Raw genomic sequence first — 288,358 nt, 5'->3', positions numbered from 1 at the left:
AGCATTAAAATGCTTATGTATAATTTTTATATCTGTACGCGTATCCAATATATGCCTTGCATACAATTGGGTTATTTTTTTTAATCTTTTTTTTGTTTCTTTATTCTTTGTAATGTTGTAGATTAATTATTTTTATTCTATTCAAAAATAAAAGAACAAATATACTGTATGGTATTTCAAAATAAGCTGCAATAGATTTATACTCTTATTCCTTATTCATAAATGACCAGGAACAAGTTTTCAACTTGTGCAGTTTGCGAGTTATTATGACTTGGGCGAGTTCACAAAACTAATAAATAAATAAATTATAAGGAAAAAAAGAAAAAACCTTGAAAGTAGTAAACAGTTAAAATGCAAACCCAATATAAGACTGTTTAGTACCGCCTCAATTAATAATAATGAACAAATATGTTATCAAATGTTTGTGTGTGTGTGTGTATGTGTGTATACATGGTTCATAGTTTATTTGCAATTTTCTTAGGACATGGTTGGTCACATAGTCAGTAAAATATTCAGACTGGATTTGACATTTTTATCCACCTTTTAAGACTTTCCCAAGTATCTGGAATAGGCATATGTTGATATTTAAAGGTGTTAAAGTAGAACATTATTATATTTTGATTATTTTATTTATGGTTTATGGGATTTGGATTTAATGAAGGGTTGAAGAAGCTTGAATAGCTTCTAAGCGGGAGAAGGAGTTAAAAAGATATAACTATGTTTAAAGGATTTATTTATTTATTTATCAGATTCTGCACCGTCTTATCCTTGTTACATAAGTGACAAAAAATGCTGAGAAGTCATTCATATATTTCTCACCTTTAGAAGTTTTGTTTCCTCTCTCTCATTTTCATTTCTTATACTTTTTTCCTTTTTTAGTTTAGAATTGTCTTTTATTCTATGAAAAAATTCTTAATAAATATAAATTAAAAAATAAAACGTGCAGTTATGTACTACAGTTGATTATTAATTGGCCATAAATATTTTGAAATATGTTTGTGTTTTCTGAGTTACAATATCACCATCAACATTATTAAACACATATTGTATATTATAAATTCTGTTTGTTTTGTAGCGCCCTCATGTGGCTGGAATGTAAAAATATATTCTAATTTATTAATAGACATAGCAATATTTAGTGTTCCTTTGCAAGTTAAAATATCTCAAGAATGAAAGCAATCTGAAAATATGCTATGAATTTTATATTCTGAATATATATTTAAATACTGAATATACATTTATATACTGAATACATACACACACGCACACACGCACACACAAACACACAAACACACAGTGCAAGCTCGTGGCTCCCACGTGACATCGCTGCTCCGTAGCTTGCACTGGCTTCCTGTGGTCTTTCGGGTGCGCTTCAAGATTCTGGTAACTATCTTTAAAGCGCTCCATGGCTTAGGACCTGGGTACTTACGAGACCGCCTGCTGTTACCCTTTGCCTCCCACCGACCCGTACGCTCTCACAGAGAGGGTCTCCTCAGGGTGCCGTCCGCCAAACAGTGTCGGCTGGCGGCCCCCAGGAGTAGGGCCTTCTCTGTGGGGGCAGTGACGCTCTGGAACGAACTTCCCCCTGGCCTGCGTCAAGTGCCTGATCTTCGGACCTTCCGTTGTGAGCTCAAAATATATTTATTCATTAAAGCGGGACTGGCATAATTATTGATGAATTTTAATTGGGTATTCTTAATATTTTTTAAATTTTAAATCTAAATTTTAATAATCAGCCTTTAAAATTTGCTCTTTTTAAATGTTGTTTTAAATTGTATATATTTTGTTTTTATTCTGGCTGTACACCGCCCTGAGTCCTTCGGGAGAAGGGCGGTATAAAAATCTAATAAATAAATAAATAAATAAATATATCAATAAAATGAAATGTGTATATTGAAAAAATCCAGGTCAGAAAAGTATTCTCATAATGATTTAGAAATATTAGAATGAAAATGTTTTGTATTATTCTTATCAGATTAATTTTGATTTTAGAAAAGCTAGGTAGGCTAGGAGTATTCACATATAAATTCTCTGAAAAATGTGGCTTTATAGAGATTTTTGGAAATATCACTAAGTCTTTTGTGAAATTCTTCAGATACATTATTACAGAATAAATTTGTCCTGTATGCTTCTTTGATCCCTTCCTCCAGCTTAAAGTGAGAAGACTTTTTCCCCAAATCATTTTATTTTGATGTAGATTTTATTGGGGCATCTTCTTAGGTGCTAATTCTGAGGTTAAAGAAAATCTAAAAACCCACATAGAATAGAATAGAATAGAATAGAATTTTTATTGGCCAAGTGTGATTGGACATACAAGGAATTTGTCTTGGTGCATATGCTCTCAGTGTACATAAAAGAAAAGATACCTTCATCAAGGTATAACATTTACAACACTTAATGATGGTCATAGGGTACAAATTTAACACTTACTGATACAACACTTAATGATAGTCATAGGCTACAAATAAGCAATTAGGAAACAATCAATATCAATATAAATCATAAGGATTACCAGCAACAAAGTTATAGTCATACAGTCATAAGTGGAAGGAGATAGGTGATGGGAACGATGAGAAGATTAATAGTGCAGATTTAGTAAATAGTTTGACAGTGTTGAGGAAATTATTTGTTTAGCAGAGTGATGGCGTTCAGGAAAAAACTGTTCTTGTGTCTAGTTGTTCTGGTGTGCAGTGTTCTATAGCATCGTTTTGAGGGTAGGAGTTGAAATGGTTTATGTACAGGATGTGAGGGATCTGTAAATATTTTCACGGCCCTCTTCTTGATTCGTGCAGTATACAGGTCCTCAGTGGAAGGCAGGTTGGTAGCAATTATTTTTTCTGCAGTTCTAATTATCCTCTGAAGTCTGTGTCTGTCTTGTTGGGTTGCAGAACCAAGCCAGAAAGTTATAGAGGTGCAAATGACAGACTCAATAATTCCTCTGTAAATCTGGATCAGCAGCTCCTTGGGCAGTTTGAGCTTTCGAGTTGGCACAGAAAGAACATTCTTTGCTGTCCTTTTTTGATGATGTTTTTCTTGTAAATAATTTTTTATTTCCATTTTTCAACATCATATTTATGTACAAACTATTATCCATCATTAATCATTAATTTGATGATGTTTTTGATGTTAGCTGTCCATTTTAGATCTTGCAATATGGTAGAAAACTAGAAATTTGAAGGTTTCTACTGTTGATACTCTGTTGTCTAGTATCATGAGAGGTGGAAGTATGGAAGGGTTTTTCCTAAAGTCTACCACCATTTCTATGGTTTTGAGTGTGTTCACTTCCAGATTGTTTCAGTCGCACCACGAGGCTAGTTGTTCGACCTCCTGTCTGTATGTGGATTCATCATTGTCTCAAATGAGACCGATCATTGTTGTGTCATCTGCAAACTTCAGGATGGATCGTTGGAGATGCAGTCATTGGTATACAGAGAGAAGAGAAGTGGGGAGAGCACACAGCCTTGGGGGGCCCCTGTGCTAATTGTACAGGTATCTAATGTGATCCTGTTTAGCTTCACCTGCTGCTTCCTGTTTGTTAGGAAGCTTGTGATCCACTTACAAGTCTGTTCAGGTACCTGTAGCTGGTTTAGATTAGTTAGAAGAGTGTCTGGAATGATGGTATTGAATGCTGAACTAAAGTCTACAAAGTCTACAAAGAGGACCCTTGCATAGGTCTTTGGAGATTCAAGATTTGTAGGATGTAGTGCAGAGCCATATTAACAGCATCATCTGTTGATCTATTTGCTTGGTATGCAAATTGCAAGGGGTCTAACAGTGGGTCAGTGATGGTTTTCAAGTGAGACAGCACTAGCCTTTCAAAGGTTTTCATGACTACAGATGTTAAAGCAACTGGTCTGTAGTCATTCAGTTCCTTGATGGTGGGTGTTGTGACCCAAGTTCCTGGACCCGGACTCCTGGACCCGGATGATTCAGAAAGTGAGGGAGAAGACCTGGCAAGCCCTGCTTCTCTTGGGCCCCCTCCCTTCCTGGCACCCACTCAAAGGGAGGAGGAGGGGCCGGCAAGGCCTGATTCTCCCGAGCCTTCTTCTTATTTGGCAACACCCCAAGAACAGTTTTGGAGTGATGCAAGACTGCGCAGACGTGACAGGTGCATGCAGCAGATGAAGCGTTGGGACAAAGCCAAGGAATGATGGTCATGCAGTGACATCTGCAGAGACTATAAATAGGAGGCGGGACTTCCTGGTTTTTTGTCTTGGACAAAGCAATGAATTTGCATGGGCAAACTGTATCAATGGAGGTGTCAGGCCTGGAAACCATATTAGACTTTAGGTTTCCAGACGCTGCCACATTTTTCCCCTGAGGGGAGGAGGGGGGTTGAGGGGTATGGTAACATTCTTCAAGCGGTCAAGGTCGGATGGTGTTCACATCTGCAGGAAGAGTGGCAAGAAGATATTCGAATGAACTGGAAGAACGTGGGACCATGTGACCATCTAAGGGGTCAGGGAGGTGGGACTCTTGGGGTTTGTATAACTGGGAAAAGAATCCGGAACTTCAGTTTTGGAATTGCACTCATCGTGTGCCAGTCTCCTCATGCTAGTAAAGAACTCTGGAAAAGAAATGCCTCCGAGTTTCTTTTACGCAGAAGAGGTATTTCTGGAACCTTGACAGGAGGGAAGAATATATTCGTGAGTAATTCTGGCCTTATCTATAATTTCCTCGTTATCTCCAGAAACTTGGCAGGCCCGTGGGTAGACGTGGCCAGGACATTTATCTATGTAAATAAAGTAGAAGAGAAGGCCTTTGACTGACTCTTTGTTGGGAGTATTGGGGGAGGGAAACGAACAGTGGGCTTCTTCGGCACTGGGATGATGGTAGAGCATTTGAAGCAAGAAGGAACATAGCACATCTCTAGTGATTTATCGAAGATATGGGTGAAGATGGGGGCCAATTTGTCAGCACAGACTTTTAAGTAAGAAGGAGTTATCTTGTCTGGGCCTGGAGCTTTTCCTGGCTTTTGTCTGTGAAATAGGTCCTGCACTTCCTTTTCTGTGATTACTAGGGGTTGTGAACCCAATGGGTTGTAGGAGGCTTGGCTGTTGTTGGTGTGTCTGAGATGGGGGTTGTGGAGATAGGTGGCTGTAGTTTTCTTTCAAACTTGCAGTAAAACTCATTCAGGTCATCTGCCAGTTGTTGATTTCCTTCAGCCTGGGAAGGAGGTTTGCCATAGCCGGTGATATTTTTAAGAGTTTTCCACATGTTTGCTGGTTCATTTGTTGAGAACTGATTCTTTAGCTTTTCAGAGTAGCTTCTTTTTGCGACTCTGATCTCCCTTGTTAGTACATTTCTGGCCTGATTGTACAGCTGCAACATTAGCCATTTCAAACCCCTCCAATCCATACATGCAGCAGACTGACACCCACTATGAAGATGTAGCACCACCACAAAGCCAAACAACAGCTATACAGCTCACCAGCTCAAATCCCCCTGCAACACAGACTAAATTGATCACAACCAAGCCCCCACCCAAACAGGACACACCCCCAGCCAATCAGAGCACAAAAAAACCTCCATCCAATCAGAGCACAGCCAAGCTCCCACCCAATCAGTTCAAACCCCCACTAGCAGTTAAAAGGAAGAAACAGCTGCGATCACACATTGCTCCCAGAAGCACGAAGCTGAAGCCTGAAGATGACGAATGAGACTTCGTCGAAACGTTGCCAAGACATTTCCAATTTTACACGGGAGAAAACCCGAACAACCAAAGACCTACATACAAACACCCGTGAAAACCTCAGAAAACAAATATATATATATTCAATATATACTGTATATGTTGTGCCATGTATCTGTGTCAAAAATGTAGTAAGCATATCATAAAGAAGTTAAGTAAAATAGAGTAAGTGAAAGTAAGATTAGATTGTGAAGAAAGACTTATTTAGTGGATTTCAGATTATTCAGTTTATATACATTATTTATAGAGCCATGGTGGCCCAGTGGTTAGAGTTCAGTACTGCAGGCTACTTCTGCTGACTATTGGCTGCCTGCAATTTGGCAGTTCAAATCTCACCAGGCTCAAGGTTGACTCAGCCTTCCATCCTTCCAAGGGGGTCAAATGAGGACCCAAATTGTTGGGGGCAATATGCTGACAATGTAAACCGCTTAGTGGGGCTGTAAAGCACTGTAAAGCAGCATATAAGTCTAAGTGCTATAGCTATTGCTATTTACTGAAATGAAGAATGAAAGCTCCTAAGAAGAATCAACAAGGAATGATCTCAAAAGAAAATATAGTTCTCAAATATCAATTCACAGTACAAGAGATAGTCTCCCATGTGAACTGGTAAACTGGATTACCAACCCATCAACTGGATTACCAGAAATTTTCCAACTCAGGGAAAAGAAACTGGTGGTTTCCATGACTGGAATGACTTGCAGGACTTGCAGGACTTCCATGACTTGCAGGAACTGGGTATGTCTAGTTTAATGAAAAGAGGACTAGGGGAGACATGATAGCAGTGTTCTAATATCTCAGGGGCTGCCACAAAGAAGAGGGAGTCAAGCTATTCTCCAAAGCACCTAAAGGCAGGACAAGAAGCAATGGGTGGAAACTAATCAAGGAGAGAAGCAACCTAGAACTAAGGAGAAATTTCCTGACAGTTAGAACAATCAATAAGTGGAACCACTTGCCTGCAGAAGTTGTGAATGCTCCAACACTGGAAATTTTTAAGAAGATGTTGGATAGCCATTTGTCTGAAATGGTGTAGGGTTTCCTGCCTGGGCAGGGGGTTGGACTAGAAGACCTCCAAGGTCCCTTCCAACTCTGTTATTATGTATGTTATGACTGAAATGGAAGCAGAGCCTGGACTGAAGTGACAATTATTAGTTGTGTAACCAAGGGAAAAGAAATAACTTGCTATACTGTAGTGCTAATTTTTGAACAGATTTATAATACAGGGGGAAGCGGTGGCTCAGGGGCTAGGACGTTGAGCTTGTCGATCAAAAGGTCGGCAGCCCGGCGGTTCTAATCCCTAGTGCTGCCATGTATTGGGGTGAGCTCCCGTTACTTGTCCCAGCTTCTGCCAATCTAGGAGTTTCAAATGCACGTAAAAATGCAAGTAGAAAAAAATAGGGACCACCTTTGGTGGGAAGGTAACAGCATTCCGTGCACCTTTGGCATTGAGTCACGCTGGCCACATGACCACGGAGACGTCTTTGGACAGCGCTGGCTCTTCAGCTTTGAAACGGAGATGAGCACCGCCCCCTAGAGTCGGCAACGACTAGTACGTATGTGCGAGGGGAACTTTTACCTTTACCTTTATAATATAGCAAGGGAACCTTCTGAAATATTCAGCTATAACTGTCTGTTCCAAACTATAGTATCATCAAAATGATGAAACTGCATCATATCACAGTGCAAGGTTCACCTTTTTGTACTCGTGTCCCGATATTGTTTGCACATATGTAGAAAAAATTAGTTTGTGTCACAATGTTCTGATGCACATATCATTATTTGTCTCCTGCTTGGACATCTATCTTGTAGCATCTTCACCGATCTTTATCCAAATTAGGATCTCATTTGATTTTTCTACCCTAAGGGTCATCACATTAATTTATTGGTGAGAGAATAAGTAAACAAATGAGTAAATGAAATACTTCAATGCTGGATCTAATGACACGTTGGTAGCTAATAAATCTACTTATGTGGGAAACCTATTGCATTTAATAAAAGATCCATGAACTCATGCAAGAAACCAGTTTACTTTTATGAATTGGGAAAGTGTGTGTGTGTGTGTGTGTGTGTGTGTGTGTAGGTATGTGTATATGTATAGTCACAATCTACACAAACTAACTCTCAAATTAGCAATAGTTTTATACAAATTGGCCACTTAGTTTTATCAGAAATTAATTATATTAATAAAATTAATAATGAATGCTACTTGTCAGAAACAAGGTCAATTGTGATTCAATGAATTTTAGGATGAAATAAAAGCCAAACACCTCTTTTTTCTAGTAAGACTTCAGTTTTTTTTAAAGTAGTTATATTCCAATAAAGTTTAATTTTTAAAAATCTCAAAATCAGACTATGTAAGCTCTTGAACAATCTGTCTTACCAGTAAGACGGTTCAGAGAACTACAAAAGAGATGAAAGCAAACAACAACAACAACAAAAATCAAAAGCAGGCTTGAATGTGTCACATTGTTCTGCTATCTAAAGAAAATGGCACTTTCTTGATTCATCTTTTGTAGAGCAAATCTTTGGGGATCTACACAAAAGCTGCTTGTGAACTTTCAGAGACCTTCTAGAATTCATGGAATAGGAGATAAAATAGAAAGCAGTAGCATGAAGCATTTGGCAGGTTCTCAAGCTCTGTGATTTATCACACAAAAAGTGTTCTGCTTTGTACAGAGCGCCCCAAATGTTTGAATGTAATATACTGGAATTTTTGGTTGTCATGCACTACCTTTTGTAAGTATATAAATATATTAAACAGATGTATATGGCTGCCCAACTCACACACAGTGACTCTGGATGGTGTACAACATTAAAAAAATCATCAGCAACAATAATTTTAAAACCCAGAAACTCTACTCCTTGTGGTGGTGGCAAAAACCAGCAAACATGATCATATAAGATCAAATCATTCTGAGGTCTGCAGACCTGCTGACCCAACTGTGTCTTCAAGGCCTGCCAGAAAAGTAGCAACAAGGATGTCTAGTTGAAAGAAAAAAAAACATCTTTAGGATAGCAAGGAGGATGGCAACCTTATTTCTAGGGAAATGAATGATGTTCCAAAGGGAACAAGCCACTATAGAGAAGGACCTTCTTCTAGATCCCATTAGATAAGCTTCCTTAATAGAGAGAACTCACAACATACTCCGCTTTGCCACTTTGCCCACTCTGGTGGGTGGGTGGGTGGGTGGATGTAACTGAGGAGAGGTGGATCTTCAGATGAAGGAATTGTGCCTTCCAAATCCTAGCATCAATAGTGAAACATGAGGAGCAGTAGATTTAAATGGTGTTTGGCTTAAATGAAACATTTCTCCTTGGCAAAGTAATTTTGAATTCAAGCCCTTATGTCCAAAACTTGTACATGTCCTATGTACAGGTATGTGTTCATCACAGATCCTGCAAGCTGCATACAGAGTAAAAACCAGCAGCAATATTGGATTTAAAGTAATAATAAAAGCAGATGTTTTCAGTGTTGTTTACATTATAAAATGCATACTTTGTGGACTGGAAAAAGTATTAAAATCAGCTTGATAATCCATTGTTCTGAATTTCTGTAATGGGTCCTCAGTGGTTCTAAGCATCTATAATTAATTTAGGATTGTTCATCGAGCACAGTTTTTCCTGGTTAGAGGTTGTCCCACCATGCTGATGCACGTCGGATAACCTCTGATTGAAGTAATTATGTTGAATAAATAAATCTCAGGTGGCAATTAGCCAAAATGAATCTCTTGTGACCTTCCAAACTCTGTTTATGTGCGTTGCTGGCATTACCCTGATATTTTGGCTGAAGGACTGACTTTGTTTTTACAAAGACAGTATTTTCATAAAAGTGCAACCTTTCCACTGTTGTTCAGCAATATATTCTATAGTGCTTTTCTTATTAGAAATGTTTTCTCCATATGTTACAACTTTTAGAATTAATATACTAGTCAAAATGTTCAAATGCTTTGAAGCGGGTATACTAAACCAATTTTTTTTCTTCTGTAATCAGTTTCTGTATACATATATACATACATATATACATACATACATACATACATACATACATACATACGTTGTATGTGTTTGTACTATCACAGTCTTCAGTTTCAAATAGATATTCTCCATTTTGTTAAATCAGAGTGTATAAATATGAGGTATTGGAAAAGATGGGCTCATTTTCATATACAGCTATAAATAGCCTACTTATTATTATTATTTTTTTACATGTGAAAAAAATACAAATACTTTCATTTCTACTTGGAAACCACTTCTGGACTTTGTGCTTGAGGTGGGAAAAAAATAAAACTTTGATTTTGGGTTTTACCGATTAGATATATTTGTTGTTATAGAAATGGCTAGTTTCTATTATTATGAAAGTTTTTACTTGAGGGTAGATCTTAATGCCTTATTTTACTGCACCAAAGAAGTCAGAAGTCAATGGCCTTCCCCCCCATTTTTCCTTGCTTTCCTCCACTATCCACTTCCCTTTTTCCTTTCCTAATTTCCCTAATATTTACTTTTGTATTCTCTTTGTATGTCATATTATAAAAAATTAATAAAACTATTTTTTTTTAAAAAACCTACATGTGCAACAGAGAAAGGGTAGCAATGCATAAGGAACACAAGTAACCATTTCCTACTCTTTAACCCATGACTTTATGATTGTTTATTCTTATGCTTTGTAATTGTATACATATGTAATATTTTGGCATTATTAGTATTACTATTAGGCAATATCTATATATTTAAATCTATCCTGATTTTAGGACTGGAGCAGAATTATTATTATTAATTTATTTAGCATATGGCATATAATGTCAGGGAAATCTATACATGCTAGATACAATGTAGTCCTGGCAGCCTAGATTGCTAGTTCATTTTATTTGGTGCTTGAACATCTATCCTGCTAGCTTTACACCAAGGTAATTGGTGTATCCCAAGTTAATCGGTGTAAAGCTAGCAGGATTATTAACATCACACTATTGTCTTCCTAATTGTGTTATCAAAATTTTTTCATTCTTTTCATTTATAGTTTTAATTTTGAAGGATCAAACACTAGAAGTGACATAAAAAATTGTAAAAAAAATGTAAAACCTGTTGCAAGTTTGCTGGTGATGAGAAAGGTGAATAGAAATCCAGAAAGCCCCTGGTGCACCACAAGCCCAGAAGAATAGCACTGACAATATTTCAAGCAGCAGTGGAAGACAATTCAAGACTTAGCTCTAGCTTGTAGCCCCTACCTGTGAAGCGCATAGCAGTTGTAGCCATAAATCCTTTGTACAGATTCCTTTGGTGCACCACTTGCATGCTTTCTTGGACACATTATCATTCATGCTTTAGTTGTCTGTGGATTGTTGCATTGTGCTCTACAAGAGGCTACAGACCATTCTGAAGCTACCATTGGTTCAGAATGCACTGAGATGACATGCAGTGCAATTCAAGGTGCTGTCTGTCGTCTCTAAAACATGGCATAGCACTTGGATGTTTGCAGGATCATCTCTCTCCTATTGCATTGTCCATTCAATAAGATCGGACAGAACTGGTATACTTTGAATGCCACCCATTAAGCTCTGCCATCTCTTTGGACCCACAAGGTATACCTTCTTTTTGTTGCTGCACCTCTGTTTCCTCTACTGTAGATAAGGTAGCTTATCTACGTTCACGAAAGCATTGAGAATGTTGCTTTTTCTACAGGGTAGGATATTTGAGGAACTGTTTTCTCCAGAAATAATCTATCTGGAATTCAATGGATCTAAATAAGTATGTTTAGTATTGCACCTTCAATTTCCAAACTGTATTTCAGAAGGTTGTAGCTTAATGGGAGACCCTGTTCAGGAAAAAAAAAAACCCGTATAAGCTTTGCCAATGAATATACAAAACACTGAACTAGCTCTGTTGGGCTTCTGTTTCTGTATTTAGGAATCAGGTGACTTGTCTTCTGCCAACCTAAGCTGAAAACCATTTCATTGATTTAAGCAACAACTCCAGAGCAAATGGACTGTAAATTGCAGCCTTGTTGACACCATTAGTGTCTAATCCACACAGAATATAATGTATACCATGTAGCCGTTGTAAGAACTACTTAGTAGCTATTTTAATTTCCATTAAAATAAATAGAAATGGATTTTGTTTTCTTCATCAATGCTCCTGCCTGCAAGCACTGGTTTATAAACTAAGAAAATGTAACATTCATATTATGACATTGTTTTTGTCAAATATAAAATGAACTTCTGGAAAATATATATCTCCACCTGCCTTGCTGATGACATCTGGAAGCTATCAGAGGTGGAAGGCATGGATGATTGCAGATTCTTGTCTCAGTTGGCTTTAGTGAAGGTTTATTGACACAGGCTTACATGTGGTGAAGCTGAATACCTCACTGTAGAAATGATTATTAAAAAAAAATAAAAAAACTAACCTGCTGTAAAGGTAAGACTTCATAACAAAGAATATGGGATAATTGTATCAAATGCACGTTCGAGTTTGCAATGTCCATTTTTATAATGGAAAAATGTTGTCTCTTTGTATAATCTCACTTCCCTGTGGAATTTATTTGTTCACTCCTCATTTATGACTGATCATCTAAATATAGCTAGTCTTCTATATGTAGTATTCAGAGGCTGTCTTTGTACAAGTGAGCCAAATGTGTTCTAGCTTAGCTTAAATTTAATTAAAATAAAATATTAATATTAAAGGAGAAATTGGTAACGCATTTCTATTTCTAAAATAAATGTCCATCAAAGTTAACTAGAATTAATTGAGATAAAGATAATTTATAGTGAATTGCACTTACATGTGGAATTTTGGTAGTCAAAAGTCCATCCAATTTTACCAGTTTTATTCTCTACAAAAACTCTCTAAGCTGTATTTAATGTTCCTTGAGAAAGTCCTCAACCTACTTAGTCAAAGCCATCATTATAGTACAGTTAACACAATACACTGCATTGTATTGTTTATACACTATAAGAAAGGAATGTAATCCCCACTCTCTGTCTCTTTCCATCTCTGTCTCTGTCTCTCTCTCTTTCTGTCTCTCTCTCTTTCCACCTCTCTCTCATCTATATCTGCCTGCCTGCCTGCCTATCTATCTATCCATCTGTCCATCTATCCGTCTATCCATCTATCTATCCATCTATCTATCTTCCATCTGTCATCCATCTATCTATATACATACTTCTATTACACAGGTGAAATATGAACCAGTTTACTACCGGTTCGCTGGCTGCGCATGTGCGCTGCGTGTGCATATGCATAATGTGCACTGCACACCATGCACCAAATGCAAGGTGTGCGCGCACACATGTGTGCAGTGCACGCCGAAAGGAGGCACGGGGTAAGTAGAACAGCATGTGGGTGGTGGTGGTGATCAGCTGTGGTGCATGATCTCTTTTTTTTTAACTTTTAAAAGCATTTTTTTACAACCTATTTGGCCGAATAGGTTGTAAAAAATGCTTTTAAAAGTAAAAAAAAGAGGCTCTGACACTCGCGGGACTCAGCTGTGATCATTGGAGCCTTTTAAAAAAAATTTTATAAGCATTTTTTAAAAGAAGCGGCAAGCAGGAAAGTGGGCGACCGGGAGATTGGGTGGGCATGGGTGGGGGGCAGGGATTTTTGCTACCGGTTCTCCAAACCATCTGCTGCCATCGCTACCAGATTGGCTGATCCGGTCCAAACCGGGAGCATTTCACCCCTGGTCTATTATCTATCTACCTATCTATTATCTATTTACCTGTAAAAAAGGAATGTAATGTAATGTATTATCTATCTATCTACCTATCTATTATCTATCTGTCTGCACCCTGCTTTGGTGGAATATATGTCTATAAACCTTGTTTATCTTTAACATCTACACAAGGCAACTGGGTGAGGTTGTGTGAAGTCATGGGTTAGTATCATCAATATACTGATGATACCAGCAGTATTCTAGGCTGACCTCTTGTTCTGAGTGCCAGGATGCACTCAGATTTTTATTGAGGTTTAGATGGAGAAGAAACACTGTCTGAATAGAATAAACTAAATAAATATTTATTTGGAAAACAAGACTTAGCAATTGACTAGGGGAATTTATTCATTTTGGATAACAATTTTTTCTCAGTATAATAAATACTAATGTAATTTGTATTAAATTCAAAGTTTTGTAATTTAAAAATAAATGAGGCTCTGGCATCTCCAGAAACTAAGAAAAATTAGCCATTAGGAAGAAAATCAATGTTTTGTTTAAAATTCTTACCCACACAAATTAAATTTTATTGACCATCCAATATAACCGGCATGTTCCATGTATCAAAATGTTCAAGCCATAGGCTGCCACTATTATCTATTTTCTTCGGACACTAGACAATTGTCTTCAGACAATTTTAATATAGCTAGTAAAACAAAGGACAAAGTCAGATTTTGTTATGAAGCTTGAATGTAAAGAATCTGAAATATAGAGCATATAACTATTTCTTCTTCCCATTTAGAATTTAAGGGAGGAGATGCTAAGTCCATGCTTAGTTATTGAATTACCTTATTTGATCATTTAAGAGATTGAGTACATGTAGTCCTCGACGTACGATCACAATTGATCTCAAAATGTCTGTTGCTAAACAAGACAGTTGTTAAGTGAATTTTGCCCCATTTTACCACCATCCTGCACACAGTTATTAAATGAATCACTGCAATTCTTCAGTTAGTAGCATGGTTGTTCAGTGAATGTGGCTTACCCATTGATTTTGCTTGTCAGAAGGTCACCAAAGTGGATCACATGACCCTGGGACACTGCAACCATCATAAATATGATCCACTTGCCAAGTGCCTGAATTTGAACCCGTCACCATGGGGATGCTGCAATGGTCATAAGTGTGAAAACCAGTCATAAGTCACTTTTTTCAGTGCCATTGTAACTTTGAACAGTCACTAAACAAATGGTTGTAAGTTGAGGACTTTCTGTAATGCAAACATAAATGAATCCAATGGTATAATTCCCAGAGATTAAAACGGAACTTCCTTTGATAATAGTTGTTCTATAGATTTTAAACCAAGTTTCCTTTTTCCTTGATTATATCACAGAACCTCTGTCAAAGCTTCCTTGATCGGGATGCCTTATGCACGGTCACTCATGCTCTCGTCACTTCCCGTTTGGATTATTGCAATGCTCTCTACATGGGGATGCCCTTGAAGTGCACCCGGAGGCTGCAGCTAGTCCAGAATGAAGCTGCGCGGGTAATAGTGGGAGCAACTCGTTGCTCCCATGTAACACCAATCCTGCGCAGCCTGCACTGGCTTCCTGTGGTTTTTTGGGTGCGCTTTAAGATTTTGGTTACCACCTTTAAAGCGCTCCATGGCTTAGGGCCCGGGTACTTACGGGACCGCCTGCTGTTACCTTATGCCTCCCACCGACCCGTATGCTCACACAGAGAGGGCCTTCTCAGGGTGCCGTCCGCCAAACAATGTCGGCTGGCGGCCCCCAGGGGTAGGGCCTTCTCTGTTGGAGCTCCTACGCTTTGGAACGAACTTCCCCCTGGTTTACGTCAAGTGCCTGATCTTCGGACTTTTCGCCGTGAGCTGAAAACGCACCTATTTAGTCAAGCGGGACTGGCTTAAAAGTTTTATTAAATTTTTAATTGGGGCTATTTATGAACTTTAGGGTCTTAAATTGTTTTAAATTTCGGCCATTCCTGTAATATGCTTGGTTTTAGTTTTGTTGTAATGTGTATATTGTGGGTTTTTTACTATTTGGCTGTACACCGCCCTGAGTCCTTCGGGAGAAGGGCGGTATAAAAATCTAATAAAATAAAAAGAAATAAATAAATAAAAGCTGATACCCGGCAGAACATAAAATGACTCAAAGAAGTAATGCAAGATTGGAAGACGTGGGGAGTTCATAGAATCGCCAAAAGTCAGACACGACTGAATACATAACATCATCATCATATCACAGAACAATACCATATCAGATTTATTATTCAGAATACCGTAATATGTTTAATTCAGCGTGAAAAGTATTAGGAAACAGGTTTTTTCCCAGTATGATTTTTCTATGGGAAATGGAATTTTTGGATGCTCCATTCGTGCTACTGTGCACAGTCTAAATCATGAAAAAAGAAAATAATTATTTTCTTATCTTCTTATCTGACTTAAAAAGTTGAGCTCAGACTATGTAATTAAAGGGAGTCCTTGTTTAACAACCCCTTGTTCAATGATGTTCAAGATTACAATGGTGCTGAACAAGTGGTAGTTACAACCAGTCCTTGTACTTACATCAGCCACATTGTTCCATGGTCACATGATCACCATTTGCGACCTTCTTTTCAATCTTCCTACAAGAAAATCATTGGGGAAGCCAGCAGGAGATCACGAGTGGTGACCACATGATGTTCTCACTTAACAATCTGTGATGATTTGCTTAATGATAGCGTTTGCTGGAACTGGAATTTTTATCACTAAGCAGTGCAATCATGTGACATCATGCTTTACCACTGTATTGGTTATCATAGCAAATTCCAGGCCCAATTGCTGTCATTAACTAACGACTGTCTGTATTACTGCTTACAGCTGTTTGTGCAGCTTTTCAGAATGCTGGAGTTACTAAAGTGATGTGTTGGGGAATGGATGCTGCATTTCTGTATTTTTTTCTGCTCTTGTTTGACTCAATATTATTGTGTATAAAAAAAGAAAACAACTTAACCCTGGATGAGACCTTCCCTTAGAATACATGTTAATTTTCTGTTAAAACAGCAAATGGAAATTATAGTTACTGGCAGGCTAACTTATGCCAAGTGTCCCAAAGGTGCTTTTTGAGGAGGCAACTGGACTTTCTTGTTTTTTCTTTGAAGTTTTGCTTCTCATGCAAGAAGCTTCTTCAGTTCTGACTAGATGGTGGGGAACAGAAGGATTTATATTCCTTTGCAGACAGCTGGTCATTTGCATTCTTTTGGAGGGTCATTGAAGCGCTTGGAGATTTATCTGTGTCCTCAGGGATAAACCTCCAAATGCTTCAATGACCTCCAAAAGAATGCAAATGACCAGCTGTCTACAAAGGAATATAAATCCTTCTGTTCCCCACTATTGTATCAGACCTGAAGAAGCTTCTTGGATGAGAAGCAAAACGTCTTCAAAGAAAAAACAAGAATGTCCAGTTGCCTCCTCAAAAAGCACCTTTGGGACAGCCATGACCCGGATGACACAGAATGTGTACAGACTTTCAGTGTGCCAATTCCTTCACTGCCATGTAGGTTTCACTAGTCTAGAGAAAAGAAGGACTGGAGGGATATGATAGCAGTATTCCAGTATTTGAAAGACTTCCACAAAGAGGAGGAGGTCAATTTATTTTCCAAAGCAGCAGGGAGCAACAGAACAAGAAACAATGGATGGAAACTAACCAAGGAGAGAAGCAACATGTGATTAAGGAGAAACTTCCTAACAATGAGGACAATTAATCAGTGGAAGAGCTTGCCTTCAGAAGTTGTGGGTGCTTCATCACTGGAGGTTTTTAAGAAGAGACTGGACAGTTACTTGTCTGAAATGGTATAGGATCTTGAGCAGGGGGCTGGACTAGAAGACCTCCCCCCCCCCCCGCAAGGTCCTTTCCAGTTCTATTCTGATTGATTCTGTACTGAAGAATATCTGATTCTGGTTTTACTGAACATGAAGTTTGATAATGAATTATTGACTTTAGAATTGACTAATGAAAGACTAATAAAAGTCTGAAGATTATCCCAAGGAATTCATTCCAAGGTTTTCCAAGGATGTCCTTTGAACTATTTATCAACCTGCACATAGATAAGAATTGCAGCTGTTTAGAGGTTGCTTTAACCAGTAGAAAATCCAACTCCTTTGGAAAAATCCTGCCTTTGGTAGGAAAATGTGACTGTCAAGAAAGCTAGTAGTCACTTCAGATGCATCTGGAGCAGGCCAGAAGTTCATAGGAATGATATAAATGCATCGCAATGTCAAAATTCAAGTTCTGAACCTTACATGGTCATTCTTGCACCTCTCCCTTCCCAAGAAAATCTCCAGCCTTCCAACTCAGGAAACGGTTAACTAGGTGACTTAAGAAAGGTTTAGCTCCTCAGCCACTCCTATACAAGTTTTAGTAGAGAGTAATTATTTTTGCAGATGTTTTAGAAATAAACATATGCCCTGGTTCTCTGAAATGGATTCCAGAGTTTATCCTCATTGTTTTACAAGGCATTTAACTGATTACACATACTGTCTAAAAGCAAAGGCATATCAAAAGCCATCAGAGAGCATTCCTGTTACTGATCGGACTGGTCTAAAATCCAGTGCGTGAAAATATGCAGTAATGCTCCAGATAATTGTCTTACCAAAGAAAGGCGGGGGGAAAAAAGAAGAAGAAAAAAGGAAGAAAAAAGGGACATTCATTGTTTGTTTAATCTTGGCTTCCAGCTGTGGTGTCAGTTTGCATGTGATGAGAAAAACATGTCTAATTTTGCTGTTGATACAAAGCATCCCTAGAACATAATTATTAGCACTTGACTGCAAGGTCAAGCTATCACTTAGACTGCAAGGCCCAGTGATTCTAAGTATATAATCATGCTCACAATAGCACTGGAGATGCAATTGCTTCACATCTGAGAAGTGTGATAAACATCCACAGTTGGAGACTTTGCCTTAATGAGGAGGGAGCACTCTGCCCATTTCAGACGGCAGGAGAGACTCACATGATGGAATACTTCTCTGTTGCAATTTTTTTCTGTGGGGAAAGGCAAGTTTGAGGGAGGAGAGATAGCAAATCTTACCTGTCATTGTAACTAAGCTCCTTCTTGATCCTAAATGGAGGGATTTATTGAAGGTTGACTTGTGTGTGATCATTAATGCTTCCTCCAAGCAGGGTGTGCTGCAGGCCTACTGAAGATCACTTTCTCTTTAACAAGTAGAGGCTAGTTTTTGGATTTACTTACTTACTTATTTATTTTATTGGCTTTTCGATTTAGTAACATATACTGTTCATTCGTTCGTTCATTCATTCATTCATTCATTCATTCATTCATTCACTCATTCACTCATTCATTTGCCACCCATCTTACCTCAAAGTAATTCTGGAGGGCTTACAGTCATAAAAGATAAAAATTGTACAAACTAAAAGCATAAATAACTTGATACAAAAGCAAATGCTGCAAGGAGTAAAGTAAGGTTCTACATTTAGGCCAAAAAAACAAAATGCACAGGTACCGGATATGTGGTACCTTGCTAAATAGTAGTAACTGTGAGAGGGATCTTGGAGTCCTACTGGATAACCATTTAGATATGAGCCAGCAGTGTGCAGCAGCTGCCAAAAAAGCCAACACAATTCTGGACTGTATAAACAGAGGGATAGAATCAAGATCACGTGAAGTGTTAATACCACTTTATAATGCCTTGGTAAGGCCACACTTGGAATATTGCATTCAGTTTTGGTTGCCACGATGTAAAAAGGATGTTGAGACTCTAGAAAGAGTGCAGAGAAGAGCGACGAAGATGATTAGGTGACTGGAGGCTAAAATATATGAAGAACGGTTGCAGGAACTCGGTATGCCTAGTTTAATGAAAAGAAGGACTAGGGGAGACATGATAGCAGTGTTCCAATATCTCAGGGGTTGCCACAAAGAAGAGGGAGTCAAACTATTCTCCAAAGCACCTGAGGGTAGAACAAGAAGCAATGGGTGGAAACTAATCAAGGAGAGAAGCAACCTAGAACTAAGGAGAAATTTCCTGACAGTTAGAACAATTAATCAGTGGAACAACTTGCCTGCAGAAGTTGTGAATGCTCCAAAACTGGAAATTTTTAAGAAGATGTTGGATAGCCATTTGTCTGAAATGGTGTAGGGTTTCCTGCCTGGGCAGGGGGTGGGACTAGAAGACCTCCAAGGTCCCTTCCAACTCTGATATTATTATTATAAGGAAGGCAGGAGCCTGATGAGAAGGTGGGATCTGTTGTTAATCAATCAACCACCTGCACTGTGATGCTCCCCCATTTGGAGCCCCAAGCTAACTGGCAGAGGCAGGTCTTAGTCTCTTATAGAAGATTGAGAGGGTCAGCCTTAAATTTACTACCTCTTTGAGCAGATTGTGGCTGAGCACCTTTAGAAGCTTTTGAATGAACCCGATTAAAAAAGATACACAGACAATTTCCATTTCGCTTTATTCTGGGAAAATTCTGGTCTGTATCGCTATGGAAGTTGTGGATTTTTTTGCCTTGCCTTATTGCTATTTGTGGGTTATAATAATGTGTTATGGCAGCTTAATATATATATTATTGATTATTTTGATTACATGAATGTTTAGTTTTCTATTAATTTCCATGGGATGGTTTGAGTTCGAGCAAGCAGGACTGAAATTACAGAAATAGAAATATACAAATCCCTTACAAGATAAATAGCCATCCATGGTCAAACTAAGCAAACCAAAGAGCCATCTTCGGGGACTTTTGGAATGAAGGCAATAGCAGAGCCACCTGGATCTCGAGAAGGAGGGAGTTGTAGAGTACAGGTCCTATCATTGAGAAGGTCTAACATCTGGTCATTTTGAACAGGGCCAATAATTGAGAATCTGCCAAGACAAGACTGCTCTTATTACCCCTTAGTAGCCTGAGTATGAATTCAGATCAGTACTTTATGAAACTTTTGATTTTACACTATTGTCACTTTAGATGTCTATTCAGTCATTTTATCTTCTAAGTGAAGGAAAAGGGGGATTTCATTTTTTATAAACATTGCTTATATTCTAAAATTATTTTCACATACAGTTTCAATATGCATTGATACTGGAGGGGACTGAAAACAAATTTTGTACCTTTTGTGCCTTTCTAGATCATAATATTCCGTCCAACTTATACTCTCATGTTCATGGTATTTCATGCATGTGAGTTTCATGTATTGGCTATCCAACATGCTTTCAGGCCTTTCCAATAGTATGACTGTGCTATCTTTTCTTTGTCTCTAGGCTATTTCCAGATATCTGATTTGTTGGTATCTGAAAAGGATACCGTATTTATTTAATTAATAGACCAAAATTATTTTAGAAGTGGATTTCATAAGCTTTTTGACAATAAAATTAATAACACGATTTCAATAAGCTTATTTGATGTTTTAAAATGGCTTCTGAATGTGTCTTTGTTGAATGGTAAGATTGTTTTTAATATTGATTACATCACTATTCTATGGGATACTGTCAAAATATGTAATAAAAGTCATATTTTGCATATGTTCCTTATTAAAAAGAAATATCCTATGACCAAAAAATTGAACAATTGTGAATACTTTATGTATCCATCTCTTGAGCAGTATAGATCTTTGGATTCTGCTGAACTTGAACTCATCAGTTTTATGCTTCTAACTTTTATTATTCTATACCAGCTAACAATATTGGGAAAAGGAGGAAATCCAATAAGCTATTGACTTTTAGACTAAATAAAGCACTTTACTTTTGTTCATGCTACAAATTTGAAAGGAAATACAAATTCTGTATCTGTTACCCAACACTTTAAATGTTTCATTCCAAAGAGTAATGTTCTAATTTTTCATCAAAACATTTGATATAAAGCAGACATCTACAGAACATGAGACTCCCACAATTAGTCTAGGACCAGCCACATTTTAATCAAATTTTACCTCCTTCTCTCTCTCCCAAGAATTTGTGGCTGTATTTACATCAACAAAATCAGGAAAGCTCTTCAGCTTGATGGATTGCCAGTTTATTAGTACTGTAGTACAAAAATTACAATATCTTAAGTTGTCTCCTATTGTACTTGAAGTACTGTATTGAACTGACATTTCTTCCTCAAACAGCACAGTGTTCCTTCAGTCCACAGGTTGCCACTGTAAAAGCCTTTTAAGTTTTTATATTGTAAGCACCACATATTTGACATTAATACCCAAATTTGATTTTAAAAGCTGAGTGGAAAGAATGTATATGCTGCCATTAAGGAATTATTGGATGAAATAAGTCAAATCATCTTAAATGTTGCTTGGAGAAGATTTTGGCCTAAGACAATCAATGATTTTCCTTTCCCCCCCCCTACAGTTGCTTTTAAGTCAAACATATTATTATTTGAGCTTGAGGACTGCTATGGATACTGCTAGTCTACTTTGCTGATAAATGTAAGATTTAACTGGTTTTCTTGGCTTGTTGAATACATTATATTCTTCTGAAAAATTATCTTCAAATACACTTTTGCATGTTATGAAGCACTTTTTGTGAAGTGTTTGCCCAGCTATACTAGCTTTATGTTTTGAATGCATTGATTTGCTAGAGTAGGAATGCCATAGTGACCTGATTGTCCCTGTAATAGGTTTTAATGGTGAGAAATATGTACAAATTCATCCCTTTCAAGATATTGGTGGGGGAAAAGATGTACAGTATGACTGATTTATTGATGCCAGATTTTCCAAGAGGCAATAATAAATGATACATTCCTCTTATGATTGGCTTCTGCAAGGCGAATAAAAGTTGAATGAGAAGATTAGATGGATTTTTTTTCTCTTGAGAATGTTATTTTAATCTATCAGAATTGACGTGCTATACATTTACAAAGCATTAAAGCAGATCAAAAGCAGAGCACTTCAAAACCAAAGGCTATGAAACTGCAATCCAATGTTAAAAATCTTTAGCAGACTAAAAATATTTTACTGGCTTTCTGAAACTAATCAAAGGTGAAACCTAATTTCACTGACCTATAAAATCATGCCAAAGACTCGTGTATATCACGAAAATTTCCTGAGAAAAATCTCTTAAGAAGGCCTTCCAATGAGGGAACAAAAAATCCAGCCTACAGATTAGGACCAGCCTGCTCGCTCTTCTCAGATGGCCTCCAGAGCTGCCCTGAGTGAGCACAAAAGAAACATTGCATACTTTTTAAAAAAATAAATAAAACCGTGTGTGTGTGTGTGTGTGTGTGTGTGTATGTGTGTGTGTGTGTTAAAAGCCAAATAGAAGGGGCTATAACACTGAATATAAATAATTAAATATTGCTGCATCTTTAACTAATGAGAATAAAAATGACACTTTATGGCTTTATGGTGAGAGAGAGTTGAAAGACAATTTTGCTGTTATGTAACCCTCACAAAATAAACAAATTGTTGTATCAGGCCATAGTTCCATCATCTTTTAAGATGCAATCATTGTACTAGTGCCCAAGAAAACTATAATCACATGCCTAATTATTACTGCCCAGTTGCACTCACTTCCATTATGATGAAGTGTTTTGAGAGATTGGTAAAGGACTATATGGTTTCATGGAGTGGTGGGATTCAAATTTTTTTACTACTGGCTCTGTGGGCGTGGCTCTGTGGGCGTGGCAGGGAAAGGATACTGTAAAATCTCCATTCCCTCCCCAATCTAGGGGATGGTTACTGCAAAATTCCCATTTCTTCTCGATCAGTTGGGACTCGGGAAGCAGAGAATAGATGGGGGCTGGGCCAGTCAGAGATAGTATTTACCGGTTCTCCAAACTAAAAATTTCCGCTACCGGTTCTCCCGAACTGGTCACAACCTGCTGAATACCACCTCTGGTTTCATTCCTTCCCCCCACATTTGACTCATTACAGTTTGCCTACTGGAAGAACCAATCCATAGATGATGCACTTTCCTCTGTGCTTCATCTTATCTTGGCTGAAAAGAATACTCATGTGTGAATGCAGCTTGTTGATTTTACTTCAGTGTTCAACACAATTATTCCTCAGCATTTGGTGAACAAACTGGGCCTATTAGGTTTTAATATTCCTTTATGGATACAGGATTTCCTTATTGATATGGCCCAGTTTGTGTGAGTTGGAAGAAAAGTTTCAAACTCCATCTCCTTGAGTACAGGTTCCTCATATGGCTGTGTCTTGACTCCACTACTGTTCACTTTGATGACCCATGACTGCTGTGCCAAATCTGCTACTAACCATATTGTGAAGTATGCGGATGACATGGCAGTTTTGGATCTTATCTGGGATGACAATGAAGATGCTTATAGGGAAGAAGTGAAGGCTCTACTGGATTGGTACAATAAAAGTTCTAAATTTTAATAAAACAAAGGAGATCATTGTAGATTTTAGAAAGAGGTGGCATACTCCACTCAGTATCAAGGATGTAGTTGTAGAGGTAGTCAACAATATTAAGTATCTGGGGACACAGATAATTTACAATTCAAACTGGTCTCTCAACACGTCATCCTTGGTGAAGTGTGCAAACCAACGTCTGTATTTCCTTGTCGGATCAGGAGATTACACCTTTCTCCTTCTGTCCTGACCACTTTTTACAGAGCCACAATTGAGAGCATTTTAACAAACTGTATCACTGTTTGGTTTGGTGGCAGCAGTGCCTCAGATAGAAAGTCCATACAGAGAGTGGTAAGGACAACTGAGAAGATTATAGGAAACTCAATTCCTTTTATTCAGGATACTGCTTATAAATGCTATGTGCTTAGAGTTCAAAGCATTGTTAGAGACCCCACACACCTACTTTACAGATTGTTTCTGTTGCTCTCCTCTGGGATGCGTTTCGAATTACAGAATCTGGTAATCCTGCAACAGCTTTGTTCCCTATGTCATCTCTCTGGTAAACACGCAAGAATTATTTTTCTCGCCATGTTCATGTATACATCCGATCTAGACTATGTTGTTTCTCTGCGTCATATAATATATGTGGGTATATGAATAATTTTATATTTATTTATTTATTTTGTCATGTTTATGTATATTGGTGGTGGTGACCCTTTGAGAGCTGTATGCAATGAAATTTCATTTTAATATATGCCGATTAGTGTACATTTAAAGTGACAATAAAGTTATTCTAAATTCTAAGTTCTAAATCTTTATGTCAGTTCATTGAATTAAGAAAAATAAAAGAAGTGATCTGCCCACGTTTTGAAGGCTGACCTGTGTAAGCATAGTGTATCCTTTGAACTAAAAGGATTGTAATTTATGGGAAGCTAGTTTGAGTGATCTAGGAAGAGTGCCCAGATATCCTTTAAATTTTTTTTTTAAAATAAAGAAATTTTAAAATTTTAAAATAAAGAAATTTTATTTCAGAAAGCTGCCTATCAGACTTATTTATTTTTCAGAAATTCACTTAATGCAGTTTTTGATTTGTAAAATATGGAAACTGAATTGTCATTTTAAAATAAATTTATTTTAATTAACATTGTTTGATTTTAGATATTTTTTAAATATAAGAAATATTTTCTATGTTTTTCTTGGTTTTGCTTGTGAGCTTTCCTTTATAAAGCAAAGTTATAAATATAAAGAATGAAAGAAATTGTTTATCCTTATGAATATTTCAGATTTGCCTCCTTTTTAGGTTTGTCCTTTATTATTTCATGGAAAATATGGTCACTATGTATAAGTAGGTATCACCTTCTTGGGTTGCTCTCTACAAAATAATCCAACAGTCAATGTAATTGATAACAGATCAATATAACACAGTCTATAAAGCAGCATTTTTACCAGTTGCAGTTTTCAAATAATGTTCAGACATGTCCCATGCAGAGCGAGTTGAAATAATCTAAAAGAGAACAGATGTATATCTAGATTCCCATACTTTATTCTAAACATTTTAGTATTTTTGCATGCCTTATACAGGATATTATATTATCATGACTAGAAAGACTGAGATAATACTACAATCTTACCAGATGTTTTTGATCCGTGCTTGCTGTGGTTAACTGGGCACTGAAATAACTAGTCTAGCCACAATTCTGATCTAGTTGTACAAGTGGCCACTCTTTTCTTCAGTTTGAGAAAAAAAGAGTTAGTTTTATTTTTATAACTAACAGTATGTTGCAGTCCTGGATTATCAGAGAGAAACTCCCTTCTTTGTTCACACAAACACACAACTGGGTCAATATTGGTGTAAGTGTGTGGTGCAAATACCAGTCAGTCAGAGTGGGATAAGAGCCAAAACAGCTGGAGATAGAAACTAACTCAAAAAACAAGACTGTTCAGTACACAAATCCAGAAATCAGACAACCACAGAACACATCTTTCCCTTGAACAGGGAAGTGGTTAATTTTGGCAGCTCACTCCTGGTGAAAGGGCTTGTGACACTTCCTGGAGAAAGTGAGTGGAAACTTCATATTCCCAAATGGTAATTTAAAGGCCAGTTAGAGTGATTGGATTCTTTCAAAATGACTGGAAAAAAGTTCTGACTAGGTTTGTGTCTAATTCAGGGCTGTCAAACTCCCGGCCCATGGACCTCATGGTCCACGCCCATGCGTGGTTTAGCGAAGGGGAAAAAAGTCTTGATACATCACATGATGCCACTGTGATGACATGAGTTTGACACCCATGGTCTAATTGGATTAATTTGTTGTCTGAAAACAACCCCAACTTCACCTGGATTTCTTCCTTAGCACCTATGCATGAAATTGCCAGCAATGATCAGGCGAAAATTCCAGCATGCATTTTCTATGGGAATGATTGTAATACTCGAGTACAGTTATATCAGGTAAACATCTTGTGGTTATTGGCATCATTCATAGATTCAGATTTGACCTTTTCACATACCAATGGGAGATTTAAATATTTACAGTAGTAATTTATTTGAAGTTCTTTGTTATAGAATTTGCCCAACTTTTTTTTAACTTTATTTAAAAGATCAGAGAGCAGAGACCAGAGAGCAAAAAAGAAAGGATATTTATATATACAAACAAAAAAGGTATAAAATTGCAATTATAACAAGATATAAAATGTTCTTATGCATCAATAGAGGCATAAATATGTATTTTTTTACAAAAGACTTTAAAAAAGAGTAATTATATTTCAGTAGCCAACAAGATATAAAGTTAATAAAATTATTTTTTAATTATTCTAAATTATTATTATAATTATATATTTTTTAAAAAAGGGTTCTATTCTAAAATTATTTTTCTAAAAAGGTACTACCAAATTCCTGATTTTGGGTTACCAGGAAATATTTCCCCTTGGCCATATTTCTCTTTAATTATCTTAGAGTCAAAGCTGTTCAGCTGAGAGCTCATTACATTGAACTGACTGGGTGTCGTAAGTAAAGTAAAAATGCATTTATCTGAATATATGTTGATATATTTATACCCAGAATAATAGAGTGGGAAAGGGCCTTGGTATATATAGTGTCTCAAGCAGGAGACCCTATACCATTTCAGACAAATGGATGTCCAATTTCTTCTTAAAAACCTCCAGTTTTGGAACAGCCACAACTTCTGGAGGCAAGCTATCCACTAATTGTTCTCACTGTCAGGAAACTTCTCTTTTAATTCTACCATCGTTCTCTTCTTGATTGATTTCTATTTATTACTTCTTGTTCTCCCTTCACTGTCTTTGGAAAATAGATTGAACTGCCCTCTTCTACCCATTTTATTCTTTTGTTATTTGACTGCATAGTGTACCTTGATATGGTCAATTGACTAATAAATTAATTAACTAACTACATTATATTTGTCCATGCATAATCAATGTCTATAGGCAAGTCATTTGTAGAATGCAAGTAGAATCAGTTCTTCAATTGACCGGGTAATTGGGGACATAAATATGCCTTTGCAATGTTAAAGGCCTAATCTCTTGGCATTAATAAAGCCACCGAGAATCCATTTCTGTTTTCCAGCTGTCAGTTTCCATATAGGAACATATGTAGTTCAAAAGACTGTAGTTCAAAAGACTTAAACTTTGTTTCAAAACCAATTTATTACATGGAATAGAATTCTTTATTGGCCAAGTGTGATTGGACACACACAGAATTTATCTCTACTACTTCCTACAACACAGTAACTTTAGACCATTGCAAAAGCGTGCCTTAATGAAAGCTTGTTCTAGTTGCATCATCAACATAATGATTTATTTAAATTCTTTCTGTACAAATACAATAGGGTCCAATAAGTTCAATTAATAATTTAAGATCTAATGAGATTACGTTTTGAGATTAAAAATATTTTCTCATTATTTAGGGATTTCCGGTTCTTTATTTCATGCAGTCTTTAAAGCTTGAATATCAAATTGATTTATTCATAATAGATAGTTATTAAAAAAAATTGTGGGCTTTTCAGTTTAGTATTTAATAACTTAGGTGTTTCTGAGGCTGAACATGCCATTGTTCCAAATTAGGGTTGTAATGTTGTATTGGCAGAAACTAAGAGGGAGGCAACTAACTAATATCATAGCAAATGATACTTAACTTTTAACATAGAAAAATGATAAAACCTCATTGTTATAATCTACTAGTTGGCTTAATGTAAAGATCAAGCATTTGTCCATATCTTCAAACTTGGCCAATCATAATAAAATGAGAGGGAAAAAGTTATAAAAATCTGATCATGGCAGCAGTTTGAGGAAACCTTTGAGATGATTTGGTTACAAGCCAGCTGTTCCTTAGATCCTACGGTAGTTGCAGCTGCCTGGTTGAAAAATTAGGAGGTCAAATTCCAAGTATGGGTCTTCCAGACTCCAACTCGGAAATATTGTTTCCTTCCTTGGGATTAAGTTGATTGAAACCATTGCTTGCTTGGGTAGCTGAACAAGAGGGAGTTTGGCAAAGATTTCCTGCAACTCTGCTCTTTTGGCTGGCAAATTCCTAACGGTCATATATTGTGACAATCCTGTTTGTCATATGTCGGGCCAAATATATGTTACGCAACTTGGTTCTGAGCATGTCTCCTTTGGCTGACATGAAGGGATCTGAAAGGAATTGAAGCTAGTAGAGGGTTATGGAATAATATGCTCCACCTCCCTTTCTATGCCCCCCTCTACCTCAGTCACTTCCCGCAGTGACAATAATAAATCTAAATTCAGGGTTTAACTGTTATTGCATTTGGCTCACTATGAACCTAAACTATTCTAGGGCTTTTCCGTTTTTATAACTGTACGTTTTCTTCAAGAATGAATCCAAAGAATAATAATATTCTAACTATTTATCGTGGCAGTGCAATTAGAACAATAACATTATATTGACAGATGTTAGAACACAAAGATATAAGGCCTGGGATTAGACATTTCGAAACAGCTGTCTGCAAAATGGTTTGGCTGCTAAGTTGCGGTCATTGGCACATGCCCATTTGCCACACCGATGCCAGCAAGTTCCTTTAATTTCATGGACAAAGGTTAATGGGCAATTTTGCTAAAGCTGCTCAGCGTCTGAAAATAAGAAACTCAACCCTTTTTGCTTTCTTACTAAAGACATCTTGTGAAAGCTGGCTACAGCAAACCAGAGAAATATCTACCATCTCCAGTGGTTAGTTTATAAGTGTAATTACAGCTTGTAAAAGAGTTGTTTGTTGATTTATTTTCTGTGACTTGATACTACATTCCCATGCTAAAGCATCTCTCAGTGGTGCATTTAATTAAAATGAAAAATAAAACTTTTTAAATGCAGCAAATAAATGATCCAGTGTCGTGTAATGGTTAAGATGCTTAAGTGGGTCCAGAGATCTAGGCTGAGAAACACCCTTAAGTGGAAGCCACTTCCTGGGAGACTGTGGTCCAATCTCTCTCTCTCTCTCTCTCTCTTTCCCTTCTTCCCTCTTTTCTCCCCCCCCCCCCCGTTAACCCACAAGATTGTTGTTCTGAAGAGGAGGGGAGCACTGTGTAGCCTACTTGAGTTCTTGGACAAAAGGTTAGATATGAATGTACCATATAAATTAATCAATTTAATTAATGAGAACAATCAAAATAAAATATTTATATTCAAATGATAACATAAAAGCCATTAACAGAAATTGGACCCCAACAGTATTATATATCCATCTACTTCATTCCATGGTTTCTGAATTCAGTGGGATTTATTTCTAAATAAACATTGTATTAATAGCATGACATTAAGTCTGCCTCACTTAAAAGCTTTAAAAAAAGGCAGAGCAATCTTATCCTGATTATGTTAGCTTAATTTTTTTTCTCCTTTACTAAAGTTCAGACGAAAACCACTCTAACGAAGCTATTCTGGAATTGAAATTTCCATTGGCAATAGGAGCTTCCATGAAAATCAAATTAGGATCAGCAACATGAACTTCCTTCCCTTGGATTGTCACCAGACTTTTGGACGGGGTTTTTCAGTGGGATCAAGCAACTTCCAGTCAATCAATCCTGCATTATTGGAATTTATGGGAAAGTGGAAGCATCTTCTTAGCACGTATGTATGTGTGTGTATACATTTGAAAAGTACAAAGTTTAAGTATAATGAATAAAGAACCAATACATGTATTGCATTTCGTCGTGAGCTAAAAACATATTTATTCATTCAAGCAGGACTGGCATAAATAGTTGATTTTAAATTGGGGTTTTAGTAATATTTTAAATTTTTAAATTTTTTAAATTATCGGCCGTTTAGTAATAGTTCATTTTAAATTCTTTTAATTGTATATATTCTGTATTTTATTTTGGCTGTACACCGCCCTGAGTCCTTCGGGAGAAGGGCGGTATAAAAATTTAATAAAATAATAAATAATAAATAATAAAATAAATAAGATTTGAGGCTAGTGGCAAACAAGACATCAAATAACCTGTTGGTCTGCTACAGTTACCAGTTTACATGCTAACACAGTGAAGTTAGCCAGAAGCGTGGAGGCTAAGGCAAAGATCTTGAGCAGCTAGCAGTCTGAAGGTTAACACAGAGGTCTTACATCAGCAGCAGTTTAGGGTCTAACAGAGATCTTGTGTTACACTGGTCAGAATGCTGGATTTATTATGGGCGGGGGGAAGAAAGGGAACTATATAAAGCAAGAGAAGTAAGGTGGACTATGCTTGTGTTTGTTTTATTTTGGGAAAGTTGACTTTCTGGGGAAAACTAAACATGATGCATGATGCATGATACAGAACAGAAGTTGGTTAATTTCTAGGATAATTAGAAAAGCAAAAAGAATTGATAAAGGAGGATATTTGTAGCTTACTTGTTTTCTTGCAGACATTTCATTATCCAAACTAGGTAACAGCATCAGTGCTATTGAGGTGTGGGATTTGTTCTCAGTTTATATTCTAGTGGCTTTTCCTGTCAGTGGCCTTGGGTGTTCTTTGGTTGGGCTGTTTACTGTTAGCTCATTTGGGCAGTTCCTTGATTGGGATAACAAACACGTCTCCACCAGCATTCGACTCCCAGATGAACATAAATTAACACCAAGTTTAACACCAGGTCAACAATCAAGAAGTAAACAACACCCTAATCAAGGAAATGACTGTCCTGTTTTTCTCTGAATAAAAAGACCCAAAAATCCCTCAACAAATAAAATAACGCAGGAAATTTCTTCACTGAGCAAGGAACCTGGACTTTTGTCCATTGTTGAGTGGTTGATGAACATTTTTATACTTTCTTTGGGGAATTTAACAAATAAGAAAAAAAAACTAAGTTCTTACTTTAGGATGTTGGGAAATCATTACAGGGGGAAAAAAAAGGATAGTCTGTTCTTTCTGTTTCTGATTTGGGCTTAGGAGAGGGGGGAAATGAGAAAATGTTTTAGCATACCAAGTGGTTTTAGCCCTTGAGGATTTCTGTGCCTTTCTATGTTAGAATAGAACCCCCTTCTTTCAAATATTTTCCACAAAATCTATGGAAGCCTCCTTATTGGTACTTAGGCCTCATACAATGACATCCTGCACCTCCTCCGCTGATCACTTGAATGGGCAATATTACCACAGTAGAATAAAGTACAACAGAGGAAGTCAGGCTGTTAGGCCACAACCACAAAGTATTTAGGATATAGCAACTGTTTGTACTTTGGCTAAAATGAGATTGATTAACCAATTTGTTCAGCCTGACCAACCGAATACTGCTAAATCCCCTAATTACTCTAGCTGAACTATCTCTTACTAGAAGGGGGAATGAATTTTAAGAGCAGAGAAAGAGAATTAGTTTTATAAAATGAATCCTACAAAAACAATAACATGCACTACTTGTTTTGGTTAGTGTGTATTTCCCAGTGTTGAAACTAAGATTGCCACAAGGTGTTGGAGGCTGATAGGATTATTTTTTGTCTCGTTCCTTTTGTCAGCAAAAAAGATTTTTATTTTTATTTTTTATTTATTTATTTTCATCAAGCATGTATTTTATGACAGATGCAAGTGTAAACATAATTATAAATACATGAAAAGGATACAAATAAAATTAGGACAGAGATGGTAGGCACGCTGGTGCGCTTATAAACGCCCCTTACAGACCTCTTAGGAATGGGGTGAGATCTACAATAGACAGTCTAAGGTTAAAGTTTTGGGGATTTGGGGAAGAAACCACAGAGTCTGGTAGTGCATTCCAGGCGTTGACAACTCTGTTACTGAAGTCATATTTTCTGTAGTCTAGTTTGGATCGGTTTATTATGAGTTTGTATCTATTGTGTGCTCTTGTATTGTTTTGGTTGAAGCTGAAGTATTCCTTGGCTGGTAGGACATTGTAGCAGATGATTTTATGTACTATGCTTAGGTCAGAGCGAAGACGGCAAAGTTTAGTTGTCTAAGCCCAAAATTTTGAGTCTGCTAGCATAAGGTATTTTGTTGCGAGCAGAGGAGTGGAGGACTCTTCTAGTGAAATATCTCTGGAGTCGGTCAATTGTATTAATGTCTGATATGCAGTGTGGGTTCCAGACAGATGAGCTGTATTCAAGAATTGGTCTGGCAAATGTTTTGTGTGCCCTAGTTTGCAGTTCAATATTATCGGAGAAGAAACTACACAAGATTAGGTTAACAACTCTTAATGCTTTTTTAGCAATGCCGTTACAGTGAGCTCTGGCACTTAGGTCATTTGAAATGAGTACTCCAAGGTCTTTGACAGAGTGAGGGTCGTCTGTTAGGTCGTATCCGTCCAGCTTGCATTTTGTGTTCTGATTTTTTTTGCCAATGTGTAAGACAGAGCAATTGTTCATTGAGATTTGGAGTTGCCAATTGTTTGACCATTCTGCCACAAAGTCAAGGTCTTTTTGTAGAGTAGTAGCATTGTCAGTGGTGTTGAATAGTTTTACATCATCCGCAAAGAGAACACAATTGCTTATAATATGATCGCAAAGGTCATTTATAAAGAGTGTGGGTCCTAAAATGCTCTCTTGAGGGACACCGCTATTAACAGATGCAGGGTTAGATAAGGCATTCCCTATTTTGACTACTTGCCGCCTGTTTGATAGGACACTTATACAGGAATCAGGAAATGCCATAAGATTTTAGTTTTAGAAGTAGCTTGTCATGTACCACTGAATGAAAGGCTTTACAGAAGTCTATATAAATTGGATCTATTGATTTACCCTGGTCAGGTTTTGAAATCCATATGTTTCTGCAGTGTAATAGTTGCAGATTGCGGGACAATTTTTTTCTAAAGCCAAATTGCTTGTTAGAGAGTAGATTGTTAGTCTCTAAGTAGAGGGTTATGATTGCAGGTGACACAACATAATGAGATTTGTTTGTAATTATCAACTAGGCTGGGGTCATCCTTTCTGAAGATACAGAAATACGGAACAATTAAAATGGAGAAAGATTAAATGGAGACTAAAAAGGCAATATGGAAGTGGAGGCAGGGGTGAAATTTACTTATCTTTGCTACCGGTTTGGAAATGTGAGCATGCGTGCCTCCTCTACACATTTGCAGAACCTTCTGTGCATGCACAGAAGGTAAAAAAGGGGACGTGATGACATCTGGGTGGGTGGGCAGAGCCTCCCGCCACCAGCATTACCAGTTCACCCGAGTCGGATAGAACCGGCTGAATTTCACCACTGAGTGTAGGTCTTCTCCTGCCCCCATCAGCCAGTACCAGCATAGAGTGCCCCAAGCCCCCCCATCCCCAAGCCAGCAGGCAGAGCTGGTTTTAAGAAGCCTTTTTTTTTAATGTTGCTGGGTAACTTCCAGACTATACATTAACTGTCCTTAAATTACTGTCTTTTAAAAACAATTAAAAGTAGACTTTTAATTGTGAGGATGATAAAGCATGATTGTAATAGCTATGAGCATGTATGAGGAAATGGCACGCCTGTAAAATATGTTTGGGAAACAAATTAGCTTTAGGTGTTCACTGTCCGGTGACTTTGCCCATTTGGTGCAACGATCATTTGGGTTGACGTTGCTATGATGAAGCCTAAAACTGACTTGGGACTCCTAACATATTTTGTCCAGTTTGTGCCATGGACTGAAATAATCCCAGTTAGGCTAGACACAGATCATGCCAGACTAATCTTATTGCATTCTTTGACAAAGTGACAAAATGAGTAGACCAGAGGAATGCTGTCAATATAAATTACTTGGACTTCAGTAAGACATTTGATAAAGTAGACCATAACCTACTACTAGATAAAGTAGAAAAATGTGGGTTAGACAACAACACCACCAGATGGATTCGTAACTGGCTGACCAACCGCACTCAATGTGTAGTCCTCAATGGAACTACATCCACATGGAGGGACGTATGCACTGAAGTACCCCAAGGCTCTGTTTTAGGCCCAGTATTCTTCAATATCTTCATCAATGACTTGGAAAAGGGGATAGATGGGGAACTCATGAAATTTTCAGATGACATCAAGCAGGCAGGAATAGCCAACACTCCAGAAGATAGGCTCAAGTTACAGAAGGATCTTGACAGACTTGAACATTGGGCGCTATCTAACAAAATGAAATTCAACCGTGAAAAAAGTAAGGTTCTACATTTAGGCAAAAAAACCCAAAATGCACAGGTACCGTATATGTGGTACCTTGCTCAATAGTAATACCTGTGAGAGGGATCTTGGAGCCCTAGTGGACAACCATTTAGATATGAGCCAGCAGTGTGCAGCAGCTGTTAAAAAAGCCAACACAGTTCTGGGCTGCATAAACAGAGGGATAGAATCAAGATCACGTGAAGTGTTAGTGCCACTTTATAATGCCTTGGTAAGGCCACAGTTGGAATACTGCATTCAGTTTTGGTCGCCGCGATGTAAAAAAGATGCTGAGACTCTAGAAAGAGTGCAGAGAAGATGATTAGGGGACTGGAAGCTAAAACATATGAAGAACGGTTGCAGGAACTGGGTATGTTTAGTTTAATAAAAAGAAGGACTAGAGGAGACATGATAGCAGTGTTCCAATATCTCAGGGGTTGCCACAAAGAAGAGTGAGTTGGGCTGTTCTCCAAAGCACCTGAGGGTAGAACAAGAAGCAATGGGTGGAAACTAATCAAGGAGAGAAGCAACTTAGAACTAAGGAGAAATTTCCTGACAGTTAGAACGATTAGTAAGTGGAACAACTTGTCTGCAGAAGTTGTAAATGCTCCAACACTGGAAATTTTAAAGAAAATGTTGGATAACCATCTGTCTGAGATGGTGTAGGGCTTCCTGCCTGGGCAGGGGGCTGGACTAGAAGGCCTCCAAGGTCCCTTCCAACTCTGTTGTCGTTGTTGTTGTTGTTGTTGTTGTTGTTCTTCTTCTTCTTCTTCTTCTTCTTCTTCTTCTTCTTCTTCTTCTTCTTCTTCTTCTTCTTCTTCTTCTTCTTCTTCTTCTTCTTCTTATTATTATTATTATTATTATTATTATTATTATTATTATTATTATTATTATTAGGCAATGCACTATTTCAGAAAAGTGGATGCACTTTGGATAGATACTTGTTCTTTATTGATTGATTATATTTTTACTTCCACATTATACATTTTAAATTTATTTATTTATTTATTTATTAAATTTTTATACCGCCCTTCTCCTGAGGGACTCAGGGCGGTGTACAGCCAAAAGATAAGAAATATAAAAAATATACAATTAAAACAACAATTTAAAACCGAGCAAATTAGAAAAAAATGGCCAGTATTAAAAAATATAAAATTTCAAATTTCAAACCCTAAAATGATAAAACCCCAGTTAAAATTTAAAAATATTAGGCCAGTCCCGCTTGAATAAATAAGTCTGTTTTCAGCTCACGGCGAAAGGTCCGAAGATCAGGCACTTGACGTAATCCAGGGGGAAGTTCGTTCCAGAGCGTAGGAGCTCCCACAGAGAAGGCCCTGCCCCTGGGGGCCACCAGCCAGCATTGTTTGGCGGACGGCACCCTGAGAAGACCCTCTCTATGTGAGCGTACGGGTCGGTGGGAGGCATAAGGTAACAGCAGGCAGTCCCGTAAGTACCCGGGCCCTAAGCCATGGAGCGCTTTGAAGGTGGTGACCAGGATCTTAAAGCGCACCCGAAAGACTACAGGAAGCCAGTGCAAGCCGCGCAAGATTGGTGTTACATGGGAGCAATGAGTTGCTCCCACTATAACCCGCGCAGCTGCATTCTGGACTAGCTGCAGCCTCCGGGTGCACTTCAAGGGCAGCCCCATGTAGAGAGCATTGCAATAATCCAAATGGGAAGTGACAAGAGCGTGAGTGACCGTGCATAAGGCATCCCGGTCAAGGAAGGGGCGCAACTGGCACACCAAGCGTACTTGGTAAAAGGCCCTCCTGGAGACGGCCGTCAAATGATCGTCAAACGACAGCCACCCATCCAGGAGGACGCCCAAGTTGCGCACCCTTTCCATTGGGGCCAATAACTCGCCCCCAACAGCCAGCTGCGGCTGCAGCTGGCTGTACCGGGGTGCCAGCATCCACAGCCACTCCATCTTGGAGGGATTGAGCTTGAGTCTGTTTCTCCCCATCCAGACCCATACGGCTTCCAGACACCGGGACAGCACTTCGACAGCTTCATTGGGGTGATCCGGGGTGGAAAAGTACAGCTGCGTATCATCAGCGTACAGATGGTAACTCACCCCGAAACCACTGATGACCTCACCCAACGGCTTCATGTAGATGTTGAACAGGAGAGGCGAGAGAATCGACCCCTGAATCGATCTCTGCCCCCCTGTCAACACCGTCTGCGACCGGTCGGAGAGATAGGAGGAGAACCACCGATAAACGGTGCCTCCCACTCCTAAACCCCCCAACCGGTGCAGCAAGATACCATGGTCGATGGTATCGAACGCCGCTGAGAGATCTAATAGGACCAGGGCAGAGGAACAACCCCTATCCCTGGCCCTCCAGAGGTCATCTACCAACGCGACCAAAGCTGTCTCTGTGCTATGACCGGGCCGGAAACCGGACTGGAACGGGTCTAGATAGACGGCTTCATCCAGGTACTGGGGAAGCTGCCATGCAACCACACTCTCTACAACCTTCGCCACAAAGCGAAGGTTGGAGACTGGACGGTAATTACCCAAAATAGCTGGATCCAGGGAAGGCTTCTTGAGGAGGGGTCTCACTACCGCTTCTTTCAAGCGGCGGGGAAAACCCCTTCCATCAAAGAAGCATTTATAATTCCCTGGAGCCAGCCTCGTGTCACCTCCTGAGTAGCCAGTACTAACCAGGAGGGACACGGGTCCAGTAAACATGTGGTTGCATGTAACCTCCCAAGCAACCTGTCCACGTCCTCGAGAGCCACAGAATCAAACTCATCCCAAATAATCTCAACAAGACGAGGCTCCGTCATCCCGCCTGGATCATCGCAATTTTGATCCAGACTATTCCGGAGCTGAACGATTTTATCGTATAGATAACCGTTAAACTCCTCGGCACGTCCCTGTAAGGGGTCATCCCGTCCCTCCTGATGAAGGAGGGAACGGACCACCCGAAACAGGGTGGCCGGGCGGTTATCTGCCGATGCAATGAGGGTGGAAACGTAAGAACGTTTCACCTCCCTCATTGCCACTAGATAGGTCTTAGTAAAAGACTTCACTAGTGTCCGATCAGCCTCGGAACGACTAGACCTCCAGGTGCTCTCTAGGCATCTTCTCTGGCGTTTCATCTCCCTCAGCTCCTCGGAGAACCAAGGAGCCAATTGAGATCTATGCCGGGTCAGAGGCCGCAAAGGCACGACACGGTCCAAAGCCCCAGCCGCGGCCCATTCCCAGGCCGCGACTAGTTCTTCAGTCGTGCCGTGGGCAAGATCCTCAGGGAACGGCCCAAGCTCTGTCTGGAACCCCTCAGGGTCCATCAGGCGCCTGGGACAGAACCAACGCATTGGCTCCGTCTCCCTGCGATGGTGAGCAACGGTCCAAAAGTCCAGGCGAAGGAGAAAATTATCTGACCATGACACCGGTTCTGTCACTAAATCTCCTACTTCCAGATCATTAAACCACTGTCCAGAGATAAAAATCAAGTCTAGTGTGCCTCCCCCAATGTGTGTGGGGCCATCAGCTACTTGAATCAGGTCCAAGGCCGTCATAGAAGCCTGGAACTCCTGGACCACCGTTGATGACAAGCCGGCCGATGGCAAGTTGAAATCCCCCATGACTAAAAGTCTGGGAATCTCAACCGCCACCCCGGCAAGCACCTCTAGTAGCTCAGGCAGGGCTGTAGTCACGCAGCAAGGAGCCAGGTACGCGATCAACAAGCCCATCTGATTCCTATGGCCCCACTTCACAAGGAGGGATTCACAACCAGCTATCTGAGGCACAGTGGACTCCCTCGGTTCTAGACTTTCTTTAATCACAACCGCCACCCCCCACCCCTACCTTGGGCCCTCGGCTGATGGAATGCACGGAAACCTGGAGGGCACAGTTCAACCAGGGGTACACCCCCCTCTGTGCCCAACCAGGTCTCCGTAATGCCCATAAAGTCCGCAGACTCCCTCTGAATAAGGTCACAGATCAAGGGAGCCTTATTAGCCACGGACCGGGCATTGCATAACATCAGTCGAAGACCCAGGCTCTGAGGATCCTGACCATCCGGGGAACGAGTAAGGACTGAGGGGCCGGAGCACGTGATCGCTTGTAGACATCGACCACGTGCTCCCAAAGAACGATACGGCCCCTTGCCTCCGCCATATCTGCCTCTCCCACTTACCATACAGATGGAATAACACTCTACGCTCGGAACACCCCCTTCCCCCCCTGTCTTCAGACCAGATAAAGTGCTGCCGTGAGCTGGCGCTGGGACTGGACATACCCTCCCCAACGGGCTTCTCCCCCTACCCGTCACACCCCTCCACCCCTTAAAAAACCCCTTATTTAAAAACCTATTAAAAAACCCCCAAAGGTTCTTCTTCGATGCATGCCATTCAAAGTGACTCAGAGGTATCTCTGTATTGATCATTTTTTACATGTTGGAGGTGAGAATGGAATAAGGCTTCAGCTGAAAGAATGATGATTTAGACTGCTTAGCAAATTTTATACAGAAAAATAGTCAATAATTCCAGAATTAATAAGAATTAATTATGATATGCATTGGTCTTGCATTACTTCAATTAAATAAATAAAATGAGTGCTTTCTAAAAAAAACCTCATATGATTTTGTGCTTTCAGTGGAAAAAACTCCCTTGAATTTACAGGGAATTTTAAAAGTTGATTTGGCGCAGTTGAGAAATGATTAGAACTGCTGTCTCCATTGCAAATTCCCAGGAGAACCGTTTAACAATGAATGAAGCCTGCTGGTCTGGGCTGATGGAGAAATGTGGAAATATGTGCCACAGACTGAAAAATTCCAGGACTCCCACTGTGTCTAAAAGAAAAAAAAGAAAGAAAAGATCTAGACTATTGCTTTTATCAAACTCCAGAGTCATTTATTTCCAGTATAGCAAACTGATTAAAATGTGGAAAGAATTTTACTGTAGGTTAGATTTTTAATTACACATATTGATGCTGGATCATATTCTCAGTATAGACAATATTGAGCTGGAACAGGTTTCAGTTTCTCCAGCTTCCTGCTGTGAATTTCCACAACTATTATACTGAGGTTATTTAAAAATACACATACATGTGGAGACTGATTCTGCACTTATTTAATAATAATAACAACAACAGAGTTGGAAGGGACCTTGGAGGACTTCTAGTCCAACCCCCTGCCCAGGCAGGAAACCCTACACCATCTCAGACAGATGGTTGTCCAACATTTTCTTAAAAATTTCCAGTGTTGGAGCATTCACAACTTCTGCAGGCAAGTCGTTCCACTTATTGATTGTTCTAACTGTCAGGAAATTTCTCCTTAGTTCTAAGTTGCTTCTTTCCTTGATCAGTTTCCACCCATTTAATAGGCTTCTATTCTCTCCAGTAACTACATTGAAATAAATTCTGTCTATCTCAATTCTAAAGCTGTATATTTTCAGATCAGACTGAAGTTTTTAATTGGCACAATTCAAAACCAATAATAATTTACACTGAACACTGAAGAATATTTGATTTTATCAGCAAATGGTAATTGGAAACAACTTTGAATGCTTATTTATATTTATTTCATATATTTGACCCCAACTGATAGAAATCTTTTTGTTTGTTTGTTTCTTTACCCACCCACCGCACCCTTCATAAACCAGATTAAAACAGATAGTGGTGACTTTATGGAAATATTATAAAATATGATATTTTATTGCAAATTAATGGACTTAAATAAGAATCCTTATTTAATTCAATGGTAATTTATTTAGAAATGAATAAATAGAACTGCTTCATACAAAGTCATCTTACAATTAAAATGTTTAATTAGTGGCTAAAGATTCTTTCAATTGACTCTGATAGGTGATCAAAATTATACTTTGAAGATTTTCAACAGATCCCCTCACACTTGGGCTGTTCAAAGTACAAACAACATTTCACAATATTCTATTCAATTTTTAGTTCAAACAAATCTGAAGGCCAAGGGAAGTTTTAGACAAAAAGTCTTGGATGTCATTGCATTTTCTAAATGTGATAATTCCTTGAAGTGACTTGTACAAGTTAAATCAGTTTTGCAGATAAAAAATATACTTATGCCACCAGACTCCAAATTTTGGGCTTAGACAATTTAGAGCTACGCTGACTTCAGTCTGACCTAAGCATAGTACATAAAATTATCTACCACAATGTCCTACCTGTCAATGACTACTTCAGCTTCAACCACAACAATACATGAGCAAATAATAGATACAAACTCAAGGTAAACCGCTCCAAACTTGATTGCAGAAAATATGACTTCAGTAACAGAGTGGTCAATGGTAGTGGAATGCACTACCTGACTATGTAGTTTCTTTCCCAAACCCCCAAAACTTTAAGCTTAAACTGTCTACTGTTGACCTCACCCTATTCCTAAGAGGTGCGTAAGGGTGTGCATAAGTGCACCAGTGTACCTACCGTCCCTGTCCTAATATTCCTTTTTACTTACTCTTTTTCATGTATCCAAATCATCACTCTTTTTCATGTATCCAAATAGATATCCATGCACTTTTACCTGTTATCTTATATATGATTGACAAATAAATAAATAAAATAACAATAAAATAAAGTCTAGAACAATTCATTTCAATGGTAAGGCACAGGAGGCTTCACGAACTTCCTTTTTCAGAAAGACTGTTTATATTTGGTATTGTTGCTGTCAAAAACATTGCACTGTTTGACTGTAAGCTATATTCCGTACCAAGAGCTGTTTGTCTCAATCCTTTCTTAAAATCTACATAATGTTGGGACACTCAGTATTGTTGGGTTTTTGCAGGAATCAGACTTGCACCTTACTCAGAGGACTCTGTCTTTTGTACAAAAGCCATCCAGGAGAGATGCCTTGCCTAGAATAGATTAGGGTGGAATGCAAGGATGCTGATATATTATGAATGTGTTGTATTTTTCTTAGTACTTAGTTCTTTTTATAGGATCAAATGATTAATCAATAATTTTTTGTTGTTAGTTTGCTGATACAGGCTATAGAAATAGAATCTTGAAATTCTTACTGTATTTTTCCATTCCCTCTTAACAGTGCATTAAGTAGAAAAGAAATTAGAATTTCTTTCTGATACTTTTTTCCTTTTCTGGGGCTTAACACATATTTTGTAATTGTCATTGCATAGTTTTCCTAAAATTGTCTCTGTGGGTCTTCATACTGTCTAGTTTATTTTGCTTTATTAGTTAACCGGCAAGTGGAAAACTTTCTTTCTAAGCTAAACATATGATTTATGGTGTCTTTCATTTGATTAATTATGGGTCCAAATTTTAGAAGAAGGGAGAAGTAAGAATAGTCCTCTGATTTTTTGAAGAAGAGCAGCTTGCAGGGTGAACTGAAGAATAATTAAAGCTTCAGCTGCAGATGAACTTATTCATGACCTTAAAGAGAAAGCTGTGAAAGCAATAGCAGTAGCATTGCCCAGACAAAGCCCAAAATATGGAGCCATTATGTAGTTTTGTCATAATCAAAGAACAGTTAGATAATACACATAAAGCAATCAAAAACACTTTTAAAGGAATAAAATATAGATGAGACGAAGAAAATAACTTTTCTTGGATATCTCATCAGTGTAAGGAACGGGTAAACTATAAACCCAAGTATATACATAAACATTTCTATACTAACCAAATGCTTCACTGCCAAAGCAGCAATCCAATTCCCCACAACAGGAGTTGGGTAAAAACATTGAAATGAGCATTACCCAGAACTACAGTAAGGGAAAACAAACTACCTATGCAACATCTTCCAAAACAATAGATATCCATGCAAATTTATTAAAATGTTCTTAGCTACACAATCTATTACAATCCATCCTTTACCACTGATGTAAAAGATAACTCTTCCAAACATCAGAACCTTATCAGAAACAATCAACAAACTACTACAGCTTTTTTTTCCTGTTTAACATTTTTATTGAGTTATAAAATATTATCAAATACAAGAAAAGCAGTGGGGAGGAAAAGGGGGAAGAGAAGTGAGGAAGGATAAGAGGAAAAAAAGAAAAATAATCTGCCTTCTGACTCTCTCTGTTGCAGTAAAATAAGGTATTAACATCAAGTCACAACTTTTTGCTTTTTCATCATAATATGCACCAGCCGTTTCTGTAAAGTTCTATCAATCTGCTGGGTAAAACCCAAAATCAAAGTTTCATTCTTTTCCACTTCAAGCACGGAATCCAAAAGTGGTCTCCAAGTGAAAACAAAAGAACTTATGTTCTTTTCTTTAATCAAAGTAGTCAATTTTGTCATTTCAGCCAATTCCATCAACTTCTGCAATCATTTGTCCATAGTAGGAATTGAAGTGTCTTTCCATTAGCAGACTACTACAGCTTTTTGACATCAGCATAGCACACAATGCAACAAAATCCCACCAACATACTTTAAGCGAACCCAAAGATCCAATAACCAGTATAAGAACTGCAACAGCCGCTATGTAGAACAGACAAGTATGTGGTTGCTAGAGTACATATCTACATTAACTGGAAGTTCTGATGAAGATTTCTCTAGAAGCATAGATAAATTTAATCACAATTTTAGTTGAAAATTGTTAACAATCTATACTTCAGCCAAGTTGGTTGATCAAGCTTATATGTAAACCAACAAACTTATTTCTTTCTTTATTTTCTTTCTTTATTTATTTTGTCACAACAATAAATGTAGGTATCATATAAAAAGATTCTTCTATGCATAGATATTATATAGGCTGGTAAGAAAACATCTTCAGGAGAACAATCAAGTTCAGAGAGTAGCAACAGCAAGAGAAAGAGATGGAGAAAGAAAACTGGGTGGAGCTTATTTTTCCCTGCATTAAAAGTTATTTCCCACAATTTATGATCTTTTAAGAATAGTTGCATTTAATCAGACCAAAAGCTTTTACTGTACAAGGGAATTAAAAGTTTCTATAGTCAATACATTTTATTGCATTGTATTATTCACCTGGAAAAATTCCCATTAAAAGTTTTGCACCACCATAAAATTACAAATTTCAGGATCCAATTTTGCAGAAATAAGCTATGATTCCTAAACATCATTTTATAATGCTAAGCAAAATCAGTGAATATGGAAGTCGATGGAATGTGGAAGATTCTCTTGGCGTTGCTTTTCTTTTTTGCTTCTTTTGAACTATTTTTGTTTTAATTTATTTTGTCTTTGACTTTCATGCTTTTATTTTTCATTCCTTAAAAAGTTTGTTTGAGATAAATTGAATGTTTTCCTTTTAACTTTCAGAAGTAGTGTCTTGCTTAGGTGCAGCTTTTTTCAATTAAGCTGTCTTCCACTCTCTTGTGAACGTAAATGGCCTTGAACGTCTTTTCAAGAGCAGATAAATACTTTCTAAACCGAATAGTTTGAAACAGGAAGGTTTATCTTTTTTTTTTCTTTTTTATAGAAGAAACATGTATCTTTCCACTTCAATGAGAAAGATATTATTTTTAAAATTATAAATTAAATTGATTAAGAATATAGAGATATTTGCCGCTATTGTTAAAATTGACTAGGATATACCGTAGTAATTTTGATTAACAATTTTCAGAGATAATTAATTATTCTAATAATAATTCTAACTGTATTGCATTCACCTTGGTCCTGTTAAGGAACCTCCAATTTGTTTTACATAAGTTTTTTCAGTATCTTTATTTTTGCAACAATGTGGATCAGATAATTATAGTTGGAGATTTCAATCAAATTTTAGATTTTAAATCTAAATACTTGGCAAAACATTAATTAAAATCTCCAACCATTTGCCTATTAAATTAAACAACAATATATACATATCAGTTTAATTTAATGGGCAAATGGGAATATTTATATATTTCACAGCAAAAATCCATGTAGGGTGCTTGAATCAAATCTCGCTCTTTTATATTATAATAAAAAATAATTAAACTGATTATTAAAAGATTGATTTTTTTATAAAAGAAATGAAACAATGTTTTATTTTTTAAATGCATAAGCTGTTGACTTAAAACATCTAAAGAAGAAAATGTGCAAAGTAAAATTGACTACTTATTCAAGACAACCCATAACAGAACAATATAAAATTCTTATGTCTGCTAAACTGAAATTTAATTTCTTTAGGCATTTGATTCAAAGTTTTTATTGATTCATATGCTGCAAATATATTTAAGAGAAAGACCTACTAAATTATTGTCTACCTGACTGAAACAAAAACAAAAACAAAGTAAAATGATTTCTACTGTCAAGAATGCTTAGGGTAAAGTACATTTTATTTTTATACTTAACTTTATAATACTGAATCAAAAGTTATCAAGGGAGAAATTAATCTTTTTTTAATTTTCCAAAAAATACACTTGACCAGAATATTTATTTTGTTACATGTTTATCTTTTCAGAAATAATAGGTCTTTTGAAAATAGGAAAACCTCTGAGTCCCATTGGTTATCCAATTAAATGATTTTTGTGTCTATAATGTTGGAAGTTTACAATGTTGCTTTTCTGAATATTTTTTTTTATTCTTCCTCTAATGAGGCTTCTATTATTAGATTGGCTTATGGGGATTCTCTGAGCTTGGTTTTTCATTTGTAGATATTTCTTTATCTAAGTAATACGTTTAATCTTAAAATCATGGAGAAATAAGTGTTAGTTTATAGAATAAACAGTTGTCTGTATTTCCAGCCAAGTCTGTGATTGGATATTTTGTTTTCTGTATGACTGGCCAATTGTTATCTTATCCTTATTATGCTTGTATTCTTGCTATCTGACTGTTGATTAATAGTTGTGTGTTAAAGGAGGTTGTTGTTGCGATCTATACCATCACCTCCTCTGTTTGACCTTTGGGCATTTCTTTTGAATGATTCATGGATAAGGTCTATGGGTTTGTGTCTGTGGGTTCCTAATTTGTTGAAGTGCAAGGCTTCTAGGAATTTGATTTGGCCTGATTTAGAATTTCAACAGCTTCCCAGATGAAGTTATAGTTGCAATTTCCTGGGTATACTGAACTGAATAGTTTATTAATTGATTGGTTTTGCAACCTTATCAATAAGATAAAAGAAAAAGAAAATACATAACGTTATTCCAGGATAAAATAGATAGAAGGTAATAAGTGACAAAATGGAGATACGATACATGGTCATACAAGGATACATAGAATAGAATAGAATAGAATAGAATAGAATAGAATAGAATAGAATAGAATAGAATAGAATAGAATAGAATTCTTTATTGGCCAAGTGTGATTGGACACACAAGGAATTTGTCTTGGTGCATATGCTCTCAGTGTACATAAAGAAAAGATACATTTGTCAAGAATCATAAGGTACAACACTTAATGATAGTCATAGGGTACAAATAAGCAATAAAATCATATTAGGAAACAGTCAATATAAATCATAAGGATACAAGCAACAAGGTTGCAGTCATACATTCATAAGTGGGAGGGGATAAATGAATCTCCCTTTCGGGATACCCAGATTTGTTTAATAGATTGGGTTCTTAGCATATTTAAAAACTTGGAAGTTTTCCTTACAATACATACCAGGGCTGTCAAACTCATGTCGTCCTGGCTGCATCCCCTGATGTTTCGGGACTTGCCCCCCCTTCACTAAACTGGGTGTGAGCATGGCCGGCACGTGATGCATCTGGCCCGTGGGTCGGGAGTTTGACAGCCTTGATATATACTGTACTTTACAGCCTAGGAGGAAATAAGACAATCTATAATTTGGATCCCAGTGGGCTGTTCTTTCGAATAGGATGATAAGTATCTAAGACAAAGGAGAACATGAAATTGACAGTTATATGGCAAGTAGTATAATAAAATATAAGTGTGATTTGAAAGTCTGCTAACTGTGCACATGTTGATTATGCTTCCTGTAAAATATTAATACATGAAAAAAGTGTGTGGAAAATAGGAAGAGGAAGGAGTATTGGTATGCTCACCAGTTTAGTTGTAGATGAAAAAAGGGCAGGATGAAAATAAAAGAAATATTTTTGACAGCAATCTTGTCACATAAATAGTAGACAGTATTGACTTTGCGTATCTTGCATGATGGTTTTATAACAGAACAATAAGCATTTGAAAATATTTACCTTATTTTTTGTAGTAATTTCATTAAGGATTATAATTATGATAGAAAAAAACTAATACAAACTAAAAATATTGAAGAATAAAAAAGAAAGAAGGTCAGAAAGGGAAGAAAAAGGGAAATAAAAAAGAAAGATGTAAAGAAGTAACTTCCTCTCTTTATCATAACAACATAAAAAATTAGTAATTTATAATGTCTTCTTAAAATACAACAAATGATCTATTCTTCCCATATTTCATCTCTTCCCATATCTCAAGCTATTCTCCAAAGTACCTGGGGGAAGGAAAAGAAGCAATGGATGGAAACTAATCAAGGAGAGAAGCAACTTAGAACTAAGGAGAAAATTTCTGACAGTTAGAACAATTAATCAGTGGAACAACTTTCCTCCAGAAGTTGTAAATGCTCCAACACTGGAAGTTTTTAAGAAGAGATTGGATAACCATTTGTCTGAAATGGTATAGAGTTTCTTGCCTAAGCAGGGGGTTGGACTCCCTGCTTAGGCAAGACCTCCTAGGTCTCCCTGAAGACCTCCAAGGTCCCTTCCAACTCAGTTATTCAAATTCTTATCAATAACAAATCCATAAAGCATCATCATTTTAGTCCAGGTCTCAATTAAAGTCCATTTGAAATAACAACACACCTACTTTAATTTGATCAAATAAACCAATTTTACATCTAACAATCTTAATCTTTGTTCCACTCAAATATTGTTGTAGAAGTTGATTTTTCATTTTTTCTTTGTCTCTTCTCATTAAATTCTTCAGAACTTTTAGCAAATCTCTTTTGTAAATCCAATATAATTATTCTCTTAGATAATTGTATGTTCCATTTAATTAATAGGACATCAGCTGGTTTTGTTTGTATGTCCACTACAAACATTTTTTACATGTCATTCTGGCAGTCTGTCATTTGTCATTTCAACAGTCTCAATCTTGTCAGGCAAAATTTGTTCTCTTACTTAACATGCTTTAAACAGTCTTTCCACAGAGGCTATTGTCTCTGTTGATGCTATTAAAATTAATTTCTGAGTCCATAGTTCAATTTGTCCAATGTCAGAATATTTTGCTTCATTCAGTAACTGTAAGTCAAGTTTATGTGCTCTTTAGTTCCCTCTAATTCTCTCTAGTGCCCAATTTTTAAAACCTTATTATGATGTTATTTTTTGCTTTAAAAAATCCCAAAAACAAAAGCATTTTCACACAGGAAGGATTATTTATTAGTAATTCCAAAATCTTATTTCAAATTTATCTGCATTTGTAACTTTCCAAAATTAAAATTTTAATCATCTCTGTGGTATTTAATTAAAAAATTGTTACATAAAATTTTATTTCCTGAAAGACTGAAGGAAAGTCATCTGGTACTGCCATATCTGTCAATCCAAATAACTGAAAAGCAGCTGAAATATAAGAACTTGGTGTCCTTTCAAAAGTGCTGAGGAGTAAGATGGCTATTTCCTCATCTCCCAGAGGTCTAAACCTACTGGAGACTAGTATATGGGATCTGAAGCACTTGTGGACAATCTCAAATCCTCTCCTTTTCCAGAGAGGAATTATCAAAGAGCCAGTTTACTCCATCAGGGCTCTTTGCTGTGCTTTTTGACAATACGACACCATCAGGTAACTGCGTGAAAATGCTTTTGTTTTAAATATTTTTTTTAACAAGAACATTATAATAACATAATAATGTTTTTAAAATTGTACCCTAGAGAGAATGAGTAGATGATTCACTCATCACCTGTTGCAGAGACTGGCTCGTGCAAATTGCTGAAGTTTCCAGGTTTGAAGCCAACTTCAGTAAGTGATGCTACGATCATTGGGAAATATAATATTTCGAAGTGTGTCTGTGTTGACCTCAAAGCAGTGAATACATATGCAACATAGCATTGCATTGGGATAGCCATGTGCAATGCATCAAGAATATTTTTATGTAAGATACTCTGCTGTTGACATACAATAGTTTCCCTTTGGAATAGCTTCAACAATCAGAATATCCTTGGCATTCCATAAAGTATACAATTTTAATTTTTTTAAAGTAAATGTTTAATATGAAAAATCTGCTGTGGCTGCGCTAGCAATTCGTAGCCAACTAGCATCTGAAATTTTGACAGAAGAGAAAAAATAATGTTCTGCGGAACAAGAGGAACTATGTTAAGTTTGGGCAATGAAGAGGCAGGAGATGATACAAGTGACAACAGCTCTTTAGTTTATTGTGATCCCAGCAAAAGCCAACAGGCAAAACCCCTCTTTAAATAGTACTTTGGCTGAGGCACCAGCCAATCAGCAACGTGCTTTTTTTCCGCCTAAATTTCCCTCTTGAAATTCAAATACATTACAAACTAGGTAATCCACAGCATACAATTTCTATGCAGTTTGGGACCATTTACCTTTAAGATAAAAAATTATATCATATCTTGCAGGAATTAGTTCTAAGATAACCTTTGTCAGGAAGCAGTACAGTAAATACATTTTAATATATATCAAGGTGTTAATATGGTATGTATTAATATCATTACTTTTATTATATATGCTAACAAAGTATATGTGAAAACTATTATTTCAGTTACTGGAAAGTACTGATGATAAATGGAAATGAAATTTCTCTTAGGTAAACAGAACACAGATATATTTTTAACTGATTCAGGTTACAGGTAGTTCTTAACTTACAATATTGTGTCAATACTAAATAAATATGTTGAAATGGTCTGGTCATACAGAGATAGTTATTGAATTGCATATAAATAGTGAATGGGTGAAGAGGAAAGAGAAGGGTGATAAAGTCATGACTGGATAAAGTTACTGAGGTTCTCAAAAAGTGAGAGGTGAGAAGATTAAAGACCAAAGACCATTGCCTGAATGGTAGATAGATGTAGTGCAGGAGTGTCAAATTCACCATCACATTGTCGTCATGTGATGTATCATGACTTTTTCTCCCATCGCTAAACCAGAGGTGGGCATATAACGCATCCAGCCTATGAGCTGCGAGTTTGAAACTCCTGATGTAGTGGAACTGATATAGAAGAATATGGAAAGATACAGCTAATGATGTTGCTGTAAACAAGTTTCATCTATGTTTCTTTTTTATCTGATCTCATACCTTCATTTGTTTTGCTATTTCATATTCCTTTTCTGTCCTCTACGTATCATTGGTTGTTCTTAAAGGGAATGGCACGCTGGGATTGTAAACTAATATTTAAGATTTTGGATTGCAAGGAAAAACATGATTTAGCATTTTTTTTTTAAAAAAAGATGAAACTTTATTTAGTGCTGTTATTTTTCTTCCAAACCCTCCTTGAAGCCATTCAGGAAATATTAATAAGCAAATAAAAATTAAGATCTTCTCACCATCTTCATCTGCCATTTTTCTTTTTATTTCCATTGATGAAGGACTTGTTTAGTCAAGCTCTTTGGCTCAAACAGGCTATATCAAAGTCAGTGGGGCTGTTTTAAGTGGTTTGAGAATGGCAGCCAGAACATTACAGTGATATCCCAAGAACTATAGGCAGCACATTTTCTGAAATCTATCTTTTCCATTCTCATTTTCTATTTTCCTTGCCAAAACATTGAGTTTGTTTGCAGTAATGTATTTTCAGCATCAACTGCTGTCTCAGATTCGTGCTTATATAAATGAATCCCTGGCATCTTCAAATGTGCAAATAAATGCTATACATATATAATTTGTTGTGACTGTACTGGGAATTTGTTTATATATGTTGCAGGGCATTTTTCCAAGATATGTTCACCACAGAAAATTTATTGCATTTCTCTTGTATTTACTCAAAGTAATAATTTATCTATTTTTGTAACTTTTCTTTGTTCAGAATCACTAGTGTATTTGCTATTTTTAATTAACTTTTTTCTCCACCAAATTCAAACAAAATATTGCCATTGCTTTTTCCCCTTGTGTCTATTTGAAATTTTATTTGTCTGTACTCTACATCTGTATTTTATCAGCCTCCATATTATATGGTTTTGAGATTTTGAAAGCTGAATAACACTTTTATCCATGGATGTACAAATCATGTCATGTGCAGAACAACTAATTTTGGATACTCCATGCTTGAAAAGAAACATGCAATTTTTAGATGTTTGGTCCATACATAAAATGATCTGGAAAGGTTTTTTCTCCTCCTCAGGTATAGAATAAAACACAGTTGAAACATAGCTGTCCCAGACAGAAGGCAGCCAGGAATGTGATTGGACAAAGCCAAAGCTGAGTCATTTCCTTGGTGACACTGTGTGTAGAACATTGGTGGCAACAAGAGCTGAAGACACTCATTGTCTAGGCTGCGGCTCCTCTCTTCCAGTTTTCTAAGGTCATCCTGAGAGTGCATTACCACAGGCCAGTGAGAGATTGGGCAGTGGTAGCAGATGAGGGAAGGCTGGGGAATGAATTAAAGGGAAACATTGGAAATATGGGAGACAGGCAGCCCATGTGGGTACGTATGAGAGAGAAAGACATGCACAGTAGACTTTCCATATCACTCAATGACCCCTCCAGATTTTGTTTTAGCTAAAATCTGGAACAACCAAAGGGTTCTGGATTCATACTTATTTATTAAAAAAATTTATACACACACACACACACACACACACACACTCTAAAGAGTTTCATTTTCAGGATCCGGCCTTCTAAAGAGCAGTCAGGGTTGATCTCCTCTAGGACTGACTGGTTTGATCGCCTTGCAGTCCAAGGGACTCGCAGGTGTCTTCTCCAGCACCTGAGTTCAAAGGCCTCGATTCTTTGGTGCTCAGCCTTTCTTATGGTCCAACTTTCACATACATTTATATAAATCTAGTTATATTTATATATAATTCACACACAATGACTCTGAAGACTTCAGAGTCTTAACCTCCAAACCATTACAGACATTATAGATAACTTCTCATCTAAGAAGTGTCTTCAGTTCTGACTGAATGGTGGAAAATGGAAGGATTTATACTCCTTATCTGGTTGTTAGCACTCTCTCTGAGAGTCTCTCTGATGCCACTTGACTGACTGAGAATCTCTATCATATATATTTATGATTCTTTACACTGTTACCTAGAACTCAGAAATGTCAGCTTCTTCTTCATGCTTTTTCAATTATTTGACATGATAGCTAGTGACATTTGAGAATCATTAATCCCTGTGGGATGGATGAAAATTTAAAAACATATAAAAGCAATTTACTCGTTTTAGTGTTTGGAAAATGTTATTTATCTCTTTGATTCTCAATTCAGTCTTAGTCTGAATGGATTATACACTCCTTTTAGCAACACGTTCCTTTCTATAACATTTGAGCCTTGCTATTTGCAGTGCTAAGACTTGGGCAAAGATGATTATCAGAGCTTGCTAAAGGAGGTTTTGAACAATGTTATAGTGCTAGTTCCAGAATTTAGTTTCTTCTGTTGCTCAAATGCTTTCAATCTGGAATCTATTTTCCATCTCAGTTAACATCTTTGCCTCTAATGAAAACAAAATTCACACACTATAGGAAGCTGAAAGCAGGAACAGTTGATTGGAGAACAAATAAATTGAAAGCTGACTGGAAAAAATGTAACATGCACATAGCAATCTTGGTTCAGAGTCTTAAATTCCAACCCACTGTAGACAAAATTAAAATTTAATCCACTTTTGTTTACTGTCTTCTCTTTGCTACAATCTGGCATATTATGTGAAAATACCAGTTTATATGTCCTCCACCATGAATCTTCTACTTTGTCACAATTAGGAGTAAGAAACAAAATTACTATAGGGAATTATCATCATAATCATTCCAGGCCTTTCTATTATTAGACCCCTAAGTTTTGTGTGGAAACAGTATACGATAGCAAGCAAACACATTTTAAAAATATCTTAACAGAAACAAAAATCATAATTGCTTCAATTCCAAAAACATAAATGTAAATGAAAATCTTGGTTCTTTTCCTCCTGCTGCCTTTCTCCTTAGAAATGCATCCCTATAAATGTTCTTCCTTTGTGTGATGACCTCTCCCCACATCTCCCTAGTGACTAGTGAATATCTGTGTTATCATGATTTCTGTTTGCATGGAGATAAAAACCATATTTATACAGAAGACTAGAGATTTTTAGAATACAGAAATAGGTACCAGTGTTATATAATTTTATATTTTGCAAAGTGAACCCAACCAACTTTGTTTTTAAGTTTTCAACGTATTTATACTTCCAAGGTTAATTGGTTTTCCTTTCCTTTCAATCCCTTATTGCACTAAAATGGCTAAGCAAGAGACTGTGAGTTCAAGTCCTGTCTTAGGCGTGAAAGCTGGGTGTCTTTAGGCCAGTCACCCTCTTTCAGCCCAATGCACCTCACAGGATTATTGTGGGGGAAATAGAAATGAAAGATGTGTTGGATATGCTTGCCACATTGAGTTATTTATAAAAATAATGAAGGTGGCATACAAACAAAAAAAATCAATAAAAAAAAAAATCAGTCAAGTTCCAAATGTCCCATTCATTGTTTTTAAATGAATCAACATGATTTTTTCAGTGAAAAACAAAATGGATTGAGAAATATATACATGGCCTTATTGGCTAATAGCAATAGCACTTAGACTTACATACTGCTTCATAATACTTTTACAGCCCTCTCTAAGCAGTTTACAGAGTTAGCCTATTGCCCCCAACAATCTGGGTCCTCACCTCAGAAGGATGGAAGGCTGAGTCGACCTTGAGCCTGGTGAGATTTGAACAGCTGAATTGCAGCGAGCAGTCTGCTGAAGTAGCCTGCAGTACTGCACTCTAACCACTGTGCCACCTCGACTCTAGGTTCCAGTGATATGTTAAACAATATCTTATTTAATGCTATTCATTAAAAAGCCGTGGTCCAAAATTCTCTATTGCAGGCCATATGTGAGCTGCAATTCTGTGCTCGTGCCAGCTTTAAAGAAACCCGGTCTTTACTGAGGCCCTGTGGTAGCAGTGCAAGGTAACTACATCATTGGACAATTGTTTGCTGCTGTACCTTCTCAACCTTCTGTTCCAGGAAGGAATGGCCAATTGTTTCTCTTCCTATGGACAGGGCTTCCTGGAGATAGCTAGATTGATGGATGTGCACATGAACAGAAAGTCAAATACATTTGTACGAGGTTAAAGCTTCAAAATGCACAGCAACCAGTTGATAAAAGCACCGTCCTTGCATTTTTCTGGTTTCTCCTCAATAAGGTCTGACGCAGCTTCTGTCTCGCAACATATTTTTTTTATCAGTACTCTGGCTATAAAACGTATCTGATGTACAAAATATTCCTAGTTAGTTCCAAACTTGACAGAAATACATTCTTCTAAAATTACTCTCTTCCCCCTCCCCCCCGAGCAACCTACCTTTTCTCATAGCTTTTTTTTTTAAAGTTCATGGTATGACATTACAGATAGTTCTCGACTTACAACAATTGAAACCAGAATTTCTGTTTTTAAGGAAGGCAGTCGTTAAGTGAATCGTGCCCACTTTTGCTACCCTTTTTATTATGGTTGTTAAATGAATCGTTGCAATCTTTAAGCAAATCTGGCTTTTCACATTGACTTTGAATGCCGGAAACTGTCTGGGAAGATCATTGATGATGATCACATGACCACAGGACACTGCAACAACCATTCTAAATCTATGCTGGATGCCAAGCAAGCAAATTGTGATCGTGTGACTGTTGGGATAGTATGTTGGTTGTAAGTGTGAGGACTGGTTGTAAGTCATATTTTTCAGTACTGTTGCAACTTTGAATTAAATGTATGGCTGTAAGTCGTGGTTGTAAGCCTATAAATTGTAAACCAGTGCACTCATTTTAAAAAGTAACTCTTTCACCAGTGGACAAGACATATTTTGGCATAAACTACAACTTAATTCAGAAAGACTTGGGAAAATGAGGCAAGGAGACATTCCTGTCTCCATGAAGTGGCCAACAGAAGTGCAGAAGGTGGACTAGAAGAAAATAAGCGCAGTGGGCAAACTGGACCAGACCATGTAAACTGTCAGAAGCAGAAAAAACACAACTTTGCAAACAGATCTGTAAAGGGCACCCAGAAGTCGAGATGAGGCAGCTTCACAGCACGGATAAGCCCTTAAGATAATTGGCACCAAGAAAGGGATTATCTGCGAGCTTTTCTTGGCTGTTAATGAGGTTGTATTATTTGCATTGTTGTTCGTTTCCTTACGTGAGAAAATTATTGGCATTTGTCCAGATTATGACTACCCGCTGAAGGGAACAGATCTCACATTGCAGGGGAAAAAATAATAGAGAGAATTAGGCACTCTTAAACTCACTATAAACAGGTTAAGAAAGATTCAAGTATTATTATTATTATTATTTGATGTTTTAGATTGTTTTAGATTGCAGAAAATATGACTTCTGTAACAGAATCATCAGTGCTTGGAACTCTTTACCTGACTCTGTGATCTCTTCCCACAATCCCAAAAGCTTTAACCAAAAACTTTCTACTATTGACCTCACCCCATTCCTAAAAGGACTATAAGGGGTGTGCATAAGAGCACAAACGTGCCTACCGTTCTTGTCCTATTGTTTTTCTTTTTTCTTCTTATATATATATAAATGCTTATACCTCCTTATATTTCCTCATATATATGTTTATATACTATATAATCTTTAGTGTGATGCTTATATATATTGTTGTGACAAAATAAATAAATAAATAAATAAATAAATAAATCACTTGTGAAATGAACTGTGAGTTTCTAAATATAAAATATGAGTGAGAATTATATGACAAGAATCCAATCTTACTCAATTCAGAACTGCAACGTGAAATTTTATGTACATTCCCTAGACATTACCATATATTGCTGCATGTGATACATGTTTATAGAACAACTATATGGACAAAACCTGAAACTTTATTCAAAACAGCTTCCATAGGCCTTACCCTTGTCAATTTTCTCTAATAGGCCAACATCTTCCAGAGAAGGAGTTGGGGCTGACAGAAAGTAGTTTAACTTCTTCAACTTTTACTATGTTATAAACTGTTTTCCTCAATTATGTGTGTAAATGTCTTTTGGCAATGAATGTTGAATTTCCATTTCTGGAAAGAAATGACAGTGGAAAACAATTGGACACAAACTCTACATAGCATTAGTTCTCATCATAATCATCATCTACAGAGCGATTGCGGGAATTATACAAACTTTTAAAACATTTTGGAAGGCTTTGCTTAAATGTTGAAAACGTTTTTTTTAAACATATCAGCATTGGCATCTTTGGATGGAAGTTTAATTCCTTCTCCAATATTTCTTGAAATGACTATATTCTGCCAGCCAATTTCTGGGGTTCCATAACAGTGCTTCAGAAAGCCCAACTCCAGCTGATAACACTAGAAAGGCTAACAGCCTGCTGGGAAAAAATGGACTTTGTGAGTTTATCTGTATGTTTTATCCAAAAACTTTCTACTATTGACCTCACCCCATTCCTAAGAGGACCATAAGGGGCGTGCATAAGTGCACAAACGTGCCTACCATTCCTGTCCTATTGTTTTTCTTTTCTTCTTCCTATATATATGCTTATACCTCCTTATATTTACTCATATATGTGTTTATATTACTATATAATCTTTTTGTATGATACCTACATATATTGTTGTGACAAAATAAATAAATAAATAAATAGTTTCCACATAAATCTGAATAACCCATGGTTCGAGACGTCTAAATACAAATAGCCCTTGAATTACAACTGTAATGAAGTTGTCAGTCACGGTTGTAGTTTGTGGCAATCATGAATCAGGTCACCTGCATGACCAATCATATTTTGCAACCTTTTTTGTGGTGATTGTTAAGCAAACCAATAGTTAGCTATGGTTCAAATTCGTTAAGACCTGGAAGTAAATGGCTTTTGTCATGACCATAGATAAAGCAGTCACGTGACTGTGGGATGCCGCAGGGTGGTAAATGCAGGCCAGTTTCTGAGCACCTGATACGCAGTCATGTGATCATGGGAAGGGCAGCTGTTGGAACTTTGAAACTAGATCACAAATATCCTCAGAGTGGTCCAATGTAAATTCAAATGGTTGCTAAGAGACCAATTGTAAGCTCTAGGTTTTTTGTGATACCAAGGATTACATGGTCATTTTTAGAAGTTCTATAAGAAGAAGGATTTCTATAAAACACCTGAATTGTTCTAAATCAGCCTGGATTTGAAAAGCCCAAAATGCTCTGTTAGAACATATTTGGTCATCTTATACATTTTGTAATAAGTACAAATAATTTCTTTGTCCTGGTTTGGTCTTACACATATTTGCGGGGATTTCTTTCTCAGAAAAATACATTGATATCAAAAAACTGATTTGCTAAGCAGGGAATAGAACAAAGCTGAGCTATGGAAACTCCCCAAATCCCTCTACCCTGTGGCTGCTTTTGATAAAATACATAAAGCCTCAGATATCTCCATTGTGCCATTTAATTTGGCCTTGAATTCCACATTGTTTTATCATATTTCTCCATTGTTCTTTATAAGAAACATATGCTGTAATACAGTAAAAGTCCAGGATATATCCACTATACATGTAGGATTGTGTGCAAATGTTGCTAGTTGCTACCTTGCATTAAACATACATATACTTCAGTTATTGAATAAGAGCAGAAAGTTGTTTTATCAGTACATTTCTTTTTCTACCTCCTTCTAAGCTTTCAAATTTCTTTTAAGATTCCCTTCCCTTCCCTTTCCTTCCCCTCCCTACCCCTCTTCTCTTCCCAGCTTACCTTATTGTTAAAAAATGAGAAGAGATGAATTCTGTAATATCTTTCTCCATTTACCTGGATTGCTTCCTTGCTAACTATGATTGCTTATAAATGAACCTCAACCACTGATGTTTGGTGAGGTCCTTGCCAATGAAGAATTGAAATTTACATTATATCCTCGTCTTCAAAAAATATTTTATAAAACAATATACTAGTGGTATAGGTCATCAGAGAAATTGTCTAGAATGTATAAAGTTACTTCAAATTTATGATGGAAATGTGAACAACATGAAGGGACATTTTATCATGTTTGTAAAACATGTAATAAAGGAAATCTATACCATCTTCAATGATGCCTTTCAAAGTCAGAATAGTCTTTATCAATCTAAATGAAAATAAGTGATCTCTCTCTTGATATAAAGTCAAACAGCAAATTTTTGAAAGAGACAGAATGAATGGAATATTTAAATAGATTGCTAGCTTTATGACATAAATATTGATATTTTAAGTTTGTCATGGACTTTAAAATTAATATATTACCTTTGAAATACAAACTGACTATTCCTTGAACGATACGTTAATATGATATTGTAAAATAATCAAAATACTGTAAACTAATTTTTTAAATTGTTAAATACTTTTTATCTCTATCTGAATTCAATAGTATTATTTTCAAGCACCTAACATGTGCTGCTATTTTTCTTAATTTGATTTCACAGAGCTGTACATATAATACATACCAATAAATCATAATAAGTCAAGAAATTTCTATCAATATAATTCCTTCCTCAAGGTTGTTCTATATTCCTTTATACTCCAAGGTAATAGTACACTTACTACAAGATTTCATACCAAGCACTGCAATAAATATTGAGTGTCCAGAAATTCAACCTCACTTTCAATAACAGCAAATGTTTTACAGACTCAACCTTGCTAGACACAACATGCTTTACTAAAACAGGAAAGAGGTCTTACATATGCGGAAGAACCATGGACCGCAGAACATAGAAACCAAGCCCAAAATATACCTATGTCAATCCTACAGTTTAAAACCTAGGGCTTTGCCTCCTTTCCAAACTGAGATGCCAAATAAAGCAGCTCAAAGCATTAAACTTACACATTAGCTAGATATGAAAAATCTGATTTTAGATAGAAATCAGATGTTTGTCAAATTAGTTAGTGAACATTTTCTATATAACAGCAGGAGATAATTAGCTAGAGGAGATATATATATATATATATATAAATATAGATAGATAGATAGATAGATAGATAGATAGATAGATAGATAGATAGATAGATAGATAGATAGATAGATAAAGATAGGTAGATAGATAAAGGTAGGTAGATAGATAGATAGATAGATAGATAGATAGATAGATAGATAGATAGATAGATAGATAGATAGATAAAGATAGGTAGGTAGGTAGATAGGTAGGTAGGTAGGTAGGTAGGTAGGTAGAAAGATAGATAGATAGATAGATAGATAGATAGATAGATAGATAGATAGATAGATAGATAATGATAGAGAGACAGACATTAAAAATTATACCATAATTGGTATAGAGGTATTTATTTTCTTATTAGGCACTATGTTTTAACTGCATGTCTCCTACTGCCTAATGACAGCATGTATATTTCCAGCAATATGTGTTATTTTGCAAACAGGTTCAGAGGACAAATCCTGCTATGGTTATGCACACCCCTTCTTCGCTGACATTGATATTTATATATGTAAGCACCAGATTGTAACCCTGCTGACTTTTTAATGGAAAAGAAAATATTTCACTCCAGTGCTATTTACTCACTTTTAATGACACTTGACAGCGGAGAGTCCTGAGGGCATATTGCTCTACTTTTTCTTTTCCTGCTAGGTGGCAGTTTCTCTCAGTTTTCTTCCGCTGGCTTTATGTGTGTCGACCCAGAGTGGGCCTCTCTTTCTGCCTCTTTTGGTAGAAGAGAAACGATAAAATGGGCTCTCTGTGCCATGTACCCTTTTCCGTCCTTTCCAATTAAGTTGGTGAGGGTAGCCATTTTTCATGCCTTGTAGATATCTCTAGTGAAACAGGAGTGGAGCATTTTGGAAAAAAGTCAAAGCTACTTTTACATTACTGGGTCAAAGGTTTATAGTGGAAAATAGCAAATACGATAAATCCTCAACAGAATACTCCTGTGCTGGATGGAACAGCATGCTGCAAAGAAGATTATTAAGAGGCAAATATTTTACATACTTCTTTATATGCCAGGATTATGTACTCCTACTTCCATTTTATATGAGTGAGAAAAATAGCCCCATTGAAACTTCCAGATGCAAATGACTATCAAATTGCAATCTTCATATCTCTCATTCTTTCTGATGTTGCTGAAATTTTGCTACCAGTGTACTAAAGCAGGGGTCTCCGACCTGGGAGTTGAAGTCTACAAGTCTTAAAGAGACCAAAGTTGGAGACCCCTGTACTAAAGCATGGTCAAATCATGTGATGCTTGTGTTATTATGGTGGCTGTGCCACATGGGAGTTGAAATCTAATATATACACACACCACAATGCTGAGAATTATTATTTTTTATTCATCAGAGATTAATTTATGAAGGAACTGAGTTAAACCTGGAAACACATATCATACAGATTTGTCCCCTATATTCTGGAGACTTCATAAACTAACTAGGGAGGTAGGCTTTCCCTTCACAAAAACTGGAGACAGTTACTTAAGATAAAGATGCATTTAGTTATGGTGATGCTGTTGCGGGTGGCAGGTGGGTTCCCCAATCTGCCAACGCTATATGTATTCATCAGCATGTTATATTAAGCCATTACATATGGTTGTGGTTTTGGCTTAGTGTCTTGTGTATACCTATCTTTATATCATGGTTATGTGACTATGTTTTATAATCATAGATAATTCCAGTTTATATCACAAACAGTGATTACTCAGTTAAATGTAAACATATAGTACCCAGTATAACATCTAAAATTCAATATACTATTTATTAGAATTAGACACCCTTTAAGTTTTATAAAAGACATGTGCATCAAAACATATTTTTTAAAAAAGTAACTTCACTCGGTGACCACTTCAAGTGAAAGCTAGACCCATGAACTTGGTGCAAGCTTTGTTGATATTCTCATGCTGCCTCCCATCAGCAAACATAGATGCAACGTTGCTATTTAGATTTTAATCCTGTCTTATATACAAACAGAAGGAGAAAAAAAATGTGCCTACTGTGAACAGTTGGTTTCACACAAGTCTGAATATTATTTCAGCTGGATAGAGGATGTTTGGAATATACATTGAACACCCATCACTTTTTTATGTCAAGGACATTTTCAGTTAAATGCGCTCTGTTGCGAAAAGGGTGAAGCGGACAGCTTGATATGTAATTTATGCATTACTCCTCTATGACCTGCAAATTCCAGTAGCAAAAGTCAAGGAGCACTGTGGAAAATTGAGACTAAAATTAAATATCAAGAAGATAAAAATCATGAAAACAGGTACAGCAACCAAGCTATAGAACTGACAAGGAAAACACTGAAATGGTGGATAGCTTCTGTCTTTAGAATCAGAATCAAAATACAGCTGGAAGGGACCTTGGAGCTCTTATAGTTCAGCCCCCTGCTCAAGCAGGAGATCCTATACCATTTCAGACAAATGACTGTCCAGTTTCTTCTTAAAAACCTCCAGTGATGAAGCACCCACAATTTCTGAAGGCAAGCTCTTCCACTGATTAATTGTCCTCATTGTTAGGAAGTTTCTCCTCAATTCCAGATTGCTTTTCTTCTTGATTAGTTTCCATGCATTGTTTCTTGTTCTTCCCTCTGGTGCTTTGAAAAATAAATGGATTTAAAGGCTCTCTTCTCTGTGGCAGCTTTTAAATACTGCTACTTTAAATACTATCATGTTCCCCCAGTCCTTCCTTTTTGTAGATTAGCCAAACCCAAATCCTGCAACCATTCTTTATATGTTTTAGTCTCCAGGCCTTCAATCATCTTAGTTGCTCTTCTTTGTACTTTTTCCAAAGTCTCAACATCTTTTTTGTAATGTGGTGACCAAAATTGGATGCAGTATTCCAGGTGTGGTCTTACTAAGACTTTATAAAGAGGTACTAATACTTCATGTGATTTTTATTCCATGCGTCTGTTTATACAACCAAAAATTGTATGAACTTTTCTGGCTGCTGCCATGCTATTGACTCATGTTTAAGTGATCGCCTACCAAGACTCCAAGATCCCTCTCACAGTTACTGTTTTTGAGCCAGGTTTTGCCTAATCTGTACTTGTACCTTTAATTTTTTCCTGCCCAGGTGTAAAATCCTGCTTTGCTCCCCATTAAATTTTATTTGTTGGATAGGGCCCGTTGTTCAAGTCTGTCAAAAAATTTTTGGATCCTGAGCTTGTCTTCTGGGGTGTTGGCTATTGCTGTCAGCTTAGTGTCATCTGCAAATTTGATGAGTTCCCCTTCTATTCCCTCATCTAAGTCATTTAAGAAGATAAATCACACGAACCAGCAGTCTCACATTCAGTAGGCCTCAGTTAAGAAAGGAAAAAGATAATCAGATGCTCCAAAGATGAGAAATATAGAGATAATAGTTTTTACTGAGACATCCTGTGGCTGTGAAAGTTGAAATCGGAAGAAGCAAGATAAAAAGAGTAAAGGTATGACCAGAACTAAGCCTCAAATTTCTGTTCTTCTCCTTAAGAAGCCTTCCCTGGACCCAGCTATTTTGGCTAATTATCGTCCAGTCTCCAATCTTCGCTTTCTGGCGAAGGTTGTAGAGAGTGTGGTGGCTTGGCAACTCCCCCAGTACCTGGAGGAAAGTGTTTATCTAGACCCATGCCAGTCCGGCTTCAGGCCTGGGTACAGCACAGAGACGGCTTTGGTCGCGTTGGTTGATGATCTCTGGAGGGCTCGGGACAGAGGTTGTTCCTCTGTTCTTGTCCTGTTAGATCTATCAGTGGCGTTCGATACCATCGACCACGGTATCCTGCTGCGGCGGTTGGAGGGCTTGGGGGTGGGAGGCACCGTTTTACGGTGGTTCTCCTCCTACCTCTCCGACCGCTCGCAGACGGTGTTGACAGGGGGACAGAGATCGACCCCAAGGCAACTCACTTGTGGGGTGCCACAGGGGTCGATTCTCTCGCCCCTCTTGTTCAACATCTATATGAAGCCGCTGGGAGAGATCATCCGTGGTTTCGGGGTGAGCTGTCAGCTGTATGCTGACGACACTCAATTGTACATCTCCACCCCGAACCACCCCAACGAAGCCATCGATATGATGACTCAGTGTCTTGAGGCCGTTCGGGTCTGAATGGGGACGAACAGGCTCCGACTCAACCCATCCAAGATGGAGTGGCTGTGGATGCCGGCGTCCCTGCACAGTCAGCTTACTCCATCGCTGACTGTGGGGAGCGAATCGTTAGCCCCCAGGGAATCGGTGCGCAATTTAGGCGTTCTCCTGGATGCACGGCTGTCTTTAAAAGACCATTTGACAGCCGTCTCCAGGGGAGCTTTTCATCAGGTTCGCCTGATTCGCCAATTGCGCCCTTTCCTGGGACGCGTTATGCACGGTCACTCATGCCCTCGTCACTTCCTGTCTGGATTACTGCAATGCTCTCTACATGGGGCTCCCCTTGAGGAGCATCCGGAGGCTCCAACTGGTGCAGAATGCGGCCGCGCGGGGGATTGAGGGAGCTCCTCGTAGCTCCCATGTAACACCTCTCCTGCGCAGGCTGCATTGGTTGCTGGTGGTCTTCCAGGTGCGCTTCAAGGTGTTGGTTATCACCTTTAAAGCGCTCCATGGCATTGGACCGGGATATTTACGGGACTGCCTGCTGCCGACAGTTACCTCCCATTGTAAAGGCCAGGCTCCCTTGAGAAATCTATTATTCTGTAAAAAAGCAGAGATAAACAGCAGAGAAGGATGGGCATTGGGAAGGAGATGGGCTCAATTGCAGCAGCAATGGAAGCCTGGTTGAGGGAATGGAAGGATCTGGGCTGGCAACAGAGCATGCTGGGAAAATTGTGTGGTAGATCTGATAGCACTTAAATCAATTATTCTTCTATTTTTATTCTGTAATTATTCTTCACACAGAAGGATATGTACAAAGTGATAAGTGATTTAGCAATTTGTTTTAAAAATTCTCCAGGCAAAATGAACAATTTCTTTTCTCAACAACAAAAAAAAAATCTTCAGAATATTAACAATACGCTTGAAGCACAAGCTAATATATGATTACTCATTTTTTGCCTTCTCAAATACTTATTTTCAAAGCAAGTGAATTCATCTCTGCAGAAAAAAAATGAGATAGTTATTTTTATAGAGTTCAGCAACAGCATTCCTGAGCAATCTATTTTTCATTCTGCTAGTTCGAAAATAATTTTTTTTGGACATTTTTTCATAATATCAGTAGTAGATACATAGGAGTATGCCATTTTTAATGAATCATATCCCTAAAGTCCTTATGGCTGGCTTGTTGTTATCATGCCAGATGTGAGTTTGGAATCTCACATTACAAAAAAAGAAATATTCTAATTATGTAATTCTTCCTCCTTCCTGTTCAGCATCAGGACAAATTATAAATATGAATGCAACCCTATTAAATGAGATTATTTATGAATGCAATTGCAATGATAACTGTATACTTAAAAGAGGTTGCAGGAATTCATTTCAGTATCAAAGGGAGTCATATTGTCTTGAGATTTTGTAGGTTTTGCTTCTGACATCACTAGTGTTATTATCTGGTTGCCATACAAATCTAAATATGAATGAATTGCTTTTGCATTGCCAGATAAAGTTGCTTTCCTAAAGAATCTCTTGCTTTCACGAAGTGCAAGTAGGAGGTAGGAGGATCACAGCTGCAGCAGAATGGAAGTGTGTGAGGAAATGACTCATCTCCCATGATCTTACTTGGATTTGCAACCTGCACAAAGAATGTCATAAAATTTATAGCAGTGTAAAATTTGGAGGATGTTTGGCCAAAGAACAACATGTTGTATTTCTGCTGCAGAGATTTGGACTATTTAATTTTTTTTCTTCAGGTTGTACATTTAATTGAAAGATGCTCCTATGATCAGAAATCAAGTACAAGATACTAATTATACCCAGGTATCAAGGGATGAAAATGGATTGCAATTTAAATCCAGATGTATTTTCTATTTTATTTAGGAAATAAATAGCTGTATAAGGCAGAAAAGAACAGTGACCATTTCAAGTGCATGCATGGCCAAAATTGCAACATGAAAAGTATTAAAAAAAAAACACCTATTGTGAAATAAATGAAGAAATTGTATTTCAAAGAAGTAAGCCTTGAAATGTGAGATACCAAGGATATCTAATTTGCCAAAAATAATTATAAATAATGTGTACTTTTCTCCCTCACCCCAAAGCATGCTTTTAAAAATAAAACATTAGTTTTTATTGTGATAAATTCTAACACATTTTGTATGGGGAACAACTTTGGATTGGAATAACATTTCTGCTCAAGTAGACTTGATTGGTTTGGAAGCCTCTTTCAGCCACTGCTATAATTGTCTAATTCAGGGGTAGCCATCATTTTGTAAATATTTTGAAGAAACAACTTGCAATGGATGAGATATGTAGAATTAGTAGTATTGTCTCAAAGACCTTCAGAAGAGTGAAATTTAATTGCTAATTAAAATGGCGGTATGTCCATTTAAGGCTTAACCTACAGTTTACAGATGCTTCATACTTCAATATGGCTGAAAATATGCTATTAAAAATCAGCAGCAACACAGGAGTTCTCCAAAACCACAATTTACCCATCTTGGTTAAACTCTGCCTATAAAACAGAGTTCATATGTATCTTAAAAAACAACAAAACATCCGAATTATTAATTCCTTTGTAACATCCATCTTACAAGATGTAATCTATGAGAGGATAGTTTTGTTCGAGATAGTATTCCATTTTCTTTCACTGTTAATTTTTTTCTAGATCCTATTTATTTGAAATCGTGAATTGCATGGATCAAAACAACCCATAAAGCCTTCTCTGCTTATGTGTAGAGCAATGATTATTTTTTTAGGCCTTGTAGTACCCAGTAGCCTTCCGGGTGCAATTCAAGGTGTTGGTTATCACCTTTAAAGAGCTCCATGGCTTAGGACCGGGATATTTACGAGACTGCCTTCAGCCACCGATAGCCTCCCAACGACCTGTGCGCTCCCATAGGGTGGGCCTTCTCAGGGTGCCGTCGACCAAACAATGTCGGTTGGCGGCCCCCAGAGGGAGAGCCTTCTCTGTGGCGGCACCGGCCCTTTGGAATGAACTGCCTCCGGGGTTGCGCCAACTCCCCGATCTCCGGACCTTCAAACGTGAATTTAAGATTTTATTATTCCATCGTGCGGGACTGGCCTAAGCGTACTTTTAAATTGTAATTTTAAATGGGTTTTACATTGGTCTATGACCGTTTTAGTTCAACTCGGCCTATTAAATATTTGTTTTTAATTCTGTTTTTAAACTTGCTGTTTGTATTTGCATTTTTAAATATGGCTGTAAACCACCCTGAGTCCTTCGGGAGAAGGGCGGTATAGAAATTAAATTATAAATAAATAAAATAAGTAGGCCACACTAAGCATTGGGTTGTCAGTTACCCTTGTATGTCCATGTTTGCTTATGGGCATACACAGACATATGGATAGATCCACCCATGCATGTCTGTGCATACACATGTACACTTTTCAAGGCTTTGAGCAAGGTTGTGAGGTTTATAGAAGAACATTATTAGATCTTCTCTGTATTCTTCCATCAAAACAGTGCAAGAGGTTTTTAGTAATTGCACTACAGCTAGGAAGTGCACTCCCAGAAAGTGGCTGGCTTGATTCCATTCCCCTTGGTTTCCACAAAAAGCACTTTTCTTTTACTCAGCATTAACATGCAGCTTTTGGAGAAAGGCAAACACAAAACTCATGAAACTATTTGAAATTTCCTCCTGGTTTCCTGGCTGAAAGCATAACATACAAAGCTTTTGTTATCTAAGTTATGGTCCAGTATATTAGAACTGAAATTAGGGGAATTGAAGATGAATTACTTGTGTATATAGTATATATTGTTATACACTATAACAATAAGTACATCAGTGGTGGTATTCAGCCGGGTCTATCTGGATCGGGCAAACCGGTAGCAGCGATTGTGGGAGGCTTCGCCTATCTTCCCAGACGTAATCACATCCCATTTTTGACACTCTGCGGACGTGCAGAAGGCCCTGCACATGCGCAGAGGTGGCATGTCTGCTCACATTTGTGAACTGGTAGCAAAGGTAAGAGAATACCACCCCTGAAATACATGAGACCCAATGATTGCGGGATGAAATTTCTTTAGGGTATTAAGTAGAAGTGAGCTAGAGTGAATCAGTTCATCTGTTTGTTGCTCAAGGACTCTTTCTGGAAACAACAACAAAAATGGTTGTAATGCTCTTATTTACACAGGCAATGATTATGATTATGAACACCCAATGATGTATTGGGTGTTGATGTAGTCAGGACACTCTTTGCCAAGGAAGACAGATTACTGGGATTCCGTACTTTAAAAAGCACGCACTGTAAAAAGCAGCAACAACTAGCAAATAGCCATTTTAGAGAATGTGTGGCTAAGGGGTGAAATTAAAAAAATTCCCCTACTGGTTCTGTGGGTGTGGCTTGTTGGGGGGAGGTCATGTGACTGGGTGGGCATGGCCAACTTGACATCACTCACATCAAGGGGCTCCTCACCAGCCCCTCCCATTCCAGCCCCTCCATGTCGCGAATGGCAGGGAAATGGGGAGGGGAATATTCCTGCCTATCACCCTTCCCTCAAGTCTGTGCTGAGATTGAGAAATGGATGACAGGCAGGAAAATCCCCATTTTCCTGCCTTTCACAAAAATGGCTCCATTCCAGCTGCTCTCCCCTGTCCCCTTACCTCCTGGGGACTACCTTAAAAGGGACAGGCTGCAGCAGCTCCGTTCTGAATGGAAGGAGAAAAGTTAACATTCTCTCTGCTGCATTTAACATTGAATTCTGTGGCAGAGAGAATGCTAACTTTTCTCTCTCCATTCAGAAGGACCTGCTGCTCCCTTTATGGTTCCCTCGTGGCCTCCTCCCTCCTGGGGACTACCTTAAAGGGACAGGCTGCAGCAGTTTCCTTCTGAATGGAAGGAGAAAAGTTAGCATTCTCTCTGCTGCATTTAACATTGAATTCTGTGGAATATCAAGCAGCTGGAAGAGGTGAGCGGCGACCAGCTGGGCGTGGGTGGCGCCAAGGAGGGGTAATTACTACTGGTTCGGCAAACTGATGCCCATAATCCCTAGCAGTAGGATTTCACCCCTGGTGTGGCTATAATGAATATTTTAAATAAGATAGTTATTAAGTGGCTTTAGTACTATAAATAGCAATTGCAGCATTGATCTCTGAAAATTTCAACTTCAGCATCACATGCTTGTCATTAAAATTGAACTTTGTTCAGTAGGAAATGGAAAGAACAAGGTGTGTACCACAAGATGAATTTGGGCAAAATTCAGCAGTTAAAAGTGTAAAACAGTGCCAAAATAAAATAAAATGATGAGATAAGCATAAGTGGTACCAAAGCCACTTAATAACTATCTTCTTTACAATATTATGAACATAAAAGGAAAGTCTGTCATTTCCGCATCACCCCTGGCATAGAATGGGGTCCTGCCCTGTACCATATTAAAAGTTTGCAATCTCCTCCCCCCCCCCCCCAAACTTCCCAGGGTAATCTACAGATCCAGGTTTTCCTGGTCTTCTTGTCTCTGAGCCTGTTTGGTGTTTTGGAGATGAGACTGTCATCTAAGTGCTATCCATTCATTAGATGTTTGTTAGACCAATTTTCTGCACCAAATATTTTTGAATGAGTTACAAAATAGGTTTATGCAAGATTGTAGAACTTATACCTTACACATGTGGTTTCGACTGAACTCTGATGGATTAGGTTCATTAGAGCCACCCATTCTCTAAAGTGGCTATTTGGCCAATACTGTTTTGTTGCTGCTGCTTTTTACCGTGCAGTAAACAAAAGTACGGAATCCCAGTAATCTGTCTTCCTTGGCAAAGAGTGTCCTCACTACATTGACACCCAATACATCATAATCATTGCCTGTGTAAATAAGAGCATTAGGACCATTTTTGGTGTACAGGCCTAGAACCACCATCAGCGTAACAGGACTTAAGGACCAGTTACTCCTTCTCTCCTCATTTCTACTATTGATATAAGCATATTTACAGTACGAATTTATAGTGATAGTTATTGCCTGTTACAGAATCAGTCATTGGACACTCTAAATATTCCTGAACAGTGCTCAGATACGGTCTGAAATGCATAAAGGAGACCAAAAACAAGCACTTTGCTTCTGTTGTAGTGTTGGGATGAAATGTCTAGAAGGCTCTTTCCATAAGAAGCAGAAAATGTTACACATTGACACCCAGCCTTTTATATGATTTTATCTTCTTATATACCTAATACAACTGATGGAATCTGAAAGGACTAAAGGGGGGCCCAGGCAGATGATACCCCATGCCTTACACCATCATAGACAAATGATGCAAGTTGCATACGGAACTTCTGTCTTAATGTGGCTAACACAAATTATATGGTGTCATTTAACCTTGACATCATGACATCTGTGCTATCCTTATGGTTCCTCAATTGCCCTGTTGACACAAGGAATCATTTTGCCTTTGCCAGCTATTTTCTCAAAATATGCAATCACAAAACACTGAAGGCTTTAAATGTTCATATTGATATAATCTGTAAAATTGCTTCAAGAACTGTGTATTGTTTAAAGTTTCATGTTAGGGAATATTTGCTTGTGCAATTAGCCTTTCCCTTCCTCCTGCATATCCCACATTCCCCCCAATGCACTATGAATAGTTCAAAGCAAATTTGATGATATACAGGATGCTGTAAAGACAAAGTGGGAACTGCTACCCCAATGCTATTTCTAACTATGGCAGAGGGATATAAATGGATATAACAGTATTATATCAATGTGTTGTAAATGTTGTACCTTGATGAACGTATCTTTTCTTTTATGTACACTGAGAGCATATGCACCAAGACAAATTCCTTGTGTGTCCAATCACGGCCAATAAAATTCTATTCTATTCTATTCAAGAGGTATTAATAGAATAGAAATGTTTTAAGTAAAGTGAAGATTTTTTTTTTAAAAAAAGATTGGAATTCTGAACCATTTAAATATGAAATATTAAGTAATATTTAAGTTTAAGCCTCTTTCTTTCCCATTGGGTAAATCACGGGATATTAAATGGTGGTTGGCAGATCATAATGCACTCCATCATACAATGCACATTTAGTTGGGAATAAATTTCTTTGGGACTATCTTTCAAACAGTGAATGATGAGGCAACACAACGACCTTTATTTAATAAACCTTAGACTTACATCGCTGCTGTAGATGGAATAAAAATATAAAAAGCCAGGACAAGATATTTTCTATATACTTTTGTTTTCTTTGACTGTTGTTGCACCTATAACAAGCCAAAGATAATGAATTATTTGGATGGGCATGTTGACACTTGATAAGTCAGCAGTTCTATAGGATGAGTCCATAAAGAACACACAATATTGACATAATAAGTGTGAATTCCTTGTCACAGTAATTTTCCTATTTCTCATGAATTCATTATTCATTCATTGTTTTCATTTGCATAGTAGAATAACCCAACAAAATGTTATGCAACTGTCTATCTGGTTGATGGATAATTCAGTCTTTATTATGGCCATATAATCCATATACGTTTATATAAAGAACACAAATAACAGAATATCAATAAAAATGACAACAAAATACATTAGATTTAGTTTAGTTGATAAAATATGGCAGTTAAGTTCTGAAGTGCTCTGGAATTAAAATGTTAATTGTCTGCTCAATAAAGTATGAGACCTTATTTGACAGATAATACATAACCTTTCCTTTTATCCTAGTAAACTAATCTGAGGTAGATAAATTATAGATATGCAAATCCCAATATAAATCACTTTATACCTTTCAGGGAACTGCCTTGGAATAGGTAGAATATTAAAGCAAAATATTTTGTGGGGGGTGGGGGTGGGGGGATGACTCTGCGTGCATGCATTTTCTTTCTTTTTTCTTCCTAGCATTTTTTCCTGCAAGTTCAGGATCTGCTTTTTTCAGATTAACCAAATGTTGATCCATTTATTGCAATAGAAATTGACCAATCGGTTTGTTCCTTGAGCTTGCGTTTGTGGGCTAAGAGGGAATGATTGGCTCAAGCAGGTCTCATGCCTAAGGCAAGGTTCAAACTCACAGTCTCCTGGTTTCTAGCCCAGTGCCGTAACCACAGACCAAACTGAGAAACCAAGGATGCTGATTTCTATGGAAGAATATTATTTAAGATTGCAGAATTTTATGAAGAGGTGCAGTGGCTCAGCGGCTTGATGACGCTGGAGAAGGCCTGTACTCCAGTAATTTGAATCCTAGCACCGCATGATAGAGAGCTCCCGTCACTTGCCTCAGCTTCTGTCAACCTAGAACTGTGATGGTGAACCTATGGCATGCATGCCAGAGGTGGCATGCAGCACTCTCTCTGTGGGCACATGTGCCATCCCCCCCAGTTCAGCTCTGGCATGCATGTGTGCACACCTTCTGGTGGCCAGCTGGTCTTTGGGTCTCTGTTGCACATGTACGGAGGGCAGGATGCATGCAGGGAAGCCACATGCACATGCGGGAGGGTGTGTGTGTGTGCACATGCATGGGGGCAGGTTGTATGCACAGGTGCCATGTGCACATTGCATTTTGAGGGTTTGGCACATGTGTGTGCATTCAGGTGCACTGGCGCACATGCACACACGCTTTGGGCACTCAGTCCAGAAAAGCTTAGTCATCACGGACCTAGAAATTCGAAACCATGTTACATGCATTAGATAAATAGGTACCATTTATTTTTGGGGTGGGTGGGAAAAATGGCATTTCATGCAGCAGTATAAATTCAACCAATGCTGGACCTGCCTGAATGTGATGTCCAAATGTGGGGTGACATGGTCATGGGAAAAGCCGCAGATGCTGCTGCAGAATGTCATCAAGTGTTATGAGTGTGGATCTAGTCTGAGCCCTTTGGTGCCCTCTGGATAGCACACAAGTGTGAACAGAACAGACTGGCAATCTCTGAGATGACAGGACTCGTTGGAAAAGACCCTAACGTTGGGAAAGAGTAAAAACAAAAAGATAAGGAGACAGCAAAGGATGAGATGGTTAGATAGTGGGTATGAGTTTGGGCAGACCAAGAGAGACAGTGAAAGGGGGCCTGTTGTGCTATGGTCCATGGCAGAGGTGGTATTCAGCCAGTTCGCACCAGTTCGTGCTAACTGTTGGCGGAAATTTGGCTGGCCATGTCCCCAAACCAGTTCTGCAGTCGCCACTTGCTCGCTCCGCTCGCCATGTTTGTTGCTGCCATGTTCTTTGCACACGTGCATCCTATTGCCTTGCAAGCAAAATGGGATGTGCATGTGCAAAAATCATGGGACAGCAGCAGCTTTTTTTGCGATCTCTGGTACTTTTTGGCAGCCTATGGCTGGGAGGCTTCTTTGCCAGCCGCTTTCCAGCAGCAGTAGCTGACTGGGGTCTGCGAAAACTCCGATCAGCTTGCCTTACGGATTCTGGACCAGCCTCTGTGAAAGGTAAGCAGCCTGAAAAATAGGTAGTGGTGGGGGAGGAAGCAGGGCTAGGGCCAGGGCCACTAAAGGAGGGGAAACAGGGACAACTGCAAAGGGAGGGCAGAGGTAGATAGGTGGAAATTCCAAAAATTTTCCTACCTTTTCCTGTGGGCGTGGGCGCGAGTGACATAAAGTTGGCCATGCCCAATCAGTCACATGGCCCTCCCACCTAGCCACGCCCACTGAACTGGTAGCGAAAATTTTTGAAACCCACCACTGGTCCATGGGACTGTGAAGAGTCAGACTTAGCGACTGAATAACAACAACAACAACTTAAAAAGAGACAGTCAAAAAAGCCAAAAAAGAAAAAGACCAAAACACCTGCTTACCAGCAATCAACACCCAGATGAGCAGAGATTAACCAAGATTAACACTAGACCAACGATCAAGAAGTAAACAATACTCCAAACAAGGAACCATCAACTCAAACAAACAATCTAACAGTAAACAACAGCTTAATCAAGAAATCACCAAGACCTCTCCCATCAACACTGACAGGTCAAGCCACTATTATATAAAATGTAAACAAATTCTACTCCCTATTAGCACTTGTTTTTGTTACCTAGTTTGGTAATGAAATGTCTGCAAGAAAACAACCAAGCTCAGACCAAGGACTCCTCAGTTCAACCCTGAACTACAAATATTCTCTTCTAAGGGTACCATATTTCCTGTTGTTCATTTTCTACAGCTTTCATATTGCTATGACTCATTTAGGCTCTGCTTTATTGAATAGGGCTGTGTTGTGATCTACTCCAAACTTTTGATGCCTTGATTCTTTAACAAAAAAAAAAGGAGCACAAGGAAGTAGAATAAGAGTATCTATGTCCATCCAACACCTAGGGCGTTAACGGAGAATGCAAATGAAGACAAGTCAATGACTAGGTTATCATGTGGATTTAATATCTTTATATTTATTTATTTAAATAATTAATTAATTTTCAGAATCCACTTGAGTTGGGCAGCCAAAAAAAAATCACATAACTGATGCAATCTGTGTTCTAGTATCAGTTACTGAGATGCAAGGAACACAGAAATATGTGCAATGCCCACTTTCTATACATACTTAGACAGAAAGATAGGGAAGGAGATAAAGATTTAAAGATATAGAAATACGGGGTAGATTCATAGTGGTGAATTTACTTCATAATCCTGCTTTCTCCTCCCCCCCCTGCCCCAACAACTCTGGGAGATGAAATCACCCAGCTGACTTTCCTAGCTAAAGCAGGACTAGAACTTAATCTCCTGGTTACAGGGCCAGCAATTTCACCTCTAGTTACAAATGTTACATTATGTTATGTTATGTTATGTTATTCAATTCAAATCTTTATTGTCAGTGCACAACATATGTACAATGAGATCGGTTGAGCTCCCTCAGTGCACCAGCCCACAACACAGTACACCTCACAGTGAAGACAGAAAATCTCTAACCCAGTGGTTCTCAACCTTTATAGTGCTGCAACCCCTTTAATACAATTCCCCACGATGTGGCGACCCCAACCGTAAAATTATTTTCGTTTTGAATTTATCATGCCTGAAGCCGTATTGGCTAGCATTGAACTGCTTGCGATTGCCTTGAGGATGGAGGCATTAAAGCAGAGACTGCTCCCCTATTAAGTTTATCGCACCTGAAGCCAGATTAGGCTAGCGATTGGGAGTGATTGCAGCTGGCTAGAGAGGGAGACATCAGAGCAAAGATTTCTCTCTTTTTTAATTCATCGCGCCTGAAGCCGAATTCGGCTAGCGATTTGAAGAGCCTGCAGCTGGCTTGTGGAGTCAACCATTGGAGTGCGATTCTTCGACTCACAAATATACTTCCCATATTTCCAAAGGTCTTAGGCGACCCCTGGCAAATTGTCATTCGACCCCCAACGGGGTCGTGACCCACAGGCTGCCCTAACCCAATAAATCATATTGACAAAACACCCAGTCCTATTGTATCAGTGTGCTGGCCCTGCAGTCCATCATACTACATAGTTGCCTTTCGGGTGCATTTCAAGGTTCTGGTAACCACCTTTAAAGCGCTCCATGGCTTGGGACCTGGGTGCTTACGGGACCGCCTTCTGTTACCTCATGCCTCCCACCGACCCGTACGCTCGCACAGAGAGGGCCTTCTCAGGGTGCCGTCCGCCAGACAATGTCGGCGGGCGGCCCCCAGAGGAAGATCCTTCTCTGTGGGGGCTCCCACTCTTTGGAATGAACTCCCCCCTGGTTTACGCTAAATACCTGACCTTCGGACTTTTCGCCGCGAACTGAAAACATATCTCTTTGTTCGTGTGGGGCTTTCTTAAATTGTAGTTTTAAACTCTAAATTTCTCTCTGGTTTTAATTGGGGTTTTTTAGATTCTTAATTATTTTAATTTCGGCCACACTGTATAATAAGTTTTTTAATTGTATTTTAACTGTATATTGTTTCTTTTTACTTTGGCTGTACACCGCCCTGAGTCCTTCGGGAGAAGGGCGGTTTATAAATCTAATAAAATAAATAAATAAATAAATAGTTATAGTTATGATGTTATTTCTCATTCAGGAGTCTGACAGCCCACAGATAAAAACTGTTCTTAAGCTTGTTTGTGCGGCTGGCTATACTTCTATATCTCCTTCCTGATGGTAGGAGGGCAAAGAAGTGATGACCAGGGTAAGAGTCGTCCCTGAGAATTTTCCTCACTCTTCTTAGGCAACGATCCCTTGTGATCTCATCTAGTGGTAACAGGGGACAGCCCACAATGTTTTGTGCTGTACTCACCACCCTCTGTAATGTTTTTCTATCCGCAGCTGTTAGGCCAACATGTTATGTTATGTTATGTTATGTTATGTTATGTTATGTTATGTTATGTTATGTTATGTTATGTTATGTTATGTTATGTTATGTTATGTTAACATTACAGCAAAAGCAACCAAGATACAGAGTTTAAGACATTAACTAGAACAGATAAGGGATCTCTGCAGAAGCTACAATTTCAAAAGAAAGGAGAATAAAAAACTGGAAATGTGACAGTAAATGATGATTGAATTTCTAATTGGAAACAATATTCACTTTCTTGAAGTTGCTTTATTTGAACATAAATTATTCTAAACAAATGCATACTTATTAATTAAATATTTATGTGGGTATGTAAAAACGAATGTATGCCATAAAGCAAGATTATGATTTCCATACATAGAAAAATGATGATTGAATGAATTCGGTTAAGAGCGGAGAATGATATTGGGAGGGGAAAAAATAGTTGGCAACTCTGTTCCCCATCTGCTTTCTCATTTCAAAAGTGAGACAAGCACCCCAAATAGAAAGATGACAGTCTTGCCACTTGCACTTCCAATATGACTCTTGCTTACTTAAGATATTTAAAGGCATTTGAGATGAGTTTTTAAATAGGCCTTTCCCCTTTCAATAGATTTTAATAATTGTCATAAGTATGTCATTAGTTAATACTGAGCAGAAAGAAACCCAATTATTGAAATGGGTTGCTGTGACATGAATCTCTGGTTAGCATATTAAAGCTACTCATTCATGTTTAATAATGGAATTAGCCTGTGGGCAACGCTGAAAAGAAAAATGATTATTATTACTTTTCTTCTCCAAACTTTAGATCAATGTTCTTTCTGGAAGGCTTCCCCACTGGCTAGGAATTTGAGGACATGCATTCCCAACACGTAGGGAGGGCTGACTGATTGATTATGCAGACTCCTGCTGACCACATAAATAGATTTTATCCATGGCGAACTATCCCTAACCTGTTCTTTCAAATCTCCCAATCTCCCACATTACCACCATAAAAGAGGTACAGCTGGAAAAAGATTTAGTATTATGGACCTTCCTTGCTTTCTTCCTTCCTTCTCCAATTTATATGGCCACTCATCTCAATGAATGACTGTGGATGGTGAGCAGAATTAAAATAAAATAGAAACAATTACAACACAAATGTTAAAGTCACTAACACAACCAAGAAATAGGTCACTGCACAGAATCAGGTCCCCAGATCTTTGGGGTCTTAAAGGGTTCTTAGCTTAAAAGTGATGAAGATAGATAGATAGATAGATAGATAGATAGATAGATAGATAGATAGATAGATAGACAGACAGACAGACAGATGATAGATGGGTGGATGAGTGGATAGATGGACAGTGGATAGATGGCAGACAGATAGAAACAGAAAGAAAGACAGAGATGACAGATGATAGATGATGATGAGATAGATGATAGATAGATAGATAGATAGATAGATAGATAGATAGATAGATAGATAGATAGATAGATGGATAATAGATAGATAATATTAGGGGCTCAATTAGGGGGCAAGTTAAAATGAATGTTAAGATATAAATATATCTTAAAATATTAAGATATTTTATTAATATTCTTAAATATTTTAAATTTAATTTTAATTATTAGCCATTTTTGTAATTTTGATATGTTTTAATTTGTTTTAATTGTACATATTTTGTATTTTATCTCCGGCTGTACACCGCCCTGAGTCCTTCGGGAGAAGGGCGGTATAAAAATTCAATAAATAATAATAATAATAATAATAATAATAATAACCTTTTAAAACAACTGGGGAAAGTTGACATTTCCTCTACTGGTCTTAAGTTGACGTTCCTGCACTAGCAAGCTTCAGATTTATTGGATTGCAGTTCTCATCCTAATTGTTGTGACCATATTATGTCACTGTAGAAGTTTATCCAGAGGGGACAGGTGGGAGATAGGGTTGTAACTTGTGCAAATAAACGGAATCCATTTTGTTGGGGGTTTTAATTTTTTTGAAAAAAAATCTTAGAACAAGGCTTTTATTCTTGGTAGAAAACAGCAGTTGCATTCAGTTCTCATTTATCACGAACATTTAGAAAAACTGACACATATAAACAAAGCTATGGATAAAAAAAAACTAGCCCTTCTTTGGTCACTTCAATATCTATGTCTTACTATCACTGCTACCAACTTATAGATATTTAGGGAACTCTGTAATAAAGTTTCATGATGCTTACGCAGTCTTCATTTTTTAAATGTTCAGATATTAAAATCAAAAGGACTATATAAATATAAAGGAGATGTAGGGACAATGCTATGGTAAGATGAAACCAGAAAAATATTTAAAATACATTTAGAACATTTGTTAAATGCTTTAATATTAGAAACTTTTAGAAAGAAAAAGAAAAATCCTCCCTTGAGGATTTTTAAATTCACAGTTTCAGTGTTTTTATCTGCTTCAGTTTGCTTTAAAAAAAAAAACTGGCTTTAGTCAGTCTATATGCTATTTACAAAACAATTTGGAATACTTTGCTTTATAAAACCCTTTAGCCTTTTAAACAGTATCTCTTCCCCAACTGGGATCATTTTGTTGCATTATTGCTGGCCAGTGGGTGGTTAATTCTTGATAAGTAGAAGATATACTTAAAATTTCAGATCATTAAGTAATAGGAGAATAAGTAATTTATTTCAAATAACAATTATGCAGGAGTTCTATGTAAACATGAATGATACTAAACAGCAATTTCAAAAAAAGAGATTGCCCTGGCAGTGGTGGTATTCAGCCAGTTCTATCCAGTTCAGGCGAACTGGTAGTGGTGCCTGCGGGAGGCTCCGCCCACCTACCCGGACGTCATCACATTCCATTTTTGATGCTCTGTGCATGTGCAGAAGGCCCTGTGCATGCACAGAGGTGGTGTGTGCGCTCAAATTTGAGAACCGGTAGTAAAGGTAAGTGAATATCACCCCTATGCACCTTTTTTTCCTGCTTCTGTTTTGTTTCTGTTAAAGAATTTCCACTTTTCCAAAGATAGCTTGATTCTTCCTGAGTATATATGGCATATATCATTTACCCTGGCATTAGTTTCTGCAAGGGTCTTTGCATCTATTCAGACTTTCCAGGAGAGGCATGGCAAACAGAAGGTAGCTCTTCTGTTTCCTGGCATCTGTCCTCTGATCTGTATTTGGATCTGAAGATCGAAAAGTATGAATTCATCGAAAGTATGTTGTAGGTAGGCAATTGTTCCCAATTGTTAATTCATCAACCTTGGTACCATTTTTTCTTGCTTTTATGGAGCAACAATCAATATGAGATAGCCTCAACTTATACAAGCAGGATTTTTGATTGCTGTATTTTATGGTCTTCTCAACACATGTATTAAAGCAGACTCAGAAGATATAGAATGCAATTGCTGTCTAATTCATAAATCTTGTTAAATCAATTTTAGTGCTTAAATCACAGTTTGGACATACTTGTGAGGTACTCTTGTTATCTGAAAAAGGGTGGACTATGTAACTTTCCCCCCCATTTTGTCTAGTGTTTCATTAGCCAGAGAGGAAACAGAGTCCAGCTTTTGGAAGGAACAACAAAGATATGTTAAAACTGTTTAGGTGTCTACGGAGATTCTCAATCATCTAGGTCATGGTTGTCTCAAAGGTGTTTTTCAAAAGACAACTGAACAATGTTTTTGTTTTCTTTTCCCTTGAGGAAGAAGATGTTTTATTTGTCATCCAAGAAGCTTCATCTGTTCTGGCGCGCGCACGCACGCACGCACGAGTGTGTGTGTGTGTGTGTGTGTGTGTGTATGTTTGTGTGTGTTATTTTTTTCTGCAAAAACTGCGGAATTAAATAAAGTAAAATTTCTTTTCTTATAGCAGCATGGTGGCCTACAATTAAAAGCACAGTGAAATAGCAATATAAAGCCATAATAAAAACATCAATTAAAGCAAATCAGTTAAAAGCAGCAGGAACACTAGACTACAAGAGTAATGGTAGGGAAAACACTATTTAGCAGCACTTATATGATGGCTGAAATATAGAAACCTGAAAAATATAATTCAATTGTATAAACATAAATACATCTACTAATGCATTCCTGGAGCCTTACAGCATGGTTGGAAAAAAAAAAAATAAGGAGGGCCCAGAATGAGATGTTTCGCTATAATACTCCATTATACATTACTATGCTACACACCCTTGAATTTTTAGATCTGTTTTAGTATGATCAACTGCCTTCTTGATAAGTTGTTTGTGATGGGAAATGGAAATGCTGTGGTGCGTTAAATCCAAGCTTAGCTGGGTGGTCAGTTTTAGAATGTGGTTCTGTGAAATTCTTCCACTCCTTCATTTTGGAATATGGCAGTAATCTTTTCCAGTGCTATATTGGCCAATTCCACTTAGTAGCTTCCTCCCACTTCTAAATTATAACTTCTCTGTGCCTTATCTTGGGTAATGGATACTTCAGAATGGAAGATACATTGACAACTCTTTCTGTATTGATCTTGGTATACCACTATATGGCCTAGGAAAGCGAAATGAAGCATGAGAAATGACTTAACCTTTTCTGCCACTCCAACCATTTCTTCATCGCTAACATAATCTTTGAACAACCAGAGCAATACTTATCTACACTGATATTACCAGGTGGAGTAAACAGAAATCAAATTAACTATGATATTGATACAAGGAGGTGGAAGAGCTTATGATAAAAGCAAAGACATGGCCAGGAGCTGGCTGTGGAACAGATCATGAACTACTCACAGGAAAGTTCCAAGTCAAGCTTAAACGAAAGAACAATGATAACCAATTTCCATAATAAGCTCTTTCAAGCAGTATATCAGGAATTGTTTTGGTCCTGAACCTGACTGATAGGGCTCTAAAGCAACTGTGGAATGAAATTAAACAAATTATTAAGGATAACTGTGAAAAGAGACTGTGAACGACCAAGAAACAGAAGAAAGAAAACTGGATGTCAGAACAAAGGGTGGAAATTATGCTGACTATGTCAAGCTATGGAATGTTCTTGGAGAAAATGGGAATTCCCAGAATATTTCATGGTCCTCACGTTTCTAATGAAGAGATCTAGGCACAATCTAGATAGAATATGGCAAAACAGTGTGGTTCCAGGTCAGCAAAGAAGTGAAATATAGCTGTGTGGTAAAACCCTCTCCTTATATATTCAAGCTATGTGCTGAATGTGCAATATATTGGAAACTGAATTGGAAGAAGATGAAAAGAAGGTTTTTAAAATTGGAGAAAGAAATATCAATAATGCTTGCTATACTGTTCTAGACATTTTAGTAATGAAAGTCAAGGAGCACAGTGAAAAAATGTGTTTAAATATAAAAAAGACCTCATTAATGGACAGCTTGTTTAGTACTTTAAACAATTTTTAAAAAGTTGATAACAAATAAAATGTAGGCAATGAATCTGAGAACATGTCCATTGGTTTGTTTAAAGTTTTGGTTAGTAAAAATGAAAATAAACCTTTGATTAGACAAAGATAAATGATTAAAATGCACCATTTCTAAGTACATTTTAGACCAGTTTCAACCTCAATAGGGTTTTTTTTAAAATGCAAGTCATGGGATCAGTTAGAAAAATCCTCTTCTAGCATTTGGATGAAGTATAGTTAAGCACATAATTAAGCTAACGAGACTCATATGCTCCCACAATAAAAGGAAAGTAAAATTTCTAAATAAATTGAAAAGTTAAAGAACAAAACGATTGAGAAGACATCTTGAAATAATGCTAAAAATGCAAATGTTGATTATTTTTTGCACTTTTCTTCTCATGTAAATCACTGGTAAGTATGGCATCTGGTGGAGGAGCAGATCTCACAGCTATTGAGTTCATTCTCACAGTAATGAAGCTAAACTGATTTGAGGAAAATAACCAAGCTGCCAGAATCCCTTCAAATTGCAAAAGATGGCAAGTCACAATAAGAGACTCTGCTTTTAAAGGAAATGAAAATGAATGTGAAACTGAATAGCCCTATTATAAAATCTACATAAAACTTCAGATTTCAGAGTATGTTTAACATATATTATTCTTAAAATTTGCATATTGAACCATGGAAGTTTCAGCTGACTTTCTATAACATTTATCTCTCTCTCTGAGCTCTTCCATATTGGTGCTTTGTACAATTTGGGAATTAGTTCCTGTTTGATCTCACTACGTAATCTATTTTTATTTCTGAAATTGTTCTACTTAGGTTGAAATCACAGCAGAGTTTGCACTATCTTTTGAATTACTGGAACCTCTATAGAGTTTGCAAGTAGTCCATTTTCTAGTTGGTGAGAATTCGTGTCTCATTTGGATCTGGATTTAAATGAGCCATTACTCACCCCTAGAGGCTTAAAAACATCTGGATTTTTCTTTCTCTTCCTCCCCGCACTTACCCCAGTATTCCAATCTGTCTGTAGTCTTCCTTTGCAATGTGCAATCACGGGATGTAATTGATAAAAAAAAAAAGAGGCCTGGTTGGACATGATTACAGTTCTCTTTCACAATTCATCAGGACTTTTAAATGTAGCAAGGGAATGGTGATAAAGCAGCTGGGAAGCTTCTTATGCAGAATTTCAATGTTTTTGCTTAATTAAAAAAAAACTTTTCTTTGCAATGTTTTCCAACATAGCAACCTCTCAGATTCTTTTTCTTTTCTTTTTTTTGCAAACCACTTACTAAAAAGTGGACTATTGATTTTTTTTAAAGTGGTATAGGAGAAAAGTGATTCTTTGAACACCATATTAGGATCAGAATCAGCCCAGCACTACTTACATGTAAAGATAAAACGAAATTTTTCTTAGGGGACTCTCTGCCTGCGTCATTTCCAAAAGTTGTCTGATGCTGGTCTTTAAAAAAATCCTCTTTTTCTCACATAATATTTCCTGCATATCTCCATCAGGATCATTTTTTCACTCTCTAAAAAACTGAATACTGGAAGAATTCCCTGCAATCGATTCTCCCTGCAATGGGATAGGGGGAAAATGATAGAAAACATGTCCCAATTTGTCAGAAGAAAGTGATTCTAAAAGGCTCTTTAAAATGGATTTAAAAATCAGATAGGAAAAGAACAAGTGAACTGTAAGAGAAAAGATACATTTGGTTGGGGAACCAGTGACACTCAAGAAAAAAAAACCTATCCTTTTAATCACCTTTCCCTATTTTTCAAATACAGGTAGGTAGTCTTCAACTTATGATCATAATTGAGCCCAGAAACTCTGTTGCTAAGTGAGACATTTGTTAAATGAGTATTGTCCCATTTTATGACCTTCCTTGCCACAGTTGTTAAGTGAATTGCTGCAGTTGATAAGTTAGTAACTTGGTTTTTAAGTGAATCTGGTTTCCCCATTGAATGTGCTTGTCAGAAGGACACAAAAGGTGATCACATGACATTGGGACACAGCAATGGTTATAACTATGAACCAGTTGACAAGCAGCTGGATTTTGATCACATGATCATAGGATTGCTACAAAAGTTGTAACTGATAAATGGTCATAAGTCATTTGGTTTCAGCAGATTTGTAACTTTGAACAGTCACTGTTGTAAGTCAAGGACTACCTGTAATACTCTTTATGTTGATGGTTCATTTTCACAACTTTCGTTTTTGGGCAGATATGAAACTTACAAAAAAGCAATAACTAATTCAGATTTGTTTTCTTAAAGTACGGGTGTGAGTATGCCACCCCCTTTAAGCTACTTACTGTGTTGGCAGTATGATCACACCATTAGGTTTTCCAGCAGACAAAACCATGCTGGACTAAATCAAAATAGTACATTTTAAGCTTTGCTTGCACAAGTCAGGTGTGTGTGTGTGTGTGTGTGTGTGTGTGTGTGTGAAATTATGATTTGATTTACTCTTCTAATGTTGCTGTCAGTCCCTATGCCATGCCTGACTCTTCTTGACTCCATGGACCATAGCATGCCAGACTCCTCTGTCTTCCACTGTCTGCCCAAATTCATATTTATTGTGTTGGTGACACTATCTAACCATCTCACCCACTGGCATCCCCTTCTCCTTTTGCCTTCAATCTTTCCCAACTTCAGAGTCTTTTCCAATGAGTCCTCCCTTCTCATTAGGTGGCTGAAGCATTTGAGCTTCTTCAGTATCTGTCTCCTAATACAGGTCCCTAATCCCCAGTCTGTGAACTGGCACTGGTCCACATGCTAGAAACAGGTCCATGCAAAAAGCGACGCCCCACTCATTCAGTAAAGCATTTGATAAAGTAGACCATAACCTACTACTAGATCAATAAAAAAATGTGGGTTAGACAGCATCACCACCAGATGGATTCATAACTGGCTGACCAACCGCACTCAACATGTAGTCCTCAATGGAACTGCATCTACATGGAGGGAAGTATGCTGTGGAGTATCCCAAGGCTCTGTTTTAGGCCCAGTACTTTTCAACATCTTCATCAATGACTTGGATGAGTGAATAGATGGGGAACTCATGAAATTTGCAGATGACACCAAGCTGGCAGGAAGATCACGTGAAGTGTTAATACCACTTTATAATGCCTTGGTAAGGCCACACTTGGAATACTGCATTCAGTTTTGGTTGTCATGATGTAAAAAAGATGTTGAGACTTTAGAAAGAGTGCTGAGAAGAGCAACAAAGATGATTAGGGGACTAAAGGCTAAAACGTATGAAGAACGGTTGCAGGAACTCGGTATGTCTAGTTTAATGAAAAGAAGGACTAGGGGAGACATGATAGCATTGTTCCAATATCTCAGGGGTTTCCACAAAGAAGAGGTAGTCAAACTATTCTTCAAAGCACCTGAGGGTAGAACAAGAATAAATGGGTGGAAACTAATCAAGGAGAGAAGCAACTTAGAACTAAGGAGAAATTTCCTGACAGTTAGAACAATCAATAGGTGGAACAACTTGTCTGCAGAAGTTGTGAATGCTCCAACGCTAGAAATTTTTAAGAAGATGTTGGATAACATTTGTCTGAAGTGATGTAGGGTTTCCTGCCTGGGCAGGGGGTTGGACTAGAAGACCTCCAAGGTCCCTTCAACTCTGTTATACTATTTTATCCATGGGATCCAGGCACCATGCTTCCTCCGGTCCATGGAAAAAGCTCTCTCCATGGAACTGGTCCCTGGTGCCCAAAATGTTGGGAGCCATTGTCCTGATACACAGAATTATTACAGTTATTTATTTGCTGGTTTGCTTCCTCCATTGGTCTCTGTAAACACAGAATTAACACATGCTGTATACTCACGTATTCTTTAGGCCTAAACTTTCTCTCTCATAATGATTGTTTCTTAGAATGTAAAACCCCCAAAAATGTTTTTCCTGCACCACCACTGTAACCACTTCCACCTGACACACCTAGAAGATTAAGAGGAAATCTGATCTGGCCAGGCTCCCAGATGCCTCAAGGATGCAAGGGAACAATTGTAAACACAAGAGCTTAGCATGAAAATGTAATCAGAAAAGAACCTAGTGGGAATCTGACTAGGAGAAAAGATAACCTAGACTTCTTGGACAGAACCGTGTTTATTATTTTTTTAAAGAGAAAAACATTTAGCTCTATATTTTGCACACACACATGCGCACACACACACACACACACAAATGTACACTGAGCCAAATCAACCACACATTGTTTCTTTTGTAGCAATGTTTTATTTCTGTAATGGGCAGATGTGTTTAATTTTTACTTTTCCTGCCCTGGTAGCCCTTGCAATGTATCAGCACAACTCAAGGAAACCTCCCATTTTTATTACCCTCATTTCCTTCCTTGCTTTGCAATACAAATGGTTCAACAAAGCAATTGAATATATTTGAACAAGAACACCTTCCTAGTTGACTCAATGTTTTCATGGCTGTTATACTTTCCTCCTTATTGTGTGAAGCTCACAGACAGGTGCAGCTGTTATTATCTCCAACTAACCTCTGACAACCAATTATCTAAACACTTAGGATGAGTGCGCTTCTTCAATCCCAATTCCAATATAACTGGTAGACGCAGAGGGTCTTCATTAGGACCACCTATGGAGGGGAAGAGGGTCATTCGTTTCCATGCTCTCCCCATCCCAGTCCAATTGCCAGCGACCCAGGCCTTTATAGAAAAGATTCTGAACATATCTGGTGTGATCAATCACCCCCCAATATTGTACAAAAATTCAGGACAGGAGTGATTAGAGAGATTAACAACATGGATACCAGCAAATTTATCCAATATATTTACTGTCATTATTTAAAAAAACAAAAAACACAAAACACAACTGTTCAATTCATGATGGCTATTGCAAGATGAGTTATAGCACAATACTGGAAAAATTCAGAGCCTTCATCATTAGATCTGATATGAAAAATTGCAGAAGATGTTTGTTATAGAAAAAATGGATATATAAAAGATGGAAGATGTGATATATTAGGCAAGTTATCTTTGATTCATTTGGGAAAACAGTTATCCTTTTTGTAAAACATAATGTTATTTTTTGTTAACTCTAGTATTTATGAAAGTTGTTGATTTCTTCTCAGACTTTTTAAAATATGATAATTCTACTGTGATATTTTAAATTTTTTATTGCTGTCTTGCATTTTCTATTATTGTGTTTACTGTATATTTTATCACCAGATCATATATCCCTCACTCTTTCATCTGCGGTAAGCAAAATGAAGATTAAAACAAAAGTATGATCAATCACCTCCCAAGTACTAAATTATACTCCTGAATGGTGAAATGAAAATGGCAGATAGACTTTTCATTCAAAAAAAATTCAAAATATTTGTTTTTCTCTAGAAGCACTAAAAATGATAGTGGATGTATCGCCACAAATTATTAAATTTCTTTCATTGTTAATGATTATCTAAAGTATTTTTGTGTTTAATCCTTGGTTATTGTAGTCTTTATTTTAGGGGTGTCTTACCCATCTTATGTTTTGAATGTTTATACATGCATATATAACAAAGTAATAGGAGAAACTGTAAAGTTATACAGACAAGGCCAAACAACAACTACAGTGTGCCACTATTATGTTTTAGGAAAGGGTGACTATAATAATAATTTTTGAGCAAGCTGGTGTGGTAGTTCAGAATAGATACCCAGAAAGATCTCAAAATGTCACGTTTCCAATTTGAAAGAAGAGAGTTGGAGTTCCTTTTATCACTAGTCCTAAAAGTGTCAATTGAAAATAGAGGCTTGTTTACATTCTCTGCATTTTTTCACTCTACAGTTATCAGGAAAGTCCACAAGGTTTGTTTGGAACCCTTCTGTCAATTAGCATGTTCTAAATGATCAGCTTAATACGATCAGTGTAAGCATCCATGAAAGAAAACACCGTTGTTTTGCAGAACAATGCCTTGTATGTGTGCTTCCAATTTATAACGTAGTAAAATTGCTGAAAAGAATAATTTTTTCAGAGTGTGACTTACAATTCTAAAACAATAATATTTTAAACCAATAAAAAAAGTACAAAAATAAATATAAATGGATTCTCATTATTGCCATATGCTGTAAAAGTAACTCATGTTTATTTTATTTTAAAAGTTGTACTTGGATCCTTCTCCAGCATTTCCACACACCCCCCCAAATTAATTATCCAACTGCATAAGGAAGACTGTTAATTTCCCTTAATTATGGCTTTCCTGAATTACACAAATTTCCTCACCATCAGCTATAGATTTACAGAATGGGTTATTGTCTCCTGGTGACTGCCTAGTAGTCACTGTACTTTTCTTGGCAAGATTTTGGAAATTGTTTCTTCTCTTTCCTAGTGCTGTAAGAGATTGACTGATCCATAGTCACCAAGCTGGGTGTCAAGGTTCCAAGTAACACCTCCAAAGAAAGAAGGCTCCGAGTCTTAAAGTTCCTCAATATTCCATTTTATTATAGATGTCATATTGGCACATCTGGGAAAACCCGAATCTGAAAGCTTCCAGGTTTTCCCCACCCAAAAGAAAATCCAGGTCCCTGCCCAGTACCCACATGTTCATCACATGGTCAAATCAAACCACCATCCCATCTGGCGATGCCTCCCAGTCACACTCCTTTAGGTGCAGAGCAAGATGTCCTTGATTCTCTGAGAAAGGAATGTTATTATGACTATATATCTCTCCTGCTCCATACAATTATTATTTATTTTTGTCCTCTCTCCATTGCATCTCTGATTAGTTGGTTAGTAGTTATTTGTTGTTTAGGTTGTATTGTATTAATTTGTTGTCTAGGTTGAGTTGTAGGTTGTGTATTAGGTTGTGTATTATGTGATGATAGATGAGTTGGGAAGAGATTAAGATCATTTGAGTTTTCATTTGAGTTTTCCCAGTTTCCCACGGTACTAAATGTGGCAGGCCTGAAGGTCCAAGGCAAAAGATGGCTTCCAGGCCTGACACTGGCCTTCATATCAAAAGTGGGACTAGAACTTACACATAAAGCTATACATTTTCAAAACAATTGAAGGAGGCTTCTGGCTTTCCTTTACCAAGCAAGATGAAGCTGCTGTTGATTCAGAAATCTTCTGTGTTTAGGATAAAATTAGCTTGGTACTGTAGAGAGCAGACTACCTCAGCATTTTGGGATTCACAGTTTCTGTTGGAAGCTGTGGCCAGAAATATTTTTCCATTTCCAGCTGATAAGCCAGTTGTTGCCTTTCCTGGAATAGGATGAACAGAGGGCAGTCACTCATCCTCCTATAATCTCTTGATAGGATTACTGTAATTTGCTCTACATGGTCCTGCCCTTGAAGGCCACCCAGAAACTTCAGACAAGGTCTGTCCTTTTCTCTTAAGCTGATTTCTGGCAGATGAATATGATTTCTGAGCAAGAAGATCAAAGGGAAGTAAATGAAAGGGACATAGATTTAGTTTCCTCTCCTTCCTCCCTTCCTTTTTTTTTAAACTTTAAAAATATTCTAGGAAACAAAGACAAAAATGAATGGAAGAGTTGTGACAACAAGAATTGTCTAACACTAGTTTCACATTGGATGCCTTATATGCGCACATTCAAGTGAAAGTACTAGTATGAAAAGATAAATGCTAACCTTTTTCAAATTGCTGGAATGTATTAATACATTTATACAATACGTTAGTGCAGTGCTTCTCAATTATTTTCTGTCATGCCCCCCTAGGAAGAAGAAAACATTTTTTGCGCCCCCTGCGCAACTGTAAATAGTATCATTATTTTAAAAAAAACGAGGTCAAACGTGCCCCCCTTTACGGAGCCTCGCGCCCCCCTGGGGGGCACGCCCCACTATTTGAGAAGCACTGCGTTAGTGTATCAGATCTGGCTAATTAGAACTTGACAGAATGACTGTCACTGTGAATGAGTCCCAGCTGTGGTTGTTTTCTAAGGTTGTAGCTCTTCCTGAGGTGGATTTTGCTTTTGTTTTCATGTTTGGGATTAATGGTTGGCATAATTTTTGAATTTTTGTAGCAGGAGAAAGGAAATGACTGGCAGTCCCAAAGGTGATTTTTTTCAAGAGACAACTGGACTTTCTGGGATTTCTTTGAAGACATTTCGCTTCTCTAAGCTGAAGGAGCTTCTTGAATGAGAAGCGATACATCCTGGACAATCATGACCTGGATGACTGAGAATCCCCATAGAAATGACTGGCAATTATGAAGGTGTAGAAAGAATTGGAAAAGACTTTTTGTCCTGAATGTGTTTTGTTAGATTTCATTATCATATCATTTATTCCTGTTACCTGAAAAAACCAAAACAAGTGCTCTTAAAAGCTCTGGATAACACATTATGAGTTTTCCACCATTGCCACCCACATGGTAGCTTTCTGGAAAAAGATTTTTTTTTTTCCTTTTTACTACATTTCACATTGACATTTCCGGCCCAGATATGTTTCTTTAAATTATGTTTATTTCAATCATGTTTCTGCTAAGATCCAATTTTAATTTAAGATCTAATAATTTGACAGTGAAAAAAGAATCTTTGCCAAGTAATCCAAGGAGTTAAAGGACTGAGATAGATAAACCGTCTTCAGATGTTCTTAATGCTTTGTGGCACAGCAACCAAAGTGGGAAGACAGGTGCAAGTATTCTAATTCCCTTCTCACTTAGTTCTTGTTAACTTTCTCATAAAGTACATCAGCTCCTAAAGCAAAATGCCACTTCTGTTGATTTGATGAAGAACTTCGGAAAAATTGGGGTCGTAGAGAAAATTCCCATTTTCAAAATGCGCTTTGAGCATAAGGAGGATGCTGATAACGAGGACGGAATAAGCATAGGTAGCTTGTTCAATACTTTTGCTTTTTACATGTTAGTATAATAAATTCAGAACATATAAAAAGGGCTAAGCACACTTGGAATATGCACCTGTCTTCCCCCTTTTAAAGTTAAAATTAAGTTGGTTCTTTTAGCCATTTTCTTGGACCTATAGAAATAATCCAAATGTTGCTATGTTTTCCAGAGTATTGTTCTCTGCAAAATTGATAGTTATTCCTTACATTTCCTTATCCAGGTCATTAATGAAAAAAAAAGAATAATATTATGTCTAGGATTGAATCCTATTTCACATAACTGTACCAAACTGATGGACTGTCCATGGGCACTCTGTGAGGGTGGTTTAAAACTCTGTGGCTTTAACAAGTAGTCATGCAATTCATCCCACATTTAACAGTTTGCTAATCAGCACATATTGGAATACTTTAACTCAGGAGTCGTCAACCTCCAGTCCGTGGTATGCCAGAAATGGGCCACTCAAACAAGCAAAACCCCATCCACGGAATGCAGGCAGCAGACAAAACCACACCCCCTCCAGTCTGCAGAAAAAAACTCTCTCCACGGAACCCTGGTGCCCAAAAGTATGGAGGCCATTGCTTTAACTCTTCTCTAGAAGAGTTTATCTGTGCTATAGTTAAAATGTTTTGCATTATTAAAAATTGCTGGTGATTTCTTCTGGAAATACAGTTCAATGCAGTACTGCAATCAGTATCATTCTACCTATATTAATCATTATAGCTTTGAAGGACATTCTAGTATGTCTCTTCCTATTGTTTGTGCTATCTCCTCTCTGACATGCACACAACCAGATGATGCAAAAAAAAAGGCTGATCAGCAGAATACAGGCATTCACGCAAACACACACATACATATTGGGTGTGTTCCTTTATAAGCAGAATCCAAACTGAATGTGTCAAGCCAGAGGCGTTTAATTATTTTAAGTGTTTTTAATCCATCACACCCAGGAAATATCTATCCAAAGATAACAGCTTCATTTTGGTTATGATTATACAACTGCTTTCTACAATTAAGGAAAAAGGATAATAGCCACAGTTTTGATCAGAGGAATGAGAGTGGCATGCATAAGATAATAAAACATTTTCTAATATATCACTTAAATGATTGTTTGGCTAGCATACGAAAGTATTTTATTACTTAAATGTGGATTTTTTTTATATCTGTAGCTTTTTGTAATTGCATGCACATTTTGCTTATGAGTTGAGCAAAGGCTGAGCCCAGTATTATCAAAAGGCTGGGTCATCCGCAATAGTGTGAAGAAAAGATAATATGGGGGGTTGGGGGGGGAGGTTTGTTAAAGCAATAATTCTCAACCAAGTTCCAAACATTGGCATGAGAAGACCTATTCAAGATGCAATTCATGAAAACATTGCTTTGGGGTGGTAATGTGGTGAACTGCTTGAACAATGTATCAATTATTCCACCTCCAAAGTTATTTAAATAATGGAATCCAAAGTATTAAGAACTCAATTGCCTGGAAAGCAAAAAACTGTATTGGAAGAATTCATTTATTTTGTCTAAGCTTCCTCTGATTCTACTTTAAGCTTTTGTTTATGGCATCACTCTGGCTAATTTATAACATCTGAGTTCAGAGATCACTTCTAATTATTACTCTGCCATGTATCTCTGCCATAAAAAACCCCTTAAGAATAGTAGAAGAGAATAGCCACAATATTATTTTTGTTCAATTGTATTGATCAAAAGCAGTAAAACCTAAAGTAAGATAGGCTGAAAAAGGATGATCTCTCATCCTTCAAGCTCCTTTCCATGATCCAAGTCAGGATAAGATAAAGGAAGAGTATCATAAAACAAGCAAGGGTATCATATTGGTGTTATAAGTGGCTCCATATACTCACCATTAAAAATTCAAGAGACAAAACCCTATTTCTACTGTTTTTTAGACTGACTCCTAAATACCCTAATTCCTTAGAGCAGTGGTTCCCAACCAGTGTGTCTGCTTAAGTGCCGTGAGATCTTTGAGGTGCCGAACTTTGAGCTACGGAGATTTTAAATATCTATTTTCTTATAAGGGTGCCGGGAACTTTTGAAAGGCTTTCCAAGGGTGCCTCAAACAAGAAAAGGTTGTGCCTCAAACAAGAAAAGGTTGGGAACCACTGCCTTAGAGCAACAGCACAACTTACTACCAAGGCTGCTAATTATGGTTGTTAACTGGTCTGTTCCATTTCCTGGATGCCAAAATCATCACATTTCCTTGATATCCAAATCCTCACTATGAAGAACTCTGGTACTTTGTGTATGAAACCAAAAGAGCTGAATATTCACCAGCAATAGCCATGAACCATTGTGATGCCATCACTCGGCTATATCTCAGCTTAACTGCATTCACAGGTGGTAATAATACTTTGTCTCTTATGACTCCTTATTACTTTGAAACTCCTGTTTTGTTTAATAAAGCTGGTGTTCTTAATATATTAAACAACGTAAAACTTTCATTTGGGGAAACTAACAAAATACATGTTAATATGATATATTTTACTCAGGGAAAGAAAAGTGAGTCTCCAAGGCAATTGTGGGTATCTTTTTTTTTAGATAAAAGTCCCCCCCCCCAATTTTTAAAAGACATACATTCCATCTTTCCTTAAACAGTGTGTCATCTGGGTACAACTATCTCTGTGCAAATATCCTTCAACGTTTACATCATCATTCACATTCACATTAATATTGCTTCTCTAAACTTAAAATTACAATACATTAAACAGTTAAACATTATAAAACTCTTCATTTTCTTAATAACTTCTAATGATAGTACAATAATAATATTGAACATAGTTATTCTCATCATACGTATACTAACAATTGTCATCTTATTTATTTCTCTATCAATATATTTTCTTTAATCTTCATTTCCAAATTCCTTTTTTATTCTCTAACCATTGATAAAATACTTCCCTTATCAAATAATATTCAAAATAGAATAGAATAGAATTCTTTATTCGCCAAATGTGATTGGACACATAAGGAATTTGTCTTTGGTCATATCAGTGGTGGGTTTCAAAATTTTTTACTACCGGTTCGGTGGGTGTCGTTTGGTGGGTGTGGCAGGGGAAGGATACTGTAAAATCTCCATTCCCACTCCACTCCAAGGTAAGGTTACTGCAAAATCTCCATTTCCTCCTGATCAGCTGGGACTTGGGAGGCAGAGAATAGATAGGGTGAGCCCAGTCAGAGGAGGTATTTACCAGTTCTCCGAACTCCTCAAAATTTCTGCTACCAGTTCTCTAGAACTGGTCAGAACCTGCTGAAACCCACCTCTGGTGCATATGCTCTCAGTTTACATAAAAAGACAAGATATATTCATCAAGAATCGTAAGGAACAACACTTAATGATAGTCATAGGGTACAAATAAGCAATCAGGAAACAATCAATGTCCATATAGATTGTAAGGATACAAGCAACAAAGTTACAGTCATGCAGTCATAAGTGTGATAGGAATGATGAGAAGACTTAACAGTACTAGTAATGCAGCCTTAGTGAATAGTTTGACAGTTTTGAGGGAATTATTTGTTTAGCAGAGTGATGACGTTAGAGAAAAAACTGTTCTTGTGTCTAGTTATTTTGGTGTGCAGTGCTCTATAGTGTTGTTTTGAGGGTAGGAGTTGAAACAATTTACTGTATGTCCAGGATGTGAGGACATAAATTTTGTTTGTTCTCTCCTTAATTGTTAGTGTTAATCTGTTCATTTCTGCACATTCTAATATTTTCCTAATTACCTTCTCATCAATGGGAATTTCTTCACTTTTCCAATGTTGTGCAAATACAATTGTAGTTGCAGTTAAGACATGAATAATTAAATATGCATTCTGTTTATTATAAGGTTCAGGTAAGTTCCCCAGCAGAAATATTTCTGCTTTTAACGCATTATGTTGTTTTGTCATCTTTTCCAACCATGTCCTTATTTTTGTCCAATACTTCTTTGCTTCTCCACATGTCTACCACATATGATAGTAAGATCCAGGTATCTGGTGGCACTTCCAACAATTTATTTTTAAACATCTTTGCCAAATTCACCTGTGCAAGGTGCCATCTATCTTTTTGATTGGAATATGGTGTCTTTTCATTTTGTGGTTAGTTTGTATAGTCCTATTGTAACATACTAAACTAAATCTCTCTTCCCCTGCCTCTTTCATTTCCCCTTTGTCAAATTACAGAATGCAAATGTTTGGGTGAAGCCTTTCTTTATCCAAGATTTAAAAAAACCCTTTTATTGCAAATTGTAACTTTAAATTATGTACCAGTTCTTTTTCTTTCTCAGTGAAATGAAAATTTAGTGAATCTTCCATTACTCTTTCCTTAAAATCACCTTGCACAGCATGGATTGGCATCCCTCCCTTTCTTTTTTCTGATTCAGTATTTTTTTTAAAACAACAACACTTCTGTTATTTCAATATGTGCAACTTGCGTTTTGATTGTTGAAAGGAATATATGTGCTTGTGGTTTGCTCTCTGCAGGGAGATACTGTGCCCAGTGCCTTTAGGGGGATGGGGTTAGTCTTCACTAGCAATCTCTTTAATTCCAGAGTGACATATTTCCAGCCTTCCACCCCCAGATTCCTTTTCTAACTGTTCCCGCTTCTTTACAAGCCAGTTTCCCTTCCTGGGAATCTCGTGCCCCATCCCGTCTCTCCTACCCCGCTGCCCACCTAGTTTGTATTAGTCCTGGTTCTCATCCAAAGCCCCATGGATTTCTTCCTCCACCCAGTTCGCCCCTCTGACAAAACTTTACTCTAAGCAGCGCTTCTACTACGTGGAGTGAGGAAGAGGTGGGTGGAGAGACATCAAGGGGGTCTTAACGACGACTGATAGACCCCAGCCTCCGGGTTTCAGGTTAGATAAACAAATTCTGCAGTTGGTCGGTTTCCTTCTCCTCTTCTTTTAAAAAGTCCCTCCTTCCTTCTCCTTCCCCTCCCGGTTTCTCCCCCCACCCACTTTTTTTTTTTTTTTTGGCAGCTGCACTAGTGACGGCGGCGCGGCAACACAGCAGCAGCAGAGTAGCACAACGACGCCTGACAGTTGCGTGCATATGGGGTAAGTTTTGGTAGTGGGTTGAGTGGAAGGGCAGAACTGGCCGATCGTAGGGTTCAAATGGGAGAGGGGGCCCCGCTGGAGATAGTCAGGAAAGGGGGTCGCTGCTGAGCAGGAGACGTGAAAGCCAGTCTTCGGGATAGACTCTGGAAGCTTTCGAGTACATATCAGGTCCACCTCCGAAGCGGAGACACCGCTTTGGTCAACTTTGAAACACCCTCAAGCTCCCTCCGTTCCCAGACTCGGAAGACGGAGGCTGCTCTGAGCAGCTCTCCCTTCCGGATTGTGCCCTGGGACCAGGTAGCCGGAGTGGGGGGTGGGGGGCGAGCCAAAGCAGGGTCCCCCCCCGACTTCTTTTTGGGAAGCCGGGCTGCTTTTCGGACTCCTTTCAAAAGGAAGGAGCGCAGCACGAGGCTGGGGACTTGGAGGGGGCTCAGTTAATGTGACAGAGCTGCAGGAGGTCCTGCTAAGTGATGGAGACGCAAAGAGGAAAAACAAATCTGCTTCTAGGCTATTGGATGGGAAATGGTAGAAGAAGCCAGAAAAAGTCATTCGAGAAAGGGAAAAAGAACAAAAAAGGAATATGAAAATGAAATCAGGAAACTAGTACCCGAAGGAAGTGTGGGGGGAAACCAAGACATTTTTTTTTAAACTTCAGATAGGCTGCAAACAATTCCCTGGGCAGAGGCATTTTGGTAATTAAGTGAGGCTTTTGAGAAAAGTTTATGGTGGCAGAAGAGGACTAAACTAAGTAAATAAAATAAACAAACCTCACTCTGTTCTTTCAAATATGCATCCCCAAATCCTGACACTCTTTCTGGAAAAAGTTAAAAGGAAGGGGGGGGAGGGGTTCTCACCACTGAGCAAATTGGAAAGATGGCAGAGGGGAACTGTGTAAATATATTGCAACTTTTCTAACTTAGTACTGTCTACATTCTTTGGGATGATGTCTTTTGGGTTTCCCAACCAGAATGGCCAAAGGCTTTGAATTATGGGAGTTTTGTGATTCTAACTTATCTCAGGGATACTAGACTGGAAGGCTAATGACCTCTGGCCAGATATATCATACATGAAACCCAACACATAATTACTACCTAGAGATAACCAAATTGACCATGGAATAAGGTTTTATTCGGTTCTTGCTTGGTTATATCTGTATAAGGTAAAATATGTAGCTACACCCAAGAAAGAGAGCTTTAAACATTCTTTCCCTGCACCACTGCAAAATGAGTAAAGCAGACAGGAAAAAATGAAGAGTACATGCAGAAGTCCCTTAAATTTTCCATAAGTTCTACTCTCTTTGGATGAACAAGCAGGCCTCTTGTCTGCAGCACTGATCCATTTTACAAAATCTCTGTGGCAGCTTGAAAGCAGTGAATTGGATCTGGATTTTTATTATATAATATTTGGGGTAGATCTTATAATATCAAGGAATCTGAGTAAGTTCCTAGTAAGTTTTTGTGATTACATTCAACGTTTGGATCTAATCTGTGGTACCTGAACTATTGGGATCATTTGCAGTAGCCCCTTCCATAATAGTAGTATGTGAGTATAAATCATTTTCTGAAACAATTCAATATCTATCTCCTTCTCTCTGCTTATTTCGGTCCCTTTGACACTGAAACGGCCACTTGGGAATAAGGAATGTTGCGGGGAGAAGAGATTCATCTCTGAATCATCTTTCATGCCAATGGGATTAAAGAAAGGCTTTCAGTAAAGAACTGTGATGTAGGTAAGACTAGTGACATGAGCACTTACATATTTTTAATGTAAAACCAGTAGAAAGTCAAAAGACAAGATGGTTGAAGTAGATGCAGTTAAAGAAAGTACAACCAGCAATATTGAAGGTTTGGTAAAATTGGAGGAGGAAATTAATGGGGTATCCAAAAGCATGTATTCTGTAAAAAAAGGATGAATAAACTACACTGGAAATTGAATTGTACTGAAAAGACTAGGAATTATTGTTGACTTTTTATTAACATTTTTGCTGTTTTCAGATTTAGATGATACATTCTTTTGTTCACTTTAAGCAGTGGTCTCCATGATTCAGGCCTTCCCTGATTATCCTCCTGCTTGTAATTGTATGAATGGAAGGTTTCCTTCCCTGGCTTGGAGCCTCATTGGTATCTGGTTTGGGCATTGTCTATGTCTGACAATAGTAGAACAAATACCCTTTGTCTATTCAGCGCTATAGAGCACTGCACACCAGAACAACTAGACATAAGAACAGTGTTTTTCCCCGAACGCCATCACTCTGCTAAACAAATAATTCCCTCAACACTGTCAAACTAGTTACTAAGTCTGCATTACTATTAATCTTCTCATTGTTACTATCACCCATCTCCTCTCACTTATGGCTGTATGACTGTAACTTTGTTGCTGGTGTCCTTACGATTTATATTGACTGTTTCCTAATATGATTTGATTGCTTATTTGTTCCCTATGACTACTGTTAAGTGTTGTACCTTATGATTCTTGACGAATGTATCTTGTCTTTTATGTACACTGAGAGCATATACACCAAGACAAATTCCTTGTGTGTCCAATCACACTTGGCCAATAAAGAATTCTATTCTATTCTATTCTATTCTATTCTATTCTATTCTATTCTATTCTATTCTATTCTATTCTATTCTATTCTTAGCAAAAGAAAAAAAATCAGTTCAGTCTCAAATAATCTCTCCCTAATATTGTTGCAGGCTCCAGTGTATCCTCTGTATATTTTCACATGTACTCAACCTGCTGCTGCCAAATATCAAAATTTTTGAGACTGGGGTTCATATCTCCTGGGCCTTATATTCAATGGTCACTACTTTTGGTTCAGCATCCATTGTTACCTACAACATTTTTTCTTTTCTCAGACTGTTTTCATTCTTCCTGGCTGTCCTTGACTTCTTTTCCAAAGCATCTCTAGTGAGATAACATACTTCTTAGTTTTTATAAAACATTCTCTTAAAATACCTTTTATGATAAATCTTCAGTTGCAATTCTCTAGTTCTCAAATTCCACTTCAACTCATGCTCTAGATTAAGTATAAACATATGCAACTGAAAGAGTGTCGTATTTCTTCCATGTTAATGATACTTCCACTTTTCTGTCCTTCATCTGTTGTTTCCCAGAGAAAATTTTAGACAGCAAGCTCTTTGGAAGAGAGACCTTAGTTTTCTACTCTATAAAGTATCCTGCATTGGTGAAACTTATAACTTGCCGTTGCAAGAAAGAAAAGAGTAAAGAACAGAAGAACTATGAATCAAGAAAACATATTGATTCCTAAAGTCCTAAAATAGAAATTGCAGGTTCCAAAAAAATAATGTATTGTAAACAATCAAATAAAGCATGATAGGAAAAGAAACTGGCAGATAAAAGACTGAGCTATTTTTGATGTATTGATTTCTTCTGGTGGCATTAATAGATTTGTGGCTCAGAAAATGTAGTTCTTCTTGAAGTGATAAAACTAGCAGGATTCAATTACTTTAGAGAGATGAAAGCTGGCATAGCTTAATGTTTCTCCATAAAATAAAGTTTGAAAAAGTGAAATAAGCCCGTCCCTCAAACTAGAATGGGTTTCTTGTGCCTAATTTGTGTTATTATAGTTGAACTCATAAATCTGGGTGAAAGACAGCATAATGATAACAGAGGTTTTTGGTGGAGACAGCAAAAGAAGAGAAAAATATTCATTTGGGATGATACTCAGGGAAGTCGTTGATGGTTGAAAGATCACTGGAAGAAATGAAAGCAAATACTTATTGTGAGTATTGGAAAATGATTGCAAATCGAATGGGTAGGCCATCTAAATGGAAATAAGTTCTTATTTAATTAGTTTACAGCAGTGTTTCTCAACTTTAGCAACTTTAAAATGTATGAACTTCAACTCCCGGAATTCCCTAGTCAGCCAATTCCATACATGTTAACATTGCCAAGGTTGAGAAACATTGGCTTATAATATTTATCGTCATATTATTTATTATTTATCTTGGCTAATGTGGACTAACTCTTATACACTGAGAAAAAGATAATCTCTGAATGATTCTTGCAAGGTGTTTAGTAACAATGAACGTCCTGGGTTAAAAAAATCCCTTTGAAATGCAGCATCACATTAAAGGTACTGTAACAGCAGTACCGTCTGCACAGTTTGTTTTTTTCTTTTGCTGGACAGTTCCCTTGTAAAGGGTATCTGTTTAAACAACTGGATAAGATTATGGAAGAAGATTACCCTAAATTGTTTACAAAGACAGATAAGCCTGCCTTTGATATACCACTTTGGAAGACTACATTAATAAGGAATATTGAAATAGTTTTTGATCAATGTCCATTTCCTTTTGATTTTGCTCAGCGCTTAGCAAAAGAAATGTATAAGCAATTGGTATCTGTATAAACTCCTTATAATCTCTTTTATGCCATCAGCTCAGTAAAAACTTCCAACAAACCATGTATGCCCATGAGTCTTTATCTATATGCATCTACTCCATTTCTCCGTAAACTAAGTATATTTATTCTTGGAACATGAATATAGAAAGTGACAAGCGTTAGCAGAATGCTCAATACTTCGTGCTGATAAAGTCTCTTTTTAAGCTTTACATGGCTGTATGCGTTCAGCGCTAAGTGAACAAATTGTTAAGAAATGCTCTACTTTATGAACTTTTTGTCATGATTGTTAAGGAAATCATTGCGGTCCTTAAGTGAAGCACATGGTCATTGAGGGGATTTGTTTCCTCCATTATTGATTTTACTTGTCAGAAGCTGCTGGGAAGATCGCAAATGGCGATCATGTGACCCCGGGACACTGCAACTATCATCAATCCACGCTGATTGTCTGACTTTTGATCATGTGACTTCAGAGGCACTAAATGTCAGGACTGGTTACAAGTCACTTTTTTCAGCTTCATCATAACTTCAAATGGTTGCTAAACACATGTTTGTTAAGTGGAAGATTACCTGTATATGCATTCCCAGTAAATCTGTATGCAGATTTTAATTTTAAGTCTATCCTTCAGCTTCATCAGATTGTCTTTAAATGAATTCTTTTTTTTAAGTGCTATTAAACATTAAACACAACGGTAGGAAGAGAAGCATGCATTAATTGGGGGGCCCAGGGGTGAGGAGAAGATAGAATGGAGAGGAAATTAAAAGATTAACTGTACAGTCTTATTAACATCTTCAAAATTTACTTCCAGCAAAAAGGTTACAGATCACACCCTTAATCCCCAGTCAAGACATTTAAGAGGTAAAAAAGGGGTAGGGCTAGTTTGGGATAGACATTTTGTGGTTAATAGTTTTTCACATTTGTTTATAGAATTAAATGCTGAGGGGATGATCAGAGAGGAGCAACTTCTTTAGTGTATTTATGTTTAATAATGTAACTTCTCTGAGATTTAAGAAATAAATCCCAAAAATAAGATAGGAAGAAAGTTAATTCTTCCGTCTTCCTGTGAAAAGAATCCCAAACTGCTATGTTCAAAGCATGCCTTTCTGATTGAAAATGTGAAAATAAAAAAAGATGGACGGGCTAGCATCTGAAGAGATATCTTTTTTTTAAATTAGCATTTTTTGCAGAGATCTAAATATGTAATTTAAAAACCATCAGATCTGTTCAAAGGGTAAATTTATTTATTTATTCATTAAATTTTTATACCGCCCTTCTCCCGAAGGACTCAGGGCGGTGTACAGCCAAGGGTAAAACTCAATATATATACAATTAAAACCAGAATTTAAAACAAAGCAAATTACAAAAAAAGGCCGACATTTAAATTTAAAAATTTAAAACCCTAAAACAATAAAAAACCCAATTTAAAATAATAAAATTATTATGCCAGTCCCGCTTGAATAAATAAGTATGTTTTTAGCTCACGGCGAAATATAGTCCATCTTGCCATAAGTTCTGAAAGCAATAAAATACAGATGTTACACTATGTCCATGATGGTGAACCGATGGCAGATGTGCCAAAGGTGGGTCTTCCAGGTTCTGTTGCTGGACAGCTGGTCTCTGAGCAAAGACCAGATGACTGGCGCACACGTGCACGACATAACCCGGAAGAGAGCCACTGGGTGGTGCACATGCGCGCAATGGAACCTGGAAGAGCAGCTGGGTTTCAGGGTTTCCCCCCCTGAAATAGCAGTAGTACTTAGACTTGTATATCGCTTCATAGTCCTTTTACAGCCTTCTCTAAGTGGTTTACAGAATCAGCATATTGCCCTCAACAATCTGGGTCCTCATTTTACACACCTCGGAAGGATGGAAAGCTGAGTCAACCTTGAGCCAGTGAGATTTGAACTGCTGAACTGCAGCTAACAGTCAGCTGAAGTAGCTTGTAGTACTGCACTCTAACCACTGTGCCACCTCGGCTCTATACATAACTGAAGGGAACAAAATAAAACTGGGCTGAGACATTTGTTCAAGTATTTGGGAGGAAATGGTTTATAACGCTCACATCACAGGCTGAAGAAAAGAATTATCTATCTTGAATATTTGTACCATGACTATTTTTTTTAATTTTTTTTAATTTTACATTTATACCCCGCCCTTCTCCGAAGACTCAGGGCGGCTTACAGTGTATAAGGCAATAGTCTCATTCTATTTGTATATTTTTTACAAAGTCAACTTATTGCCCCCCCAACAATCTGGGTCCTCATTTTACCTACCTTATAAAGGATGGAAGGCTGAGTCAACCTTGGGCCGGGCTTGAACCTGCAGTAATTGCAGGCTTTGTGTTCTTAATAACAGGCTTTACCAGTCTGCGCTATTCACCGGCCCCTATGAAGATTATGAAGAAGGTTTGCTTTTATTTTTGAAATGGCAATGGGTTTGGGGGAGAGAAGAAAACTGTCTAAAAGTTGCTCCAGACAGCGAGAAAACAAACAGGTCCGGATACCGGATACTTTCAGGTACTGTATACCTCAGGCTGGAAAAAACAAAAAGATAGAGAAAGTTAATTCTTCCGTCTTCCTGTGAAAAGAATCCCAAACTGCTATGTTCAAAGCATGCCTTTCTGATTGAAAATGTGAAAATAAAAAAAGATGGACGGGCTAGCATCTGAAGAGATATCTTTTTTTTAAATTAGCATTTTTTGCAGAGATCTAAATATGTAATTTAAAAACCATCAGATCTGTTCAAAGGGTAAATTTATTTATTTATTCATTAAATTTTTATACCGCCCTTCTCCCGAAGGACCCAGGGCGGTGTACAGCCAAGGGTAAAACTCAATATATATACAATTAAAACCAGAATTTAAAACAAAGCAAATTACAAAAAAAGGCCGACATTTAAATTTAAAAATTTAAAACCCTAAAACAATAAAAAACCCAATTTAAAATAATAAAATTATTATGCCAGTCCCGCTTGAATAAATAAGTATGTTTTTAGCTCACGGCGAAATATAGTCCATCTTGCCATAAGTTCTGAAAGCAATAAAATACAGATGTTACACTATGTCCATGATGGTGAACCGATGGCAGATGTGCCAAAGGTGGGTCTTCCAGGTTCTGTTGCTGGACAGCTGGTCTCTGAGCAAAGACCAGATGACTGGCGCACACGTGCACGACATAACCCGGAAGAGAGCCACTGGGTGGTGCACATGCGCGCAATGGAACCTGGAAGAGCAGCTGGGTTTCAGGGTTTCCCCCCCTGAAATAGCAGTAGTACTTAGACTTGTATATCGCTTCATAGTCCTTTTACAGCCTTCTCTAAGTGGTTTACAGAATCAGCATATTGCCCTCAACAATCTGGGTCCTCATTTTACACACCTCGGAAGGATGGAAAGCTGAGTCAACCTTGAGCCAGTGAGATTTGAACTGCTGAACTGCAGCTAACAGTCAGCTGAAGTAGCTTGTAGTACTGCACTCTAACCACTGTGCCACCTCGGCTCTATACATAACTGAAGGGAACAAAATAAAACTGGGCTGAGACATTTGTTCAAGTATTTGGGAGGAAATGGTTTATAACGCTCACATCACAGGCTGAAGAAAAGAATTATCTATCTTGAATATTTGTACCATGACTATTTTTTTAATTTTTTAATTTTACATTTATCCCCCGCCCTCCCCCGAAGACCCAGGGCGGCTTACAGTGTATAAGGCAATAGTCTCATTCTATTTGTATATTTTTTACAAAGTCAACTTATTGCCCCCCCAACAATCTGGGTCCTCATTTTACCTACCTTATAAAGGATGGAAGGCTGAGTCAACCTTGGGCCGGGCTTGAACCTGCAGTAATTGCAGGCTTTGTGTTCTTAATAACAGGCTTTACCAGTCTGCGCTATTCACCGGCCCCTATGAAGATTATGAAGAAGGTTTGCTTTTATTTTTGAAATGGCAATGGGTTTGGGGGAGAGAAGAAAACTGTCTAAAAGTTGCTCCAGACAGCGAGAAAACAAACAGGTCCGGATACCGGATACTTTCAGGTACTGTATACCTCAGGCTGGAAAAAACAAAAAGATAGAGACATCATTTAGGCTTCCAAATGCCCTGCCACCAAGCCACCCTTGACACATTCAAAGGAAGCTGTTGTTCTACAGTGTTTTTGGTGGACTTTGATGGACCTAGAACAGGGGTGTCAAACTCGTGGCCTGCAGGCCGGATGCGTCACACACTGGCCACGCCCATGCTCACTTTAGCAAAGCGGAAAAAGTCATGATACATCATGTGACAATGCCATGACGATGTGAGTTTGACACCCCTGATCTAGAAGATAATCTGTTTCTTGCCAATAGCATGATCAATATTTTATTCTTATTTTTGCTTTAATCCGCCTTACGTGATCCTTGGGTTCTTCTGAATTCCCTCTGTTCTCAAATGACAAAATACTGAATACCTTAAATTAAGTATGAGGTCGCAAATGTGTGCTACATTAAATGTTTGGTTTACTATCTCTATAATCTTTTGTTATTGGCTGTATTGGTCAGATCTCACACAGCTGGAATTCAACAGCATCTGGAGAACCATATGTTCTTCAGTGCAGGGCTGCCAAACTGACAGAGTGGAGTGGGGGAGAGCCACCCACCCACCTCATGATATCCTCACTTAGTTTCCTTGCTGCTCACCATTAGTCAGGCTAGTTACTTCTTATATCTGGAATCCTGGTAAGAACAACGTTCCCTGTGCACAAATAACAAAACTTCACAAGGAAAAGCTCCTAACTGACTGAGAATGGCTCTTATTGATGATAGATAACATCAAGAAAACGCTTAGAGATTAAGGCAAAATCAGGCTTGATGTTTGTTTTTTTCTTTCCATTTCTTTCCTTGTTTCTCTTCTTTGCATTAGGCATTAGAGGTTCTTTGCAGTATTCTTTATCACTCTGAAGCTGAGTAGTTGTTAACAGTCTTCTTAATTGACTTCTCCGTCATTCAGTCTTTCCTTATATGAAAAACAGCTGTCTCTACATTTTCTGCTGCCTCTAGTCTTTTAAACATCCCTCCTGATTCAGGAGATACAGAGTTGAATCCACCTGAGCCATATTGCCATCAGGCATCCTTCTTGGGGCGTGTGAATATTGCCATGGACAAATATGTGCTGCAGTGCTTGTTCAACTATATTGTAATCACATTGTCTTTAGTTCCACTGCTGAGACTTGCCTCAGCAGAAAACTATGTTGCTATGTGGTCGTGCAATTTGTTGACCTCATTGGATATCCCTATCTTGCCTTTTTTTTTTTTTGGCATATATTCAAAGTCACTGCTAGTTAGTATTGTCTGGATGATGCACTGCTTGATTAATAAAATAACTTTTCTGGCTATGCTACAGTTCCCCTTCACCATAATGACAGTCAGTGGGAATATTTCTGTTAATCATGGCATTGTGACAGGAACAGGGTGGGTCTCTAGGCTTCGTTTTTTGGCTTTTTTCCTATTTGATCAACCTGCATTAAATGAAATGGCAGAAATAGAAAACATAACAATGAGCCAAAGAATTAGGAGAGACTTTTTTGGGAAGAGCACTTCTAGTTAGGATTTCTTGTCTCCTCCTCTCCTTTTTTAAAATATCATCAGCAAGGACCAACTTCTGCCTTACTTTCTTTCATTGTCTGAATATCATTCAGAGGAATACAAGGCTGAAATAGTTCTACTGTGGAATGTCCTCCACCTACTTCCAACATTTCAGCCTTGCACAAAACTGATAAAATAGCCCGCCAGTCTAGCATTTGCATGAGAAACCAGCTACAGCGCTGTAGTTCTGGTGGGTGCAGTTGGTGCAAAGCTAAAAGGGCTTAGACTTCTAAAAAGTGGCTTGTTGGGAAAATGGGGACAGAGGGGAGCTCTGCATCTTACTTGTCCTAGAACAGGTGTCAGCAACCGCATGTGGCTCTTTGGGCCCTCTGCTGCAGCTCCCTGTTGGGTGATCCCACCACTGTCAGGCCCCACCCCTCGCCCTCCCCTCGTCACTCCTTGCTTGGCTGAGAAGGAAGGGCAAGGGCAGAGGATGGAGAAGTGGCTGGGGCAGATACAGAGAGATACAGAGAGAGGGGAAGAGCGACACACATACAGAGAGAGGGGGGAAGAGGGGGACAGAAAGGGGGGAGGGAGGGAGAGAGATGTCAAAAGGATTTTATGGTTCCAGAGAGAGGGGAGAGAGAAGACAGAGAGAGAGGGGGGGAGGGAAAGGGGGAGAGAGGGAGAGAGATGTCAAAAGGATTTTGTAGTTCCCAGTGTTTTTTAACAACCAGTTCTCTGCCCTAATTACCGGCTGGATAGGCATGGTCATGTAACTGGTGGAAGTGAATGATGTCAAGTTGGCCAGGCCCACCCAGGTTTTGTGGCTCCCAGTGTTTTCTTTTCTGTGGGAAACAGGTCCAAATGGCTCTGAGTGTTTAAGGTTGCAGACACCTGTCCTAGAAGAATCCAGTTAGGTGATCTATTGTTTCTGTCCTTGTCCATAGCTCTACATTGTTTCCCACTAATTTGCTTCATTGAGAAATATCTACTCTGAGTCCGTGGATATTCCGTAAATGGCAGTAGTAATTTGTTGGGGGGACTGGAAAAAAAGTGTCCAGATTGTCCCAGTTCATAGAAAATGTTAACTGCCCTGATTAAAGATTTAAAAAAATCAAGCTTAATGAGTCCAAAAGTAGGAAAAACCTATAAGACCCTATAAGAACAGGGCTTAGAAGATGGTTAATGAAGCATGCCCAAGCTATGCAGCATGAAATGAGAGAGTTACAGGAAAAGTTGTGGGAAGAAAAAGAATCTTTAGCAAGAATCTTTAGCCATTGAGAGAAATGACACCTTCCATCCCTGCCAAGTTCTCTGGGAATTACAAAAGTAATAAATCAAATTTAAAATGTGCAAAAAAAGTAGAGTTAGTTAGTAACAAGCCACACGTTACTAATCTGGGATGAAAAATGCTAAGGTATTCTAACACAGGTATAATTCAGTATATCTGAAACTTGTAAAAAACCCCTCTTTCTTTTTAAACCTTCTTCTGCCCAAATTAATTTTCTTGATCCCTAAATTTGACCAGAGCAAATATAAAGGTTTCAAAGAATTTGGGGAGCCCTATAATGCGAGGATTCCAAACTCTTTCAAATGCTGACAATTAAAAAGGACAAAAGAAAGCCCATAGGTTGTAGGGTGGGATCTTTTTTTCCTTCTTGTCCTCAGGACAAAGTCTTGTCATGTTGATTCTAAGCATTAATCTACCAGGGACAACTTGAATCCTGGGGAACATAAGAAACACTTAAGTTTCTTATGTTTTTTCTGTTTACGCATTTTTCTAGTGTACTTGACAACACATGCTTCATTCTGAGTATTTTTATTGCCATGTCAGATGCTGCTGTATCCATGTCTTAGTGAGACAACATCAAAACAGGGGCCGGAATAGCTCAGGCTGTAAGGAGCCTGTTATTAGAACACAATAGCCTGCAGTTACTGCAGGTTCAAGCCCGGCCCAAGGTTGACTCAGCCTTCCATCCTTTATAAGGTAGGTAAAATGAGGACCCAGATTGTTGGGGGGGCAATAAGTTGACTTTGTAAATATACAAATAGAATGAGACTATTGCCTTATACACTGTAAGCCGCCCTGAGTCTTCGGAGAAGGGCGGGATATAAATGTAAATAAAATAAAAATATAAATATAAATATAAATAAATAAATAAATAAAATAAAACAGCAACAGAAGAGCTGACTGGGAAGGGACAGGGTAAAACTATTTCCTTAGCTTGAAATAACAAATAAAGATATTTTCTTGCACCAACTTTATTTATTTTATCTTATTTATTTATTTATTTATTTTATTTGTCAAGCATATATAAGATAACAGGTAAAAGTATGAACATAATTTGAATACATGAAAAGAGTAAGAGTAAAGACAGTAAAGAAATGAGAAATATTAGAGAGGATCATAACAAGATTAAAAAAAAACCAGAAGCATTGGAGTTCTTTTTTCCTCTCCCTTGTCATTCAGAAGAACTGCCTGAATGTATTCTAGCAGAAGAGCAAGATACAAACAGCAGCAAGTCCAGTGGTGGGATTCAGCCAGTTCGCACCACTTTGGGAGAATCGGTTGTTAACTTTCTGAGCAGTTTGGTGAACTGGTTGTTGGAAGAAATCATTAGGGCAGAGAAGTGGTTGTTAAGTTATTTGAATCCCACCACTGAGCAAGTCTATACCTTTTCCAAGCTCTTTGCTAATAGAATTTGCAGATATGATAAAGCTTAATGATTAAGCACTCATGCCAATATCAGAGAATCCATTATACCATTCAACCATCTCCTCTTGCTCACATTTTAAATACATATGGAATAAAGCTGTAATAATAGGCAACATTCTGCCAAAGCCAAAAATGCCACAAAGCCTACTGAAGTACTAGATCAATTTGAAATGTTCTAAAATGATTTGCAGGCATATTTTTCAGCTCACAGCTTTGCATCTATTTCCAGTTTCCAGGTTTCCAATTTCCAGGTTAAGAAATCCACTATGATTTGGAAATGTAATCAACTTGCCTTCACATTGAACCTTTTTGTAGAATTTACATAGCTTTTCTAGGTTGACTAGCTCTTCTAGGTAGACTAGCATTTTATTCTGGCAGGAATCATTCAGATCGCTATGGGAAGTTCTTAAGATGTGAGTGCAATCTGAATTCCCCCATGAACAATATTAGGAATATTGCCATTGAGAGGTATGCTGCTTCTGACCTTGGAGGTAATCTATAGCCATCATGCCTAATAGGACTTGATATGGTCTATTTTCCTCTTAAAGCGATCCAGATCTACATTTCCTTATACTGAATTGTACTTGGAAGAAAATGCTGATGTCTCCTGTGAATAAAGGCTAAATGGGTTAGGAAAAATTCTAGAAGCTTATTTCCATACTGAATCTCTCGCTTCATTTTTCTTTTACTTACTTAGTTACTTACTTATGTTTGATTTTTTAAAATTAGATTTTGAGGCCTTCTGATTCCACAAAATAATTTATAAAAGATTTTGAGGCCTTCTGATTCTGCAAAATAATTTATAATTTAAGAAAGGAATATCATTTCAAGAACCAGAATGTACAATTTAAGAAAGGGTTAATATAACAATAACAATAGTTTTAAAAATCACCAGTGGCTTCACAAACATTCTAACCCAGGGTTTGAGAAACAACCATGTTTTAAAGGACTTGCAGAATATTTGAAGGGTTGGAGCTATGGTTATTCCCAAGGGATACTGTTCTAGAGATCAGGCAGCATGACAAAGAAAGCATGTTTGCTCAGTTTAGCAAGAGGACATTTAATTGAAGGGACTTGTAACAGACCAATGCTGTCCAGTTGTACTGGAAAGGTAGAAAGAGACAGGCTGTGTCTCAAATAACTAGGCCCTATCAGTGGTGGGTTCTAATGGTGATATACAGAGTTGGGTTTCAGCAGGTTCTGACCAGTTCTGGAGAACCGGTAGCGGATAATTTGAGTAGTTCAGAGAACTGGTAGTAAAAATTCTGACTGGTCCCGCCCCCATCTATTCTCTGCCTCCTGAGTCCAAGCTGCTTGGGAGGAAATGGGGATTTTGCAGTAACCTTCCCCTGGATTGGGGAGGGAATGGAGATTTTACAGTAACCTTCACATGCCAGGCCGACCAAGCCATGCCGACCAAGCCATGCCACGCCCATCAAGCCACACCAACAGAACTGGTAGTAACAAATTTTGAAACCCACCACTGATGTGTATCTAGGTATCTTTTGTTTTGTGTTTTTTTTTATTTGCATTTATATCCCGCCCTTCTCCGAAGACTCAGGGTGGCTTACACTGTGTTAAGCAATAGTCTTCATCCATTTGTATATTATATACAAAGTCAATTTATTGCCCCCAACAATCTGGGTCCTCATTTTACCTACCTTATAAAGGATGGAAGGCTGAGTCAACCTTGGGCCTGGTGGGACTTGAACTTGCAGTAATTGCAAGCAGCTGTGTTAATAACAGACTGTCTTAGCAGTCTGAGCAACCAGAGGCCTGTGGGAATTCACAGCAAAAGTATATGTTGCACTACTTTCATACAAACAAAGGTTTCCTACCCCTATGCTTTGGGTATACCTTTTCAGTAGTACCAAAGTCCTTTTATTTTTTTACCATCCTCAGAGTAACAACATTAGAAACAACATTCCACTCACTGAATGTCAGGGAACATTCCATGCTGCTATGACCACTTGATCAAAAGCGAGATGCATCTTATCCCCCCAAATTAATAATTTTTGCCTGTTATACACAGAAAATACAAAATGGAATATGAGACTGAAGAATAGGGCGTCTGGTGGCTCAGCAGACTAAGTCTGTCTGTTATTAACACAGCTGCTTGCAATTACTGCAAGTTCAAGTCCCACCAGGCCCAAGGTTGACTCAGCCTTCCATCCTTTATAAGGTAGGTAAAATGAGGACCCAGATTGTTGGGGGCAATAAAGTTGACTTTGTATATAATATACAAATGGATGAAGACTATTGCTTAACACAGTGTAAGCCGCCCTGAGTCTTCGGAGAAGGGCGGGATATAAATTCAAAAAAAATGATTTAAATGATAATATACTTCTGGGGGGAATGCAGAACTTATTATCCATTTGCAGAAAGAAGTGAAGGGACCTGCTTCTTTGACATGAAAACTATTGAGACTCTTAATCCCTTCCCTCAACTGAGTTGGGAATCATCCACAACTCATCATGAGACTACATCATTCTCTGTAGTCTCTAATATTACAACAACGAAAGATTCCCCATTTCCTTCTCCCTCCATAGAAACATCATATTTTTCATGTTACAAAGGAATAAAAAGCAATTTATTGTTCAATTTTACTTTTATTTCTAAAGACTTTAATTTTGGGTTCATTCATCAGAATTAAGTTCTTCCTTATTTTTTTTTGGGGGGGGAGGGCAGAGATGGGTATCAGCAGGTTCTGACCAGTTCAGGAGAACCGGTAGCGGAAATTGTGAGTAGTTCGGAGAACCGGTAAATACCACCTCTGACTGGCCCCGCCCGCCCCCGCCCACCTCACCAAGCCACACCCACAGAACCAGTAGTAAAAATTTTTAAAACCCATCACTGGGGAGGGGGGCACATTGAGAAGAAATCTTTCTTATAACACAATACCCAGAATCATCCAACTAAACTGAACAGTAAGCAACGTGAGCAGATTAAAGGAAGTGCTAGTTCCTATAGCACCTAATTAATCTATAGAATTTGCTACATCAGAATATAATGATGGCCACCAATTTAACGATATGTGGATAATAAAGTGCTCCAAGATTGTATATGCTATCTCCAGTAAATATTCTGAATAATCAATTGCTGGAAATGACTGCTGTTGCTTTCCTATCTTGTTCAGCCATCCAGCTTGCATCTGATTACTTATGGAGTGAACATAATAGAAGAAAAATCTTGGTTCTTCTCCATTAGGCCCTTATGAATTTGCTATGCAGTTAAGAACACAAACACACTTAAGCACTGAAAAATCCATCTTGCTTTTTCGTTCGGGAATCAACTAATCTTTTTCCGAAATAGTTTGGTATGAAACAAAATAAATCATAATAGCTATCTGACAAGATCAATTAAGTTACCTATGTCAGCTGCAACAATAGGGTAGAAATGCAAAAAATAGGTAACAGGAAGAATTTGAGAAAATTTATTTTTCCAAATATCTCTGTTATTGCTATATAATGTAAGTTCTTCCCTCTCCTATATAGCATCCACGCCAGGGGTGAAATTCAAAATTGTTCCCTACCAGTTCTGTGGACATGGCTTGATGCATGTGGCAGGGGAAGGATATTGCAAAATCTCCATTCCCACCGCACTCTGGGGCCAGCCAGAGGTGGTATTTGCCGGTTCTCCAAACTACTCAAAATTTCCGCTACTGGTTCTCCAGAACCTAACCTAACCTAACATAATAACAGAGTTGGAAGGGACCTTGGAGGTCTTCTAGTCCAACCCCCTGCCGAGGCAGGAAACCCTACACCATTTCAGACAAATGGCTATCCAATATTTTCTTAAAAATTTCCAGTGTTGGAGCATTCACAACTTCTGCAGGCAAGTCGTTCCACTTATTAATTGTTCTAACTGTCAGGAAATTTCTCCTTAGTTCTAGCTTGCTTCTCTCCTTGATTAGTTTCCACCCATTGCTTCTTGTTAGAACCTGCTGGATTTCACCCCTGATCCACACACATCCACATCCACAAATACGTATTTAATGAACTTCATGTGACTCTTTTCTAGCACCAATTTCCATTGACTGTTAGTAAATAAGATTCTTGTGTACTGATAGCATGAAATAAACTCATAGTACTTGTGAACTCTATTCTAGCTCCTGGTTTCTTGCACCTGACAAACAATATTATGGATTTAAGCTTAGATTTTGACTCAAGTCCCACCTATTTCTTGACTCGCAAATTCTATTCTCTAACTGTATCACTCCCGAAGACTGCTATAATATTTTCTTGCTTGAAGTCAATAGAGTTATCAAACTATATGTACCACAAACCACCACCAAAACCAGGAAAAACAAATTACCCATATCAATAAGAAAGCTCCAATCTAAAAAAAAAAATCCCTCTGGTGAAAAGACAAAATTGGCTATGTAGCTAATTTTAAAAGCCGCTTCAAAAATATATGCCACCAAATAAAGATTGAATGTATCAATTACCACATCAAACCTTCTGCGCACAAAATCCAATCGTGCGTTCTATAATTTTGTAAACAACAAATTTAAAGACTCGAGATCCATCCCACCCCTAAAAGGATCTAACGGTAAAGAATGCAATGATGAAGTAGTTAAAGCAAACCTCTTTAACACATTATTCGGCTCAGTCTTTGTTAACAGCAATGGCTCATGCCCAACATTCCCTAGTCATACCAATAATGACTACAACAATTTAACACAAATAGATTTCACAGAAGATAATGTTGAAAAGGCACTACGTAGACTGAAACTATCTCTATCTATTGGACCTGATGGACTATGTGCATACTTCTTAAAAAAGCTTTCCACTGTTATAGCAGAACCCCTAAGCATAATCTTTGAAAAATCTTTCAGGACCAGTTCCCTTCCCAATCTATGGTCACTAGCCACGGTCATCCCTATCTTCAAAAAAGGAGACGTCAGCCTAGTTGAAAATTACAGACCAATCTCTTTATGCTGCGTCATCTGCAAAGTAATGGAATCTATCATCAACCAATCCATTACCCTTCACTTAGAAACAAACAATCTATTCTCTAATAAACAATTTGGTTTCAGAAAAAAATTATCCTGTAACATATAACTTCTACACTGCAAAAACATATGGACTACAAATCTCAATCAGAGCAAAGCAATAGATGCAATTTACATAGACTTCTGTAAAGCCTTTGATTCAGTAGTACATGACAAACTACTTCTAAAACTAAAATCCTACGGCATCTTTGGACCCCTCCATAATTGGATAACTGCATTCCTGTCAAACAGGCAGCAAGTGGTCAAAATAGGCAGTGCCCTATCAAATCCTGCACCTATTAATAGTCCCCCAAGGCAGCATTCTAGGACCAACACTCTTCATATTATACATAAATGACCTTTGTGATCATATTATAAGTAATTGCATTCTCTTTGCTGCTGATGTTAAACTATTTAACACTACCAACAATACTGCTACTCTTCAAAAAGACCTTGACTTTGTGTTGGAATGGTCAAAAAATTAGCAACTCCAAATCTCAACCAACAAATGCTCTGTGTTACACATTGGCAAAAGGAATCAGAACACAAAATACAAGCTAAGTGGACATGACCTTGTAGATGATCCTCACTCTGTCAAGGACCTTGGAGTACTCATATCATACGATCTAAGTGCCAAAGCCCACTGTAACAACATCGCCAAAAAGGCATTAAGAGTTGTAAACCTAAACTTGCGTAGCTTCTTCTCCGGTAAGATTACACTACTAACCAGAGCATACAAAACATTTGCTAGACCAATTCTCGAATACAGCTTATCTGTCTGGAATCCACATACATATTGGACATTAATACAATTGAGGACATCCAGAAATATTTTACAAGAAGAGTCCTCCACTCCTGTGCTCGCAAAATACTTTATGCCACCAGACTTGAAATTCTGGGATTAGAAAATTTAGAACTCCGCCGCCTTCGGTATGACCTGAGCATAGCTCATAAAATCATCTGCTACAATGTCCTTCCTGTCAATGACTACTTCAGCTTCAACCACAACAATACACGAGCATACAATAGATTCAAAGTTAAAGTGAACCGTTCCAATCTCAATTGCAGAAAATATGACTTCAGTAACAGAGTTTTTAATGCCTGGAATGCACTACCAGACTCCGTGGTCTCATCCCAAAATGCCCAAAACTTTAACCTAAGACTGTCTACTGTTGACCTCACCCCATTCCTAAGAGATCTGTAAGGTGTATGCATAAGAACACCAGCGTGCCTACCGTTCCTGTCCTAATGTTCCCTTTAATTGTATTCATTTTATGTATTCAATTCATGCTTATACTTATATATATTATTTAATATTTATTCGACAAAATAAATAAATAAAATAAATAAAATATAGGACATAGGTGGTTCTTGAAGCCCCTCTGGAAGGGGGAAGGAATCCACATTCTCCTTCCAAAAGCAACAGTCTCAAAAGGATCAAATGCCCTTGCACATTTTTTTTTAAAACTCTTCTTTTCTTAGAATGGAAATTCTGGGTCCACCCTTAATGTGCACATTTATTTGCATTAGACACATATCTATATATTTGTTACTAACAATTCTAGTACTTCTGGATTATCTAATATAAACCAAAACATTTCCATAATCTATTTAACTTTTTGTTTTAATTTTCATAGATTTCAAACACACTTCTACTTAATAGATTCTGTTGGAGGAGAGCTGAGTTAGTTTGTGGTAACAAAATATCCAAGGAGTCTGCTAATATCTTTTCCAGTTAATGCTTTTTATAAAAAAGTATAAAGATCTTTAGAAAGTGAACTAAGTTAATCAATGATAGCAAACAGGAATCTTTTGAAGTGAGCTGCAGCTCACAAAAGCTTATACCTTTTAGCAAAAGGTGTTACCAGACTTCTTCTGATTTTTGCACTTAATAGTTAACCCCAGTGTATGCATTTCCTGTATACTCTAGTTTTATGTCTGCTTTTTATTCTCTGAGCGTCCTTGTTCTCGCTTCACTTTAATCTTCTCTTGCAGCTGTTTGCAATGTAACATTTCCCTCCAGGTGTCTCTCACTTTCTCTCAAGTGAAAGCCTTCCTAAATTTCATTTAACGTAGCTTTTATTCCTGTCTCCATTGCCAGCAGTAATAACTGCCCCTAAAATTGCAGTAGTACAAGAAGGCACTTCACAGGACTGTACTGTTCTGTTTTTTGTTTGTTTAATATAACATAGGTTATTTTTTAAAAAATATTTATATCCAGAGTTTAAAAAAGTATTCTGAGAAGAGCTTTGCATATTAGGGTAGTCAATTTTATTTTCTGAGGGTAGTTTGATAGTAGCTTATGGGGCAATAATGCTGGACGTACAGTGAATAATGTTGGTGTAATATCCTAGTTATGAGGTATTTTTCTGTAGGGAAGAATGTATAAAATATTGTTTTCTGACTCTACTAGTTTCCTTGTATAGCTCTCCAGTGAATGGAGAAGTGGTCCTTCTTTAAAGCTTAAATAAGATATTTAACCATCACTTGTTGAAAAAGGAACATGACTAGTTCTGCCTTTCTCATTTTTATTGTTTGTTTTAGATTTTCAAACCAATTGCCAAGATGGTCTTTAATAACACAATTCCTAATGTAGTAAAAACTACAAGAATTGGACTAGTCATAAAATCAATACAAAAATAGAAAAAAAACTATACAGGTGTTGTCTTTAACATACAACCATGACTAACCTCAAAATTTAAATTTGCTAAGTAAGGCAGTTGTTAAATGAGTTTTGCTCATTTTACATGTCAGGATTCCAAGTAACACCCCCAACCAGAGGTGAAATGCTCCCAGTTTGGACCAGATCGGGTGAGTAGGTAGCGGAGATTGGGGCTGGTTCGCCGAACCGGGACCAATGGTTGGCTGGCCATGCCCTCAAACCGGTCCACAGCCCGTAGTCCTTCCATGCTTGCCTGCCTTCCACGCTGCCTTCCTGGTGTCCCAGTGTCCAGCTTGTGAAGGCAGGCAAGCGGAAGCCCACATGGAAGGTAGGCAAGCATGGCAGGGCTGTGGGGAAGGAACTAGCAGCTTACTCGCCCCATCCCACCCCCCTCAAGCAGCGGCTTCCCTGCTCAGCCCCAGCAAGCTATGCATCTATGGTGCCCGCACCAGCATCCAGAGAGAAGCAGAGAAGAAATGCCGTTGTTTGAGTGGGGGGTGGGGAGACGAGGAGAATGGCGAGACTCAGGGAATAGGTCAGGTGGAACTGGCTGTCTCAGGGCTGCTCAAAAGCCGCCCTCACCGCAAGTGGACATATTCATTATAGCTGTCAGCTGCAGCCATCTGCCTGCCCTCCTGAAGCACCACTGTGGCGAACAAAACAACCCCATTTCGCCACGCCTCTTCCTGCAGCCAATTGTGCCCAGCCATGCATGCCCTTTCCTCAAATGGGCTGTGCATGGAGCTCTTGGAGAGCAAGTGAGCACAAAAACCTCTGTTTTTGTGCATGTGTGTGAGGGAGCGAGCAAGCAATCTGAAGCCGAGCCAACCAAACTTCTGGCAGCGGTGGGGGAGGCTTCTGAGCAGTCCTGAGTCAGACAGCTCCACCTAACCTATTTGCTGGAGTGGGCATCATGGATGCATAGCTTGTTGGGGCTGAGAAGGGAAGCCACTGCTTGAGTGGGATGGGGGGGGTGAGAACGGCGAGACTCAGGGAGTAGGTCAGGTGAGCTGGCTGACTCAGAAGCCGCCCCCACCGTTGCCAAAAATTTGAGTGCCTCAGCTTCAGATTCCTCCCTCCCTCCCTCCCTCCCTCCCTCCCTCATACACACACACACACACACACACACACACACACACACACACACACACACAAACAGAGGTTGGAGAGCTCTCTTATTCGCTCTTTCTCCAAGTGCCCCATGCACAACCCATTCAAGGAAAGGGCATGCACGGCTGGGCACATTTGGCTGGAGGAGGAGGCCCGAGTGGGAGGCAGCTTTTTCTGCAGCATCCCCTTCCCCTCTTTGGATCGCCCTGCAAGGGGGAGGCTGTGCCTTTGCAGAAACGGGATGGGTGGTTTGTATAGAGGATTGGTGGGGGGGATGTGCAGCCCTCTGGAATGAAGAGCAGGGTAAGAGAAGGCTCCAAAGTTTCCTTGGGCACTTGAGAAGAAAACTCAAAGCGTTGGGGACTTCAGGAAGGCAGAATGTGCTTTTGTGCAGCTCCTGGCTTCTGTGACATTCTGTGCTTCTGTGTCAGAATGTGGAGCTCCTGGCTCTAACAGTGAGTGACGTCAAGTTGGCCACACCCACCCAGTCACATGCCCACCAAGCCATGCCCACCAAGCCATGCCCACCAAGCCACGCCCACAGAACCAGTAGCAAAAATAATTCGATTTCACCCCTGCCCCCAACCATAAAAGATTCCAAGACTTGAGATTCCTCCAAGTTCCAATTTATTAGAGATGTCATATAGGGACATCTGGGAAAACCCAAATCTGAAAGTTTCCAGGTTTTCCCCACCAAAATAAAAGTTCAGGTCCCCGAACAGCTCCCACATGTCCATCACATGATCCAATCACCCACCATCCAAACTGGAGACACTTCCCAGTCATCCAACTCGAGGTGTCAGGACAAGGCATGCTTGACTCTCTGAGAAAGGAATGTTATTATGACTATATATCTCCCATACTCCATACAATTCCCTCTCCCATTTTCCCACAGTAGAAAATGTGGCAGGCCTGAAGGCCTAATGTAAAAGGTGGCTTCCAGGCCTGACATTACAACATTTTCTTTATCCCAGTTGTTAAGCAAATGACTAAGTTGTTAAGTGAATTGTGTAGTCATTAGGCAAATCTGACTTTCTCCATTGATTTTGTTTGTTGGAAGCCAGCTGGGAAATTTACAAATGATGATCACATGATCCCTGGACAGTGCAACACACCAGTTGCCAAGTGTCCGAATTTTGTTCATGTGACCATGGGGATTCTGCAATGGTCATAAATGTGAGAGTGGTCATAAATCATTTTTTTCAATGCTATTGTAACTTTGAATGGTCACTAAATGAATGGTTGTAAATCAAGGAGTACCTGTACAGATTAATTCAAGTGGGCATGGCAGGGGAAGGATACTGCAAAATCTCCATTCCCATCACACTCTAGGGGTAGGATACTGCAAAATTCCCATTCCCTCTCCAGTCTTGGGGGAAGAATATTGCAAAATCTCCATTCCCACCCTACTCAGGGGCCAGGCAGAGGGGGTATTGGCTGATTCTCCGAACTACTCAAAATTTCCACTACTGGTTCTCCAGAACCTGTCAGAACCTGCTGGATTTCACCCCTGCACTGCTCCTTTTCTTAGTAACCATACTCCTGACCTCATATGGTTGAAAACTTTGGAGAATCCTCTTCGAAGAGCAACACAGGTAATCCCCAATTTCAGGTAATCCCCAACTTCAATTTACAACTGTAACTGTGCCTGGAATTATGGTTGTAAATCATGCTCGTCTTTAAATGGGTCTTTATGTGACCCTACCCAATTTGGATGCCATCAACATTTACAAATTGATAATTTCTAGCAGAGGAGTGATTTGGTCAAAGTATGCATTACAAAGAAAGAGAGCTTTGTAATCAATGGCCACATTTACCATTTTAGTCTTTTTTTTTTTTGCATTTTTTTTTTTTTGCATTTATATCCCGCCCTTCTCCGAAGACTCAGGGCGGCTTACACTATGTCAAGCAATATGTCACTTTCTCCATCACTTCAAATGCTCCTGGTTTACTCATTCTATATGGAAGAGATTGGAGACCTATCAACTGAAGGTCAACGTATCTGAATTCTGAGAGAATTCTACAACTAAGCAAGATGATAGATTTTTGAAAGGAATTTAAATTTTGTTTCGCTTCACCATTCTTAGAATATTGTTAATTGCTGATTTTTATTGTTAATTACAGATCAGTGAAGGCAAACAAACTAATTAAATAATCCTATTGATCTATGATACAATAAAAATATTCAGAAATTTAAAAAAAAACTTCAACCATACCTTTAGTTTATTCCTTAAAATGGAAGTCTTGGTGAGTTTATACATCTACCAAATTACTACAGTACTTCGAATATGAATGACCTTCAACCCACTTTAAGACCCTCAAGAGCTTGGAGAATGGTTAGCATGCATGCAGAATTAGGGAAAAGGCTTTACGAAGATCCAGATGATGATATTTATTTAAATGTATTTTTTTTCTTTTATGATTTCCACAACTGAAGGAGCTGCTATTGATTTTTAGATTCCACCAAACTGGAAAAAAAATATCTTTGGTCGTGTTGGTGCTTTCTTTTGTTGCAAATTAGAGGGAGGTAAAAGAGAATTAACCATATCAGAGGCACATGGTATTTCCCTGCTCATATTACAACACAAAATCTGGGCAGTTCCTTTGGACAGGGCTGGGAAAAAGAATTTGTGAGCAGAAAGGAGGCAGAACAGCAGTAAGATGATTGGAGACAAAGGTTATAAGAAGCTAACTACATTTACAGGTCTGTAAATTACATATTAGTTGCAGCTAAATATTTCTGGTGACTAAGCATGCTTATAGTTGGTTTACCTTTAGTTTTCTAAAGTGTGCTTTGTTTGTTTGTTTGTTTTGATACTCTTGATTCTGTTCTTGAGGTTTAACTCTCAGCCTTTCACATTAGTAGTAGTTTTATCTTTGGCTTGACAAAATTTTAAATCTGGATGTAACAGGATTTAAACAAGACGCTTAAAAGTACTGAGCTCAAACTGCAGCTATGTTACACAAAGTTTCCTTGTAGGATATTTAAGCTTTTTTTTAAAAAATGTATTATTACATGTCTCTCAAGGAACTGCTTTAGCTCTTTGCAAATGGAAAACATTTTTTTTGCAGATGCTGCTTCTGGCTTTTTAACTTATGAATTAAGGAACATTTTTACTTCTCAACTTTAGCTAAAAAGTTTGTTATTCTTAGGACAGATCAGGAGGGAATTGTGATTCAGTGTGGCAAGTTGAATGCAAGCCATATGAGGCTGTACAGAGTTAAACCTCTATTCAAACTGATGGTATGTGTTACAGAATATCAGAGAATAATATAAAGTCTATACCAAATTTTTCCTCCCTGCACAAACTTCTTTTCAGTTTCTTTAACTTATGTGATGGAAAAATGCATAGTAAGCGTTATATGCAATACGTGCAGAATTTTCAGATCTCTTAAGGATTTTTGCAAACTATAAAATGTTTAATGAGCAAATTTTTATTGTTTGCTATATAGTTAATTATAGAAACAATTGCCCCTAACTTCTTAATTGGTTCAAATAAACAGTGTTTTAAAATGATACATTCAGATGATCCCCACCCAACAGATAATAGGTCTATTAAAAGAAAAAAAGAACGTGAGCTGTGTTTTGCTCCAAGCATCTGTCGTCTTTTAATAAAGGATTACGTTTTTTCTATGCATGTGATAGAATGTAATTTGCAGAACTCCTATTAACAGTACTGTACTAATAAAAAATGCATACTCATTTGGCTGAACAGTTGGTCCTAAGCAGATTGCAGTCTTACTCTTGCTTTTGGGCAAAATCTTTTTTTTTTTAAGGAATATTTTGATGAATAGATTCTTTCCAACCTTATACTTCTGTTTTGGAACAGAGGTTTTGTCTCCCCACCCCTTGGCCATATAGAAGACAAATGAAAGCCATAAGAGGATTGTTTAGTGAGTCCTATTGACAGTAAATCATGATGTCCCTGAGATAAATTTAAAATACATCTGAATACATTTTTGTTTCCATACTTACCTAATTGATACAATCTGCTTAGGAGTGATGACTGATGAAGTTTTTATGTACATAATGAAGAAAAAGTGCGAAGTGGGTATTTTTGTTCATCCAGATGTAGTTTTTTAAACATTTAATATCGCAATATAAAGTGATTAATGACATTATGATAATGGAGATGATAGCGCTGAAGCTGCCCTAGATTTAAAAGTAGTTTCTGCTGGCAATAGCTTCTCCAGATGTGACTGGAAGATCTCTATTTCTTTTGGAGAAAAGCAAAAAAATGAAGACTGAAAGGCATGCTTAGGACAGTAGTTCAGACAACCGTGGGTCTAGGAAGAACTTAGAATAAAGATCAGAGAGCAGAGGTTTCTACAGGATAGTGAGGAAATGATGAGAGCACCACTGTCCCTTTTGTATATGCATTAAGACATTGCATGGACCTATGAAAGAGATAGTGCTGGAGTCATAATAGTGTGATGTTATTTCATAATGTTGGTGTGAAACTTTGGTCCTTGGGGTATCTCTACAATATAGATAAGCCTCAAAGAAAAATCTGGAAAAGAGGATAATACCAATAGTAAAAAGATATGCACAAGATCTCATATATTATTCTGAAATGCACACAGCCAAATTTTAGGTTTCAATGTTTAACCAAGGATTCAAATTGTAGCTCTTATTATAGATGGATTTTTGTAACAGTAGCAGAATGTAACTCCAAAATCAGTTGTTAATTGCGAAGTCATGTCTGACCCATTGCAACCCCATGGACAACGTTCTTCCAGGCCTTCCTATCCTCTACCATCCTCTGGAGTCCATTTAAGCTCTCACCGACTGCTTCAGTGACTCCATCCAGCCACCTCATTCTCTGTCATCTCCTTTTTCTTTTGCCCACAATCTTTCCCAGCATTAGGCTCTTCTCCAGTGAGTCCTTCTTTCTCATTAGGTGGCCAAAATATTTCAGTTTCATCTTCATGATCTGACCTTCTAAAGAGCAGTCAGGGTTGACCTTTTCTAGGACTGACTTGTTTGTTCGCCTTGCAGTTCAAGGGACTCACAATCAGTAGCCAGCACAAAAGATACCAGAATGGGCAGGTTTTAATAATAATAAAAATGGCAGAAGGAGGCACAGAATTGGCCCAGAAGTATTCTTCTCACATCACAGAGGTCACTTCTTTAATCCTAAAACAGATACAATTTAACTCAAACATAAAGGTATCTCCTGTTTCAGGTACTGCTTCCTGAAGGCCATTCCATCAGAAGATCCTATTATTAGATTTCAATATTTTCCCTTACCTTATAGTTATAGTTGAGGAAATTGTCTAAATTAAATTCTACTCTTTATTTATGTTATGTGAAAATGGTTTCTGGTATTACTATTACTCCTTCAGAAACATAGTAGTTTAGGCAAATTTTTGGTTTGAGACAAAATGTTCTCAATCTTAGTCATATCTTTAAGGAAACTTAGTAATTCTACGAAATAAATTAAATCTAATTAGAAAAATTTGAGTTCTGTTGTTTACAAACAAACAAAAACAACTAAAGCAGAATTGTTTGGGATACAATATAGTCTAATGCTTTTCCAGGTAATTTGGATTGTATACCCCAACTTTTTTCAACAGACACGATGAATATTAGACGTGTTACTTTTGTCAGCTAGGTGAAAACAGCAGGTAATCAAGGACTGGGATGCTAATTGTTGGGAGAGGTAAAGTGTAATGACTGCAAAAAGCTGACATCTGCCACAAGCCACCAATAAAAGGAAGATGTCTCTTTTTATATAAATACTATCGAATGAACAGCACCAAGTGTGATCTGAGCCAAGCCAATCTTGGCTAGAATTTATGACCATCCTCATAAAAATTAAGAAAGGTGACAATGTTTGTTCAATTCACAGTCCTACCTGTTTGCACTCCTAGAAACAAAGAACTAATTGAAACAGAATAATTGTAGTTGAATTTTGTCAGATTGCTGTGGCAGCTGGCACTCATCAGAAAGGTTGGAATAGAAGGCTAAATCTGTCTTGGAGGAACTAATGGTTTGCTACTAATTTTACTTTACAGTAACATGTAAAAATATTCAGAGGTGTTGGGATTAGCCAACTAGCCATATCTATCCAGGACCTCTGTGTCAGTTTTGGAAGGCAATTTTCTTTTTGCTTCTTAACTGCTACATATTTTAGCTGGAGAAGTTGGGAGGGGGTTGTTGTTGGAGCAGTAGTAGCAGTAGTTAGTCATAACAACATTCCGTATTCAAGGATATCCAGCATCTGATGGAGACTGCCTAAAGTTTGTATCCAATTGAGTGTGAAGAAGTTGATTGTGATGAACTTGTGGGTGTGGGGCAGGGCTATGAACTGTCAACTGGGTGTGGAAAACCTGGAGGCTTTCAGTTTCAGGTTTTCCCAGCTGTGCCAACATGATATGTCTAATAAATTGGAACTTTGAGAAACCTCTAGCCTCAGAGCCTTATTTCGTTGGGGGTGTTCCTTGGAACCCTGACATTAACCCGAAACTGCAATTGCTCTGCAATTTTACACCAAGCACATCTGGATGGTTGGAAGGGCTGTCTTTCTATCCTTCTCAAGATGAGTTCATTGCTCAGAATAGGCCAAGTCACCTTGACTTGGCCTATTCACCAAGACTCAAAATGCAAAACAAAATTTGTAGAAGGATGAAAAAATGTACAGTATATAGCCAAACAGGAGAGGGAAAAAGAGTTGCATTATGTTGGAATCTGGTTGAGGTTTCAGTGCAACATTATTAACTGTGACTCCTTAATTAAGGTACTCCAAGTAAAATTGTCCTGTCCAATGTCTAAATTGAAAAAAAAACCACTCTCAAAATGAAGTGGGACTCTCTTAAATGTTTATACAGAGCATAAAAAAACATACTGATATAGATTTTTAAAACAAACCCTATGTTCTGTCCCCCACCTCAGTCCGGAGGGCACATGAACTGACTCAATTAGCCAGCAATTTAGTCCATGGCAGCTATAGCTCTGGCAGCAAACCAGCGATCGTATGCCAAGGTTTTCTTTATCTTCCCTGATGCCGGCGTCACAGAAGCTCATTACCGGAGCAGCCAGGAAGTCAGGAACAAACAGCAATTCAGGCCAAATGCTCAGTCAAATAGTTCAGCTCAAGTTTTCTCCGGTCAGTTTGTCCAACACAAAGTAGTAGAGCAGCCCCTCCTGCTTTTATACCCTGTGGGGTGTGGCTCCGTGGCACAGCACTTTCTAAGCCTGCCCCACCCTTCTTTTGTTGTTCCCGCCTTTCTTGTCTACAAAACCTGGGATTTAACCAGGACTGATTGTCCACAGCTGGGTCTGGAAGTGTTGCCTGGGCCGGGGGAGATACAGGAGACAGAGGCCACGTCACCTCCTCCACCTGGCCTGCCTCTGGCTCCTGGAGCTGAGTCAGAGAGGCCGGCCCTGCAGAAGGGAGCCCTGACAGCCCTTCCCCCTCACTCTCTGAGTCACTCTCTGGGAGGGGGCCAGGCCCATTGGGGGAGGGGGGCTGGAGCCACAACATCCTGATTCAGAACATGGAATATGTGTTTTCGCAAAAGATGGAATTTCTAAAAATCCATAAAATAATAAGATAGGAAACAAAGAAGATTTAAAAATTATTTTATTTTTAAAAATCTCCAAAGAAGATATCCTGAATGTGTGTCATCAGCACATTTTTGTATCCCAGTTTTTCATGATAATCTGTAGATTAGAGATCCTGGGGCGAACCCACTTGAGGTAAAAATTGGCTTTGCCTTTGTGGCCATAATGGGTGGTAGAAGCCAATATCTACCAGCAGGAGACGATTGTGATTTAAGGAAGATTGTGACTTGGAATATGACAAAAGTAATTGATAAAGGGAGGAAGGAAGAGAGAGAAGTGTGAAAGTAAGAGAAAGAGGAAGAATGTAACAGCTCACCTGACCTTTAAGAATGGAATTGATGAATTCCTACAGGGAAAAGAAGATATAAATTCCATTATGATTGGAAGTGCTAAAACACATACAGTATGAAAAACAATGGCTTGGTGCCATATAGGTTGTGGTTTCTAGAACAAATAGGTTGTTGATAAGTGAATGTTATACTCCCATGAATTGTGAAAATTGAAATTAGTTGGGAATAAAACATTCTACTTTCTAACAAATGTGATCCAGGAGAAAAATATTACTGTATAAGTCAACATAAACAGGCAGGTAAGACTGAGAAAAAGTTATTAAGTAATTCATAGACCCAAGAATGAATGAGAATTGGTAATTGGTGCTTAGAAAAAGGTATTTTTCCCCAGATAAGGGTTTAAACATGTACATCCATTCATACAGATGGCAAAGAAATTGAATAAAACATAGTTAATTCAATTTTTTGTTATGAAAAATTAGAGGATGTAATGAAGAGTACAAAGGTAATAAGAGGTTCTGACTGTGGGGCAGATAATTTTTTGCTAGCCTCAAGAAGCAAGTACTTTGATGTGCTTTTGTTATATAGTTCTAACTACAAAATAAATACAATAGGCATATGCAGTAAACAGAGATTATTTAAGGTGCTCTTACATGTATTGTGTAATTCCATTTTTGAGAAAAAGTCATAGGATAAATTTCTGTTGCTTATCTTATTGTGATCATGAATTATTACATGATTTTCATGACCCAAAATCCAATTTCGGCAAATGGGAAAATTCTTGTAACCATATGCAAAACATTATTTGTGAACAGATGTCTGAAATAGTATAAATTTATAGGCTTCTTTATACATGTACAAATATTTTCTACATGTTTATTTCTGCCGCATGGCTACAGGTAGTCCTTGACTTACAACAGTTCATTTAGTTATGGTTCAAAGTTACAATAGCACAGACAAAAGGTGACCATTATTTTCACACTTACACATACACACACACAACCATTGCAGCATCTCCATAGTCAAGTGATCAAAATTCTGATGCTTGGCAACTGGAGCAAGAAAGGTAGCAAATGGAGCAAAATTCATGTAACAATTATCTCGCTAAGCAACATAAATTTTGGGCTCAATTGTGGTTGTAAATTGAGGATTACCTGTATTTTCTCGATTTACGACCACAATCGATCCCAAAATTTCTGTTCCTAAGTGAGACCATTGTTAAGTGAATTTCACCCTTTTTTAATCACCTTTGTTGCTACAGTTGTTAAACAAATCTCTTTATTTATTAAATTAGTAGCACAGTGGTTAAGTAAATCTGGCCTCCCTATTGATTTTGCTTGTCAGAAGGTTCCAAAAGGCGATCATGTGACCCCGGAACAATCGGGACATTGCAGCTGTCATAAATATGAACCAGGTGCCAAGCATCCAAATTTTGATGTCATGTCAATGGGGATGCTGCTGCAAGGGTTGTGTGAAAAAGTGTAGTCAGTTTTTTTTCAGTGCTGTTGTAACTTTGAACAATCACTAAGCAATTGGTTGTAAATTGAAGAATATGTGTATTCATTTGCATTATCTTCTATCAATGGATTGTGTATAACATGCAGATGGCTTGATCATTAGCACATCTTGTAATAAACAAATTATATGTTCTCTTGCGTGAGTCATCTGTGTTTATAATTTTCATTTTCTAGAAAATAATTAAGAGTAGCTTGTTGTCAAGTGGAATAAGAATGGACAAAAGGAAAAGATTCATGTACAAGACTACTATGTTTGTATAACAATTATTTATTTTATTATTTTATTTACTTAATTTTATTATTTCATTTTTTATTATTTTATTTCATAAAATGGGGGTGCTTTAGGGCTCAACAAAACCTGTACCTGGGTTCAACAAAATTCAAGGTATTTATCAAGATGAAGGATGTGCTGCTTAATCAGATTTTGCAAGCTTCATATAAGGGGGAGAAGATTCAGATTGCTGGTCAAGATATTTTGATATTAAAGGAAATTCCACCAAAAATGTTAAGGGCTAGGAAGGAATTTGCCTTCCTGGTGAATGAACTTAAAAAACATCAGATTGAATATAGATGGGATATTCCAACTGGTATAATAGTATATTATGCAGGGAAAGTACATCGTTTCAATACGGTTGGAAAAGCAAGAGAATTTTATGTTGAGGTATTAAAAGTTGGAAGTCTTCCCCCATTGGAAGCTAGAGGAAGGGAGGCTGAAGTGAAGGAAAGAGAAGTGAAGCAGGTACAAGAACAGATTGTGATGGAAGAAGATTTATTACAAGTGTTGGAAATACCTACGATGGGTTTAGATTCAAAAGAACAAAGGTTGACAAGAGCTGCTGCTAAACGCAAGGAACAAGAGATGAAGGCACAACAACAACTGGCAACTACTACAACGGAAACAGTGGGAGGAGCAAGGCCTAAAGTAAAATGTGATCTGCGGCTGGTGTTCCAAAAGTTTCCTATCTTGGAATGTTAATGGCCTGAACTCACCGTAGAAGAGAAGGAAAGTATTTCATTATTTGAAACAATTTAAAAATGACATTACCTGTTTACAAGAAACACATATTAGATCTTGCTAAATGTTGGAGATGCGATTGTGAAGATGCTACTTATTACCATATATGGTGGACTTGTAAAAAAGTTAAAGCATTTTGGATTAAAGTATGGTGGATCATGCAGAATATTTTGAAAAGAAGATTAAGTTTACTGCAGTTCTTTCTACTAGGAATAATTATGGACTACAGCTATAGAGACTAAATTGATTTTGAACTTAATAACAGTCGCAAGACTTTTGATTGCTCAGTATTGGAAGAAAGAAGAATTACCTACAATCAAGAATGGACACTCAAAGTATCAAATCTGGCAGAGATGACAAAATCTCCGCTTACTTGAAAGACTATACACTAGAAAAATATATTCTAGAATGGAAAATGTGGATTGATTATATTTAAAATAAGTATCAGATAAAAAAATATTGAATAGCATATGAGTAAATTTAGGAAATATTTTGTATTAGATATATTTTTGAAGGAGAGGGGAATTGAGAGTGTGACTAAGTGTGGTGTGACTAGAGATTATAATTTAGGAATTATTTTGGATTATGATTGTTAGTTTTGATACCCTGCATTTTGTTCTGGGAAGTTGGGATGGGGGGTGGGGGTAAGGGGAGGGAATTGGGGGTTTGGTAGAGATGGAGTGATGGTTAATGTACAGGGATTATTGAAGAAATATAATTAATGTAGGATCGGGTCTGCATAGTTACCATTTTAGAACGGTGAGGAGGGAGAAAAGAGAGAGTAGGAGGTAGGAAAGAGGAGAAGAGGAAGGAAGAGGGATAGTAGAGGGAGAAGGAAGGTGTAGGGTGGAGGGAGGAGTGGATGTAGATAAGAGAAGGAGAGGAAGGTTTGGAAAGTAAAAGAAGGTAGAAGAGGGAAGAGTGTTAAAAAGGGGGGTGGTGACTGGGCAAGCCCGACTAATTGTATATAACTGTACATTGGATGAATTATTTGATATGATTGTAAAAAGAAAACTTTTTATGAAAAAAAAAAAAAAAGGATGTGCTGCTTATATATCTATGAAGATGTGCTGGTTTATATATTACCTCATAAGTAGAAAGATAAAATGTTCACAGATGGTGATAACAATAAGTATATTTGGAAAAGTCATATCCAATCGATATTCTGAAAAGAATGAAGTTTATATATTTAAAAGTCAGAGATTAGGATTTTAAATTATTGAAGGACAAGATCAAGGAAAGTATAGGTGACTATATGGTTTTGGAAGGCTCTTTGGTTCTAAAAAGAGGAAACTCTCAGCATGGCCAAGTAAATATGGTGGTCAAGCTTTTGGTGTCCATTTGTCAAATGATAGGTAAAAGTGGTAATATTTGCTCAGATTATGAGAAATACGTGATTTTTTCTGAAATTTATCAAGAATTACTGCATTGACAATTGGATTTTTCTAGAAAACAGTAGCTTGTTTCTAAGTGGAAGAAGAATGGGAAAAAGGAAAAGATTCATGTACAGGAAAACAGTTTTTTTAAGTTTAAGTGCCAATTCTTTGTCTTTTAATAAATTTGTCTTGTCTCCACTTGAACAGGCAAATAATACATATAATTTATATCTTTGAAGCTAACCACACTGATAAAATATTTGCAGAATTAGACCACAGCTTTATCCTTTATTTATTTAAAACCATCTTGATACAGAATTAGTTTATACACCACAAATTATTATAGAAACAACCACAGTAATTTACTGTGGTAAAAAAGAGAATATAATCTGTAATTACCAAAAGAAACCAAAACAGGCATTCTTACATGATTCTGGGCTACAGTGGAAACAAACTCCAAGGTCATTAATAACTTACCTCACATATAACTCAAAGGCATACTCTGACAATGTGCTATTTGATTTCTTACCTGAAAGGCTACTATTTGAAGTGCTTATAAATTGATTTAAAGCTACAATCAACTCATTTATGTCTTATCCAAAATCTGGTGAATTTAGAACGAAACTGAAGCTTTTAGCTTTTCTTCAATCTGTATTTTCTAGTTGAATCCATCACTTATTTGCTTATCATATTCAAGCTTAAAATTTTCCCCAGCATATGACAATCGCTTTACAATTGAATCAACTTTAATAATCTATTTATTTTATATGAAGCCTGATGTTTAAACAAAAGCAAAAGTTAATCTTGTTTTCTATTTTCAAATCCTAAAGTGTGGTAGATTAGATTATATTTCAGTCTGCAATTGGTATCCCATTAAATACACCTGATGATTTAGCATAATAAATCTTCCCCTCATTGCATGCTTACTTTTTTTGTCCATAGAGGTGAACTTTGCTGCATCTTATTTTATGAAATGGCACCTTTCATGGCACCTCTCATAAAATAAGGGGAAGATTTATTATGCTAAATCATCCAGTGTATTTAATGGGATACCAATTGACATTCCATTCAAGTTTTCAAGGTACTACCTTAGCTGTGTTAGCTCCATCCTTTATTCATCTTTCCTTAGGAACATTTTTTGAATTTTTAGCAAAACATAGAATATTTTCAATATTTTCTGATTTGGAAGTTTTTCAAGGGGATCTTACATCACATTTTTGCCAGATGATGCATACATTGTGATTTTAAGAATACACTCCAGTCCTGAGTTAGTTTTTAATACCTCCTATGTTGAAATGGTGCCAAAGTAGGAAATTTGGATACATGGAACAATTTCATCATATGACATTTGAACAAAGGATGGTAAAACCACACTTGGAATACTGCATTCAGTTTTGGTCACCACACTATAAAAAAGATATTGAAACCCTAGAAAGAGTGCAGAGAAGAGTGACAAAAATGATTGAGGAGTTGACCAGTTGCAGGCATTGGGTATGGCTAGTCTGGTGAAAAGAAGGACTAGGGATGACATGATAGCAGTGTTGCAATATTTGAGAGGCTGCCGCAAAGAAAAGGGAGTCAACCTATTTTCCAAAGCACCAGAAGGCAAGATGTGAAGCAAAGGATGGAAACTGAATGAAGAGAGAAGCAACCTAGAATGAAGGAGAAATTTCCTGACAGTAAGAACAGCCAACCAGTGGAACAACTTGCCTTCAGAATTTGTAGGATGTCCAACAGTGGATGCTTTTAAGAAGGAACTGGATAATTATGGTATAGGGTCTCCTGCTTGAGCAGGGGGTTGAACTAAAGACCTCCAAAGTCGCTTCCAACTCTGTTGTTCTGTATTCAGTTCTGCTGCCTTCATAATTGTTATTTAGATAACAGTAAGAAACAGAAATGAAACAGAATAACTTCCTGCAGTTTCTGATTTGAATTCTTTTTTTTTTTTGCACCTTTGGTATTTAAAGGAATATCTAAATAATCCAGCAAGTCAAGATAATATGCAATTCAGGAAATGACCCAAAATACAGTTTCAAAAGGTTGCACTTCTGTTGCACTTTATCATATCAAAAATGGACATCATAAAAATCTAGTTACTCTAAGGTGGAAGTTACTGTAGTGTGGAAAGAATGTGCCAGTTCAAGACTTGCTGATGCATTAATTCATTTTGCTAGCAAGACTATAATTGAGCCTTATATTGAAATGTATCTTCTCTGTTCTCTGCATTGCAAGAAAGCATCTATGTTTTCATCCACTGAGGTATTTTACAACAGATAAATATGTGGATGCTCTGTTGGATCTTACCTCTTTTATCCCAGGAGGGATATCTGATTCATTATTGACAGCTGACCATCTGATTGCTAAAGGTAACAAATACGAGTAGGCTGAGGAATAAATCAGTTTCTTCTTATGGTTGAATTGCTCTGAAAAGTGTTTTTTGTCACTCAGGAAAGCTCACTTTTGAACTACAAAGGGAAGACAAAGACAGTGGGTACAGTGAGGGATTACGTTTTTAAAAGTATCTTATGTACCTTTGCTGCATTACAAGATTACCAACCAATTTGAGAACAGGTATGATTGGCAGACTTTCCTCAAGAAATTGAATTTTGTTCAATAGTCTGAGTATTTGGAATATCAAAGGCTAAAATACATTTATAGGAGAACATTATCAGTAGTGATCAGTTTCGTGCTCTCAAAAATATGGAAACTGATAGAAACAGCTGGAACTAAACTGTTGGAGCTGGAACTAAACTGTTTGTTTCCTGTATGGAGGAAACAAAATATGGCCCAACTGACATGTTACTGGATTGGCACAGCATTTAACTATTCATCATAAAAATTATGTTGCCTGGGTAATTTATTTCCCCCCACGTAGACTCTTAAGCTAAAATTTATTGTGACACAAATGTTCTATGATCTCTTCAGAATTTATTTTCAGCCTTGAATCAATCCTGTGCATTGTTTTGGAGATCTGACTAAAATAACACATGAATTCACAAGGTTTAATTGTAAATTCAGAGAAGATGGAAAAGAATAACCTTGAGTTGGAGACCTTCTATGCATCAGTGTTAGATTTAGATTATTCTGGTTTAATTTAGTTTATGCTAGCATAAAGCTTAACAAATTTAGGAATACATTTCTGATTTGAAGCAACAACAATAACAACAACAACAAGAAAAACAACAACACACAGAGAGATATATATAGGCAACAATGGCAAAATAACAGTATATACTGTATTCACAATATAAAGTTTAATCAAAGTTAAGCAAGAATGATTATCATATATACTTATAATGTATGATGCAGCATAGTAAATATAATCACAGTTTGGTCTTTAGGAGGATCTTTAAATATTAATTTAATTTATCAGCATTATATATCATCTAATACATAAACATTTTGATACATATTTGATATTTATTTATTTATTTTGTCACACAGTATATATAAGCATAAGCATGAAATAACTATACAATATATAAGCATATATATCAGTATGAGTATGTAATAACTATATTAATTGGATATAATGAAAGGAAACAATAGGACAGGAACGGTAGGCATGCTTGTGCTCTTATGCATGCCCCTTACAGACCTCTTAGGAATGGGGTGAGGTCAATAGTAGACAGTTTTTGGTTGAAGCTTTGGGGATTTGGGGAAGAGACCACAGAGTCAGGTAGTTTATTCCAAGCATTAACAACTCTGTTCCTGAAGTCATATTTTCTGCAATCAAGATTGGAGCGGTTAATATTAAGCTTAAATCTATTGTGTCCTCGTGTATAGTTGCAATTGAAGCTGAAGTAGTCTTCGACAGGAAGGACATTGTAATAGATGATTCAATGAGTTAAAGTCAGGTCATGTTGAAGGCGGCGTAGTTCTAAATTTTTTAAACCCAGGATTTCAAGTCTGGTGGCATAAGGTATTTTGTTGTATTCAGAGGAGTGGAGAACTCTTCTTGTAAAATATTTCTGGACACGTTCAATTGTATTGATGTCAGAAATGTGGTATGGGTTCCAGACAGTCGAGCTGTATTCAAGAATTGGTCTAGCAAATGTTAGTGTAGTGTTAGTGTAGTGTTTTTGGAGAAGTGTTAGTGTAGTGTTTTTGGAGAAAAAGCTACGCAAGATTAGGTTTAAAGCCTTTTTTGCGATGTAGTTGCAGTGGGCTTTGGCACTTAGATCATTTGATATGAAAACTCCAAGGTCTTTAACAGGATGGGGGTCATCTGTAAGGTAATGTCCATCAAGCTTGTACTTAGTGTTTAGGTTCTTTTTTCCAATATGTAAGACTGAGCATTTTCTGGTTGAGATTTGGAGTTGCCAAGTTTTAGACCATTCAGATACAAAGTCAATGTCTTTTTGAACGGTAGCTGTATTGTTGGTGGTGTTAAATAGTTCGACATCATCAGCAAAGAGAACACAATTACTTGTAATATGGTCATAGAGATCATTAATGTATACTATGAAGAGTGTTGGTCCAAGAATGCTGCCTTGGGGATCGCCACTTTTGACAGGAACAGGATTTATAATATAACAACAGAGTTGGAAGGGACCTTGGAGGCCTTCTAGTCCAACCCCCTGCCCAGGCAGGAAACCCTACACCATCTCAGTCAGATGGTTATCCAACATTTTCTTAAAAATTTCCAGTGTTGGAGCATTCACAACTTCTGCAGACAAGTGGTTCCACTTATTAATTGTTCTAACTGTCATGAAATTTCTCCTTAGTTCTAAGTTGCTTCTTTCCTTGATTAATTTCCACCCATTGCTTCTTGTTCTACCCTCAGGTGCTTTGGAGAACAGCCCGACTCCCTCTTCTTTGTGGCACCCCCTGAGATATTGGAACACTGCTATCGTGTCTCCCCTAGTCCTTCTTTTTATTAAACTAGACATACCGAGTTCCTGCAACCGTTCTTCATATGTTTTAGCCTCCAGTCCCCTAATCATCTTTGTTGCTCTTCTCTGCACTCTTTCTAGAGTCTCAGCATCTTTTTTACATCGCGGCGACCAAATTTGATAGAGCATTGCGAATTTTGGCCACTTGTTGTCTGTTTGACAGGAAAGCTGTTATCCAATTGTGGAGGGGTCCTGAAATGCCGTAGGATTTTATCAAAATAATATACTGTGTAAATTTCAGAACAATATAATATATATAACTCTTCTATCAATAATTCCAATAATTTAATCAATTTGATTTTTGTGTAGTTCATCTGGTGACACCCATGTGTACGTGTGTGTACACATAGGCACACACATACATATACATGCACACACTGTATGTCATTGGGTTGTTTGAAAGATGTGTTAGCAATGAAGAAATCATTGGATTGGCCAAATTATTTCTGTTTTCTAGGCAGAATGGGGCAACCTTTTTAGAATTTGTAATGTTAGCATTCCATTCTCCAACCACAAGCAGCATAAATGTGGATAGTTGTCATATTAAAGGGTTACCCATGGCCCAACTGACCAATTTTTGGTCATTGATTATACTGTATATACTATCTTTGCTGTATTTTTCCTGGCTATGAAAGCAATGGCATTTTTCTTAGTTTTTCATGCCCTTGATAGTAAACAGTTTGATCTTCTGACTGAAACGATGTAATTCCAGTCCATTTCAATTCACTGATGCCCAGCACAGTGAATTCATTTAATCGTTCACTGTGTTTCCCCTGTTCAAGCTTTATTATGTCCTATGTTTTTTAATTCTGTCTTTGCACTTTGGGACTTTCCTTTCCTGCACTGCACTATCAGCAACTAGACCTCCCAAAGGCTTTAATTTAACTGGATCATAAATGCCATTAATACTCTGAAAAACTCAGTACTTTCTCAATAATAAGTTGAGTTCCATCTGACCTAAGGGGCCTATCATCCAGTGCAATGTTGTCAATCACTTTTATCTTGTCTATATATGTGGCATCTTGCTAAAACCCAAGAGTGTTTACTGTTGCTTTCTCCCACGCAGCATGAAACAATGCTTTTACCATTGTCACTAAAGTGATCATCTGCCTCTAGCATCTTTCTACATCCCAATTGCCCAGTATAATATTTTAGCTGTGCAGCTGAGATGATCTTCAAGCCTTGGGTGATCCTGAGAGAGTATATATCTTTGGTATGTGCTTCTTTGCTTTTCCCTCCAAGGAATACCCCTCTCTTCACAGCACTTCAGGACTTGAAGAAGAATCCAGATACATCCACAGTTAAATCCTCACCATGGATTTTATATGAGAAGGCTATCAAGTCTTTGTTTTATAGCTGCAATTTGCTCTTTCTGTCAACAATCTCATTCTTTTTGCTTTCCCCAAATTGTACTCTGCGGTCTCATTTGTGGTGCACTCAGACTTTTGGCTGAGAGGATTTATATCTTGGGCAATTTTATTCACTTCAGGAAGAATACACCAGGTAACTATCAGAAGAGAATAATGGTGAGGATAAGAGAAGGGGCATGCGAGTCTTGGGCTCAGTTCAAGAGTACATCTGATTTTCCATCATTGGAAATATGTATTTAATTTGAACAGTGTAAGAGGAGAGGAAAGGAAGATTCTCATGAGAACTGCCCAGATGTATGATCTTTCCAGTGACACCTTCCCCCAACCAGACTTTGTAGAACAACTGGCTATTCATAGAGCCTGGGGTAACATTCAAATATATTACTAAGAAGCACTAAAAAAGAAGAAATGATTTATTTAATACAGCTCAGTCCAAAAGACAATATTTCTAATGGCATAAGCAAGCTATTCATTTTATTTGCATGCTTTCCATTCTCTTCCAAAGATTATAGCAAAGGAAGCCCATTGTAGACTGAAAGCATGGAGGGCCATTCCACAGAGATGAATCAATCTTGCAGCCTTCCAGAAAACAGATACAAAGGCAAATTCTCCGAGAGGTTAGTTTGATGCCTGTCAAAGTTATCAAATCACTTAGGGTTCGTGTTCTTAATCTGGGATGTCAAACTCCCATCGTCTTGGCGGCATCATGTGATGTATTGGGATTTTCCCCCCTTCGCTAAACCAGGCGTGGGTGTGGCGAGCGTGTGACACATCTGGCCTGTGGGCTGGGAGTTTCTAAATACACACAGGAACACATGAAATACTGCAAAAATAACTCCGCTGAACTCTGTTTCTTTTACTTAGTGCTTCAAGTTCTGAAAAATTAACATGGAAAGATTTGTAAATTAAGGCAAAGAGAGAAGGGGGGACAACATCATGTTTAATGGTTTTTCATAGTTGCTAGTGGTGATGTTTTCTATTTTTTATGATATCATTACCAACCAGCATCTGGTGAGCATCAGATTACAAAAGATGAATGTTTTCCATTTTTTCTCATGGTTCCTTTGACTTCTGTTTATCTTCTTTTTTTAATATTGTTCATCCACTCTTGTTTTGGTAAATCATTTGGTAAATTTTCCAACCTTCTCAAAATTTAATAAACAGTGGTTACCATGTTCTTATAGACTTCTGTTAGTATTCACGTTCTTATAGACTTCTGTTAGTATTCATGTTCATGTTCAGGTAGTTGTTATTTAGCAACCACAAATAGGACCGGCAGCTTAGTCATAGCAACTGTGCTTACCAGAGATGGTATTCAGCAGGTTCCGGCCAGTTCTGGAGAACTATTAGCAGAAATTTTAAGTAGTTTAGAGAACCTGTAAATACCACCTCTGACTGACCCCACTCCCATCTATTCTCTGCCTCCAGAGTCCCAGCTGATCGGGAGGAAATGCGGATTTTGCAGTAACCTTCCCCTGGAGTGGGGAAGGAATGGAGATTTTACAGTATCCTTCCTCTGGAGTGGGGAGGGAATAGAGATTTTACAGTATCCTCCCCCTGTCATGCCCATCAAGCCATGCCATGCCACTCCCATCAAGCCACGCCCACAGAACCAGTAGTAAAAAAATTTGAATCCCACCACTGGTGCTTATGGTTTTGTTCAGCTTTCCTTTGCTTTACTGACCTGTGAAAGTTGTAAGGGTTTGTAAGGCAAGGATTGATTGTAATGCTTCTTTTTCATCCCCATTGTAACTGAATGGTTGCTAAATGATGGAGTTTCTGGTACCAAGTAGTGTCATTAAGTAAGGACTACCTGTATTCGAAATCATTGGAAATATGTATAACTGCAATAAATGAAGATGTGATTATTAACAGTTAATTAATATTATTTAGCAGTAGCAATTAAGGCATTAGATTTGGAAGAGGGAGAGCCAGGTTCTAGTCCATTGTCAGCCATGGAAGCCATCTGGAGACGTTGCACCACATATTCTTTTAGCCCAAAGTGGGAAGAGTAGGGAAGGCTATCTCTTTAGCTGCCCAGTGAAAGAAAAAGTGTGAATCTAATAGACAAATAAGTAGTCAAATAAGCCTTTACTCCAGAATATATGGAGAAACACTAGGTGTTAGCAAAGTTATCAGGATCTTTTTGCTATGTGCTTGTCATCTGGTGTTTAGAGTCCATATTTGACAGCCCTACTATTAATAGCAAGTTATTGTTAAATAGTGTTTTGACTGCTCAAGTTCTGGGTAACTGGGGAAAATATATAATACTTTTCTTTTATTATAAAAAAAAGTTTTATTTTTACAATCTTATCAAATAATTCATCCAATGTACAGTTATATACAATTAGTCGGGCCTGCCCAGTCACCACCCCCCTTTTTAACCTTCTTCCCTCTTCTACCTTCTTTTACTTTCCAAACCTTCCTCTCCTTCTCTTATCTACCTCCTCTCCTCCCTCCACCCTACACTCTTCTCCCTCTTCTACCCCTCTTCCTTCCTCTCCTCCTCTTTCCTACCTCCTACTCTCTTTTTCCTCCCACCGTTCTAAAATGGCAACTGGTCAGACCCGACCCTACATTAATTATATTTATACATCTTCAATAATCCCTGTACATTAACCATCACTCCATCACTAACCTCAACCCCCAATTCCTTCCCTTTACCCCCACCCCCACCCCGACTTCCCAGAACAAAATGCAGGGTATCAAAACTAACAATCATAATCTAAAATCCTAAATTATAATCTCTAGTCTCTCCACGCTTATTCACACTCTCAATTCCCCTCTCCTTCAAAAATATATCTAATACAAATTATTTCCTAAATTTACTCATATGCTATTTGATATTTTTTTATCTGATACTTATTTTGAATATAATCAATCCACATTTTCCATTCTAAAATATATTTTTCTTGTGTATAGTCTTTCAAGTAAGCAGAGATTTTTGCCATTTCTGCCAGATTTGATACTTTAAGAGTCCATTTGTATAAGATTTCCTCTCATATAAGCCTTACTGGAGTCCCAAATCATCTCTATAGATGTCTCTTTTTTCATATTCATAATAAAAAATTCTTTCATTTGTTTTTTACATTCATTTACATTTTGTTCATATTTAAACAAATTCTCATTCAACCTCCATGATCTCCTAGCCTCCTTTTCCCGATCAAATTCAATCCAAACTGGACTATGATCAGATAAAGTTCTTGAACAAATCTTCGTCTTCTTCACTCTAGAATACAAATCATTAGTAATCAAAATAAAATCAATCCTCGAAAATGATTGGTGCCTATCAGAAAAGAAGGTAAAATCCCTCTCTTCTGTATTATGTTCTCTCCAAATATCTCTTAATTCCAAGTCCTCCATCATTTCAAAAAGCCTTTGTAATTTCGCCCGGCTTGATATCTTCCTTAAGCTTTTTTGTCTTTTGAGTATCCAACACACCATTCCAATCACCCATTAATATATATGATTTATAATCCCAAAATACTATTCTTTTATGTAAAACTTGAAAAATTTTCTTGTTGTTGATTCGGAGCATAAACTCCTATTAATAATGTCTTCTTTCCTCCAACAAGAGTTCAATAGCATTGTATCTTCCTTGCTTATCCACCTCAATTAATTTTGCTGATATATCCTTCTTTATATATATAACTAAACCATTTTTTTTCTCCAAAGAGGAGGCAACAAAATGTACTCCCAGTTTTGAATTTATCAAATATTTCTGGTCTAAAGATCTAATATGTGTTTCTTGTAAACAAGTAATGTCATTTTAAATTGTTTCAAATAATGAAATACTTTCCTTCTCTTCATGTGAATTCAAACCATTAACATTCCAAGATAATAGTTTAATTGCCATTATCGGCCAAAGGAAACTTTTGGAACACTAGCCAAATCACATTTTGCTTTAGGCCTTGCTCCTCCCACTGTTTCCGTTGTAGTAGTTGCCAGTTGTTGTTGTGCCTTCATCTCTTGTTCCTTGCGTTTAGCAGCAGCTCTTGTCAGCCTTTGTTCTTTTGAATCTGGACCCGTCATAGGTATTTCCAACACTTGTAATAAATCTTCTTCCATCGCAATCTGTTCTTGAACCTGCTTCACTTCTCTTCCTTCACTTCAGTCTCCTTCTTCTAGCATCCAGTGGAGAAAGACTTCCAACTTTAATGCCTCAACATAAAATTCTCTCGCTTTTCCAACTGTATTGAGACGATGTACTTTCCCTGCATAATATACTATTATACCAGTTGGAATATCCCATCTATATTCAATCTGACGTTTTTTAAGTTCATTCACCAGGAAGGCAAATTCCTTCTAGCCCTTAACATTTTTGGTGGAATTTCCTTTAATATTAAAATATCCTGACCAGCAATCTGAATCTTCTCCCCTTATATGAGGCTTGCAAAATCTGATTTCTCACTGTTCTATTTGTAAAATAAATAACAACATCCCTTGGCAACTTTTTTGCCTTGCTATCCAAGAATTCACACGATATATTTTATCAATTTGATAAGCCACATCTGCTGGACGAGCTGCTAATATCTCAGCAAATACTTCAGAAAAATTTCCTTAAATCCCTCTCTTCTGTATTATGTTCTCTCCAAATATCTCTTAATTCCAAGTCCTCCATCATTTCAAAAAAAGCCTTTGGTAATTTCGCCCGGCTTGATATCTTCCTTAAGCTTTTTTTGTCTTTTTGAGTATCCAACACACCATTCCAATCACCCATTAATATATATGATTTATAATCCCAAAATACTATTCTTTTATGTAAAAACTTGAAAAAATTTTCTTGTTGTTGATTCGGAGCATAAACTCCTATTAATAATGTCTTCTTTCCCTCCAACAAGAGTTCAATAGCAATGTATCTTCCTTGCTTATCCACCTCAATTAATTTTGCTGATATATCCTTCTTTATATATATAACTAAACCATTTTTTTTCTCCAAAGAGGAGGCAACAAAATGTACTCCCAGTTTTGAATTTATCAAATATTTCTGGTCTAAAGATCTAATATGTGTTTCTTGTAAACAAGTAATGTCATTTTTAAATTGTTTCAAATAATGAAATACTTTCCTTCTCTTCTGCGGTGAATTCAAACCATTAACATTCCAAGATAATAGTTTAATTGCCATTATCGGCCAAAGGAAACTTTTGGAACACTAGCCGCAAATCACATTTTGCTTTAGGCCTTGCTCCTCCCACTGTTTCCGTTGTAGTAGTTGCCAGTTGTTGTTGTGCCTTCATCTCTTGTTCCTTGCGTTTAGCAGCAGCTCTTGTCAGCCTTTGTTCTTTTGAATCTGGACCCGTCATAGGTATTTCCAACACTTGTAATAAATCTTCTTCCATCGCAATCTGTTCTTGAACCTGCTTCACTTCTCTTTCCTTCACTTCAGTCTCCTTCTTCTAGCATCCAGTGGAGAAAGACTTCCAACTTTAATGCCTCAACATAAAATTCTCTGCTTTTCCAACTGTATTGAGACGATGTACTTTCCCTGCATAATATACTATTATACCAGTTGGAATATCCCATCTATATTCAATCTGACGTTTTTTAAGTTCATTCACCAGGAAAGCAAATTCCTTTCTAGCCCTTAACATTTTTGGTGGAATTTCCTTTAATATTAAAATATCCTGACCAGCAATCTGAATCTTCTCCCCCTTATATGAGGCTTGCAAAATCTGATTTCTCACTGTTCTATTTGTAAAATAAATAACAACATCCCTTGGCAACTTTTTTTGCCTTGCTATCCAAGAATTCACACGATATATTTTATCAATTTGATAAGCCACATCTGCTGGACGAGCTGCTAATATCTCAGCAAATACTTCAGAAAAAATTTCCTTAAATCCTCTTCTTTATTCTCTTTCAGACCACGAATTCTTAGAGCAAATTCCATATTTCTGTATTGTATCAAAACTATTTCATCATCTGTTTTTCCATTTTACTTTGAAATTCAGCCATTTTATTATCTAATTTTGAATTATGTTGCTTAATTTCTTCAACCTCCCTTCCAATAAAATCACATTATTTGCCAAACTTTGTACTGCAATTACAAATCCTTCTTAACTTCTTTATTTCCCACTTGAATTTCTGATATCTGCTCTTTCATTTCCAACATCTCGTCAGTTATTACTTTAAATTTTTCTTGCATAAAGTCTTTTAAATTCTCTTGTACCGCCTCTAAGTTCAATGTTCTAGTCTCCACTGTATGAGCTGGAGAGGCACCAGCTGAGGAGATTCCAGAGCCCTTTGTTACAGTAGACTTTAATTGTTTGGCTGCCATCTTCTATAAAATTATTTATTTATTTCCAACTTAATATTCAGTTTAAATCTTCTTAACCTCTGGGAAACACAGTCCTTTAAAGCTTTTTTAAAGCAATATTTAAAAGAAAATCTCCTAGATTCTAGGCAGCAAAGAGTTAAAAAGTTAAAGCAGCAAGTAACATGCAAATTACCAACTGCAGACAAACGGTGAAAGTATCACTTTCGCTTTCCACTCGTTAACTTGTTAACAATTCGCCTCCATTTTCTTGCTGTTTTCAAACTTGTTACAAAGTATCGGGGAATCGGCTTGGCTACTTGCATAAAGTTCTCCCACTTTCGTTCTGTCCGGTATAATCCTTTATTGTCCAAAATAAATCTCGGCGTTTGGTCGTGGTGATTGGTTCCGCCCAAGCAGAAGAATCCTCGGATCTGGAGCTCTTCGGGTTGCTGGAGGGAACTTAACCCTTCAAACCCCTTTTTTCTCAGGGGCTTTAGGGAAATTCAACCTCTGCCCTCAGCTCACCCCCTCCTCTTCTCCCGAAGAGAGGGTTTTTCGAACCGCTGGACTGCAGATTTAAGCTGTCCTAGCGATTCCACAAAATCCAGAGGTTGGTGATCGTAAAGATCACCGCCATCACCTACGGTGCCAAACCGGAAGTCTTATATATAATACTTTTCTTAAGGGATACTGTGCCTGTTATCCACAATTAAGAGAGGCAGCAATTCAGTGTAAGATCAAACCACAACTACAACTCTCTTCTCTGGTAGTGAGATCAGAGAAATAAACTTGGAACCAATTATGCCACATCTGTTCAAATAACTGGGTTTCAATGCAGTGCAATTCCTATCAGATGCCTGGTCAATTGGGGTTCCTAAGGCTTCATCAATACGGCTTTTAAGAATCATGTTCGTTTTTCTGGGCTCTCCTCCAAATCAGTGCAATTGCTGTGCCCAGCATTTCAGTTGTAACTGAACTTTGATATTTTGGAAGGATGTTTTAGCTTTCACAGGAGATTAGGTTTTGTTAATACTTTTTTTTCCTGATTGCTTGCTTGTGGTAAGATCAGATTTTTAACTCTGTAAAGCAAAAGTTTATTTGCGTTGCAGTTTTGATGCACGTGGCTTTAAGAAGAGAACAAAGCTTGTGAAGGAATGCCTCAGTTTGACAAACATTTGGCCCAAATACACTATTTCATTTTGTCTGGCACAAGCGATTCTGGCAGGTGAACACAGTTGCAAACATCATACAACAATGTTTTGTTGCTTGATTTTGATCATTGACCAGCTTTGAAAGTTTCAACAGAATTCTTTAGCTACAACGGTTTTCAAACCGAAGCAGGGATCTGTTTCAAAGCAACAGGTTGAAGGAGATGGCTGCAAAGTGTTTTGTGGCATTTCAAAGAGGGTTATCAATTGAATGACTTTTTTTTCTCTGCTTCTGGGATTGTTAACAAAACTGCTGCCATTTTATTTCTATATATGGAGAAAGAGGTGGGAAGGCTGAGTGGTATAAGGAGCTTCCTAAGTGGTGGGTAGTAAATTTTGTCACAATATTAGACTCTTCGTCTGCCAGAGCTCCTTACAGGTGCTAGGTTAATACAGCTGGGACTTTACTTTGTAAGCTCTTTACTTTCTCAATGTCATCAGCCTTAAACCTGGTTAGAAGAAATAAGAGAGGGGTTTTGTTTGTTTATTCACTTACTTCTGTATTAGTGTTGCCACTAATTCACCTTGGCTTTCTGCACATTGAATAAAGACACAAAGCGGACTAGTCCGGGCAGCACTCTTGGATTAACTGTTTCAAATGTGCATGAATGAGCAGCTTTAAAGGTCTCAAAAATCAGAAAATGGCTGCTAGGCCAACACCTAGAAGTGCCAGGCCAAATTTTATAAATAATAGGCAATATCAGACTTATAAACTCCTTTTTTTCCCTTCTATGCCAGCCTCTTTCTCCATGACTTGGCACTCAGTGTCACTGTATTTATACCAGATTGTGACTGTCACCCCTGCTAGTATAAGTCATCTGTCAGAGAATATTATCAGTAAACTATGTCATATTGGCACATCTGGGAAAACCCGAATCTGAAAGCTTCCAGGTTTTCCCCACCCAAATGAAAGTCCAGGTCCCTGCCCAGTACCCACATGTTCATCACATGGTCAAATCAAACCACCATCCCATCTGGCGATGCCTCCCAGTCACACTCCTTCAGGTGCAGGGCAAGATGTCCTTGACTCTCTGAGAAAGGAATGTTATTATGACCATATATCTCCCCTGTTCCATACAATCCCCCTCCCAGTTTCCCCCAATAGGAAATGTGGCAGGCCTGAAAGCCCAATGCAAAAGATTGGGCCGGGATAGCTCAGGCAATAGAGAAGCCTGTTATTAAAAATACAGAGCCTGCAATTACTGCAGGTTCGAGCCCGGCCCAAGGTTGACTCAGCCTTCCACCCTTTATAAGGTAGGTAAAATGAGGACCCAGATTGTTGGGGGGGCAATAAGTTGACTTTGTAAAAAAATATACAAATAGAATGAGACTATTGCCTTATACATTGTAAGCCGCCCTGAGTCTTCGGAGAAGGGCGGGGTATAAATGTAAACAAAAAAAAAACAAAAAAAAGATGGCTTCCTGGCCTGACAATACTGCAGAAATACTTGGGTCTTGCTAGTATGCCAGGGATAGAGTTATCAGACCTCTGGCAAAAGGTGGACATGTCTTCTTATTCCTCATGTCCTCCTTTCAGAAAGCATAGCCATAAAATTAGATATTGTCTGGCTGTGTGTGTGTGTGTTTTAGTGTCTAAAAACCTTACTCTTCCTGAGCAGCTTTGCTCTGTGTGGGGCAGCACTTCCTTAAGTGCTAACCATAAGTTAACAAGCTCTGTTCTGTGCCTTTAATTAGTTGATTAGTAGCCTCCAGCCAGCTTGTCCTGCTGCATGAAAGGACAAGACCTTAATCAGTTACAGACTGAAAGCTTTTGCATCTTAACTGGCTCTAGCACATTCCTGCAATTGAAAAACCAGTCTTTCTAATACTGGTAAAAGGAATCTCATGTCTATGTAGGCTTAAGTACATTTTATTTACAACTTTCTACTGTAATTTTGGTTGTGGATGCCAAGAAACTTAAACAGTTTGTGTTTCCTTCCCCTCATTTATACTGCTTTCTAATTGTCTTTGTCTTACTTTGCCTGTTCAAACATCTGATGACCTGAACCAGGGGGTACTTTCCAAGATTGCCAGTCAGATGTGCCTGCCCTCTTGTTACTCCACAATACCCCCTAGGAGTCTGTGGACCACAATTTGAGAACCACTACAGTAAAGGATTATATTTATTTATTTATTTTGTCAAGTATGTATTAGATAATATAGATAAGTATAAGCATGAATTGAATACATAAAATGAATACAAAAAAAGGGAACATTAGGACAGGGATTGTAGGCATGCTGGTACTCTTATGCATGCCCCTTATGGACCTCTTAGGAATGGGGTGAGGTCAGACTTAAATTAAAATTTTGGGAGTTTGGGGAAGAAACCACAGAGTCAGGTAGTGCAATCCAGGCATTGATCACTCTGTTGCTGAAGTCGTATTTTCTGCAATCGAGTTTGGAGCGGTTCACTTTAAGTTTGTCTCTATTGGGTGCTTATGTATTGTTGTGGTTGAAGCTGAAGTAGTCATTGACAGGACATTGTAGCAGATAATTTTATGAGCTACGCTTAGGTCATACTGAAGGCGGGGTAGTTCTAAGTTTTCTAAGCTTAGAATTTCAAGTCTGGTGGCATAAGGTATTTTGTTGTGAGCAAAAGAGTCAAGGACCTATTCCTGATATTTTTACCTCATCCTGTAAAAAATGAGATGCTTCCCATTTTAGCTAATGAACAAATATTCAAATCAAAGCTTGAAGTAGCTCAAATGAAACTCTTTTGCCCATTTTCCATTTTGTTATGTATTTAATCAGGTTTGATTTACAGAGATCTAATACATTATCAGGTGACATCTTTTATATAGTAAAATCATATTTTAAATAACTGCTGTTATAATACACCATCTTCAGAACAAACTAAGAGTTAGGTCCATAATTGCTGAACCAGATATACTTTGGTATAAGCTCATCCATCGATAAGATGATCCTTGGGTTTTTAACCAAAATTGTAAAAAATCTATCACTTGTAAATAAGTTTTTTAAAAAATTTGCATTTATATCCCGCCCTTCTCCGAAGACTCAGGGCGGCTTACACTATGTCAAGCAATAGTCTTCATCCATTTGTATATTATATACAAAGTCAACTTATTGCCCCCAACAATCTGGGTCCTCATTTTACCTACCTTATAAAGGATGGAAGGCTGAGTCAACCTTGGGCCTGGTGGGGCTTGAACCAGCAGTAATTTGCAAGCAGTTGCTGTTAATAACAGACTGTCTTAGCAGTCTGAGCCACAGAGGCCCGTTGATCCTTTGCATGTTTTAATTTGCACAATAAGATTATCCATGGGTAATCCATAGATTATCCTCTTCATGATATTTTGAGGGTCAATTTATTTGTAGATGAGCCTATAAATGAATATATATAGGTTATACAGGTACTTAAAAAAGAATTGCTTTATAAACTGTCTAATATTTATTTATTTATTTATTTATTCGATTTTTATACCGCCCTTCTCCCGAAGGACTCAGGGCGGTGTACAGCCAAATAAAAAAGCGCAATATATACATTAAAACAAGGCTAAAACAAACATATTACAAAATGGCCAAAAATTTAAAAAATTTAAAACATTTAAAATAGTTTAAAAACCCTAAAATATAAATAACCCCGGATTAAAATTTAATTAGGCCAGTCCCGCTTGAATAAATAGATGCGTTTTCAGCTCACGGAGAAAGGTCCGAAGATCAGGCACTTGACGTAAACTAGGGGGAAGTTCGTTCCAAAGCGTAGGAGCTCCCACAGAGAAGGCCTGCCCCTGGGGGCCGCCAGCCGACATTGTCTGGCGGACGGCACCCTGAGAAGGCCCTCTCTGTGAGAGCGTACGGGTCGGTGGGAGGCATAGGGTAACAGCAGGCGGTCCCATAAGTACCCGGGCCCTAAGCCATGGAGCGCTTTAAAGGTGGTAACCAAAATCTTAAAGCGCACCCGAAAGACCACAGGAAGCCAGTGCAAACTGCGCAGGATTGGTGTTACATGGGAGCAACGGGTTGCTCCCACTATTACCCGCGCAGCTGCATTCTGGACTAGCTGCAGCCTCCGGGTGCACTTCAAGGGCAGCCCCATGTAGAGAGCATTGCAATAATCCAAATGGGAAGTGACAAGAGCATGAGTGACCGTGCATAAGGCATCCCGGTCAAGGAAGGGGCGCAACTGGTGAACCAAGCGTACTTGGTGGAAGGCCCTCTTGGAGACGACCGCCAAGTGATCGTCAAACGACAGCCACCCATCCAAGAGGACGCCCAAGTTGCGCACCCTTTCCATTGGGGCCAATAACTTGCCCCCCACAGTCAGCCGTGGCTGCAGCTGACTGTACCAGGGTGCCGGCATCCACAGCCACTCCGTCTTGGAGGGATTGAGCTTGAGTCTGTTTCTCCCCATCCAGACCTGTACAGTAATAAACTCTTGGATATACAGTCAGTGGTGAAATCTGAACCGGTTTAGTACCGGTTTGGTGGCTGTGCATGTGCGTCGTGCACCAAACATGTGATGTGCATGTGCATGTGTGGTACGTACCATGCACCAAATGCGAGATGTGTGTGCACACGCATGTGCAGTGTACACCAAAGGGAGGCATGGGAAGGAAGGTAAGTAGAACAGCACGTGCGCGGGGGGTGATCAGCTGTGATGCGCGATCGTCAGAGATTTTTTTTTTTTACTTTTTTTAAAGCATCTTTTTACTACCTGTTTGGGCAAATAGGTAGCAAAAAATGCTTTAAAAAAGTTTTTAAAAGGTTCCGATGATCACATCCCACAGCTGTAATCATTGGAGTCTTTTTTTTTTACTTTTTAAAATGCATTTTTACTACCTATTTGGGTGAAAAGGTAGTAAAAAAATGCTTTAAAAAGTTTTTAAAAGGTTCCGATGATCACATCCCACAGCTGTAATCATTGGAGTCTTTTTTTTTTACTTTTTAAAATGCATTTTTACTACCTATTTGGGTGAAAAGGTAGTAAAAAAATGCTTTAAAAAAAGTAAAAAAAGAGGTTCCGACGATCGTGCACCACAGCTGTGATTGTCCGAGCCTTTTTTAAAACTTCTTTTAAAGCATTTTTTTTTACTACCTATTGTATTATCAGTTTTATTTTTAATTCAGATTTTAATTTTTGCTTTTGTAATGCCATATTAGGTGTACATACACATCTAATAATCTTCCCTCTGGAACGAGCTCCCTCTGGGGCTTCGTCAACTCCCCGATCTCAAGTCCTTCCGCCGCGAGCTGAAGACGTTGCTGTTTCGAAGAGCAGGACTAGCTTGAATGTAGTTTTAAATTGGGATTTTTAAAAAAGGGGTTTAAATGAGGTTTTAAATTTGTATTTAAAAGTTAGAGCATCAATTGAATTTAACTATCTATTCTTTTAGCTGTTTTTATGTATTATATGTTTTCTGTTGTTTTTTTTTGACTGTGAACCGCCCTGAGTCCTTCGGGAGATGGGCGGTATACAAATATAATAAATAATAATAATAATAATAATAATAATAATAAAAAACAGAAGTCTTTAAAGCAAACTAAAATTGTTTGATAGTAGGTAGGGTTTGTGTGTGCACTTGAAGCTAGATGAATATTCTTAGGTTCATGTTTGAAAAGTGAAAGTTAAAAAAAATATTGTTGCAAAGAATTTTAATAGTAAGTTTATAGTTTATGAGTGATAAAGGAAAGCAATTCAGACATAGCCACTGTGTTCTCCGCAGCTAATATGCAGTGGAGCCAATCTTTCCTACAGGGATGTCCAGAACCATGAGGGTCAGGAGTTTCACTTTCAACAACATAGCAGAAGTAGGTAGACAGAAATAATTTGTTTCCCTGACTCTACATGACATTTTGACCTCCTATTGAGATGTGTTGCTGTATGGTCATTTATTTTATTCTTCGGGTATCACCGGAAATAATAACAAATGTTCTGAGTAAGAACATAACAGTATCCAGAACTTTATAAATGTAGTGATATTCCACTTGACCTACAAGACTGAGAAAGGACTCAAAGAAATGCTTTGTGTTTAACATTAAAGACAAATGATTTTTAGACCAAACCAAACAAACTTTTGGCTCTTCTGTGCTCCCAATAATACTTTAGTGATAAAGACTCAAGTTAGGTGCAATAACATTGAGAAAATAGTTTCCTGATTTCTAATATCCCTACTTTCATTGCAGGTCTTTCTTATGGTTCCTGGTGACCACACATTGTCCCATTCTTGCTCATTGCAGTAGTTAGTGCTTCACAGGGGTCCTGCAATGGACAATTACTGCAAGTAAGTTAAAATGGAGGTGAGAAAAATTATTTTGGTAGAATACAACTTTCCAAGTTGAATTCAGACTTTATTGGGCCCAAATTCAAAACGAATTCTAATTAATATTTTGATGCTATCTTGCCATTCATACATCTATCAGAAAACAGAATGAGATATAGTGCTAAAATACAGTCAGACTATATCAGTATGAGAAAGAATTGTCTTTGTCTTCAATAATTATTTTAAAAGTTAGAACTAAGAAAAATACACCCAAGAATATTAAATCTGTAAAAAGAATATTTGATTTTTTATTTTACTTGGTGTTTATTTTATAAATAGATAAAAAGACATTTCTTAAATGCTTTTTTTTAAAAAGTAAGAATAAGAAATTTAAGAAAGTAAGAGAAGACATTTTAAAAATGTAGTCTGAAATTTGGTGTCTACACTTGGATGAGAGTTATGATTAATTTTATGTCGGTCTCCAGATGTTGGAACTTTATCCATTTTTAAAAATATCTTTAATGTTTAACAGGATATATGTGAAGTATAGTCTTTAACAAAGTTCTCTTTCATAAACCTAGGCTCTAGTTCCAAAACAGAATCCAGGGAAATATTTCTGACCAAGAGCTGGATGAACAAGACATTCAAGGGGGTAGTAAAGAAAGGAAAAGAAGCCCATTAAAGATTAGAAAAACTGAATGCTTGCCCAAGACATTTAGGAAGATTATGGATAGGCACCAAATGTTTCATTTACATTGTATGAACACTGTCCTTTTGGTGCTTATTTGGACTGCCATTGCAACAGCACAGAAGGATTGTACAGGTGTGGAGTGTAAGCAGCCAGAAAATTGCATTGAAGAAGTTCTAGAGCCTGGAGAATGCTGCGCCTCTTGTCTGCACAATGGCTGTACTTGCGAAGGATACCAGTACTATGATTGTGTGAATGTAGGCTTTGTCAATGGAAAAGTGCCTGAAGGACAGTCCTATTTGGTCGATTTTGGAAGCACAGAATGTTCTTGTCCCAAAGGCGGAGGTAAAATCAGCTGCCAGTTTATGTTGTGTCCAGACCTTCCGCAGAACTGCATTGATGCTGTTCTACCAGCAGATGGATGTCCCCAATGTGGAAGAATAGGCTGTGTCCACGAAGACCAGAAATACGCTGCAGGACATACATTCCATATGCCTACGTGCAAAGTGTGCCATTGCCCTAATTCTGGCGGTGACCTCATGTGCTATCAGCTCCCAGATTGTAATGAATCCACGTTAACCTCCCCTAATCCATCTGATACCATGGAAGTAGAGCAGCACTATGATGATCCCTACAGTTATGACCAAGAGGCACCAGAAGGGGACACCACTCAGGTGGAGCCACCCAAAAAGTACTACAGTTATTCAACACAATTGGAACAAGAGAGCATAGGCCAAGAACAAAGTGAGGATTATGACTACCTTGCAAGCAGTGTTACTCCACCTTCACTGACTCAGTCTCTTTCAGACCCGGCAATGCAGCAACAAACCAGCACAAATATCCCGCTCCTAAATCATCCAGAAAACAGGAGCAACAATGAAAATAGCAAGGTCAGGATGAATACAAGCACAGGATCAACAACCAAAGCACCACAAAGATATAAGATGACCACTACAAATAATGTGTTAAAGGAAGAAATCGTGGCAACAACAGAGTTGCCACAGAATGAGGCAGAAGTGGAGAGGCAAAACGCGATTAACCATGAAAAAATTGAGCAAGGAGAAAACTCTCATTTTAGAATCAAGCTAAACATGAAAAAAGACCAGAAATTAAAAGTACCCAAATCGTTGGATTTCAAGGAATCCAAAAGAGATAACTTCCCTGAAGTCAAATTTAATCCGACACCATCATCGCTGATTGCCTTGAAAGAAGACCGTAATTGGATAGCCCCCAAACAATCTCAAACACTTTATCATTACCAGCCTGATGAAGACGTGGATCCCAACTCTGTTCATACGTCTTCCAAATTATCAGAAGGTAAGATGTTGGTTTCAGTGCCTTAATGTTAAATCAGTAAACAGTAAAGTGGGATTGCTGCCTGTTTGCTACAATAGTGAAATGTACAGATAGTCCTCATCTTACAACATTTCATTTAGTGACCGTTCAAGGTTACAACAGCACTGAAAAAAGTGACTTATGAGCATTTTTTACACTTACTGTATATACTCGAATATAAGCCGATCCGAGTATAAGCCGAGGTCCCCAATTTTACCCCAAAAAACTGGGGTAAACTGGGGACTCGAGTATAAGCCGAGGGTGGGAAATGAGGCAGCTACCGGTCGGGGAAACCCTCCCTCCCTCAGCCGAGAAGGCTGGCGGCTCCCCCGCCCCGCCCTCTCACTGCACCGGCAGGGCTTCCCCGCGCTAATGCAAAAGCCCGCCAAGTTTGCGCCATCCGGTATAATGTGAAAAAAAGAAGAAGAAAAAAAACTCGAGTATAAGCCGTATATACTCGAGTATAAGCCGAGGGGACGTTTTTCAGCACAAAAAACGTGCTGAAAAACTCGGCTTATACTCGAGTATATACGGTACATCCATTGCGGGATCCTCGTGGTCATGTGATCAAAATTCAGATGCTTAGCACCCGGTTTATATCTATGACGGCTGGAGTGTCATGTGATCTTGTGACCTGCTGACTTGGGGAAGCCAGATTCACTTAACAACTGTGTTACTAATTTAACAACTGAAATGATTCACTTAAGTATGGCAAGAAAAGTCGTAAATGGGGCAAAGCTCATTTAATAATTTAAACTTAGCAACTTAAATTTTGGGGTCAATTGGGGTCATAAGTTGAGGACTATATCTAGTCTGAAGAGTCTGCAGAGTCAAAGGATCACAAAAAGTCTTAGTACTTATAGAATAGTGATGCATAGTTTTAGTGAAAGTGAATGGATAGCTGGTCAGCTGTAATGTAATTTACCATTTTTTCTCTTTCTTTGAGAGGTTATCTAACATTTGGACTTTTTAACCATTTGATTTGATGGAAAAGAAGCAATGTTTGATTTTTTTTTTATCCTAAAGGAAAAAAAATGGATGAAACTTTCATGGTTGAGATGTGGGCACTTTGAATTTACATTAGTTCTGATTAAGAGGGGAGTGTGAGTATTTTGCTATCTTTTATTGCATAACTATTATTAAAGTTTTTCACCTTTCTAGCTTTGCATAATCTCAAAACAAGATATTATAAGAATATTCCTCCTATGGAGAAGTAGAGGCAGCCAGTGATGAGCAATTAGCATCTTCTACCAGTTACAAAGAGTCCATAACCACCCCTGAATCTCAGGAATTCTCCCCACCCTTTTTAATAAAAGCATACTGTGAATACAACAAGCAGGTAGCCTTTACTTTACAAGCAAGACTTTTACATGATTGTTAACATGTCATAAAAATGCTATTGCTATCTATTTTACTTTAATTCATATATCTTCATTAAATATATTTGATTTGACTTACTTGTCATTGAAAAAGAAAAATTAAAGTTTGAATTCAAGTGGCTTTAAATATTTGATAAAAATATCAAATTATCTTTACTGAAAAAGTGCATAAGTGTTTGGGCAATGCTATGTAAATGTCTAATCCATATTTGTTACTGACAAAATTTAATATTAGTTAAATTTTGACTCAACTGACTTCGATAACTCCTGCATATATTACGTAACATTAGCTCAAATAGCAATGTGAACTGGTTTATGACCTGTACTGAAAATGAAGCTGCTTGCTGCTTTGAAAGAGAAATTCTTTGTTAATAATGACTTTGCTAAATGAGCAGTGTTTATGTTAAATCCCTCTGTGCATTAATAAAAATACTAGTCCATCTCTTAGGACAATCTTTGTAGATTTGCTTGCAGCAGATAGCTTTGTCACATGTTAAAAGGAACCAATGATGCTAACAATCTTGTAAGTGACTCAGAGGAATGATCAGTATTTCCACCCAATCAATGGGTACTTCCAGTGAGCCAGTCACCCATTGCCATAAGGACACAGAGGTTATGCTATCAGGGCAAAATCGGCCAGATACGACCATCCTAGATGCATGAACACAGTTAATACAATGTTATGTCAGTCTATGTTATGGAAACTCTAGAAGTGATGTGTCTGTGGAGATTCTCAGTCATCCAGGCCATGATAGTTTTTTCCTTGAAGAGATTTTATTTCTCATCCAAGAAGCTTCTTCAGTTCTGACTGAATGGTGGAGGATGCAAGGGTTTATATTCCTTGTGGTTGTTAGCATTCTTTCTGAGAATCGTTAAACCCACTTGGAGATTTATCTGTGCCCTCAGGGTCACCTGAATAATGCAAATGAGTGTGGAACTTTCTTGGAACTGCTGAAAGGACTGTGTTGTAAACAGAAGACAGGTGGTGTCTTAACCGAGTGGGAAACATTAATCATTGCACATCCATTTGTACAATTCAGGTGACCCTGAGGGCCACTGAAAAGAAAGAATGCTAACGACCAGATGACTGCAAGGAATATAAATCTTGTCATGCTCCACCATTCAGTCAAAACTAGAGAAGCTTCTTGGAGGAGAAGTAAAATGTCTTCAAGGAAAAATGAAGTCCAGCTGCCTTTTGAAAAAAGCACCTTTGGGTGTAGAAGTGACAAGAATGAGATTGCAATTAGAGTAATTAAAAGACCACTATAGGACTATGGAGTTCCTGCTATTGTTATACTATTTACTAATTTTTATTTATTTATTTATTTATTTTTGTCACACAGTATATATAAGCATAAGCATGAAATAATTATACAATATATAAGCATATATATGTATGAGTATGTAATAACTATATTAATTGGATATAACAAAGGAAAACAATAGGACAGGAACGGTAGGCACGTTTGTGCTCTTATGCACGCCCCTTACAGACCTCTTATTTTTCTTAATTTTCAGAAAAATTGATATCACTTTTCTGGCATGAAAATATTTTAATATGCTGACCATCATATTCAATTATGCCCATGCCACATATCTGCAAAAACGTACAGGAAACCCTGATTGTTAAGGAGCTTGACTTTTGTTACATTTCTTCTCTATAACAATGAGCCATGAAATGATCCCTTCCTGTTCCCACTGTGATAAGATGAGAAATGAGATCAGATCATAATGGATGTTGCCCAAAATAAACCACGCTTGTGATCTAAAGATTGCTGGGCTTGCCTCTCCCTTTCCTGTCACTCAGAGAGCTTGCGTTTCTCATGTGTTTTATTGCCAGGTCTAACTTAATTGGGCATGCTTGCCATCTTAATCGGAGGGAGCCCTTATGGGTTTGTATTTCATTAAAATAATATCCTGACTCGGGTTAAAAAAAAGTCTAGTGCCAAAAGATAAAATCCATTTATTTGTACAGTAAATAGGCTAAATTCCTGGCTGCTGAGCGTTAAAGTTGGGATGCTGCCATCTCATGACCTAAAGCACACATGCAGAAGAAGAAGATATCTATGGAGAAAGAGAAAGAAATTATTCTGCATATTGGCATCATTAAACTCCCAGTGGAGTCAGCAACTGGTTCTGCCATTATACAGTGAAAGGCATGTGGAAATAATTTCACAAGATAGCAACCCTTGGTTTTGAGAAAGAAGACTCTTGAGCAAGATATCCTCAGTGATTCTCCCGTCCCTTGATAAATTCACTCCCTGCCAAAGTTCTCACTAGTCATTCAGTCACTCTTGCTATTCAGAGAAATCAGACAGTTCAAATGTGTATAAAGATTTATTGTAAGCTTAAGCTCTCTACAAGAATCTGAACTAGTAACGGTCAAGGGAAATTAATGGGAGTTAAGAATATAAAGGAATTCAAGGTGGGCCTGACTTAGATCTCTTATGGGCATGCAGGGACTCATGACTGATGATGCATTTGACCCATCCCTTGGGCTCAGCCTGGTCATCTCCTACAATGGGGAAACCATGGCCCTCCAGAGCTACATCTTTAAGCAAGCTTGGCCAGCAAGGCCAATGATGAGTACTGGTGGAAGTTGTAACTCAGCAAAAAATTCTCCATACTTTCTGTAAACCATACCTGTACTAGTATAAAAAGTAGATGTTTGCTTCCCCCCCCCTTATTTATTCTGCCTTAATGAGAGGAAGAATATCTGGAGCAAGGAACATTAGAATTGAGGGCTTTGGTGACCAACAGATTCTGTCCTGGGCTGGGATACAAGCCTAAATCCTTTCAAGAAAACACACCTAATACATGTTCTGTAACCTAAGATAAATTAGTGCTTTATCATGTATTGGTGCTTCCAGTCAGACTAGTTGAAGCATTCTCTGTGACAAAGCTGGAACAAAATGTAATAAAATACAAGTTGGCTGCAACTTTACATATCCTTCAGCTTCTCTTCTCAATGACAATAGGAAAGCTGTGGTGTCACTATACTGTGTCCGGTTTTGGCAAGTAGCATCCACTGATTATGATGGCATAATGATAGGTATTACTAGATGTTTGTGTGAAGAGATGTTGAAAAGAGAAGACTGTAGTTTTCATGGGCAGTTTGGCATCTTTTATCCTGCTTAAGAGAGCCATTGGAAATTCCTAGGCCACAGAGATCAGCACCAAATCAAAGATCAGAGCTCAAATCAAATCTAGAGAACAAGCTAAAAGTAATTAAAAAGGTAAAAGTTTGTGAGGAATTATTTTTACAATTTAAACTAAGAATCCTTTTCTGTTTTTTGGGAAATTACATACATCACTAGCAAGAAAGTTTCTCACAGGGTGGTTGTCTTGGGGAAAAAGGAGGAAGGAATATTTGGTATGTTTGCTGTTTTGAGTTATTTATAAAAATAGTAGAGGGATAAAAATAAATAAATTTGGCAAAAAAGCAATACTCATACATGCAAAATGTAAATAAATAAATAAGTAAGTAAGTAAATCAGCGGTGGGTTTTAAAAATTTTTACTACCAGTTCTGTGGGTGTGGCTTGGTGGATGTGGCATGGCTTGGTGGGCATGGCTTGGTGAAGGATACTGTAAAATCTCCATTCCCACTCCACTCCAGGGGGAGGATACCGCAAAATCCCCATTTCCTCCCGATCCGCTGGGATTTGGCAGGCAGAGAATAGATGGCGGCAGGGCCAGTCAGAATTTTTACTACCGGTTCTCCAAACTACTCAAAATTTCCGCTACCAGTTCTCCAGAACTGGTCAGAACCTGCTGAAACCCACCTCTGAAGTAAATGTTAGAAGCAGGTCACAATGGAAGGTTCTCCCTTTTTGTATTGCACCTTTATTAAACTACAATTGAACATGTTTTGTAGTAAGTGGTGGCACTTAGCCAGCTTTGGACTTGGAAGCAAAGCAAGTGAAGGCAGCTTCTCCGATAGGAAGTAGGTTAAATTAGGAAGTACACATATCTGCAGTGCTGTCAAGAAACCTTCATGGATGTGTTCACAAAGTCATCAGGAACTTGGCTCAGACTGAAGGAAGGTTTACTTTTTGTGTATTTCATTTGTGACATATCAGAAGTATTCTGAGATGTGGAAATGTGTTTCTAATAAATAAATGATTGTACTTCTTGCAACTATAAACCTTGCACCCTCATATTTAATTACTGAAATAGTTCTCACTACTGTTTTAGGTGTACTCAATTTCTTTAGTCTTCCCAATTATTTCATACTAACCATCCCAGTGTGCACTGTGAGGACATTTGACATAATTTAAAAGGTTTGCAAAAGTCTGTTGATGTTGGACTGGATAAAGTTTTGCAGCTGTACTAGTGAATTTTCTAAGCTATAGATTAACAATTTAGGCTCCAATGAGAGAAATACAGAAATAGCTAGTACCTCCAGAAATAATCATACAAATTTTTAGACCATGATTATACCTTTCCCTAATTCTGTCCTTCTAACTTCACTGCATCCTGAGCAATGGTCCCAATTCCACAATAAAATTTCAATTATAAACCCAGAAGAGTGGAAATAAGATCCAAACTGGTGATTTAGAAATTAAAAAGAAAACTTTCTATGCATTTTAAAGCTTTTTTTAAACAAATCCACCTTTCATTAATCTCAAATTGGGTTATACTGATTAAAATAATTATGTAATTTCTGGAGTGACTCCATTTTTAAGAGCCTAAGTAACATATGAGAATTAGTTTTTAAAAAGACCAATGTTTAAAATACACAGAAAGGCCGGAAAGTGACCTTAGCATCTGGCTGGATGAGATGGAAGAAAGTAGTTAGGTTCTGGGCTCCAGGGAAGCAATTTTGAAAGGCCCCCACTCTTAACATTTCAACTATTGCCCTCTGGAACAGCTGCAATTTTCAGGCCAACTTCAAAGGCAGCCCCAGGTAGGTAAATGCTAGTAGTGTCTGAATGGAGTTCTTGGAGGAAGGATAAGCTTGATTAGATTTGTTTGTATATCAGTAGTTATGTGGCAACAACACAATGGTGTACATAATCAGGACTGTACACATTTCAGGATTAAAGCATTTGTGTTATTTTTTTTTTATGAAAACAGGTGATCTGAACACTTCATTTCTCAAAACAGGAATGTTACAAAGAATGTCATCATTAGGATTGCTTTCTCTCATTGTTGGGAGTGGAATCAGATTACAAGCTTGGTGGATGCTTGTTCCTTTCCTTGGAAGTAATAGTGACTCATTTGACTGTATCCATATGTGTTTCATGATTAAACGCACATGTCAATGTTTCTTTCTTTGCAATTCCTTGAACCAGCACAATTGATGGCTGCTGCAAGAAGGAAAATTCAGTGGGACAGAATGATCGGATGCTTTTCCTTCAGTGACATTTTGAGTGCAAGGTAGAGGAAATGCTTTAAAAAATGCTTTGTGGTGCTTCAGAAATCCAGAGTGATTATCCTTGCTGACAAGAGGAATGAAATTATCTTTTTAAAGGGTCAGTTGCTAAGTGCACTGCTCCCTTTGTCTCTCACCTTTCCCAGTTTTGGCTTAAGTAAGGTGAAAGTGGTTAGCCGTTTCCAGCTTAACTAGCCTTGACATTCCTGAAAAAGCAATCTCCTGAGTAAATTAATTCCCTTTTTTTTTGACAGTTTAGAATTCTTACTTGGATTCCTATTGAGCCCAGCTAAAGAGGGCAATGCATTTCCAAAGTGGTAGACTTTTCTCAAATTCACAGAGGTTTAAGGAAAGGTATTTAGCTCTGAATTATACTGGGCACAGCTTCTCCTGGATATATACTGGCAAACTAAAAGCCACAATCAAACAGCTATTTAATAAAATGGCACTCTTTAGCTGAAAATCAAGAAAATTTGCAAGAACTCATAAGGGCAGGAGAAAAAGAAAAACAACAACAACCCCTAAATCTAAAGATACATATTAAGAAGACAAAAGCAATGTTAGGCAACATGAATGTTCATTATTTATTTAGCATAAGCCATGATTAGTGAACATGTGCTTGACAGTAAAGAACTGAAGATGGTAGATACTTCTCTTTTCTTGGACTCAAAAACAATTTAAGATGTTTCTTATTGCTTATTGCTCTGCTTATTGTTTTTTTAACGAATAATAAAAGAGAAAAGCTGTAACAATTTTAAGATCAACAGATAAGAATTTTTTTCAATAGCAATGAAGTTCAGAATAGTTAAAACAGTGGACTTTCCGATTGGTAAGGCATGTCTGTGAAAGCCACATATTAAAAAAGAAAGAACAGAAGACCGACTGTCTCCCTGAGGCAGTTATTAGCATTCATTTAGTGACCGTTTGAAGTTACAGTGGCACTGAAAAAAAGTGACTTATGGCTGTTTTTTCCACACTTATGACCGTAGCAGCATCCCCATGGTCACATGATCAAAATTTAGATGCTGGGCAACAGACTCGTCATGCGACCTTCTGACAAGCAAAGATGGTGGGGGAGCCAGATTCACTTAACAACCGTGTTACTACCTTAACAACTGCAGTGATTCACTGAACAACTGTGGCAAGAAAGTTGGTAAAATGGAGCAAAACTCACTTGAACAACTGTCTTTGTTACCAATGGAAATTTTGGGTTCAGTTGTGGTTGTAAGTCAAAAATTACCTGTATTTGTTTAAGTTTCCTAGCCCTCCTCCCCATCCAATCAGATGTGGTTAGTAACATCATGTCTTTAAACATCTGCTTGCATTTTCTTATGTCTTTTTACTGCCTAGTGTTCAGATGTTAGCTTCTGAAATGTGTAAGCTTTTAACTCATGAAGTTTCACATAATAATGTTGAATTTGTCTAGGGTGTTTTTTTTTTTTTTGGTAGTTACTATGATTTCCATTTTTCACTCGATTTTATAATTTTGCATTTCTTGGAAAGAATAACACTGAAGGGCATGGAATAGGTTAAGATAATTACTAGAGGAACATTTTCTAACAATGTAAACGTGATGCAAACTTAGAGTGCTACAGCCCTTCAGGAAACTAATCATAGGAGCCAAAGAATGCAAATTGCCCTTTGTTAGTTCAGGTGGGCTAATCTGAAACAGACACCAGTCAAAGTGATTTATAATGAGTGGACTCTATAATTAAGTGGAATTAAAAGTTACTGCTTTTAATGCCAAGAAAGATGAACTATAGTCTATACATTTCAGGGTAATAACTTATATGGTAGAGTTATGAAAGGCTATATGATAACCTGATGTCTTTTCAATGTTTATGCTTTTTGTCATCTTTACTAAGCAAGCAAAATGCATGTTGATTCTACCTTTCCATGGTTTGGCATTATCACATTGAATAGTCAGGGGGAAAGGCAGCAGCTCTTCAGATCAGGTTTACAGTAGTGAGAATAAAATCTTCTGCCCAATCAGGAATTCTTAACAATAACAGAATAACAGAGCTGGAAGGGTCCTTAGAGGCTTTCTGGTTGAGTAAAGCTCCCTTTATCGAGAGACAAGGGGCATATGAAAGAAAAGTCACTCATGCTTTACTTTTTCAGGATTATTACATTTTTTTTTAGCCTTGAAGAACAAGAACACGGTTATTTTTCAGAGTATACAGAATAATAATTGCATTTAGTTCAATACTTTTGAACTACATGAAGTAAAGGATTATTTTATTAGATTCAGATGCATACACATCAAAAACTGGGTTTATACATCACTCAAAAAGCATGGTTGATTGTGTAAGGGAAAATTGATAGCATTCTTTCAGTTTTTAGACACAAATGTAGTCTTCATTCACATAACAAGTCACACAGCCGCTGCAAAACAAATACTATTTATAGCATTTCTCTAATTAAACTATTTATACCTGAATATTTCAACATTTTCACAGCATTTATTTTCTTTTCATTATTTTTCTTAGACACTAATATTCATAGCATTAGTTTCCAATTCACTTTTAAACATAGTCCCTGTCACTGAAATCTTCCAACATTTTTATTACATTTAAAGGAATTTTCTTTGTATGATGGCTCATAAAATTAGAATGCTGGATTGATGATTGGCAGCCTCGCATTCAAGACCCGTTGCTGCCACTTGTGTGTGTGTGTGTGTTGATGGTGGTGGTGGTGAGCTCCTGGCATATGCTCCAGTTCCCACTGAGCTAGTGGTTTGAAAGCGAGTGATTGCAAATAGATAAATGGGACCACTTTGGTGGGCAGCTTCATGAGGATGCAAAAGGAGCATCCTCCAGGCAACAGTGATGTCACCGGCAAATTCTTTCACCATGGAAGCATTTCAGTGCTTCTGACACAGAAGCATTAGTATTCCATTCAATTTTCTGTAGGCTTCTAGTTTAGCCCACTGACTTTCAAAACCATGTTTTAATTCCATGAAAACCACTTGGTCTTTTTTATTCTTTGGTCCATTTTAATTTAGCTATGCAGGGTTTGGTTCTGAGGTTGAAAAGGAGTTGGTGTAGGCATATATACCATACTTTTTGAGGCTTTATTAAAGTTGTATCTTTTCTTCCTCTTTCTGTACCCTGGGCTCTTATGATAGTTGCACAATCCTAAGTAGACACTTGGCCAAAGGTATGCCCAATAACTGATGAAGTTATTCTGCTGAATAATTGGCGGAATTGTAATTCGGAATGTGTAACTATGGTCATCTGCTGAGCTGTCATGTTTTCTTCCAAGAAATCTTCAAGACTGTAATCATGTAGCCGCTGTTAGATATGGTTCATTTATATCCTATTAAATAGATAAAATTTGTGGCTCATAATTTATTAGAGGATCATTTATTCTGGATGAAGAAAATATTTCAGGTCTTTCCTTAGATAACATATCTTAACTCTTTAGGGATTTTAAATAGCAAATCAAAAGAAATTAATAGTTTACAATGATTTTTCAGGTGGAGGAATATTTTATATCATATTGACTTTCACCAAGCTACTCTTACCAAGGTGATTCGTCACTCACTATCTTTTAGTTGAAGCCCTTCAGCTATTATATTATCATTAAAATTAGCAGAGCTCAATAACATGTTGACCCTTCCTGCCTCTGTCAAGAAGTCTTAAGAAATCATTTTTTAAGAGCATTTTAAAAAATCTCTGTTAATGGATTGCATGCTTGAAATCTTTCATTATGGATTTAACACACACATACACACACACACACACACACACACACACACACACAGAGAGAGAGAGAGAGGCAAGGATTCAAAAACTCAAACTTGGCTTGTATTATGCATTGTGACTGCATAAATTATAAGGAGGAATGATAAATACTTTTCATGATTCAAGGACTTCTTAGCTTTCTGAGTGGAAAATTGAAATAAAGTGTTTGAAGGGAAATTGGTTGTGCCGATGAATTTGGCTCACTTGACTGTGATGTTTGAGGTTGCCTTTTCCCACCTATTTTATCAACCACTTCAGTTTTCTAAGCTAAATTTTGAATGATATTTTGAATTTATAAGATTCAAACTAATATATAAAACACATGGAATGAATACAAAATGAAAGACAGCTGCATTAATAATAATAGAAAATCCAAACAAGTCAAAACTTGTATTAGACCTACTCAAAGTCATAAACATATTCAGTGAGCTATTTCAAACATCAGACTAGATGAAGTTTTTGTCAGGCTCCAAAAACCATTGAGATTTTTCTGAGGAGTTATTGTTTATCTTTATTGTTCCTCATCTATAGACAGAAACAGGCCGACTACTTGCCACATAAAACACGTACTCTGGGGACTATTAGGGAGGAGCCAACTTCACCCTCTTTCTCTCACACCAGCTATTTAAATTGTGTTGTCTCTTGCTCCTCTGGAATTCTCTCCCTCCCTCCTGGGAATCCAGACCAATATTCCATTACAGTTTTTTAAAAAAAAATAACAAAAATTTTCATACAAAAAAGAGGATGCTAAAAAAAAAGTGCTGACATTGAATTTGAGGTGACTGCATTGTCAGAGTCCAGGATAAATGTGGGAAGGAACAGCAGACCCTCAAGTTAAATTTCTCTGTAATGATTTTCACATTGCAGACAGGATTGTTAACATATTTTCTATAATGAAAAAAAGTGCCAAGTTGTCTTTAAAAACACAGCCAAAACAAACTAGGATGATTTAAAACCTAATCGCCCAAGCACAGTGGTTTTGTACCTAAGGAAATGGGACATAGTATATAATGTTATTTTGAAAAATAATAAAGTTGCATATAATTTGGACTTCATGGGTTCATTTATAGATAAGACGTGGGATATGGGAAGAACATTTGTTGTACTTTAAGAGAAATTGATAATTAAATTGTTTATATTTGTGATGAAGAGGGAAGTCACTTCTTCAGACTGTCAATGTTCCAGAAAACCCCCTCCTGCAGAAAAGACTCCGAGGCAAACATCTTTCAAAGTTCTTTTACTAGCATAGGTAAACTGGCACAGCTGGATAAACTCCGAATCTGGAGATCTGGGTTTTTCCTCAGTAGTACAAAATCCCAGACCACCCCCCACTTGACTCCTCTGCCGATCACGTGCTCCAATCAACCAACCCTCCTATCTCGAGGCATCACTCTGACCACTCCTTCTCCAGATGCAGTCTTGGCCTGAACTTGACAGGCAGGAAGAATGTTATTATGTCTAATGGTCCCTTGTACCAACCCCCACCTTCTCCTACTTTCCCACACAGGAGAAAGTGGAAGTGTGGAAGCCTTCAGCCTAGTATGGCTTCCAAAACTGACAGGCGTCCCCCCACACCGCTTCAGAAGAAAACACACCCTGGTAAACAAAACAGAAAAAAAAATGTCAAAGATATTTCTTTCCTTTTTTTCCTATGTTCTTATTTTTTCTTTCTTTTCTACATCTGATTTTTTTTCAGAGCTGCACATATGATGGCATTGTAAAATGGTGATACAATGAATCATATCTGAGCTTTTCATTAAAATCACTAACAATATTATGGCCAAGTAGCAAGCTGTTTTTCATTGAAATCATTTCAACAGCAGGTAATGTTTGATTCAACTGATAACATTTATGCTTTTCTTGGTTCAAAACCAAAACATGTGAATATGTGGAATTTATAACAGTTTAATTCAAGAGAGACATAAGAAAATGAAAGTCTGCCAAGTTTTTAAAGTCATGAATTGCAGATGTGAGTGAATATTGCTGTTATCTATATGGACCTAACTTAAGTTGTCATTTGGGCTCTAATACTGTTCTGCAAGCTCATATTTTACCTATGTGTAGCATTATTAAGATTTCGTTGTCAAACAATTGATCACCAATAATAATCAGAGAAAGATGGATATGATCCTATCCTGTTATTCACTAATGGTAACAGGTTAAATTTCTGTTAAAATATATTTTGAGCACTATATTATTAGCCACGGTGGCACAGTGGTTAGGGTGCAGTACTGTAGGCTACTTCTGCTGACTGCCAGCTGCCTACAATTTGGCAGTTTGAATCTCACCAGGCTAAAGTTTGGCTCAGCCTTCCATCCTTTTGATGTGGGTAAAATGAGGACCCAAATTGTTGAGGGCAATATGTTCACTCTGTAAACCATGTAGAGAGGGCTTGAAAGCACTGTGAAGTGGTATATAAGTCTTAAGTGCTATTGCTATATTTGGCATTACAAAATAAAGAAAAAGAAAAAGTTGTCAGGATTAAAGAAAAAGTGAATATTTTATTATTGTAATGATAGCTACAATATATTAGCAAAAATATCTAAGACCTATTTATAGCAGCAAAACAGTCAGCCAACCCCACTCACCCTCACACTGATAATCTTACCTAACCTGGAAATGGAACAGCTGCAAGAAAACAACAAAACTCAAAATCAATAACTACATGAATAACTGAAGCAATACATTAAATTATACAAGGACGAACTGAAAGATGCAATAAAGAAACTCAGCCTTTTTTGTCAGGTTAATAAAGCATGAAGTCCAAAGATTTAAAATGGAAAGAAAAGGGTTTTACTATTTATCTAGGGCAGAAGACTCCACATTTTCAGCAGTGCCATCGAGAATTCTTTTTCTTCTATTCAATTCTGGTACAGATGGGACAGTATGAGAGGCTTAGCATCTTTATCGATGTTCCTGAAAGAACATTGTATTTCTATGTGGCGCATGATTTTTCAGGATTTACATTTCATTTCTAAAGCGATCAGCATAGCAATTTCTCTGCAACTAAGTAGTTGAAAATTATGGTTCATAGGATCAGGTATTCTGATCCTAAGTTATGTACCTGAGTGGAGGATGGGCATGCTTTTTAAAAAAAGTTAAAAGTTAAAATTATAGTTGAAGAATGTTCTACACATGCACACGCAGAGTTATGAATGGAACTCTCTAATATGCTAAAAGTAAAATTGTGGTGGTCTCCATAAATTCTAAACCAGGGGTGTCAAACTCAAGGCCTGCAGGCTGGATCCAGCCCACAGGGTGCTTAGATTTGGCCTGTGGAGTCGCTCTGGAAACAGTGAAGGATTGGCTCTGCTCGCAAAAACAGACCTCGGGGCGACCATGCTCCATTTTCACTGCAGAGGGATGGCAAAACAAATTAAAAGCAAAATTAAACAAAAGGAGAATTTTTTTCCCTTTTGTAGGTGCCCCTAACATGAGTGATGTCAAGCTGGCCACAGCCCCAGCCAGGTCCCCCATTGCTTATTTTCAAGCAAGGTCTCCATCAAGAAGAGGGAGTCAGGCTGTTCTCCAAAGCACCTGAGGGTAGAACAAGAAGCAATGGGTGGAAACTGATCAAAGAAAAAAGCAACTTAGAACTAAGGAGAAATTTCCTGACAGTTAGAACAATTAATAAGTGGAACGACTTGCCTGCAGAAGTTGTGAGTGCTCCAACACTGGAAATTTTTAAGAAAATGTTGGATAACCATCTGACTGAGATGGTTAAGGGTTTCCTGTCTGGGCAGGGGGTTGGACTAGAAGGCCTCCAAGGTCCCTTCCAACTCTGTTGTTATGTTATGTTATGTTATGTTATGTTATGTTATGTTATGTTAAGATTAAAATTATTGACTTCTGGTTGATGTCGCAGCGAGAACAGCTGGAAAATAGCGGAGCTGTGCTGGGCTCCGTAAAATGCAGCCAGCAACTGCTTGCTGGGAGATCCTATGGGGTTAAGCTTCCCTAGAGGTAAAGAAAGGAGAAGCCCTTTGTCAATCATGAGGAAAATGCAAATCCGAAGAAAACTCTCCTGAACAGCAACAGGGACGACGGCCATTTTTGGTCAGTCACAAGCTGGGACAACCGGTACACTAAGGTCTTGTGCTGGAGCGGTGTGTGGACAGAGCAGTGAAACTGGCTGAGAAAATTTCCAACTATTACCTTAGAGACTTAAACTTAAAGTTCCAAAAATCATCTTTTATGGAGAAAAATTAAAGATTAAAAATTAAAGAGGAAGATTAAAAATGTAGAAGTAAAAGAAAAACCTAAAGGATGATTTAAAACATAGAAAGCCTGGAAAAGCCAAACAACATTGTAAAAAGTGACTATTGGGAGAAATTTCTTTTCTAAATTTTATCTCTTACTCCCCTGACTGGATGGCAATCAGCTCTTTCTGTTTTTTTTATATTCTGTGGAACGCTGGAATTGGGAGCATGGGAGCTATCTACTGGAGGAGGAAGATTACTGCAATATGTACAAAATCCAAAAGGAAATGAAGAGAAAGTAAATAACATCTTGAAAGCTATCTGACCTTGACTTTATCTTAGTAGGCTATTGGAATGATGGGAAATATTTACTGAGCTTCTTGAAGATTCAGAAATTAAACACAAACTGTACTGGAACAATATATTGTTTGTGGCTGAAGCTATCCTGGGTGTAATTTAAACACACACACACTCACACACTCACACACACACACACACACACACACACACCTATTTTTATTCAACTTTCCCTGGGTCTTTGGGAAAGGAATGACATATTTTCCTCATCCCCATCTTTAATAATCAGGACTTTGCACCAGCACGAGATTTAAGCACACATTTTCCGGAGTGTCTCCCCCCCACCCAGGAAAAAAAACAGGATTCAAAAACATGAACCAGGAAACCCAGGGGGAGTCCCTTCTGGACTTGGAGGAGTGGAGAGACAGAGAGAGAGAGAGAGTCAGAGGGCTACCAGTCTGAGAACCTGATGCAGTCTGGAGCTGCTGATGCATTTTATGCCCGTTGCCTCCAAAGGCCCTTTGCTTCCCCACAGAAAATGCTCTGAAGTGGGTGGGGAGGCAAAGAGGTGGTTGGTACCCTGGAGGAGGTTCTCTATCCACTCCCCCCTAACAGGCTTTTAGTTACTATTGTCCCACCTTGCTTTCCCTTCCTCTTAAAACTGAGCCTAGGGAAGAAAGCCGGGAGGAGGGGAAATCTAAGGTGGAGGGAAGAAGAGACTCAGGTAGATCCCTCTCTTAATAGCCTCCCACCCAGATTTCAACTGAATTCCCCTCTGATCCTTTGATGAACAGATCCCACCCCCGCTTTTTGGACTCTGGACTGCCAGGCCTTTATTTTTCCCATTTATTGGGGGAAATTGGATTTTTATTCGGTCGTCCCCCTGCCCCATGCCAAAAGGTAAGCCAGCTGGGCTTCTCCTCCTAAAAGACCCCCTACCCTTCCCCCTGCTCCCTGCTTCATTCCCCCTACCCCCCACTGAATCCCACTTCGTGACAGAGAAACATGGGTTGGAAACATGTGTTGGGGTGATGTAGGAGCACACCTTCTGACCTACAATGCTTGGCCTGCAAGTCTCTATGCTCCTCCAGGCCTGGTTTGCTGAGGAGTAGGGAGGAGCCCTGGTGCCTTCGCTGCCCTCCCGTGGCCCCATCCATCACTGCCCACCTTCCTCAAAGGCTCAGCGCATTTCAAAGGTGGAAGCTCGTGTCTGGAGGTGCTGAACAGTGTCTTGCTGCGAGAGCTGGGCCAGGCCTTTCTGTTGTCTGACTCATCAATGGGGGCACTTCTGCTGGGACAGCCACCCCTCCCTCTGGGCTCAGCGTTTGGCTGGGGGAAAGGAGCACTTCCCCATGCCACCTCTTTCTTTCTCTTGGTCCTGCCAATGAGGGAGGGGGGATGGCCCCCACCCCATAAGATCTGCCCCACTGTTCTCTCCCAGCCCTCTTTGCTGGCAGCAACAACAAATGTACTGTGATGAAGGCAGAATGCTGTTGCCACACAAAGGCAATCGCAGGGGCGCTTTGCTCCCACACTAAGGCTCTGGCCATCGCCACCGCCATGATGGGGCGACAGCTCTTTCATCCCTCTGCTGTGACAGGGAGATGCAGCAAAGAGGTGAAAGAGCCGCATGGGTCATGTTGTAGCTCTGCGTCATAATGGGCTTCAGGATGAGGGAACCCCGTCTCCCCCACTGTGCAGCAGGCAAGTGAAAAAGTTCACTCAATCAATTCCAACTTTTGGAAGATCTTTTTCTTTCGTGAGAAGTTGGAATTGGTTGAGTGAAACACGATGGAGAAACACTATTGGAGCTGAGCGGGGATGATGGCATACGTGCCCACAGAGAAGACTCTGTGTGCCACATCTGGCACGCATGCCATAGGTTTACCTTCACTAGCCTATAAGGACTATAAATCCAGAGGACTTAGAGATATAAACTTGGGACTGATTATATCTTACTGATAATTGATTTTAATGGTGTTTATAGAAAGTTGAGATATTGAAAATGTGATGGAACACTGAGTGACATCTATAATATCAAAATGTTAGGAGTATATAAAAGAATATATTACAATTATAATGAGCATATTAAGATTAGAAGTTGAAAGATAAAAAATTTATATATATAATTGTATTATTACTGTGAACACTGTGTGAAAAGTATGTTAGCCCAGTCATTACACTGTCCACAAAAAATGTTGGTTGTTAAAGAAAAACTGCAAGTAAAACTTATACAAAAAAAAGATTAAAATTATTAAAAAGATGCATTCTTGCAGGTAAATTATATCATTCTTTCTTCTAATCAAAGTTAGAGATATCTCTAATTTTAGAGAAAATATGTCAACTTTGCCTTCATTATCTTTCTGAGTGTGCAAGGAAAACATGAGCATATTTTGGCTTGAACATAAAAAGCTCTTCCAAAAAAAATCTAATTGCCACAAATTAATTCTACTTTAGGGACTTTGAATATTTGGCTGCTAAGTACATGTTTGGAATTTTTACTGTGAATGTTATTGTGGTGTGATGACTTTTTCAATGATTTCTGGCAATTGTTCACTTGGATAAGCAAATAATGTTTTGTTTTATTTGTTTCTCTAATAGTAACAGTTGCAAAGGATATATGCATGAATCTGTCTTAAAATGTCAGTTACACAACTTGTGGTCCTCCAGATGTTGCTGAGTTACAATCTTTGGAATCCGTTGCTATTAGCTGGGGTCATTGGGAGCTATGCTTCTGTTTATGGCTTTCTGGGGGGAAAAAAACCCTAGCGTTTCTTAACCTTGTCAACTTTAAGAAGTGCGGATCACAACTCCCAGAATTCCCCACCCAGCATGGGTTTTGCTGGGTTGAAATCCATGCCTCTTAAAGTTGACAGTTCTTGAAAATGAAGGTCATGATTCTTAAAGTTGACAAGATTGACAAGCACTGCTATAGACCATGACATTCGCATGAGTCTCAAGCTAAAATAAATTTTCTGAGATTTCCAATAGGTAGTCTAGGATATACATCAACTGGGCAGTTGAAGTAGGAATCATTGACATGCTAATGACCCTCTGTTCCTGTTTTTCATGTTTATCTAATCCTGGAATTGTAGCTTATGTTGGTAATGGTTTGCACACGGAATGATAATTGAGATCTAGACAACTCTGGGTATGTTAGGGATGACAATCTATTTGATACTGAATTGGTGCTTCTCTTACCTTAAGCACCAAGTTTATTGTTTGAAGGGAAAATGAATAACTTTTCATCAGCTTTTTTTAAATATAAAATTCATTGGAAAGAAGTAGTTAATATCAGCCAAAACCTACAACCGGTCCAGAATATGGCAGTCTCTTTTTCATCAAAATTATGTCCCTGCTTTTTCCCCCCCCATTTTCTTCACCAAGTCAGAGTACAGATGTTCACCTTTAAAACCTTATATCTAGAAAAAATAGAGTTTTTTTTCCCCTTGTTATGGACTGTATTACCACAGTGTTAATTCTGAGGAAGCACATGCCAGTTGGACAGCTGCAGTGGACAAACAATGAATAAAGACTGATTCAAGCAGATTTATTTTATTTATTTATTTGTCAAGTATGTATTAGATAACACTGTATATATATATATATATATATATAATCTAATATATGTTATCTAATATATATAAACACGAATTGAATATATAAAATGAATACAAATAAAGAGAATATTAGACAGGGACAATAGGCATGCTGGTGTGCTTATGCACGCCCCTTATAGACCTCTTAGGAATGGGGTGAGATCAACAGTAGACAGTCTTAGGTTAAAATTTTGAGGGTTTTGGAATTAAGAATGCACCCTCTTCTCTTTTCATCCTCTTCTTGTTTTGTTTTGTTTACATTTATACCCCGCCCTTCTCCGAAGACTCAGGGCGGCTTACAGTGTATAAGGCAATAGTCTCATTCTATTTGTATATTTTTACAAAGTCAACTTATTGCCCCCCCAACAATCTGGGTCCTCTTTCCAGTCAGCAATAGCAGCAGACTGTCAAGGAAAGACAAAGGCTCTGAGTTGATCATTTGCAGAGGGCAGTTGAAATTAGTTCAAAATCTATGTGAAATTAGGTTGAAGACTGCATGGACTGCCATACTTTTTCCAGTACTGTCAATGGTTTGGTTCAAGTTACAGCTTCTCCTATATTAATCTATTTGGAACATATTTGTGTTGTGCTTCAAAGACTGAAGTCAGTTCACCAAAATTACTGACCTATCTTATAATTCATTAACCCGCCAGAGATCTTGTACAAAAAGTCTTTGTCAAAAAATAATGTAGGAGACAGCAGCTGTAGAAGTTGGACTATCTTCTTCCCAATTAAGTCTGAAGGGCTTTCTTTCTTTTTAATGGCAAAAACCAATCTTGGTTCATCCCAATTCTGAGAGATATTATTATACCTCATTTGACTTCTTTTATTGTAACAGAATTTTGTTTATTATTTTATTCTCTAGCTTGCACATACGATTATATTAATTGGAACTGAGGTTGCAATCTTCAGCAAGCATTAGCCTCAGTGAGAGGTGCTTGTGTTCTAAAAACAAACACATTTTTAAAGAGTTCTTTGGGTTTACATTTTCATAGAAAGCCAGGATGTAAATATTTTTATCTTTCTCTGTTTGCATACAAGTATATCTGGGCACATATGCACACAGGTTTGTAGCTTGTTTTTCAGAGCTGGCATCAGTCAAAACATCAGCATGGAATTTCAGTGATTGTGTTGCTCTGGACGTAGATTTGCCAATTGACACAAGTCAGAATGCTGGCCCTTGAACTGTATAGTCTGCCTTTTATGATTTATTTCCTTTCCAGTTTTTCCCTTGGTAGGTGGTACGGAATAGGCATTTAATCAGTTGCAGGCTGCAGACGCCAATCCAACCCCTCAGATTGTTTACATTTCAGAGCCAGACTGAATTTGGAATGTACTGTGTGGTTGACTGTATTTGAGCCTCGATAGATTTCTAAGCTTGCATTTACGAGATGATAGCCATCTTCTCTGCTGCACTGAGAAAACTATTATTCACTTCCAAATAGTGGACATTACTGTTAAGTGTATGGCCATAAAATCCTTGGAATAATACAGTTTCTTGAATTTACTTTAGGGAATGGATATATAGATTTGCTTCACGTCTTTCTGGCTTTACATACTCTATAGCCAAGTTTTAATGCCGAGCCAAGTCTGTTTCCATGCCATTATCAGTGTGCCGTGGTGCATATATGAAGAAGACATTCTGACTATTTCCAATCCCTAAGGCTGCAAACAGTTGAAATGCAGTTAAAATGTTGTATACACAAGAAAGGATTCAGATGCTTCCACATTTTAGCCTAGAAAATGGTTACCCAGAGAGCTGTTTGATGAGACTCTTGGATAAAATCCTGACTAATAATGTATACTATGTGCACTATGCCTTGCTCTTAATTTATAATTCTTGGACATAGTAAAGATAAAACCATTTTAAAGATTACTGCTCCAATCAATGTACAAATTAAACTCCTTTCTTAAGAAGTAAACCAAAATAATTCTGAAATTATTGTGTAGGGTCAAGTGACTTCCTATGCTTCCTATTACGTCTTGCCTTCAGTAATAGCCAGAAGTTTCTAATAAATTCCTTGATATTATATTTCCACTTATTCATGGTCTTCCTATTCTTCTACTTTTCTCAACCTTGCCAGGCATACCCACTTTTTCTAGTCCTGTTGCATTATAATACCTAAAATCTGTAAATTCTGCTGGTCATCCCTTTTATTTAGTTAGCTTAATTCAAAAGCATTTATCTTCTTCTTTCACTTTTTCTTGATGTCCAACTTGTTGTAGGTTGTTACTGGAAAGAAATATTGCTTAAATGATTCCATTCATTGTTGTCTTCCAAATATCCTTAACCTTCATGACCTTGTTTAAACTTGTCATTATCTTACTTGCTTTGATTAATCATTTCTTTACTTCTTTAGCATATTACATCTCTTCTCGAGTCCAAAGATCAAAACTGTCTACCAATTATTTGAATCAACAATATATTCATTAAGCATGCAGGTTGACGTTACTTTTGACTTCTTAATATTTCATATTAACTGGGATTTTTCACTTTACATTTTTTATTTCCTCTAGGTCTTTTCATTCAGCTAATAAAGTAATGCCATTAAGGAAAACATTTATAAATCTGTGGTAGTACAGAAAGAATTCTCTTTGTTTTATAGCTTGGAAGGTATGACAGTATAGGAGTGGTTCTTAATAAATATTATATAAGATTACATTCATTTTTATTTTATTTTTTATTTTTATTTATTTATTTTGTCACACAGTATATATAAGCATAAGCATGAAATAACTATACAATATATAAACATATATATAAACGTAAGTATGTAATAACTATATTAATTGGATATAATGAAAGGAAACAATAGGACAGGCGCTGTAGGCACGCTGTGCTCTTATGCACGCCCCTTACATTTTCCTGACTATGGTCATATTAATAATGGATTAAAGAGGGGAATTTTTTGTTCTGCCTTTTGCTGCAAATTATTCCTTTCCTATAGCTGTTTCTGGAAACTTTGGCTTGATTTGCCTATTTGTTTTATTTATAGTATTCTTTCATTGCATATGTTGCACTGTAATTTGACCTGTAAGCAACAACTCATCCAAAACAGTTTGTTGTCTTAGGGAAAGGAAAGAATAATAGTTCCTTCATTTCATAGGGAAAAGCATGAGGTGTCTTATATTTTACAAATAAATTGTTAACACTGGTAAAAGAATAGTATCTCCCATATCAATAGACTTGACAATGACCAATAACTAAGAGAATATCAGATGACTGCACTATAAGGTAGAGAGAGGTAGATACTAGGACTAAGAGCTAGGATGAGAGCATCCTAGCAACTGGCAGATTAGTATAGCTTATTACCCTATATGTTCTCTTTATTAGGTAGCTGTCCTCTTGTAAGTAGGATGCTGTGAAGCAAGATCTGTTTAACAAAATGGTCCACTTTTGTATGTGGAATGGGATAACCATTTTGCTTCTTTTCTCAGGCAACAAATTTCAACTTCCTCCTCCTCCTCCTCCTCCACCTCCTCTTTCTCCTCCTCCTCCTCTTCCTCCTCTTCCTCCTCCTCCATTTTTCATCCAGGTAACTGCCTCATAGGTTGGGTAGTAAGGCCAAAGGTTACTGATTTCTATATGTGGCTGCACATGAAAGTTTATTTTCCTTTAACTCTGAACTTTTATATGTATAGTTTGAGGAATAGAAGGGGATAATGTGGGAGGGTTTTGGGATTTCAGAAAAAAGGGTTTTTTTAGAAGTTGCAGTAATGGTTATATCTGCACCACCAAACTACTTTGCCTTCATATCAGAAGAAATACAACAAGACCGCAGAAATTAGCCAAACAGAACTTGAAGTTGTGAGCTTTTGGATTTTAATCACACATAAAAATGAGACTTAAATAAAGCAAAAAGACTTCTGTTCTTTGACTTTTTTCAAAATGTTGTGCAACCTTTTGACTTTGGTTTTCTTCATGTGCATCATACACTCACTTGAGAATTGACTTAGAATTAGAGGGAGCAGAAATCTGAGTCCTATACAAGAATAGCTATTCTATATTTTTCCATATTGCTTTTAGGCACAATCCATCAGGAAAGCAATCATATAAAATATAATCATTTTTAAATGAAAATATATGAAATTTAATCCATCTGATGCTGAAAACACTTACTTTCCATTTATTAAAAAAAAAGAACATTTGTGGAGATTGATAAGTAGCATTGGGTGCTTGTAAGGATAAAATGAGTCTAAATATAATAAAATATGATGTTTAAATTCATAGAAATAGAGAACTTCAACTACATGATTGGAAAAGGATCATACTACATAGATTTAATTCATTTATTTGATTAATTTCTATTTAACTAGAAAATGAGTAAGCCCCTGAAAGGCCAAGGATAAATGTGGGAGGGGATAACTTCTTTTTTTAAAAAGTGTATAGATAGTGAGAGAGTTCATTTAATATACAGATATCCCTACCAACCTGAGTGGCTTAGAAGATGGCAGTCTCACTTTTCGAAGGATAAAGTGACAATGACTTTTACCTAAAAACTCTATATTGGTTAAAAAAGGCAACAGCAATTCTTGGGGAACAGTGAAGGGCATGCTAATGAGCTTGTCATCTGGAAAGCCTGAGTTCAAGACCCAAGTGTTGCATCACAGGGTGAGCTCCTGTTAATTGCCTCAGCTCCACTTAGCAGTTTGAAAGCATGCAAATGCAAGTAGATAAATAGGTATCACTTGGATGGGAAAGTAATAGTATTCTGTGCGCCTCGACGTATAGTCATCCTGGCCACTTGACCACAGAAATGTCTTTGGACACCACTAGCTTTTTTGTCTAAGAAACAGAAATGAGCATCCTACCCACCCCTAGAGTCAGAGGTGATTGGACAGGGGAAACATTTACCTTTACCTTTAAAGAATGCCATATTTGTGCATTGACATGTTGCTGACCTAAACAGAAAACATGGCAATCAATCCAAGCAAAAGTAGTTCAATTCCAGACACTTACATCTATCCTTTCGATTGACTTGTGATATCAAATCCCATCTCACTGGTTTCAAGGTGTCATTCTTTTGGAATGACACTATATCCTTTTGAATATAGTAGTATCATTTTGGACTTACCCACAAGGCAATGCATTATTGAACTCTAGAAAAATCACCCCAGAGCTGGCTGTATATAGAGCTATTTTTTGCAGGTGACTTATGCTTCAATCTTCAGAGCATTTTTCCGTTTTCTAAGCTTTTACATTCTTTAACGATAAATAAGGTATCAAATTTTTAAAAAGTTAAATACAAGCTCTGATACACTAGGGCGTGTTGGGTTTTTTGTTTTGTTTTGCATAGAATAATATTTGATTTGCTGTTATGCATGTTTGACATTTCAGTAAGGAAGACAAGAGTGCCTCCAGAACTGAATAATGGATGTGAAGTCACTTTTTATATCATGCTTGCCTTCATTCCAAAGCTGCAGATTCAAGCACATGTTGCAATTCTCTTGCAAGATTCTTAGTGAAATGTTCTTAATAGGTGGCAAGTTTATGTATTTGTAAGATCACCATGGTGACACAGCATCTGTTTAAACAGAACTGTCTCCTAGAGTATCTGACAGCCCAACCCTACCTCCACTCCCCATTTGCAAGGGCCTATTCCCAAAATTTTCACCCTGTGAATGAGATGCAAAGAATATTTCACCCTAATGTTTGCTTTTTAATAGTAATTTAATCATATCTTTAATTATATTATGATTTATGGTTACCTGATTTGAGTACAATTCTTGAAAAGTGGCACATATACAAAATTATTTCAAATACTTTAAAATAGAATCTACCCTACCTCATAAAAGCAATCCTTTTCCTTTGAATAAGATGAAATAGAAGTACTGTCTTGGTAGAAGTACTTTGGTTGCATAAATGAATGAACCCTACCCTTCATTTTAGAAAAGTATCTTTGCTGATTATTAATTGGTCTGAAGTCAGAATACTTGAAGATGTATCTCAGCCTACCTAGAAAGTGCTGGGCCTATGGCAACTCAAAGTGGTCAACTTGGTGTGGCCAACTCGTTGCAGCCAACTTGGTGTGGCCAACTTGTTGCAGCCAACTTGCTGTGGCCAACTTGCCATGGCCAATTGTTGAAAGATCCTGCAGCAAGTTGTCTTGCAGTGAACTGGCCACAGCGCATTGTGCTGCAGCAAGTTGGCTGTGCTGAGTTGGCGATGCCAAGTTGGCCATGGCAAGTTGGCTGTGCCAAATTGTTCCATTCTGGAACATACCAGAGTGTTGTGTCTTGTCCGCTCTCACCGCAGCCGGGGTCTGCTTATCTGCTCCCGAACACGGAGGAATGTATGCCTCCCGGCCCCAGTCCTGGCTCCATGCCCAGACAAGCTGCAGAGGAGGGGGCACCTTCCGGTCCCAGCCCTGGCTCCATGCCCAAGCAGGCTGCAGAGGAGGGAGCATCCCCCGGCCCCAGCCCTGGCTCCATGCCCAGGCAAACGGAGCAGCTAGACCCCTCCCCCTCCTCCACAGCATGTGAGCCTGAGGAAAGTTTACTTCCAACAGCTGATTGGAGTGACCCTCGCATCAGAAGATTGGATAGGCGGAGGCAACAGAAGGAAGGGAGGGGCAGGCCTTAATGAGTGCTGAGTCATGGAGCCACACCCCATGGCCTATATAAAGGATCTGCTTTCTGGCAGTCTCTGAGTCAGGCAAAGTCGAACTTATCTTGCTGAAGTCACTTTCTGGTCTCCTGCCTGCTCTGAGGACTTTGCTAGGACTTTGGGCAGAGCTGCAGAGGCAAGCCTGATTCGGATTTCCCTGACCCGGCCGTCAGCGGAGGAGTGGGACACGACACAGAGTGTATATGGCATTCTCTCTATATATTTTATTAAGCCTGTGTGATTGTATAAATGATTGTGTGTGTGTATATATATACACACATACACACACGTATACATTTTCTCTACTTACTTATAATTTCCTTACTTTGTCTATAACTAAACAGGTCTTCCAATTCAGACCACAATATTGAATTAAGGAGAACAAAAATCAACAAAAATGTGTTGATTACTTCCATCACTCCTAGCCATCCCTCTCACATGAAGTCTAATAGCAATTACTGCTCAAGCCACAATGATTTCCTGGGGATTTAAGAGCTCTCCTAGTTAAAAGAATCAAAGAACAACTTAAGGGTCTCAACTTTTTCATTAATCCAGAAACTATTCCCAAAATCGTGCACAAACATTGATTACAGAGGCTAATAAACAAGAGAAAGCTTCAGTAGTTAGCTGGTATTGATTTTATGTTTATTTGCTTTTGTGTAGAATGAACATGTACCATGTCTATACCTTTGAACCGAACCTAAGCAATGCCTGCTTTTTAGTTTGTATTGTTGAAGAAAGTTTGGCATCTTCTTCAATTCTGTTTAGAAACTGCTGCTTTGATGCCTCAAACAGTGACCTTGGGACAATCATTGTCTCAAAACATATTTTTTAATGAAATGTACTGGCCTTCAGGGGTTCCTGGGCTTTGTAAGTAAATATTTTCTCATTGCACCACATCGACCTGATTTTGATTCTGTTTCCCATCAACAAACTTACAAATGCCGAGACTACAATTTGAGATGAAAAAGTTTTTATCTTCTGTCTAAATCACGGGTGGCCAAACTTTTGGCTTGCTTGGGCCACATTGAGTAAAGATGTTTTGTCTTGGGCTGCATATAAAATACATAATATATTTCATATATGTAAATCACATAATCTTGTGGGGCCATTTTACTAGCCATCTAGGATAGCATATGGCCCGTGGGTTATGGGTTGAACATGCTGGTCAAAATCCTTTGTCCCGGGCCAGTTGAAAGTTGCAAACAGAAAGCCAGGCAAACTCAAATTTGAAAGTCTGAACTGATGTATTGTCAAGCACCTGACAATAGCTGAGGTAATTAGCCAGAAAGCTGCCAATGCAGGTAGTCCTTGACTTACAACTACAATTGAGCTCAGAATTTATATTGCGCAGTAAAAGAGACAATGATTGCTTGGGGGAAGAATTTTGGTTATGGGATAGATCTAGATGCATGGCAGAAATTATGGATGTATAACTATAAAATGACAATGTCTACAGCATATAAAGAGAATTTGTACAAGATGTTTTACAGGTTGCTTTTACCCCCCGACAACAATTGCTAGAATGTTCAAGGACAAATCCAAAAAATGTTGGAAGTGTCATCGGATACCTGGATCATATTATCACATGTGGTGGATATGCGCTGGGCTGCATAAACAGAGGGATAGAATCAAGATCACATGAAGTGTTAGTACCACTTTATAATGCCTTGGTAAGGCCACACTTGGAATATTGCATCCAGTTTTGGTCGCTACGATGTAAAAAAGATGTTGAGACTCTAGAAAGAGTGCAGAGAAGAGCAACAAAGATGATTAGGGGACTGGAGGATAAAACATATGAAGAACGGTTGCAGGAACTGGGTATGTCTAGTTTAACAAAAAGAAGGACTAGGGGAGACATGATAGCTGTGTTCCAATATCTCAGGGGCTGCCACAAAGAAGAGGGAGTCGGGCTGTTCTCCAAAGCACCTGAGGGTAGAACAAGAAGCAATGGGTGGAAACTGATCAAAGAAAGAAGCAACTTAGAATTAAGGAGAAATTTCCTGACAGTTAGAACAATTAATAAGTGGAACGACTTGCCTGCAGAAGTTGTGAATGCTCCAACACTGGAAATTTTTAAGAAAATGTTGGATAACCATCTGACTGAGATGGTGTAGGGTTTCCTGCCTGGGCAGGGGGTTGGACTAGAAGGCCTCCAAGGTCCCTTCCAACTCTGTTATTATGTTATGTTATGTTATGAAAAGATATTGGACTAAAATACAAACATGGTTGGAGAAAATGATTAAAAAACATATTGACTTTAAGCCAGAAGTTTTTTTGTTGGGAATTATACCTGAAATTTATACTAGAGATATAAAATATTTGATTACAGCAGCCAGGATTGTGTTTGCTAAAAATTGGAAAAACGAGAAATTACCTTCTCAAGATGAAATTATTAGGAAGATGATAGAATGTGCAGAGGTGAGTAAATTGACATTTGAAATTAGAGAACAAGAAAATAAGCAATATTATACAATATGGGATTTATTTTACTACTGGTTAGAAGGAAAGATAAGTTAGAGAAGACCCAGATTGAATAAGAGATCTATACAATGTAAGATAGATGTACGAAAGAGATGTTTTTGCACAAGAAGATATGTAAACACCCCACCAGCACATTGTAATTGGTTTGATGAGATTTTTATGTTTTTTTGTTGATATATATATATATATATAATTTATATTGCTAAGTGTTGTGGCCCACCAGCTGCAAGTGGAGCTGGTGTCAGACTCGGACAATGAGGAGGTTGGGGAGGAACCTGGGCCAGTACTGGAATCTGGGGAAGGCTCTGATGGATGCTCTACACCAGAAGCAGAGACGGAGCCAGGGCCATCAGACATTTCCCAGCTGCCTTTGGAGTCAGATATAAGTGGGGAAGAAGAACAGCTGGGGCCTGTTTCAGATATGTGTATGCGCAGAGCAGTCAGGAGAGGAGAACAACTGAGGAACAGGGGCTGACTCGGGAAGAAAGGCACAGGTGGATGCTGAATGGCCTGTCCCTGGCTGGGGATTAAATAGAAGCAAAAGGGGAGTGGTGGTTGCAGGAGACAACAGTTCCCATTTCTTTGCTTATCGTGGTTAGTACCTCAGAGACTTCTTGCCAGGAATTAATGAACAGCTTTGATACTGTAAGCTCTCGGCCTGGCAATTATCCAAGGACTGATAAAATCTGTTATTGCAATTAACCCTTGGAAGGATTATTGCCTGGACTTTTCTGTGGCTGAATTCCATGAATTCACAATAGTTAAATAAAGAGGGTTTTTTCGGGACAAGGAAAGGCTGGGTCAGAACACTAAGTGAAAAATTTGTTAAGTGAGTTTTGCCCCATTTTTATGAAACCTTTCTTTTCTTCTTTTACAACTACATTTTTTTTTTACATTTATATCCCATCCTTCTCCGAAGATTCAGGCGGCTTACATTGTGTAAGGCAATAGTCTTCATCCTATTTGTATATTTATATACAAAGTCAACTTATTGCCCCCAACAATCTGGGTCGTCATTTTACCTACCTTATAAAGGATGGAAGGCTGAGTCAACCTTGGGCCTGGTGGGACTAGAACCTGCAGGCAGCTGTGTTTAATAACAGGCTTCTTACAGCCTGAGCCACACTGCTGCAGTGATTTGTTAAGCAAATCACTGCAGTTGTTAAATTAGTAACATGGTTATTAAGTGCATCTGGCTTCCCCACTGACTTTGCTTGTTAGAAGGTCACAAAAATGATCACATGACCAACCTTCTTGCAATGCAGAAAAGTAAATGCTATTACTGCAAAACTGACATTTCTAAAAAAAACCCCTCTATATAAAGCACAAGATGGACATTATGGAGAATGAGAAGAAGATAGTCAGGTAATTGACTGTCCAGTCATGGGAAAAGGTTCATTGGCACTGGGCTTTGGAGGCAGCATTCTATATTTGTAGGACATAGAACATTCACAGCTACTAATCCCCACCAAAACAGGACTTTGACCATTGCAAAGAACTCTGAACAACCATAAAAGGCTATAAGGAACATCTTGAAATTAAAATACTTGCCATAGTAAGTATAAACTATTTGTGGGAACTATCCCGGGTTTTGGGTAACTAGCAAGTTTTCTAGTAAATGTTAGTTAATGCTGTATGAATAAAAAATCCAACCCATACCACATGTATTTATTTCTCTGAATGCTCATTAAAGGGCTCTGGATTATTTTTATTCATTTTTCTCTCCACTTGTATAATCAGATTTGCAGAATGAAACTCTTGCTTTTTTTAAAAAAAACAAACACCTTTGCATTGTTTACCTGAAGTATTGTTAAATATTGGAGGTGCCATTCAGTATCAGCAGACAACCCTATTCTGAGTGAGATGAGAATGAGGTTAAAAAAAAAACTCTCGGGGGGGGGGGATGTTCGAAAAGTATTTAGGAAGTGACATTTCACATGCTATTGTTTATCTGTGGCTGTAATGCATCCAGCTGAGGACTGCATTGTTTCATTGTCCTTCTCTAAGCAAAACCAAAACAAGAATGCTGAAATCCCATTTATTTCATTATTTATTTATTATTCCTGTTGAAGCTTTTCATAGTTGATGCCACAAAGAAATTCTTGGCCTCCAGCTGCATTTCAGCACCACCTTGTTGTTTGTGATATTAGCTAAAGGGTAGATATACCACCTATACCACTGTTTACCAATATAATGCCACACTTGGAATATTGCATTCAGTTTTGGTTGCCATGATGTAAAAAAGATGCTGAGACTCTAGAAAGAGTGCAGAGAAGAGCAACAAAGATGATTAGGGGACTGGAGGCTAAAACATATGAAGAACGGTTGCAGGAACTGGGTATGCCTAGTTTAATGAAAAGAAGGACTAGGGGAGACATGATAGCAGTGTTCCAATATCTCAGGGGTTGCCACAAAGAAGAGGGAGTCAGGCTGTTCTCCAAAGCACCTGAGGGTAGAACAAGAAGCAATGGGTGGAAACTAATCAAGGAGAAAAGCAACCTAGAACTAAGGAGAAATTTCCTGTCAGTTAGAACAATTAATCAGTGAAACAACTTGCCTCCGGAAGTTGTGAATGCTCCAACACTAGAAATTTTTTTAAGAAACCCCAAGGATGGAGATATTTCAGGAGCATGAGACAATTATTAACTCCCAAGACAAGTTAACAATGATTAATGTCTTTTCTGCAGAACAGGCAGGCAGGCAGGCAGACATGTTTTCCATTTATCTCCCTTTGTTATAAAACTTTAGACATAAATAGGTGATCCAAATAATTAGGGAGGGAAATAATTCTTTCATACTTATTATAAATTCACACTTAAGCCTTAGGCATATATCAGAAGAAAATACTTCTGATATATGCAGCATGCCTTCAGAAATCTTGCACGCTTCATCACTGGAGGTTTTTAAGAAGAGACTGGACAGTCACTCGCCTGAAATGGTATAGGTTCTCCTGCTTGAGCAGGGGGCTGGACTAGAAGACCTCCAAGGTCCCTCCAAGGTCCCTTCCAGCTCTATTCTATTCTAGACTAATAAAATGCACAAAACAGAAAAGCAGAATAAGTATTTGGAAAATAAACAACAACAAACAAGCATACATAGAGGAGAATGATTGCTGTAAGATGAGGATGAGAAGCATTATGCAATATGTATTCACAAGAAAAGATAGCTGCAAAAACATAATGAAACTGAACAAGAAACAATTAAGATCAACAGATGCAGAGAAAATGTGACTTTGGAATGTCTTTTGGAATGAGTGAATTTCAATGATTGTAGATGACTAAACAAGGAACCTCCACAGACTGAAAAGAATTTGAAGAAATAAAACTGATGAAACTAAATTTGGGATGAAACTAAAGAAATGGCGACAGGAATGCTTTACAGATTTGTATGGGACTGATGAGAATATGTTCAGAGAGTGGAGTTAAAACAAATGCTAGAATTACAGTAGAATTAGAATTCTTTATTGGCCAAGTGTGATTGGAAAGACAAGGCATTTGTCTTTGGTACATATGCTCTTAGTGTACGTAAAAAGAAAAGATACATTCATCAAGAATCATAAGGTACAATGCTTAATGATAGTCATAGGGTACAAATAAGCAATCAAATCATACTAGGAAACAATCAATATAAATCAATATAATAAATAAATAAATATAAATGTTTGTGTTCAAAACAAAATTGATGAAGTCTTATGTGCTGTGACAATTTTGAAAAATTGTAAATTTGCAGAGGTAGGACTTATATTTATTTATTTATTTACATATTTATTTATTTATTCATTCATTCATTTTATTTATTTAGGGAATTTATATTGTTGCCTATTCACACATGGCAACTCAATGCGATTTACAGAATATAAAACCTCATATAAAAACAATAAAACTAATAAGAGTCATATAATAAATTAATATAATGAAATCATTCCCCACCCCAGTGACAGCACCTCACACGAGCCATTTAATGGGCTCCATCCTGCTCTGGGTTCCCCTGGTCTGCTGGCAGAGCCTTCCAGAAGAGTGCTAGAGCGGGGGCCATTCTAATCTCTGGGGGGGGATGATGTTCCAGAGAGAGGGGGCCACCATGGAGACTCACCAGGTGTATCTCCCTGGGGATGGGACCTGCAACATTCCCTGTCTCCCCGCTCTGATGGGTCGGGTAGATGTGACCAGCAAGAGACGATCCCTCAGATAACCTGGTCCCAAGCTATGAAGGGCTTTAAAGGTGACAATCTGCACCTTGAATTGTACCTGGAAGCAAATCCGCAGCCAATGCAGCTCCCACAGGAGAGGTAATACATGTGCATACTGAGGTGTGCACAAACCATGTGGGCTGCTGCATTTTGGACCAACTGGAGCTTCCGGATGCTCTTCAAGGGCAGCCCCATGTAGAGCACATTGCAATAGTCAAGACGGGAAGGGACTAGGGCATGAGTGACTGTGCGTAGGGATTGTTGGTCCAGGAAACAATGTAACTAGTGCAGAACCCACTGTTGCCCAAATGCCCTCCTGGCCATGACCACCACCTGCTCTATATAACTTCAGAAATTGAAAAATATGGGAACAGTTAACATGGTGTGGCTTTGCAACTTACTTAACTTATGTGAAAGCTAATGATTTAAGTATGCTGTTACCATTTTCTTATACAGAAGAAATAACAACCAGAGTGAATGCAAATTAAGTGGGCCTGGGAAGGCGATTGATTGAAATGAATAGAATAGAATGGAATGGAATGGAATGGAATGGAATAGAATAGAACTTTTTATTGGCCAAGTGTGATTGGATACGCAAGGAATTTGTCTTGGTGCATACGCTCTCAGTGTACATAAACGTGATAATGAATAGAATTTGTAAGGGGAAAAGGGGGGAAAGCATAAGCTGGGTGGGAGCTGTACGGACCAAGTTCTGCTTTTCAGCAGGATACTGAGAAATGCATGGATGTGAGAGAGAAAGTTTTACAGATAGTACATGACAAAGTGAATTGGACTGAATTGTTATAATGTTATTTAATGTTCTCTGTGAATATGTAACTGAAGGTGGCGGAACATAATAACATTGGTAAATGAAAGCATTGTGAGAAAAAACTAAACGTTTGATGAATAGTTCAACTTTGAAGTGGGAGGGTAAGAAAGGATGTGGAATGCCCCTTGATTTAGTTATTTATAGATAAATATTGTATTGTTGGCTTAGAACTTGAATGATTTGCAGGAAATGTTAGGTAAACTGTATGAGGCAATGTGGAATATGAATCTGAACATCAGTGTATCAAATAAGAATGAATGATTGCAATTTACATGCAAATGATGAACAATTGAACACATAGATGAAACTATATACTGGATAGAACAATGACTAAAGATGGGGGAGTATAAAAAAGGAGCAAATGTAAAGAGATCCTATATGGTTTGTTGCAAGCAATGAATGTTTGTCAAAAGAAGCAAAACTGGTTGGGTTTAAGAGCCTATTTTGTTATGTGGAAGTAATAGTTTTGTACATCAGGAAAAACATAAAAGTAAATTGAAAACAGTGGAAATGGGGTACTTAAGAAATTTTGTTACACAACGTGACTGGGTCTAGAATGTATGACTGCTGAATGACAGAAGACGGAATACAAAAGTGAAAAAACAATATATGGGAAAAAGTACATTGAGGTGGTTTTTCATTTGGAGAGAGTGAATGAGGCTTGAATTGCACAGCAGATACAAGAAGGAAGAGTGAATGAGTTGAAAAGAAAAGAAAGACCAGGAAAGTTGGATGTGGTTAGATGGAGTTGAGAAGAACCTAGAAAAGAGGTTAATACTTTAAAACACAAAACACAATATATTAATTTGTGGGTGGACATAGTGAAATTTAGGATGGATTGCAAGGATGGAACAATAAGGACAGTGGTAGATTTCAATTTTTTTTACTATCAGTTCCATGGGTGTGGCTTGGTGGGCGTGGCATAGCTTGGTGGGCATGGCTTGGTGGGCGTGGCAGGGGAAGGTTACTCCAAAATCCCCATTTTCTCCTGATCAGCTGGGACTGGGAATAGATGGAGGCGGGGCCAGTCAGAATTTTTACTACCAGTTCTCAGAACTACTCAAAATTTCTGCTACCGGTTCTCTAGAACTGGTCAGAACCTGCTGAAAGCCACCTCTGAATAAGGAGCAGTAAGCAGTAGTGAATAGTGTGTGTAAATAAACATTCTTAGCTCACATCTCTTAGCTCACATATCTATTTGTTGAGTTACTATCTTTCCTTTTGTTGTGCTCTACATAACAATGCATATCTTGTGATTGTCATGAATGCATGTCTTGTGATTGTCATGCCTTGTATGTTTATAAGCTTTCTAAATGATACTAAATTGTTGGAGATATATAAAACAGGGTAGATTGTATTAAGACTGAAAACAAAAATGACTCCTTCCTTTGGATGTTGGGTAGAACAAAAAAATTCCATGCAATGTCTTTTATGATAGGCAATGAGGTTGGACAAGTTTTAGTTAAAAAGGATAGATATTCCTGGCATTTTTCATACATCAAATGATATCCTGGTTTTGTATTTGAGAGTTCTTGGAAAAGTAGGTTCATTCAGGGTTCATTATGAAAACCAGCTAGCTTGATACTTGTGTTTCTGAAATACTAAAATTTCCAGTGTTGGAGAATTCACAACTTCTGCAGGCAAGTTGTTCCACTGATTAATTGTTCTAACTGTAAGGAGAAATTTCCTGACAATTAGAACAATTGTCTTGCTTCCAGAACTTGTGAATGCTCCAACACTGGATATTTTAAAGAAGATGTTGGATAACCATTTGTCTGAAGTGGTGAAGGGTTTCCTGCCTAAGCAAGGGGTTGGACTAGAAGACCTCCAAGGTTCCTTCTAACTCTGTTATTCTATTCCATTCCATTCCATTCTATTCTATTCTATTCTATTCTATTCTATTCTATTCTATTCAACACAAGAAAGCCTGTTTAGTAATCCTCAGAACCACAGTACAGGAACAGTAAGTTGGGCAGTGATTCAAATTTCCTGAGAAATGACTGCATGTGGTTATTTACCTCTTTTGTTCACTTTCCATTAATGTTTAAATATGTATAGGTTTCTAATCTTTCTGGCATTGCTGTGGCTAATATTTTGGTTGCTGGAGAATAGCAGTAGCTGCATTAATATCAGACTAGACAAGGTAACAAATTATGTTCCACATGAATCAAAATGTTCATTAATGGGCTAAATGAGACAGCAGAAAATATTTTCAGTGAAACCATAATTGATAAAAATCTGCATGGCAGGATAAACTTTCAAAATTACTTCCATGGATTGTTGCATACATTTATAAGCAATAAGAAGAATGGTGCATCAAAAAGCAGAAAGTATATCTAAACCCCAGGGCTACTTAGAATGAACAATGACTTAAATATAAACTAGAAATTTGATATTCCTGGTCAGAATGAATGCCTATGTTAGTGGCGTGAAAACTAAGCATAATGACAATGTTCCCCGAACATAAGGGTTTGACTTCATACATTGTTTTCTCATCCCATTTTAAAAACATTCAGAAGTTGTTTCCTTAGGCAACAGGTTAAAAAAAGGAACTGAGGTCACATGATCCTCCTAGCTGGCCCCATCTTATCTGGAACCAATTTAGCAGTATTTGTGAATGGAGTTCTGTAAGCAGAAATGTTTTATTTCTTTAAAAGCCAATGGTGATGCAGTTTCTCTGCCAAAGTAAGTCCTAAAGGAATGGAAATGAATTATTTCTCATGTATGGTCTCTCAAACAAGTGCCTTTTAGTACTTAAATAGGAAACCACCAAAAATACCACAACTTCAGTTTGATTGGGAAAGCGATGAAAACATCCCCAAAGATAGCAGTAGGAGATATCAAGCAAATAATGTGGATATATTCTTGAAATCATCAGGAATTGAGTTATACTTGAAATGTGTTTTTTTAAAACCTAAGGATAGAAGAGAGGTTTCAAAATTGAAGTACTTTTGAGTATCTGCAGAGTCTTCCTTCTTTTCCATTCAAGCTTAGCATTAAAAACCATTGTCTCATGAAAATGTAAACTAAATACCTAAATTAGCTGACCTCTGTCCCAGATAATTCAAAGTATTCATCACTTTAGTCCAAGACAATATTAAATGTTCGCTTGTTTTAGGAAGAAAGTCAATCAGATAATACAGCCTGATGCTTATTCTATTCTGCGCATGAGATAAGGAGATACATCTATTTGTCCCATTTTGGCACTCCAGATTTTAAATTTGAAAAGCTAAGCATAGATGAATTATTTATTGAACAGAGATTAATTTAAAAGATCCTATTACTGGAAGCAGAGCAAAGATCTAAAAGATTGATTCTAGGAGGAAGCAATGTATGAAAGCATGAATTTTGAAGGATATACCACAAGAAATTTACAAAAAGGGAGAACAAATTGCGAAAAGGAGATTGGTACATAAATACTTGTATGTGTAATTGGGGCTACATAAGCAAAGTTCCAACCCAGGTATTATTATTATTATTTTTTGCCTTCATGTTAAGCCTGTAATCTTGAATTTGGTGCCCAGGATCCTATATGTTGCAAAATGCAGTGGTAACCTCCATTAACTTTATACTCAAAAATGACTCTGGAGCCCATATTTTTTGCCTTCAAAAAATAACCAAGGATGAATAACTATAGATCAAGGCTTTCTCTGGAAGTATGCCCACCTGCCTAAAGGACAAAGTCTTGCAGGATTGTATGGAGCATGTAGGACTGGGAGATGACACTAGAATAAGTGTAGCTAGCTTTTTATGAAAGTGGTATTTTGCAATTGGTTATGTTCCTGATGGCTGATTTGTGAAAGCATCCATAATATGTTATCAGAATCCCAAACTCAAATCTCTAAAATGTTGAAGCTCTTCAATGTTAGTTATACAATTTAAAAAACACGAGGTACAAGTTATAATAGCAATTGCTTACATATAGATGGGGAATATCATCCCTGAAAATTTGGAAGATCAGATAATAAATGGAATGAAATACCAATGAAAACTCTCTCCAGATGCAATTCAGACCAGGGCCACTGACAAACTAAACTATCTGATTTGTTTAAATTATTATTACTTCTCTTGTGGGGATTTTCTACAACTTCAATCAATTATTCTTCGAATTAACAGATTTTAAGTATTTGTATTTTTCCAGTCACACTGTTGTGTTGTCAATATAGCATTTCATGCTAGAATCATCTTTAATTTAATTATTTCAGTGCTAGGTCACGATCTTTCAACTAGAAGGTAACACCTAGTGACCTAAGCTGTTCCCAGAAGCTAAAAAATTCAGGCCTAGTTAACATTCGGATGAGAAACCACCAAGAAAATCCAGGGTTGTGAGCGGGACTAGAAAGTCAAAAGTATATTCCAGAAGACTGACAATGACAACTCAATTTTATGATATTGTTAAGAAAATTTTGAGGGTGTATTCAATAGTCATCATTAGTTAAGGTTGATTGATCAGAGATCTTTACAAAGCTATAATCAATTATTAGGCCATCAAATTTTGCACTGTCCCTAAATTTCAGTGTTTGATTCAGATACTTGAACATTAGAATTACCTGGTGTTTGAAGAAGAAATCCAATCAGATTTGACTTCAAGATTTGGATGTGATTTTATTCATTCATTTATATGTATCTCACCTTTATTATTTTTATCAATAACTCAAGGTGGTGAAAATACCTACTATTCTTTCTTCCACCTATTCCATTTCTGTTGCCAATATGATATGTTCAGTTTTCTGCATCACAGTGGAAGATGAATAGTCTAATGATGAAAAAGATCCATCTTAATTCAATAATGTTAATCTTAAACTTAGAAAAGTAAGCCTTAGGGTAACACATTTTTGTTCTGTGTGTATTGTGTTTGACTTCAGAATGCAAATGAAAAATCCAGTGTGGGAACAAAATGATATGATATGGTGATCAGGATTATTTAAACATCCTTGGTCATCTTTCTCTGGCCTCACATCAAGTAATATCTCCCATCACAGTATTCCATTTCAGAGATAGTTTAGAGTAGAATATTTTCATAGCAATAAATTAGACAAGGTAATGTAAGCACTAGGCATCTCCCTGATTCTGCTTTCAATTTTTTTTCCAAATCCTACCTTAATTCCTAAACCAATTAAAATGTTTTCACTTATTTCAGATATCTCCCATCACAATATTCCATTTTAGAGTAGACCTAATCAGTCCTTGCACTTTCCATTTTATTTATAAGTATGTGCAGAAGGACCTTCATCTGGATCATGGCTTTCATTCAGAAAGGGGAAAATTTGATTATCTGCTATTTTATCATTATCTGTTATTTTTTATAAGCTGTATGTGTCAGATTCAGAACATTTTTTTCTATTCTCTTTCCAGATTTTTCTTTGGATCGCAAATTAAAACTGTAGGGATTTTTTAAAATGCTATTATTTTGATGAAATCTAGCACTAGGAGCAAATTTATCAGTGACCGTATGGCTACGTTTTCTAAACCTAGGTATCCTATGGTTTCAGACAATAATGCTATAGAATATTTAGAATGACTTTGGCATTCTTCAGCAACAAAATATATGTGAATTAATGTTTGTCAACTGTAATTTGTTTTTTTACTTGGTGACACTAATTAGTCTTTCATTAACACCTCATTTATATTTTGTGCATGTACTTATCTTGGCTTACCTTGGATGTTAATATGGCATTTATATCTGTTTTGCTGATAGATTGAACTATTGAGTGGCTCATCAGCTCCATGCATTTTTGCAACTGGACAGCTAATTTAGTATGCCTCAAATTATGGACTATAAACTACTTAATATATATCCTGTTAACCTTCTGTATTGAGCACAGAAAATCTAGAGATCAGCAAAGTTCAGACTTTATCAAATTAGAGGACTTCATCACCCCAAGAGAATTTCCTTTTCAACTAATATTTGACAGTGATGCCTTATGTAATATTTTTGGACAATAATTTAAAAAAAGACAAACCATTCTTAAATAGTTGGACAATATTGGGTCAGTAATATCATTAGGTAAAACAGGCTAATTCAACTTGGTTTTATTTGTAAAATGACCTAGAAAGCTTCACAAATATGCTTTAAAGAATTTGTGAAACTTTCTAGAATGGAAAGTTTTTGCAAATAAAACCATTCTTGAGAAAGAAATATCACTGTTTTTCAATTATATAGATTAGTGGTGGGATTCAAATTTTTTTACTACCAGTTCTGTCAGCATGGCTTGGTGGGTGTGGCATGATTTGGTGGGCGTAGCTTGGTGGGCATAGCAGGGGAAGGATACTGCAAAATCTTTATTCCCTCCGTACTCCAGGAAGGTTACTGCAAAATCCCCATTTCCTGCTGATCAGCTGGGACTCGGGAGGCAGGTAGGTGGGACCAGTCAGAGGTGGTATTTACCAGTTCTCTGAACTACTCAAAATTTCCACTACCGGTTCTCCAGAACTGATCAGAACCTGCTGAATACCACCTCTGATACAGATTGATTCTTTTGGGGGGAAAAAGTCAGCTTTTAAAAAGGTTGCTTTTAGAAAGTTTTGAATCTTTGTGGCACCCTTGCTAATACAAACCAGTTTATGCTTGGACCATTTTAAACCTTAAAAAAGATATCCTGAATTTTACTCAATTGCAGAGCATCATGGGTAAGAAATAATTTCCTATGCTTCCATTGACAATACTGTGCTGTGGCATAATTTCTTTTCTTTTAATCAATTTTTATTGATTTCCCCCCCCCCTCATAACACCCACATATTTTATGAACAGAATATTGGCCATATCATGTCTTATACAACTTAACATATCCAAATACATTTTACTTAGTTACAATTTCTGCCAATATGTTCTTTTTCCATAGTTTAATCGTATCTTAATATTTCTACTCTTATTTATATAAACCACATCTTCTTTCGCCTTCAAGTTCTAATTTCTCCATTTTTACTGATATATATTCTCTTTTATTATTTTTTAAATAATTCAGTTTTTATCCTGGTATATTCAAGCATGTTTGAGGTTGTTTTTCTTCCATTTCATTTTTTTCGTTTTACAGCAATCCTTCTTCTCTATCTCATTCCTCTCATGGCATAATTTCTTTTCTTGTGTGTTGTCAGAAACCTGCTTTTCTCCCAACTATGAGAAAACTTCTTAGAAAAGAACCTCTTAGTTGAGCTTACTTGGGTGAGTGGAACGCTCTCAAATTATTGAGGTTCTATATTAACACTTTGAATTATGATTGGAAGCTTGGACTTCTATTCCCTCCCCAAACTTAAAACTATTTTGGAATCTTTGAAAATTTAGGATTTTTAAGTCCACTAATACCATTCTCTTATATGTGAGAGATAGTGCCAGATAGTTATGAAAGCTTCTCAATAATTAGATTGAATCTGATTTTTTTTTCATCTTGTTCCCCAAATGATGAACTCTAGAGATGGCTAGTGCAGATTCCCAATGATATACTTCAGTTGACTTTAACAACTTTTGGACCGGGATATTTACGGGACCGCCTGCTGCCGACAGTTACCTCCCATTGTCCGGTACGTCCAGTGCGCGCTCACAGGAAAGGCCTTCTTAGGGTGCCGTCGGCTAGGCAATGTCGGCTGGTGGCCCCCAGGGGAAGAGCGTTCTCTGTGGGGGCCCCGGCTCTTTGGAATGAGCTGCTGGTGGGACTCCATCTCCTCCCTGATCTCCGGACCTTTAAACGCGAGCTCAAGACTTTCTTTTTTCACCAAGCGAGGCTGGCCTGATTGATTTTAGTATGGGGGGTTTTAGTGGGTTTTAATAGGGTTTTAATAGGGTTTTAGTTTTTGATAAAATTTTAGCTAATATTTTAAGCATACAGCGGTTGAATCAGATTTTTAAATTTGTTATAGTATTTTAATTTGTTTAGGATTTCTGTGGTTTTATTGGCTGTACACCGCCCTGAGTCTTCGGAGAAGGGCAGTATAAAAATATGAATAAATAAATAAATAAATAAACAATCTGATTATATTTAGGCTTCAATCATTGCACAAATTCTAGAGAACAAACCCTTGTCAGCCCTGGAAGCCATCTTTATTTTTGGACCTTCAGGGCTGCCACACTTAGTCTGTGGGAAACTGGGAGGTGGAGGGGTTACATGGAGTTTGTAGAAGTATTTAGCCATAACAAAATTCTTTTCTCTGGGCGTCAAGAACGTTCAACCTGCACCTGGATTGGTGCGACTGGGAGGCATCTCCAGTTGGGACAGTGGATTGATTGGACCATGTGATGGACATGTGGGTGCAGGGGAAGGGACTTTGACTTTTCTTTAGATGTGGAAAACCCGGGAGCTTTCAGATTCAGGTTTTCCCAGATGTGCCAATATGACATCTCTAATAAAATGGAATTTTGAGAAACTGCTGGCCTTGGAGTCTTCATTGGTTGGGGGTGTTACTTGGAACCCTGACAACCCTGTTGAAATTGTCTAATTTCTAAATAGACACAGCATCACTCTCCTGTTCTAAAATGGTATCATCCACTCACAAGAAATAGGGATCAGCAAGGTCATGAAAACATCAATATTTCAAAAACAATTTTTACATGGAAATAGATTCCAAATGAACATAGTGAGAATCATTTTCAGTGACCACAGAATATTGGCTGACTGCTGAACAAGAGAAGGAACAAAAATCAACAGAGAGAAGATGAAATATTATATCCTGGAAAAAGGATGAATACATGAAAGCCCTCCATACATTCTGTATTTTGTTTCAGACTCCATTTAGATGTAGGACAGCATGTAATAGTTAAGGTATTAGACTAAGACTGAAGAGGACCATTTTAAGTTCATCCTCAGATGCACCAGATGCTTTTTGGCATATAACTTAGTCTTTCAGCCCAACCTTTCTCAGAGGATTGAGACAGTGGCGATAAAATTGGAGAAAGAAATACCATATGAAACTGCCTTGAAAAATAGGACAAAAATGAGATTTGAAATCTAATAAAGCCTTTGACATTTTTATTTATTTATTTTTTATTTTATTTATTTATTTAATTTTGTCATAACAATATACACAAGCATAACACAAAAAGATTATATAATATATAAACATATATATGAGGAGAAACAAGGAAGTATATATACACACACACACACACACACACACACACACACACATATATATATATATATGGAAAGAAACAATATGACAGGAATGGTGGGCATATTTGTGCTCTTATGCATGCCCCTTAAAGTCCTCTTAGGAATGGGGTGAGGATAGATTTTGGTTAAAGTGGATAGATTTTGGTTAAAGCTTTGGGGATTTTGGGAAGAGACCACAGAGTCAGGTAATGCATTCCAATCACAGATAATCCTGTTACAGAAATCATATTTTCTGCAATCCAAACTGGAGCGGTTGACATTAAGTTTAAATCTATTGGTAGCTCTTGTGTTATTGTAGTTGAAACTGAAGTAGCCATTAGCAGGAAGGACATTACAACGGATGATTCTATGAGCTAAACCCAGGTCCTGTCAAAGGCAATGGAGTTCCAAGTTTTCTAAACCCAGGATTTCAAGTCTGGTGGAATAAGGTATTTTGTTGGTTATGGAGAAGTGGAGAACTCTGCTCGTAAAATACCTCTGGACACGCTCAACTGTATTGATGTCAGAAATATGGTACGGGTTCCAGACAGGCAAGCTGTAATCAAGAATTGGCCTAGCAAATGTTTTATATACTCTGGTCAGTAGTGTGGTGTTTTTGGAAAAGAAGCTACGTAGGATTAGGTTAACAACTCTTAGAGCCTTTTTTGCTATGTAGTTGAAGTGGGCTTTGGCACTCAGATCATTAGATATGAAAACTCAAAGGTCTTTGACAGTGTGGGAGTCATCTGTAAGGTAATGTCCATCAAGCATGTACTTAGTGATTGGGTTCTTTTTTCCAATATGTAAGACTGAGCATTTGCTGGTTGAGATTTGTAATTGCCAAATTTTAGACCAAGTGGTTAGATGATCAAAGTCTTTTTGAATGGTAGATGTATTGTCGGTGGTATTAAACAGTTTGACATCGTCAGCAAAGAGAACACAGTTACCTGAAATATGGTCACAAAGATCATTTATGTATATTATAAAGAGAGTTGGTCCAAGAACGCTACCTTGAGGAACGCCACTCTTGACAGGAACAGGAATTTTTAGTCAACACATTTTTACAGTACACATGCCATTCCCTGCCCCCTCTAAAACAAGGTTGCACATTCATTTCCATCTATATAGACTTCCAATAGTGTTTTTCTAATAGTGCTTGTAAGTACATTATAAAGAATTGCTGATGTTTATTCCATTTATATTCTTTACCATGATATCTATGATATAGGCTAGGTAAGTGTTTTTCCAAACATATATGCATAAAAAAGCCCAATATTGATTGAGCATGTTCAGGGTTCTTGGAATTCTAATCGTTTCCAGAAAGATTATTACAGCCAAGAAATTTTATTTTTTTATTTATTTATTTGTCACAACAGTATATATAAGCATAAGCATGAAATAACTATACGAATTGGATACAATCAAAGGGAACATTAGGACAGGAACGGTAGGCATGCTAGTGCTCTTATGCACGCCCCTTACAGACCTCTTAGGAATGGGGTGAGGTCAATAGTAGATAGTCTTTGGTTAAAGCTTTGGGGATTTTGGGAAGAGACTACAGAGTCAGATAGTGGATTCCAGGCATTAACAACTCTGTTACTGAAGTCATATTTTGTGCAGTCAAGATTGGAATGGTTCACATTAATAATAATAATAATAATAATAATAATAATAATAATAATAATAATAATAATAATAATAATTATTTTTTAATTTTAATTTAATTAAGCTTACTGTAAATCTATTGTGTGCTCGTGTATTGTTGTGATTGAAGCTAAAGTAGTCTTCAACAGGAAGGACATTGTAACAGATAATTCTATGATTTAAACTCAGGTCATGTCGAAGGCATCGGAGTTCTAAATTTTCTAAACCCAGGATTTCAAGTCTGGTTGCATAAGGTATTTCGGTGTATTCAGAGGAGTGGAGAACTCTTCTTGTAGAATATTTCTAGACACGCTCAATTGTATTTATGTCAGAAATAAAGTGTGGGTTCCAGACAAGCGACCTGTATTCAAGAATTGGTCTAGCAAATGTTTTATATGCTCTGGTTAGTAGTATAATCTTTCTGGAGAAGAAGCTACGTAAGATTAAGGTTACAACTCTTAAAGCCTTTTTTGCGATGTAGTTGCAGTGGGCTTTGGCACTTAAATCATTTGATATGAAAACTCCACGGTCTTTAACGGGGTGAAGGTCATCAACAAGGTAATGTCCATTGAGCTTGTATTTAGTGCTCTGATTCTTTTTTCCAATGTGTAAGACAGAGCATTTGCTGATTGAGATTTGGAGTTTTATTTATTTTTATTTATTTTGTCACACAGTATATATAAGCATAAGCATGAAATAACTATACAATATATAAGCATATATATAAGCATAAGTATGTAATAACTATATTAATTGGATATAATGAAAGGAAACAATAGGACAGGAACGGTAGGCACTCTTGTGCTCTTATGCACGCCCCTTACAATCCTCTTAGGAAAGGGGTAAGGTCAATAGTAGACAGCTTTTGGTTGAAGCTTTGGAGATTTGGGGAAGAGACCACAGAGTCAGGTAGTGTGTTCCAAGTATTAACAACTCTGTTACTGAAATCATATTTTCTGCAATCAAGATTGGAGCGGTTAACATTAAGCTTAAATCTATTGTGTGCTCGTGTATTGTTGCAATTGAAGCTAAAGTAGTCTTCGACAGGAAGGATATTGTAATAGATAATTCTATGAGTTAAACTCAAGTCATGTCGAATGTGGCGTAGTTCTAAATTTTCTAAACCCAGGATTTCAAGTCTGGTGGCATAAGATATTTTGTTGTATTCAGATGAGTGGAGAATTCTTCTTGTAAAATATTTCTGGACACGTTCAATTGTATTGATATTTGAAATGTGGTATGGTTCCAGACAGTCGAGTTGTATTCAAGAATTGGTCTAGCAAATGTTTTATATGCTCTGGTTAGTAGTGTAGTATTTTTGGAGAAGAAGCTACGCAAGATTAGGTTTACAACTCTTAAAGCCTTTTTTGCGATGTAGTTGCAGTGGGCTTTGGCACTTAGATCATTTGATATGAAAACTCCAAGGTCTTTAACATGGTGGGGGTCATCTGTAAGGTAATGGCCATCAAGCTTGTACTTAGTGTTAGGTTCTTTTTTCCAATGTGTAAGACTGAGCATTTGCTGGTTGAGATTTGGAGTTGCCAAGTTTTAGACCATTCAGACACAAAGTCTAGGTCTTTTTGAAGGGTAGCTGTATTGTTGGTGGTGTTAAATAGTTTGACATCGTCAGCAAAGAGAACACAATTACTTGTAATATGGTCACAGAGATCATTAATGTATAATATGAAGAGTGTTGGTCCAAGAATGCTGCCTTGGGGAACACCGCTTTTGACAGGAAGGATATTGTAATAGATAATTCTATGAGTTAAACTCAAGTCATGTCGAATGTGGCGTAGTTCTAAATTTTCTAAACCCAGGATTTCAAGTCTGGTGGCATAAGATATTTTGTTGTATTCAGATGAGTGGAGAATTCTTCTTGTAAAATATTTCTGGACACGTTCAATTGTATTGATATTTGAAATGTGGTATGGTTCCAGACAGTCGAGTTGTATTCAAGAATTGGTCTAGCAAATGTTTTATATGCTCTGGTTAGTAGTGTAGTATTTTTGGAGAAGAAGCTACGCAAGATTAGGTTTACAACTCTTAAAGCCTTTTTTGCGATGTAGTTGCAGTGGGCTTTGGCACTTAGATCATTTGATATGAAAACTCCAAGGTCTTTAACATGGTGGGGGTCATCTGTAAGGTAATGGCCATCAAGCTTGTACTTAGTGTTAGGTTCTTTTTTCCAATGTGTAAGACTGAGCATTTGCTGGTTGAGATTTGGAGTTGCCAAGTTTTAGACCATTCAGACACAAAGTCTAGGTCTTTTTGAAGGGTAGCTGTATTGTTGGTGGTGTTAAATAGTTTGACATCGTCAGCAAAGAGAACACAATTACTTGTAATATGGTCACAGAGATCATTAATGTATAATATGAAGAGTGTTGGTCCAAGAATGCTGCCTTGGGGAACACCGCTTTTGACAGGAACAAGATTTGATAGAGCATTGTCAATTTTGACCACTTGTCTGTTTGACAGGAAAACTGTTATCCAATTGTGGAGGGGTCCTGAGATGCTGGAGGATTTTAGTTTTAGGAGAAGTTCATCATGTACCACTGAGTCAAAAGCTTTACAGAAGTCTATGTAATCTAGGATGGAGGAAGATAAATAGAAAGGAATGACCAGAATCCTTTACAATGGTGCCCCAAAACAATTATATTTTGTTACAGGTGTGATCAATCTGCTCTGATGTCCCAAACATATTTCATGTACTATGTGACTGCTATTTTTCAGATTCAACAAAAGATTTAATTGAAACTTGCTGTGCTGCTGGACAACAATGGGCTATTGATAACAATGAATGTTTGGAAATTCCAATAAGTGGAACAAGTGGTGATATTTGCAGGTAGGTAAAATAAAAGTTTAAAAACAAAAACAAACCCCAAGCACAATAGTTTGAGTTTACAAATATCCTGCACCCTATAATGTAATCAACTTGCTATTCTTTATGTCAGGTTGATACTAGGTGACACTACTGTCAGATATATTGCTTAGATTATGATTATGAAGCTTTTCAGATATTTTCTAATGATATTTGGGTTTAATGTCACGGATATACTTAAATGTTCCACTCTAAACATCTCAGATTTCTCAAATCTGTTCACATATATTATCATAACTCTGGAAGAGGATTGTGCATTGTCAGACCTCCATGAATATTTTTTCCCCAATGCAACCATCTGCATCTTATCCTTTACAACATACTAACTGTCTTGTGAAGGCACAGGATTCTTTTGTGCAAATTTTAAAAAGGCGTCTCTGAAATGGAGAGAGTTCAGTGGCTCCCTGTGCCACCCTGCTTGCAAACAGTCTTCTCAGGGACACATTGCCCCCCCCCCCATTTGCTGAGCCACTCAAATGTTCTTCCTTCCACCGGAGGTGGTAGACCACTTTTTTGTTGTTGTTTTTTTATCCAAAAAATCAACAACTCTCAGTTATGATGCCTTTTAATTATATTTGTTTTAATAGTTTGATTTTATGATTATTTTTATTTTTAGCTGCCTAGAGTCACTTTATGGTGGGATGGGTTGCTATAGGTGTATGATGACTAAGTAAAGTGTCACAGATTCTCTCTACTTTGCTGGTACCCCCTCAATGTGGTGCCCTTATGCAAAGCTCAGTCTAAATAACTGAACATAGTGTTCCCCACCAACACTGACAGGGTATTGTGTATACAGTAAACAGAATGCAAGTCCCACTCTGTTTGGCACTGAAGAAGTCTGGTATCAAAATGATTGCAAGTGACACCCAAGCTCAGAGAGCACCAAAGAGCCTCCTGTTGTATATTCTGTCAACATTCACATAACTGTTTGCAGATAAGAGTTCAGTTTTACACACACACACACACACACACACACACACACTGGTGGGTTTCAAAATTTTTTACTACAGGTTCTATGGGTGTGGTTTGGTGAGGTGGCATGGCTTGTTGGGCATGACTTGGTGGGCGTGGCAGGGGAAGGATATTGTAAAATCTCCATTCCCTCCCCACTCCAGGGGAAGGTTACTGCAAAATCCCCATTTCTTCCCGATCAGTTGGGACTTGAGAGGCAGAGAATAGATGGGGGTGGGGCCAGTCAGTATTTTTACTACCGGTTCTCTGAACTATTCAAAATTTCCACTACCAGTTTTCCAGAACTGGTCAGAACCTGCTGAAATCTACTTCTGCACACACACATATATACATAAACAGTATATATATATTTCATATGAAGGTATCTGAAGGAACAGAACTCTTGATCTAAAACAGTAGAGGTATTTCAGTAAAGAAAAAAAAATCTAATTATTCTAGCTGTGAAGAGACAGGGAAAAAAAAACCAGTCTAGCACAATGGGATTAAATTAAATTGTTGAAGTTCACATTTAAAATGCTCCCCAAATAAAAGAGGTGTAGTATTTTAATGGATTTTTATTTTCATTTGATATGTCAGTGTCGAGCTGAATGCCTGCTCCTAAAATTGTATTAATTTCAAAGCAGCTCACTGTAACATAATTTAGATTCAAACATAGCTAGTCTTTATATTGTGACTTTTCAAAAGAACATGTCTTGTGATAAAAACATGGCATTCAGTACTGTGACAGAATGGAGAGAATAAATACCATCTGCCATTCTGTCATGTGATCTTCCAACCATACAAACTATTTGTGATAACGGGAGTAGGAAAAGTGCTTGGGACACCCACATAAACAGTTTTAGGGGTTAAGAATCTGGCAGGGAGTTAGCTGTGTTGAGCTTTGAAGGGAAGAAGAAATAAAATGACTCGTGAATAAAGATGCCATTTGGCAGTCTTGGTCTACTGAAAAAACACAGATTCCAGGATGATTTTGGCATACAAATTGCTATGCAGGGAGAATGGCAGAACATGGGAACTATCTAGTTGGCTCAGATATCCAGAGAAAGAAAAATCCAATTCACCCTAAAGAAGATCAGGGTTGTTGTAGCCATAGGAGATGGCTAGCAGTCAGGCTCTAGACATTTGGTTGCCCTAGGCAAAATCACCTTCTGGCACCCTTTATGTTTTGGCTATATACTGCACGAAAAAGAGGGCTGTGAAAGTATTTACAGACCCCCTCACATCCTGGACATAAAATGTTTCAACTCCTACCCTCAAAATATGAAGCACTGCATACCAGAACAACTAGACACAAGAACAGTTTTTTCCCAAATGACATCACTCTGCTAAACAAATAATTCTCTCAACACTGTCAAACTATTTACTAAGTCTGCACTACTATTAATCTTCTCATCGTTCCCATGATCCATCTCCTTCCACTTATGAATGTATGACTGTAACTTTGTTGCTTGTAGCCTTACAATTTATATTGATATGGTTTCCTGATTGCTTATTTGTACCTTTTATGTAGGCTGAGAGCATATGCACCAAAACAAATTCCTTGTGTGTCCAATCACACTTGGCCAATAAAAATTTCTATTCTATTCTACCTTCCAATTTTATTAGAAATTTCAAAAAGGCACTTCCTTATTTCTTTTTTTCTTTGAGTTTTTGAGTTTTATACTTCTGATTTTCAGCCCCAGATATATATTTTTTTTCTTGGACATTTTCACCCTTTTTACACAGCAAATAATTTTAATTACATCAGCATCTATTGTTGTCATTTTTGTTTGTCATTGTACTGATTCCTCTGTCAAGAATCCTGAACAAGTTGGGCCATGATATTCAAACCTCACAAACATAACATAACATAACATCAGAGTTGGAAGGGACCTTGGAGGCCTTCTAGTCCAACCCCCTGCCCAGGCAGGAAACCCTACACCATCTCAGTCAGATGGTTATCCAACATTTTCTTAAAAATTTCCAGTGTTGGAGCATTCACAACTTCTGAAGGCAAGTCGTTCCACTTATTAATTGTTCTAACTGTCAGGAAATTTCTCCTTAGTTCTAAGTTGCTTCTTTCCTTGATCAGTTTCCACCCATTGCTTCTTGTTCTACCCTCAGGTGCTCTGGAGAACAGCCCAACTCCCACTTCTCTGTGGCAGCCCCTGAGATATTGGAACACTGCTATCATGTCTCCCCTGGTCCTTCTTTTTGTTAAACTAGACATACCCAGTTCCTGCAACCGTTCTTCATATGTTTTATCCTCCAGTCCCCTAATCATCTTTGTTGCTCTTCTCTGCACTCTTTCTAGAGTCTCAACATCTTTTTTACATCGTGGCGACCAAAACTGGATGCAATATTCCAAGTGTGGCCTTACCAAGGCATTATAAAGTGGTACTAGCACTTCACGTGATCTTGATTCTATCCTCTGTTTATGCAGCCCAGAACTGTGTTGGCTTTTTAACAGCTGCTGCACACTGCTGGCTCATATCTAGATGGTTATCCACTAGGACTCCAAGATCCCTCTCACAGGTACTACTATTGAGCAAGGTACCACATATACGGTACTGGTGCATTTTGTTTTTTTGGCCTAAATGTAGAACCTTACTTTTTTCACTGTTGAATTTCATTTTGTTAGATAGCGCCCAATGTTCAAGTCTGTCAAGATCTTTCTGTAACTTGAGCCTATCTTCTGGAGTGTTGGCTATTCCTGCCAGCTTGGTGTCATCTGCAAATTTGATGAGTTCCCCATCTATCCCCTCGTCCAAGTCATTGATGAAGATGTTGAAGAGTACTGGGCCTAAAACAGAGCCTTGGTGTACTCCACTGCATACTTCCCTCCATGTGGATGTAGTTCCGTTGAGGACTACACGTTGAGTGCGGTTGGTCTGCCAGGCAATCTCACTTCCTTTACATGGATGATTTTACAGCTGTATGGGAAACATCATCTGAAATGGAGTCCTTGAATGTATCACTTTTTTCTGCTCCTTTTTGTATCTATGAACTTTATCATAAAATGTAAATGGTACATGTTTGGGTTACAGCTTAAGGAGGTATAAGGAGTTATATCTTCAAAACTACATAGTTTTGTATAGGTTTGATTTCTTCTCCATTTTTAGTGCTAACCACTGGCATTTTTATGCCTAAAGCAAGACACAAATTTGATTGTACTGACTCATATATAACACCTTCCTGCACAGTTTAGGTACAAATTTCTGTGGTTGTGTTCTGTTCTATTTATTCAGAGAAGCCTAACCACCTGCTAGGTAGTTTATGTTAAGCAAAATGATATAAATAGAAACTGCCAGTTGTATGACTTGTTATAAATATTCATTTAAATTGGAGATGACATATTTTAAACCTATACTGTTTGTATCCCATGCCTTCCATCTTCTCTGTGTAAGAGTATATGCTTTAGCAGCTTGTGTCATGAAAGCAGTATATTTTTTTATTTGTTGCAGAATTGCTCAAAAGCAGTGCTGTGTCTCGTATTTAAAGGAGAATAGCTGCATTGCTGGCATGATTGCTGCAAGAGAAGGTGATTTATGTGGATCAGATGAAAGCGATACCTGTGGAGGATCATTTTATAAGGCAAGATATTCTGCTGAATCTTTGTGGTATCCTTGCTAATACAAACCAGCTTATGGTTGGACCATTTTAAACCTTAAAAAAAAAAATCCCGAATTTTACTCAATTGCAGAGCATCATGGGTAGGAAATAATTTTTAAAAGTTACTTAGCTAAGCAGTTTGGCTGTTTGCCTCTATTTCAGAGCTTAGGCCAGATGTACAATTTATCTAGCTGATAAGAATTTCATTAGCACTTTGCTTAAGCAGTCTGTCTCCACTATTATAGTTAACAGCATGACAGGATTTTTTTAAAAAAAAAAACCACGATCACATTATAGATAAATTGTTGAGTTCCATGTGTGGTTAGACATATATATTGGCTTAAAAGTAAACCGAGCAATTAAACGGATTTAAACTTTAAAAATATTTTATCTGATTATATTATTCTTTGTAAAGGTGGTGTTTGGCAAAAACTGCAATACAGCTTAGTTTCTGCAACTCAAGGTCTGACTCCTTATGTGTGAAACCTTTTCTTCCAGATCTTAACCACATTTAAGATTTCAAAATTAATATTGAACAGAGAATAATTTTGATTGATTACAGTTGGTGTTGACTCTTGGTGACCATATACTCTGTTTTCCCTAAAACAAGACCTATCCTGAAAATAAGCCCTAGCATGCTTTTTACGCATGTGGCTAATATAAGCCCTACCCTTGAAATAAGCCCCACTTAAATGCCTCTAATGGCAGAAAGTGAAGAGGAACTAAAAAGCCCCTTGATGCGAATGAAGGAGGAGAGTGCAAAAGTTGGCTTGAAACTCAATATTAAGAAAACTAAGATCATGGCATCCAGCCCTCTCAACTCCTGGCAGATAGATGGGGAAGAAATGGAGGTAGTGACAGATTTTATTTTCCTGGGCTCCAAGATCACCACAGATGGGGACTGCAGCCAAGAAATTAAAAGACACTTGCTCCTGGGGAGGAAAGCTATGGCAAATCTAGACAGCATACTAAAAAGCAGAGACATCACCCTGCCAACAAAAGTGCATATAGTCAAGGCGATGGTTTTCCCAGTTGCAATGTATGGCTGTGAAAGTTGGACCATAAGAAAGGCTGAGTGCCAAAGAATTGAGGCCTTTGAACTCTGGGGCTGGAGAAGACTCCTGCGAGTCCCTTGGACTGCCAGGCGAACAAACAAGTCAGTCCTAGAGGAGATCAACCCTGACTGCTCTTTAGAAGGCCAGATCCTGAAGATGAAACTGAAATACTCTGGCCACCTAATGAGAAGAAAGGACTCACTGGAGAAGAGCCTAATGCTGGGAAATATTGAGGGCAAAAGAAGAAAGGGATGACAGAGACTGAGGTGGCTGGATGGAGTCACTGAAGCAGTCGGCGTGAGCTTAAATGGACTCCAGAGGATGGTAGAGGACAGGAAGGCCTGGAGGAACGTTGTCCATGGGGTCACGATGGGTCGGACATGACTTCGCAACTAACAAAATGCCTGTGCAGCCACCTGCCTGCCCATTCTGTCTGGTTGCTTGTACTAGGGGCCGGGATAGCTCAGGCAATAGAGAAGCCTGTTATTAGAACACAGAGCCTGCAATTACTGCAGGTTCGAGCCCGGCCCAAGGTTGACTCAGCCTTCCACCCTTTATAAGGTAGGTAAAATGAGGACCCAGATTGTTGGGGGGGCAATAAGTTGACTTTGTAAAAAAAAATATACAAATAGAATGAGACTATTGCCTTATACATTGTAAGCCGCCCTGAGTCTTCGGAGAAGGGCGGGGTATAAATGTAAACAAAAAAAAAACCAAAAAAACTACACACATGAGGTGAGGTGGAGGAGGTAGAGCTGCCCTCACTGGCTTACCTCAGGTCTCCCACAGCCAGGCCATACATGCTCAAACAACTAGCTTGTGGTGTGTCGCTCAGCTTCCTTTTCCATTGGGGCTGCAAGCAAGCAGAAGTGGGCCTGCAGCTACATGGTGTTCCGCTGGACAGGGCTGCCAAAGCCGCAGCTATGAGGAAAGGCAGGTGTCGAGGGCATGGGTAGCCTGGCTGTGGGGGTCCTGAGGTAAGCTGGTGCAGGTCACGTGGGGCAGCTCCACCCCTTACCTCGTGGCAGCAGCACTTGAACACCGTGTGGCCTCCTGCCCCACCACAAAACAAGCAGAAGAATATGGTCCTCCCGTATATGGGAAAAAATAAGACATCTCCACAAGTCCTAGTGCTTACTTTGGTGCCCAAAAGAAAATAAGACTGGGTCTTATTTTTGGAGAAACACGGTTAGATTTTTTTCCCCAGTTAAGACCTGTCCCTGATCCCTAATACCTTGCAATTGTGTGCTCATTGTTATTTTTATTGAGTTCATCCACCTGGCTGCTGGCTGCTATCCTCTTTTTCCCTTCCTTTCACCTTTCTCAATGTTAGAACCTTTTTGGGAGAGCTAGGGCTTTGCATAATGTGTCCAAAGTAGGATATTTTGATTCTGACAGTATATTTAGTCATTTGATTCTCACAAATACATTCTGCATAGCCTTTTCAAGATATGCATTAATTCTGCCTCATTAGGTAATATCCAAATATCTTGCAAATACATTTATCAGAATGAAATTTATATACACTGGTTCATGGGGCAATTCAAGCTGTAATTACTGAATGATTTATTGAAAATATTATTTTATGTTTTCTGAAACATGAACAAATAGTAAAGCTATAGATATCCATATGGGGCCAAGGATGAAATGTGCTTTGTGACCTTAGAATGGAAGCTCCATCTTTGAGGTATGTGGGTGTGATGTCCTGGTACAAGTCTGAAAGAGCGGGGCTTGTGCTATGATCACAATGCATGTTTTGCCTGTTTGAGATCATTGTGGTTATGGGTTGATGCCTATGATGATTTAGAGTAGAAGTCATTGTGATAAAAATGTATATTAAGCATGAAATAAAAAAGTGAACTCTATTTCATTTGTATTTGGAGTACCTCAGATGTCAGATAATTATATGAAGCCTTTAGTATATTGATTTATTGTAGCCTTCCCATCTTTGCCCTCAAAGTAAATTTCTACTACTCACATCAGTGATGTGAAGATTGGGATGATGGAGTCCAAAATACATGAAGAAAAAAGAAAAAGTGATTTTTTTTTGTTCTAAAGCATTTATATCTAATTATCTCTTAAATAATACTTTGCAATATGAAGTGCACTTTATTATTTCCCTTAGCATTTATCCTTCTGTAGTTGTTAGGAAAGCATACTTTGGGACCCGTAACAACTTAATTATTCCATTTCAAATGCTTAAATAAGCAAGTATTTCCATCAGTTAGTGTCCTGAGCCTGTGTGACACCAAGGTACATCAACCTCTTAAACAATGCTTCATCTTCATAGGGTCTCAGAAAAGATTCCCTCATCTTCATAAACTGCAACCATGTGCGTGCTAACGTATGTAAGTGGCCATGTTTGTGAGATTACCATACCATAAGAGTACCATTTTTATTTTTATTTTATTTTATTTCATTTGTCACAGCAGTATATATAAGCATAAGCATAAAACAACTATACAACATATAAGCGTATATATAATGAAAGGAAACAATAGGACAGGAACGGTAGGCACTTTTGTGCACTTATGCACGCCCCTTACAGTCCTCTTAGAAATGGGGTGAGGTCAATGGTAGTTATTATGGTACCATAATAATTGGTATCAAGTTTGTGTCTCAGATGTGAGATCTGGATATGGAGAGAGATTTCTATTTTCCCTTTGCAATGTTCAGACCAAGTTCTGATTGGTTTGTGGCCTCCACAAAAGAAGCGACATTCAGATGCTCTACCTAGGCACCTGATGGATCCAGCAGGTTCCCAAAGGATATTTGGGGAGTTCCATAGCAATCTAGTAGGCAGTTCTGATTGAATGAGCCACTGGTAATGAGAGGCAAGTCAAGTGGTGGACAAGATTGCCCCAAGCAATCTCTTTCTGCTGGACTCTTTTAATAGACTCTTTAGTTTACTGTGAACTTCTGGGAAATAAAGGATACCCTACGGTGCTAATGGAGAAAGATGAGAAAATATTCTGATTAAACACAAGTTTACACTCATATTCACTGATGAGAGAAGTGAATCACTTTTATTTTTCCTCTCTTATTGTGTCATAGGGCCATTGTCTAATAGCCTTGCTTTGGTTGAACAACTCTCTATTAAGAAATAATTAAGACCAATTTGCACCACATTTTGCTGATATAGTTATTCAGATTTGCCAGAATCTCAATGCTGACTTCTGTCAAGTCCTAGATGTGTATAGTGTGACTTTCCTGATCCTTTTATATAGCTCAGTGGCTTTTGATACTATACTTATCAAGTTGTGACTGGAAGCACTGTTTTGCAGTGGTTCTATTTCCTTCTCTCTGGGCAGTCTCAAGCAGTTGTGGTGGGGGAAGAGAGGTCATCCTCTCTGGGGGCACAGTGGTTAGAATGAAGTATTGCAGGCTGACTCTGCTGACTGTCAGCAGTTTGATTCTCACTGGGTCAAGGTTAATTCAGGCTTCCATCCTTCCAAGGTCGATAAAATAAGGACCCAGAGTGTTGAGGTCAATATTCTGATTCTGTAAACCACTTAGTGAGGCCTGTAAAGTACTGTGAAGTGGTATATAAGTCTACATGCTATTGCTATCCTAGTGGCCCCTACATCAGAGGGCCCCCTGTCTCTATTATTGTTTAACATTTCTATGAAGCCAGTGAGTAAGATTTTTCAGCATCATCACCACAAGATACACTGATGCCCTATCCCAGTGCCCAGTGGTTATTAGAATCTCGATAGGACAGAAAAGACTGACTCACTCCTGACTCGTGGGGCTCCTTTCATGACCTTGCCAAGAAGCTGGAATAAATGACACTGCAGCACTCAGGTCCCAGATATGGGCTTGCTAACTTCCAACCTGGTATCCTAACCACCTCACTCCCATTTCTACTGGTGAATTGACTTTATGAAATAATATCCCTGAAGATTTGTCTCTTTTGCCACTGCAGAATATGTTTTTAAACTTTTGTGCGCAAATTCAGTTTTAAATTGTTAAGTGCCAACTTATTAGGGGAAGAGAAATATATTTATGTACATTTCGTGCTAATTATTTATGCTAATTATTCTTGTTTCATGTACTGTTTTATTCTTTATCTTTGCAGTCTATGCAAGTATATTTCTAAATGGGTAAATTTTAAAAAAGAAATTAACACTAGCTAGGTTTCCAGTTATTTTTAAAATTGTTTTTAGTTGCCGAATTAGTTTTTTTGGGTAGCAACCAAATCATAACTTGCCCTGTGATATAGATAAATGAAACAATTTGCCTTTTTGAGAAAATGAATGCCATTTTTTCCCCATATATGATACTGATTCAGTAAAGATATAATTAAAATGTGGCCATAGTATAAAATAAATAGATATTTTTGTTATAAATCAACATGTTTTATACTTGTTGCTATCTTATTTATACACTTTTAAATCAGTACTCCTTATGAAGAAAACAGTGAGTGAAAAATAAAATGAAATGCCAAGGATTTAATTCCTATTTTTATAAAAACTTTAGTTCTACATAGCACACCTGTACTACACATAGACAAAACTCAGCAAAGAAGCTTCATCTAGAAATACGATTCCTTGTCCTCCATCTTCAGCAAGGTATTTATTGTGAATAGAGATCTGTGTCAGTTATGGAGAGTCGGTCCAATTCTCATTCAGCCATAAAGTTGTCTGTAAGTTTAATCTTGCTTTCATAATTGTTAAGTTAAAATGGTATAAGGGGAAAATCTCTGAACTTTCTAGAGGAAGGATAACATATAAAGCATTACATGAATAAATAATTCGATTCTCTGGTATAATTTAAGACAATGTTTTGTACCTGTTCTGGTATTAGATGTTGTTTTGTTCTATAGTCAGCATGTAATGGATTTATATAATGCTCCCCATAGCAACAGTAATAAACCATAGTATACCGTTTCATGAATCGACATAAGAAACTGTAGTGTAATTTCAGCTAAAAACATATGTTCTGGGTTAGCATGGTCTCTTTTGTCTTCTATATGCTCCACATGTAAAGGGAGGGGAGGGGGGGAAATTGTGTATATGTTTTTCACTCTAAATGAAAGAAACTTAAATTCCATTCTATAAAGAATCATTCTGCTGATTTATTTCTTCTCTAAGGGTGTAGTAGACGCATCTCTGAAACCTCCCAACTTAGCATATGTCATGTCAGAATCATAGATGTGTTCATGGACAATACAATGGACAGTCCTGCAAATATTTTGCAACAAAATATATTTTCCCCTAAATCTCTAAATTCTAAAGCCGTATGGAATAATTGGTGGTTTACAGTGATGTACAATAGAATGGAACTTCAGTAAAAACAGTAGAATCAAAACCCTCCATATAGAGGTAATGGCACTATTGCACAGATAATATCTAAAAAAGACCAATAAGTTTGAGTTTAGCTCTTTGGAAAAGCCCACTTATCTTGGCCAGAGTATGGAGATGGTTTATTGCTGTCTTGAGTGATGGTTTTTGAATTCCAAGTAATCTAGAACTCTGGTTTTTTTCCTGGGTATCCAAACACTAGCTAGGGTTGACAATGCTTAGTTTTTCCTAGCCAAGGTCAACTAGGAAGACAGAGAGAGGTATGCATTTTGTTGCCAGAAAAAAACCATGAAAACCTACTTTTAAATATTCAGGGAAATTCTGTATAATTGGTTGGTTTGCAATTCTAGGCAGTAAAATGTTTAATTGATTATTACTGTGGCCCTCTAAGCAAAACAACCATGTTGTCAGGGTTCCAAGTAATAGATTCATTGCAAGCAAGAACTCCGAGCCAGGGAGATTCCTCAAAAAATGGCTTTATTGGAAATATCAAATTGGCACATATCTGGTGAAAACCAACTCTAGGTTTTTACCTAATTAAAAGTAAAAGTTTTCCCCCTCAACTCAAACAATCAGTCACATGGCCCAATCAAGACAACGTCTGCATGTTTGGTGATACCACTCCACCTTCCTCCAGCCAGGTGTTAGAACGTCCTTGGTTCCCAGGGGAAAGTATTTTATTTTGACTACACAACCCCAGCTATCTCTAATTCTCCCTCCCTATCCCTCGCTCCAGTATGGCAACACCAAAGCACCAAAATGGCTTTGGCCAAGTCATTTTCAGGGCTGACACATATTACAATCATTATAAAGAAGAGTATAAACAGTATAGGTGCTAAAAAAAATTTTTTTTAAATTTTATTTTTCAAATAAACAAATAGGCACTATTTTTTGGGGGAAAACAACTGAACAAAACTTTTAGGACTTTTGGAAAAGATCAGCAGATTGACCAAATGATGTTCTCCTAGAACAAAGTCATAAGTAGATTTTACATAACTTTTGGAATACTGGTAATGTTTGGTGCACGAACTACCATACATGGTTCCAAGACATTGTTCTTTAGGGATGTGCTTATAAGAAGAATTGGGGCCAAATGATTTCTGGGTCAATGCTGATATTAGGTTTTTGAAAGAGTAGCTTGGAATTAAATTGAGACTTGTTACAACCTGTCATGTGTGGTTTCTTAACTTATTTCAGTTGCAAACATGGCAAGAAATACAGCAAAATATGCTCAAGGTTGAGAATCTGATTTAAATATTTATTATGCCCTTTCCTCATTAACCATGTAACCAGTAAAGCCATTAGGGGAGGGAGCTATGGGAATAAAAAAAAATATTCTGACTGAAGCAGCTTGGAAGCAAAATGTCTGAAGAATTCAGGTTAAATGGCTTTTAAAAAGAAGTCTTTTAAGTTTTCCTGGGGTGTATATGTACGGTAATATCTTCTTGCAAATATTTTATTTCATTGAATATGTGAAAGATGATTTTGGAATAAGTCGGTACACTTTTGCTCTTTTGCATTTTTTTTTGAAAAATAAATGTCTCCCCACCCCCCAAACACACACCAGAAGTGAGTTTCAGCAGGTTCTGACTAGTTCTGGAGTAGTTTGGAGAACCAGTAGTAAAAATTCTGACTGGCCCCTTCCCCATCTAGTCTTTGCCTCCCGAGGCCCAGCTGATCGGGAGGAAATGGGATTTTGCAATATCCTTCCCCTGGAGTGGGGTGGGAATGGAGATATTACAGTATGCTTCCTCTGGCACACCCACCAAGCCACACCCACACCCACACCCACAGAACTGGTAGTAAAAAAATTTGAAACCCACCACTGCCCCACACCCTAATCTTTATATCATAGATTAGGAAATAGCTTCTATTAGTCTTTGTGGTGATAGTTGTACTTTGGAGATTGCATGCATTCCTCCTGTTTGCTGTAGCTTGATTTAGCAATTTGCAAATAGAATTATAAATTGAATATCTTGGGGGTAAATATAATTACCTGCTGAGATACATTAACTTTCTCAGTAAGAGATAATAGGTCTATTAGAGGCAAGTTGCAAATTATTACACTAACAAAGTAACTATGGATGACCTCAACGACAGATGCAGCTGTGGAAAATCAGACCATCAGAAAGGTTTAGCTAGGGAAGCCCACAGATTGGACATGAAAGAATAGTTCAGGTATCTCTGAACAATTTTCTTGGCTGCAGAATGGAAACCATTTATTAGTGCCTTATTGTGAGATGGCTTTGACTTCACAGTCTAGCCTGAAGTTTAGTATTCTCTTGTAATCTTCTGTCCAAGTATTAACCAACTCTGTTAGTTTAGAGACCCAGAGAACATCAATTTGAGGCTCCTGAGATGTAGCTCTTTAAAAATCAGTGAGATACTCTACTTGAATCTTCAAATTCTATATTTTTCCCCTATACTAGTATCAGTGGCAAAATTAATGAGATGTAGGAAAAGATATGATAGGAAATTCATCTCATGTTTTATACCAGGGATCATATGTGATTACTTATTTCATTTTCTATGGTTTGTTTAGGCTCTGGGATTTCTTTTCCTCAAGCAATAGGTTTGATTGCCTTATACACTCTGACCTTTTACTACAGAACTTCCGCCTCTTCTGAAGGTTTCTATATTGCTCTCAAAAACACAAACAAAACAAAAACTTTCATCATCAGTTTTATTGGAACGGACCAAAAAAGTGAGGAGGAATAGTCTCATTTCATTTTTTTTTTCTGTTACATGCTGGCTGGATTAGATAGTCTAGAAGTCCAATTTATCAGGAAGAAGCCTGATTGGCAAAGACTTACTTAGGTTCATTGCCTACCTATCTACCTACTGCCATTTTTATTCACAAACTGCGTTTCAACCCCAATATTCTCTATGTATATGCTTGTCTAGTGTTGAATGCCAAAAAAACCCCATAAAATTATAAAATAGAAAAATCTTGGGAGACTTTCCATTAAATAAAAGTTAGGTATTCTTGCTCAAAAATGGCACATGAAAAGTCTCACAGATCATGTAATAATTGAAAAATAATTATCCTTATTTAATATTAGAGCCATCTAGGGGAGGTATCTGTATCTATCTGACCAATGGGCAGCTTCTAAATTTGATAAATAAATTTGAAGATCCCATAGGCACTTTTTTGCTAACCCTTACTTTGTATGGTAGCGCTCAAAATTGTCAGTGATAATATAATGGTCAGCACAAAGAAGGTTTGGGAACCAATTTTCTAAAGCATCTAATGTATAAATATAAAAATCCCTCCAAGGAAAAAACACTATCAAAACGATGAAATAATTTTCCTTTGAGATATGGTATGTCAAAGTTAATATGGTAAAACAGAAACAAAGCAAGGCATAAAGGAAAAAAAAAACAGCAGCCGACAGAATATTGCTATTGTTGGTTTATTTGTTTATTTCCTTTGGCTGTTTCTCAAATAATGTTTGACAAAGAGTGAGTCTTACTTGAGTGCAAGTAAGAACCTGTATTAAGGAATAACTTGTGGTAATAAGGACAGCGAAATCTGCTTATTTCTTCATCATTGTTGTACAGTACTTAACTGATAGTTGCCTTGTGGCTCTGGTTTGGATGATTCTGGATTCCTTGCAGGTTTGTCATATGTATTTCACTAAACATCTTTTAGAATGGCTCATTCTGGTTCTATGAAGATGATGGAGGTCAGTCTTGTCTGGTTATCGGATGGAATTGGATTTGACTACCCTTGAGGAAGTGAACAGGGTCCTTAGAATGCTGAACCCTGCCACCTGTGTGTTAGATCCATGTCCTCCTGGATAATTAGAGTTTTCATCCATCTCCAACTTGCATTTTGGAAAAGCTTGTGGAAAAGATGATAGGCCTGTGGCTTCAGAGATTGCTTGCCCTATTGCTGTCAGGATTTATGCTTGAATAGAGCGCCAAGGCAATTGATTGAATTTGTGGATGATCTCTGACAGCTTGGGAAATATAAAACAATCATGTTGTTGCTTGAGAAAGAAAAATCCTAGATCTATACAAACCACTGAAGAAGAAATAGCATATTAATCCTTGATACAAGCAAGGAGATTCAATTCCTATTATGTCTAACTACAATTATATTAATTTTGCATATGACATGAAAGATGTCATATTTGTTAAAAGAAAAGAATATTTGAATATGATTTTCTGGTATGGGAAAAATGAATCAATTAAGGCAAGGAATTTGAAAAATTGTTTCTCTTCATATAAAATATGACTGTGAGTGGCAGCAGTTTTGAGGACTACAGTTTGGAGAATAAATTTTAACCAGATTAGGTACAATAAAGCCCACCAGAGGCTCCGTGTAGCTTCTTTAGAGCTGTCAAAAAGCAAAAATGCTAATAAAATGTTGATTTGTTTTATATGGGTGATCTGAAGCTTTATAATTAATCAGAAATTGAAATCCAGTTATTGACAAACACTAAGAATTTTTAGCACTGGAATTTGGTCTAGCAATAAATTGGGATAAAATCCACTATTAATAATTGATTTTAAATGCCAAGTGATCATTCCATTAGGTACCATTAGGTACCATCCAGATGAAGCCTACATACAATTAGGCATTTTGAAGTTAAATAACATCAGACATGCACAAGTGATTAGCAAAGAATATATCCAAAGAGTTAAAATAAATTATTTAAGGCAAAAGGAATAATGGGAACACCATCAGTACCTTGCCCATACCTCTAATACTGGAATTTTTAACTGGACAGAAACCGAACTGGATAGTTTATACTGAAAAACTGGTAACTATTCACCATGTAGCAGGGGTGAAATGCTCCCAGTTCAGACCAGATCGCGTAGCGATGGGAGCAGGTAGTTCGGAGAACCAGTAGCAAAAATCCCTGCCCCCCTCCCGCCCACGCATCGCTGTTCCTCTTCTCTGTCCCTGAAGCTCTCAGTGGTCATATAGCCGCAAATTGCCTTAAATGACTGCCGCGGCGCTTCAAAGGGCCGCACTAAAGCTGATCAGCACTGTAGGCAGCTAGTAGACCGGTGCCTCTATTTTTAAAGAAAGTAGACCAGTGCCTCCCCAAAAAAAGCAATTGGTAGACCGGTGCCTCTATTTTTAAAGAAGGTAGACCGGTGCCTCCCCCAAAAAAGGCAATTGTTAGACCGGTGCCTCTATTTTTAAAGATGGTAGATTGGTGCGCTCCCAGGTTTTGTACACTTTATTATTTTTATTATTTATTATTATTGGCCATGCCCATTCAGTCATCTGACCACCAAGCCATGCCCACCAATTAAGCCATGCCCACAGAACCGGTAGGGGAAATTTTTAGATTTCACCCCTGCCATGTAGTATACCTACATAGTGATGTTGCTAGATTACACTTACCCTATAGAAATGGAGACAAAGGTTTACTTTAAGTTAAACAGGCTGTTGAAGAAAAAAAGAATAAATTGGTTGATTATGTAAAAGAGCAAACATTGATGCAAGTTAAAAATTGGAACCTACTGAATGCACGGGAAACAAAATATGAATACTGAAATAACGTAGTAAACCAAAAAAAGAATATTCGCAAGGAAAAGAATTACATGGTCATTTTCTACAAAAGAAAGGGAAAGTGGATAAAGATAAAACCTGGCAATGGCTTACAACTGGAGCATTAAAAAAAGAAACCGAAGGCTTGATTTTGGCTGCTTGTGAGCAAGCTATTGAACCAATTCAGTCAAGGCCAGATTTTTAAAAAAATCATCAAATGATCCAAAGTGCAGATTATGCAAAGAAACAGAAGAAGAAATAAATCATATATTCAGCTCATTACAGGAAGATTGCACAAACTAATTACAAACAATGATATAACCCAGTTGCCAAAATGATTCACTGGAACATCTGTAAAATGTATGAAAATGGGTAAGAATGTGTAGTTGAAAAAGTGGTTAAAATGTGCAGGCTGTAATACAACATAACCTGATAAAGTCTTGGCCCATAACACACAATATTTAAAAGTGGTTGAAAAGAAGAATGTGTGGATAATTGACGTGGCAATGCTAGGGAATAGTAGTATAGAAGTATAGTAGTGTGGAAGACAAAGAATTGGAGAAAGTGCCAAAGATCTGAAAATCAAAATTGAAAGATTATGACATAAACTGCCTGTGGTATCCCCATTTGGATGAAAGATTCTTGGACAGCACTTAGAAAATCTGCATATTGACAACTTAGAAACTTTTGCAAAAGACCACACTGCTGGAATACCTCAATACATTACATTTACCTCAATACATTATGATCACCTAGGTTTTTTGGGAAGAACTTGATGCATATGAAGGCCAATATCACTAAAGAACTGACAGCTGTCATTTCATATTATTATTTATATAATAATATATACAAGAAATCCTCGAATAACGACCATTCATTTAGTGACCATACAAAGTTGCAACAGCATTAAAAAAATGACTTATGATCGATTTTTACACTTACGACCATTGTAGCATCCCCCTGGTCACGTGATCAAAATTCAGATGCTTGGCAACTGGCATGTATTTATGACAGTTGCACTGTCCCAGGATCATATGGTCATCATTTGTAACCTACCCAACTGGCTTCCAATGAACAAAGTCAATGGGGGAAGCTATATTTGCTTAACGACCAATGATTTACTTAACTGCAGTGATTCATTGAACAACTATGGCAAAAAAAAAAAAGATCATACAATAGGGCAAAACTCACTTAACAATTGCCTTGCCTAGCAATGGAAATTTTGGCCTCAATTGTGGTAGTAAGTCAAGGACTACCTATAATAATTTCTACATTTAAACATTGTAATGTCAGGGATCCTGAAGCTTCAGGTATATGAATTTGAGGGCTTTATGAGAACTGTAGATTTGCTGTGTGAGGCTTAAGAATTGTTTTATAGGCTCTTCTTTATGTTCTTCCATCTAGAAAAGCTGTCTTGGTCGGAACACAAAATAAATTTTGATTTGTGTTCAGTTCTGGAACTTTCTTTCTAAGACTGGACTAACTTGATCTTTGTTTATTTTAGGTGAATTATGAAAACTTTATTTCTTCTGACTTCTGAATGCTTTTTTAAAAAACAGTTCTGACTTTGAAGTACTTAATTTTTGCAGTTTGCAAATATGTAAATAGTATTAGATTCTGTGTCACATTTGGCTTATCTTTGGCTGGAAAGATGATTCAGAAATAATTTATAAATTAATTAATAATCCCTATGGATTCTCTATGAGTTTATGAGAGCAGTTTTTATATGTTATAATGCCACACACACTACCACTTTTTGATATACTTCAATCAGCTTAAAGCATTTTGATCGTACTAAATTACACCAACATAATTGCTGTGTTAATGGCACCTTTCTCTTTCAGCAATGTTGTGATTGCTGCATGTTGGGCCAACAAGTAAAAAATGAGGGTCAAACCTGTGAGTCGAACCCAAATCTTGGCTATCCTTGCAACCATGTGATGCTTTCCTGTTGTGATGGAGAAGACCATCTTATCTCTCCAGAACTGAAGAGACAGCCTGAACCATTATCAACAGTGACACCTGAAAAATGTAAGAGCATTACTATTGTCTACAACAGGGGAAGGCAATTAATTTTTCCAACAGGCCACATGAGAAACTGGGACTATTGTGGAGAAATTGGCACCCATATGTTGAGGGAGGAGAAAATGAGAAGCCTCACCTCACTTCACCTCACCTCAGCCTGACTGCCTTTCTTCTACTGCAGATGCAGAAAAGTTCTCCCCCCCCCACACACACTATTAAAAATAGTCAAACCTGAAGGTACACAAAATACTGCATTTGTTACCAAAGCAACCTGTTATTTTTTTTAGCAAATCAGATTCCAGAAATACAGGTGACTTTTAACTTCTATAGCAAAGTTTCTTTGTGCAAAATTTGATTCTGTTTCTATTTTTTCTAAATGGTTTCTGAAAGACACATATGGAGAGGCCAGCGAGTTTTTAACAAAAAAAGTCAGGGCAATGTATATAATCCTATTTGTTTCATGAGGCAATTGTTATCCGATATCATGGGATATATACTAGGGAACTTGCTGTGGCTGGATTCTTCTGAAATCATATAAATATATACAGTAGGTATTATGGGATAGAGATGGTTCCATGTTTAATATGGAGACTTCTATAAAGAATGCCTACTTAAATAAAGATCATGATTTTCCTTTCGTAGAATATATACAGTATTTTTCAGAGTATAAGACGCACCTTTTTCCTCCAAAAAGAGGATGAAAATCTGGGTGTGTCTTATATTCCGAGCGTAGCGCCGCCCAGATTCTCAAATGGAAGTTTCAGAGACTGAAAAAAGCCCCCAAACAGAGCTTCAGAAAAAAAGTTCCCAAACAGAGCTTCAGAAAAAAAGCCCCCAAATAGAGCTTCAGAAAAGAAGCTCCCAAACAGAGCTTCAGAAAAAAAGTTCCCAAACAGAGCTTCAGAAAGAAAGCCCCCAAATAGAGCTTCAGAAAAGAAGCTCTCAAACAGAGCTTCAGAGGCCGCTTTTCTGAAGTTCTGTTTTGGAGGCTTTCAGAGGCAGAAAAAGGTTTTTTTCTGAAACAGAGTTTCAGAAGTTTCAGAGGCAGAAAAAAAAGCAAAAAAAAAAAAAAAAAAGCAAAGCACAGAGCTCACAACCAAGGAACCTGTTGCTAAAATTCACCTCTGGGAACAGTTGACTGGGGGTATTCCGGGAGGCCGATCCACCCGCCAATCAGCTTTTTTCTTATTTTCCTCCCAAAAACTAAGGTGCATCTTATACTCTGGTGCGTCTTATCCTCCAAAAAATATGGGTACATCAAATGAAAAAAAAATCTTCCATAAAGCAAGATATTTGCACCTCTCTTTTTCAAGATACTTATTAGCAAATGGCAGTTTTGAATTTTATAATAACAAAATCATCAAGAACAGAAACACATCTTTTTTTAAAAAAGAACAAATCTTCCAAAGAAGACAGTAGATATGCCCTGGCCTTTTTCATTATGAATTAGAAAATTATGCAGGTGAATGCATAATCAAAAAGAATATTAAAGTTGAAGTGTACCTTATCGCCATGTATGGTATACTTTTCTTGTTAAACAGAAAGATGTTCAATTTGTTTGTAAAGCTAGATACTATAAAAACATATATCCAATATGCTCAGATATAATAGTATTTTTTAAAAGTTCTTAAATCCATCTTGCTACACTGAATGTAGGGAAAAACCTATCATAGGACAGATATGAATAACATAATTTTTATAATGTAATCACTAACTTGTAATTAATGGTGCAGGACAATATAATATTTTAAAATGTCATTTTTATCATAAAATGAATCTAAATTTAAGAAACATGTTTCCTTGGTATAGTTGAAAGAAGAAAGGGGGATTCTGCATAACATCCATCACTTATGGATGGTGATCCTATTACAGAAGACCATAGTACTATATTGGCATGCTGTGTATATTAAATTATATATAAAGACTGCTTCAGCTTCAATTGCAACAATACACGAGCACACAATAGATTTAAGCTTAATGTTAACCGCTCCAATCTTGATTGCAGAAAATATGACTTCAGTAACAGAGTTGTTAATGCCTGGAATGCACTACCAAACTCTGTGGCCTCTTCCCAAAATCCCAAAGCTTCAACCAAAAACTATCTACCATTGACCTCACCCCATTCCTAAGAGGTCTGTAAGGGGCGTGCATAAGAGCACAAGCGTGCCTACCATTCTTGTCCTATTGTTTCCTTTTGTTATATCCAATTAATATAGTTATTACATACTCATACTCATATATGCTTATATATTGTATAATTATTTCATGCTTATGCTTATATATACTATGTGACTAAATAAATAAATAAATAAATAAATAAATAAATAAATAAATAAATAAATAAATAAATAAATAAATAAATAAATAAAATTTCCCCCACTTTGAGGATGCTATAATCCACGATCCATCCAGCTATTAGACTCAGTGGCCGGCATTGCACCATTACAGTGATTTTTGTTACATGGCTACAACATAGCCACAGAAGTTCTTGTGAAGTCAATAGAACCTTCCAAATAGACCCTCTCAGACTGTCCTCAGTTGAGAAATAACTCTATTATTTCTAGTAACTGCAGCCAATTTCTTTTCTGACTGGACATAGCAACAATTGCATACAAATAAAGAATACATATTTGGCATCTTTTAATTATTCAATCCATGGGGGAAATACACATTTGCTTTATGTGTGGATCTGAGTCACCAGTGGTTTATTTCTGGGTTTAATAAGTGGAAAGATGTCATTATTTTGTTTCAAATGACATCCACTATGATAAATGATAGATGTAGTCTTTTCAATAGTTACAACAGAAGATTGGAACATGCCCATTATTCCCGTAGAGGTTATATGGGTATAATTAAATTATTTTACATGAATGTTCCATAAATTATATTTCTAGAGGTACACAATAATTAATGAAGTACATTATTGTTTTTGACATTTAATTAGGTTTTAAATAAAACAGGACCCAGTCATGTAATATAGGAAAATCTATTCCAGAACTAATGTAGTAGAAAGAATTATGCATTTCATTTTTTAAAGAGTGTGAGCTAGCATATAGAAAATCTGGAAGGTTTAAAATACAGTTACTTTAAATGTGTGGTGTCATTTTCATGGTAAATATACCTACTAACAAAATAAGCTCCTAAATGAATGTGATGAAATTCAAGAAAAGAGAGTTGGTGATGCTATGGAAAGTCAAAGGTACATGAAAGAAAAATAGAGCTGTTGCAGTTTGGAAAGAAACAACAGCTATGCTGAAGTTTTTTTCTTTAACATACCAGACTTGGTAGATTAACTATAAATAGGCATTTGCACATTGTCTGAAAACCAAAAATTAAAGGGAAATACTGAAATATCTGCATGTACTACATATGGAGTATTTTGAGAGGAGCTGAATTGCTCCTGGCAATTGTATGGATTAGTCCTGGCAGTTTTCTTGACAAGATTTTTTAAAAGTAGTTTGCCATTGCATCCTTCCTAGAACTGAGAGAAAGTGACTGGCCTAAAGTCCATCCCCCCCTCCCAACTGGCTTTGTGTCTAAGGTGGGAATGGAAATCTGTGTCTCTAGCCCAGTGCACCATTGCACCAAGCTGATTCTTAAATGGAGCATAGTGGGAAGAATTTCATCCTTAGTTCTTTCCCATTCCCTCTATGCATTGCACTATTTTGATTCCTATATCATTGTCCATCAAATTAAGAGAGCATATGCACCAAAAGAGCATATGACCTGCACAGAGGAATTGCATCTAGGGAGGGAGAAACATTTGGTTGGCAGTCATCCAGAACTTTGTAGGAGCTATCTGAAATGAAAAGGTACTGCTAAGGAGTAGACTCCTATAGAAATTGGATAGAAATCTGAGCAGAAATGACTTCTGCTATAATGTCATTTTAAGCCAAGACATGATATATCATTGAATCGAGACAGGTATCCAAACTCCAAGAAACAAGATTTCATTGGATTCCTCTTACTTCAACTTTCTTTCAAAATATATTGAATATTTTTTGTCCCAGACTCAAAAAGTTCATTTTTCTCTCAAGCCTTCTATTTTTTTCATATAATTAACTATGAAATTTAAGGAATACCACAAACCAAAAGCACAGCCAACAAAAAAGTAGAGCTGTAAAAGTATTCAAGCATGAATTCCATTAGGAGCAAATTTAGCTGTTCTGTTTCCACTGGACTTCTCCATGGCTTAGATGTTTGCATCAAATGAAATCTGATAGGGTTCATCTTTTCCTAATTAAAAATCTGCAAACACTCTCCGATTAAATGAAACTGAACTAAATTAAATTAAATTAAAACATGGTAATTGGAAGTTGCACGCAAACAGCAGCCATTGCGTATTTTTAAAAGCTAAGATAGTAAAAGCCTATTGGCTGAAAGTATGAACTGTGATCTATATTGTAATTGCTTATCTGGAATTTAGTTCAGATAACTAAATTGGTTATCTGGACTACATGGATAAGTTCAGAATTCTTCTGTTGGTTCACCAGCAAATGGAACTTGCCTGGATTCGAGGTGATGAGAAACAGGACACCTTTTTGTTAGCTGTGTCATATTTGCCCTGGGATGCCTTGTCCTTACACCAAAAATGCAAGAATTATTTTGATTCTGTTGCTTATTGCTTATTAATATTGCTTATTGCTTTGATTTATTCAATGTTTGGGGGGGCGACTGATGGTGGAGTTTATGCTCTAGGCAAAAACACTCCCTTGTGGGTTGTTTTGGGTAAATGGTGGTCTAGAATAATTAGTAAGTTGTCATGTTACTCATTTTTTTTTAAAAAATATTGTTTTTCTGTTTCTAATAATAAGCCAGGTAGTTTTTGACCTGAAGTCATAAGAATGACTTTGGAGCAGTGCTAGATTAACCTTGGGTTTTTATCGGTGGGTCCCTCTATTTCATATTCTTCATGTTTTGAGCAAACTTTTTTTTTTAAAAAAATCAGAGCTTTATCTGCTTTTGCTATTTCCACGAGCAGTTCTGTTTTAGCTCATGTCGTCTAAGCTAATTACTTTCCTGACCAAGGAATTCAGAAGTTGTATTACAACACATCTAGATTACATCAGGATAGGGGTGGTGTGATATAAAAGCTTTAAAAGAAAGCATCACTTTTTAATGTCAACCTAAAGCTCCAAGGCTGTTTGTTCTCTTTGAAAACTTTTGGGCTCCTCTTAGAAGTATCACAAAACTGTACTTCTTAGTGTGATAGAAATGTAAAATTATTAAATATGCAATAGAGGGTAATCATCATATTTTTTGATAAATAAAATTGAGTATAGTCCCCGGTATACCAGTCATAGACCAAATGCAGCCATCCACCATCTGGAAAAAATTGTGAACCTTTCCATGACATCCATACATACGCATGTACAAATATATTAGAACACAAACACAAAACAGCTGTGAGTTCTTATCATTTATAAACTCACTTGTTTTAAATCTGAAAAGCAAGGGTACAATCAGCTCAATCAGAAGATGGTGAAATTCGTAGGGGCCACTGCCTGTTGTGTACGACCAGTGGAAAATCAATTTTCCCTTTTCCGTTTGCCCTCTGTATTTGCTGACCAGATGAACTGTGTACTTAGAACTGAAGCAATTGCTTTTAATCAATGGGCATTTAAAAGTTCAGCTCTCCTCTCTGAGTTTTTCCTCCTGCCGGTTTACTAGATCAATAATGCTTACCCTTTAGTTTCCCTTCCCTCTCCAGCTCACAGCAATGAAAACAGAAGAGCTAATTTATCCCATGTGTTAATGTTTCGGCATGTTTTGAGCTTGCCCAGAGCTTGCAAGCATGTAACCTGAACTTGGGGGGGGAAAGATGTTTACCATTAAAAGCAAACCTTTTTTTTTTCATATATATTTCATTTTTTCTGCTTTGCCTCTGTTGCAAGTGAAGCTAATTTTGGAAATCACTGTTACGTGTTATAGCATTCACTGAGTATGAACTTTTTTTTTTTTTACAAACTGACCTCTGCTTTGTGATTAACTTAATAATCTTTATTTGTAAACCATGGTGCAAGTAGTGTAGCAATTTGATAGCTCTCTAGCTAGATGGATAGATAGATGACAGATAGATAAAGTTGTTCAGTGCGCATAAAACCTCTGACCCATTGTAAATCTTAATTCATGGGTCAGTGTCTTTATTGCTCCTTATCCTACACCTTTGCCTATCATGTAGCATTTTTGCAATATGGAGTGCTACAAATAAGAACTCTTGGGATCCATCGCTTGACTGTCTAGCAGGCATCCTGCATCCTTCTTATCCTCTGCAGGCTTATATGAGAAGGCTCAGTAAGATAAAATGACAGGGGCTGACAGTGATTATTTGCCTCGGGAGTGGAGGCATTGTCAAGGAAAAGGTTGCCCCAGGGCACTCAGGAGGAGGCAAGAACTGTTGACAAGAATCTTCAGCTGGATGAAGATCAAATTATTTATGCCCATGGAGGATCCCCTGTCATCTGTAGTACTATGTCCATTATTATTCAGGGGTATCTTAAACCATCCCGTAGAAGAAGTTATTTCTTTGTTAACATCGTCCCCTACACATAGTCATATAACATGCATAGACTGTTTTCCATGAATTCTCATCTCGATTGATGACTAAGGAATGTTGTCAGTGACAGAGAGAGAGGATCACCACGAAGCCTTGTCAATTAGTCATGAAGCTGAAATGTCAAACAGCCTGCCTGGGGATGACCAGGATGAGTGCCTTGCCTATCCAGGAGAGCTTTGTCAACACCTCTGTATCAACACTGTGGGGTCCTACAAGTGCTCATGTTTCCCAAGCTTTACTTTGCAAGATGATGGACTCAGCTGCAATCCAGGTGAGAAAATAAACCCAGGTAAGAATATGTATGTTGGACCTAACTATAACAACATTACTTTCATAGTTAGTGTTTCTTCGTTAATGAAATACCCATTTGTTTCTAAATATATTCATAACTTAGTGACTTAAGTATTTGGTGAACTTTGAACCTCAACATTTCTTGCTTGTTTGTTTTACCACCTTTATCTTTGCTCTTACAAAGATGAGACATTGCATAAAGCTTTAAATATCACAGGCTGAGAATACCTCCCCCTCCCTCCCTCCCTCCCTTTCTCTCTCTCTATAGATAGATAGATAGATAGATAGATAGATAGATAGATAGATAGATAGATAGATAGATAGATAGATAGATAGATAGATAGATATGAACCAGGGGTGGGTTCTACTTAGCTTTACTACCAGATCGTATCATGCCCACCCGTGTGATGCGCAGATCACTTTTGATGATGTTTGGGTCAGTGGATGGAGCTTCCCGCTGGTTTTACTACCGGTTCTATAGAACGGGTCTGAACCGAGGGCAACCCACCACTGATATAAACCCTTCTTCAATAGCTCCACCATCTCCAAGAAAAAGTAATATTGTAAGCCACCCAGAGTTACCCTGTAATAAGATAGGTGGCCAATAAACTGGATAAATAGATAAAAGTAAATAAATACAAATCAGTTGTATTTATCCTCATATGTGGATAAAAGTTTAACAAGGGTTTTTCTGAAACCAACTAAATAGCCCACGACAAACATTTAACATTCTTTCTTATTTTCTAGGGCTTGTTTTTTACTCAAATATTGTTACATCCTGAATAATTGGACATCCATAATAATCTCTAACAGACTGCCAGTTATGTGCAGCTGTAACTATCTTGTTTTACTTAGCAGAAACTAGTTTAGAAATTAGTGAACTTTTATGGTGGGTATTTGAATATTCTACTTAAGCAACCAGAATGACTTTATTATTTTGGATTAATCAGATGACAGTTTTCCGGAACATTCCAATGGAAATAAGAAATTCTTCTTCATTGTCAGTTGGTTCATAGGCCAAATGTTTTTCTTGCAATCATCTATCAGGTGCAGCCCTACTGAAAGAAGAAAAGATGGTCGCAAACTTAAATAACTTTGCAAGACTATTTGTTGTGATAACTATATACTGTTTCCAGGATCCAGAGGCAATGAGCTATAATGCTGGGAAATGGAAATTACCAGCAAACAGCAGCCCTTTTGAGGGTTATGGGGTTCTGAACATTATCTGGGTAACCAGCATGGTCTTTAATCCAGCAATTTCTTTTTAAGATTTACTAGTACACATTGTTCTACAGATAGCCCTAAACTTACAACAATCAGAAGTTGGCTGGGAGACTTGCATATGGCAATAAACACATACATAAATAGATGCCAGTTGCCAAATGCTCAAATTTTGATTATGTGACCATGGGTATGCTGCTAAATGCAAGGATCAGTCATAAATTCCTTTTTTCAGTGTTGTTGCAATTTTGAATGGTCACTAAATGAATGGTTGTAAGTTGAGGACTACCTGTATATCTTCCAAATTTAATTCACATTTATAGATATTTCCAATGTTCTAAATGTAAGTCTTTATAAATCCTATCTTTATACATCTTATCTTTATAAAGTAGAATAAGAAGATCATTCACTTTCTGCACTGTGAGGCACAAATTATCAGTTTCACCCCTTCTGAGTGTTTCTGATTTTTTTAAAAGGAAAAAACTGCATGACAATTTGTATTTTTAATTTGTCAGGCCTCTTAATATTTATATGCTTTTTCTAATAAAAATGGTTTTACAAGCAGCCCCCTGCAATAATATATTTTATAGTGTATGGTATTTAGTATGACTTATGCATAAGTTTACATATCTTTTTAAAGCTATATATTTTATATATGCTTTAAAAATTAGAGGTCTACATTTCAGAAGCTGTAGAAGTGCGAGAGCAAATTATAACTGCATTCTGGTTTATGTTGTAATTTGCAGGATGCAAATTGGGTAGGTAAATATTAAAATGAGAACCAAGTAAAATTCTCCCCCAACCCTGCTGAAAGTATGGAAATAATCACATTAGTAAAAAAGTAAAATCCAAAACACATAAGCATTTCCAGGACAACCATCAGGCTCATATATAAGCTGATAAAGAGTTTAAATTGACACTTCAAATGTTTTTTTTCCATCTTCTCCCACCTAATAGCGAAATAAACATAGCATATGTCATGAGATTACTGAATTGTGCATTAGTAATCTCAGCTAAGCATCATTGTAGTGCTTCAGGTGCTCCACTGAACATGGAAGGTAAAAAATGGGGGAAAGAGACATGGAAGTGGAAGAACTATGTATTTCATGTAGCCTAGGTCTGCAAATGGATTAGTTTCTTTTGAGTTTTTTTGTTGGTAAATAGCACAAGGAGAAAGGAGGTATCAAAAATGCTATGAAGTGAATCAGAGATTCTATTCAGAGTCAATCAGAACCTAACCAAATCATATTTAAGCTTAGCATGTTGAACAGATTCTATCCCATGAATATATTGAGAATATATTGAGAATTATATTAAGAAGGCTGTGAAAATATTTACAGACCCCTTGCATCGTGGACATAAACTGTTTCAACACCTACCCTCAAAATGACACTGTAGAGCACTGCACACCAGAACAACTAGAATAGAATTGATTTTTTTTTATTAGCCAAGTGTGATTGGACACACAAGGAATTTGTCTTGGTGCATATGCTCTCAGAGTACATAAAAGAAAAGATATGTTCATCAAGGTACAACACTTACACAAGAACAGTTTTTCCCCCAATGCCATCACTCTGCTAAACAAATAATTCCCTCAACACTGTCAAACTAGTTAGTAAGTCTGCATTACTATTAATCTTCTCATCGTTCCTACCACCCATCTCCTCGTCTACTTATGACTGACTGTATGACTGTAACCTTGTTGCTGGTATCCTTATGATTTATATTGAATGTTTCCTAATATGATTTGATTGCCTATCTGACAACAAGATGTGTAACTATTAAGGAAGATAATGCCTGAAGTTTATATTTTTCCTTTTTTATTTCCATACATTTTATCTCTATATCTTGTCTAATATTTCTGTTTAATACTTCCAGTGTCAATATGAATAATAGGGGATACAAAGGGCATCCTTGTTAACATCCTTGTTAACATTTTTTTAATGTTAACCTTCTCTGTCATATCTCCATTTACCTTCACCTTTGCTGTTTACTTATAATATAGCGCCTTAATCATGTTAATAAATCTCTCCCCAAAATCTATATCTTTTAATAGTTCTAGCATAAATTGCCAGTTCACATTGTCAAATGCCTTCTGTGCATCTAGAAAAATCAACACCATTTGGTTTCCTGGATATGTTTCATAGTACTCCAGCATATTTAAAATTATTCTCATATTGTCTTTAATTTGTCTCTTAGGTAAAAATCCATTTTGTTCTGAATGTATAAATTTATTTAGGAACCGTTTTAGTCTTTCTGCAATTATTGAGGCATATATTTTATAGTCAGCATTCAATAAGGATATCAGTCTGTAGTTTTTTTAATCTGTTGTAAGTCTGAATCTTCTTTTGGTATGAGAGTGATATATGCTTTTCTTATTTTTCACATTTCCAACATAAATTTGAAGTGCCTTTATACACTAGACATGTATAGACATGTATCACATCTCTAGTGACATGTATTAATGTCCTTTGCATCTTGTAACATCTGGTATTTAACTCATGGGGTTTTTTTTCCTTGCCATACAAACTTAGATATGTCCTTTTGGCACAGTCTAAATCATAGAAACTCACCCCAGCAATTACAGTTATAGTTTCTCCCATCTTAACATTTTAACTTCATTCCATCTATTACAATAGTTATTTTGAAATAGCACACAGTTAGAGTTGGGCATGACTGGACAGGGGAAACGTTTACCTTTTAAAATATTTGTCATGGTGATACTTGCCTATTTTATTTTCTTCTCCATCTGAAAACCTGTTTTATTCAGCAATTCTGTTCAATTTGTTATTTACATATTTTTGTTAAAATTTTCATTTCTTTTTTCTTTATAAATTTTAAAACCAGCTGGTATACCAACTTCTTTTAATTTTCCCTTTAATGTTTCAATTTCCCTTAAAGGATCTTCAAAAATCAAAACCAAGTCATCTGCAAGAGCCCTGACTTATACATTTATTTTTAAATCTTTACTCCCACATTCTCACTTTTTTTTCTTATATTTAATATTTCAAGGATCAAAATAAACAAGAGATGAGACAGTAGGCATCCCTGTCTTATTTCTTTGTGTATCTCACAAGGTGGGAGAGTTTAATTACTACGTTTCCCAATAAACTATAGAATTATTTGTATATTCCAAAGAAAACCTTTTTTGGAACTATAAAGATATGAAAGAACATAATTAAAATATTTCTGTAATATATGCTTTTTTAGATTTTGAAGATGATGCACAAAATACTGCCTTAGAGGAGAAAGCCACTCCAGCTCCAGAAGTTTTAAATATTCAACCTGCAACCAACAACACTTTACAAGTAGAACAAGATAAATGTAAAGGTATGTCTAATTGGGAGTGGGAGATAAGTATTTATCATATATCTATCTATCTATCTATCTATCTATCTATCTATCTATCTATCTATCTATCTATCTATCTATCTATCTATCATTAATGTATACAGCCACCCATTTCATAGAACAAGCAACTATATATTGTTTTTCATGTGTTTGAAAATCATTAAAAGCTTCCTTGGCCATTTTTATTTCAGTACTAGTCCAAACAGCTTCCAGTAGGTTGACAAAAAAGAAAAACAGAAGCTCAGAGGATAATGTGCTGAATAATTGGAGGTTAACTTGAAAACTCAAGGTTATTTAATATTAGCATTTTAGAGTTGTTTGTGCAACACAGCTGTGTTTCAGCCTCATAGATAAGCTTAGCTCAGGTGTGTTTACCAATATAAGAAAGATTCTAAAGAATGATTCAGCATATGAGGGTATGTGGTTTATTTGCATGTTTACTTTCTGATGTGATGACCAGGATATAATTATAATATAAAAGGAATTCACTTTAATTGTTTTAATGTGTTTTGAAATATTGTGTTTCCCAGATAATGGTCCCTGCAAGCACATTTGTAATATGGTGGAAGGGGAAATTGTGTGTTCTTGTTCACTTGGCTTTGTGCTCCTGTCAGATGGTGCTTCCTGTGAAGGTAAGTGTAATGTATTACTGTAAGTTTTGGCGGGAGTTTTAGGCGGGAAGTATCTCGCTTCTGATTGGATGCAGCCTCTGGCTGAAGTGTATATAAGGAGAGGTTTTTCTCCAGAGTTTTGCTGGGTCACACTATATTAAAGAGCTGTTGTCACTAACCTGGTCTCCTGCCTCGTCAATACCCAAACATAACATTGGCGACGAAGGTGGGATCTTGAGGCAGAGCACCAGAACAGAGCTGAACTCACTACGAGAATCAAACCCAGCAAGGTGACGGCGAATGCAGCGATGACCGGCTACACGCCACCCACTCCGTTTGACCCTGCCCAGGAGACATGGGGAATATATATGACCCGTTTCGAAAGTTTCCTGGAGGCAAACGAGCTACAGGGAGTCTCCGACAACCGCAAACGGGCTTACTTCATAAGCCACTGTGGGTCAGCAGTCATCGCCGTCGCAGAAGCCCTAGCGGAGCCAACACCGCTACACTCCGTGTCGTGGCAGACCCTTCAGACCCTCCTGAAGAATCACTCGCACCAGCCCGTCCAAATACGCTCGACGGTACGAGTTTGGGGCGCAGGCAACAAGAAGGCGAGTCTATCAGCGACTACATGGCAGCCCTGAGACAAGCCTCCAAGCATTGCGAGTACCGCGATCTGGACGAAGAGCTGCTGGAACAACTTATACGGGGGGTCAGAGACATCCGTTTGAGGAGACGGTTGCTAGCCAAGAGCAACCTGACATTGGCAAACGCTCTGGACGAAGCCAGAGCCCATGAGATGTCCAACCATGCAGCAGACACCTTACAAAAGCGACTCACGCCGATGGCGGGCGCAAAGCCGAGCACAGTCCACCACGAAGAAACCTATCGTGAGTCAACCAGCGAAGAGGAGGAAGAAGTCCACTACACCGGAAAATCGACAAGGAAGACCCGGAGGAATGCGGAAGTTGCGGGGCGACATCAGCGCCAAAGATGTAAGTTCAGGGACGCCATTTGCGGCGGTGTGAAAGGAAGGGCACCTGGCTCAAGTCTGCCGAGCACCCCAACCTTCCGCCGAAAATTCAAATCGCCAATCAGAGCGGCTCTGAGTCAGAGATGCAAACCCCACATTCCGAAATTTCAAACCAGCCAATCAGAGCGCGAGATCGGCGAGGCGACCATGATTGGCCAGGAAAGAAAGAGCGCAAAGTCAAACCGAATGACTGTTACCATAGACCACGCAGCTACCCGCATCGAAGAAAAGATCTTCACAAACCCGACAATTGAAGGCGTACCGTGCCGACTGGAAGTAGACACAGGATCAGCTATCACAATCATGTCCTGGGACACTTTTGTGAAAGCCTTGCCGCACATCGCAAAGCGCAAGCTACAGAAACAACGGCTCCGGGTGCAGGATTACCAGGGCAACCGCATCCCTGTTCGAGGGACAACGACCGTCGAGGTCAAGTACGGGACATACGAAAAGACCCTGCCCATCACGTTAGTCGAGGAACCTTGCCAAGCTTGCTGGGGCTAGACTGGTTCCGGGCGTTGGGAATGGGGTGACTGGCGTCCACGGAGCGGATGCAACCTGCAAAACGCCTACTGGAGGAATTCGCAGACGTATTCGAGGACCGTTTAGGCAAGTACAAGGGACCCCTATCTCCTTCAATTTAGACCCCAAATAGCTCCCATTAGGTTAAAGGCAAGGAGGGTTCCTTTTGCACTCAAACCTAAAATCGACAAAGAGTTAGATAAATTAGTCAGCCAGGGGATACTAGTGCCAGTTGACCATGCCAAATGGGAGACGCCAATCGTCACCCCTATAAAACCAGACGGGTCCATAAGGATTTGCGCTGATTACAAGGCTACTTTGAACAAAGCATTGCAAAAGAGCGCCTACCCAGTTCCAGTAGTGCAACACTTATTGCACTCACTAGGACACGGACAAGTTTTCGCCAAATTAGACTTGGCACAAGCGTACCAACAGCTACCCGTAGATGCTAGCACAGCTGAGGCCCAGACCATTGTAACGCACTGGGTGCCTTTAAGTGCACCCGGTTACAGTTCAGGGTGAGTGTGGCCCCGGGGCTATTCCAAAATTCGATGGAGGGGCTCCTACAAGGGTTACCGGGAGTCGTACCCTATTTCGATGATGTGTTGGTATCAGGGGAAGATTTAAGAGAACTGGGAAGCGATTAAGGAAAGTTTTGGCCATTTTAGGTCGGCAGGATTAAAAGTCAAAGCAAGCAAGTGTCAGATAGGGGTCGAATCTGTTGAATTTTGGGCTATAGAATAGACAAAAAAGGGATTCATCCCACTGAGAGCAAAGACAAGGCGATAAAGAGAGCCCCAGCACCCAAAAACAAGACAGAACTCCAGGCTTTCCTGGGTCTGGTAAACTTTTACGCCGTGTTTTTAAAAGACAAGGCAACCGTTGCTGAACCGCTGCATAAATTGCTTGGAAAAAACACTGCTTGGTCGTGGGGAAGTCAGAGAATAGGGCATTTGAGGCAGTAAAAAGTTTGCTATCAAGCGATAGCCTGTTAATACAATACAACAACAGACTGCCGTTAGTATTGGTTTGTGATCGTCCCCTATGGAGTAGGAGCTGTACTTAGCCACAGACTCCCAAACGGCACTGAAGCCCCTATAGCGTTCTATTCACGAACGATGTCCCGGCTGAGAGGAATTACAGCCAGCTAGATAGGAGGCTCTCGCAATAGTGTCAGGGTGAAAAATTTCACGAATACGCTTTTGGGAGAGACTTTGAAATTATCACTGACCACAGACCGCTATTGGGATTACTGGCTGGCGACCGCCCAACGCCAGTGGCACTATCACCCGGCTGACCAGATGGACTATCTTTTGGCCGCCTACTCTTACAAACTGCAGCATCGACCTGGAAAGAGCTGGGGCATGCGGACGCATTGAGCAGATGCCCATTGCCGGGAAATCGAGGACCCTACTCCGGCACCCCGTTCTACTAATTGACTCTTGGGACTCTGGCCCAGTCACATCGCAGGAAGTGGCTCGGGCCTCCTACCGGGACGTTGTTTTAAGAACTGTAATCGGTTGGGTTCAAGGGATGGCCCGCTGCGCCGGGCGACGTTTAGAGAGTTTGTAAAGAAAAGAGGGAATTGTCTGTGCAAGGGGTGCCTGCTCTGGGGGATAGGGTGGTAGTTCCAGAGAAGCTGAGAAAAAGTCCTGGAACTACTGCATGAGGGTCACCCAGGAATTGTAAGGATGAAGGGCTAGCCAGGAGCTATGTCTGGTGGCCCCTAATGGACAGGGAAATCAGTGACAGGGTTGGCGATGCCAGGTATGTCAGGAATCCAGACCACTACCACCTCGGCCCCAGTGTTGGAGTGGGAGAAACCCCAAGGCCCTTGGTCCCGCATACACATTGATTTTGCCGCCCTTCCACGGCCAAACATTTCTAATTGTGGTGGATGCATTCTCCAAATGGCTGGAGATCATCTAATGAAATCCACAACCGCTGGAGCTGTCATTGCAGCACTAAAACACCTTTTCGCCACGCACGGGCTACCGGACACCCTCGTGTCCGATAACGGCCCACAGTTCACCGCAGCATTATTTGAAGGGTACCTGGCTGAAGAGGGCATCCGACATGCCCTCTCAGCGCCGTTCCACCCTGCGTCGAACGGCCTTGCTGAACGATTTGTTCTGAGTGCGAAGAAGCGCTATCACGAAGCGGCCCGGCGATTGGCAGGCACAGATCGACGCATTCCTAACCGTCCAACACAGGACCCCTGTGTGGCCACCGCCGCAGCCCAGCCGAGCTATTAATGGGCGGAAGCTACGGTGCCCGCTAGACCGGCTACACCAACTACGTGCAGGACGGGTTCAAAACAAAACCAGATAGAATCCGGGAATTAAACATAGGAGACTCAGTGTGGGCACATAATTACAGCGACGGCCCAAGCTGGAAGAGGGGGATAGTCATAGACAAAACGGGCCCCAAATCTTACCTAGTGGAAATAGACGATGGCAGAGTTTGGAGGCGCCACATAGATCAATTAAGAAACAGATTGAGCGATAAGGCAGAATTAGGCGAGACCAGCCCTGACTATGATTTAATTAACCCCACAGCTGACTGGAGCCGAGAACAAACAGAAAGCGTAGAACCAAACAGAGACTTATCTGAGTCAGGCGAGGTCCAGCGACACCCTCAGGTCCCTCTAGAGGACAGCAGGTCCGAGCCGGCGAATAATCCAGGGCCGGATGGCCGGGAGGAGGAGCTCAGAGGAACGAAAAGCCCCTCCGGCAAGCTCGACTCAACTCCAGAAAGTGAACTGCGCAGGTCCGGGAGAGTCAGGAGACGCCCCACGTACCTGCGGGACTACGTAGAGAAGTAATATGCAAATATTGGCAAAGTGCCTTCTGGGAGGGAAGGAGTGTAATGTATTACTGTAAGTTTTGGCGGGAGTTTTAGGCGGGAAGTATCTCGCTTCTGATTGGATGCAGCCTCTGGCTGAAGTGTATATAAGGAGAGGTTTTTCTCCAGAGTTTTGCTGGGTCACACTATATTAAAGAGCTGTTGTCACTAACCTGGTCTCCTGCCTCGTCAATACCCAAACATAACAGTAAGTTTGTTGAAATCAAAATCCTTACTCCTCAGTTCTGCCTATTGAAGGATCTTTAGACACTATCAGAATGGTTCTATTATTTTATTTACTGAAAAATAACTATACGATATATAAGCGTAAATATATAAATATGTTGACATTATTGGTGTTCTTGGTTTATGGCTCTGTGCTGCAAGGTAATTTTGAAATGTGGAAATGGTTCCTATATTGTATTGTTATTTATTACATTATCCCGCTTTTCAGCCAATGAAGCTCAGTGTAGCAGATTGCTAATACCAGTATGATTCCTGCTGCAGGGTGGGAGAATCAGTGTACTTGTTATGTCAATGAAAGCTATTATAGGTTTCCCTGGTGTAGAAACTGTTTGCATTTAGCATCAGTATAGTGGTTGTGTATAATTTTGGTTCTGGTGACCAAATAGCTAAAGGAAGTAGTTAGTCAGGCTTTTAGGCAATAGCAAACATGAACCATTGGCTCTGGACTGTGAATAATTTATGCCAAGTCAAGAGAGGCAATAGACCTGCAAGTGTCTGGAGAAATTAAGTTCTTAAAGAACATTGAGATCCCAATGGGTTGCTCTTTTCTTGACCATTCCATTTGCTTTCAGTAATTAACAAATCCCTCAGATGGAATTTCTGTTAATAGGAGCCATTTCCGTGCAGGAGTAATTGAGTTGCCAACTGTGAGCAAAATTTATAGATGCTTGGGGAGGGAGGGATTTAGCCTATTTTAAGATTTGTAAACTAGATTTTATTTTTTTTGTCCCATATGTTTTCGGGCCATTGCGTCTGTGAAGTGCAGGAATAAAATTCTTCATGTTGCCTAAAGAGCAATATAATTAACTTTCTTCCATTCCGTGCCCCATTTTGCCCTATAGGGCCCTAATGCAAGAGACTTCTAAAATCTCCAGGGCAGGAGTTTGCTAGGGCTTTGTTAGAGCAGGACTTCTTTGCCCGGTCACTTCACTTTCCAAACCAGGACTGGAAAGAAGCTAATGACGATGAGCCTTGATATCCATTTATGCCATTAAAAAGTAACAAATATGAATTGGTACAAAACAACTGTAGGGTTTTTGTTCTCCACAATCTCTTTCTGATTGGCACTTGTCCACTTCTTGGGCAGTGCAAGTTCAGAGTTTCTTTCAATCTAGAGCCTGATATTATCTATTAAGAATGAACTTCAAGCAAGAATACTTAGTTCACAGTAATGGTTTTCTCTAAAAAACGGAGCAAGCAAAGTAGCCCTAATATGCATAAGCAAGATATGCTTTTCTAAAGATTGGATCAGGATATTAAAAGCTGTACTTTTCACATATCAAAAGAGAAAGCCAAATGGCAACCACAGACTACAACTCATCTAAGTAAAGAGGTCTTGAACCATTCCCATTTGCATGATACTCTGTGTACATGGGGACCTTTACCATCTTACTGGATAGTTTACAGGGAATGTGTTCTTCACATTAATAGTTAAGCTACCCTGCCTACATCCTTCTTTTTAGTTTTAATTTAACATGTGATAGGCTTCCTATATTTGTGACAAATCACATGTGTACCTCTGTTGTACGTGTTGTGGCCCATGGAATACATTTGTTATTGTTCATCCTTAATTTTTTTGGTGTGTAGTAAACCACAAATGGATGATGTGTACTAATAGTCCAAGTTGCTGTCTCAGACTCTTGTCTCCATAATCTATCATTTTAGAAGTTTATTGTTCTTTCCTTTTTCTGGGTTAAATTGTTAAAAGATTTAAATTCTAGTAACATTCACAAATAGATTTATTGAATTTCTGATTTACTGAATTTCTGATTGAAGCAAATTTGTTGGAAAAGTCATTATTTCTTTGTGCAATATATAAATATATCTTTTGCATCCTTAGAATGTTCTTAAGCATTCAAAGGACTTATCCTTTGAATAAGTCCTTGCTATGTGATTTTTGGAAGCTTTGGGTATACCATAGATAACCATCATTCAGTAGGGTTGTGTATGCAGGTATCCCTGCGTGTTCTATATCATTCTGCTCAAAAAAGCACCCTATTGACATCTCTTTGTGAGATTCATTCACATTTTTTGAGAAAAGACTGTGGTTTGAGGCAGAGGATACATTATGCTTGCAGAAGATTGCAAGAGCTAAGAGATAGGTAAAGCGATGGAGCTTTGTCTAAGAATCTGAAGAAATGTTGCCAGTCCAATGGCCCAGCTAGATCACAGTTTTTCAATCTTGGCATCTTTATTTATGGACTTCAGTTCCCAAAATCTGGGAACTGACATCCACATATCTTAAAGTTGCCAAGGTAGAGAAACACAGAGCTAAATAAACAAATGTTCTGATGTTTGGGGTAGGCAGTAGCCATTATTAATTCTGGAAAGTGTCAAGTGAAATTTGTTTATTTGTTTGCTTATAAGATTTCTGTCCTATATTTCCTTCAGGAGATGCTTTCAAGTTTACATATGCATCTCCTATTAAACCTATCATTCTATCTACTGTAACTGAAGAATTGTCAGTTGATATATAAAACAAAAGAAATAACTGCAGAGGTATTCCCCTTTGATCCATCTAGCTTAACACATTTCTACAGTAAGTTTCTCTTTAAGTGAGGATTCAGAGTGGGCTCAAAACGTATCTTTCTATCACCATATTCTGGCGCCACCAGAGTAAAGTCGTTTGCTTACCACCTCATAATTAACCATGTATGTTGCAAATGTATGTGCGATAGAAAGGTTCGGCTAGAGCATGGCAACATTAATTCCTTCCATAAGAGATAGTATCGAAGAAATGGTAGAGACAGTTTTGTTCTGGAATGCAGTGCACTTATTGCAGAAAACTACTGGTACAACATATTTCTATCCCTTTCCCAATCTATAAAAAGTGAACTGAGAGGAACCAGCAGTGATAAAAACTTTAGGAAAGTGCATATATGTTAAATTTGCCAAGAATTGATTCCAGAGTATGCAGTAGAAGAGCTTACTATGAGTCTAACTCCAATTCATACTTGACTAAAATCCACTAGAGAAAGTGCAATATATATGTGCAAGGGATTCCTGCAAGTATTCAGAAACAGTTTCATTGATATTTCCCTTGATTATCCAGATGCTGATAGGATGCAGTGTTTATAGGATGCAGAGTGGGTCTTAGAAAAACTATTTATTTAATATCTAAAAGGGTCAATTTAAAATCTCTGCTTGGGTTTCAAATTATTAACAGAACTATAAGTTAGTTTCTAGAAAGGAATATGGAAGATTTATCATAGAATCTTAAAGTTGGAAGGGCCTAAGAGGTCCAACCCAACCTCTAGCACCTTGTGAAATTTATTATACCATTTCCAATAGACTATTATCTAGCCTCTGTTAGAAAACTTGCATGAAAGGAAAGAAACCACTCCAATCAATAATTTCTTTCACTAATTGATAGTTCTCACTGTCAAGAAGTTCTTCCTAGTGTTTATCTGTGTCCTTGAAACTTCATTGCCTTAGTTCTAACCTTACTCCTTGGAGCAAGTGAAAATAAATCTGAACTCTCTGCAATGTGATAGCTCTCCAGTAATTTGATGACAACCCACCATGTTCCCTCTTAACTTTCTCTTCTGCAAGCTAAACATATCTAGGTCTTTTAGCCATTCCTTGTAGGACTTGGTTTCCAGAATGACAGAACAGAGTTGGAAGTTACCTTGGAGGTCTTCAATCTAACCCCCTGCTCAAACAGGAAACGCTATATCTTTCCAGACAAATGGTTGTCCAATATCTAAAATCCTCCAGTGTTTGGAGCCTCTACAACTTCTGGAGGCAAGTCATTCACTGTTCTTTCACTATCTTGGTAACCTATTTCTAGATTTGCTCCAGTTTATTAAAATTGGAGTGTGTAGAACTGAACCCAATACTTGAAATAAGGATTATTATTGCAAAACTAGCCCTTTTCCAGTCTTCTGGGCCCTTGATGTTCTTCAGAACTTCTCAGAGGTACTGTCCTAAGTGGTAAATCAGTGACACTTCATTTGTAACTATCACAATATTTCAAGGAAGTTGTAACTCTTCATTCTATAATGATAGAATGATTAAGTGATTAAGATATAATTCTATTATAAGCTCTGTTGAGTCAGCAGGCATAGAATCAAGATTAGAAACGAACTTTAAACATTTAATTAAACTTTTATTTTCCAAGTATTTCATAATTTGCTTCTGCTTGCATTACTGGAAATGTATGTTCATTTTACACTGAAGATATGGAAAAGTGTTCCTCATAGAAATGTTTGTGGTTTTTATTTTCCTTTCTGCTGAAGACAAGTTCACATTTTGCATTTCCTCTTCCCAGCCAAGACCCTGCATTCAGCTGAAATCAATCAACATGCAAGTAAAACCTGTGAAATTGCTTTGACATGTACATTTTCCCAGGAGAAGCTATTTATAAATCTTGCAGATGCAGAAAATAATTGGACACTTCTCTGTTTTCTTGTTTCCATATCGTTTGAGTTTTGATTAAATATTCAAGGTCACTTAGGGATTCACTGTACATTCTATTTTCTTTCACCTGTAATCTGTGAAGCTTTTTGACAAACACCGTGGCTTGTGGAGGATAGTCTTGTAGGTCAACCTTTCCCTGCTTGGTACTTTCCAAATACTTTGAAATTGCAGTTCAGTGGTTGAGTACTAATCGAAACAAAAATTCTAATAGACTTGAAAGACAACAGAATGGAAAAAGCTCCTTTCCTTGGGACACAAAATCCAGGTGTCAGGATGCCTCGCCATTGCTTGAAGAGCTCTAGCAAGAAAGGGCAATAATCATCAGAAAATTGTTTCTGTTATCCAGCTACTTCTTACTCTGCAACAGTTTGCTCTGTTTAGTTGAAATCTGTTATTCTTGCTTAAAAGTTCTCTGTTTTCTTGTATGGTCATTCATAGAATTACAGGATGTTTTTTCTGCCCTGATATCTTTTCTTGAAGGTTCATTCCAACTCTGTTACTGTTACTGATTGCAGTATTTGATTCCTATTTTATTCCTTGCTGCTAAATGAGATTTCTACTTCTTCTCTGCCTTGAACTTTATCTTAGAGATACACTTTGCTGGACTGAGACACAATTATTCTATCTGTAAAATGTGCTGTTGGATGTACAGTTTGTTTGAGGAGAAGGCATAATAAGCTACATTATGTTTCCTTCTCAGGCATTTACTATTTGTGTGTCCATTGTAGCATGTGAAGTATATAATAAATTGATTGAGGGTTTAGAAATGAAAGGAAAAGAACTGAAAGGTTTCTCTGACCCAGCCTTTTGATGTTCCTAACCTTATATATCAATTTGTGGTATATATGTATTACAAATTAAGGTCCTCATGTATAGAAGTTGTGATGAGATCTTGACATTTGAAATGGAACATAATCATTGCCATAATTTTGAATTAGATTGTATGTCCACCATACTGGTGTACTTCATGCCCAGCATGTAATGATAACAATAAAACATTTCTAGGATTGCAAATTATATAGGAAGCTGGAAAAATAGAATGTGAGATATATAAGGATCCGTACAACCTAATAACCCATATGCTGCCAGTCACACGAGGATCACAGACAAAGTTCATTTCTCATTAACACATGCTGGGCATGAAACATACCACTGTAGACATACTACCTAATTCTAAATTATGGCAATGATTAGGCTCCATTTCAAGTGTCAAGCTTTCACACAGTTCCTATTTGATCGTATAACACAAGTTAATCTTATGAGCTTCAAAGCATAATTTTTCCTTCCTACTCATTCCTATGGTTCTTCCTTGGTTGCTTTGTTACATTATTCATATATGTCTTTTGTGTCCTGTGGTGACCAAGTGATTGCTTCTCTTGTGAAATTGAATTATATTTGCTATATAAATTAGGAATATTCTATATGTGTGCTGAAAAATCCATACTTTTCTAAATTCTGTGTCCAATTACAGTAGTTAATTACATAATGACCTTGACTGAATGCTTCACTCAAAGCAAAATTAAAGGCAGAACACCTCATAGAATTCCCTATAAATTAAAATAGTGTAAACATCTGTAACATTGGCAAGAAATTTTTAAAATGCAATCATATAAACTTTTCTTTCTGGACAAATAATTTCTGCTATAATTTTTTTGTGGGGTTTTTCCTCATGCTGTAGTAAATTTGAAAAAGATCTGTTCTTTGCGATATGATATGCTGGCATGTGGTCTTTCCACAGATATTAATGAATGTGTATCAGATACTCATACTTGCAAGAGAGGAGAACATTGTATCAATACAATTGGATCATTTACATGTCTTCAACAACTCAGCTGCCAATCAGGATATGAATTTAGGGATGGTGAATGTGTTGGTAAGATTAGAATTTATTTTTGCATGAATAGCAAAACTGCCTTTTCAAGCAGTTTGTAAACTTGTTTGTCAAAATCTTGAGTTGAAGTAAATACAGATTTTGAAGAAATGAAATTTAAAGTTATAATTAAATTTATTGTTTTTCTGAAATTAAATGAATTATTTTGTGTAACCCTCCCCCCCAAAAAACCAACTACTTTGTAAAAGAAATGAATTGTTAAATAAAACAATATATAGCAATCTGTGATCCCGGAACAGGATTTACACAATTTATGGTTGTGAAAGAGATATTCCCCAAAATATAGTTGTAGCAGTTGAATATTCATTGTTGATGTTTTGCTAATAATACAGGAGAAAAAACATTCACTCAATTTTAGCTTGTAAGTTTGTTTAATGCTTTCCAGACAAAGTGGAAAATGCCTCTATTTACCTCACTGGGTACAGGTTACCAAATTTTGGGAAGTACTGATTGCGCTTTTATAAATTTTCCATGCTTCCACTACAGAATTGCTTTGCAATTATCAATTCTTATATAGCAGAAAAGGGGTTGTAAATTCTTAGACATTAATTCAGAATACTCAAACAATTGTGATACTATTCTCATATTGCAAACAAAGAAGGAACTATCATAATAGCTACCTACCTGTTGCAATGCTTTCAATTGTCTTTGTATGCAAGAAGACCCAACTGGTGAGAGTGATTTACTTTGTTGACAAATTCAAGCTTCCTCAGGAAACAAGAATTGCTACCCCTTCTTTAAGTTAACTCAATGGCCTGAATAAAGGCACAGCTAGGTAATTTTAGAATCTAGACTTAATGGGTATTATCTCAGTTGTGAAGCATACAATTAATGTTGTTTATATAAATTAACACACAGCCCACCCTGGAGAAAGGCTGGTGGGGCCAATTATCTGTATGCTATTCCCTTCCACGTTTTGATGAAACATTTTGAAGCAACAATGAGAAGAAATACTCAATCTATTTCTTGCTACTTTAGATACTTGCAAATATTGTGGGGTGGGGTTTTTTTTAAAGTATTAAATTATTCCCAGCAGTGGGAACTTATTTTGTTTAGAGATGTTGAGAAGGTAGCTTGACCACAAAGATAATGATTTTGTTACATTCACATTTTCTAAACAAGTATTGGAGAAATATAAGTATTAGTAGAGGACAAAAGTTTGAGAGTGGTCAGCATTCCAAAGCTTTTTTTAAAAAAATACATTTTAACAACTCTGACATATAGATTTCCTATGTGCAAGTAGTCCTCATTTAGTAACTATCTCAGACAATGACCAGTAATAGTTAACAATGGGGGATGAAAAAATAACTTTGTGACCAATCCTGCATTTATGACCTTCACAGGTGTGTAAAGCAAAGGAAAACCTGAAGTAAGAGCACAGTCACAGTTTCATTCAGCAACCATTTTGCTTAATGGCTGACTTGCCACTCACAATTACGGTTGCTAAATGATGACTATTAAAATGATGACTTTGTTATTAAAAATAACAAAGCAGGTTTCTCTGTGGTTTTCCAGTTAACTCCTGGACTCTGAATCTATAATAAGAAATATTATATTATATTAAGCAATTTCTAATTATTTGCTGTCACATCTATGTTTTTGCTTCTGGTGTGTGATATTGTCATATTAAATTTAAGATTATGTGCCATCAAGTCAGCATGATTTCTTTACAACCCTACAGGGGTTGAATAATCTCCATGATGTTCTATCCCTGAAAAGGAGAAGATATGGAAGATGGGTTGCTGATTAAATTAAAGACCAATAGCAATGTATTGATATTCAATCCACTGACATTAAACAGTGTATGAATGCACCTATCACCATTGTAATTGAATCCATCCATCTTGCTGTGGGTTGTCCTCTTCTTGTTTCTTCTACCTTTCCCAGAAATAGAATCCGTCCAGAGAGCTATGCTCAAAGTAGGATCATTTGAGTATAAAAGGGTATTTGTTTATCCTTTATTTTTTTTAACCAAGGAGATCTAGAAACTTGAATAACAAACAAAAGAATTCAAATATGACTAGTATTTAAGTGCAAAAAGTATCTGACTTTGGATTTCTGCATCCACATTTGACTATAAATGTAGAAGGCTGGTTTTCTGTTTTGTTGAGTTCCCTTAAACAGATAATTTTCCAGGGATTTTACACATCAGTATGGCAGATATTTTTTCCAAATGGAGTTAGGCTAGAAAACGAATGATTGCTGCCTTAAAGTACCTTATATTTACTATTAGATGTTGATAGCATCTTGCATTGTAGCATTGCTCTCTATAAACTTTACACATGTACAGGAATCAAAAGATGCCACAAGAGTATTAGAAATGGTATAACTAAATTGTTTCTTTCTTTCTTTTTTACAAAAGATATTGATGAATGTGAAAGAGGAACTCACAGCTGCAAAATAAACTTTGCATGTCAAAATACAAAAGGATCATTTTACTGTGAATCAAAGCAACGATGCATGGAAGGATTTTTACAAGATCCAGAGGGAAACTGTGTCGGTGAGTATTTCTACTCGTCAATTAATGAGTTCCAGATGCTATTCTATCACCTGCGGTACATTTAATTACATTCAGTCATCTTTAATGTTATACTGTGTTCCCACTCTTAAATTAATTTCCTTTTAAAATACAATAAAATAAGAGGTAAATATTATTTTTTTGAAATATTGCAATTTTAACTATGGGCTAAATAAAACCCTATCAGTCTGGAATTTATTGCAAAATAAATCAAGACCAAATGAACAGGAAAGGAAGAACAGCTGGAAAATGGGTTGCTGATTAAGTTAAAGACTGATAGCAATATTTATATATATTTATTCCACAGACATTAATGAATGTACATCACTTCCTGAGCCATGTAAGGCTGGATTCAATTGCATCAATACTGTTGGGTCTTACACTTGTCAGAAGAATCTCTTAATATGCAGCAGGGGATATCATTCAAGTGAAGATGGAACCAGATGTGTTGGTAAGAGTCAGATTAAAGAACCTGGCTGTAGATCCGGTTAGATTTACCGTCTCTCTTTCATCTCATTTTCAAAGAGTTTTGATACATTTCTGTAAACATGCATGTTCTGAATTCCAATCAACATAGGTGCCGGGGGAGCTGCCATGCAACCACACTCTCTACAACCTTCGCCACAAAGCGAAGGTTGGAGACTGGACGGTAATTACCCAAAATAGCTGGATCCAGGGAAGGCTTCTTGAGGAGAGGTCTCACCACCGCCTCCTTCAAGGCGGCGGGGAAAACCCCTTCCATCAAAGAAGCATTTATAATTCCCTGGAGCCAGCCTCGTGTCACTTCCTGAGCAGCCAGCACTAACCAGGAAGGGCACGGGTCCAGTAAACATGTAGTTGCATGTAACCTCCCCAGCAACTCTTGTCCTTGTTAATGCCAACAAGGGAAATAAAATCTAAAATAATTATTTCTCTGAATTAATGTAAGACACATATATGCATCAATAGTATAGATGTTTTAGTGATTCATGCTTCTTCTGTTCCTTGTGATTTCTAAAAACATAAGCAAGCATAACTCAGGCATACACTGGATCATGGGAAATGCCCTTTTATGGATCAGTATTTTTTTATTATAGAACACAGAGAATGGGTATAAAATAACAGGTTTTTTTTTTAATGGATATATATATAAAGGTCATTGAGGAACATGGTCTCCAAATCATATATGAACAATTTTTTTTATTTTTATTTTTTTTAATTTATATCCCGCCCTTCTCCGAAGACTCAGGGTGGCTTACAATGTGTTAAGCAATAGTCTTCATCCATTTGTATATTATATACAAAGTCAACTTATTGCCCCCAACAATCTGGGTCCTCATTTTACCTACCTTATAAAGGATGGAAGGCTGAGTCAACCTTGGGCCTGGTGGGACTTGAACTTGCAGTAATTGCAAGCAGCTGTGTTAATAACAGACAGACTTAGTCCATTGAGCCACCAGAAGACCCTAAGTATATGTTACTTTATAAGTAACATAAAGTGAATATGGTGTGTTCCAAAACAATCTTTTCAAACAATGATAGGAGACATTAGCATGAAAACAAGATTTGATGCAATTCGTTTTACAGTGAAGTACACTGGGACAAAAAGCTATCTATGTGTATTTGTAGGTACATCCCAAACATTAAATCTTTCCTCATTAGTCTGTTCCCTTAGATCATTCTACAGTCCTCTAGTGCAGGGCTGTCAAACTTGCATCATCACGCATCATCATGTGATGTATCACAACTTTCCCCTTTGCTAAAACCGGGCATGGACAGCCAGTGCATGATGCATTCAGCCCTTGGGCTGTGAGTTTGATAGCGTTTCTGCTCTAGTGTTTCAATATCTTTCTGGAGACAATGTCTGTGACGGAACTTTACACAATCTTTCAAATATGAACACACCATACACTTAAATAAAACTATTAATAATGTGCGAATAATTTCCAATTTAGGATTTGTTTTTTCACCATATTCATCCAATGGAGTAGTATCAACTATAATATTGAAACGCCTTTCTTCAGCTCAGATCCATATCCACATTTGGAACAGTCTGTATTGTTCTGGTCATCACTTCTTCTTTCCCGTCCTTTTTTGCATATTTTTAAAGATTTCATTATAAGATAAAAGTATAGATGAAACAAAAAGTTTAAAAAGGAAAGAGAAAGATGAAAAGAGAGAAGAAAAATAATGACTTCTGTCTTTCTTCGGTGCAACAGAAATAATACAATACCAACCTCTTGCTTTACATTTCACATTTTAAGCCATTTCTATAAACTCCATCACCTCTACCATCCATTCTTCCATTGTGGGAGCTAGTGTATCTTTCCATCTTGGTGCATATACAATTCTCACCATTGTCAACTTATGTAGTAATAATGTTCCAGATTTTCTTTCAATTTTTTTATCCATCAAACTTAAAAGGAAAACTTTTGCTTTCAGTTTTACATTTATCTTAAGAATCTGCTGAAATAAAGTAGAAGTCTGATCTCAGTAGTTCTTGGCTATATTTCAAGTCCATCAGAGATTATTAAAAACTACCCTCTTTGCAGTTCATTTCTAACACATATTTGAAATTTCCTTATGCATTTTTGACAATATCTCTGGTTTTAAATACCAATGACATCATCTTATAGTAGTTTTCCTTCAAATTAGAATTCAGTGTGAATTTCAATCCATTAAAGTAAAATCCCTCTTTTCCCATTGGCCAATCATTATACTTTAACCAAAGTTCTTTGACCATTGGACCATACAGTCTCTAACATATTCATTCCCTCCCTCCGCCCCACTTTAAATGAGCAACTCCAAGAAATGAAAATAATTAAGAAACTGGACAAACTGTCTAAAATAATAGAAATAAAATTATGCATGACTTAGAAAAAAAATAGATATCCCTTCTTTATAACTCTGAAAAGCAGGTTTATCTAATAGTTAGATCAAGTTATATTTAGGCTAGAGAAAAGAAGGTGCTTCTTTACACTGTCTCAGCCTCCCAAAATTACAGCTTTAGAACAAGATTAGTCAGATTCATCTGATCCTAAAACTCTTGTGCCTATTTGATTGTTTGTAACCCTGAATTGGGTGAAATGAAATATCATATCATAGGGAACAATTTTTGCTAAAATCAATTATCTTACAGAATGCACCCAAAATCCAGGACTGAATTGAAATTGGGCAAAACTGTGGCTGCTTCAGTGCTGGAAGTTGCTAGGGCTTCCAATTCAAATGTAATCTCAGTCAATTAAATGAATGAACAAAAGCTGTTTGGTATTCTGTTAAATCCCACAGTGAATATTGATTAGGTGGTGGTGGTGTAATGCAAGTAGAAAAAGTATACGACATAATTTGTATGTAATAAATCATATAGGCTGATGTTGGGTTTTAAACAGCAGTTAGTTGAGTAATGTGTTATTTTGGAAAAGTCTTGAGTTAAAGGGAAATTAAGAACAGCTTGGCCAACTATCATTAACTAGGAATAAAACAGTGCTTTGAAAAATATCTCTGCTATACTAAAGTAGTGGAATGCTGCAGTTGGTGTGAAATTCTTCATCATGCTCATTTACCCTATCAACTACCTAATTTGGTTAGCACTAGTAAGACTTCTTTAGAAGCTTTTGAACTTATAGGAATTAGAGCTTTGTTGTAACTAGAAACTTCATAGTTCATTTTAATATTAGTAATGAAAACATTGTGCCGCTGGCCTTGTAAGTAGATTCCTATACTTAGACTTTAAGCACTCTAATGCTTGTGTGTGTGTGTGTGTGTATTAATAGAGTGAAAGCATAAGCAACCAAATAAAAAGTCATTGTGGTTCTATTTTTTTTCTTTTGCAAGAAAGAATACAATGGATAATTACATTTTAGATTGGGTAAATTTATGGTTCTAGAAATAGATCATTGGGAGAGGTTATGCAGAATAATGGAACTGTGGTTGCTTCTTTTTGCTTAGAGAATTCTCAACAAATTTATTCTTTTTTAATGCAATAGAGTTGTTAGCAGCAGTTTCTTCCAACATTTAGCTGGAAAACACTGTAACTGTCATGAAATGGGATGCTCTTTTGACAAAATAATGTACTGAAAGTAATTAAAAGCAGAAAAGATTGGAATGCACAATTTCAAAGAAAACTAATCAAAGACTTAAACAAATGAATTAAAGGCAACTTATGTTGTTAATTGGCAGATTTAAATCATTATTAAAATTAACATTTTAATGCTTGCTGCAAAGTGAACAGAGTTGCTAAGAGATGGTGCTTTAATTTTTTTTTTAAAAATTACTTTTTGATTCATGATATATTGCTAGGCTCATTGAAAACAAGAGTGATTAAAAATAGATTAAAAGAGAATCTTTTTAACCAAACTTAGGTTTTGTAAATTTATAGTATTGTAGATGTCTGTGTCATTTATTTATAGTATTGGCCATAGAAATGGTATTTGAAATTCTGGTCATAATTTCCTTATCTCCAAATAAAGTAGTCTACAAGTAACTCCAAGGATCCCAAAGGTTATAAAAATTGTTATTGATACTCATGGTATTATATGCTGCTGCCTAGTGTGATGCTAACACCTGTACTGAGAGCCAATATTATGAAGTGGTTAAAATATTAGACTGGAATGGAGGTCATATGAATTCAAGTATGCCTCACCCATGAAAATCTACTGAGTAGAATTAGCTCTGTCTTTTCCAGTTCAACTTATTTCATATGGTTGCTATTGCAGTAAAAATAGGAGAAGGAAGTGCTATATACCTTACCTTTAGTTCTTGAACGAAAGGCCAGATGTAAATCAATCAATCAATCAGTTAATCAATCAATCAATCAAACAAACAAACAGTAAATTAATTTTTAAAATGTAAAGCATTTGTTGGACACATGTGAATGGATGAAAAATACTATCAGTCCTCAAAGTATAAGACAATTGCTTGATTGGTATGGAAAGAGATCAAGGAAAGATTTCAATTTGTAATGAAATCTAACTCTGCCTTTATTATTTTACATAACTGAATTTGTTTCCTATTATCTGAAAATGCTGGTTTAACATCAGAACAGAATAATAGAATAACAGAGTTGAAAGGGGCATTGGAGGTCTTTTAGTTCAACTCCTGCTCAAGCAGGAAATCCTATTCCATTTCAGACAAATGGTTGTTCAGTCTCTTCTTAAAAACTTCCAGTATTGGAGGACCCACAACATCCACGGATTAATTGTTCCAACTGTCAGCAATTTTGTCTTAGTTCTAGGTAACGTAGTTCTAGAACTAGGTTAGTTCTAAGAGAACTAAGTTCTAGGTCTTAGTTCTCTCTTTGATTACTTTCCATCCATTGTTTCTTGCCTGTGCTGAGGACATAATAATGCAGGACATTCCAGACAACTTAGGAGAATTAAGAATGTAGCTAGTTCTATATTCAATATATGTCAAGAAAAAAATTAAAAGGAAACTAATGTTTGTTTGGACCCAAAATAGAGTGCTCGCCGAGGCTTTGCAACTTGAATTTCTATTTTATTTTAAATTATACGGTTTGTCTTTAAGAACTACAGAGCTGCAGGAGGCCAGCTTTGGCAAAGGCAATTGTAATCACTAATCACTGGACCTGCAGTTTCTGGGAAAAATTAACCCACTTCTCCTGCTGCATGCTCAGGCTGCAAGCACCTTCATTCCACACATTTGCTGAAAATTGTGATACAAAAGAAGAGTGGCCATCAACTGGCTCATGATGGTTAGAGTAATTGCTACTTTTTGCTTCTATAGATGTTGATGAATGTCAGTCTGCCACACACCGCTGTGGAGAAGGACAGATTTGTCACAATCTACCTGGAGCCTACCGCTGTGATTGCAAGATGGGATATCAGTATGATTCATTCAGCAGAACTTGCATTGGTAAGTATGACACAAGGGAGTTGGTATTGCTGATTGTTGAAATATGGACCTTTGGTCCGATTTTATACGCTATTGATTTCAGCATAAGTATTAATTCCCCTGTACTAATGCTCAAATAAGATAGCATGATTGCTTCTGAAGTACCCTTCATTCACATGGACTAATTTGCCTGTTTGATAATTACATGCTCCATTTTTATTTCAAGTACAGCAATAGATTGAAATTAACCTAAGCCAGTACTTAAAGATGAGCTAAGAAGTATCCAGCTCTCTGTTTTACTAAGTATGCGCATACTTGCAAAGAAAATAGATTCTGAGTGATTTGGATGCTAGGTAACAATCTACCAGCTATTCAATTTCTGAGTGGATGCTATAACCCAGTCAGTGCAAGTAGGTGCTGTAGTCTCCTTATGACACATTTCAAGTCATTTAATTTAATTAGACAAAAAATGAATGGCAGATTGTTGTAAAACTTTGTGCACACTCACACAGCATAATTGTTTAAGCTTAGCTTGGAAGGTTGCCTGGAATTAGAAAGAATGGTATGAACATTTCTTCCCCAGCTATCTTCTCCAAGGTAGCATTGAAGTCAAAATGAGTTTTGAAAGAGATGACCATGGAGATATGATTGAAGATTTTGACCTTTGCAAATTCCTATACACAATACATGTTATAGATTATACCATGCTACAAGAACTTCTGGATGTTATAAATAAGTGAATGAAACAATCTCAGAAACAATCAGCCAGTTTGTGCTCCTTTGAGATTCCAATTTCAGAAAATTAGAAGAAGGGAGAAAAGGGACGGCAAAACACTCTTATTTTACAGAATTGCTTGTAAACCTCTAGACCATTATAATGATTATCTCCCCTCCTGGTCTATTTCTTACTCCAGGTTGGATATGCTCTGGATTCTAAATGATTTCAGCTGAAGTAGAATATCTAAAAGAACTGATTTATTCATATTTATCATGATTGGAAAAATGTACATGAATGGAACCTTAAGAATGCTGATTTGGAGCAAACAATTTAAAGGTTATGAGGCTTAAGCATCTGGAAAAAAACACAGAGGGGGTTGGAGCTTACATAGCTTCAGGATGCTGAGCCAAAGAATGGCTTCTAATAGTGGTACAAGTAGATTGACATTGCTGGGACAGGGCTTTGATGGGATATAAATTGTAAAAGATTGACAGTTGAAAAAGGAGGTTGTGTTTTAAATTAATGTCTTTAGCTAATGAATTACCTTGCTTACCAAAAAATTAAAGTTCATGAACTGTCAGTCTAAAATTCTCTAATTATAGAGAAAAAAGAATATGACATTGACAGAGTTATCCAAGCTCCATTGCCAAAGTGACAAGGCCTAAAACTTACTTTAAGTCCACAACAGCCAGATAATATTGAGAAGCAACTCAGATAGATGCTTCCCTAATTCACTGAAGTATAAGTAGGAAGAGGAGTCATCAGACTTGCATGAAAGTTGTTTTAACCTTCCTGTGCAATTCATTTCTTGGTCTAGTCCTACCTAATGGGACACATCCATTGGTATAACTTCATATTCTGGAGGTTTCCAAAATCATTCTATGTGCTATAAGTCAGTGGTCACCAACCGGTGGTCCATGAGAAAATTTTGGTGGTCCGCAGAAAAAGTATTTGCATTTTTTATATTGCACTAAATCATGGGTCTTCAAACTATGGCCCCTGGGCTGGATATGTGCAATGAATGCTTGTGTTGTTGCAGAGAGTCTCCCCCTTTGGGGTCTTTTTGTGCAGATTGGAGGGGGGGGAAATTCCAACTTGGGGTCTGCTTCAGCCTCCTGGTGTGGAGCTTTGGGTGAAGGCTGGAGAGAAGTGCCACTGGTGGCGAAGAGCTGGAGGGCTTTATTCCAGTGGGACAGCATCATGGCCTGGAACTGGCTGACCATTTCAGCCTGCTGAGCCTCCAGGTGCCGGTACCTGGCCTTGTCTGCCTGCAGGTCTTCCCTCTGCTTGGAAAGCCTATGCTCCTAGTCCTCAGTGAGGTGCTTCTGCTGAGCTTCCTTCTCAGTCAAATCCAATTTGAACTGAGCTGTTTTGCCAACTCTTTCTTGTGGTGCTGCTTAGCTCCAGCAACTGCTTCCTTTTGGGGGCCAAAGGAGCCCGAGGGGAAGGCGAGGAGTGGCTGGGAGGGAGGGGTGAGTAGAGGCTGTTGAGACACTCCTTGATGTGAGTGACATCGAGTTGGCCATGCCCACACAGTCACATGACCCCCTAGCCATGCCCACCCAGCCAGAAATTTGGCAGATCGTATTAGTGGTCCACAGGATTTAAAATTATGAATTTAGTGGTCCGAAAGGTTGGTGACCCCTGCTATAAGTGATTTGGTAAATCAAAAATATAGAATATAAATGTAGAAAATTTTGCAAAAATGAAGTGCTGGTTTATTTATAAGGTGGTAGCTGCATTTCTATACTTCATTTCACTATTTTGATCAGCAAATAAAGTAAGGAAGTGTTAAAATCAAAAATCTTCCTCTAACACCTTTGCCCTTTTTCTGCCTTACCATTTCCCAGGTGTATTTTATGGTTATCGGTTTTGTTTTTGTTTTGCAATAGACATAAATGAATGCTGGAATTATCCAGGCCGACTCTGCCAGCATTCATGTGAAAACACCCCTGGATCCTATCACTGCTCATGTTCTTCTGGATTTCGCTTGGCTTATGACAGGAAACATTGTGAAGGTATTTGAAGATAAAGCTATCTCAAAAAAAAAAAAAAAGTCAATGGGGCTGGATTGCACAGTGAGAAATGTCTTGTAGAAGTCAACACATTTCTAAATGCAGGTTTTAAAATCCTTATGCTTTCTTTTATATTATTCTATCCTTTACTTGTCACAATTAGCATCCCAGTTTTTGCAATTGGGTCCTTTTTTCATATATTTGTATTTCACTGAAAATGAATAGCTATAGCCTAATTTAACTTGCATTACAGGCCTACTGTTTTCAACAACATTACAATGATAGTAGCATGTTAAACATGAGTTGTGTTATAACTTAAGTCAAGGGTGGAGAAAGAGAGGCCCAGGTCTGTGAGCATAGACTGTTAGCATCTCTTTGGCATCTAGAGCCTCTTCCATGTTGACAGTGTCACCTGCTGACCTATTTGCTCATAGACAAAGTGCAAGTAGCTTTGACTAGACACTAGACACTAGACTTGACAGCCATTGTCTGTACTTTGCATATGTTTATACGTAAAATTTAAGACTTTCTCTGAAACTTAAACTTCCTGAAAATGTCCTGGCTCCATCTCTTTCTGGATTGTCTGATACAACTTTCTATAGACCTCGAGATACCACAAATGATACATCCCACCCACATCTATGTTACAGTTACAATCACCTATGGCTTTTAAATGCTTATTAATATTATCTAAATTTAATAATTTGGTATGTTAATCAAATATATTTCCTGCATGTAAAAAACCACCGTCCGTCATACTGTATCTTCAGGCTTAAAGATGCTCCATGTTTGTTTTTTAAAAAGGCAATCCATTTAGTTAAGGGATTTTTCTATTTTGTCTTCAATGACAAATATATGGCAGCAACTGATTTTAATGTCTCTTTGATACTCATTTTTCAACACAGATGTCAATGAATGTGACAATAACCCATGCAGTCAAGAATGTGCTAATATTTATGGTTCCTATCAGTGTTACTGCAGGCAAGGCTACCAATTAGCAGAAGATAGTCATTCCTGTAAAGGTACATCCGATTTGTTCCATTGCGGTACTAGTGTACATTTCTCTGGGACAATAAAATCATTGCCCTCACATGTTTGCTAATGTACCAATTCCAGATATTGATGAATGTGCCCAAAGTGCAGGCATCCTGTGTACTTTCCGCTGTCTCAACGTGCCGGGGAGTTATCAGTGCGCTTGCCCCGATCAAGGATATACAATGGCCGCCAATGGAAGGACTTGTCGAGGTAAGAATGAGATTGCAGAAAGGAGAAAATTGTTTCTTGCCATTGGGTCATGATGAATTGACCTAATTTTCATTTATCATCACCGTATGTGAATAAAATCTTCATTTTTAAAAAAATACAATAAAAGATAGGAAGTTAAACATGAAGTAAGGAAGTGTGTGTAAATGAACCTTGCACACTCAGACAAAGTATTGGGTAAAATCACTTATTTAAAAATACATATATTAGGTGAAAAATGTTGAAATACAATTTTAGGGAATCCCCTATAGCATCACAAAAGTGCATGTATTAGAAATTATGCACAAAAATACATGTAGAAGTTAATGCAGACATTTAAAAATGTACACCTAAAATTGTTCAGCAAAGGAATCAAAAGATTGGAAAAACAATAAACTTAACAAATTAAACTTATGTAGATTTGTCTGTAGAAAAATATTATTATCTGGGTAATTGTTTCACAGTATTTATTATTATTAAAATTGCAATAAAAGCAAACACAGTCACTTGGTGGCAGTCCTTGAAAATGTATCTTGGTAGAGATGCAACTTTTCCCCCAGCTTTGGCTTATTAGGAGGTGAATGTGCTTCTTCCTAGCAGGATAGAAGGTTATGGCAGCCAGAAAGATTTAGGGTGAAGAAGAACTGAGTCAGCATTTTCATCATTGCCTTTTGTTGCCCTACTGGAAGAACTGCAGTTGGTCAAATCAAAGACCATGTTAGCCAAATGTTGAAATAAAGTTTCATAGGTTCATTGTTCCTTTAATTTGGTCTCAATACTTGTGGGAGTTGGCTAGCATCAATTCCCAACACAGGTCAGTTTTTATATAGTATAAAGTCAGTCCAAGGTACTATTCCATAAAACAGATCACTGGTGCTTATCTGTTGTGGCTCCAGCCCCCCGACCCCAGGCCTGGCCCCCTGCCTGAAAGTGACTCAGAGAGTGAGGGGGAAGGGCCGTCAGGGCTCCCTTCTGCAGGGCCGGTCTCTCTGGCTCAGCTCCAGGAGCCAGAGGCAGCCAGGTGGAAGAGGTGATGAGGCCTCTGTCTGCTGTATCTCCCCCTGCCCAGGCAGAGCTTCCAGACCCAGCTGTAGACAATCAGTCCTGGTTAGATCCCCGGTTTCATAGACAAGAGAGGCAGGAACAACAGAAGAAGGGGTGGAGCAGGCCTAGAAAGTGCTGAGTCACGGAGCCACACCCCACAGGGTATAAAAGCAGGAGGGGCTGCTGTACTACTTTGTGACAAACAAATCAACTGACTGGAGAACACTTGAGCTGAACTATCTGACTGAGCATTTGGCCTGAATTGCTGTTTGCTCCTGACTTCCTGGTTGCTCCGGTAATGAGCTCTGTGATGCTGGCATCAAGGAGATAAGAAAACCTTGGCAGGCGAATGCTGGTTTGCTGCCAGAGCTGATAGTTGCTGTGGTCTAAATTGCCGGCTAATTGAGTCAGTTTGCATGCCTGAGGTGGGGGACAGAACATTGTCTCTGATACTTTTCCAAATAATATTGCATGATGTAAGGAACAGATGTAAGTCTAGGCAATAGGCAGATTGGGGGTTTTGCCTCAACCTATCATACCTCATCTATGGTATTATTTATATGGCCCTGACAGACTGCCTTGGTGCTTCCCCAGCTGACCTGCTCTTCCAATACTAGCTATGATGTTGGCACTCTGCTAGGGATACAATGGCCTTGCAATCCCTTTGCGCTTTGTCAAAAAAAAAGGTGGGAGGGAATATCTCCCAGTCTCCCATTTACCCTTTGGCTTCTTCTGTGGCAGCATTTGAGGCACACATGCAGTGGTGGGATTCAGCCAGTTCGCACCACTTCGGGAGAACCGGTTGTTAACTTTCTGAGCAGTTTGTTAAACTGATTGTGGGAAGAAATCATTAGGGCAGAGAACTGGTTGTTAAATTATTTGAATCCCACCACTGCACACATGGATAGCCAGTGGGCAGTTACAATACCACAACTGTGGGATAACATGAGTACAAGCAACTCTCTGAGGGAAGAAGAAAGTGACTACAGCTACCAACAGTTTAAGTAAGCATTTTAGTCAAAACAAAACTCTAGCCTTGATGTGCCGCTAAGACACATGAGCAATTGATTTGGTATCTCAAACATATTGTTGGAGAATAGAGTTTCACATGCGCCAGCCACTGCAGTGATGGTCAGACTGGGAATTCCAAGCATCCTGAAGAGTACCACGTTGGGGGAAGGTAGAACGAAGGGCCAAGTGATATGATTCACACTAGAAGCCATCCTTTAATATGCTCAACATAGCTCCTTTATAGCATTACCCAAGCGGTCTTAAAGAAATATATCTCCATTGTTGCTATTTTGGCACACAAAAATGTGTATGATTCTTGAAGATACTGATCGACAGTAAGGAGATGATTTGAAAATTGAGAAACCACTTTTTTGTTTGGATTATTTAATGGAATCCACTACCAATGAAAACTTTTCAGTGCTTAACTCAAAGAATTCATATATCAGTCTTGATTGTGATGCAAATGGAAGTTGCCATAGTTGCTAAACCTTGGATGCTACTTTTGTCTCCCGCTCTTTAATAATTATAATTTCTACAAGTCCCCCCCCCGCTTTTCAAAACTGAATAGGAGCCAAGATATAGGATAACATATGAATAGAGAATCTGCATCCCTAATGATTGTAAATCTAATATTTCATAATCAATTCTATATGAAGTTCTAGGGAGACAATGAGTACATTAATTTATGTATTAGGGAATTTTGGCATATATTATTTGCGACATTTAAACACTGTAACCATTTGTGGCCCTTGGAAATCTTGAACCTGGGACAGGATTGGGAAAATATATCTTACACCCCTAATATATACTGTATATAAAAAAGTATTATATCTACCAGGAAGAAATCTTTGCTTTTCTTCCTTTCCACTTCCTTCAGGGCCATTTTATGCCTTAGTGAATTAGAACTACCATAGTACAACACTATCATATTATGTTATGGATTGTTGTTTTCAAAACTGTGTGGTAAAGCTTCAGAGAGTAGTAAATCTTTTTGCAACATCAAATTCCATATGGGAACAATTTACCTTTTCACTTAATTTTATGAATCAATGAAGAAGGACTTAAATTATTTTAATTCATTTTTTTTATTCCCCATTTAATTTCTTTTCTTATCCCTTTAAACAAGCCACACTCCATGCAAGGGTGATGTTGATTTAGGAAACTGTCTTTTCTGTAAAAACTGGCAGATTTCACTGCAATACTTTGCTCATGAACTGTTTAGCATTTATTTTAGTGGCAAACCACTGCATGCTGTCTAGACATTTGAGATTTTTTTTTTGAATGGCTAAAGATTTAAGCCAGGATTTCCTTCCCTGTCTTTTGCAGTCATCACAAATCAACAAACGGCTATTTTGTTATCTTGCTCTTCAAAGATTTTCTTGTAGGATTTTCATTCTTATCTTAAGTATCCTATGAAGAAATAAATTATTGTATCCCTCAAACACAATGACACAACTGGAATGGATGAAATGCTTGTCTTAAAACAAAAATCTGTAAGCCTTCCAAGAGAAGGGAGAACTATACTATAGAGAAGTATATATGCAGCAAGGATTCTGCAGCCATTTTATCAACATGCTTCCACAGCAGTTGGAGATCCAGATATGAGGAAATCAAAATATATTTAGGTCCATCCTTAAAAGCAATCCTATTCAGTCATGTAATTAAAAAGTCCTGCAGATTGCAGGCAGAAATGGAAACTGTTTTGTTGTCTGCCTGCCTCTGGACACTTCCACACAGAGCTTTGGTTCAACTTCTGCAGGGACACATGTCACATGTGATTGTACATTTTCATCCCCTTTTGAGAGGTCAGTTAACTCTTCTGGTTCTAGTGTTGTACAGTTCAAACTACAATTTGCAGCTTATGATTTGTGATGCTTGTGCTCTGCAGGAATTGGAAGAGTTCTACTTTTTGCCTTGTCTTGCCTTACCCCATCTGCACTCAGAGATCTCCAGAAGATGTCACAGTTGAATTTATTAGTTTTTCCAGGCTTATTCTCTCTAGTAAACTTTGCAATAGTTTCATAATTCCTGCTTTTAAAAAATCTGTTCTGTTTAATATTTTCAGTTTAGGTAAGGATGAGGCATGAAATGCTACTGGTTCACTCTGGTTCAGGTGAACCGGTAGTAAAAAAAGCTACTGGTTTGGTTGAACTCGCAGTTTAAAAAGCTACTGGTTTGGGCAAATCAATAGTTAGCTATTGGTTTGGGTGAACTGGTAGTTAAAAAAAGCTACCGGTTCTTCCGAACCTGTATTTCCAATGATCAGCTATGGCACAGAGTTTAGCTTTGCTAGAAAGCAGGATTTCTAGCAAAGCTAAATTGCGCACCACAGCTGATCTCCCCCCTCACTGTTCTACTTATCTTCCCAAGCCTCTTTTTGGCCCGTACTGCGCATGCACACCCACAGTATGTGTTTGGTGTGCACTGCGCATGCACATGCAGCACACATTTGCATGCGCAGCCAGCGAACCAGTAGCAAACCATTTCAGATTTCACCACTGGTAAGCAGCATATACTGAACTATTTACTTTATCCAGTGGTGGGATTCAGGTGGTTTGGGATGGTACGGTAGTTAAATTGCTGGCTGGCTTCGCCCTTTCCTGCCCCGCCCCTTTTAGGAGTCCCCACATGCCCCATTTTGTCTCCCAGGTAAGTGCAGGGAGGCCTCCTAGGCCCAAAATGGGGCGGGGGGAGACATGTCCCCCCCCTGGCCCTTTTTTGCTCACAGGGGTGTGCAGGAGGCCGAGTGCTGCCTTTCACACCCCCTGGCCATGCCCACCCAGCCAGTCATTAGGATAGAGAACCAGTTGTTAAATTATTTGAATCCCACCAGAGATTTTATCCCATTTGCACAATCTGGGCTCAGGCAAGCCCTTCCTCTCCACCCAAATGTATACCATAGAGTGTATACATAACAACTTACATCTATGAATGCATCTTTGGGGAAGAGCTCCTGATTGCAAAAGAATGATGCTAGGCTTTCAATGGGAATTTATATAAATAAATAAATAAATAAAAATCTTCTTGACAGCTACCAAAACTTTCCCCTACTCAGAGGTTCCAGAGTTACCCAGACAAATGCATACTAGTTGTTTTGAAATGTGTTTGAATGGGTGGGATGAGGCAATTAATTTTCTCTCTGTGTGAAATGAGGGGACATTTATGTCTATGGAGATTATCAGTCATTCAGATCATGTTTGTCCCAAGGTGCTTTTTCAAAAGGCAATTGGAGTTTTTGATTTTTCTTTGAAGATGTTTCGCTTCTCATCCAAGAAACTTCTTCAGCTCTGACTGGAGAAGACCATTTCATTCCTCACCATCTAGTCAGAGCTGAAGAAGCTTCTTGGACAAGAAGTGAGACATCTTCAAAGAAAAACCAGAAAGTCCAGTTGCCTCTTGAAAAATCATCTTTGGGATGAGGCAACATTTACTGCTCCTGGAGCTGTAGAAATTTAGAGACCTGGGAACTATTTAAAAAACAACAACAACATTCAGCTTGTTAATTGGAGGGGGTGTTGATTTGCCTTGTTTTTTCTCAGCTAGCTGTAGTGAAGACCATATCATAGATGACTACAAAGTGCTTAGGAGGGATTGGGTCAGATATGAAAGTGCCTTTTTTCTTACCTGTTTCTTTAACTATTTCGATTTATTCAGTGAAATTCAGTATATTCAGTGAAAAACAACATAGAATTAACCGAGGGAATGGCTTTTGGTTCAGTCGAAATAGAATTGCCCACTCTAACCCATACATCTTAGACTTTCCAGGATATCTTCACCAACAGAGAAAAGAAATTCTATCTCAAATTTCCCACCCTGGCTATTTTTCTGACTTTGGACTGGGAAATTTAACTAAGTTTATGATTCACAACTATCCCGGAGGTGATAGGAGTACAACCTTTGTGTGTGGAAAAAGTACTGGCTTGGGCTGGTCGGATTTATTTATTTTAGTTCTTAACTGCTAAGTGTTACCAATTACTGACATTAAGGTAGGAAAGGTGCCTACATTCTTGTCTTAAGCAGTTTATAAAATGAGCCCATAACTTACTGTTTAACTAATTTAACTGAAACCTTTAGCATGGTGAGGTGAATACACGCATTCTTTCTTTTTATTAATAGAAATGAGTAGTTATGATTGATTTTCCTACACGTAACCCAGTGGAGTTGGTATGATTTGTTCACTTGTGAAAGAAGAAGGATGCTACTAAATTGCTATTTTTGTGTGTACTTCATCCTCAGATATTGATGAATGTGCAATGGGAACCCACAACTGTTCATCAGCAGAATCTTGCTATAATATTCAAGGCAACTTCCGATGCCTTTTAATTGAGTGTCCACCGAACTACAGAAAAGTGTCTGACATGTAAGTCTAATAATTGCCCTTCAAATTTCCCTACATGGCAGCTAATTACATTAATACTCAGAGCTTTTGATAATTACTCAGCTGAACATAGGGTGTTTGTTGCACTTCTATTTGTTGTGCTTTTTTCAAAGATCTAATCCATTAATACCAACAAGTTATTTAATTTTTAAAGATAAGCCTGCTACAAATAGCTTCAGGCAAGCAATTGAAGAACCATATACCATTGATTCTACAGTTCAGAGTAAATGTGACCATAATCTGAAATGGGTAGTTCTAGTTTCACTGGAAAATAACTCATGGTAGACTTTCTCAATATCAAACATACATTTTACATGGATACACCAGTGGTGGGTTTCAAAAATCTTTACTACCGGTTCTGTGGGTGTGGCTTGGTGGGCGTGGCTTGTGGACGTGGCAGGGAACAGATACTGTAAAATCTCCATTTCCTCTCCACTCTCGGGGAAGGTTATTGCAAAATCCCCATTTCCTCCCGATTAGCCTGGTCTTGGGAGGCAAAGAATAGATGGGGTGGGGCCTGTCAGAATTTTTACTACTGGTTCTCCAAACTACTCAAAATTTCTGCTACCAGTTTTCCAGAACTGGTCAGAACCTGCTGAAACCCACCTCTGGGATACACGTACAAATTAGCCTCATTTATACTTACTCCATTTTCTTGTGCGAATGTACTCCCTACACTTATCCACATTCTTGCCTTTCCAAACTAAACTTCAACAACAAAAATGTGATAAATACTACCAAAAAAAATTTCTAGAAGCCTGTTTGCAGTCAGGGCATTACATTTGTTGTTGTGACTGCGCCCCCCGAGCCAGGCCTCCTGCCAGAAAGTGACTTGGAAAGTGAGGGGGAAGGGCCGTCAGGACTTACCTCGGGAGCACCGGCTTCCCTGGCTCAGCTCCAGGAGCCAGAGGCAGGCCAGGTGGAGGAGATAATGAGGTCTCCATCCCCTGACTCTTTCCTCCCCACAGGCTCTTTCCTCCCCCAGACCCAGCTGATGGCAATCAGGCCCTAGGTTTTGTAGGCAGGAGAGGCGGGAACAACAGAAGCAGGGGTGGGGCAGGCCTAGGAAGTGCTGAGTCATGGAGCCACACCTCACAGGATATAAAGGCAGCAAGATCTGCTGTGCCTCTTCATAGCAGGCAAATCAACTGCTTAACTAAGAGTTGAAATGCTGTTTGTTCCTGGGTGACTCATCGGCGTCAAGGGAGATAACAGAGACACTTGGCATACGCTCGCTGCCAGAGCTGATAATGTCGGCTAATTAAGCCATCGCTCGGATGGAGGCGAGGGGGGACAGAACATTTGTATATCATAAAAAGTTTAGATAAAATTGAACTAGATACATTTAGTTATTCTGATGAACAGGCCACAGCCTCTTATGGCCATGGTTTTCTTTTCTTTTTTTTAATAGTCTTAACCATTTTTTGATAGTTGAATTCCATGCTGACTTTTTTTTTTAAAAAAAGGTGCTGTAAGAGCTATGACATTAAAAGTTATGCAGGTGCTCTAACAGACAAAATGTGAAGGTAATTTTATCCCCAGATGACTACGAATGAATGAGGATCCAAGGCATGTTCCTGTTGCATTAAAGTTTTAGAAACAAATGGCATGGTATTCACAATAAATGATCTATGGACCTTATATTACTCCATAATAAATGATCTATGGATCTTATATTACTCCTCAGTTAATGAGAGAGAACATCGTCCTACAGAAAATGAGAAGCTAGAAAGTGACATTAGGGAGACACTGGGTAATCCATTTTTTAAAATCAGAAAGTTACCAAATAACTAATGGGAGAATATCTTTGATATATGATGACCTTAAGGAAAAGGAAGAGGATAAATGGCACATCTGAAGAAGGCAAGATTTAGGGCTAGAAGGGGAGGGGGAAATGTCCTTCTTAACAGTATCGGGCACCAGTGATGGGAGCAGGGAGAGAGCAAGGAGAGAGCAAAGTTAAAAGGAGCAGAGAAGGAGGGACTGCAAACAATGGTTTTTACTGGAGAAAATTATTTTTTAGAGGAAACCATGTATTCAGAATGTAGAAAAAGACACAGAAATCCATCCAGAATTATGTGCAAGGAAGGCGTTGCACAATTGTACAATTGTTGATATTTTCTGGCATGGTTCATCTGATAGAGATCTAGAATTTTTAAAAGAGGACCATCATTTGACTCCACCCCTCTGAATGAGCCATTTAGAATTATGGTGGAAATATAATAGCATTTTTTTTATTTACTGTTTTGAAGGAGGCAAAAACTAAGGTTCCTGCCCTTTGGAACATCAGTCCGTCTGAGATTAGACTATTCTGAACCTTGTTGGGCCTTTTAAGGACCTGAAAACTTGGTTTTGTGGCCCTGAGTATGTGATCAGGTCCATCCCTTGGGTTTGCTGATGGTTGTTTTTTTGATATTTTGTTGCTATGAGTTTTTATTTTTATATTGTACATTTTATATGTTTATTGTAAGCTACAGTCACATATATGAGATGGATGGCTATATAAATTGAATAAATAAACATTTAGAAAATCAGATATAATGTATAAAGGATATAAATGTTAATTCATCAGAGAAATCTTTATTTTCAGTTGTTGAAGTTAAAAAAAAGAAATTGCTATTGTTACACAAATTTTTATCGGATAAGCACAGATCTTGGAATATCTGTTGTATGCCAGAGGTTATCCTAACCTAAGAAAGTAGATGGATTCAATTTATAGAAGATTAAGAGTACAAAGAGGGACACGGTGGCTTAGTGGGTAAGACGCTGAGCTTGTGGATTGAAAAGTTGGCAGTTCAGCGGTTCGAATCCCGGTGAGCTCCTGTTACTTGTCCCAGCTTCTGCCAATCTAGCAGTTCGAAAGCATGTAAAAAATGCAAGTAGAAAAATAGGGACCACCTTTGGTGGGAAGGTAACAGCGTTCCGTGCGCCTTTGGCATTGAATCATGCCGGCCATATGACCACGGAGACGTCTTTGGACAGCGCTGGCTCTTTGGCTTTGAAACGGAGATGAGCACTGCCCCCTAGAGTCAGGAACGACTAGCATGTATGTGCAAGGGGAACCTTTACCTTTACCTTTAAGAGTACAAAAAGAAAATTTACTCAAATTATAAACTAAAAAGAATTTTTCAATGATTTTAGTTTATGAGAGCCATATAATTTAAACAGGATACAAGTACCTGGCTTTAAGAATGTACCACTGATTCCCATAGAAATGAAGAAACCTTAATGGAGAACTTTTAATTACCATGCAAAGATGTGTGGTAATAAGGTAGTGAAGGTGCAAAAAAAAAAAAAAGGCCCAGGCCAAATCATAAAGATCAATACTCACGCAATAAAAGCATTATTTGCAAAACCTGCTATCAGTACAGCACTTTAATAAATTCTAGGAACAATAGGATCAGTATTGATTATTTACTAGTATTTACAGGTAAATTATTTACTATAACTTACATGCTGTCCATTTCCAGAATCAGACTAGCTTACTGTATTAATATCAGCAGTTTAAAAACAAAGAACATTTCTTACAATTATATCAATTCAGGTCCATGTGCGACTGTTTTGTATTATGTTATTGATTCCTAAATGCCTTTCTGAAGAGCTGTGTTACAGCTCTGGAAATGTAGTGACAAGGGTCTAAATATCTAGGTCTAAGGTATTCCCAAGGAAGGGTCCATCATTGAGAAGGCTCAAGCCAGAATGTCCTAAATATGACATTTTCTCAGTGATAAGATCCTCAGCAAATCCTCTCTTCCAGTTGTTACCGAGCAGTTTCAATTTAGGGAAAGTGGTCATGACAATATCTAAGCCCTGAAATATATAGAGCTTTAAAGGTGACAACAGCGAGTCAAATTGCATCTAAGACTAACTCTTAATCAGTGCAGCTCTCACAATAGTTATGAACCCATAAGCACCCAGGATGATTCAAGTTTCATCAGCTGAAATTTAGGGTTTGTCTTCTAAGGAGTGTCATATAGAATGCATTGTGATAATCCAGTAATGCAAGGTCATAGCTGGCACACAAGATGCTCTTCTATAGTTTTATAAATTTGTATATAGCACAATATACTCTGACACTTTCATTTGATACAGTGTGCTCAGCCATAATCATTCCAGAAAGTTGCATAATGCAAGTTTGCTGTGCAGTTAATAAAATACCATTCTGATATGCATAAATACATGCTTACTTTACATGCACAACAGAGTTCCATGAAGGAACCACCACAATAACTTTCATAAGGTGGAAATGATGCTAACTTTGTAAGCATGAGTCCCAGGGATTTCATGTGGCCTGTGATTACTCTGATTACTGTAAATACTGTGATTGGATGAATCTCACAGTTCATTTCCAGACCAATCTGTGCTGAGAAATTTTCTAAGCATTCCTTTAAGAAGTTCTTTGCAGTTTCCAGGAGAGGTTTTCAGGTTCATGACCTTTTGAGACTTGGCTGTTACCTTGATAGTTGCATCGACATAGTGAGGGTTATATACGAAGAGCAAGCAGCTGCTAATTGTACAGTCAGTAATATTCAACCCTGCTATGTATTGCTTAACATCAGAGACAGGTTTCCTGGAACTCTGCACACTGTCCAAGAACTTGCCTTCAAAATCCCAGTTACTAAAGTGCTAAATATTTCCTATTTCTCTTCTCTCAGGAGATGTGAACGTATCAACTGCTTCAACTATTTGGATTGCCAAAACACTCCGCTCCGCATTACTTATTATCAGCTTAATTTCCAAACAAACATTGTTGTTCCAGCTCACATTTTCCGAATTGGTCCCTCGCCTGCTTATGCCGGAGACAACATAATCCTTACAATCAACAAAGGAAATGAAGAAAACTACTTCAATACCAGAAAGCTTAATTCCTATACCGGTATAGTGTATCTTCAGAGGCAAGTGAGGGAACCCAAAGACTTCTTGCTAGATGTTGAAATGAAGCTTTGGCGTCAAGGAACCTACACAACCTTTCTGGCCAAAATTTATATTTTCATTACATCTCATGCATACTAAGATGGATGTATTACTGTTGAAGCTCATTGGTGCTATTTTTTTTTTTTTTAAATTTCCTGTCAAAGCTTGTGGTAATAGAAAAAAAAACTGATAGAAAAATATAACCTTTTGTATTTTTTCTAGCTCCCAAAATATCTTTGTTTTTGTAAAATTAACTTAAAATGTATTAACCTGTTTCTCTTTTAACTCTGAATGTTTATCTGAGCAAAATAAGGTTGTTGAGCTTTGATGCAAATATGTACAGTTGTTATGCTGTCCTTCAAAAGTTATTTCGATATTGCACCAATGACAACCTCAGAATTAGTTACCAAGGTTGGGGGCATGATCTAGCCAAACTTAAATAGTCCAGATAGATGGATTTCAAAGGGAAAATAAATATGTAGCTGTTAAAGTCAATTGTATTTAAAAGATGCTCAAGTACAATTCAGTTGAGCTGATGAGAGGGCAGAAGGCCAATTCCCAGTCTTTAAAACAACAAAAAATAGAGAAAGAAATTGCATGTCAGATAGTGATTTTTTCTTCATTTACTGAATGTAGTTTTAAAGAGACAAAAATCTTCCTTTGCTGAAGATGCCCATAATTTGTGATGAAAACTTGCTGTGCCAGTCAAATTCTGTCTTTATCCCTCCATCCTTCTGTAACACATTAGTGAATCAGATATTGATCTGTCCATGTGTTTCCCCCTTCATTGATATCCCCATCCAGTTACTAAAGCTGCTGCCTCCTCTGTTTAAGTTGGAAATTATGGCTGCAGTGCAGAGGAACAAATAAGTGACCAGGAATAAGTCTGACCAAATTTAATATGCACATAGGCCTCACAGTTAATTCACCTAAAAAAAAAAACACTTCCTCATATAGTATTTATATAATCAATATTTACTTTTTCCATACCTTAGCAAATGTCACTGTGAGACATTTTCATAGAGTTGCCTTTCCATCTTATTCAAGGTTATTAGTGCTCTTATACCATAGGATGTGAAGGCTACCCATAACTTCTGAGACTTGCTACTTGCTGTGCTTCTAAATTTTTGGGACTGGCCATGCCAGGAGATATAGACATATATCCTCCTTTCTAGTATGTTCATGCCAGCACTATAGGTAGACCTCGACTTACAACTATAATTGACCTCAACATTTCTGTTGCTGAGTGAGACATTTGTTGAGTGAGTTTTGCCCCATATAACGACTTTTCTTGTCATGCTTTTTAAGCAAATCACTGTAGATTTTAGATTAGTAATTTGTTACTAATTTGTGCTTGTTAAGTGAATCTGGTTTCCCCATTGACTTGGCTTGTCAGAAGATAGCAAAAGGTTATCACATGACCCCGGGACACTGCAACCTTCATAAATATGTCAGTTGCCAAGTGTCTGAATGCCACAATGCTCGTAAATGTGAAAAACTGTCATAAATCACTTTTTTCAGTGTCCTTGTAACTTTGAACAGTCACTAATTGAGCTGTTGTAAGTCGAGGACTACCAGTATAAAACTGGTACCACACTTTGTTGGCCAATAAAATTGTTGTATAAATCTCTCTTTGGTCCAAGAAATACATGAAGGCTGAACATCTGTGTCAATGAATAACATAGAGCAGGGGTGTCAAACTCAAGCTGGAGGCTCCCAAGAGCCTTCTCAGCAAATGCTGAGAGTCCAGGGCCCTGAGCCTCATGATGGAGACATGTGGTTTTCTCGCTGTAGCAGCTTGCTTTCTGTAAGAAGCCTCACAAAAGATAACATACATTAGCCATCATCATTTGAATCCAAGAAAGTCCTGGCATTTAATTCCTTGAGTGTACTGGGCTAGCTTGAAAAGAATGGCTCTTCTTAGCCACTCAAGTTGCAGAGTACTAATGCTACAAGCAACCACTGTTAGAGAGAATGTCAGACAGACCCTAATCCTAGCCCTAGCCCTAAGCAACGTGATTATTTACTCAGAATAATTTCTTTATTGTTGCTCACCCATAGAAAGAATCTTACCAGATTAAAGCACAATCTGCATAATTATCAGACATGCCCTGTAAATATCTAGGGAGGGTCCACTCTGGGCCTCCTCCTGCATACCAAGGATTCTAGGCTAATTTGCCTTTTAGCTCCTCCTGAAAGAATCCTTTCCCTCCAACAACTCTTTACCAGACTCTATCACATACAAGAGAACAAGAATGGGTGATGTGTCCTTTATGCTGCCATCTAGTAGCTCAGACTTTGGCACTCCTTTGACCTCTCTTAAGGATTTTTCCCCCTCCCTTGTTATTCTGTGCTGGGGAACCATGGCTGCCTGGAAGGAAAGAGTAGCCATGTATTTAACTCAGGAGGATGCTTACCTCCAAAAGCCATAGTGAGGCATGTTGTATGCAAGCATATCAGTCTGTGTAACTTGTCTTGTAAATAGCAATTTCTATCTCCTTCTAAACAATTCTTCAAGATAGAACACCCATTTCTGATCTTGCACTCAACACAGATGAACATCTCTGAAGTAGTCCATATTGTGATGGACCACAGGCACAATGAGTCTGTAACTTAAATGCCATTTATTTGGAAATTATCCCATTGAGTACAAACTAGAATTATTTCTGAATAACATAAAGCAGGGGTGTCAAACTCAAGACCTGAGGGCCAGATCTGGCCCATGGGGTGCTTAGATCTGGCAATCAGGGCTGTCTTGCAAACAGCGAAGGGCTGGCCCATGGTGCCTCTGCCAGCAAAAGCAGAGCTCGGAAGGGGGCGCATGCCCTAACCCTCCTCAGGTCCATTTTCATTGGCAGAAAGCTGCAGGAGGCAGTTACATTTAATAATAATAATAATAATAATAATAATAATAATAATAATAATAATAATAATAATAATAATAATAATAATAATAATAATAATAATATTTTAATTTGTATACCGCCCTTCTCCCGAAGGACTCAGGGCGGTGAACAGCCAAAATAAAATACAAAAGAAACAATACATACAATACTAAAAAACAACCCTTAAAAAACTTATTCAAATGGCCAAATTTAAAATATAACACCCTATAAAATTGACAGAAATTTAAAACCCATAAAATCAAATTAAAATTTTTTTAAATCAAGCCAGTCCAGCAAGGTGGAATAAATAGGTTTTAAGTTCGCGGCGAAAGGTCCTAAGGTCAGATAGTTGTCGAAGTCCAGGGGGAAGTTCATTCCACAGGGTAGGAGCCCCCACAGAGAAGGCCCTCCCCCTGGAGGCCGCCAGTCGACATTGTTTGGCTGACGGCACCCTGAGGAGTCCCTCTCTGTGAGAACGCACCGGTCGTTGGGAGATAGAGGACGGCAGTAGACGGTCCCGTAAGTATCCCGGTCCTAAGCCATGGAGCGCTTTAAAGGTAGTAACCAATACCTTGAAGCGCACCCGGAAGATGACAGGTAGCCAGTGCAGTCTGCACAGGATAGGTGTTACATGGGAGCAGTATGAAAATGGACATCAAGCTGGCCACTCCCCCACACAACCCCTGAGGTCAAACACAACCCTGATGCCCTCAATGAAATCAAGTTTGACACCCCTGACATAGAGGATACTCTGTCATTCACCTACTATTAAATTTTTTCTTTTCCTTGATAGTGATGCACACTTAACAGACAATCTTTAATTTAAAATTAAATAAGGACTTAACACCAAGAGGCAGTTGATCTATACTTAAAACTGAAGTAATTTCAGGTCCAAAGAAAACAATGGATGCACGGTGCTTTCTTGTTGAAATATAGCTTGCTAATTGGGGCATTTGCTTGACTTCAATTTTAAATTCTATTCTGAAGGGACACTTTATTTTCTAGGAATGTTAGATTCAGACAAGATGTATTATAATTTTTCAAGGAAATATCAAAGATGAACAATGCCAAACCAAGATACTAAAATGTTACAATATTGAATACCTGATTGTATTGCATGGTTATCCAATTAAGATAAACTTGAAGTAGAGCGGTAGGTATGTTTTCTACTTTTCTAGCTTGAATTGCCCAACAAAACTGGAAGACTATTTGGCAGTGTATGTAGACTATATCACATACTAATAGCCCAATGCAAAATGTACATTTTTATATTGATCTTACTCTATAAAAATAACTGAATAAGATTGAAATCTATAGCCCATATGTGCTAATAGATGCCTTAATCAAAAGATTTGTAGAAATTTACAAATGAACAGTGATTGTTAAAAATAAATATTTGGGTTTTTTAGATAAAATAGTTTCTAGGATTCAACTTCTATTTGAATATTCCTTAACTTGGTTATGTAAAAGCTAACTTTTAGCTGTTTGCTAAAAGCATAGCTATAACCCACATCTTCATGTATTTGTATAGCACCCATTTTTGGTATGATTGAAATCCTTTGGTATGTTTGAAATATTTTCCTAATTGTGAAGATAGTGCCTTCCTCCAACTGAGCTTAGCTGTTGATAAGTTTGGTCACATCCATGGAATTTTTTTGTGAAGATAGAATCACAGCCACCTCTGAATTATTTATTTTTTGATTTCCAGTCTAATTCACATATTTTCTGGTGGCATCCTCTTCAAGAATTAATCAGGTCCCTGGTTAGTGTTTTCCAAGATCCGTTAAGGTCAGCTTGATGCTGTACCTGGTATGGCCCAGTGCAGAAGTGCCAAACTTGCATCATCACAGCAGCAGCGTGTGACGTATTGCAACTTTTGCAGCCCTTTGTACAATAAGTTGCTTCTTTTCAACACTGTTGTGACTTTAAATGGTCACTAAATGACTGGTTGTAAATCGAGGACTATGTATACACACAAGGCATGCAGTACTCAAAACTGATTCTCATGAAATATTGTATATGAGACCAGTGGTGAGATTCAGCCAGTTTGCACCACTTCGGGAGAACCGGTTGTTAACTTTCTGAGCAGTTTGGCAAACTGGTTGTTGGAAGAAATCATTAGGGCAGAGAACCGGTTGTTAAATTACTTGAATCCCACCACTGTATGAGACCCAAAAGAAGAGCGAGTGTGAATTCAATTTAAATTCAGGAATTTCAGCAACCAGCACGTTTTTCTTATAGCCCTGCTGTAACACAAAAATCGCTGTATGTTAATATACTAGAAAAAGCATCCATCTTTCATCCAGGATATTTCGGTGTTCAATATTGTTCGCACCTTTCATAAAAGCACTGATTTTATTGTCATTCTATTAGGTGCCAAAGGATCAATAAAATTATGTGGGGGCATTTGATTTCCAAAAGTAAATGTTACAATTTTTTTCCTCCAATTTTCAGACTTTTAAGTGTGGATAATTAAGAAAATGGAGCACAGTTTAATATGTATTATTTAGCATAGACCAGTGAACTCATCCAAAGGGAAATGAGTCCTTTTTTGCATTTTTAATGCATTTTGAACAAAAATAGGATGCTCATCGACTTCTCCCCTCTGCAGTGCATTGGCCTATCTGTCTAAGTACTTGGGTCAAAGGAAGAAAAAGTGGTGAGAAAAAGAGGAAAGCCAACTCTCCCTTCTTTCTTGACCTATGTAAAATCAGCAGTTCACAAGAAATGGCAACACCTCCACAATGGTCTTTCTCCAAGACTCCATAGCACTGTTCTGCTTAGAAAATAGGAAAATGCTATTATAGCATATGGTATTCATAAATTGGTGCCCTGGGTTAAATTACCCTGAAGAGACCAGTTGCTAAAGTGATAGTATGAGAAGAAAAAGGAAAACCAGGGTATTATCATGAGTTTTCCCCCAGTATGGTGTCTTTCAACCTGAAATAAATAAATAAAAAGTAAAAAAGGGAAAGTAAAGCAGTGGTGAAATCAATTTTTTTTTACTACCGGGTCTGTGGTTTGGTGGACGTGGTGTGGCTTGGTAGGCGTGGCTTGGTGGGTGTGGCAGGAAAGGATACTGCAAAATCTCCATTCCTTCCCCACTCCTGGGGAAAGGATATTGCAAAATCTACATTCCCACCCCACTCTGGGGCCAGCCAGAGGTGGTATTCGCCAGTTCTCTGAACTACTCAAAATTTCTGCTACTGGTTCTCCGAATTGCTCAAAATTTCCTCTATTGGTTCTCCAGAACCTGTCAGAACCTGCTGGATTTCATCCCTGAGGTAAAAATTTCTTCAAACTTAGTTTGACACTTTGTGACTTCATGGTTATGTCCATCATATACAAACAAAACAAACAAAACAAACAATTTGCCATTGCCTTTCTTGTACTGCACATGTTGTTTCTCTCTTCTCATTCCGTCAAGTTTTCACATTTAAAAGAATGTTTCTTTTAATGTCACTGCAATTTAAATCCTTTAACTGTTGTCCTGCCCACTGCTGCACCCAAGAACAACTCTGTTGTCTTCCATATGACAATATTTCAAATACTCTCCCTTGGTCCATGTTGAGCAATTTCTTTAAGCCACATCATTATAGACAATTCATATTTAACAATGCTCTTCTTAAAATATGAAATCCAGAACTGGACATAATAATCCTAAAGTGGTTTGGGAATAAAATAACGATTTCTCCCTATAATCTTGATACAAGGATTTTGTTAAAATGCTTTATAACTTGAAGCCAAACTACATTCCTTTTGTAGCAGCATTTCACTTGTGGATTATAATTATCACAATGATACTGTCATTCACTAACCATATGCATGTTTATTGGGAAGTAAGCTCTATTAAATTTAATTGACCTTAATCCAAACTAAATGTGGAAAGGGATGTAGCCTAAGATGCCCAAATGTTTTGCACATGTGTTACTGCCAAGCCAGCTCATTCTTAGATAATAATGCAGTTACTTTGCCTGTAACATGATTAGCAAAGCACTTCCCTCTTCAGGCACGATCAGCTTTGCCATACCTTAATCCTCAGACCATGTTCAATTTTTTTTAAAAGGAAAATGTCACAAAGAAGACAGCTTTATTGTTCATTCTTCCATGCCTATCCATTTTTTATAGACAGGCCCTCTATAGTTTAATTGAAGCATGAGAACATGAAATGCCACATTAATTTTCAATTGTTATACTGCACTTGGTTGCATTTTGATCTCACTAAATAGTAAACAACAAACTATGTGGCACTTACAGAAAAAGACCACTGCAGTGCTGTTTTCTGGGGTTTTGTTTTTGTTTTTTTTTTTAAAAAAAGCTTATAGAAATTCACTGAATGTGCCCCATGCGATGCTGGATTTCTATTTGCTGTCACAAATACCCTAAGAACTTGATTTCTTATATTTTAACACTTGGTTTACATTTCATTGGTATTTTGCATTTGCTTATATTATGAATTCTTTTTAAGCAACATACAGTGCAGCTGTGCAACAGTACAACACATCAGTTTCTACTATCTGGTCTCTTTTTTTTATGTTCCCAATCTCTATAAAGAGGATTTCTTGATTGCAGAACTGTGTTTTTTACTTTTTCTTGAAACAGCAAAAATATCTGTAAAATGAAATGACTTCAAATCATTTCTGAGTATTTTTAAAAGTAGCATGGTTTTTTAAGATTCTTGCAGGACTAACTCCACTAGCACAATGTAGCTTTTCAGACAGAAAGCAAAAGGTGTGTGTGCGCGCGTGTGTGATTTGTTTGTTTGTTTGCCAAGATTATACTACAGTTCTCCAGAGCAATGGTCCAAACCAGAATAAAGTAAATTCTTTTGGAGATCTTGGTACTTGCTGATCTTGATTTTCTTCTTGCAAATGTTTCACTATTAAAGCACTGAAAAATTATGTGGTTTGGTAATGAAATGTTTGAAACAAGAAAACCAAACTCAGGAAGTAGCAAGGTCCCAACATTTCAACTCTACACTATATGCATTCTCCATTATTTTCAATAATAAAGGTTTGGAAGGAACTACAGACATATATTAATCCTAAAGTGGTCCAAAGTCCCCTTTATATTTTTGGATCTGAAAGACGTACTCACCATCAAATGGATTTGGGATCAAAGCTTTAATCTACTAATATTATGGTATTCAAGCAAACATTCCCTGAAGCTATCTAACTGAAACACAATTAAAAATGTAATTAAAATGTTTAAAATTCATATTAACAAGAAGTATTCTCATCAGACCTACTTCTGGGCCAATAAGCAAACTTTGGTTTTTCTTAATTTATAGTATTTTTATTCTGTTTGTTGGAAAGACTTTGAGCAGGGTACAATAAATGTATCATTGCAGAATCAGTTAAGTATGTATTTATTCAACACATATGCCTTTCTGCAATTCTTCTGAAGGAATAATTGTTCCATCCTCCCCTTCTTCACTGTCCAACAAAGATTTTCTATGGAATTATATTATTACCAAGTAGGACTAATAGCAAGGAATATTGTTGGCTTCAAATGCTCTGCTGGACCTTTTCATTTCATTTGTTTCATGTCTGATATAGTTAAGTTATTGGGGGCCAAATTAAATACCCACCTACTTCAGAGGTGGGTTTCAGCAGGTTCTGACCAGTTCTGAAGAACCGGTAGTGGAAATTTTGAGTAGTTGGGAGAACCAGTAGTAAAAATTCTGACTGGTCCCGCCCCCATCTATTCTCTGCCTCCCAAGTCCCAGGTGATTGGGAGTAACCTTCCCCTGGATTGGGGAGGGATGGAGATTTTACAGTATCCTTCCCCTGCCACGCCCACCAAGCCACGCCCACCAATCCATGCCCAGCAAACCAAGCCACGCCCACCAAGCCACGCCCACAGAACCGGTAGTAAAAAAAATTGAAACCCACCACTGGCCTACTTGATTGGTTGAAACCAGCAGTTTCCTTACAATCCCAAGATAGTTCGGCCTCCATTATCAGCACTGTTCTTCTAAGGCACTTTGTTCGTTGAAGAGCTCATCAAAATTCAGTGGATCTGAATTTTGCTGACCTTGCAGCTTTATCAAGGGAGCTTTATCCTCCTTCCGAAAAAACCAGACTTGTCTTCCTTGAAGGCACCCATGAAACTGGTGACTAGTAAATCATGAATTTTCATTGACTGCTTAGTAATTTGAATCTTCAGGCTCATCTGAAATGTCTTCCTGACGTGTAGTGAATGGATCGTGTCATCCAGTTAATCTGACAAGGGTATTTTTCTAGGGTATTTTTGTAAGTCGTTAAGTTACCAGGACATGGGAGGAGAACCAACTGTGATGCTTATTGCAAGAACATCCTTTTACCTCATTAAATGAAGCTATATGACCCACCCATAAATAAAACTAACAAGTTCTCTGAAGTTCGATTTTAAAAAGAGATTACATGACTTTTAGTAAACAAATGCTAATCTCCATAGCAAAAGATGATACAATTTATAAAATTATAAAGAAATCTATACTTCAGGGTTTGCATAAGTTTTGAAGTATAGAATTCATTATAAAAACAGACACTTTTACTCACCAAAATTGGGGAAAAATGTTTCCTAGCCTTAAACTGGTATTAAACTGTTGCAATTTGCAAAATGTTGGTAGGCTGTAACTTGTTTTGGATGATTTGTCTCCTGGCATAATATGGGCTAAATTATCTTTTTTTCCCCTCAGAATAATCATTGCAATTCCTTAGGGGTTATAATCAAGTCTGAATGTACAGAAGCCTGTAAACTATTCAAAGCCTAGAAGAGCTAGGTAGTTTGAAGAAACATTCCTTAAATTATGCTATGTGACTTCTGGGACTCCTGAGATATGGGGAGGGGGATGAACATCAGAACTTGAGGAATGAAAAACATTGGTCAAGGAGAGAGAGCTGAGACGAAGGTTGTGTCCATATATAAGCAACCTCATAAGATTTACCTCATCACTCTGGTAAAAAGGTAGAAGGTAGCCTGCCTTGGCTTGGGTAATGCATTTTTTGGAGGCTGATCCAGTTGAGAGATAACAGGAAGCCCTTTTTCCTTCCCAATCATTTGGGCCACCAATCTCTAGATTGACTTAGATCTTTAATAAAACATACCTAAAAGCAAGGAAAAGAAGGAAACAAGAAAGCCTAAAGTCATGAGCATCAACAGTTGGGTAGAAGACACATGAGATGAAATATGTGTTGTGATGCAATTGTGGAGCTTCTTTGGTAATATTACGATACATACATACTTAGAACAGGTAGTCCTCAACTTAACCATTCATTCCAAAGTTACAATAGAACTGAAAAAAGTGACATGACAATTTTTTACATTTAGCAACCGTTGCAGCATCCCCATTGTCATGTGATCCAATTCTGGATGCTTGGCAACCGGTTCACATTTTTGATGCCTGCAATGTCCCAGTGGTGGTTGCTCCCAGTTCTGTCCAGTTCTATAGATCCGGTAGTAAAACCGGTGGGAGGCTCCAACCATCCGATGTCATCAAGGGACTTCTGTGCATGCACAGAAGCATGTGTGAAGTAAGCACCCACACGTGCTCCCATTGTGAACCGGTAGTAAAGATAAGTAGAAGCCACCCCTGGGGCCACATGTTCATCTTTTGTGACCTTCTGACAAGCAAAATCAATGGGGAAGCCAGATTTACTTAACAACTGTGTTGCTAACTTAACAACTGCAATGATTCACTTAACAACTCTGGCAAGCAAGGTCCTAAAATGGAGCAATGGAGCAAAACTCACTTAACAAATGTTTTACTTGGCAAAAGAAATGTTGGGCTTAATTGTGGTCATAAATTTGTAGTTTATGTAATCTCATAGCAAACATCTCTGACTGCTAATTACTGTCTGATGAATAGATTGAGCAGACCGGAGAGTGGTTTTCTAGTCAAGTGGAAACTTACTTAATGGTAAGGCCCTCACTGAAACAGAACCTGCAAACTGCAGCTGCTACACCCCAATATTCCCCTAAAGGGAAAGCAGTGGGAGCTGGGAACGTTGCCAATATTCTGTGACCTTGAAACAAGTTGGTTTTGTTCCTATCAATGCGCTGCTGACTTGCGCAAGGGTTGTTTTTCCCTGTAATAAATACTGCCACCCACTGTTTTTTAAAAAACTTTGTCAAGCATTGTGTGACTCCACCACTGTTATGTTATTTGGGAATTAGAAAGGGAGAGAAATACAATGTGAAAAGGATGTGTCGGGAATGCCATACCAAGGTTTTCTCCTGAAAAGGATTCAATGAATAAATTCTCTCTCTTTTTTGCGGGGTGGTGGGGTGGGGTGGTGGTGGTAATGGAGGGGGAGTAGATATGCAAGCTGCTGTTTACATGGAAAATCTGCTTTTGGAAGCTATTTGCATGGAGCAGAATCAGTGCGGTGTCTGCTTTGCTGCATTGAGAATCGAGAGGGGATGATCTCTGGTGGACAAAATCTGAAAGGTTTGCGCTCCAGCTGGGGGGAAAAAATCACTGATTCCATCCATTTCAGTTAGCACTTAGTAGAGCCCCATCAACATAATTTACTTTTCTTTTGCCAGCAGTAATCCTGAATTCTTAATTTCTTTTGCTCTTTACTCATCCTTCCACTTTGTGGGATTTCCCCCCCCCCTTTTGGAAGGCTTCAGCATGCATTTAAACATTTAAAATCCTGTGTGTGAGTGAGTGAACTGTACTCTCAAAGTTAATTTGACATAAGTGCTTAAACAGAAGCTGGATGTCACCAATGTCTTAGTAGTAGATTGCTGGGCTGATCAGGGTATTTTACTAGATGACCTCCAAGCTCCTTTCCAATTCAATATTTTATTATGAAGTTGATGGGGTATTTTGCTGCAAAAGCATCTTTGGATTTCTTGGTCTGATAGTTTGCTGCAGTGTCAGTTTTTCTTTGTATTTGGTTTGGGTTTTCTGCTGAGCTGGGTGTGTGCATTACTGTAACATTTGTTCTGTGCACTGCAGAACAGTACCGATAAATGCAATGTACATTTAGGATGCACAGCAGGAAGGAAATAATTTCATGTTGCTGCTATTTTGGGGGGGTAGTTCATCTATCTGCCTGTCTTAGAGAAACTGCAAATCATTTCTTTTCTGGCAGTTAGCCAGTAGTGGACTGCCCCGAAGGGAGAAAAAGTACATCTTTAAAGAACCCGACTCTTTCCTCCAGGAGATCATTAGGTGACAGCAAAGAGGGTTGGTTTTTTTTTTCTGTATTTCTTTGTTGTCATCTAAAGGATTGCCAGATCTCTACAACTTCAAAATTCTACTACTTGCAAGGAGTTTCTAGAACTGCTGTCTTTGGGTTTCACATTGATGAAAATCTGAGCAGGTAATTTCAGGTGCCACTCTAGATGCTGGCTGTCCCAAAATGGAGGAGCAGAACTCATAAAAGGTAAAGGTAAAGGTTCCCCTCGCACATACATGCTAGTCATTCTTGACTCTAGGGGGCGGTGCTCATTTCCGTTTCAAAGCCGAAGAGCCAGCGCTGTCCAAAGACGTCTCCTTGGTCATGTGGCCAGCATGACTAAACACCAAAGGCACATGGAACACTGTTACCTTCCCATCAAAGGGGGGAATTTTTCTACTTGCATTTTTTCTACTTGCATTTTTTACGTGCTTTCGAACTGTTAGGTTGGCAGAAGCTGGGACAAGTAACAGGAGTTCACCCCGTTACGCAGTGCTAGGGATTCGAACCGCTGAACTGCTGACCTTTCGATCGACAAGCTCAGCATCTTAGCCACTGAGCCACCGCATCCTCTGCAGAACTCATAGAGCTCTTTAAAATGAGCAGTAATTTAATGTTGATGTTAATGTGGAAACAATAAAAAAAATACAGCTGCAATTACTGTAATGAAATATTTGTATTTTTCAAGGTTGGCTTGCCAGTTGTATGCCGCCATCAGGAGAAAACTATTTAAAATATGCTCTCTTTTTTTATACCTGATCACATCAGATAAATATAGATTGGATTGGACTGAACCTCCTATTTAGGCTTTGGAACGTTGTACCATTGCTTTTACTTACTGAGGCATAAATGTGAAATTAACTCAGTTAAAGGTGAGTTTCCAACTCATTTTCCCCACCCCTATTTTTCTGCAGTGTGAACTTGGCAGGATTTAGAAGACCAAGAAAAGGAAAGGAGGCCCAATTGTAAACTTCCTCATCATTTGATGCAAGTGCTTTGCCAAAAATAACCTGTGTTGAGTGGCAATGATCCAGAACTTCTCTGCAATCACTTGGAGAATGTAGATTCCCAGGGAAACGTGATGTCTGATCTGACTAGTTCGACAGGACAGGAATGCAGAGGGCCACAGAAACTGAAGTGGCAGCCCTACACAGCTCAAATGTTCTCCCTGTCACCTCTCAGCTTTCCACAATGCATCTTTCAGACATAGCCTGGTATTTCGCTTCACTCTCACTTCTCCTTTGACACCCAGACAAAGGATTGTGTTTCAGACCAAGATAAATGCTGGCTTTGGAACATGCTTCCCCCCCCCTCAATGCTTTCATACCCTTCAATGTCATGTTCCTCATTCAAATTATACACGTGGACCAGAGGTCTTCAAACTTGGCAGCCTTAAGACTTGTGTACTTCAACTCCCAGAATTCTCCAGCCAGCATAGCTCTGGAAAAGTGTGACTTTTTTCTTCCTTTCTTTCTATCAGTTCATCAAAGAAAAAGAGTCAGAATAGATAGGCTGGATTACCTAATCCTTTGTTAGTTACGTGGTAATAATAATAATAATAATAATAATAATAATAATAATAATAATAATAATAATAATAATAATAATAATAATAATAATAATAATAATAATAATATCAGAGTTGGAAGGGACCTTGGAGGTCTTCTAGTCCAACCCCCTGCCCAGGCAGGAAACCCTACACCATTTCAGACAAATGGCTATCCAACATTTTCTTTAAAATTTCCAGTGTTGGAGCATTTACAACTTCTGCAGGCAAGTTGTTCCACTGATTAATTGTTCTAACTGTCAGGAAATTTCTCCTTAGTTCTAGGTTGCTTCTCTCCTTGATTAGTTTCCACCCATTGCTTCTTGTTCTACCCTCAGGTGCTTTGGAGAATAGTTTGACTCCCTCTTCTTTGTGGCAACCCCTGAGATATTGGAACACTGCTATCATGTCTCCCCTAGTCCTTCTTTTCATTAAACTAGGCATACCGAGTTCCTGCAACCATTCTTCATATGTTTTAGCCTCCAGTCCCCTAATCATCTTCGTTGCTCTTCTCTGCACTCTTTCTAGAGTCTCAACATCCTTTTTACATCGTGGTGACCAAAACTGAATGCAATATTCCAAGTGTGGCCTTACCAAGACATTATAAAGTGGTATTAACACTTCACGTGATCTTGATTCTATCCCTCTGTTTATGCAGCCCAGAATTGTGTTGGCTTTTTTGGCAGCTGCTGTACACTGCTGGCTCATATCTAAATGGTTGTCCACTAGGACTCCAAGATCCCTCTCACAGTTACTACTATTGAGCAAGGTACCACATATACGGTACCGGTGCATTTTGTTTTTTTGGCCTAAATGTAGAACCTTACTTTTTTCACTGTTGAATTTCATTTTGTTAGATAGCGCCCAATGTTCAAGTCTGTCAAGATCTTTCTGTATCTTGAGCCTATCTTCTGGAGTGTTGGCTATTCCTGCCAGCTTGGTGTCATCTGCAAATTTGATGAGTTCCCCATCTATCCCCTCGTCCAAGTCATTGATGAAGATGTTGAAGAGTACTGGGCCTAAAACAGAGCCTTGGGGTACTCCACTGCATACTTCCCTCCATGTGGATGTAGTTCCATTGAGGACTACACGTTGAGTGCGGTTGGTCAGCCAGTTACGAATCCATCTGGTGGTGGTGCTGTCTAACCCACATTTTTCTACTTTATCTAGTAGTAGGTTATGGTCTACTTTATCAAATGCTTTACTGAAGTCCAAGTAAATTATATCGACAGCATTCCTCTAGTCTACTAATTTTGTCACTTTGTCAAAGAATGCAATAAGATTAGTCTGGCATGATCTGTTTTTGACAAACCAATGTTGGCTTTTGGTTATTATTTTGTTTGCTTCTAGGTGTTCGGTGATTCGTTGCTTCATTATCTTTTCCAGAATCTTCCCTGGTATTGAGGTTAGGCTGATAGGTCTGTAGTTTCCTGGATCTGATTTTTTTCCTTTTTTGAAGATGTACATCAGCTCTTTTTCAGTCCTCTGGCAGCTCCCCTGTGCTCCAGGATCTTTGAAAGATATAGTTCAGTGGTTCTGAAATTTTGTCTGCCAGTTCCTTCAGAACCCTGGGGTATAATCCATCCGGTCCTGGTGATTTGAACTCGTCTAGGGTAGACAGATGTTCACTTACCATTTTTTCCCCTATTTTAACTTGTGTTCCTAATCTGTTTTTTGTGGTGCTGTTTTTGATAGGTTGGATTGTTTTTTCCTTTTGTGTAAAGACAGATGCAAAATATGAGTTAAGTAGATCTGCTTTCTCCCTGTTGCGTGTCACCTTCTTGCCACTTTCTCCCAACAATGGGCCAATTGTTTCCTTGACTTTTTTCTTGTTTTTAACATATTGTAAGAAGCTTTTTTTGTTATTTTTTACTTTTGTCGCTAGCCTTTGTTCATTGTGAGCCTTAGCTTTCCTCACTTCATCTTTATAGGCTCAGGCTATTTGCTGATATTCTGCCTTAGTTATTTGCCCCTCTTTCCACTTTTTATATGTGTCCTTTTTGTCTTTCAATTTGTCAGATAGTTCTTTATACATCCATGCTGGTTTCTTTTGAGATCTATTATTTTTCTTCCTCATTGGTATTGTGCTAGACTGCGCTTTTATAATCTCACTTTTCAAAATTTCCCAAGCTTCTTGAGTTGTTTTCCCCTTGAAGATTCTCATCCATGGAATCCTTCTCAAGCTCTCTCTGAGTTTATTGAAATTAGCTCTCTTGAAGTCCAAGACTCTAGTTTGACTTTGTTCTACTACTTGTGTTTGCATAATGTTGAATTCCAATATTGCGTGATCACTTGCCCCCAAGATTCCTATAGCTTCAACACCTTCTATCATTTCATCTCTGTTAGTGAGAATTAAGTCCAATATGGCTGATCCCCTTGTTCCCTTCTCTACTTTTTGGGAAACAAAGTTGTCTGCTAGGTTTGTTATGAACCTGTTGGATTTTCCACTTGGTGCAGAGTTTGTCTCCCAGTTGATGTCAGGGTAGTTAAAATCCCCCATTACTACTGTAATGTGCTTCCTTCATACCTTAGTTAGCTGACTAGCAAAAAGTTCATCTACTTCCTCTGTTTGGCTGGGTGGCCTAAGGTATATGCCTATGGCAATATCATTTTCCCTCCCTTTAATATTGACCCAAATGCATTCAAGATAATTTTCGTCATTGTTGTGCTCTTTCTGTAGAGATGTAGTTATTTCTTATATATAGTGCAACTCCACCTCCTCTTTTATTTGGTCTATTTCTTTTAAATAATTTATATCCCTCTAGCTGTATGTTCCATTTGTCAGTTTCACCCCACCAAGTTTCCGTAAGGGCAACAATATCATATCTGCCCTCATTTACTTGAATTTCTAATTCACCCTGTTTATTCCTCATACTCTGTGCATTGGTGTATAGACATTTGAGTCCATTTTGATTGACCTTGTGTTTACTGTCTACATAACCTGTGTTGTGCATGACTTCCCCTACTTTCTTGTCACCTGTTTGATTAGTGCACTTGGTATGGCACTCACTGTTAAATGCTTGGTTTTGCTTGATAGCAGGGTTGATAATCTTATCCACACAGACATCTATGTTACATGCACTGATAACCCTATTAATTTTGGATTGCTGGTGCACAACAAAAGTAAAGACCTCATGATCAAATGGAAAACAATTAATGGTTGTTTTTGTTCTTTTTTTTTTTTAAAGCATGCCAGGTTTTCCATCATCTCTGAATTAATTCACCCATTAAACTTTTATTGTTAGTTAAAATTCTAGGCAAAGGGTTTTATTTCCAGGATTTGATGATGATGATTCCATTATAGCCTGTTTATTTATTTATTTATTTATTTATTTTTCACATTTATATACTGCCCTATCTCCCTAGGGACTCAGGGCGGTTCACAGGCAATTAAAAATACATATAAATACAAACTAAAATGACACGTAAAAAACTTATTCCATAGCCGAATTGTTAAAAACAGTATAAATAATAAAAACCCATTTAAAACCAGTAAATTTAAAATCTAATCCAGTCCCGCGCAGATGAATAAGTGTGTTTTAAGCTCGCGACGGAAGGTTCGGAGGTCCGGAAGTTGACGAAGTCCTGGAGGGAGTTCGTTCCAGAGGGTGGGAGCCCCCACAGAGAAGGCCCTTCCCCTGGGTGTCGCCAGACGGCACTGCCTAGCTGACGGCACCCTGAGGAGTCCCTCTCTGTTAACCTTGGGGTTTCAAGGTGAATGAATTATGAATCTTCCCTCCTTTAAATTTATTACCAGAACAACCTCCTGAGATAAGTTGATACAAGAGAGGTGACCAATCTGGACTGAACACCATGTCAACCTATTTTTCTCTTCTCATCATTCTATGGCTATGAAAAAAATACAGCTAAGTCCATAGCTGTTTCCATTTGTCAGAAGACCAATGGGGAGCAATGTTATTCCTTTCCTAATGTTGGTCCCATGAAGAAAGAGTGCTAGACTCAGCAACATTAAGGGGCCTCACCAGGGGTGAAATGCTCCCAGTTCTGACTGGATCGCATGAGCCAATAGCGATCATGGGCAGTGATTCGGTGATCTGGTAGCGATGGTGGAACAAAGCTCCGCCCACCCAGCGATCCGGTGTTTTTACCTTCTGTGCATGCGCAAACGGTTTTGTGCAAACGCAGAAGGTCTGTGCACGCATGTGCTGCACACGCAAGCAAAGCGAGCACACACGCACGGCGTGTGCACTTCTGAACCGGTAAGGAAGGTAAGTAGATTTCACCCCTGGGCCTCACTTACAATTCTTCCAAATGGCTGCAATTTTCAGGTCATGAGTCAAAACTGTAGAGCATGCCATCTGAGTTTCAAGATGTAATAGGAATAGGTTCAAAGAATCTTACTCGAAAATAAGCTAGCAGCAAAACTACCCAAGATCACAGCAGCAAGAATTAGAAATTGGGCCAAAATAAAGTACAAAGCAGGTCTCCATCGCTATTTTCCAGGAAAAATACACACTGTATATGGCCTTTTTGTCAATTTTATTTATAAAAGCTAATCATCTTTTTCTACAATGTTCTTCTAGGGTTTCTTTGGAATGCTGTGGCATGGGATAAGGAGAGGAGGAATGCTAAAGCAGTCTGCCTAGGCAGCCTATCGGATCATGTGGTGCTGTTATAATCCATTAAACGGAATCCTTGCTGATCTGGTTGGTCAGGCATGAAGCTATAACAGAATGGTAGAGAGATTGACATGCTGAGAGCTTTCCAGTTTTCAAATTGTTGCTCATTATAAAAGCAAAAGAAAAGGGCAAGAACTGGAGACTATGGCCACACATGCTGTTTCCATCATCTAATGGCAGGCCTGTCCAGGGCTGGGAGTGATGAACTAGACAAGAGCATAAATAGACTTTCAAAATTCCCCAGTCAATTTATAGGAAGAGAGAGTTGGAGGGAGAGAGATGTCAGTTTCTCCAGGGAAAGTGGATATTCTCCAACAAGGCAAGACATCTGACAATAGCACTGTTATTGAAAAAAGCAAAAACAACAACAACAACAACAAAGGAAGGAGTTTTATCATGACACCCTCCCTGGGAATTGAACTGAAGAATGTCAAGGCTGCAGACTATTTAGAACAAGAACGGGAGAATGAAGGCAAAATATTTGTGCAGAGCACAAGAATGCCCCACTCCATTCATTTAAATTTCATTTAAAAAATTTTCATTAAACAAAATTCTCCAATGAAAGTAATTCCATGGCATTTTCTTTTTGTTCAAACTAAATGAAAACTGGTATTTAAAAATACCCCGAAGAATTTTGCTGTGCTGAATCAGTGTGCTTAAATCAGGTTATATCAGGATTAGGAGTGCATTGCTGCCAAGGTCTCAATATTATTTAAGCAAACTCCGTACCATAATTAGCAGGAAGGGGGAAGAGATTCATTTATAGCTATGTATGTATAACATAATATTTAAATGAAAGACAATCTTGGGAATTCAGTGGAATTTACCACTATAAATATATACAGAATCTTGATGCATGACTGAACAATATGCACAGAGATCAGCTTGAATTACATCTGAATAATGTTTTTACACACATACACACACACACACACACACACACACACAGTTCCAGCCTGTATTGTTAAAACAATGTGAAATACAAATCAATATTAAATTTGGCTCAGTTCATTGATTTGGATGTAAACATTTGATTGATTTGAAAATTTGATTCATTTAGGACAAAACACCTTTTAATACATTAAATGGTCAAAGCTTCATTCAATCAACATAAAGATTTGCATAAAAAAACAAGGTGTGGAATTCCTTGGAGACAGTTTTTTTTTTTTAAAAAAGAAAGAAAGAAATAATGTTGCATACAAATATTTCCAGAAAAATACTGAATGCTGCTTTGTCATGCCCTTTCTTGTCCCTTCAATAGCAGCTGTTAATTTGCAGACTAGTGTTGCTCTAAAAATTCTTTGGAGAAAATACAACTGATGTCAGCAGCATCATGTATCCTTGGCCATTAGCATTCCGTATCAAATTTACATCTGTGAATGATGATACTTCAAAGCACCTGAAGGGTACCAAGTCTGAGAAGGCTGGTGTAGAATATGAAGTTAGTTTTAGCTCTGCTACACCATGCATAATGCATTTATGAGGAAGCATGAGGAATAATTGATGGTGCAATATTATGCATGAAATGAATAATATTTAAAATATGATCCAAAGGTTTAATAATTTTTCTGGGAGGGTAGATATATGCTTTACAGCAGAAGCCTATGTAACTTTATGAGGAGGAAGTTCTGAAATTGAACTCAATGGGACTGAAACTGCTTATTGATGGCTGATCAGCTTTGTTTCAGATTACCAGTTTTACAAAGAGTTTATTAGAAAATGAGAATAAATTCTGGGCTAGTTATCTTCTCTGTCTCTGTCTCTGTCTCTGTCTCTCTCTGTCTCTGTCTCTCTCTCTCTCTCTCAAGCTAAACTAGTTTAACCCAAAAAGTTTGTAAGAGCAATTGTCAAATATGTTTCATGAATTGGATGATTCCATTCAATAACTTAAAATATCTTTGATTGGGAATAATGGTGAAAAATGGAACCAAGACTTGTTTTGCTCAGATTTCAGACAATATCTTGATTGCAAGCACTTACAATACACTAAAAACCTAAATGTGCAATTGGAAGTGAATTCTGCAAAGTTCAGTGGTGTTGTAATAGGTATGTTTAAAAATGCAAAAATCTAAAACAAACGGAACTGTTTCAGGTTTTCCTGTATCTGACTGAGTTGGTAACTGTACCAATTACATTTTGTCAGGCAGACATTGAACTGAAGAAAAGATATACTCTATATCATTTCCAGAATAAATAAAAAAGCTATGTGGTTGAATTTCTTCTTTTCTATGGCAAAATACCTCTATTATGGAAAATATAGCACTTCATTTAATATCCACCTTTTTCAGCACCATATTTCTTTTGTCTGTTTTTCAAATGCATGTGTTGAAACAATAAAAATCTCATTGATCGCCACCTTCACCCCAATTTCAAATTAGAAATATAACCTCTGATTGGTAGCTTTTTTCTAAGTGCCATGAAACTTTCTGATGGATTAAAAACTACAGACAAGGCATTAGAGCAACACCTACAACAAGGAAATGATTAGGGGACTGGAAGCTAAAACATATGAAGAACAATTGCTGGAATTGGGTTTGTCTAGTTTAATGAAAAGAAGGAATAAGGGTGATATGATAGCAGTGTTTCAATATTTAAAGGGCTACTACTGTACAAAGAGGAGGAGATCAAAGGAAACCAAAGCACCTAAAGCAGGACAAGAAGAAAACAGATGGAAACTTATGGAGGAAAAATCCAACCTAGAAATAAGGAGAAATTTCCTGACACTGAAAACAATTAATCAGTGGAACATTTTGCCTTCAGAAGTTGTGGATGCTCCATCACTGGAAGATTTTAAGATGAGATTGGACAGCCATTTGTGTGAAATACTATCAGGTATTCTGCCAGAAGACTTCCACAGTCCCTTTCAACTTTGTTATTTTATATTTCCATCAATATGTGGAAATATAAAGCATAGCCCTTAGCTTCATTTTCTGGGGCTCCCAGGTAGGAAAATATTGAACTGGAGAAAATGAAACAATGGTCACTTTTTCCTTAGTTTGCAAAGATGCAGGAAAGAAACAGAAATTAAAACAATTAGTAGGCGATCCATTACCTGTAGATAACTAGTCCTAAGTAAAAAATTGGAAATGACAGCTGATGGAGTTCAAGTGAACTCAAACTATGATGTGACTAGAGGAGTCCCTATCCATACACTGTCAGCTCAGCAACAATTTATTAAGGCAATTGGCCTTTCTTTCTGCCCCACAGAATGATAACTGATTGTATAATCAAAAATGTGACATCATCAACTTGCAAGGTATTTAGCAAGTCTCTTGGCTTTCAAACTAGTAAATTACATGTCCGGTCAAAGACTAGAATTTATTCTTGTTTCAGAAATAATTTAAATCTCATATTTTGTGTCTTAGAGAAGAGATGGAGTAAAGCTGAAGAGACTAAAGTTTGCTTTGCCATGCTCATTAATTTAACCGCCGGAGATTTATTTGCTCATTTAAAGTGATGCACTGGTGTCTGGAGTATGTTGTTGTGCTTATGAGGATCATAATTCAAAAACATGAAATGCAGCCTTGCAGGGTTTTCTCAAATAAAATCCAGTCATTATCTTGCATGAATGTGGTTTTATTTCTGACTTAAATAAATAAAAATAAATGCAAACATTAAGAGAAGGCAATGCTCCTATTTAGGAGCACTTAGAGTACAATAGAACATTCAGTGCTTAATTTATAATTCTAAGGAATTTCTTTTATATGTATAAAATATACACATGTATAAGCACACAGTATTTACATGGGAACAGAATATGAAGAGATAGATCAAATTGTATTTGATCATTCATTTCAAATAAAATAGGTGGCATGTTTCAAGCAGAAATCTTGACAACTTTTCATTCTGGTGGCCTCCAGTTTGGACTGCTATGCTCATTATCACAGTCATCATAATCAGATTTAGGCTTACTGCAATCAATGGGAAATATAGCTCAACATACCTGCAGACATGGATTGGGGAAGGTTTTTACACTTTGGTACTTTGTAATCCAATTTTTAAAGCTGTGCTCCTGTTCTCCATATTTCCTACCATGAAATGCTCCTAATTGCATACAATGATATGTCCTTCCAAGTATTAATATAAAGGTTTTGTTACATTGACAAAAAAGCAGTCTGCCAAGGTATGTAAATTGGTCCATTGTGTGCAGCAAAGGTAGTATTCAGCCGGTTCGCACCAGTTCATGTGAACTGTTGGCAGAAATTTGGCCAAGGTTGCCAAACCGGTAGCAGTGGCCAGCTGGCCATGCCCCCGAACCGGTCCCCCAGTCGCTGCTCACTCACCTCATCTGCCATGTTCGTCGCTGCCATGTTCTTCATGCACACATATCGCATTGCCTTGCAAGTCCAATGGGATGCGCATGCATGAAGAACATGGTGGTGACAAGAGCAGCTTTTTCTGTGAACTCTGGTACTTTTCGGCAGCCTGCAGCCAGCCATTGCAGCTGCAAAGCTGGGAGGCTTCTATGCCAGCCACTTTCCAGCAGTGGTGGCTGGTTGGGGGCTGCCGAAAACTTTGGTCAGCTTGCCTTCTGGACTCTGGACCAGCCCAAATAAAGAGGCGGTGGTGGGGGAGGAAGTGGGGCTAGGCCCGGGGCTGCTAAAAGAGGGAAAATGGGGGTGACTGGCGAAGGGAAGGCGGGGATAGACAGGTGGAAATTCCAAACATTTTCCTACCTTTTCCTGTGGGCGTGGCTAGGTGGTGGTCTAGACTGAGTGGACGTGGGTGTGAGTGACATCACACACACACACCTAGCCACACCTACCAAACCACTAGTGAACATGTTTGAAATCCACCACTGGCGTGCAGCTTTTGTCCCTTCATTGTGATGATGGGCTCTTGGTTTTGGGCTTTCGGAGCTGGCTGCTGCATCACTTCGGTCTTCTTTGTGTTGATGAGGAGGCCAAAGTTATCACATGCTGCTGTGAATTTGTGTACCCTGGCTTGCATTTCCTGCTCTGATCCAGCTTACAGGGCACAGTCATCAGCAAAAAGGAGGTCTCATAGCACAGTCTCCTTTATCTTAATGACAGCCTGGAGTCTTCGCAGGTTGAGCAGTTTCCCATCAGTCTTATATCTCAGGCTGACTCCCAAGGAACTGTTCTGAAAGGCGTCTGACAGCATGGCTGAAAACATTATGCTGAACAGGGTCGGTATGAGCACGCACCCTTGCTTGACACTTTTTGTGATGAGAAAGGCCTCTGAAGCTTATCCGTCATCCAGAACATGAGCTGTCATGCCATCGTGGAACTGACATACCATCAAGATGAATCTATGAGGGCACCCAAACTTTGATGTGATATGCCACAGACCTTCACAATTGACAGTTTCAAAAGCCTTGGTGAGATTCACGAAGGTGGTGTACAATTCATGAAGCACAATTGTGGTTTCACTTAGCTGCTACCTTGCTTGATAAACAAGCTGCCAGTCCCAATTACTAAATAAGGATTATCTGTAAAAGTACAGTGCACTCCCTATGCAGGTTGGCATAGTCTAGGCTCCTTCGATTAAACAAGGCCATCTATTGGGATCTTGGCAATCCACCTTCTCTGTAGCAGCACTACACTCTAGAATGATTTTTCTACTGAAATCCAGATGGCCCCAACCCTGCTGTTCAGAAAAAAACATGAAGACCTGGTCCTTCATCCAGGCTTTTGGTAAGGAAGAGTGAGACCTCTGGCTTCATTCTATCTGGTCTGTGGTTCTGTGCAACATTTATCTTTTATTGAAATTATTATAATGTCTTTGATTGTTGAGAGCTGTCCCGAATCATTGGGCGTACATGGAGGTTTAAAGATGATGATGCCAATGACAATGATGATGTTTTGAAAGTACCTGACATCCAACTATTATATATGTAGCTTCATTCAAGTGTTCTGTAGTAACACATCTAATATAGCCAATTCATATTTGTGAATCTCCTGGAAAAGCCAGTCTGCCAAGCTGAGCTAAGGGTTGGCAAGTGATTGATTTCTTGTTGAGCCCAATCTGACTTCTTGATTGCTTACTCCTATTTTCACTGATGCATGAAGAGAATCATCATCTAGGGATAAAGGATTTACAGAATGCCAAACTTCATGTAGCAATCCAAACTAACTGCATTTTTAAAGCAGAATATTTGTAGCTTAGGTTTGAAATGTGTGGTCCTTGGTGCTCTCTGAGGTTGCTTGTTTTCTTGCAAACATTTCATTACCCTAACTAGGTAACATCATCAGAGCACTGCTGATGTTACCTAGTTAGGGTAATGTAACATCTGCAAGAAAACAAGCAACCTCAGAGAGCACCAAGGACCCTTCATAACTGTATTTTTAAGTACTTTTATTAAGAATGAAACAGATAGAAGTAACATAAGAATCTAATACAAAAATACATTTTAAAAAGAAGAAAATGAACAGGAAGAAAACATATTTAAAAGTGTAAATCACCCCCAAGAAAAAAAAAACTTCCCCTTAATTTCTAGGCAGTATATTAAACATTAACACATTACCGTATATACTCGAATATAAGCCGATCCGAGTATAAGCCGAGGTCCCCAATTTTACCCCAAAAACTGGGGTAAACTGGGGACTCGAGTATAAGCCGAGGGTGGGAAATGAGGCACCTACTGGTTGGGGAAACCCTCCCTCCCTCAGCTGAGAAGGCTGGCGGCTCCCCCGCCCCGCCCTCTCACTGCACCGGCAGGGCTTCCCCGCGCCGTCCGGTAAAATGTGAAAAAAAGAAAAAAAAAGAAAAACTCAAGTATAAGCCGTATATACTCGAGTATAAGCCGAGGGGCTTAAAAAAAAAAAACCTCGAGTATAAGCCGTATAGACCCGAGTATAAGCCGAGGAGACGTTTTTCAGCACAAAAAACGTGCTGAAAAACTCGGCTTATACTCGAGTATATACGGTAATTCTTAAAATACAACCAAATACTCAATTTACAAACAGGCACTTAGCAGCTATTCAAAGTTATGACACTGCCCCCAAAGGATACTTTGTTCTTTTACCCAGTTTCAAAGTTCCATCAGCTGCCTATCACTCATCCCTGTGCAGTCAAAATGATGATTGCATTTTGGGATCTCAGCAACCAGATGAGACTAGAGGTGGGAGTAGAACTCACAGTCTCCCAGTTTCTGGCCTGGAATCTTAACTACCAAATCGACCATCCTGGTACATTTGAACTAGTTTATTTCTTAAATAAATTCTGATGGATTTTAGCACTATTAAAGAAGCACAACAGATTCTTATTAAAACAGTTTCTTTTAAGGGCAGGAGAATTCTCTGGTTTGATTTCATGAAAATACTGTATGTAACAGTTACAAACATTTTTGCACTGCAGTGGGCAATTAATAGTTTTGTGCCTAACTTCATTCTTTTCTGTTAAAAAAAAATAATCTAATCTGGCCAAAGCATTTCTCTGAGCTTTCTGCCAAGTCTAGCTGAGAAGTTGAGCTGAGGGTGAACTTTTGGAAAGTTAGTGATTTATTGCTAAGCTCAAGTGTGAAGCCTAACAGTAATCCTCTGTAGTAAGAGATATCTTGAGTTCTGCCTTGACTGGTTTTTATAAGGCATTAGACATTCAGAAAACAGGTAGTGTCATCAATACCATTTAGCCATGAACACTTTCTGGATTTTCTAGGTTTAAAGCAAGGGGTCCATGTCTTCTCAGAGGTTAAACTACATGAAACCCTGAAATTGATCAATCCCTCTGTAGTCTATGCCAGTAGTGGGTTTCAAATCCTGGTGCTACTGGTTCGTTATCGCTAGTGCATGGGCGGGCACACTTGCTTTGCGAGCGCATGGTGCTTCTGCATATGCACAGAGCATTTTTGATGACATCTGGGCAGGTGGGCAGAGCCTTCCATCGCCACAGCTACTGGTACGTCCGAACATGTACGAACCGGGAGCAACCCACCACTGGTCTATGCTGTTCTGACATTCTTCCAATCAAGTACAATTATAATGTAGTAGTTTAGAAATTGTGTACTTTTTCTAAGCTCCTTTTAAATTGTAATTGATATTTTTGCATTTGCTATAAATCCAACTGGATAATGAGAGAACACCAGTTCTAGAGCAATTTCCTATTATAGCAATAGCACTTAAGACTTATATACCGCTTAACAGTGCTTTACAGCCCTTTCTTAAGTGGCTTACAGAGTCAGCATATTACCCCCAACAATCTGGGTCCTCATTTTACCGACTCAGAAGGATGGAAGGCTGAGTCAGCCTTGAGCCTGATGAGATTTGAACTGCCAAATGGCAAGAAGTAGTCTGCAATACTGCATTCTAACCACTGTGCCACTGTGCTCTTTTCTAAACTTGGTGGGATTCATATTCATCTAAGCATGCTTTGAATTGCATTTCAAATTTGCGTAAAAGGAAAAAGAAATATTTAGTGAAAATAAATGTAGCACATGAGCAGTAAAAATAAGAAGAAAAGATTAATGGCAGGAAGCCAGCTGATGTATTGATGGAGGCACTGAATCTGCTGTTATTTAAAAAAAAAAAAAATATTGAAGTACCAGAGAATTGTTTTGTAAATAAATCTGTATGTGTAGTAGAACAGGCTTTAGTAATTTTTTTAGAATGAAACAGGGAAAAGAAGCCATAGTTTCAAATCAGAACCCTCTAATATAACAGAAAATATAAAATTGAACAGAGTAGCTAAATCTAATTTATAAATGATCAAATCACCATGATTACCATAATGTTGTTTCCATATACTCTAATATCTAATATAATGAATAAACTCTATAGTAATCTGGTTTCATAATTATCTGTGCAGTCATCAGCAATGTGAGTTGCATTAATGTGGAACAAAGCCTCTATGCCAGGGACAAATTAAGCGCTAGCATTTTTCTAAGATTCAGCTCTTTACCAAGAAACATTATTTCTCTATACTTCTAGAAACTGGCTTATGGGAGAGGGATAACTGGGTCAGTCATAATGTCAGAAATATATGTAAATCAATAAAGTTAAGTTATTTTCAAACCCACACTATGCTTGAATAAGTGAGGTTATATAGACTAATCCAATGCCACAGAAAGGAAAAGGGTGATGAGTACTTAAGCCACCGATTTCAAGCACGTAGTAATATTCTCCCACATTTTTCTGGTTTCTAAAAGAAAAGATGGTACAATTAAAAATTGCCCCCCCTCTTTTTTTTTTACAGCCTGCCACAAATGGCTCTCATTATTGGTAGCTGTCCTATCTCTGTAGCATTATATCTCACTGTGCCAGCCTGCTGCTGATGCTGCCATCTTTGTTTAGTAGTTTACTGTAGGGAGCCAGGGAGATGACCATGAGGAAACTAGCCAGAGACTATTAAAACAATAACAGGTGAGCCTGGGAAAAATGGAGAGTATTAGGAAGAAACTCAGACTGGATTCTCCCTTTCCTATAAGAAAAGGGATGGGGGAGAAAATAATGTCAGACTCGCAAAAGTCTGATAGTCTATCTCGCTAAATATAGTTCTAGTCTTCTTATGGAGTCTGTTTTCTGATCTGGACAACATCATAGTGACAGTGCTAAGATAGACCATTGCTAGCAAGGATAAGATACAGCATTTCTAACAACCCCAAAACAAGGAAGCCCTGTCAATTTTAAGAGGGTAGGGATAAGCTTGTCAACCCTTCTGGAACTTCAGAAAGTCAAAGATTTCAGAACTAAGTCATAAAACAAAGGCAAATCACTGGTAATCAGTCTTACTCAGAAAAATCCAAGTCTGCCCTTGTATTCTGTATAGCTTGGCATCTCATTGGAGGCAACAATCAATATTCTTCCCTATCTTTACCAATTTTTTATACTAAGTTACCTAATGCCTTTCAAAATCCTGATAGAAGCAGCAAAGCTGCACCACCCCATAGAGAAGTATGTGGTGACTCTTTGATGTTGCTCCAAGCCTGACATCCATTAAAAGCAAGCGGAAAAAGTGAGAATTAGATTTTTGAACATTTATGGCATGTTTTTATTTTTAAACTGAA

The 288,358-nt window shown here is 37.9% G+C and overlaps 1 protein-coding gene across 8 annotated transcripts; it reads left to right on the top strand.

The window, feature by feature from the left end:
* The first annotated feature begins 93,514 nt into the window (after nucleotides 1–93,514).
* On the top strand, nucleotides 93,515–267,154 carry FBLN2 (fibulin 2). 8 transcript variants are annotated; one of them, XM_058165750.1, is made up of 18 exons: nucleotides 93,515–93,592; nucleotides 146,632–146,729; nucleotides 147,290–148,713; nucleotides 194,894–195,005; nucleotides 199,457–199,586; nucleotides 213,316–213,502; nucleotides 220,117–220,323; nucleotides 224,775–224,894; nucleotides 225,446–225,547; nucleotides 236,329–236,463; nucleotides 238,844–238,981; nucleotides 239,307–239,450; nucleotides 244,721–244,849; nucleotides 247,439–247,564; nucleotides 248,467–248,583; nucleotides 248,678–248,806; nucleotides 255,095–255,218; nucleotides 259,892–267,154. In XM_058165750.1, the coding sequence occupies exons 3-18, from the start codon at nucleotides 147,435–147,437 to the stop codon at nucleotides 260,247–260,249; spliced, it is 3,537 nt and encodes a 1,178-aa protein (XP_058021733.1). In that variant the 5' UTR covers nucleotides 93,515–93,592; nucleotides 146,632–146,729; nucleotides 147,290–147,434; the 3' UTR covers nucleotides 260,250–267,154. The 8 variants fall into 8 exon arrangements, with proteins under 8 accessions (XP_058021733.1, XP_058021739.1, XP_058021734.1 ...); XM_058165756.1 differs by having other exon boundaries at nucleotides 146,632–146,745; XM_058165751.1 differs by lacking the exon at nucleotides 93,515–93,592 and adding an exon at nucleotides 95,210–95,321.
* Nucleotides 267,155–288,358: the final 21,204 nt, after the last annotated feature.

The sequence above is a fragment of the Ahaetulla prasina genome, chromosome 2 (genome assembly GCF_028640845.1).
Source record: "Ahaetulla prasina isolate Xishuangbanna chromosome 2, ASM2864084v1, whole genome shotgun sequence".
In the NCBI taxonomy this organism is placed as follows: domain Eukaryota; kingdom Metazoa; phylum Chordata; class Lepidosauria; order Squamata; family Colubridae; genus Ahaetulla; species Ahaetulla prasina.
Note: the sequence above shows the minus strand (reverse complement) of the source record. Positions and strands in the feature narration are given on the sequence as shown.

Coding starts and splice junctions, on each gene's coding strand:
- FBLN2 (XM_058165750.1), top strand. CDS start 147,435: ATGGATAGGCACCAAATGTTTCATTTACATTGTATGAACACTGTCCTT. Junction 148,714..194,893: donor GTCTTCCAAATTATCAGAAG/GTAAGATGTTGG, acceptor GCTATTTTTCAG/ATTCAACAAAAGATTTAATT. Junction 239,451..244,720: donor AGATGGAACCAGATGTGTTG/GTAAGAGTCAGA, acceptor TTGCTTCTATAG/ATGTTGATGAATGTCAGTCT.